The sequence below is a fragment of the Cajanus cajan genome, chromosome 11 (genome assembly GCF_000230855.2).
Source record: "Cajanus cajan strain Asha chromosome 11, NIPB_CcT2T_4, whole genome shotgun sequence".
Classification (NCBI taxonomy): Eukaryota; Viridiplantae; Streptophyta; class Magnoliopsida; order Fabales; family Fabaceae; genus Cajanus; species Cajanus cajan.
In genome coordinates, this window is record NC_138527.1 from 42,127,571 (window position 1) to 42,367,983 (window position 240,413).

Below are 240,413 nucleotides of genomic sequence, written 5' to 3' on the forward strand. Positions count from 1 at the left end.
TTATCCTTCTTTTATCATTTTTTTGATATTTTAAATTTCTCCCCGAATGAACAACATATGTTGAAATTGCCTCTTTAAACTGTTCTCTAGTCACAAAATACATGCCCAGTTCCCATTTATAATCTTCCATATTGCTAGGCATATTAAAACATGGATACTTACTTGAACCAATTGTATACTCTTCATCACTACTGTCATCTGGGCCACTTACAAATTCTTCCGATTCATATTCTTCTTCAGAAATACCCCTACCCATGGAATGGGTTTTTTCATCTACTCCACAGTTGTATGGTTGGACCAAGTCATCATCTAAATCATCATCTGAATCATCATTAGCAAACCCATCAATATCGTCATCTGTAGGGTCTATAGTACCCTCAACAGTCTTCTTAGGCCTACCTCTCTTCTTACTGCTGCAACAAGGTTGTTCAGGTACTGGTTCTGGGACAGGTATTTCAAATTCATTCAAACTATCTAAGTCATCACTATTACTAGCCTGTCTTACTTCCAAAGGTCCTTCAAACCTATCAACTGAAGAATTTTGTCTACCTTTAACAGGTACCTCAAATAATTCAATATCTGAAAATTCTTCTTCATCAGTATCACCCAAATGTACTGAAGGATAACTATCTTCAATTTCTTTGTCAGAAACAACAGTCTCATGCAAACTCTCAACCCTACCCCCAGACTCATCAACAACCCCACCATTTGGCACACTCTCATCAGCAACACCACCCTCTACCACACTCTCATCAGCAACACCACCCCCTACCTCAGTCTCATGATCAACAAAAGACCCAAGCCCATTGTCATCAGCCACAGGCCCATGATTTCCAACCCCACTATTAGTAGGCACAGGCCCATCATTACTTACATCAAGAACTAATGGTAAACTTTCTAAAATTTCAGGTTGAGATGTTGGATGTTCAACATATAATCTAACATTTCCAAACTTTCTTGCTATCTTTATCATTTCCATGGCCCCATTATCATCATACAACAATTTAAGCCCATTCTCAAAATCTGGCCCACCCACAAAATACCACATTTTATCCACTATAATATATCCCATTTCCTTTAAAATACCCAATATTTCAAAGTAAGACCATTTATCAGGGTCACAGGACCATGTCGAATCATCACCCACATAATCCAACTTCCCTTTATTTATAAACTTCCCCCCATGATGGACAACTACTTCAAAATATGAATCCATATCAGCAACTCCTATAAAAATTCACAACATACACATTTTAATATTAACCTGTTGTAGTAATACATTTTTTCCAAATATATAAATTTATTTAATTAAAAAATAAGACATAGCTTTTTAATTAATATAAACAATGAAATATTATAAACAAATTCATAACATAAATATGCATACATAACAAGCAACACTTTTGTGGACCAACATAGTCAAAATAGGAACATTATTGGGCCAATCTATGCAACAAAGGAACATTATTGGGCCAACATATGCAAATAAATTAGGGTTTGATGTGTCACTGGCCCAACATATGCATTTATACGGCTCAACAATGTACAACTCAGTGGAGCCAATATATGCACAACACACGACAACATTTTTCGGGGCCACACAAACAACATGAAACCAACCCATTCTTTGGGACCACACCAAAAGCAACAAACCCAGTGTTTGGGACCACACCAAAAGCAACGAACCCAGTCTTTGGGACCACACCAAAAGCAAAATCTTTCCAATAAACATCAAAACGCAACTCATAAGCCAGGCCCATTCTTACCCGTAGCCCTAAAGTGAACCCAAGAAGACCCTTTAATCAAAAAGACCCTAAACAAAGGACTTACCCGATTAGAAGAACACACAAACGTCGCTTCTTCTTCTTCAAATCAATCACCAATGCATGCGCCTTCTTCTTCTTCTTCAAAACCCTAACAAAGAATTTATCTCCAAACAAACCAATGAACCAATCACACTTCTCTGTTTAGGGTTTTCTCTTCTCTCTCGCGGTTTTATGAAATTCAACTCTTTCCACGTTGGAAATCCACGTAAGGAGTTGGAAATCCACGTAAGGATTTATTACACTTATGAAATTTAATTTTTTTGCCACGTCGAAATTGACCAAACGACGTTAACGAAAATTTTGACGGAAGGACAACATTGAAACCAATTAAATTTTTTGGGACTAAATTGAAACCAATTAATTAGTTTGGGACCAAATTGAAACAAAAATAAAAGTGGGACTAAATTGAAACAAACAATTATTATAAGGGACCAAATTAGGTTTTTAGCCTAAAAAAAAATATTATTTGTTCGATTGTTCCGAATCTGATTAACAATCCTAGATCTGCGCATTCTATTTGGGCCGGCCCAATATGCGAAAGACATGGACATGACATAACACGACCCTCTCTCAATTTGGTTCATGATATATACACCTCATTTTTTCTATCGGTATACCTCCTTTTAAAAAAAATAATTAAAATTTTAAAATATTCTTAATTTTTTTTTAAAATTTTTTAATTTTACATCCACAACATTTAATTTAGTACTTTTTTTTTTTTTTGCATATCTTTCCTCCTTTTTTTTAATTTTTACATGTACCCCCTTATTTTTCCTTCACCCCACCTATTTTGGTAGCATGTAAAAATTGAAAGAGAAAAAAAAATGTGTGAATAAGAAGAAGAAAGTAACAAATTGAAAGTTGAAAGTGTAAAATTAATTTTTTTTATAAAAATTATAATATTTTATAAAAAAATTTTAAAAGAAGGAGGTGTACTTATAAAAAAAAAAGAAGAAGATGTATATATCATGAACCATTGGATTTTGAATGTCTCTCCAAACGTTAGAATGTCAAGGAATCCCTTGCGTCGTGGTGACGCATCTCAGACAAAGGGTTTCAGAATACTTTTCTATTACAGTTCCTCACCTCCCAGTCTCCCACTGTTGGTTATGAAAATTATGCTTCCCTCACCTTCAGTGGGAACACTAAGGGGGGTGTATTGGTTTAAGATTTCGTAGGATTTTAAAAGACTTTTTTTGAGTAAAAAAGTCCATTGGTATTCAATCAGGATTTTATGTCACTTAAAAATAATCCAGTGGTATTCAATCTACTTTCACACTGTGTGTTTGGATGAAATTTGAAAAAAAATAATTTTGAATGAAATTGATTTTAGTTAACATTAATTTTGAAGTGGTGTGATTTGTGTTTCGATATATTTTTAATAAATAAATAAAAACAAGTTTGTAGTGAGATCTAATAAAAAAAAAATTATCCAATGCAAAAATTACCTAAAATTACTTCAATTATAATCAAATCTAGATATATAATCAGTTCTTCAATATGAAACTAAATACATGAAAATCTACCTAAAATCATGTTAACGAGTATTTAAATGTGATTATGAAGAATCTAACATGATACTAAACCATGTACTAAGACAAATATTGGTTTGAGCATTTTTTGGGCAAATATTTCTACCACTGTTTGGATAAGTGAAACAATAATAATATTAGTTATTAATGTGTGGCCTTAATTAATTAATCTCAAGCTTATGCACAATATATGTTTTTTTATAAGTAACCAAATTCAATTTTTTTTTATAATTATTGTATTGATATAAAATATTTACTATCAAAATTATTGATTAATTTTTGTCAGAAACTGTGAATGCAGAAACGGTAAACGTAGATAAAATAAATATTTTTTTTCTAATATAGTTTATTTCATATTCAAGATTAGAATTCAAATTTTAAATAACTTAATTAAGAAACACACTATTACTTTGGTTAATGAATGTTGGTATTAAGAAACATAATTGCTAAACTATTATTGTCTGACAACGTTCGATCGTGACTTTATTCTCTATTTACAATTATAAGCGATTTAAAATAAAATAAATTTAAATAACGGAACGATGTTGTAACACGGATGGAATAAGATGTAACTTAATCTAAAAGAGCATGAGACTAAATAAGTAAAAAAAAAAAGATTTAATAAAAAGTATTCAAAATATACAACATTTATTTCGTCTTTCTACGTACTCTCTATTAGTTGAATGACGAAGAATGATTTTTCTTCTCCAACGTCATAATGTGTTGATTTTTTATTTTATTTTTTATTTTAAGATATATAATCTTCATAATATTATGTAATATGAACCACATATAGATAAAGTAAATGTTATATATTGTTAATCTATAAACTATTTTGTAAAGTTTATATTAAATAATACACACAATCTCATATTCGTGCGTTTAAATTATATATATACAAATATTATTAACTTATATATTAAATAGTATATATATAAAAGGTATAATTAGAGTTTATTTTTCATGTATACTTAATTTTTTAATGCAAATTCATTTTTTTACGATACCAATTGATTATAAATTATCTTATAAATCCTAAATTCTAAACCTTTTATATATTACTCCAACCTTTTCCATTGCAACCGTGACTTAAAAAAAAAAAAAAAAATACAATTGACAACCGTCCGATGATGAGGGTCTGCGTACCGGTATTAGGCTTTGTCAAGAGGCGCGACGGCTCATGATTAAAAAATACCTAATTGTTATATATACATAGATATATATATTAAAACTAAAACTATGAGTTTATGAAAATCATATAAGAAGTGTTTTAAAATATATTCCAAACGAAACAGTTTGGTGGCATCATAATTTGTGCTGTCGGCGATATCTCTTTTAATGCAAACAAGTTGAAGTTCTTTTGAACATAATAAAAGTGCAGTACTCTATCAAGTTGATAATTTTATAATTTCATTGTCGGAGTTGAATGTTGGTGCTGATTTTGGAAGCTAAATAATTGGGGAAACCTTCTCCAGCATAGAACTGATTCAACGCTGGCATGCAGCTCAACATAAGTTTTATGTGTGTAAGGGTCAAATGAATCAATCAAGAGATTATTTCAACTTAATTGATAAGACACATTATTTTTATAAGTTTTAACCATCTAAGATTATCAATTAAGTTGAAATAATGTCTCGATTGATTCATATTGAAAATTGTTTTGCCTAATTTTCTTCTCAGGTTGTCCCCGTTGTTATGTGTACATGAAGTGTACGGGTAAGGGCGTTCGGCCACCACCCGGTCGGCTGCCAAAAGGCAAAACCAGGTGACCGAGTGGCGTTCGGCCACCTGGATCGGCCCATCATCACTCATGACCCTTAATCCATGATTAGGAGTTAATTAGTTGATTAAGGTGTATTACCTAATACGGTAAATACGTTGCAGGGCCCATGGGGTCCAAAGCCCATAAATGTCAGTATAAATAGCTCAAGTCAAAAGGTAACGTCACTGTTCATTAATTACCCTCGATATTGGTGCTTGTCCTGACTTGAGCGTTGGAGTGCCTTTTGCAGGTACCAACCCCTCACTCGCATTGGATCGGACCACTCGTTCGGCCTTCAGAGTACGAGAAGATTTGGTGTATCCTCCAGACAGGTACAAGAAGATTTGGTGTATCCTCCAGACAGGTACATTTGGCGCCCACCGTGGGGCCGAACGAAAGTGGTTGAAAGTTGGCTAAGAAGAACGATGCCGATAACTAGGAGAACGAACACGCAAGACCGCCCTACTGAAGAACATGTGGAGATGGTGGATGAAACAGATCTCACCGAAACAGTACGACTACTTAAGCAAGAAATGGAATTGATGAAACAACAAAGAGAAAAAGATGCAAGGGAGCTTTCAGCCTTGAGGGCTGAGAATGAAGCGCTGAGAAGTCAGGATACTTCTTGGAAGCCTACCCATGCCACCAACACACAAACTCAGGGGTCATACCAATCTCATGCGGTCCATACATCGGTCCCCCACGCTTCAGCAGTAGCCCCTGAGAGATTCCCTTCGGCCTTACCTACTGTAGTTCGTCCTGCAGATGTAACCACTATCGGATCACACCGACATCCGTTTACTCCCTCCATTATGCAACTCCCCCTGATGGATAACTGGAAGGCTTTACCTATTGACAAGTATGATGGTACCACTGATCCTGATGAACATTTAGATGTTTTTCTGACACAGGTAACTCTGAGTACGACCGATGACGCTGCATTGTGTCGGATTTTTCCTACGTCCCTCAAAGGCAGAGCTCTCAGCTGGTTCACTCGTCTCCCACCTAACTCAATCGATTCCTTTAATACATTATCATCCCAGTTCACTATCCAATTTGCGACAAGTCGCCCTCACAGTCTAACATCTTTATCTTTGGTTAGTCTTAGGCAGGATAAAAAAGAGTCTCTTCGGGCGTTTATGGATCGGTTTAACAAGGCTACTTTGGAGATCAGAGATCTCAACCCAGCCGTGGCGCTGCATCATCTCACAACGGCTTTAAAACCAAGCCCATTCGTCAATAGCATTTGTAAAAAGCCTCCTTCGGACATGAATGACTTACGTAGGAGGGCAGATAAGTACATGCAGATGGAGGAGTTGGCAGAATTTAGAAATCAGGCCCGAGCCGAGCAGTCCACTAAATCCGAGAAACCAGTTGAACCATCATACAGGGGGCGAGGCAAAGAAATATCCCTTCGGGAGAGGCCTATTCGTGGACCGAAGTATACTCAGTATACTCCCCTTAATGCCAATCGCGCGGCGGTCCTCGAACAGGCTTTGGCATCTGAAGTGTTAACGATCCCGAAGAGAGCATCTACTCCGCCAAGAGCAGATACTAGCAAATCTTGTCGGTATCATAGGAATCGGGGACATTCAACTGATGAGTGCGCGGCCCTCAAAGACAAGATCGAAGACCTGATTAAGCAAGGGAAACTGCACAATTTTGTGGACCGGTCTGGTTCGTCTCAAAATCGTTCATACCAACCCAGGTATCAGGATCGGCACAGGCAAGACCGTTCTGATAAAACCTCTGATAGAGGTCGGCGCGAGAGAAGCAGGTCACGTGAAAGAAAAGATGATTCGGCACCCTCGCATCGAAGGATTATCAATACCATTGCTGGTGGCTTTGCAGGTGGGGGCACAACTTCTTCGGCCCAAAAGAGACATCTCCGAGCTATCCGGTCGGTCAACGCTGTTCACCGACAGTCGTCTCGGCGATTACCAACGATAACCTTCACAGATGCAGACTTCAAGGGTATTGACCCAGAACAAGACGATCCGATGGTCATTAGTGTTGAGATTCACAACTGCATTGTCAAGAAAACACTGATTGATCAGGGCAGTTCGGCGGACATACTATATTGGAGCACATTCCAACAGTTGGGTATCTCGGAAAAAGAGTTGCTTCCTTATGACGATCCGTTGGTTGGCTTTGCAGGAGAGAGAGTCAGCACCAAGGGATACATAAAACTTTTTACAAGGTTTTGTTTCGACGAAAAGGAGAGCAGAGAGATCCAAGTAAAGTACATTGTCGTTGAAGCTAATACCTCGTATAATATCCTACTCGGTAGACCGTCCCTAAATGCATTAGGAGCTATTGTTTCAACGCCACATTTGGCAATGAAGTTCCCGTCAGACAGAGGAAATATCATTACAATTCACGCCGATCAAAAGGCTGCTAGGGAATGTTATTACGCTAGTTTGCGTGTTGAGCCGAGGGAGGAAAGAAAATCCAAATCCAACAAAATTCATGCTGTGAACGTTTCGGCACTAGTAGAGGAGGCTGTGTTGGATCTTGATCCAAGGATGAATAATGAAGAAAGGGTGGAACCAATTGAGTCTAAAGTGCCGTTCCAGATAGGCTCACGTCCCGAGCAGGTCACGTACATCGGTGCCGAAATCTCTGAAGATGACCACTCGGCCTTATGTCAGGTTATAGAGAAGAACAGAGATCTCTTCGCATGGACACCCTCCGATATGCCAGGAGTGGATCCAAAAGTCATGTGTCATAAGCTTTCAGTCTGTGCCGAAGCAAAACCAATCGCGCAGCGCAAGAGAAAAATGGGGACCGAAAGAAAGCTGGCAGTTGAAACAGAGGTTGCCAAATTGCTTGATGCCGGATTCATTCGAGAGGTTCATTACACCACTTGGTTGGCGAATGTGGTCATGGTAAAAAAGTCAAATGGAAAGTGGAGAATGTGCACAGATTATACAAGCCTCAACAAGGCATGCCCTAAGGATGCCTATCCACTTCCAAACATAGATCGATTAGTCGATGGAGCCTCGGGACACGAAATGTTGACATTCCTGGATGCTTATTCGGGATACAATCAAATTCCCATGCATGCTCGGGATGAGGAAAAGACGGCCTTCATTACCGATTCGGCTAATTACTGCTATCGGGTAATGCCGTTTGGGTTGAAAAACGCTGGAGCAACGTACCAAAGGTTAATGAATAAAGTTTTTCAACATCAGATAGGCAAGAACATGGAGGTATATGTGGATGATATGGTGGTAAAATCCAGAAATGTTGATCAGCATGCAATGGATCTTTCTGAAATATTCAAACAGTTGCGCAAGTATGATATGAGGCTTAATCCGGAGAAGTGTGTGTTTGGAGTATCAGGAGGAAAATTCCTTGGCTTCATGCTTTCGGTTAGGGGGATTGAAGCTAATCCCGATAAGTGTATGGCAATCGTCAAAATGATCAGCCCTAAGAATCTTAAGCAAGTTCAGCAGTTAGCAGGTCGGCTTACAGCGTTGTCAAGATTCCTCCCGTGTTTGGCTGAAGTAACCAAACCTATGGTAAAATTACTGAGAAAAGCGAACAAGTTTGAATGGTCTGCCGAATGTGAGAAGTCTTTTCAGACTTTAAAAGAACGTCTTGGTTCTCCACCTATCCTTTCTAAGCCCGATCCGGAAGTACCAATTGTGGTCTACTTGTGTGTTTCGAATGACACAATAAGTACGGTTTTAATTCAAGAAAAAGAGGGACAACAGCCCATTTATTTCATCAGTCGTATGTTACAGGAAGCCGAAACAAGGTACCAGCTCTTAGAAAAAGTGGCACTCGGGCTTGTTCACACTGCTCGGCGCCTTCGGCAATATTTTCAGAGTCATCAGATTATTGTTCGAACTGATTGCCCGATAGCCAAAGTGTTACGCAAACCCGAGTTAGCAGGAAGGATGATGGCTTGGTCAATTGAGTTATCGGAGTTTGATATTTGTTTTCAACCTAGGGGACCCATCCGGTCCCAATGCTTGGTGGACTTCGTTGATGAATTGCAACCGAAAGGATATTTTGTTAATACTGTATGGACGATACACGTGGATGGTTCCTCAAACAATCAAGGGAGTGGGGCAGGTATAATTTTGGAGGGACCAACAGGATTAATCATAGAACAGTCCTTACGGTTTGCGTTCAAAGCTTCAAATAATCAGGCCGAGTATGAAGCGTTATTGGCTGGCTTAAGACTCGCGCAAGAAATTGGTGTTAACCGGCTGGAGTGCTGGACCGATTCAAAGGTCGTAGCCGAACAAGTGAATGATAATTTTCAGGTAAAAGATGCAGACTTGTTGAAATATTATCATTTATTCCAAAAAATGCGCGATACGTTTGAAGAAGTTCAAGTAAAACACACACCAAGGGAACACAATACGAGAGCGGACCAATTGGCTCGGTTGGCAAGCAGCACCAGAAAGCCTGGACAACTACGAACCACACTTCACTTGGACCTCGAATCGCCAAGTGTGGTAGCCGCCGAATGTTTGGCAGTGGAGCGGTCCGTTCGTACGTGGATCACCGAGATAATGGATTATCTTGAGCAGGGCACACTACCATCGGACCCAACAGCGGCTAAAAAGCTCCGAACGCAGGCCGCTAGATATGTTATTGTTGGAGGAGATTTGTATAGGAGAGGATTCTCGACTCCATTGTTGAAATGTGTTGATGAGGCACAAGCTAGCTACATTTTGAGAGAAATGCATGAAGGGATATGTGGTTTTCATTCGGGGGGACGGACTTTAGCAACGAAAGTGCTACGAGCCGGATACTACTGGCCTACTCTCAAGGACGACTGTGTAAACTTTGTGAAGCATTGTGTGTCATGTCAGCGACATGGTAACCTTATCCACGCTTCGGCCGAAGAACTGCACGGCATAAGTTCGCCGTGGCCATTCGCGATGTGGGGTATGGACATTCTAGGCCCCTTCCCGATAGCCAAAGGACAGTGCAAGTTTTTACTGGTAGCTGTGGATTACTTCACAAAATGGGTTGAAGCCGAGCCGCTTGCAAGTATCACAGCTGCCAATGTCCAAAAATTTTTATGGAAGAACATCATTACTCGCTTCGGCATTCCATATGCACTTGTTACCGATAATGGTCTGCAGTTCACCGATCAGAAACTCAATCGGTTCATACAAGATCTCGGTATCAAGCACAGATTTACCTCTGTTGAACATCCACAAGCCAATGGGCAAGCCGAAGCAGCAAACAAAGTCATTCTTGGCGAACTGAAGAGACGGTTGGGAGACGCTAAAGGAGCTTGGGCGGAGGAATTGTTGGAAGTTCTATGGGCTTACCGGTGCACGCCCCAATCCACGACTAAAGAAACACCATTTCGGCTGACATATGGCACCGAAGCTATGATACCTGTGGAGGTTGGAGAACCTTCTTTTCGGAGAATGCATTTTGATGAAAATACCAATGATATGTCTCTCCAAGCTGAAGTGGATATGGCGGACGAGGTTCGTCTCAAAGCAGAAATCACGGCTGAGGCTTGCAAGCAAAGGATGACTCGCAGATTTAATTCCAATCTTATCAGAAGAAGTTTTAAAGAAGGTGATCTAGTATGGAGAGCACAAGGATCGGCGAGGCGTAATCCGAGAGAAGGAAAGTTGGCTGCTAATTGGGATGGCCCATTTCGGATTCGGCATAGCTTGGAGAACGGTGCATATAAATTGGAAGAGCTTTCAGGCAAGGTCATTCCGCGAACTTGGAATGCATCCCATCTGAAGACATATTATAGTTAATATTTGTTGTAAATCAGACCTTGTATACATAGATGGTGTACTCTTTTCCTTATTCGGTCTTTTCTCCCCTTGTAAAAAAGTGAAAAGGGGTTTTGGCCGATAAGGTTTTTAACGAGGCACCTGTTAATAAAAATCTATGCAGTTCTTCCATTCTTACAGCCCAATTTTCGATTCTGTTACCTAATCAACGCAACAGGCTTCCCTCCCGAGTTGTTCAACTTGGCCAAGGATGTGCCTCAAAATCTCGCAACAGGCTTCCCTCCCGAGTTGTTCAACTCGGCCAAGGATGTGCCTCAAAAAATCTTGCAACAGGCTTCCCTCCCGAGTTGTTCAACTTGGCCAAGGATGTGCCTCAAAATCTCGCAACAGGCTTCCCTCCCGAGTTGTTCAACTCGGCCAAGGATGTGCCTCAAAAAAATCTCGCAACAGGCTTCCCTCCCGAGTTGTTCAACTCGGCCAAGGATGTGCCTCAAAAAAATCTCGCAACAGGCTTCCCTCCCGAGTTGTTCAACTCGGCCAAGGATGTGCCTCAAAAAATCTCGCAACAGGCTTCCCTCCCGAGTTGTTCAACTCGGCCAAGGATGTGCCTTAATAAATATGCTTCCATCACAGATATACAAGCCGAAGCAATTCATTCGGTTTTATTAATAAAAGTTCTACAAGCCGAGGCGTGTTCCTTCGGTTTTACATAAAATAGACGTACAAGCCGAGGCAATTCGTTCGGTTTTATTCACAAATGTTCTAGAAACCGAGGCTTGATCGTTCGGTTTTACATAAAACAGACGTACAAGCCGAGGCAATTCGTTCGGTTTTATTCACAAATGTTCTAGAAACCGAGGCTTGTTCGTTCGGTTTTACATAAAACAGAAGTACAAGCCGAGGCAATTCATTCGGTTTTATCCACAAAAGAGTTACAAACCGATGCATGTCCGTTCGGTTTTATATAAAAACGATGAACAAGCCGAGGCAACCCATTCGGTGTTATTCAAGATCTACAAACCGGTACGTGTTCTTTCGGTCTTACATAAAACGTACAAGCACTAGCCAAAGGAAGTTGATTCGGTTTTACCCAAGCAACCCATTCGGTGTTATTCAAGATCTACAAACCGGTACGTGTTCTTTCGGTCTTACATAAAACGTACAAGCACTAGCCGAAGGAAGTTGATTCGATTTTACCCAAAAGAAAGCTACCAACCGAAGCAGGTCCTTTCGGACTTGTCAAAGTTGATTTAGTTTTACCCAAAAGACAGCTACCAATTCGGGTTTATTTCCTATCTTTGTTTTTATTTAACTGAAAGGTGAAACCAGCTTGTTCAGCTTTTATTCAGGCGTTCAAATGGTTACCCATTCGGTCCTAGATATATACATACAAGTGGTTAATCCATTCGGCTCTTTATCAGGATTCAAGAATGATGATTTTTATTTAACTAATCATTAATGGACAGCAAGTCAAAACAGATTGCTTAAGAAAAACGATTTCATTCAGATAAGAAAGCTCTATCGGCCTCCAAACTACAACAAAAAGGCATTTTGATTACAAGTATAATTAACTACTCTTCCGGCGTCCGGACGGATTCATCTCCCGTAACGGTATCGGGGTTTCCCTCAGTATCGTTGGTAGGATCATGGTGTCCCTCATCCAGTGTGTTTTCCTCGGAGGTCTCCACATCATCTTCAGCTTGGGGGGCAGGATCATCATCCAGTTCAGCTCCTTCAGGCAGATCGGCATAAGATATCAAGGACCCTTGATAGAAATCCTTAGTCATATCAAATTCAAAGCCCTCTTCAAATTGACCGAAATGCTTAGCCTGACGAATGGCCTGCTTGAACCCAGCCTCATGTTGAGCAACGATCTTTTCTTGAGCTTGCTTTTTGAGGGTGTCATATGCAGTCTCAGCCTCCTCCACTCGGCGACGCCCTTCATTGGTTATTTTTTGAAGTTCCAGACGAAGGGTATCATTATCACGCCGAACAGCATCCAACTCGGCAGCGAGATCCCTATTCTTGGCAGTCACCTCTTCATTGACTGAAATTGCATCGGCTGCAGTCTTTTCAGCCTCCTCTAAATTTTGTTTCAAAGACTGAACCTCGCCAAGAGGTTCCATAGCAAGGTGATGGGCCAGAGCCAAAGAGCGTGCTTGCACCTCACAAAAAAGTCTCCACTTTGTTTTCCCATCCAAGGATGATAAAAATTCTTGCCCGAATGGAGAGACAAGATCAGACCGAATCACTGACTCGGAGGGTGTATCCTCGCTTAGAAACGCACGAGACATCAGTGGAGGAGGCACCACAATGACGGTTCGGTTTGGAGAGGACTCAGGCAAGGACTTCGCCTTTTTGGACGCTTCTGGTTGATCGTCAGAACCTTTTCTCTTTACGCGCTCTCGGTTGGGCTCTTTTTCCTTTTTCTTCTTCTTGCGTTCGAGATGAGGAGGCAACCGGTCATCCGTATTGGGTCGGGGAGAGGAAGCAACAGTTGAAGTACCCATTTCCCCGGATCGCCGAGCTTGCTTCACCCTTGCGGCAAGCAAGCTACGAATGTCTAGGTCAGCAGCACCACTTTTGACCATGATTCCTGCACGATGAGTTAAGTAAACATCAATAGGATTTAAATTGTTAGAAACAAATAGGACGAATAGCATACCTATCAGGTCGGTCCACCAACGGGGCGATACAATTAAATTGATTAATGACCTAGTCGGCAATCGCCGAGGGAGGCGCATTAATAATTTCAAATCTATTCGTTCTTCAGCTGTCAGCATCTTCTTCGGTACCACGTCATAGGGCCGAGGGGTACGAGTCCAGTATAACGGAAATAAACTTTGCCCATTACCATCAAAGAAGAAACGTTGCCCATTCGGCCGTATGGTCACTCGGAAAAATCCAGTTTTGAAATTCTTATACGATGAAGTGAAACTATTTAATAAAAGCCGATCCCCTATTCGGCTTAGGGAATGCCACTTTGCTAAAATCGTTGGCCGAGACGAGTAGAAATACAGAAAGAGAAGAGGGGAAGGCTTAATATGAAGACATTTACATAAGTACTTGAAGCCCTGTAGTTGTGCCCAGCTGTTCGGGTGCAATTGAGTAGGAGCTACATTCAACACTCGTAGCACTCCCATCGTGAACTCGTCAAACGGCAACGTAACCTTGAGATCTCGGAGGAGACAATCATACATATAGAATGATGGCATTTTGCCATCACTTTGATCAAGACAAACTAAATCAGGATTAACAAAAGCATTGTTTCGGCATGACCGAATCCCAATCGGGTAGGGATTCTCTTTAGTATCAAAATTTAAACAGTTGGTGTAATCAAGGAGATTTGTGATCATTTTGGTGTCTTGATAGCGCGAATAATATGAAGTCACTTCCCCGTTTACCCATTCATATCCAGGCACATCAGATGGACCATATCGTTGACGGTTAGACACTCGTGTTCTTTTCTCTTGAACCTCTTCACCGCCACTAGTAGAAGCTTCGTCGGTTGTGGCACTGCCTTCACCTGACCTTTCGGCATGCATGGGAGATTGAGATAACCTAGGACTTGATATACTGGACGAGAACCCCTCGGAAGAAGAGGACCGAGAGCTGCTAGCCGAAGAACTAGAAGAAGTATCAACCATGGTTACAAGAACTTACCAATTTTTCTAAACGAAGGATAACCGGATCGGCTTCTGAGGTCTCGGAATAACTCAACTCGGATTATGATAAAGTGTATGAATGGCCCTACCGTTTAACCTATTTATAGGAATGAAAAAAGGCGCGAAAATTTAAAGTATCGAAAAGTTATAACCGTTAGATCTTCCATATCTAACGGTTATTAAATACATGAAACCTTACCCTAACCGCCATCTTCAGTTTACCCTTAAAGAAAGTCACGTCTCTCTTCAAGGCTGGGGGGCAGTGTACGGGTAAGGGCGTTCGGCCACCACCCGGTCGGCTGCCAAAAGGCAAAACCAGGTGACCGAGTGGCGTTCGGCCACCTGGATCGGCCCATCATCACTCATGGCCCTTAATCCATGATTAGGAGTTAATTAGTTGATTAAGGTGTATTACCTAATACGGTAAATACGTTGCAGGGCCCATGGGGTCCAAAGCCCATAAATGTCAGTATAAATAGCTCAAGTCAAAAGGTAACGTCACTGTTCATTAATTACCCTCGATATTGGTGCTTGTCCTGACTTGAGCGTTGGAGTGCCTTTTGCAGGTACCAACCCCTCACTCGCATTGGATCGGACCACTCGTTCGGCCTTCAGAGTACGAGAAGATTTGGTGTATCCTCCAGACAGGTACAAGAAGATTTGGTGTATCCTCCAGACAGGTACATGAAGTAAAATGAAGTAGATGCAATCCTGCGTGCTATTCTGACGGCACCAAAAGAACGTATAAATTATAATGTATAAATTAACATTTCTTCCACTTTGTCAAACTAGACTGTCATTTTCGTTTGAAATGTCTTCATGCATTAAAGTTTGTATTGAAACTTTTTTATCCGAATTCGGCGACAATTTCACTCTTCAACTGCTCATGAGTGTTGACATCGTCAAAATTTTAAGAGAAGATATGACAACGTTAAACATGTTCTGCATGTCGTGTTTTGCCAACTAAACAGCAAGACAGTTAAGAGAAAAATAACAGAAAAAATTACAGGTATTCATGAGTATGGCCTTTTGTAGTCCGTAACTATATTTGAATCGAGCATATGAGATATACGGTTTAAAAGATTTAAATTTCAAACCAATTGGACTCAATTTCTCCATACTCTTGTGTAACTATTACTTGTCTTTATTTGTTCAATGAGAAACTTTATAGTTCTTCAACGAGAAGAGAAAAAAAATCAATAAATAATTACAAAAGATAAAGTAATTAAAATAGTGAATGAAAGTAAAACAAAAATACATATCACACAAAGCAAATAAGATTAAAAAAAAAATTATTTGTTCGATTGTTCCGAATCTGATTAACAATCCTAGATCTGCGCATTCTATTTGGGCCGGCCCAATATGCGAAAGACATGGACATGACATAACACGACCCTCTCTCACCAATTGGATTTTTAATGTCTCTATAAACGTTAGAATGTTATTTGTGATTATTCAAGGAATCCCTTGCGTCGTGGTGACGCATCTCAGACAAAGGGTTTCAGAATACTTTTCTATTACAGTTCCTCACCTCCCACTGTTGGTTATGAAAATTATGCTTCCCTCACCTTCATTGGAACACTATGAATAAACAAGTAATATCAAATTACACTATCTACTTTCACACTGTGTGTTTGGATGAAATTTGAAAAAAATAATTTTGAATGAAATTGATTTTAGTTAACATTAATTTTGAAGTGGTGTGATTTGTGTGTGGATATATATTTTTAGTAAATAAATAAAAACAAGTTTGTAGTGAGATCTAGTACAAAAAAAAAAATTATCCAATGCAAAAATTACCTAAAATTACTTCAATTATAATCAAATCTAGAGATTTAATGAGTTCTTCAATATGAAACTGAATACATGAAAATCTACCTAAAATCATGTTAACGAGTATTTAAATGTGATTATGAAGAATCTAACATGATACTAAAACATGTACTAAGACAAATATTGGTTTGAGCATTTTTTGGGCAAATATTTCTACCGCACTGTTTGGATAAGTGAAACAATAATAATATTAGTTGTTAATGTGTGGCCTTAATTAATTAATCTCAAGCTTATGCACAATATATATTTTTTTATAAGTAACCAAATTCAATTTTTTTTAATAATTATTGTATTGATATAAAATATTTACTATCAAAATTATTGATTAATTTTTGTCAGAAACTATGAATGCAGAAACTGTAAACGTAGATAAAATAAATATTTTTTTTCTAATATAATTTATTTCAGAATCAAGATTAGAATTCAAATTTTAAATAACTTAATTAACAAACACACTATTACTTTGGTTAATGAATGTTGGTATTAAGAAACATAATTGCTAAACTATCATTGTACTGACAACGTTCGATCGTGACTTTATTCTCTATTTACAATTATAAGCAATTTAAAATAAAATAAATTTAAATAACGGAACGATGTTGTAACACGGATGGAATAACTTCTGAATGTTTATTCCAAAATGACAGGGTCAAAAGACTCAAAACAATACAATATTCGGAGACCATTTCTTCATGCTTTATATATTGCAGGTAAACCCAAACTCGAAACATTAGGTGTCAATGTTCCGAGGAAGTTAAAATAACTCAATGTAAAATAAAATAATGGTAGAAAGCAACAGGATCCAAATCAGCCATGATCGTTGTTCATTGTACATGACCCTTCTAGAAATTGTTCCTCCCCCCATGAGTCCATGACTGCCATTTAATCATTAATATGAATATCAAACTTTTTTTTAATAATATGGATATCAAATTAATATTAAGAGTTATATTATTTTTATATAATATAATATAATGCTATTTTCTCTCTTCTATTCCTCTCTTTTCTATTAGACAAGTTATAGTAATAAAAAAAGTTGGATGTGTGCAATTTCACCAATGTTAATAAAATAGCTCAAAGCCTTAACCCACAATATGGATAGTTTTATGTCTTTCAAAACTAAACATTTTATATTAATAAGTTCTCATACAATTAGTAGATCATAAATAATTCTTTAAACATGCTATTAGAAATTCATTATTTTTGTTTTATCTTCAAGAAACAATAGTTATGTTAAATTAAGGAGTAAACAAAAATGCAAATTTCACATAGAGGAAAATAATTATGTACTATTTATATATGATTTAATTAAAGAAAAAACATTTATTAAGAAAAGAATGGGTATTGGGCATGAAAAGTCAAAGAAAATGTGGTTGACTGAGGGTTTGGTTTTAGTGAACTGGGTGGGGGTAATAGAAACGGATTGAAGAAAATTAGAGAGTAGAGAAGGTAAGTGGAAGGTTCGTGGGTCAATCATTGTAGGCACCTTTTCCACTCTATATATTCCACTCTCTTATTCACGCACCTTCCAATATTACAGTGATGGCAAGCGCAGATGAAATTTCTGCTCTCAAAACCATAAAACTGCATCTTCTGGGAGAACTCTCTCCCCTTTCACTCACCCAAAGCAACGACAACTCTTCCGACTCATCCCTAACGCTGGATCAAATCTTCCTTAACTTCCCAACCACTTCCACACAAAACCACTTTCCCCTATGCCAAACCCAAACCCAAACATCGCCGTTGGAATTCACGTTTCCGACAACTCACGACGCCAAGAAACCTCAAGCGAGCCGAAAGCCCTCGCTGCAAATCTCTCTCCCGAGGAAGACCGAGTGGATCCAATTCGGGGAGGCCGAGGTTGCGGAAAAGGTGGAAGAGAAGAAGCACTACAGAGGAGTGCGGCAGCGGCCGTGGGGGAAGTACGCGGCGGAGATCCGGGACCCCAACAAGCGCGGCTCCAGGGTGTGGCTCGGGACCTTCGAAACGGCCATCGAAGCCGCCAAAGCCTACGACCGAGCCGCCTTCAAGCTTCGCGGCTCCAAAGCCATCCTCAACTTCCCCCTCGAAGCCGGCGCCCATGACCGGAAACGCCCTCGGGAAGAGGAGGAGAAGGCGGTGGAAGTCGTCAAGAGGGAAAAGATAGAGGAATCTGACGTTAGCCGTATTAAGGATACTCCGTTAACGCCGTCTTCCTGGTTAGGGCTCTGGGCCACTGATGTAAACGGAATCTTCAACGTCCCCCCCTTGTCGCCGTTATCTCCTCACCCGCCCTTGGGTTATCCACAGCTTATGGTTGTGTGAAATTATCAAATCACTTTTCTTTTTTTATTTTCCTCCAAGATCGATATTATTTATTCATTTAAGTCCAACTTCTTTTAGCTACATATGCCAAGAAAAATGTTACGGAATTCTCTCAGTTTTTTTCTACCCTACAAAATTGAATTGTATGTCACGTTCAACCAACCAACTGTCTCCGTTCATATTCCCTTGTATATCTTCAAAGTAAACTATAATTAATGTTGAAGCAACATTAGTAGCATCTTTGTTCCTAAGATATTCACCAAGATCATATCATATTTTAACGGAGACATACATGCATGGCAAGACCTAGAAACAATCCATAGGGTCGTCATATTCATCCATCCAATTTTAAGGTAAAATATACAAAAGAGATATGGGAAGGGGAAAATAAAGAGAAAAAGTAATAAAAGTGATATTTGATGTGATAGAAAAAAAAAAAAAAGCGAAAAAGAAATAGAAAGAAGATAAAATGAAAATAAGATGGATGAGAAAATTAAATGTATGTATTATAGAAACAGGAGAAAGAAAGAAAAAAAGTTACATTAATATTGCAGATACTGGTGAAAATATAATTGGTTTATCTATGGAAGAACGAAAGTGCACCTTGGGTATTATAAATGCATTTTAGATATATATCTATATACTCAGACAAATGCAGTGAATCTGCAGGATATATATATATATATAAGGCTTCTAGTTAATAAATGTCGGTGTGGTGTGGAGCAATCTTAGAAATGCAAAAATAGCAAGAAACGATTAATTACAAGGAATGGTTGAAGTTACAATTAATGGCGGGAAACGTTGCCAGCAAAAGAGAGGTTACGTGAGAGGGGCTTGAGATCTCAGAAGATTGTGTTACCGTATTATTGGGAAACACAATCCCAGAACATGCGACTCAACTACGATTATTAACATGATTCTTGTTTACGTTTGTAGAACATGATATCGTGACAACCTGAACGAGAATGCAAAAAAGATGATATTCCGTGAGAGGCGAAATTCCATGATGTTCTTCACAGAAAGCGATTGTTACGGCTCTCGCTTGCGTTTCTTAATTAACTAAACTGTGTCTCTACAATTTGATCCGAGAGCTATCAAGTATTTCATGGGGCTTCAAACTTCATCTATGGGAGAGGTATTTCCAGTATAAAAAAACTAAAATTCGATTTTATTAGTGCATATTTACTTGCACATCGAAAACGTGCATTGGTGCATGTGTATCATGTATGGAAATTTTCACGTCAAAATATGAAAAGTGCAAAAGATTGAGTTTGCTGCTTTTGAAAATTGACCTTTTCAACATATGCTAAATAAAACATGTTATCATGGATTTTCATGATGAAAAGAATTGTAATTGCCAGTGTCGAAACCTACCCTTATATTTGGTGCTATCAAGTTAGGCGAGAAAATAATGTCGTCTATGAAAATAGTAAGAAATAAAATAAGAATGATAGAGAATATATTGAAATGGAATGGAAAAGTTACGTTGTTTAGATGAAGTTGGATTACAAAAAAAGAAAATGAGAAAATTTCTATTCACTTGTTTGGATGAATGAAAAAGAGAAAATAAATAGATATATGAGTTATATAAAAATATTTATAATAATTAAAAAATTTAATTTTTAATATAATATTTTTCTTAATATAAAATCATTTATTATTTTTTATAAAATTAAATAAAAAGAAACGAGAGAAATAATTTCCCTTCTGGGGATTTTTTTATATAGATCATGTAGAAATAACTTTATTTCTTTCCATTTCCCTCATCGAATAAATTAATTAGTATCCTTATCATATTTCTTTTCTCTTTATTTCTTTATATTTTCCCCTCAAACAAACAAAGGATAATTATTAAAAAAGATTAGTAAACCAAGGCATTCGTATTCAAAAACTAGTAAGAATCAATCTTTTGAGTTATTAAAATCTATTTAAGAATTAAAGTCTCTTTTAATAAATATACTTTATATATATACGAACTAAAAAATATCTGAAACACTCATCACATACTTAACTAGAAACAAAATTATCTACCAATTATACTTAGTGTTAAAGCTAGAAGTTAAATAATAAATTATTCCTTATTTTACATTTAAAACACGAAAATAATAAATGAACATATAGAACAAAAAGAATTTATAGCATATGTATTGAATTTTCATTGTTATCAAATAGTAAATCATCATGTATAACAGATTTTATTAACTTTGTAATAAATATATTAAAAATTATACTAAAAATATTTTATAATTAATTCATAATATAAAAACTTTTGTACTCATCACATTACAAGGAAAAATAAAAAAACTCTACAAAGTTCCTTTTCAATAGAAAGGAGATAAGTACTACCGGTGCAACTCCTTCCTACCTTTTGACTTTATATCATTTACTTTCTTACTTTTCTTATTTATTTACGCACACATCGCGATTCACGAGTAAATATATTTTAATAATAAAATAATATTTAAATACATTCTCAGTTATATTAAATGAATAACTTTTTTTTTATTTCTTCAATTTTTTTTTATTTTTATTCTTTAAAATTTAGAATTATTACTTTTAATTTCTACTATTATATGTAATATTTTTTTTTAACAATCAAAACAAAGATTATATATAAATATAAATAGGTACAAGGGATTTCTAAAACCCTTTTACTGAAATGGAAACTACACTTATAATTATCTATTAACTTATTAGAAAGTTAATAGAATATTTCATATTACACTTATAATTATAATTATGTGTGATATACCATGTTAGCATGTGATATTTATAAAAAAGTTAAATAAATATTATTTATCTATTTTAAATACATAAAAAATAATAAGTTTAATTTTTATGAGAGAAAATTATTTTAGAAATCAAAACTAAAATTTATTTGTTTCACATGGACAATAACAATAATTTTAAATCTTAGATGAATAAAAAATAAAGAAATAAATAAGTGAAGAAATATTTGTTATAAGTTAATTATAAAAACTATTTATTCTAATAATATTTTTAAGTTTTTAATTTTAAGAACTTATAATAATTTCATTGAAGACGCTCCAGAGTCTAGACAAGAGTTGAGAGAATTCTTTTACTTTTATTATTTTTTATCCAAAGAATAAATTATTAAAAAAATTAGCTATTTTTTTTATTCATTTCTCTCTCCTTTTGTTTTATTTTTATTTATCTCTGCCAACTTCTTACATACAGACAAATCCTTTTTGCGCTATTTTCAAATCCATGGCCAATAATGTTGCCTCATGTCTCACCTTCATTAAAAATTCAAACCTGATATGACCCCTCATGGATAAAATAATAAAAAATTGAATGAAAGCTGATCCATGCATAGATATGGTGGATGGTCTGAATATTATTTATGATGAATGAGATTCAACGGTTACCTGAACTTGGTCATCGATCATTTAATGTTTTAATCATCGTGATATCATTCTCGCTCAAATATACAATGCCTATGCTTGGTCAGAAATCCTTTAAAATAAAACCATTACACATATCAGGGAATTGAGCATGTTTTTTTGCACTAATATAATGAAAGAGTGAGTGATGTGTTGTCCTCCACGAGACGAGCAGAAAGTTATGGAGGATTGGGTCCAGCTCCAGCCTGACTGCCTGAGCCTGGTTGCTCAAAGTCGCTGTTTTTTGTTTTCTTCTTTCAAGTCATCGATGCCTTTCACGGGACACCACATGCCATGTGAAATAATAATTTAGTATCGGTTTAATAAATAAATTTTACGATTCTTTTATCTATTTATTAACTGTATACATGTTTAGTGTTGCAATTGTGTCTTTGGCCGGCCAAATATCAAGAATTAAAAAAAAAACAAAAATAAAAATTAAGATTTTATTTTAATACTTATCTAAATTAATTTTTAAAAAATAAATCTATGTGCCAATTAACTTACTAGAAAAGACTCGTCTTTTTTGGAGATTTTTGTGTATTGAAGAATTTGTTTGCTAGATCTTAAATCTTTGTTGCTAGCTATATGGATTTCAATTATAAGACTTTAGTTGTTTTTAAAATTTCTAAATGATTAAAAAAAACCAAATTTAATAAATTTAATTAAATAATTTAAAAGAATATTATTAATAATCTATCATGCTTAACTTAAAAGAAAATTTTCTTATATTATTATTAAAAAAACTATACTTTAAAATTATAATCTATAACACTTATATAATTAAACATAAACAAAAATTAAAGTTTATTTTTAAATGTTGTAATCTATGACTCCTCAATAAAGATCCTTTTTAAAGTTCCTTGGTGTGTTTGGATGAGGAATTTATATAGGGTAATTCATTTATTTGAAGAATTTCAAATTCCTTGAGGTGAAATGTTTTATTTGGATGAGGAATTTACAAAGAATTTGAAATCCAAGCATTTGTAAATTTCCTTAAAATAGTAGAATTCCAAATTCTCTCAAAAATGGGAGAATTTGAAATTCCTCATATTTGTTTTTCTTATTTCACCTATATATTTTATCTTATCTCTTCATTCTTTTAATTATTGGATATTCAAAAATATTTTTAAAATTATTAAATATTATCTAATATTAATTTTTAAAATTATTAAATATTTAAAAATGGATTAATATTTATTTTTATAAAATTTAATTTAAAAATCTCAACAAATAAATATATTTTTAAAATCAATTTTACTATGATGGAATCAAATTATCATATTCAACCTAACAATTTAAAATTTAAAAAATTTGAATTGACTCATCCAAACAAAATATTTTAAGAATGATAGAAATTAAAATCAAAGTAATTCAAATACTAAGAATTTAAAATTTCTTGAATTTGTAAAATTCCTCATCCAAACACACTATTAATCTATACACCTGATTTTTTTCAGTCTCTTTTCTTTCACGAATATTCGTGCTATAAATTTCATTGATTAGTCTGAGATTTTTCAAAAACTCAAAACAAATTATTCACATCCTAGTCCTATGTAACATTTCTACTATTTAAGTTATGATATAAAATAGATATTTATATATTAAACGCAAAATTTTATTTTATATAAAAACTTTTTAAAAGTTTTTTTAAATGAGAAAGTTTTTAAATATATTTTTTTAAAATTTTATCTAATTTCATTTTTTTTATTATAATTATTTATTAATTAAATTTATTATTTTTAAAATAAATCATCTATAAATAAAAATAATACTATGCTGCTGTATAAATTATTTCTCATAAATTTATATAAAAAATAATTTATATATTATTTTCAACAAATATACAATTTATGTGTTTTAAAAGTATATATTTATAAAAAAATTTAAATATAATTTATATATTTAAATATATTGTATAATATATATATATATATATAATAAAATTTAGTTACATGTAATAAATATTTAGCCTATGCAACATACTAAAATACTAGTTAATATAAATATTGAAATAAAGAATTGGAGGCATATGATGGATTAGAAATTGTTGAATAACACAAATAAATAATAAGTAAAAATACATTAATATAAATTATATCATTAAATATTTTTTTAACGAAAATGTATATATACACACAGATATAATTTTTATTTTTGTTTCCGTTATCTTTCATTTTCCTTGAACATAAACTCCTTTAATTATTGCAACATATTAAAGCCATTTTTGGTGTTTTCTTTCTCCTTTTTTTTTTTTTTCCTTCTTTTCATTTCCACAAAAGTCAATATATAAAATTCTTCAATTTTTTTGTTGCTCTTTTTAAACATGATATAAAATGACATCAGTGGCAAGAGCTTGTTGTGTTTTGCTCTCTATAAACAAATAACAAATCGATTTACATAGCAACTTTTATAAATAAATAATGTATACGCAAAAAATAATTAAGTAATACATGTATATACACCTAGATGTCAAAACTATAACACTCTAGTTTATATAAGAATAAATATATAAAAAAAATTATACATTTTTAGTATTTTACTAAGATAGTCCACATTCTCAATAAATATATTATGTTAAACTGTGGTAGTTGAATAATTTGTGAAATGACAAATTAAAAATAAATAATCAATATTATATTGAAAAGTAGGAATATTATTTATTTTATAATATTTTTTAAATGTTAAAACTATACTGTGAAACTAATGGAATAATAATAAATTACATAAATAAACAAATAAACAGGAGTATTCAAAATTTGTATAAATAAATTCTTTTTATACATAAATTATATTTTAGATTTATGATAAATAATTTATAATTTGACATGGAATTATTTTTAATTATTGATAATTTATTTTAAAATATTAAAATTCAACTCATATTATTGATATTTATTTATGATAAATTTATTTATATAAAATAATTATGTATCTTATAATATATATATATATATATATATATATATATATATATATATATATATATATATATATATATATATATATATAAACAATTTGAGGAGGCCGGATTAAAATTCCAAGCCAGCTAAGAAAAATCATAAACCCAACCCCAATCCTTCATTACTTTTTTTTTTTTTTTTTAATGAATCATTTCTAGACTAACATAGCATGCAAGCTTTTGGGTTTGTGTCACTTATTATGCCCATCGATGATGGATCACACTGTTAGCACAAGGCTCGTATTAGACAAAACTTGGGCCCAAAATTTACGTTCAACATTATATATACACCTCTTTTTTTTTTTTTTTTTTTTTATAAGCACACTTCCATTTAAAAAAATAATTAAAATTTTAAAATATCATTAGTTTTTATCTTTTTAATTTTATACCCCAACATTTAATTTAATGATTTTTTTCACACACCTCCTTTCCTCATTTTTTGGGTTTTCACATGCACCCTATACCTTTTTTCCACCCCACTAATTTTAATAAGTTTTAATTCTTTCAATTTTACATTACTTTGTTTTCCATCTTTTTTCATTTTTCTCATTATTATCTTCTTCTTTTTCGCTTTTAGTTTTCACACGCACTCAAAATGTAAAGCTAGTTTTCAACAACATTATAGGCACGTGTAGCTTTCTCGACAATGTTAAAAGTATCGAGCTAAATGTGCATTTTTTTCTTCAAGCACTTCTTCTAGTTACACATCGGAAAAACACAATATCAAATAATTTTAGTGTTTTAAAAAATACTTTTTAGAATAGTAAACTTAATGTTACCGAAAGCATGTTTCGAAATTGAGTTTTTAACATACTTTTGAAAAGTATTTTTTGGAATACTAAATTTAGTATTATAGAAAATACTTTCCAAAATTATGTAAAATAACATTAAATTTACTATTTCAGTAAGTACTTTCTGGAAGTGTGTAAAAAAGAACAATTATGAAAAGTTATTTATGTGATAATGTTTTTCTCATAACACTAAACTTAATGTTAAGGTTTTTAGATGGGTGAAAGGAGAGAAAATATTGGAAGAAAAAAATGTGTCTTGTTTGATAAAAATCGTCGAGAAAGTCACACGTACCTACAATGATGTGGCATGTCAGTTCTACAATCTGAGTGCATGTGATAAAGTGAAAGAGGTGAGGAAAGAAGAGAGTAATGTAAAAATCGAAAGAACTAAAATAAGTGAAAAATTGGAAAAAGACAAATGAGTGTATGCGAAAACTAAAAGAGAGAAGGAAGAATGTGTATGAAAAATAAGAAGAAAGTAATAAATTGAAAGTTAGAGGTGGTGTAAAATTACAAAATAAAAAAAATTATGAATATTTTAGGAATTAAAAAAAAAAAAAAGAGGTGTACTTATTTAAAAAAAGAAAAAAGAAAAAAAGAGGTATCACCCAATTTTAGCCCAAACACTTCTCCACAGTCCCCAGCAATACTGAATACATCTTCACCGAGACACTCTTTGTCCAAAATTCTGGGTACCAACAACATAAATCAAATACGCATGTGCATCTTCCCTCAATTGAACAACCAAAACAGGTAAATGGAACCTTGAAATTCACTCATAACGACTCAAAAATTGAGGGAGAAAAGCCGATTACTCAAGCATGCCAAATTATTTCAAACCACAAGATATCCCAATTTAAATCTTACAACTTAAAACTAGTGCTTACATTCAAAATCCAATTCTGGGTTGCGTATGTTGGCAGAGAAGGGTACAAGTACAACTCTTATCTTTTCTTTATCTCACCAGTTTTTCCAAATTGGGCTCAACGAGTGCTCGTGGCTTCAGCTAGGTCTGCACACTGTTTTGGGCTGAAGGGCTTCTATAGGCCCAACAGAAACAATAGGGCATGAAGCCATGCTCCCTTGGGATGCAAAGAAAAACATGAAGCCCAGTAAAAGAGTAAAAAGGTTGTAGAATACACGATTTTTACAAAAATTAATTATATTCACCGTAAAATTGATTTTGAGGAGAAAAAATGGTCCATGATTTTCAATTAGTGTTCACATAGTGAGGCCTAAAATTAATAATAATTTTTGAAAAACATTGTTATTTAAATTATATATTTATTTTTTGCCAAATAACATTTTTTATAAAATTAATTATAAATATTTTTTTGTTAGTAATTTTACCCCTGGTCAGTCTCGGATGTGCTTTTCCTTAAACCTAATAAACTTTGGCTTTCATATTCTATAATTTTTGTTTTTACCAGTTTTAATCAACATAATTCCTATATTTTCCACTATAATCTTTCTGTTAGCATAAAGCAGTACACGTTCAGTTTTGGTGTTTTTCTTCCACAATCTACGCCTATGTCAGTATAGCAAAATATTATGTTTTTATGTTAGCAGTGGACAATTGATTCTGCCACAACATGGCCTTGTACAAGTCAAAGACTAATATCGATTCATTTTAAAAGAGTTAGTTATATCCGTACACAAGGATGATATAGCTACAAGGACAAAATTAAGTGATTCCACACCATGTTGACAAAACAAAAATGGTTTAGAAAGGCAGTGGCTAGTATATTCCTGATTTTTCATATTTCATAATCCATAGGATGCAGACTTTGACGTGGACACGTGGTACTGCATAGAGGTCATCCAATGGTATCGCAATTTTCACATGCTCAATTGCTCACTGACTGGACCTTCCAACAACAACGTATATGCCAAAAAAGACAACGTTCCAGCATAATTGTACCTGCGGTTCTGCCAAGCAGAAAGTGACTTCACTGTCATTTTTTATTTCATCACCCACAAAACAATTATCATAATCACAATCCCTCACCGGTTGCCGACTAGGTAAATGTTGCTCAAGGACGAGATTTATTATTTATCTTTATTTTCGTGCTTGACATTTTTCACATGACTTTAGAGATAAGCACAGTTTTAAAACCGACATCAGCTATTTAACGTTTTTCTAATGAACGACAAGAAACGAGACAAAACTCGGAATTTGCGTGGCTAGTTTGTTCCAGTGTGGGGTGAATCACCCTGCTTTTATTGCGTGCCCCGTCGGATTATCATGCTTCTTAAGTCTTAAACATGGGAATGAAGTCATAGTACACCTTCACGTAATGCTTTTTGATCCTAGTGTGATACCTCTTAGAGGACTAAAGTAGTCTTAAATTTAGGTGAAGATTCCCATATATATTCACCCTCAATTTGTGATTTAGTTATCCACCTTCTCACATCTGATACGATGGACCTCAAATCCTTCTCTACCAATTCTTTGTGCACTTTGGAATTTGTCCACGTGGGAACAACAAGAACCTATTCCGCTTTGCTCTCAAATTTCAGGAGCTTTAGATTTTCTAGACAATTCAACTGTTTTGGTGGTAACAACAAAAATATTAGAGCCTCACTCATACCCTTTTCTTTCTTTCTTTCTCTTTTTGATTTGTCCATCAATTGTTGCATGTTTCTTTTCCTGTATGAATAAAAACACGAGTTTTGTTGACTAACTCTGGAGCCGAAGAAAAATTAGTTACGGTTGATTTCATTATGACGTAGACGTATCCAGAACTGACATTTTGCTAATTTATAATTGGTGTCTGGTTTTTATAGTCTACTATCTGCAGTTTCAGGGTTATTTCGAAGGAGCTATGAAGCCTCGAATAACATTTACTTGGCTGATAAAGCTGTCATCAGTTCAGTTGGACCATATAATCTTGATGCAGAAACGAGTTTCCATCATATTAATGGCATAAATGGCTCAACTTCTAGCTTGTGTTCCAGAAATCTGAGAGTACTTGATGGCTTTGATGATGTGTACGAGGGGGTTGTAATTGATTCAGACCGGTTACCAGATAGCCCGTCTACCTTCGCAGCTATTTTGCGTTTTTCTCTTTCTCATTGGAAAAACATGGTAAAACCTGATAGAAAATATACTGTTATGAATTCCTTTGAAGTTACATAATTCTGTTATTATTACCACAAGAAAAGCTTATATATAATGTAATTTGGGAATGAAAGAGGTTCTTATTCTATGATGTAACTTCTCAAGAAATCAGAAAGCATGCATGAGTATATTTAATTTGCTTTTCTTTGTGACTGCATCTATTGCCTCATGAATGTAGGGGAAGAAGGGGATTTGGCTTAGATTGCCTTCAGAGAAGTGTGACCTGGTTCCAATAGCTATTAGGGTAACATTACTTTTTGATTGTTTAACTCGCGAAAATGACAACTAATTGGCTATAAAAATGTCTTATTATCCAATCTTAATTATTGAAGAGTTGTTGAACCTATATGACTATGAGGTGGCTCATCGTGGTGTCAGGAAGGCTTTGGATACCACCATGCTGAGCCAGGATATGTAATGTTAACATATTGGATTCCTGAAGGACCTTGCATGCTTCCAGCCAATGCATCACATCAAGTAGGAGTTGGGGGATTCGTCATCAATGACAACAATGAGGTGTGATTGCTTTTACTACTAACATGAAAATGATGTACGCTGATACTAGTTCAAAAACAAACGTACTAATTGATAAACAAAGAAAACAAAATAAGTAGTTATTCTTGCTACTAAATTTAATTAATGCAATCACTTACGTAATATAATTTCAGGTACTTGTAGTCCAAGAGAAATGCTGTGTTCCTGCAAATTATGGTCTTTGGAAGATACCAACTGGATTCGTTCTTCAGGTATTTAAATCTGTAGCTTCAGTTCACCCATGTTTCTTAAAGGATTGAGAGACAAAAATAGAGGTTATGTTATGTTTTGGTTTCTTAACATTTTATAGTTCAACTTAAATTCTTTAACACTAGTCTAAATTTTTGTCAGTCAGAGGAGATATATGCAGGAGCCATAAGAGAAATGAAGGAAGAAACTGGGGTAAGACTATTGAGATATTCATCTGGTGTTACGTAGAGTCAGGGCTTTTTTAATTGCTTGTTGCCTATGTTTCAGATTGACACCGAGTTTATTGAAGTCATAGCATTCAGGTAACAACATAGTTCACATTCACATTTATTTAATATAGAAAATTTAAATAACTTTTCATTGATTTCTGAGTAATACCAATCCTGTTTGCACTTTTTTTTTCACCAATCGAGTACGATGTGATCTAAATTGAAAGGAATTTATTGCTTGAAAAATTTCCTCATAAGTTGCAATCAACTACTTACTGAGGGCAGTATGTCCAAATGGCCTTTTTACCTACACACCACTTATAGTTGTTAATAAAATGTGCTACGAGGTTTTTAATTGCATTGCTGCGGCACTTTTCTTGTAATTTTCTTAAACATCAAGATTTGATGAATTGCATCCTCAATTCCAGGCATGCACATAATGTGGCATTCGAGAAATCAGATTTGTTCTTCATCTGCGTGTTAAGACCTCTGTCAGCCGAGATCATTGTTGATGATCCTGAAATTGAAGCTGCGAAGGTAAGATATTCTAATTACTCACTGAAATGAAAGAAATAATAACGACCAATTATGATCATGTAACTACATATTCATCTCCTTTCTCTCAATTCTACTGGGACTCGAAGATTTTCTTAATGCCAGAGGTGAAATTCTTCTAGTAGGCGTTTGCTGATCTTTAGTATGGCAAGTAAAATCTTGAATCAAACTAGATACTTCTGAACTTTGACTAATCACTATGTGGACAATGGTGCTTAGTCCGAAGATTTTAAAGATCCTTAGTATGTCATTGGTTCTTTACCTAGTAGTCATAGAAGTGTCATCTTCTATCTACCATCATTTCTTTGCCAAAAAAAAAAAGTCTCCTTTCTTTCGGTCTCCACGACCAATTAAGGTTTGATAAATTACATGTGCACTGTGAGGAATAATGTGCATTGCATTAAATGAATTGAAGGTGGTTTACTTCCTAGTAGTTTAGGCTAGAGTTCTCCATTCTCAAGGGTTGTGACCAAATTTGTCTTTTGTCCTGTTCTACCTTTTCTTTTTGTTTGCTTTGTTTTGTAACCATTCCCAAATCAAGGAGTTAAGCCTTAATCTATGGGCCGCAGGCCCGTAGCCCATAAGTAAATTAGAATAAGGAAAAAGATGATGTGACTATTCTAAATAAAGATTAAAGACTGCAAGCGGCGGCGTTATTTGTATTCTAGCCACTTGTTTGCTATTCAGTTGTTATACTGTTTTTGTTACATGCAGAATTAATAGTGTAATACTAAACTAATATAACCATAGCTTTTGCTTTGTCACTAGTGATGATTAGTTTGTTACTTTAGAATAATTGGTGTGCTGTTATGTTATGCAGTGGATGCCTCTAGCTGAGTTTGTAGAGCAACCACTTATCCAAGAAGATTCCATGTTCAAGAAAATCATAGATATCTGCATTGCTTGTGTTGAGAAGCGTTATTGTGGCCTATCTTCTCATCAAATGGTTTCCAAATTTGATGGCAAGTCATCTTCCCTATACTATAATGTCATCGACATCGACATGGAACATAATATCAACTGTATTGGCAGTTAACAGCAACAAGTTCATACCTGGGATAATTAACTACTCCACTGAATATACCAAAGTTGTTAAGTGAGTCATAAGTGATGTAACCGAAATTTTATTCCCAACCTACATGATGTCTTTAAGAGCAACGTTCGAATTGAGCGTGATGTGTAACTGTCACACTTGTTCAGTTGTTCCCCGTTTACTGATGACCCTTGCATCACGCCTTTGTCAGTGGAAATTGTTATTGTGTTCGACTTGATTGCTAATCCATGTGTAAAGAATGAAAGAAAGAAAGAAATTGTCTGAACAAAATTCTAATTGAAACAAATGTTATTTTTATTTATGAATGTATGTCGTGAAAGATACATAACTTATGTGTCATTATTTGATTAGACAACTTCATGAATAAGATATAGAAACTTGCCGGAAGAGAATTAATTTAAGTTAAATGTACATCCTACTTAAATTAAGTTGTCATTTTGATATTGACTTTGTCACTACACTATTTCCATCATCAACTTATTTTATAATAAATTATAAATAACTGGGTCATTTATTACAGAGATTTTCCATGAATTTGACTCTCGGTCTTCTAGTAGATTGTCGTATCTGTGTTTTTTCACATCTTATAAAGAATGAACTTAATTAATTAACATAGTAATTGCATTTAAGTTTCAGTATGAAGTAAGGTCTCTAGGACTTGGATTGATTCTTCAATTTTGATGCTTGAAATCGAATAAGTTGGCGCCTGTAACGTCATGTTATGCTATAGCATTGCATTCACATCAAAATTGCTAGTGAAATTGGAGTCAATGTGGCGAAGAAGTTGGAGTGGGTTGGCTTCTTCCTCCAACCAGAGAACGACAGCATCATGTGAGATTTCAGAGCTTCATGCATAAGAAAGATAATCCAACGCACCATTATTAAGCTTCAATTGTTTTCAAACCAAAATGGTGGCCCATGCCTCACATATTTCATTTCAGATAATGTTTTTTAAGATATGTATATATAAACAAGATTAAAAAAAAGAGAGTGAGAAATGAAAATAATTGTATAAGTTATTAATTATTTAACAATCAAATAATTAAACTGTTAAACAGATGATAAGCTTTTAAGAAAAGTGTTACTAAACTCATTTTTTATTTTTATTTTTATATTATAAATTCAAATAGAGTCACTTATTCTCTCAATTAGACATTTTCTTTCTTTCTTTCTTTTATCTAAAAGTGCATTTTATATATTATTTCAAGTAAGTGATTAAAAAATTATACAATCATCTTAATGATATCAATGACCTTACAATTGAAACAATTTTTATATGTAAATTTCTTGATTATTATTTCTTTCAAATTAACCTCTTTTATTTATAAACTAAATTCTAATATATTTATTTTGAAGAAACGGTGAGTAACTAAAAATAATTTTATATTACAATTTATACTATATGTATCTTTTATTATGAGTCTATTAATACAAGACATATAATTATCCCAAAAATAAGGTGTGTAAAAAATATTATTACTGTTGACGATATTCATTATACAGAATCATAACATCTTTTAATTACAACAACCACTCCCACCAAACATTATTTCTCTTGATTACCATCTTATCTAAATATCTTATAGTGCTTCACATAATCAACACACTTCTAAACATGTGATTTAGTTCTATATTTAAGAATTTAATGAGTGAGTAAAACTTTTTTTTTTCTTGCTTTCAACTAACTTCACCATTTTACTTTTGTTGATTTTACTATATTTATTAAGATATTTGCTTGTTTTGGAACATTATGACATTTCAAACTTTTTATATATATCATATTTAAATTCACTAAATCTAAATAGAGTGATCAAACCTATGAGAATCATGAGAATTTATGAAATATGTTCTTCTTTATCAATATACTCAAATAATATTAATTGATTTTTAAAGGTAATATGACATTGCAATAATCTTTATTGTAACTTAAAATTTGGATGAGTTAAATTTTAACAATTTAATCCATGCACTTAGTGATAATGAAATTTATATATTTAAAAAATTATTTAATAATATAAAAATAAAGAATGTAAAAGAAAAATCTTAATTTATATAATTTCTTGCACCAAACAAGGAACTGAAGACATTCAAGTGTGGTAGTTATTGTGAAATTCAATAAAGATAATCTTGTCCAAAATAAAAATAATAAAAAAAGTTGTTATAAATTCAGACATGAAACAGTGGTCGTTATTGTGAAAATAATCTTGTCCAGTCATAAGGTAAGGTAAACAATAATGGCGGCGAAGTCACTAAAACCAAACTCAAACTTGTAGCCATAGCCACCCAATTCGAGTGAGGAACACTCGATATCCAACTTTCAATTCCACACCTAATTCGTTCGTGTTAAATTTTCAATCCCTACTCCTATCGTAATTCGTAAGTTTCTCTTCCTTTTCTAGGGCTTCTTTTCTGCGATCCCTATACAATGCTCACTTTTTCATTGCAAATACAATAATTCAATTCTCACTGACCAGAGAATTTTAGGAGACATGATTGCAGAAGCTTTGAATCCTTTGGTTTCAATTAATTGATGCTTTTGCTGACAGGTTTGTTCTGTTCTGTTCGCAACGCCAAGAAGATGGGGTTGTGATTCTTAATTGGAGGAGGGAGGACACAATGCGGTGGTTTCCGTTGAGTACAATTACAACGTCGGAGAGAGAGCGAGATAGAGATAATAATAGTCGTGCTTCGGTGTATCTCAATGTATATGATCTTACTCCCATAAACAATTACCTTTACATGTTTGGCCTTGGAATCTTTCATTCGGGCATACAAGGTTTGTGTCTGTTTTGCTTATGCTTCATTCATTTGCTGTAATTTTTTTTAACTTGTTTATGTTATTGTTCTTGTCTCAGCTTATTGCGGGACAGTAAAATTAGATTGGGGGTGAAGGTTACAACCTACAAGAGAGTTAAATTAATTTACAGTTTACCATTAGTCCACTAATAAATCATTTATTGCGCAATAATTGACTGTTGAAGAGAAGATAAGAAAAATAAATGGTGTGAATTTATTTTAGATAGTATATTATTAGACTATGTGTCTTGCTATTGGAAAAAACTTAAGTTGCATATCAATTAATGATAAATTAGAGACAACATTCATCTTACAAGTTAGTTTTATTAGTTTAAGTTAGGCTTAAAACTCACTTTCTAAGACTTGCATAGTTGATTTATTTTGCGGTTTGGATTGGAAGGTGATGATGTGCCCAGCAGCCGTTACTTGGCTCCTTAATTCATCTATTTATTGCCCTCGTATTCTCTCTTTATTCTGCCGTGACTTTTTCATCCATGTGTTTTCAACCATTGGCTTCTCTCTCCCTCACCTTGATGTTCATCTAAGTTTTAGATATAAAAAATAATAACTAGCCACTAGACAACTATGAGAATAGATCGTGAGGAGAAAACCAATGAAAAGAAAGTAGGCACAAGTCACTTAGTCTTGTCCTCCTTTAAACTATCAAACTACACATTTGCAAAACCATCAACAACTCTATACATAATGTGTTCAGCTTTTAGTATGTTGACATGATCGAAAATGGCACATTATAATATTCAGTGGAATGCTTGCATGTTCCTGTTAAAATATTGATTACACCATTAGTTACCCCATGAATCATAAATTCATTACTGAAAGACTTAATTACATAAATAATTCCAAAAATAGTCAAATTACAAACATGTTGTAAGAATTTCTTTGTGCTTTCTGGTACTGTGATTAATGTTGATTTCAAGTTCTTTTGTGAATATAGTGACTAAGCTGGATAGAACTATCTCCCTTGAACAAATTATTGACTAGGAGATTGGATGTACTGTTTTGCTGTTTAATACCATGTTACAACTACTTATAGCTTATTGCTTTAATGAACAGTTCATGATATTGAATATGGCTTTGGAGCACATGAATATCCAAGTAGTGGTGTGTTTGAGGTGGAACCTAGAAGCTGCCCTGGCTTCATATTCAGACGATCAGTGTTGTTGGGCAGCACTGATATGTCTAACTCAGAATTTCGATCTTTAATAGAACGTCTGTCTGCAAAATATCATGGAGACACTTATCATCTAATTGCCAAAAACTGCAACCATTTTACGGATGAAGTTTGCCAGCATCTAACAGGAAATCCTATCCCTGGATGGATAAATCGGATGGCTCGTGTAGGTGAGAATCTTTCTGCTTGCTTATCCTTGTTGTAAGTCAAAATTTGATTTCTTTTTAAATGTGCATGTGTAACATACATTAGTATACCATATTCCATTCTGCCTCTTGTTTTTGTTTTAAGAAGATGCGGTCCTGCTTGCACCAAATGTGAATTGCAGATTACAATTGGAATAGGTAATATAAGAGTTTGACACAGGACTAGGAACACAAGCATGCTTACAATTGGGCTTCATTTTGTAAATCTGGTGGTTACAAACTTACACATACTAGTTTTGTTGTCGTCTGATCATTTGTGGTTTAACGTTCAAGGTTCTTTCTGCAATTGTCTTCTGCCAGAAAGCCTCCAGGTTGCTGCGGTTAGACATATCCCTGAACATCTTGCATTTGCAGGTAAGATACAAAGATTATAATGTTGGCCAAATTGGTTCGCAATCTATGCTTTCTTTCAGCTTGTTTCTATTGGTTATCCAAGAAAGAAAATATCTATTACAGATGGGCGCATAGAATACATAAGCCTAATATGTTTTCTATATATATGAAGTTCATTTTGATACTTATGGAAAAAATAAAAGAAAAAATGCACTTAATCATGAACCCAGAAGTAAACTGGGAATTATTTCTTCCCTAGCAAAAATATCCATGGACAGATGCTTGATATTTTAAAACGCCTTGGTTACTTGAGAGATATCCAGCAAAATTTGTGGTGGTATTTTGGAAAATATAAATTCTGTTGCATAGTTCATTGGATTTTGAGTAATTGAATCTAGCATCTGTTCCCATACTTGATATTAACTAAACCATGAAAGGAAGGATCTAAATTTACGTCATTGCAGATGATGATGGATCAGGATCTGATGGCCTTTCTGCATCTGTTGAGAGTGAGGAGGATGAGCCCAATCACCATTTGCTAACTGCACCAAATGGTGATGTTGCCTTTCTAAAGGAAAAACCAGTTAGGCTGGCACGGGAACACCTATGATTTTAATTGGTTTACCTTCCGTTTTTTATTCTTTCTTTGTTCTCTTGGCTTGTACCTATCTATGATCCTAGATTTGAGTGCAACAGAGTTTCTCGGCTGGAAGACTCAAAATGGATGCTTTGTAGAACAAAGATGATAATCTGTTGTTGTATAATGTCCTGTACGTTTCAAAATGGACTGGTTGTCCTGTAGAGGCTATTAGGAGTACAAACAAAAATGTTTTGGGTATACTATTAAATCTGATTGAGTTATTCCTTTGCCAATCCATCTTTTTTGTCCCTCTTGTGTCACCACTAAGTGTCCACAATGTTGAAGTAACACACAAGATGACAAATTCGTGTTTGCTCTTTTTATGAAAGTAAATATTATCGGTTGTGATTTGGCCCTGCGTCAGTTGAAAGTGTCACGCAAAGGGTGGATGCTCTATTATGCTTTTGTAATGACAACTGTTCTAAAGATAGATTCTTGATAAGTACGTAGAAATGGGACATGCTCATTCGGAAGAGACGTCCTTAAGTGCTGATATCACTTTTGCATGTGTCCCCATTTTTTCTATTGTTCTTCGAACGCACTCCTCGAGTTCTTCCATCTTCCACCTTACAGATCCCTCCATTATGGGCATAAATTTAACAATATTTTATCATTATATTGTCTACAAAATTTATGTCTACTACAAACTCAAAATGCTCTTTCATTACTATACTAGCTGTTCATCATTTAGTTGGTGAGAGTGAGATTTCATTTTCATTTGATAAAAAAATTAAAATATTAGTTATTAAAAAAGTATATTAGTTTTACTTTTCCTTATAAAAATCCAAATCTTATCATTTTCTTTTATCTTTTCCATTCACTTATAACTTTGAATGTTTGTTAAAAATCTATTAAGCCATTTCAAATCTTATAAATCCACATAGAATTTTTTAATCCTATAAATTTCTATGATATGAATTCATTAAAATTTAAACTATAAAATCTTGATTATAAAGTATTTTAATTTTTTTTCTTCTAAATCATTATATTTTTATAAAATCTACAAAATTTCTTTTATGTCAAATTTATTTTTTAAAATCTCAGTTTAATATATTTTCCTTATTGTAATTCAATAGATCTTGAAAAATATAATGGATGAATTAATAATCATTCATAAAATTAAATAAATAAATTGTATCGATTTATCATTCTTTGCAATTATCTCTAGTGATCATGTCTTGGATTCTTAACATAATTTTCTTCCTTTCTAATATCTATAATTTTATTTGGATACTATTATCTTCAACCGATTAGTGCATATGGTATCCATTTATTTTTGGTGAATTACATAAATTGTATTGCTAAATTACACAAATGTCTGAAACCGTTGACAAAGAGGACTACTCCAAGTCAAGCAAATAAGCCAGAGAAATTTAGTTCGGATAGTGGAAGACGAACAACCGTCTATGTGGCAAACCCCTTGCTGCAAGGCGCTGAATTGGTCAACATTGAAGTTTACACACTAATTGATGTGACTTTTGAAAAGTTTATTCTATCTATTCCTTTACAAATTTCTTATATTTCCACCTCACCCCAAGCTTGTTGAAGCCTGCAAGAAACCTAGTCTTTTAATTCTTTTAACAAAGTTGCTCTAGGCGGCTCAAGTTTCTTCACAAAGACTTGGACTTATTTTTTTATTCTTGGTCTTAGTCCCCCACCAATTAGATAGCTAATTATTAACTCAGAAACAAAAAACAGCCTCATATATTCCATCCCCCTGTAAGACTTGACCCTCCATCTTGTCCATTCCCAACAGATGGATGCATTCATCTTCCTCTTCCTCTTCTCTGTTTTCACCTTCCAAAGTTGTATTATTAAGGTCACCTATGCAACAAAATGTGGAGATACAGGTCCTGAAATCCACTATCCATATCAGATAAAGGGTCAGCAACAACATCATGAAGCCCTTCATGGCTTTGAGGTTCTTTGTAAAGACAACATCACCACAATCCACTTTCCATCTTATGGGGACTTGGTAGTGAACTCCATTTCCTATGAAACCAAAAACATTCACCTTCTTGATCCCAAAAACTGCCCCCATCGTGTCTTTCTGAACCTCAACCTCTCCCTTACACCCTTCCACTATTTCCATGTTCTCAAAAACTACACATACCTCAATTGCTCCACCACCCTTCCACATCCTTTCGTGGAGGTTCCATGTTTAAGTGCTTCAACTCATCATGTCTACACCGTTGACCCTGCACTTCCTGTGCCAGGTTCGTGTGAAGGAATCAAAACCGTTGCCATCCCTTTTGCATATAGCCCTTATCTCTCAGACAACAGGCTTGGTCTTAGATTAACATGGGACTCTCAAGACACCGAAACAAGAAACAATACTAGAGGCTCCCACACATGGCGTAATATAGGTAAATCAAAATTAATGTTTTTTCTCTCTTGCTTTCCCCTTGTTGGAAATTTGGATTGGATTGGACCCTTTCAACGTTACATGGATACTTAGTTTTGACATTACTATTTCTTTAGATTATATTAGTAAATTGTGGGGTTTATCACTTTACAATTTTTTTGTTAACGATGTTTTGCAGTTATAGGCACCAGCATGATCTGTGTTTTCGTGATGGCGATGCTGATTATAAGTATAAGCATAAAGGTTGGTGGGGCTACGAGGAATCGCCATCAGAAAGAAGGGCAGTTATTGAAGAGTTTCACGGATTTCTAGCTGATAGACTTTTTCAACAACATTCCTATACTTACGTAATACTTACATTTCTCTTTTTGTTTTTCTCTCAACCTGTAATATGATGTTACCTGTCACATTTTTCACTTTTTTTCTTTTTGCTTTTTTTTAATCTAACTATTAGGTAGTCTTTAACTGCATAATTTCTGATGATTAATCTCTAATAGGTATATAATATAGTGATATTAATTTTTTATAAATTGAAATATTAAAAACATATCATGTAAAAAATAATAATTATTTATTGAAGTTTACAATACTCAACGCTTAGCTTGAATAACTGAAATAAAGTCATTTCATATATAAATATTTAGTGAATTTAGATTACGTAATATTTTTTTTCATGCTTACAAAAGTTAGGACGAGTTCTGTCATACTTCATGTTTGGTAATGATTTTAAAAAAGCAAATAAAAATGAGAGAGAAATAAATAGATCAAAGATAAGGTGAAATTTTGGGTTGTTTAATTTTTTTTTATAGAGAAATTAAAAAAAATCTAAATTTTTTGAAATTTTTTGGTTTGGATAGAATAAAAAAAAAAAATATATAGTATAAATTCCTATTATGTCCTTATGTAGTAGACTAGCATAATAATATGTAGGGGTGGCAAAACGGGCCAGCCCGTCCCGTTTTGGCCCGCCAAAAACGGGCCGAGCCGGGCTGGCCCGCCAATAAAAAACGGGCTGAAAATGCTGGCCCGCCCCGCCTAAGGGTGGGTTGGCGGGCCGGCGGGCTGGCCCGTTTACCCAAAAAATATTTTGAAAAAAAAATATATATATATATTTTATGTTTAAATAAAAAAAATGAAAAAAAAATTATAAAAAAAGGAATCATTGCTTGTTACCATAAGTACCAGGAGACACACATAAGCACTTGGCACAACACTTTTTGCAGAAAACAACATGTACCAATATTAATTTCATTTACTTAATTGTGCAACGGGGCCCTTTTGGTGCATAATCAAAATCGACACTTTAAATACCTTAAACACTATAAATATCCATGTCATGTATCTGCAAAAATGTTTCAACGTTCAGGTAATATGTGAGTCAATACCCAATAGAGATAATAGTTTATTACAAAAGGGTCTCTCTCTAATAATACCAATATTAATTGTGCAACGTGGCCCGCATTTTACGGTTAATTTTATGCATTCACCAACATGTACCAATATTAATTTCATTTACTTAAGAAAAATTAATTGCAAATTTGCAATAACTTTCCAAAACATGTGGACGTAATTGAATTGGTGGACATATTGAAATATTACACATATTGAATTGGTGGCCAGCCCGTTCTCTGTTGGCTTTGGTTGAAATTGATTTAGGTTTTGCCTCTTTGGTGACTGGAAATGGGCTTTGTTGAGCCTGTTTTTTTTTTTTTTATATTAAGCTTATTACTTATGCGGGCTTGGCGGGTTGGGACGGGCCAGCCCGCTATTTGGCCCGCCGGGTTGGCGGGCTTGGCGGGTTGGCAGGCTGAAATGATGGGCCCGGCCCGCCAATTTTTAAGGGCCGGCCCGCGGGCCACGGCCCATTTTTCCACCCCTAATAATATGTATTTAATTGACGCTGTTTATGTAATCAATTAATACCGATGTAACAGATAAATGTTATGATCGAATAAATTGTAAGAAACAAAATAATTAATCAATTGCGTACTAAATTACTAATGTTGGGGATTGCAAAATAATTATGCACACAATCAATTTGCTATTTAATTAAATATATAACCACTAAAGAGAAAAATCATGTACTATATGAGAAGATACAATCATACATATTTTAATTAAAATGAATTCAAAAATCAATTAAAATAAAATGTAAACTGATTAAATCAAATCATAATCAATTAATTTCGTGATTTTATTATCACTAAGTGATCCACATTATTATTATTATTATTATTATTATTATTATTATTATTATTATTATATATATATATATATATATATATATATATATATATATATATCAAGCCTATACTATTAATAAAAAGGCTATCTTTGTGTCTAAACTTTGTGTTAGGGATTGGAGGTTCATGCAAAAATATGGGCATGAGAACCATGCTTGTTTGAAATTCTTTTATGTAACCTTGAAATACATATTATGGGTGGAATAATTAAAATTAAATGTTAAATATTATACATAAGATTATAGGTAGGAATGGTATAGGATGGGAAAGATATGGATTTCTTTATATTTGTCTTCATTATTGTCTCCTATACATATTCTTGTTCTCATACTTAATGGATATAAAATTTTTGTTTTTTTTATAAATTTTAAGTAAATATTTAAAAAAATATATTTATAAATTTAAAAGCGAATATGAGCCCAAATATGAGATAGATATGTATGAGATATGTATGTATTTATCCTTGTCCGTATACCTCGATTAAATTAATAAATATGATATTATTTATATCTATGTCCAATTAAGTCAGGTATTTCATGTTAAACTCGAAACGAGTTCAGGCATTATCCTAAATACAAATTTACTTATCATTCTTAATTATTCTTAATTATTGATTCGAATTTTGGTATACTTATTGTACAACCAAAAAAGATGCTATGAGTGAGAATACTTTTTTTTTGTGCTATCTTTGAAATTAGTGATATATATATATATATATATATATATATATATATATATATTTATATTTATATTTCAAGTTTAAAATGTGTTATTATCTATATCATTTATTAACCTAGAGATATATATTTTATTTAAGGATTTCTCTTATGTTAAAATAATATTTTGATACTTAAATATGTTTTTAATTTTAATATAATAAATAAATTCTAATTTTGATCTATTAAAAAAAATTGTATCTCCTAAAAATTTGGAATTATTGTTATGAAACTAGTTTCTATAAAGGGCATTTTTTATGTTAAGAAAAATACAAAATAATAGGCGAGTGGTGGAAAGAGCAGAAAAAGGAGTGTGAATAACAACACCCCACTCTTTTGTTTTTATGTTTTTGCATATATTAGAGTACCCTAATAGTGTGTTTGGATGGAGAATTTAAATGGAGTAATTCATTTATTTGATGAATTTCAAATTCTTTGAGGTGAAATACCTTGTTTGGATGAAGAATTTACAAGGAATTTGAAATTCAAGCATTTGTGAAATTCTCTGAAATAGTAGAATTTCAAATTCTCTCAAAAAAATAAGAATTTGAAATTTCTCATATTTTTTTCTTCTTATTTCACTTATATATTTTATCTTATCTCTTATCTCTTCATGTTTTTAATTATTGAATATTCAAAAATATTTTTAAAATTATTAAATATTATCTAATATTATTTTTTTAAAATTATTAAATATTTTAAAATTAGCTAATATTTATTTTTATAAAATTTAATTTAAAAATCTCAACATATAAATATATTTTTTTAAAAAATTTTACCATGGTAGAATCAAATTATCATATCCAACTCAACAATTTAAAATTTGAAAATTTTAAATTGACTTATCCAAACAAAATATTTTAAGAATGATAGAAATTGAAATCAAAGTAATTCAAATACCAAGATTTAAAATTCTTTGAATTTGTAAAATTCCTCATCCAAACACACCATAAGCCTTGAAAAGATAGTTGATTACGAAAGGAAACAACTTAACATATAAAGGCCTATAACATCACTGAATAGAAGTTCATCCAGATGTATCGAAGGAGAATCAAATTCATGAATATCAAAATCAAAAGTAAGGTTATGATTTTCTAGATAATCAGAAATTTCCTTTCCTTGAAGCTCGAGGAATGAAAGGTATTATAATTGATTATTAAAAAGTTGTGTCTCATTAACCTAGTAATATGACTTAAGGTTAATTTTAATGAATTAAACATTAAGTATGTTTTGAGAATAAGTTTGAATTATTACAATAACTTCATTCTATGTCGTATATTTATATTTTGTTTTGAAATATGTACTATAAAATATAACTTCATTTTAATTCTAGTTTTTAGTTTATTAATTTAACTTTACATAATGTTTGACTACTATATTATAATTAAAAAATTGAATTAATCTAGTTCTGTCTCATATATTATTGAATTTTGTTGGTGTCAAATTGAAGTCTAAATAAATGAATCTACCAAATATTAAGTTAAATGAGAACTATAATAAACTTAATAATTTAATTGAAAAAGTGTTATGTATAAGGGAGGAGATAATATATTGGCTAGTCTAGAAAGTAAAATGTTTCTCTTCACAAGTCGATTATTAAATGCCTTTGCGTGTACCCAACAAACACTATGGAGGGGCTATTTTATCCCAATGAGGGGTAACTTAAAAAAAAAACAATTAAATAAATAGATGTCCATTAAAAACAAATCTGGAATAGGACAAGTCTTGTTGTAAAAGTCTAATTTGCTTATTTTTTAAAAAGAATAAAATCAAATAGAAAAACAAGACTTAAAAAAAATACATTAAAAAAGTATTTTAACATAAAAATGAAGAAAAAAAATGTAAGTCTTGTTCTCACTGATGTAATTGTTAAGTTAAAAAAATAATAATAAAATTCGTGATCTTGAATCACAACTTTCATTTAAAAAAAAATACAAGTCGTATTTGTAAAATACTATTTTTAAATACAAATACGACTTGTCAATTTCAAGAATATTTTAAAATTTATTTAAAAAAAAAAAGTGGCAAAAAATTAGCCCTGGCAGATTAAAAAAAAAAAAAAAAAAAAGCGCACAGAAGGTGCGACAGGGACAAAAAAAGGAAGGAAGGCCACACCAAACATTTGTTGGTATTGTCTTAAATTATTCGTTCATTCACATTAAATTGAAACTACCTCTCAATTAATGATATTGCTTCATAAGTGAATGAAACTAGGGTAGATTGCAGAAAGTAGTTGTGTGTTTCTCGCTCTTTATTCTTTGTAATTAATGAATCATAACGTGTCTCCTTCTTCTCTCCCTTCCCCCTTCTTTAAACAACAACTTCCTTTTTCCACATAATAATTATTTAAATTCCATAAGCTTTAATTTTACTTTTTTATAAAATTTTTAAAAAAAATTGTAACTTGATCTATGTTAACAAACATGAGACTCCAAAGAGTGTTACCGCAAATTTCATGATATGATATAACTAAAATAATATAGGTAGGAAAATGTCCTTATTTTATAAGTCAACTTTTATGATTTATTTTTTTAATATAGTATAAGAATCTATCAAATTTATTATTATTAGTTATATATATATATATATATATATATATATATATATATATAAACTTCCCCTCAAAAAAATATATAAAAAACTCTCAATATTATCGAATATAATATTAAAACATATTAGAACTTATATCGAAGATTAATGGGTTTATTTATAGACTTAGACTACATAAGATTAATATGAATAATGATTAGAAAGAAAAAAGAAGAAGGTATTTTTATATTTTTATAAGACTAATTGCATTTATTATCTCGATCCGAAGGTTAAGTTGAAGTTTAAGTATCGTTTGCAGATAATTTATTTTTCTCTTTTTCAAAGAGATAAAATTGAAGATTATTATATTTATTAAAAAGAGAATAAATAAAGGATTTTGAATCTCTTGAATAAGATCAGTGGAAAAAATAAAAAAAAATATTAAAATAAGGACTCTCAAGATAAGAATTTAGAAAACAAGGATAAAAATAACAAGAATAAATACAAGTGTAAAAATCTACCTAAAATATTATTATTAGTTTATATCACTTATTATAAAGTTATTATTAAGTTATTTAAGATGTTTGATGTTGGAGAAATTTTTATTGATGAATGATACAATTAACATAAAGTCTGCACTTTTAAAGAGAATGAATTAAATAAAAATATGATGAACCCAACAAGAAGTCTTTGACTTACAGTACCATACCCACCTTCCTTTCCTTAGTCTTACCGAAACACTTGTTCTGTTCCTACGGTGATGGCTCTTCCTTCACTATCCTTTCTCTTCATCTTCTTCTCCTTCATCGTCTCCCTCTCACACTCAATACCCTTCATTCTTCTTCATGGTAATCTTTTTTCCTTTTTATTTTCCAATCTGTTTTTAATTATAACCACTATAATCTCCTTTTTCTCTTGCTCCTCACTCAAGGAAGGTGCCTGATTGATACTTACCAGTGAGATGCTAATTTATCAGTGGATATTTCAAAAATAAGAAACTAACATTCCACTCCATTTATAATTAATTAAATACTAGTGTAGATTGCATTTAACAAAATATATTAGGGTAACCACTAACCTGATTCATTTCTGGTGCCACGTCTGCTTCCAATTTCAGATGAATGCAACATGTTGCAATCTGTAACTTCCATGCCCTTATATTTTGGATTTTTTTTTAATTCTGAATTGTCTGGTTGTACTTGAATTCTGTTTTTGGTTTGTCATATTTTTTACTAGAATTATAGATTATAATGATTCTTGGTGGCAGGAATTGGGGATCAGTGCTCTAACCGTGGTGTGAAAAGATTCACACAGAAATTGAGCAGCTTCTCCGGTGCTGAAGGATATTGTGTGTATGTTTGCATAACTTTTCTATTAATTTTCTTAGCATATATTAAGGAATTATTTTCTACTATTTTCTCTAGCTTTTGTTATATTATACTCTGAAAATAGGTGTTGTAACGTCGTTTTCATGACTAATAAAGTTTCCCTATTTCTTCAGTGAGGTTGGAAATGGATCATGGGATTCATGGTTTTTGTCTTTGAAAGAGCAGGTAATATATAGGTCAGAAGGATTTTTGCTGTGCAGATGGTTTTGTCAGTATTGACTATTTCTAACTTGTTTTGTTTTACATGTCTGCAGACTGAGATTGTTTGTGAAAAGGTGATAAAAGGATTGTTGCTGTGTTGTGGTGACATTTTCTACTAGGCTTTTGAATTTAAACTTGCTACTCCATTTCCCACCATGTACAGGTGAAGCAAATGAAAGAATTGAAGGAAGGATACAACGTCGTTGGACTTTCCCAGGTAAAGCATGAAAATTGGGATTTTCTTCATTAAGACTTTTGCTGTTGCTGCAGAGTGCAAGTGGGTGCTGATTATTGCACTATAAGAAAGCCTTTAATCATTACAAAATTTATAAATAAAATAAAATAAAATAAAAAACCTTAGAGGTCATCAACAAAGTAAAGAAATTATGTGGATAGAACTATGTTCATTTGTGTTAAAAACTGATGTTGAATAAAGTTTCGTAAGCTGTATTAAATTTTAAGGTCATCCAGTGAGATTACATACATTATCTTTGTCACCATTTAGATTCATAAGTATATTCTTCTTGTGAATATTTGTTTGTTTTAGTGACTTCCATTCTTTAATGCCTTGTAGTTACAGCCTTGAGATAGTTGTGTCTCTTCTTAAGGCTTGCTTGATAAAGAAAATGCCTTTTATTGTCAGCTGTAAAGGCTTGCATAACCCTTGGCAAATTGGAGAAGATATCTTCACTTTATTCTTTACTATTGAGGCAGATGTCTAATCTCCTTTCTTTCTTTCTTTTTAGTTAGGAAAGAAATGTTAATTAATTGGTAACTTAATTACATAATTCATCTCGCATATGCTTATTTTATGTATATATTTTTAGATCTTTTGTGCTTCATTCTTGAATTTCTCATCTTATAGGGAAATTTAATTGGTCGAGGCGTGGTGGAATTTTGTGAAGGAGGACCTCCTGTAAGAATCTATAATTTTTCTACATATTCCATTTATTATTATACTTGTACATATCTAAATAATCGGATATGCACTAGAGAATAACGGTTTTTGTGAAATATCAACTAGAGTCTCATTCATTCATAATTGGAGGCAATAACTGAAATTAACTGACAGATTCACTTGAAAGAATTAAAAGAGAAGAAGAAGGTGATCAGTGCCAGGAAAATTAAGAGAATTGGTTTTGACAAATTGATAATATTTTATATATGTGCATGCATGCCTTTTTCCATTTATAACTATAGCTTTTCATTTTTTTTAACCATGTAGTTTTCATGTTTCATTGTTTTTTATTAATGGAATTGGAATTGGAATTTGGAAATACTATTCTTTTATTGATATAAGAAATGGAAATGCTATTCACGAGCTTTTAGTTCCTTCTTCTGGTTCTGCTTGTCATTGCATGTGTGAGTATTCCTTTCTATCTCTCTTGGTATTGTTCTTTTCTATGTATTTTGTCTCTATATTTCCATATTCTTGTTAACTTATTCATGATATTTTCTTACTTCTTATTTTTGGAACAGATTAAAAACTTTATCTCTTTAGCAGGCCCTCATGCTGGTACTGCTTCAGTTCCCCTATGTGGTGTGAGTATCATTGTGGCTTTCCTATGCGATGCCTTCATAATTTAAGTCTAGTATATAGATTTTGGAAATACCATGTTATATTATCAATTTTGTGCTAACATCACGCCATTGAATCAATCACCTCTTCAATAGACTTGTAACATTTTCTAGGCACAACAACTCGATTTATAAACTCTTTACTTTTCTTCATCCCAACTGACTCAGGTCTTTTTATTTTCCAATATTTCTTTCCATATTTTTTTATATCATGAAAGAGAGTGAAACTATTTATCAAGTTTAATCTTGTAGAGTATTATCAAATAAAATTATTAAAACTCGTGCATTTTTCTCATTTCATTTCCATTTATGTTCACTCCTATCTTGCACAAAGTACTTTAGATTCACTATTTAGGTATGCTTTGTTTGGAACATATAGCAGGCCTAACTTTGATGCGATGTTTGAAAAATATTGTTCATGGTGTCAGTTTGTGGAGAAGATTATATTAGAAGAATTCAATCTATATTAAAGTTCTATTTTGCCTAGTTCTAATTTTTTTGAATTGTGTTTTGTTTCAACAGTCAGGTATCTTATGCGTTCTTGCAGATAACCTCATCAAGGGAGAGGTTTACAGTGACTATATTCAAGTATTCATTTTCTCTTTTATCTGATCTCTACATTCTTTTAATCTTACCATATGTCCTTCCTTTTTCATTGGTAACGTATTAGGGTGCACTTATTGTCTCATTATATTGGTACTTGGTGCTAATTTTCATGCACATTTTACTGTTTCTAACGTACCTTCATTTTGAAATATTGCAGGAACACTTAGCTCCTAGTGGATATCTTAAATTACCAAATGTGAGTACTACACTTAGTTATATAATTCAAAAGAAAATGTGTAATTACTAAAGACTTACTTATCTATGAAGTGTAAATTGAGTAATAAAAATTCATTTCTCCATACCTGATTACTTATCTTGACGTTGAAATAAACTTTGATTTCAGGCCATACCTGATTATTTGGAGAAGTGTAGATTTCTCCCAGTGCTTAATAATGAAATACCAGACCAAAGAAATTCCACTTACAAGGAAAGATTTAGTAGCTTGCAGAACTTGGTACTTATCATGGTAAGTCCTCTAGAGGTATTTTTTGTTGAGATTATGAATAGAACATTGCTAATTGGCTTCATGAGGAAAGCTTATGTATTTGTCATCTTATTTTGTGCATTAAACAGTTTGAGCACGACACTGTTTTAATACCAAAGGAAACTTCCTGGTTTGGATATTACCCAGATGGCTTCTTCAAGCCAGTTCTACCACCACAATCGGTATGATCCTTAATTCAACTTCGATGGGTCTTTGCTTGTGATATAAATTTTCTTACTTGGAGTTTTGCTTTACATTTATTAAATGCTATCAATGGAGTTGCTTCGTTAAGATTCTGTTACTTGTCTGGATCATAAATGTTATTTCCATTTCCATTGTTCAATCTAATAGATGCAGCTTCTATATTTTTTCTTTGAATAGCTATTTTAGAACAGAAATGGCTGAAACACTTGAAATGAATTTCTTAGCATTATTTACTATTAGTTAGTAGCTTTAAACCACTACGCTATGATGTAATTAAAATTGACGACAATTACTCTATTAGTGGCCACACACTACTTTTATTAAAGGATCTTGTTAAAGGCGCAATAATCATATAAAGGAGATGGGATCCCTTAGAAAAAATTCATGGTTGAAATTGTAGGCTTTGGCATATATGATCAAATCTATTTCTAATGCGTTAATTTTTTATATCATGTACTTGCAAGTCATAATACATTAAAATCAAATAATCAGAAAATTTGGTGCAAAGTTTCTGGCTATAATAGACCTATTGATTTTGTTTTACTCTATTAATTTGCTTAACAGACAGAACTCTACATTGAGGACTGGATAGGCTTAAGAACTCTAGATGAAGCTGGCAAAGTTCACTTTATTAGTGTTCCAGGAAAGCATCTTGAAATCTCCCAGGAGGACATGAAAAAGCATGTAGTGCCATATTTGAAGGATCAAACATCCACAAAAGATAGCACCAATAAAGGTAGGCTCAGGAGGAGAGAAAGTAATCGTAAAGTTATTCCAAGCAACACGATGGAACAATCTCAAATGGTGGAGATAGAACCATCAACCACTCCATTACTTGATGGATCTTTGTCATATTGGTGGTCTGCACCATTCAAGGCTTTCATTGCTGAAGTGATTGGCATTAATGAAGAGGAATCTACATAAAAGAAATCATCATGTTGTACTTCATTGTTAAACTAAATTTATTAAATTGAGCAGAAATGTATTTGGATGGATCAAAATATGTAGTTCAGTAGTTGCATCAAATTATATAGACACACCATAAGAGTGTGATATATGTTTATATATTAGTTCATCACAGACATCAAAGAATATTCTTCACTTGAAAGGCTTAGGTTCCTGCTAATTTATGTGAACACTCAATTTTATTTGACTGATTTTTACTTTACTTTATGTTTATTTAGTGAGAGTACAAGACGAATGAGAGTATTTTTTTTTTTCTTTCCAAATTTGCAAGAGAAAGAGAGTGAAATTCTGTTGCCAATAATCTTGGGAGCACCTTAAGCCCTCCAAGAAATTGGAATAAGGGCCAAAATAATTACCTCATTTTCTATTCTCAAATGGATGTATTTAGGCAATCTTTATTTGATTTACTTACAAATTTTTTTCTACATTTTTTTTTATGAAATTGAGTAACAAATAAAAGAGTAATTAGAATTTTGCCGATTTAATGTTTTATTATTTTTTATTTTATTTTATGAATTGGCTTGCAAAAATAATTCAATCACTTACACGAAAATGATGTTATAAAGAAATTAATAGTAGAAATTAAAAAACATTAAAAATTATAAATATAGAAATTAAAATTTTATTTTTATTTATAGAGATTAAAAAGTAAAGTAAATGAAATTATAGGATAAAAAAAAATTTATCCAAAGACAATTATGGACTTTTAATAGTACTTAAACCACTCCTCTTTTGTATTTTTATTTTCTTAAAATATTTTTTTAAAAACAAATTTTCAATACATATTCTTAATAATAACATTTCACAAATTAATTTTTGGAATATCTTTTTTATCTGTAAAAATTACAAGTAGCAATAGAGTTCGAACCTATGAGCTTACGTATATTATTTCAATTCTGTTGAATTTTTTAATCGTGTTTAACATATTTCAAAAATTACTTTTCGAGTGCAAAATTAAGGACGTCTAAGAGCAATGTTTATTGGACCTAAGGTTGTACATGGTTAAATTGTGCCTAAATTGATAACATTTTGCCTTAATTGTGACATCCTTAGACAACCCAATTTTGTTTTCGCAAATAATTTTTTAAATGTGTTAAATATATTCTGGAAAGTAATTTTAGTAGCATTTATTTATCGGTAAAAATATGTTTTTTCAAAGAAAAATAAATTTAAAAAAAATATATTGAAAATGCGAAAGAAATACATTTAGCAATTGGCGATCGGAATCAAAGAAGGTAGACCCAAAATTGCTTTTAGATTGATGCCTTGGTTAGCTTATTAGTTGGAATTGACTCTACTCCGGTGGATGAACAACACTCGCCGTTTCTCCTTATGTTGGGCTTCAATTCTTTGAAAAGGCTAACCCAAAACTCCTTTTGTCCATAATTCCAAGTTGACCCAAATTAATTATAATAATTTATTTCTCACTTAAATATGTTTTAATTTTCATCTTTATAAAATTATTTTTTATTTTTCTTCTTCTAATGTTTGAAATTATTTTTTAATCTTGTAAAATGAATTTTTTTAAATTCTTATAAAAAAAAAGTTCTTTAATTTTCATCTGTCCAAAATTTAAAATTACCATTTTTGTTCTATTAACTATTTTAAGATGAAGAAGTAATATTTATTTTAAGAATTTAAAATTATTTTTTAGAGGAGAAGCATCTTAACAACGAAAAAAATTCGTCTTTTGTTAAGCGCGAAGCAATAAATGTGTGACACATAATAGTAATTATTTTAATTTTTTTAGCGATGAAATCCAAAGAATATTTTTACATGACTAAAACCTGGAAGTAGTGACTCACTTGTTTACATGATTAAAACCTGGAATTAGTAACTAAAAAGCTCATGAAATTAATTATAATAAGCATGTTTCTCTTTGCTCTTTTTTTGGGTTTTGATTTTGTTTTCTGTTGTATACTTGTATTTATGCTATTCTTTTTTTTTTTTAATATGAATTGTAGATATTCGTATTTATTTTGTTGACCCTGTTTTTGACCCAAAGTTATCCAATGCAAATAAGCAATTGAGCCCCAATCAATACATATCTAAAATATGATAATAATAAAAATTGTTTCAAAACAATTAGATTAGGATAAGTAGATCATATGTAAGATCCGACTCAATCATTAATCTTTTTTAATGAAAATATGAATCATTTAACTAATCTCAATGTAAGTCTGTATAAAATGATATAAAATAGAAAGAAAATAATGTTTGATGTTAAATTTTAATTAATAAAAGTGAAGGAATTTAATGAATGAAGTGGACATAAAAATATGAGAATGGAAGTAGAGCATGTTTACAGCAAGAAAAAGGTTCGGAAATTGCTCAGTATTTTTGGAGAGTAGGGGACAGACCTTGAAATAGGCAACCTGTGTTATGTATTATTTAAAGAAACAGGGTGGCCCTCTCATGCTCTCAACAAGCCACCATCTTTCTTTACTAATTTCTCGTGGAATGGATCATCGTTGAATTTTAAGAAATCTTCCAAGGGAAAACGAATTCATTCATTATAGTACTATATAATAATCATAATTATAATCATTCTTTCATGCTTACTTTGAAACCTTTCATCATTTCAAGAATCCGCAAACGAAATGATTGGGTTAATGTAAGCAACAAATAAAGAAATGAGCTACCCCGAGATCGTGAGATTTATAAATAATCATTGCACCATCATGTGCCATAATGCATATTCTCTGCTATTCCTCCATTTTTAAATACTACCCACAACCACCAAAGCATGCTTTAATCAATTACCAATAATAAAGTATGGACAGTTACTAATTAATCTTAACTTAAGTATATCATCAAGACTTCAATCTCTTCTAAGTATGTACTACTATAGAAGAAATACATTTGCTAGAAAAATTCTCTCTTTTAAATAAACATAAGAATTAGTTTTTAGCTTTTAATATCTTAATTTAAGGAATAAAAAACAAATACCATTCCATTGATCATGTGATTTTTTGATAATACCCTTCAATCTATACCCATGTAATTTTTTAGGGGTAGGCATTTGGGGCACACACACGTTTGTTTATAACTCCAGGGTACGAGAAAGAGAGCGCACGTGCAAAGCAACAGGAACTGAACCATAGATTAACAATATAACCCAACCAATTACATGATTCATTAACCGTTAATCACATGATTAACAGCTCACATGGTCACATGGCCACGTTTATAAAATGCTAACCTCTCATACAAATACTAAGAAGTACTACAAGTTGGGTGTGGAAGTGTCCCTTGAAGGTGGTGGCACGTGCACGTGCACGTGTGGAGAATCACACAATCTAAGACAGCTGGAGGAGGTTAAGAAAGTGGAAGGAAGCTTGAGGGAAAGGGGTCTTGATTCGTGTTACCATTATAAGAAAACCAAGATATAGTGAGAATCGTGATTATAGGGAAACTGTCTTTGACCGTTGACTGGATCAAGCCAAAACTGTTTTTAAATATTATCAATATTAAAATAATGTTTGATCTTATAATAATATCACCCAAATATAATTAACCATTGATAGTTTATTTTAGAATATTGTGTGATTATGTTTAAAGATATAGTAATTAGTAATTTAAAAGACTTATATTAGTTTTATAAGATGCAATTGAAAAGAATAATTTGAAGCAAAAGTACACGTGCGATAGACATTCTACACGTGTGCTTCACTGTCCGTTGGCACCAGTTGGACATGGAAAATTGTGCGACAAGTAGGATCCATGTGGGTTACTCACACCTCGAGGTGAGAAAGACATGGACAACATTGCCTTTGCAATCAACCATGCAACACACTTAACTTTCTTTTAATAATATTTAATTAAATATAACCTCTTTTTGATGTTGGCCCATCATTAATGACAACTTTGATGAAAAATGTAACTCTTTTTTTATAACATCTCTTTTAAATTATCTCATAATATTAACAACAGCATAGTTAAGCATCGAATTCGTACTTGAAATTGAGAAGATGGTAAAATCTCTACGAAGGCAAGGCAGACAATTATGAAATAAGCACCATCATCTGTTTCCAAAAGGGAGGAGGGAAAACAAACATCATTACTCCACTTCTCAACTTATTCCACTCAAATAATTATATTTTCCAAAAGAGAAAATGAGATGATAAGTTATATAATGATTTTAGGGTGGTCGTTGGTGTAATCTATTGATTGTTGAAGCGTGGTGATCTTTGACAACGAATATAACCATTAATTAAACAAGTCATACTTGTAAAAACCTTGTAATTGGTGTCCATACATAGTCGTTGAAGATGCTGACTAGATTGCGATATTTTTATGATGAATAACCACAAATTTTTGGCCCTTAGAGATATATATTCATGATAATCTAAGTTGACACTCCTTATTGGGATTTGGTTGGCCCAAGTCAATTGACATCTTTCCTTGACAACAATTATACCGTTATTTAAATTGCTGGGATCGTTTTCTCATAGAGAAATCCTTCGGCGTCCGAAAATTCATTTACAATATTTTATTATAAAATTATCGACAAATATAATTTTTTAATTGATCGGAAGATATTTCAGACAAATGCATTTGGAGAACACAACATTTCTCTTTAATTATCTCTCTTTCTTATCGTCTCTTTTATATCTCTTTTGTCATGATAACAAAATGATGAAAAACAAAATATGAATATAATGTGATAAATATTCGTCATATATTGTTTTCAATTAAAATTAGTTAAGTGGTTTATTCATTTTGATGATTGTCATTAACACCATCAATTAGTTTCAGTAATTGGTATTGTATTTTATATATTGTATCTTTTTGCTAGTGAATAATATTTCCAGTTAAAAATTTAAAAATACTATGATAATGCATATTGCGTATCTATGCCATTTTGAATACTAGTACTACATATTTTTTAAAAAAGAAAATAATACAACGCATGCACAAATAGATTGCATCCCTACAATATGAAAACTAAGTTGGCCGGAATTTATTATGGAGATAAAAAGAGTAAACTCACAATTTCATCCCTAAAATATTATTTTCTCTCTTCAATGGTCCCTATGGTAGATAATTATTAAGTATTAAAAATCATATTAATTAGTCTTTAAAATATGTAAAAAAAAACCTCAAATTAATCCTTTTTTAATAAAATATTCCAACTCAAGAAGTAAATCAATGTATATTTAATACATGAAGAGTTAATTATGTAATTTATTTCTTTAGAGATTAAATAGGGAATAGCGTAATACTTCATGGACTAAAATGATTGTTTAATTTATTTAAATAAAACTTTTTTTTTTATTATACTTGTTAACATTTTAATAGTAAAATTCTTATAAAAAAAAAAAAACTAAAAACAAAGAGCTTATAAAGCCGAATCAGCCTAATATATCTACAATCAAGCATACCTTACTTTACCAACTACTTTTATATTATAATAATGAATTTAAAGAAATAATATTTAATTTATAAACAAAACTTCAAATTCGCGCTATCACAACATAAAACCTCTTACATTAAAACAACTAGCATTATTTTTTTTCCCTTGTCATTATTTCATATTATTGTTGTTAATAATGTGAAGATGTCTAAGTTAAGAAAGGGACAAGACATAATTGGGTTGCATGGTTGCATCGCGATTGGTGCTGAGTTGATGAAATTCGAGTTATTGAGTCCTTATTCTGAATGCTCGAATCATGATTTTCATGATGTTGGAAAGAAAAGGAGTTAGGTTGAAACTTGAAACGCTCAATTCAAGAAAGTTTCGAGCTTAAAGAGAGAATTACATTTTAATTTTTTTGTGGTGAAAAGAGAATTGCACGTAAAACAATAGAAATAGTCCATAATAATTCATACAAATTATATTATGAGTATCGTATTTATAATGGTATGAATAGCAATAATTTACGATGGGTGTGAGAAAAGAAAGTGAAAGGTGTAGCGTGATTGGTAGGGCAGATAAAATCGAAAGGAGACTAAGTGAGGTGTGAAGTCTAATCAGTTAGGGTGTGTCTGCGCGCGTGTGCGAGGTCCCACGTGTGAGAGAAATAAATTACCAATCATTTAACACCAAAACCAATAAAGCATTATACAAAGTCAGAGATGAGGGCAACATGGTAATTTCAGGGATCTCCGCATATATCTCCAAAGTCCAAACACAGTGCCAATGAATGAACATCAGGGTCCGGGCTTCACGCGCGAATCACGTGATGAACGGACCCAACAAAAAGGATTGGGCCCATAATTCAATTGTCGTCAAACAGTGAGTTTCATTATTGGGTGCCTGATGACAATTGACAAGACGTCCTATTCGTATTAAGTTTTTTTTTTTTTTTTTTTTTTTTTTTCTTTCAAAAGATAAATGACACTGTGAATAAATACAAGAATGAGTTCTTGATTCCTTTTGGTGTTCTTCTTTTATAAAGACTTTCCAATTTCCATTTCCTTTTATTGAAAGGACATATAGATCATCATAATTTTTCGCTTCCATAACCAATGAATCATTAAAAAAAAAGCTATCTAATAACATAAATTTTATGTCATCAAAACTAACTCCTTTTTTATTTATTTATAATATTGATTTATTTTTGTGGTAAATACTTAACTCTAACGTACTAGTATAATGTTATTCCGAATGCAGAAAAATCATATTAAAATAATGTTCATTTATTTAATATTTATCAAAATATTAAAGAAAATTGTTATAAACCATGGTGATGAAAAAAGAATAGCAGTATAATTTTGCCATCAATCCTTTGTTTCGGGATTATCTCATTTAATCACATGGTGTTTCTATCTAATTTGCGTTTGAGCATAAATATAGACACAACTCCCTCGCCCCACAACCTTGTTGTAAAAAATATTGTATCCACTTTTTGACAATTATTTAATTAATATATAACGTGCAATACACTTGCGCCTAAAAATATCATATATTCTTTCCTTTTTAATTAGTTCATTGAGTCTGCCTAAATTCTGTCGACGTCTACGCATTTATTTGATGCTTGTTTCCATCCCAAATTTAAAGAAGAAGAAAAAAACACAAATAAAATGTACGAAAAAAGAACACATTTACTCGCACTAAATTTATATACATTTTACAAAGCATAAAATTTACATGCATGCATTGTCATAAATGTTTGTTATTCTTTAGTACACATGTATCTGATAAATATTTCACTACTCGTACTATTGATGCGAAACTCAAACACCATCAACAATACTTTCGAAACTATCTGTTTTTTTTTTTTTCTTTTACAAAAGCATGAAACATGGAATGAAAGAATTACCATTAATATTGCCATCATCTTGACAATCTTTAAATAACGTGAGGTTAAGAAAATAAAAGTGAAAACAAATTAATAAAAAAAGTATTAAGTTAATTACAATATATATTTTTTAAACTTTAATAAATAAAAAAAATGTGCTTTTCTCATTGTTTTTTTTTAACTCTTATGACTGATGTAGTCCCAGAGTTCAACGCATTTGGTCGAAGAATATTCCTAAAATGTGTTTTAATTTATATTAATGACACTGTATGATAGTCACATCGTTTATTATTACATATATGTTACATTTTTTTGTGTCAATTAAAATTTATAATTTACTAAAACAAGCTTTAAAAAGTTTTAGTATTATTATTATTTTTACTATTTAACTAGTTGCTTGAGAATATCATTAATAGATTTTATATTTAGGGTATTTGGTTGTAAATTGTAATGGTGGCGTGGGGCGAGAGAGTGATGATGGGAAATAGTACAAAATAATGAAATTGAAGGAGTTCAAATGATTGTGAGGAGGAAGGTGTTGGTGCGCCAAGGGACAGGGCGACACCCACGAATTTGTCCGGGAAGGGGCCCCACGTGGCTGGTTGCAGCACGTGTCATGCCACCACGTGACTTCCCTTTCCCACGTCAACATAACTCTTCCTTCTCTCCTCTCCTCTCTTCAATTGCCTTCAACGGATAACCCATACGCTTTACAAAAATTAATATTGTTGTTGGGAGGGAAAAAGATCAAGAAAATGACGTTGTTGAGTTGAATGTTGCTAATGCTAGGGGATGCCCTCGTTATCGTTAATTATGCGGACCCAAACCCAATGAGGATTGAGGGACAAGATAAATAATGAAAAGCTTATCGGTTTGGCTCTAATCATGCCCCTCGCTCTGTTGATTTGGACAACAAGTGATGCGTAAAACAAATGGCCATGATGCCGTCCCCACCATTCACATTTCCCATCAGCCGTTGATGTAGGGGCAGTCTTCAGGTGCGCCCTGGCCCACCGCCTTAAATGCTCTCGCTATTCTGATTAGACACCAAAACCAACTGCCCTTAATTATGTTTGCTCCATTCACTCCTCCTCCAATTTTACTATTTTAGGCTACTTCCATTTTTTTCACAGACAACTTCAAATTCTTCTTTATTCTAATCCTATCAACTTCAACACTTTCGTTAATATTCAAATTACAATTAAGACGTTCCCACTTCCAATCTTAAGTCTAAAATCCTCAAATTCCGTCTCAACTCTAATTAATGACTTTTTACTACACTAGTACAATTACTCACTAATTCATGACTTTTAATACTACTACTACTACTACGCCATTTTATTTATTTATTCAACAATATAAAAACATTAGTTTTTAGCATAATTTTGATTTTTATATAAATTTAGGGTTATTAAACCAATATGGACTAATAAATATTCGTAATTAATATCAAAATGAAAATACATTAAAAATGTATATTAAACTATTTTTCATGAAAAAAAAAATGATTTATATTTATTAATTAACATTCCAAGAAGCTTATTCTTCTTTCTCATTTTACTTGTCATTTAAAATAATCCATGATAACATCTTAACAAATTAATTAATTATATCAATTTTCAATTTAAAATAGACATATACTATTAAAATACGTTTACCTGTCAAGCGGCCGCCACCCTCCGTAGCCCGAAGCCAACCTCCCTGCCACCCACAGCCACAACCACCACCCTCCGACAGCCAGAACCTGACCTCCCCATCACCTACACCCACACCCACACCCACCCACCACCCTCCGCGGCCCGAATCCGACCCCTCGCCACCCACAACCACAACCACCACCCTCTGATAGCCCGAATCTGACCTCCTCACCACCCACACCCACCCACACCCACCACACCACACCACCCACCACCCTCTACAGCCCAAGAGCGAGAGAGAAAGAGAGACGTTGAGAGAAAGAGAGGGAACAAGAGAAAGAAATAACGAGAGAAAGAGAAAGAGAGAAGGCTAGGAGACGTTGAGAGAAAGAGAGAGAAGGTTGAGAGGGGCAACAACATTGTTGAGGGAAATAACGAGACGCTGCCAGAAATTAGTTGCGTAAGGGTAGGGTTTAGGAACCGCCGCCGCCGCTGCATCCTCTACTCTGCCGCGCTCTTCCTCTTCCTCCTCCTCGCCGCCGCCTTCCTCCTCTACCCCTCCGACCCGGAGATCCGCCTCGTCCGGATCCGACTCAACCGCATCGGGGTCCGAACCAACCCGAGGCCCATTCTCGACCTCTCCTTCTCCGTCACCGTCAAGATCCGCAACCGAGACTTCTTCTCCCTCTCCTACGACTCCCTCGCCGTCTCCGTCGGCTACCGCGGCCGCCAGCTCGCCTTGGTCTCCTCCGGTGCCGCCTCCGGCGGCCTCATCAAGACCGCTATCCTAAGTCGCTGGGTGATCCGCTGGATCAGAGCGCCGCCCACCTCGGCTTTGGCGGCAGCAGCGCCGCCCACCTCCTCGTCAATCTCCACCCCGTCGTAGTCCTCCGTGCCTGGGAGCTCGACCCCGCCGTCCTCCAGGTCGCCCTCGAGTATTTCAACTACTAGGAAGCCTCCTTGTGGTGAAGGTATTTTCACTATTTCCTCACTTTATCCTTTAGTGCATTAATGTTAGCCAAGTAAATCCTCTTGAGCCTGGGTTGACGCAAAGAGCAAAGAGCAACAAGTACAGTTGCAACATCATGAGAGGTGGTACCACGGAAGGGAAGGGATGTGAGGGAATCTGGGAGGGGCATAAGCAATATCACAGAGGACCAAATGGAGCAGAAGTAACAACTTTCTTCTTTTCAAGGTTTCCTGAAAGTTTCATGGAACAAGACTTATGGAGGATATTCCAGAAATGGGGGCGAGTATGGGAAGTGTTCATTGCAAGGAAAAGGAATAGAAGCGGTCAAAGGTACGGGTTCGTAAGATACGTTGGAGTATTGAACGCGAAAGATCTGGAGAAAAAACTAGACCAAATCTGGATTGGGAATACAAAGATGCATGTGAATATACCTAAGTACAAGAGAGGGGAAGGAAAGAAGTTGGAAACAATGCTAAAGGGAGGGATAAAAGGTGCGCAGGAGGAGAAACAAATTGCAAACCAGTACAGTGAACAAAGATGTCTTACATACGCACAAGTCACAAGGGGACAACAAGTCAAAAGGGAGGTAGTATGGAGGAGGAAAGATAAAGGGGAGCACCAGGATGAAGAGGAAAGATGGGAAGGTCAAACAATACAAGCTGTTGAGACTAACTTGAACAAACTCCAGAATACATGGGTGGGGTACTTGAAGGATCTTACTTTAATTGACAATATTGGCGAGGCAGGTTTTCTGTATGATAATACTGATCTAAAGCTGAAGTATTGGGTGGATGATATGGTTCTAATTTCGGGGTTAGAAGAAGAAACCATGAAGGAGAGAATCAGTGACAAAAGTGATGTACTAAATGTTATCTTCAACAAGGTTGTGAAGTGGTCACAGTCAGTTTCGACTGGGAATAGGATGGTGTGGGTCCGGTGTTATGGTGTCCCACTTCAACTATGGAATGAGGAATGTCTTGGCCAGGTAGTAGGTGAACTAGGAACATTGGTGGGTATACATAGAGATACACTTGAACTGAATGAGGTAAACTCTGCAAGGGTCCTAATCAGGACAGGATCGGCCCGGTTCATTAATTCCCATAAATTGGTAAAGATTAATGGGGAGAGAAGGCAAATAAGACTGGTAGAGGAGGTGGTTAGCAAGCGGACGGGGTGCAACTGCTGGTTCTTACGGAATAACTTCACCGATTCAGAGGTGCCATCCATGTTGAGTGAAGTAGGGCTATGGTTGCAATCATCTGGATCAGAGTGTTCAACGGATGGCTACGAGAAAGTGTCCCATGTGGCTGAGTCAGTACAAGCAATGGTGGAAGAGGAGGTTCAAACGGAAGAGAAGGGTGAAGGACAAATCGGAGAAGGGAGGGAAAATTTGAATGATAACACGGTGGATAATAGCATTAACCAAACAACTAATGGAGAACTGGCAGATATTTCTACGCAAAGGGGCGGCCAGTACACGAGTGTGTCAGACAAAGGACTAGCAATTCAGAATAGGGAGATGGCGGATCAAAATGGGGATTTGCTGGTAATTCAGACTGAGAATGTGGGAAAAGAAAAACAACAAATAAATGGCCCTGACAAAGTCAAAGATTTGGAAAATGTTGAACAGGACGAGCAGGAAACAGTCCAAAAAACTGGATCATTTGTGGTTAAAAGTTGGCCTAACAAGGTGAATGTAGAAAACCAAACAAGGGAAGACCAACAAATCACTAAAAACGGGTCAAAAGCTGGGAAGAGGGGGAGGTTAGAGCAAAAGGCTGCGAAGGAGATAAACGTAGATACACTGTACGAGGTGCCAGTAATTACGTACACAATGCCTGGAAATTTCCCGAAGGCCGTCCAGGAGGGGAGCATCAAAGGATGTGGAGTAACCCAACAACCAAGCAACGAAGTCGATTACACAGGTGGAAACAAACAAGCTGCAAAAACCCACCAACTACCTAAGGCCACATACTGCAAGAGGCAAAACAAAATCAACAAAGTGGTGGGGGAAGGGAGTATAAGCACATATTCTCTAGTAGATGTTAATGTACAGAACTACAGTGATACGAACTGGCTAAGGAGAGTTGATTTGGAGACACAAACTTTGTGGGACATTGGGGTGAAATTAGGTGTGACCCACAAGGGAAATGAGGAAGAAATCTTGCAGAGGATGAAGAACATGGAAGAGAGGGATCAACAGGGTAATCTGCGACAACAGACAAGCGAAGGGGCTCATACGAAGTATCAATGAAAGTCATCTCATACAACGTTAGGGGCCTAGGGAGGCGAGTAAAGTGGAGGTACATAAGGAAGGTGATCACTGATGAGCAGGCACAATTTATTTGTCTACAAGAGACAAAAATGGAGATAATAAGCAAATTAATGATACAAACTATATGGGGCGACTCGGAGGTTGAGTATGTCGAAGTTCCAGCAGTGCAAGCTGCGGGTGGTATGGTGTGTGCATGGAGTAAGGAATGCTTTAGATTAGAAAGAGTGTTTAGAGGGGTGCGATATCTTGGGGTACAGGGTGTATGGAAGGAGGGGGATATAAGCATTGTGATTGTTAATGTATACTCACCCTGTGACTTAACAGAGAAAAGAAATATGTGGAATGAAATCAAGGGAATCAGATCAGTGAGCAATATTAGCAGGTGGCTCGTGGCTGGGGACTTTAATGAAGTAAGAAGAGATATAGAGAGGCAAGGAATAAGGGGTGTAAGCAGAAGGAGTCAAAGTATAGAGTTCAATGAGTTTATAGCAGATATGGATCTGGAAGAAGTCAGGACAGTAGGACGGTCCTTTACCTGGTACAAGTCAAACGGCACAGCGAGAAGTAAGCTTGATCGGTTCTTAGTTTCACCGGAATGGGTGACACAATGGCCGGGGTCTACACAATACATCCTAGGAAGGAATGTGTCGGACCACTGCCCTATTATTCTTAAAGATGTAGCTCAAGATTGGGGACCTAGACCTTTTCGCATAGTTGATTGTTGGCTTCAAGATGAAGGCTTCCAAGAGTTGGTTCAAAAAGTATGGGAAACAAATATGGTGGGAGGTTGGGCTGCTTTCAGACTAAAAGAAAAATTGAAATTCTTGAAAAGGGAGATTAAGAGCTGGAAGGAGACAAATCTTGGCAACCTACAACTAAGAATACAACAGGTGGAGGAAAGGATAAATAGTTTGGACAAGAAAGAAGAGGCAGGACCATTGCAGGAAACAGATGTTAATGAGAAGCAGGAACTACAACAAAGATTCTGGCAATTGGCTAATATGAATGAATCATTGCTAAAGCAAAATGCAAGGTCAATGGCTTATTGATGGGGACCAAAACACTAGATACTACCATATGATGGTCAACTGGAGAAGGAGAAAGAACGGACTAGTGGGATTGCAGATTGGTAACAGATGGGTGGAGGACCCAGGACAAATAAAGGAGGAGGTGAGAAACTATTTTAGCAATAGGTTTGCTGAGGAGACTTGGACAAGACCAAAATTGGATGGGGTTAGTTTCAACAAGATCTCAACATTGCACGTTGACTTCTTGATAGCTAAGTTTCAAGAGGAGGAAATTAGAGCAGCTGTATGGGACTGTGAAGGAACCAAAAGCCCAGGTCCAGATGGCTTTAATTTTAATTTTATAAAGTCATTTTGGCCATTGCTGAAAGGAGACATCTGTCAGATGTTAGAAGAATTCCATGCCAATGGTAGAATACCAAAAGGGTGCAATTCTTCCTTCATCACTCTGGTACCAAAGGTGGACCACCCAGCTAGTCTTGGTGACTATAGGCCGATATCGCTTGTTGGTTCTATGTATAAAATATTGGCTAAGGTGTTGTCTAAAAGGCTCAAAGTTGTCCTACCAGAGGTGATAGATCAAGCTCAAAGTGCTTTCATGTCAGGAAGGAATATGCTACAAAGCATCGTGGTTGCTAATGAGGTAATCGATGAGGCACGCAGAAGGAAAAATAATTGTCTCGTGTTCAAAGTGGACTATGAGAAAGCTTATGACTCTGTTAGTTGGGAATTCCTAATGTATATGATGGATAGAATGGGATTTGGTGATAAGTGGAAGGGTTGGATACTAGAGTGTCTAAAATCGGGGAACATATCAGCTTTGGTAAATGGCAGCCCAACCTCGGAGTTCCAACCACAAAGAGGTCTCCGACAAGGAGACCCACTTGCTCCATTTCTGTTTGTAATTGTAGCGGAGGGGTTGGCTGGTTTAATGAGAGAAGCAACTCAAAAAGGAATGTTCAAAGGTTACAAAGTAGGTAAAGAAAGGGTGGATGTTAGCCTCCTACAATTTGCAGACGACACAATCTTTTTTGGGGAAGCTACACTTAATAACGTGATTACTGTGAAAAGCATTCTTAGATGCTATGAACTTGTATCAGGACTCAAGGTAAATTTTTTTAAAAGTAGATGTGGAGCGATTGAAACTTCATCCACAAACATGGTCAGATTCGCTACTATCCTCAATTGCAAGATTTTGGATATCCCATTTACATATCTAGGACTTCCTATTGGGGATAATCCTAGGAGGAAGGTTATGTGGAAGCATGTAATACACAAATTGCAGAAAAGACTGGCTAGGTGGAAAAATAAACTGTTATCTATGGCTGATAGGGTCTGTCTCATTAACTCAGTCTTATCCTCACTGCCTCTATTCTACTTTTCCTTCTACAAGATGCCAAGAACAGTACAAAAAGAAGTGGAAAGTATTCAGCGTAAATTCTTGTGGGGGGAGGAGCAAGATCAAAGGAAAGTTGCATGGGTGAGTTGGGATAAAATTTGCCGCAAAAAGAGTCAGGGTGGGTTGGGAATAAAAGATTTATCCTTGTTCAATGATTCGTTGTTAGCAAAATGGAGGTGGAACATGTATCATGATACGAGCAATCTGTGGGTGAGGGTCTTAGAATCTAAATATGGAGGATGGGTAAAGTTGATAGAAGGGGATAACAAAAAAGATTATTCAATGTGGTGGAGAGACTTGAGGAGAGTGTGTGGTGGAGACTGTAGTGAACAATGGTTTGATAAATGTATGAATTGGAAAGTGAAAAATGGGAAAAGGACAAGATTTTGGGAAGACAAGTGGATAGGTCAACAAACATTGGCTGAAGACTATCCTAGATTATATATCAATTCAGGACAACAACAAACAACTATCCACAATATGGGACACTGGCTACAGGGAGGTTGGGAGTGGAGCTTTAGGTGGAGAAGAAGATGGTTGGGAAGGGACGAAATTCAGTGGGAAGAAATGATGGGCCGATTACAAGAAGTTGTGTTGGACAAAAATAGTGAAGACCATTGGATCTGGATGGTAGGAAATAACATGGAATATACTGTTAAGGCTACTTATGATCAACTCAGTTCATGGAAGAATGGTGGAGAAGAAGGTGGAGTATATAAAGAACTATGGTCGCTAAACCTACCACCAAGGGTGTCTATAATGATTTGGAGACTACTTAGGGAAGGATTGCCTACAACAATGAATCTTAAGAGCAGGAATATTGAACTAGGAGAGTCGGAGAGACTATGTAGTCTATGTTCACGAGCAGAGGAATCTACATCTCACTTGTTCTTTGAATGCGGAGTTACTGACTGTGTCTGGAAAACGTGCTACAACTGGATAGACTTAGCAACTGTACTACCAGCAAATCCTTCAAACCATTTTCAGCAAATGCCCATCTCAATATCTTCTAAAAAAATTTCAGATAGGTGGAAAGTGTTGTGGAGTGCTGTGGTCTACAACGTGTGGATGATGCGGAACAATATCAGATTTAACGGCCGAAGACTACAAATCCAAAAATGTATACAGGATATAAAAAATGATACTTGGAGGTGGCTATCATTGAACAAACAATTCACATACAGCTATACACAATGGCAAGCAGACCCAGGTGGTTGTATAATGGATGGGGGAAGTCATGGATAAAAGGGAGGAAATCCAACGGCCTATGTGTGACATTGAGAGTTACGGAAAACATGAAGGGGCTAAAAGAGGATTTGAAATATGTACATGTACTGGTGGTCTCTATTAGACTTGAGGGGTACAACACAAATCTTGATTGTCTAGTAATCTGGAATATGATATTTCTATATTACGGTTAACCAAGTCACATTTTTTGTAATATGAATTGCACTTCTGGTACCATTAAATAAATAAAATATCTTTTGCTGCTTCAAAAAAAAAAAAAAATTAAAATACGTTTGTTCCATAATAATTAATTACACTATACAGTTGCAGTATATATTTAATGTATTTATTTTTTAAGGGTGCTATTAAAAATAAAGTCATTAATGTTTTATTTGAAATTTTAAAGTAAAACAAATAGATTGAAACTGAAAATATTCAGAAATAATAAAATAATGAGACATAAAAAGTATATATAAAAATGATAATTTGAAAAAAAATTTAATAGAATAAACTCTATGAAAAAACTATTATCGTACAAGTCTTCTTTATTTTATTAAGAAAACATTTTCTTTTAGATTATATACACGATAAAACATAATTAACCTTGTGTTTAAATTAGAAAGCACAGTATGACAGCTGCCAAAATCACAACTAAACCTTAAGTTTGCGTTTAAATTTTATCATCACTATTTCACTATTTATAAACAATTTTTCAATAAAATTACAAATCAAATACAATTTTATCATAATTATCCACAAAAGGTACAGCCGTCTACATTACGTAACTGTATAAGTTAATATAATTACGTCAATATCAATTACATTTTTAGTACTATTTTTTATGTGTAAAGTATTCAGTAGTTTTATAGGTGACTAATATTCAGCAATCTGATTGAAATTTTAGTGGGAATTTTCTTTTTTAATTATATTTTTTCGTTTATAAAATTATAACTCAAAACTTAATTTAAAACCATTAAGTTCTGTTTCTCACTCAAAACTCAACAATTTGTTGATAATATTAGTTAAATTTTATTAATAATAATTATGTGGCCGTACTAATTTTTTCGTTTATACAATAGTCCTCGTAATGTTAGAAATTGGAGGTGCCCCCCTTTTATCGCAGTTTGTACACTAAAAAGCTAAATATTTTTTTTTTTGTATAAACATTTTTGTACCAGAAAATTTAAATAAATTAATGAAAAAATTAAGTTAAACAGAATAATAAATAATTTTTTTATATTAAATAGAAATAAACCAAGGAGATAATTTTTAAAATTGAGAAAGCAATCACAAAAATAAATTTTGAAATTTAGAATTCATCGTTTTTATTGTTATGTTGTGTCTAAATTTTACGATTAAGTTTAAATCAAAATTAATTAATATTACAATATTTTAAATTTAATCATCTAAAAATATAATATTTTTAATTTTGTTATAGGAAATTGATATTTAAATAAATTTAAAAAGTTAAATACTCATTCCAAGGTAAAGTACACAATTCAATGAGAACAAAAATAATTTTAAAAGTAATTTTGTTCAGGAACGATAAATCAAATTTAATTATTTACTTTTTAAATCACGAATGATAGTTCAAACACTTCACTTCCATTCTAATACTAGTATTTTCTCAACCTATACTTCGAAGAACTATTGTATAACAAAAAAAAAAATTGTTAGAACAATATATATTTGACAATTGTGTTTTAAAATTCAAGATTGAAGTTTTTATATTATATATAGACATGAAGTTGCAATCGAATATTATAAATTGATTTTGTGAAAAAAAGTCATATCTTCTATAATTATAAAAAAATATAAACTAAATACTGTGAATTTTAATTAAAAACTAAGTTCAACTTTTAACTTTGATATAAATTTATGATTAGAAGTGGTGGAAAAAAAAAAAGAAGAAGAAATCAGGCTTATCGAAAAAGTAATTATATAAAATTCATGAGATAAATGGTGCGAAGAACATATTTAAAATGAGAATGAATGAATAAAAAAGCGATAGTGTAAATAGAAGTGTGTATGAAATAGGAAAAGCATATTTTGTATATTTGAAGTGTAATAGGAATTAGGAAATGGTGAGAAAGAGGGGTTAGGAGAGAGAAAGGAAGTGTGGGGCAAACGGCAGGATTCAGATAATTGGGGCTTCCTCACATAAATAAAGTCATGATTGAAGTCTCCACTTGTTTCTATATAACCCCCCACACCACTTCCTTCATCTTCATCGCAACCTCAACCTCAACCATGACGCTTCAAAAAGAAGCTCATTTGGGTTTGACCCTAAGCCTCCACCCTTTCACTTCTTCAGGTCTGCTTTCTTTCTTTCTTTCTTTCCAGATCTCCTCCATTCCCTAAATCCAAACACGCCTTAACAATCTATTCTGTTTTTTTCCATGCAGGTGAGGCTGGATCATTCCTCCGCGGAATCGACGTGAACCGGTTACCTTCCGCCGTTGACTGCGAAGACGAAGCGGGTGTTTCATCTCCCAACAGCACCGTTTCCAGCGTCAGCGGAAAGCGCAGCGAAAGGGACCCCAATGGGGAAGACCAGGACACCGACAGAGCCTGTTCCAGAGGCATCAGCGACGAAGAAGAGGCCGAAACCACTCGGAAGAAGCTTAGACTCTCCAAAGACCAATCCATAATCCTCGAAGAGAGCTTCAAGGAACACAACACTCTTAACCCCGTAAGTATACTGCTTCACACTTCACACACACAACATCTTTTTTGTTTCGCTCTTTAATTTGTTGCCTAGCTCACACGTGTCCTGCGGATGTGTGCAGAAGCAAAAGCTCGCACTCGCCAAACAGCTTGGTCTCCGACCAAGACAAGTGGAGGTGTGGTTCCAAAACAGAAGGGCAAGGTAGCTTCTTTACTCTTTACATTAATTACTTCGTTTCTTTTCTTTTTTTAAGGTTGCCTTTGTTTCCATTTTTTTATATTTTATATTTATTTAAAATTAGGTGAAATTTCAGGACTAAGCTGAAGCAAACGGAAGTGGACTGCGAGTTTTTGAAAAGGTGCTGCGAGAATCTCACGGAGGAAAACAGAAGGTTGCAGAAGGAAGTGCAGGAGTTGAGAGCACTCAAACTTTCCCCGCAGTTCTACATGCACATGACCCCACCCACCACTCTTACCATGTGCCCCTCTTGCGAGCGCGTCGCGGTTCCTCCCTCCGCCGTCGATTCTGTCTCTGCCACGCGTCACCATCACGTCCCTCGCGCTTTCCCTCTTGGCCCATGGGCCTCCTCTGTTCCACACAGGCCCTTCGATGCCCTCCGTCCCAGATCTTGACTAATTCACCAAAAATTTATAAATAAAAAAAAATTGAACCCATGAATTGTGTGTTCAAAGTGTGGTCTAAGATATGGTGGTTAGGAAAACCGATTTTGTGGGTCTCTAATGTTTTGTACTAGTTTGACCCTTCGTCTTCTAGTTAGGTTTCTTAGCTTCTAATACTTACTGCGTTACTCTCATTATTATTAGTCAGAGACTTTCTGTAAAGTTCAGTGCTCTTAGTTAATTATTATATGGAGTATATAGTAGCTTTCTTGTGTAAGCAGATTTTGTTAAAGTCAAATTAATATCTGGTTTGATTGCGATCCTACGTTACATGCTCCGAAGATCCTTAATTGATTACGAAGATGCGGGAATTCGTGGGTTTTGGGTGCGAATTGGACGAGTGGAAAATAATTTAAACATGCTAATAGGAGTTTACCCTGAACGACCAAACAATGGTTCAACAATTTTGGGCCATGATGGGCCCCAATGGAGGATGCCTTCTAGTTGTAGAAGGGGAAAGAACCTTATTTTGATGGATTATGTGAGCATTGGTCGATTTAAAAGTTGTAGATGCTTGTTTTATTAACATTGCCCTATCCCTACTCCTGCGGGGCTACCCTGCTATTGTCTGGTTAAATTGGTTAATACAAATGTGTGTTGATCTCTCTCTTTCCTCCCATGTTTTTCTTTCTATACTTTGTTCATGGCTTCTTCATGTATACGTACGTAGTCTTTCTATTTCTTTTCTTTTCCCATGGATCCTGGCACATACACGGGATTGAAGTTCATATTATATTACTATGATCTTATATACATAGAACATAAATAGACAAGTGTAAATAATTTAAAAGCATTATCGAGATTAGAAAATGGAATGTTTCTGTGGATGTCAATTTTTTTTTCCTTCTATTTGTATAGTAGTAATTTATTTACATAATTGCGTGTGTAACAAAAAAAATAAAGATTTAATGGTTTTTTTTTATAGAAATTTTAAAATAGGTCTTTATTTTTTTTTTAAAAAAAGGTAATTGGGTTCTTGAAATTAGTTTGTGAATTAAAATTACTTAAAAAAATAATTTGTGATAATTTTATTAACTTTTAAGAATCCAATTATTAAAATTATAGAAAATTAAATATTTTTTTTGAAGTTTAACAACTTAATTAAAAAGTTTCAAACAGGTTATAGAAAGGAGATGTATTAAACCAAAAATAAATATATTTATCATCCAAAAATAATAGTTTTTTTTAATGTATAATTATATGATGAAGAATTCTCAAGTGAGAATTGTTCTTTTTCATTCTAAAGACAGTAAGTTATTAATTATACAATTGCACAGGCAATGGAAGGTGTTCCAGCATGGAAGACTGTCTCTAAGAAAATTCAATGACTATTTAGGTTCATAACATTTGAGTGTATGACCTGTCTAAAGGACCTTCCACTCTTCCGTTACACGGTGCAATACAGGTTTATTGTAAGATAAATATAAATTATTTATTTTAAATCTAAAATATGATTTATATATTTAAAAAATATATTTATATAAAATTTAAATATAATACATATATATAAATATTTATTTGTAAATATAAATTATTATAAGTTTTAATTATATATAATAAACATTTATTTTATGAAATGCACAATATTATAAACGTGTATGGTGTTTTTTTTTTCTTTAGAGATCAAGTCTAATGTATTGTAATATATGATTACATGGACACTTTAATGGATTTTTTTTAATTAATGACAAGGCTCTACGACAGAATGTCTTAAACTAAGACATGGGTCCATAAATGAAAACCAATTTGAAGAGATGAGCTTAATGGGCATATTGGGTTACAGCCCAGCCCGAAACTGACCCAACAAGTGAAATGGAGGAGATAAAAAAAAAATATAAAAGTGCTTGAAAAACCCTCCATTTCCAATTTCCATGAAAAATTTCCCTCTACGACAGAGTCTTTTTGAGGGACGCATTTCTTCACTGAAGCATTACAACTTCGCACTGTTTGGTAATCTCGCACCTCATTTCGTTGTTTGATAAAATCTCTGTGTGTTCAACCATAGGCTTGTCTCTGAGAGATGGATAGGAGGCTCAACGGACCCACCGTTCCGTCGAGCTCTAACGGCGGCACTGCCATCGTAAGATCTTCCTCTCCGACGCTACAGCCAAACTACAGTAGCCGATTAGTTCAGGTGCTTACTCATTCTCTCAATTTCAACTTCTTCACCTCTTTCTCCTCAGCTACTTCGTAAACCCTAGCTACCTATCACTAACGCACCGTTTGGTTCGAAATTATGTGTTCCTGCTTTTTCCATTCTCCTTTCAACTTCCAGAGAGGTTTTGTTAATCTTTCAATTATGATAGGCTTCTGTTGCTGCTTGCTTCATGTTTGCTCCAATCTGTGAACAGTTAGTTTGGATTCTTTCATTGGAATTATGAGTTTCACCTATAATTTCACTCTCCTGCGTATATGCCTTGTTATGCTGTTTTTTTATATAATGTTTTTATGGTTTCAGTACTCTGAGATTCATAGTGATTGGGTTAGGTTCAGGAGGCTGCTTTGAGCTGTATATTGCCAAAGGAGATCAGTGTAGTAATGTAAGAGCTAAACCTAATAAGCAATTGAACAGTTGTCCTTTAACGACATATTCATAATTTTACGAAGCTTTTACTTCTTGTTCCTAAAGTGTATGGATTATTTGTTGTTTGGGGACTTGTTAGCGTGAGTTAATCTGATAAAGTGAGTGCTTGTCATGTGTTATGAAACATTGATCTTCAGTTTGTTTTACTTATCTGCATCCAATATTCTTGGATAATTCATTGATATACTTCATTGGTACGTATATGTGAAGAATATAAACCTTTAAAAATTATGAAAAATCCAATACAGTATGCGATATCGCATAAACATGTATAATATAGAAAATTAAAAACACTCTACCTCGCTGAACCGAAAATGTCCACTTTATGGATGATTTTAAGAAAAAATAAGATTAATAGTATTATCTCTAGTTGTAAATAACACAGTAATTTATGATGATAATGATTTATATTTATATATATATATATATATTTAATTTGATACGCAATGTACAAGAAGTATTTACTTAATATGGATTTACAAAATTGCAATTATATATTTATTATGTTTAATGAATATTGATACATATCCTGTGTGTATTTTACAAGTATTGTATTCTATACATTTTAAAATATTTCTATTGTCATACGGATATGTATCGGATCATATCTATTGCATCATAGGTGGGACTTGTTCATAATTTTGATTTTATGAATGATGCATGTTGGGAGGTCTCACATCGCTTACCTCAATTTTTGGGTGCAGCAGTGTTGTTAAATAGTTGCTATAACGCTATTGCATTATGGAGTTCCTTGAATCCGTGGTCATGAATCCTTCTGCTATAGCTGCTGCTATGGTGTCATGTTTGCAGCATGTATCCTGTATATCCTCTAGTCATCTCTGTTGAGTATCCAATTAATTGAACTTTTTGAGTTGCTATGTCAATTTTTATGCTTTTTATCGTACAATTTACGTTTTTATACATATATAATTGATATGTTATATATTTAACTGTAATGCAACTTCTGCTATTTGCCTGGAACACTATCCGCTATTTGATATAGCAGATTATTGGCTTTCTGCAATTCAAGGTTGATAACACTGGGTGTAGCTTATATATAACTGTTAGATAACTTCACTTAATGCTAATTGGTTTTAAGATGTAATCTAACATGCTTTCACATCCTGTAGCCTATCTTGAAATTGTCCCACATTTGCTGTCTCAATTCTTGGGGTGTAACTTATATATTGGTTGGTAAACTTTATTTAATGCCAATTGGTTTTAAGATGAAATTTAACATTGCATCCTGTTTATTTGTGTCAATAGCTTCAATTGGTTGGTTTTTTCTGTCTGAATACTTATTCTGCTTGTTCTGATGCTGGAAAATAAAAAAAATGAATTATTTCTGTAAATGAGTTAATTTTCATGTACTGGTGTGGAATAGAAGTTAGATTTTCATATTTGTGAAGTAAATAATTACTGTTATTCAGAAAATAATAGAAAAGAAATGGCATGTGACATTTGATTTCAGGAAACATTGGAACACTTGGCAGCTATTGATCTGATAGAGTTGTGCAAAGAAGCCAAAGTTGAGCGCTGTCGAGCAACTCGAGACTTGAGAAGCTGTGGTCGATATGTCCACCATGTTTTGAATTCATGTGGGCATGCCTCTTTATGTGAAGAATGTAGTCAACGGTGTGATATCTGTCCAATTTGTAGAATCCCAATTTCAAAGAGCGGTACTAAACTGCGTCTCCGACTTTATTATGAGTGCATTGAAGCTGGCCTTATTTCAAAAAGGTGTGATGAGAGATTTCAGGAAATAGAAGATGGGGAACTAACTGCTGATGTCCAGCGCCTTTATTCTTTGTTTGATGTTGCACTTGAGAATAATTTGGTTTCGTTAATTTGCCACTGTATCCTTTTCTATGTCAGTTCTTTTCTTGGCATACTTATTTTATTATTAATTATCAAAATTAAAATATAAATACCCGTCAATTGGTAAGTAAAGTTATATGATAAGATTATGTCTTATTAATGTTATCACTTGAGAGAAACAAATATTGCTTTTCTTCTCTACTATCCTATTTTTCTTATCTATCCTATAGTTTTGTCATATCCCCATGTCTCCACTTTGCATTTTCTTGACCAGAAATTTTACAGACATCACAGATGTGTGTATGGATGAAACTGCTGTTTCCAGTGATCCTGTCATAGCATTTTTGTTGGATGAAGTGGTAGTGAAGGATTGGTGCAAGAGGACATTCAAAAACATAATTACTGAACTGCAGGGAATTTGTATCCTCAAACCTTGTTTTATTGTTGATATCTAAAGCTAATTATTAGTATGACCTTTGTGTCATGTTAATATCTGTGTCCCTTAAAATTTTTCGCCAGATAATATGGACGTTTTAGGCATGAACGAGAGATTGAGTTTGCTTATGAGATTTTCATTATATTTGAAGGGCATATCAAATGTGCTAGACATTTTGGAGTCATCTTTTAAGGGTACTCTTTCAGCACAACTTCATGATTTGCACCATCTCCAAGAGATCATCTTAAAGACAAAGCAGGTTTAGTTCTGCAAGAATGTGTTCAATTGAGTAATTGTATAACTGTTATGGTTTTTGCATTAATATTTGATTTTTGAAACATGTCTTGCTTGGCTGATGTGCTGTGAAGTCATCATGATGAATTTGTATATATTCTCCTTTTTTAAATTGTATTGTTATTGTGTTTGTGCATTGTGTTCTTAATCTGATACTGTCTTTGTTCCCTAGGCTTCAAAAGTGTGTACGACAATGGCTGGGTAACCTTCCTGGCTGAATTAACTATCATGATGTATGTTGTATGCAAGATGGGTGTTTGTAAAAGTGACTGATATATGACCTTACACTTTCATTATTATTTTTTGTAAAGAGTGGTTGACTGGATGGTAGTCTTCCTCGATCTGTCTCCCTTTGTCCCAGAAGTATGTAGTTTCAAAAAATAGAATAGCTAATTGCAATCTTCATTCTGTTGATTAATTTGTTTTTTTCCTTCTTCCCAGCATATGGATATTATTATTTGGTGTACAAGACACCAATTTTTAGAGAATGTGAGATCACGTTTTACTGATAGTTTATCATGGGCATCAGTTGTTCGCAAGCGGAAATCAGAAGCAATTAGACGTGCTTGGCCTGATGCAATAAATCAATCTGTGGAGTCATCGGGACACGATGGCTCTCTTTTTGTTGAAGATGCATTGAATAATCTTGATCTGGAGGAGGGGTTTATGCACGAAGTAGCAGAGGGATTTGAAATTGCATCCTTGCAGAAGGATGGTGCATCATTTTTGGGGTCAAATACTGATCAGATGCTGGGTTACTATCCCTTCAAAAATCTTCGTGCTGCTGCTGACTCGCTCTTTTTGCATGGAGGCTCTGATACAGTGATTGCAAAGCAGGCCATTGTATCCTTTTAGCCTTAACTTTTATTGTGGGTGTATAACTGTATTTGTTTCTGTCAATTATAGTTATTTTTTAGAGCAATACCTCTATTTTTTGGGTTCCTACAGGTATCTTCCTTTGGAAACAGAGCAATACTTATTTTATTCCTTAACTTCTATAGTTTCTGTATTATTTGTATGATCGCCACTGGACAATACCAGATGAAGAATGGAGACACGTACTGGAGGACTTTGCAGCTACATTTAGTATTAGTAGGCACTCATTACTTGAGTCTTTGACTTTTTACCTTCTGGATGATCACACCGAGGAGGCTTTACAGGTAACTTCAACAGATATTATGCCCAATGAGTCTTGTAGAGGCTTATTTTCCCTGGTCTTCAAGATAAATTTATTGAATCTATTTGTATCAATGTTGCTTTACTGATTTTCCTTTTACCGCTGATAAGAATTATATTTAACTAGGAAAAGATATCAGCTTTATTCTGTAATAATTGTATTGGAATCTTATATGCCATCCTGAAAATAAAGCAGTAAAGATGTATTTAGGCTTTAGCTTTAGGTTTATTTGGGCCTTTCTTTCATCTCTTTTATTTGTAAGGCGGGTGATCTTGTTTATACTCAGAGTAAAATGTCACATTTAATAGCACCATGATTCACCTTTTGCCAATATAAGCAAGGGGCTAAAATGAAGCTTGGAATCTGTGGTGTAAGAATTTGTAGCCTGAGTATTGGGTTTTACTGTGAACCTGTTTTGTTTCCTTTTTAAGTGTAATATTATTTATTATTCTGTTAGGAAGCTTGTCGCCTTCTTCCTGAAATAACTGGCCCAGCATCACATCCTAAAATTGCTGAAGTGCTGTTAGAAAGGGGTAGCCCTGATACGGCTCTCATGGTTTTGAGGTGGGCTGGGCGTGATGGTGGACCACACTTGACTTCACTCAGAGATGCTGTCACTGCAGTGCGGGTGAGGGTTGAGTGTGGGCTTCTGACTGAAGCATTTATGCATCAGAGAGTGCTCTGCACCCGGGTGAAGGAAAATAATTTCAATAAAAGAGCATCTGGTGATACTTCAGAGAAACTGAAAGGCCAACATAATAATTGGGTCGAGTGGGTGGAGGTCCTGGTGACTGAGATTTGTTGCCTCTGTATTAGGAGGAACTTGGTGGACCGGATGCTAGAATTGCCATGGAATTCCGAGGAAGAGAAGTATATACATAAATTTCTTTTGGATTATGCTATTGAAGACCCTCTAAGGACAACAGGAAATCTACTTGTTGTCTTTTATATTCAGGTACTTAATTTCAATAGTTGGTTCCGTGACCAACATTGATGCTACTGGTTTATTGATCTTGTTAGTTCAGTTTGCTTCTTAAAATGTCTTGGGGTAGTTTCGCATATCTAATGGTAATATTTAATTTTGAGGAAAATGTGAGAATTTCTGGCTTATATTTATTCTGGTTTCAGCGCCACAGATATTCTGACGCATACCAAGTTCATATTAGACTTGAAAAGGTGGAGCAAGACTGCATTTTAAAAGGTTCTGTACGTCAAGAATTTCTGCCAAGATTAGAAAAGGCTATTCATTGGAGAGCCAATTTGATTGTAAGTGATTCAAAATCTTTAATTTTGAAGCTAATGTTTTCTTCCTCAAACTTTTTATTCTTGAACCTTGACAGGCATTGGTTTCTTTTATGTCTAGCAGTTGTTATGTTTCCTATGCCCATTGAAATAAATAAATAAATTTGACTCTTATTTAGCATGTTTGGATAAAACTATCGTTCTTAGAATGAAGTTGTGGATATTTTATGTTTTTGAACAAAACAGAGTAGATGCTTGGAGTTGTTGCCTGAAGTTGAACAGCAACAACTGAGGAGCGGAAACTTGACCGAAGGTGCTGCTACTTCTCATGAAGAAGTTGAAATTCCTGACAAGTTTGATGTTCCTCAGAGTCAGGATTCCTTGTCGACCAGTTTATTGATTCCTTCTGTGGATTCTTCCCACATTCTACATAGAGAACATACAACTGGCTTGTTGAGTTCATCGATTTTGGGAGCTTCAGCCAAAACAGGCATGTCTTTCCCCCCTACTGGCCCTGAGCTTGGTAATTTTGGTTCCTCATCATATCATCGTGATGGGTTATTTTCCAATAACGAGAGGGTTCCAAGTCATCAAGGTAAAATCGGCAAAAATCCTAGATATGATAACACTCCAACTCTGAGGAATCATAAGATCCGTTTGATGAATGGTTCACCTATGAGGGGATTTAACAGGTCATCACCAAGCAATTCCCAGGAAATTATGCCAGACAAAATCTCGCCTGGAGTTGAACGAAATCTACTTATTGGCCATAATCAAACTACCAGTCCTATGTACTCCTGGAAGGGTACAGCTAGCCCTGTTACTAGATCCACCCTTAGCTATCCTACAGAACTTGTAAATGATCTCCCAAATATATCTATTAGTAATGTTCAATCACATAAAGATAATAAAAGTTGGAATATGGGGTCAACTAATGATGCGATGGATGTTTCTCAGAGGTAAGAATCTAGTTACCCATTTCTTTAGCTCATTGCTGTTGATAATCTTGTATAATTATCGTATATAAGAATATACCCATGTGCGTTACTGATGTTTTTTATTAAGTTAAAAGGGTATACTATTTTTGTAGACTGAATCCTTTTGTGTACTTCATTTCTTTAGCCTTGTAGAGAAGAAATTAAATACCGAAGAAAACATCAATGGTAGACCTAGATGGAGATCTGATGGAGCGAGCGATGAGGAAGATAATCTGGATATGGAAAGAGCTTTGGATATGGCTTATTATGCAACTCCAACACGGAAAACAAGACGTAGCAGAGTTGCCAAGAGATGAAAACTCGACCTTTTGATTGAAGGTTTCTGGAAATTTTATGGGAAGAAACAAGAAATGCACATGTGAAAGAGTCGTTTTAAAGTTGAGAGCTTTGCTTTTTTTGGAACTCGGGATTTTTTACTTATACATTTACGCAGGTCTTCGTTGTGCAGCTAATATTCAATGAAGAAAATTTTATTGTTAAAGAGTCGTTTGCCAGAATCTCACCATTGGGTTCACAAATATTTTAGTTAAGGGATTAATCTTTTGTACAATTTTAACATCATAAGATTATGTCTAAATTTTAGTCTCTGGTTTATTTAATCTCTCATAATATTAAGATATAAAATTTAAATAATTTAATATTTATCAAGAACAGTGTTTTGAAAAATGAATCAGAAAATGTATCGCAAAATTAGTGAATGGATAAGTGAACTGGTTAAGTGTTTAGTTAAAATAAAGATCATAAGTGGCCTAAAAATGCTGATCAAAAATTGGTTCACAGCAGATCAATAAAAGACATTTAATATAAATTTATTGTGCTTTTTCCTTCTTTAAAATAAGATAAATTAATTTCCAAAAGTGATATCTTTCTTATTCTAAATTTAAATTTGTTATTGTTTTGGCGCATATGAATACTTAAATTTGATTTTCTTTCTCGACATTGAAAATCGCCTGAAAAGTAATTCGACGATTAACTGAATTTTTTTAATAAAAAAACTAATATTAGATTCTCTTGGTTGTTTGGGAATTTACTTTTCATGCGTTTTTTTATTATATTTGTATTCCTTTTTTTTATTCCTATATCAATTAAATTTTATAATTTTCGTGTGGTGAATTTAATGAAACTAGTTTTACTTTTTGAATAAACCAACAAAGGATTTAAAGTTATGTCTAAAAATTTAATATATATTTGATCTTTTTATTTTTAAAATAGAGTTTTTTAGAATCTATTTAAATATAAATATAGAAGTATTTTTCAAAAAAAACAATTACTAGAAATAATTCTTTATTTTTAATATAAAAAAAAGTTTTCCAAATTACTTGTAACTTATATCTAAACATGTTCTTAATCTCAATAACAATAACAATAGGAAAAAAAATCTCAAACACTTGTAATTAACAATAACATTCCATTTTAAAAAAACGTATATCTATTTGTGTTTGCTGGAAGAGTGTAATTAATCCACTAAGTGTCCAGGGTAAAATTTATTTTGAGCAAGTCATACACTTAAAATTAAAAAAAAACTAAAAGTATATACAATTTCTTTTGGTAAGTGTTTACAAATTGATCGTGCTTTCCACATGCTTAATTTTCAAACGGATATCATATATGTCATATATATATTATATGCCACGCTTATTGCGAATATTATTTTTTAAGTTGGAGTTGGAGGCAATCCCTCATCATATTCCTCCTTCTACGTAAGAATATGAAAATCATCACATGTTATATATGCCACGTAATTGCCATTAATATTAATTAATTATTTAAGCAACCCCGCGTTTGGAAATAAAGTAAGCTTTGTAGGAGTCAGGAACATGCTATTATTGGATCTAAGTAAAGGAAGAGAAGAAGAAATCAGCAACAATGAAACTCCCTATCATAGATCTTTCTTCACCTGATCGTCTTTCTACTGCCAATTCCATCCGTCAGGTTCTTCCTTTCTCTTCTCTTTTATATTACAACTAAATACAAACATGATCATTTTATTAAAAGAAATGAGAACATTATTAATATACATTGAAGTTAGTCAACTAATAGCACGGGGAAACATGATGGTTAATTGATGTTGTTGAAGTGTGTTAATACTAATAGGCGTGCATTGAGTATGGTTTCTTTTACCTTGTGAACCATGGAGTGGAGAATGATGACATGGTGAAAGCTTTTGATGAGAGTAGAAGGTTCTTCTCACTTTCACTTGAAGAAAAAATGAAGTTGGCTCGCAAGGAGTTTAGAGGTTATACTCCTCAGGATCCTACTTTAGGCCTCCAAGGTATATTTTCATTTTTTTTTCTTGTTAATTTAAGACACTATTATTTAATGGTTAATTTTCTAGAAAGAAGGAAAACTTGTCATCATCATTGCAAATAATGTTGATCAGGAGATTCAAAAGAGAGCTTTTATATTGGTCCAATGGCTGATTCAACAAATGCTAATCTCAATCAATGGCCTTCAGATGGTATATACATGCTTCTCACCTAACTATCCTAAATTGTAATGGTTTCATTATACAAATATGAACCATTTGTGGCTGCATACATATACATGTGATGTACATGAGATTTATTTGAGATATTTGTGTTGCGAGGACACTTCAGAATCACTTGAAAATTGGAGACCATCAATAGAATCCTTCTACTGGAAACTCTTGTAAGTTGTTTGTTTTTCCCCCTCCAATATTATGCATTATGTTCACGTGGTTCCAAATTATTTTAACATCATGTTTGATCAGTTTTAAAAATTTGACTCCAAGTATTTTGACATGGTTATCCCAACTTGGTTTGTTATATTCTTAATTTTTTTATATATATAATAACATATTATTTATATATTTTTATATAATTATTTGACACAGTGGAGCTGGAAAAAAGTTGTTATCTCTAATTGCCCTTTCCTTGAATATGGATGATGATTTCTTTGAGAAGATAGGTGCTGTGGACAGACCATCAGCTTTTCTTCGCCTTTTGCGCTATCCAGGTTTACAACCAATTTTTTTTTAATAAATTATTTCTTCAAAGTGGTTGGTTGATGCAAAATTGGGCTAAAGTGATATTTCTAGTGGGATTTTATAATTAAATTAGGGATTAAATTTCTATCCTTAATTATGGAGTATAAGGGGATAAATATATTAACGATTTGATCCGTAAGACTTAATTTGTGAATTTTGCATTTTAAACACACTAAATAAATTCAGTTTGTTAAATAAATGAATTTTTTTTCAAGTTTGTATATGATCTACTAAAATCTATGGATAAACAAAATGGTTTGCAAACCTAAATAATAATTTGAAAAAAGTAAATTTTCAAAAAATAAAAATACATAAAATTAAAGAAAAATATTTTCTTTTTAAGATAAAATCTATCACACTAAAATACATAAAATTGGAAGAATTATCTTAATCACTAAATATTAAAGTGTTAAGATTAAAATTATTATCAATATTTATATAATAATCTCAAACTCAATAATAACATCAAAATATCTTAAAAATAATTCAAATAAAAAATACACACCAACTTAACATAATTTTAATGTATTAATAATTTAAAAATTTAAATATACAATCAAATATTAAAATACTAATGTCTTAAAAATAATTAGTGAAATATGTAAATTAGTCCGCAAATTCGTGAATTTAGTCTGTAGATTTCACAAATCGAATTAAAAATTTAAATATAATTACACAAATTTTAAGATAAAAGAGTTTCTTATCTGTGACTTAATTTAGTTCCATTTATCAATTCGAGAAGTACTAAACCACTTAAGTTAAGTTTCACTAGTCGTCTTAATTAAAATTAAGTTTTATATGATTATTCTCTCTTACTTAATCCTTAATTATCAACTTTGATTCATAAATGATAAATTATGTGTATGAATTTTTTTTTGTTTCATTGCAAAATATTAAAAAGGATGCATGTCATGGTCTTGATATTATATATAAGAATAAAAGAGTTAGCATATATAAATAACATTTTTTCTGGTTTCTTTTTAAATGATGGAATAAAACTTTAAATTTTTAGGTGAAATGGGATCTCACGAAGAGATATGTTCTGCTCATTCAGATTCTGGCACACTCACTCTTCTAACGACCGAGGGAGTTCCAGGACTACAGGTTCTCACTTTTATTTTACTTATTCATTTTGGGTATATATATATTTGTACACCTTTAAAATTTAGGATGAAAAATTCACTACTGAAGTTTTATATAATTTTTTTATGGAAATTGTTCCTACCATAAAGAAGGAGAGTGTTTATAAACTACCCTTAATCTAATCTTGACTGTGAAATTTTTAGGTATACCGGAACAGAAGTCATCAAAACTGTGTTTAATTTATACATATTAGTGGAAAGTGGAAAGACATATACTCGTCTATCCACAATTTTTAATTTATAAGTTAGATGTAAAATTTAATATTTTATATTATTATTATTTTTATACAAAGAGAGGGTTACTTGTGAAAGAAATATGAGACGCGGAATAAAAAATGTGAAAGTGAAAGTAGAGTAACTAGGTATTAGGTAATTGATGACAGTGAAGTGTCTTTTTCTTTGGGTCTATATATAGCAGTTAAGTGTGTGAACCAAACACATCTATCTCGTATGACTTTTAGGAAAATAAATAAATAAGAAATAGAGAGATGAGAAATACAGAAGAAAAAAATAGACAAATAAAAATAAGTAAGAAATAAAATAAATTTTGATTATTTAATTTTAGAGAAATAAAGAAAAAGAGAAATATTATTTTATATGTTTAATAAGATGAAAAAAATAGATAAGAAATAAAGTATATAAAAATAGAGAAGAACAAAATAGATTATAAATAAATAAAAAAAGAAAGAAAGAAAAATTTTAAAAAAATTTAAATTAATTTTTTATGTTAATATTAAATTAAAAGATTTAAGACATAACTGCAATCAATTACAAAAAGATATTCAATCGATTGCATTGAATATATATGCTTAAACATATTCCGAGTCCAAACAATCTATTGAATAAAAAACTCAATTCATTAAATGAAAAATACATTTACGATTTCGTATATAAAAAGCAGTGTAATCAATTACAATATCTTTTTTAATTGATTACGAGTAAATTTTAACATGTTTGCTGTTAATTTTCACGGAGACTTAATCCACACTTTTTTTTTTTTTAAATGTCCTACAAAATGAATGACCAATGATTTTTTTATTTCTTCTTCATTTTGTTACCCTTTGTCTCATTTTTTTCTCCATTTTGTGTACCAAAAGAGGAGTAAACGAAAGAATAGGGAGTTGCACATGCACTTCAAGGCCAAAATTAGAATAAAGAATATGTACATTATATTAAAAAGGCATATTTCCTTTATTGTGGGATTAAATTAGAGTAGTAGGGGTTTATGACATTTAAAAGATAAAAATGTGCATACTTTACTATTGTTATAAGTTATAAATAATAGTTTTTAGTTATTGAGTTTCGTCCCGAGAAGGTTTGTTAAAATAAGAGATTATCACATTTCAATATTTCATGAATAGATTTAACCAACAAAATATCCATTCATAGGGACCCAAGTCAAGTCCTAATTAAAATTAGGCTATAATTTCTTTAATTTATAATTTTTATATTTGAGGACTTAAATTTTTTATTTTCATATTTTTAGATCTGTCGGGACAAGTTAAGGGAACCACTAGTCTGGGAAGATGTATCTTACATAGAGGGGTGAGTTCATGAAATAGTAAATTTGTATAGAATCTATTGATGCTTTGAAATCAATTGAAATCCGATCCCTCTAAAATATGTTATCTATTATAGACTATATATCAAGTTACATTAAAATGTTGTACATTTTATCAGTTCTATCTTGATATAGTGTTATGTTCTCACTTTGCTTTTTCAGGGCCTTTATTGTGAACATTGGAGATTTGATGGAGAGGTGGACAAATTGTTTATACAGGTAAATCTTATTATAAATTATTATCCTAATTAGATATATTTGTTTGTTTCTCTTACAAATAATATATTCAATTCTCAACTTATCCATTAAATTTGTAGGTCAACAATGCACCGGGTTAAACGAACTTGCAAAGAGCGTTATTCGGTAATAATAAGTTACTTTTCATAGTTGTTTTATTTTTATATATTTATTCCATTATTTTTTTTAATAATGGTTGATGACGATTAAGGTCTTTTATCTAATATTTTATCGGCAAAAGAAAAAGTTTCATTTAACACTACCAAGTACCAACAGTTCTGTGTAGAAATTAATCCTCTTACCTACCACTCAACAGAACCTATCAAACCAGAATTTTGCTGAGTGTGATCCCTACTATAAAGATAATATCATACAACTGCAAATTATGAGCATAATACTCCACACCAAATATTATAGGAGAATATATATATTCTCTTACTAATTCCCCCACTTCTTTTGTAGGTAAGTATTAAATGTGTTTTATATTTTTAAGATATTAAATGTATTTATTTTTTTATTTAATACTTTATTCATAAAATAGTAGGAGAATTTGTTAGTAGATATATCATTACACTTTCTACAAAGGATGTGAATGAAGTTAAACTGGACTGGTTTTGCATTGATATATTATATATACCATTGAACGACCACAATATTTAGAAGTGGAATATACACTGTAAAGACCAAATAAGAAGTTGATGACAATTTCTCCGAAAAGGTTGTGTTGAAATTTGTCTTCAGAATAGATCACGAGAAGCTCATACCCAAGAGGCCAACACACCAAAATTTAATGATTTTTGTCTCATTTTAGTAGCAGGTATTTTGGTTACTTAGCATGATTTGGTAATGTGTTAAAAGTTGCTATTTTGTAGATGGCATTTTTCTTAGACCCTCATCCCGATTGTATCGTGAAATGCATAGAAAGTTGTTGCAGCGAGTCATCTCCTCCAAGGTACAAATTAATTTGATCTCTTATTAAGATTCATATATCTTGACTAATAATCTAGATAGACTAAAATACAGAGAGTTGGATATATTTATTAAATTTTACACACTAGTTGACATATTAATTAATCTCTTGTCCAATTTTTCTGTGTAGATTCGCTCCAATCCGCAGTGGAGACTACATGGATGCACGTACAAGAAACACACCAGTTTGACAAGAATTTAAAATGTTTTATCCACTCATTTATTTAAGAAAATAAATTAATAAACCAAAGAGCTTAAGCAATAAGGATGCGAGAGGAAAACGATCACTAGAAGATCTTTTCAGCCTGAATGCATGCCATTGATTGAAGTTGTCCTCTCTTTTCATCAATTATTTCCCACTTCAAATATGTTGTCGACTATTTTATATTCCTGCATTCTGGATAGTGTGTCTGTTTAAAATTGATTATGGGAAATTTTTGTAGAGCTGGTACGTCATTTCCAGTTTGGATGTCTTCAAATTTCTTTTCTTCATTTCTTGTTATTTTTATAATTTTAAGCGTATAAATTATATTAAATATTAATCATAAAAAACATGAATGTCCATTATATATTTAAAACTATTATATATATATATATATATATATTAGACAATAAGTCGATACAAAGAAATGGAGATGTGAAGTCGTTCATTTATCCCTTCCTTTTGTTGGGATGGGTGTGAATGGGGACATATCATATAGTAATATTTGGTACCCAGTATTTTATTTAAATATGTTATTATATTTTTTTTTAAATAATTATAATATTAATATGAATATTTATTATTGAAAGTAATGATTAATTTTTGTTGAAGAGCATAGATACACATAAAAATATTTTTTTTCTTTTAATATAATTTATTTTATATTTAATATTAGAATTTAAATTTTAAATAATGTAGTTAAAAACACATGCGACTACTAGTGAGATTATTTTATCATATACGCATATCTACCGATTGAAATTGCCAAACCAAATCAATTTGTACACACAATCAAATCCATTTCTTTGTCCAATTCTTATATAAGCTCCAAAAATGGCGGCTCTGTCATTCTATTAAATAATTCAGCCTTTTGTTTTGTAGTTTAATAATAATAATAATAATAATTAGTATATGTTTTACGTTATAAGAAAGAAAAAAAAAAAAGATACGTTGTAGCAACCTCGGTCGCGATGGGACGGCGAAAAATAAATTGAAAAAGAGGAGTCGCCACCAATGTTGTTTTTTACGAAAAAATATTGGAAAAACCATAAAATAGAAAATAGTCTACGAAAACCAAATTTTGAGTTCGGAAGTGATTACGTGTGAGGAAGGTATTAGCACCTCACAACGTTCGTCCTAAGACGATTACCTTTAATTAATTAAACTAATTATTTATAATTTATAAAAATATTTATCTCACTAAAATAATCGAATATATTTTATTTAACTAATTTAAATTATGCATTGAAAGAGAGTCAAAATTATTATTGTTATATAAAAAGGAAAATAATATATTTTTTATTTTTTTGGCGCGACAAGATTTAGTTTTTGCTCCTACGTATCTTCATGTGTAATGAAGAATCAGAGTCACGTAGTTCTTTGTAGAAAATGTTTGTGTGTTGATATTTTTTAATTAAATTTTATTTTTTGTTAAATATAGGATTCTTGAACTGTCTCAGCTCATTCACCCTAAAAATATAAAATTGACTAAGGTGTACACCAAAGTCAATTCAATAAAATTTTAATTATAATTATTGCTAGAGATGTTATGATATTAAAAAATTTATTAATTGGACATTTTCGTTTTTGGAGAAAAAATTTAAAGATAAGCTGTAAATTCAAAGGTTAAAAAGATGTCACATCTAGTTAACCATTCCTCCAATAAAATTTTTAATACAATAATTTCAGATATTTACATTAAATATTATAACACTATATTTTGATATTTAATCACATTTTGAATTTAAATAAGACTTTAAGATGATAAATAAACTTTTTTAAAATAACAGATATTACTAATAAAAAAATAATAAAAAAAATAAATAAATAAATAAAAAGAAAGTGAGTTCGATATACTCACTATTCTTCGCTCAAGAAGTGATAACTTGTTGGTTTCTCCTTCTGAGCTCCCTTTGGTCCAAGGTGGAGATGTGTGTGTGGGTGTGTGTAGGTGTCTTTGGGAAGGCAAGGGCCGCTATTTATAGACTTTCAGGAGGGACCGGAACGGCCCGTTCCGGGGTTACAATTTTACTCACAACGGCCAACTTCGGAACGAGATGTTCCAATTTCGGAACGGCCCGTTCTGGGCTATAATTTAGAGGTGTTTTTGGAGTTTGGAAACGGCCCGTTCCAGGCTAGAAATTATAGTACTTTTTAATAGGTTGGAACGGCCCGTTACAGTTTGGGAACGAGCCGTTCCAATTTTTGGGAACAACACGTTCTGGATAGAATTTATAAGTCTTTTTGGAAGATTGGAACGACCCGTTCCAGTTTGGGAACTGCCCGTTCCGGGATAAAATTTTAGGTCTTTTTGGAAGGTTGTAACGACCCGTTCCGATTTTGCAACGGCCCGTTCCAGACTAGAAATTATAGTTGTTTTTGGAAGGTTGGAACGGCCCGTTCCAATTTTGGAACAGTCCGTTCCGGACTAGAAATTATAGTTGTTTTTGGAAGGTTGGAACGACCCGTTCCAGTTTTGGAACAGCCCATTCTGGACTACTAAAATCATATAAAATTACTAAATTACCCTCCATAAAAATCTAAAAAATGAGGTGTTACATTTGGCTTCTATATTTTTGTCTTTTTATTCTTTTTTGAATATACCCTTTTTTTCTATTTTTTTAAACAAAAATTGACATTTCCCGGACGAAATTGAGTTACTATATACGTACAAAATAAATGTCAAATATGTTAGAGCAACTTCAATGGGAGTTGCTTGTCCCATAAAGCAATTCAAGTCCCAGTTTCTTACCATTGGAGGACTCTGACGTGACAACATGAGTTGCTTAAAGAAGAGAGAGAGTTGCTTCCTCAAGCAACCGTTACTTAACAGATTTCAAGCAAATCTTATTGAACATATTTGAGAACTGTTCTTACCGGGGATCCGAAGTAGAGATGATCCGCTGGGTAAGATCGGTGAGCCTCCTTCACTGGAACGTTGATGCTCCAAGATGGGGTGGTACCTGCAAAAGAGACTCTGATGCTAAAGTTAATGTTTGTGGGAATGAGTCTCTTTTAAGTAATGCACGTACCTGAGTATGAATTAGGGTTTTGTTGGGCCTTAGGCTCGAGATCAGTTATGACCTATTTAAATATCGAGCTGACGTTGCCCAGCGCGTGTTCGAGGTCACTTTGCGCTGAGATGCCGAGTTCGAGCTCGGCATGACGGTACGGATAGTACAGGAACGTATCGAAAATAATAATGATAAAAATTAATTTCGTATAATGTTAATGTATTTACTATTACTTTATTTTATTTTTAATATCTACTTATTGTGTATTTTTTCTCGTAATTTATTTTCTTTTATTATAGTGTAATTATCCTTTTTAATAAAAATTAAAATTTGATTCATAAATGATTAGAAAAAATACTTTAAAAGTTGAATTTCTTAAAGTTTCTTATCATTGGAGTAAATTTGTGTTTGAGTTGCTTAATACTGACATGATACATTAAAGACTACTTTTTTTATTTTTCGATGCATGAAACAACTCAAATGAATTACTTTCTATTAGAGATGCTCTTGGTAATTTATTTGATTAGATAGATTTGACAGGCTGGATGATTATATATGCAACGAATGTTAATGTTAAATAAAGGTGGTGGCAATACCCTGACACTCCTACACAAGGAATTGAGATTGAGACACATCCTATACTATACATTATATACACCAAGCGTGTTGCCATTAATATCAATGAAGTTGCATTTGGAAATACAGAAATGATGCATTCTCCAAATTTTTTCAACCGAAAAATCTTCCGAATGTTCATAACTTTAAAATAATAAAATTAAAAATATTTTATTTAAATTTTTTGACAAATTAATGTAAATGATCGAATGCTTTAGAAGATGATTTGCAAGTTCGATTGGAAACGTTTAGCATTACTCTTGGAAATAAACTAGCAAGTCTTCCCAGAGCTCACGAACGTACCATTATTATTGGAACAAACAAGAAGAGAAAGAAACCTTGTCATGCATGCTAATTTTATTAAAAGAAATGATAACATTATTAATAACCTTTGAATTTAGTAAAATAGCAAAGATAAAAATATTACAATGGGAATCTGGATGGTTGATGTCGTTGAAGTGTGTTTGTTCCTGTGTTAGGATACACACTTCAATTATCCTTGTTGTAGCGGGTCAGATCCTGGGTCTTGGTCTTCTCGTTCGTATCTGGGTAGTCCGATGTGAGGGAGGGGTGTGCCTGCAAAGACACTCCAACGCTCAAGTAAGTGTTCGGCGAAATAAATGCGGTAGATGAAAGGTTAGTTATATACCTTGTTGGGGTCCTATTTATAGTGATTCTTATTGGGCCGTGATTAAGGATTGAGCCCCGAAAAATTAGGGGATTAATCTGGTGCATTACGTAAATTAATTTCTCAGTAATCATCCTGGCGTAAGTGCGGGGCTAGGCCGAGCACACCGACATATTCTGTTCATATTATGAGGGGTCGGTAGACTCGGTTACTCGGCCTAATCATTCGCGGACTCGGGTATTCGGCCTAGTTGGTCACCATACAATATAGTGTTAATACTAATAGGCGTTCATTGAGTTTTTTTCTTCTACCTTGTGAACCATGGAGTGGAGAATAATGAGTTAGTGAAAGCCTTTGATGAGAGTAGAAGGTTATATTTAATAAAGTTATGTCTAAAAATTTAAAATGATTATTATTTTAAAATCAAATTGTATTTTTGGTCATTTAATTTAATATATAATTTTGATCTTTTTATTTTTAAAATAGAGCTATTTAGAATCTATTTAAATACAAGTATAAAAACGTTTTTTTTTTTAAATTACTAGAAATAATTTTTTATTTTTAATAAAAAGATTTTTCAAAATTACTTGTAACTTATATCTAAACGTGTTCTTAATCTCAATAATAATAATAAATAAATAAATAACCTCAAACACTTGTAACAATAACATCCCATTTAAAAAAATGCATAATCGCATATCCATTCGTGTTTGCTCTGGAAGAGTGCAACTAATCCACCAGGGTAAAATTTATTTTGAGCAAGTCATACACTTAAAAATAAAAAAACTTAAAGTGTTTTGAATTTTTTTTTGGGTAAGTGTTTACAAATTGATCGTGCTTTCCACATGCTTAATTTAAAATCCAAACACAGTGTTATAATGGCAACAATAAATGGATTTTATCTCCCACGATCGAGATTCCATTGCTATATCCGATTAAACTTCCGACTTTTCATCAGTTTCAGCTACTCTACTTCTCTTCTCACTGCATGCGCTCTCTTTCTTCAAACAAGAAAAACAAAAACTTTGCAGCAAAGGAGAATGAGAATAAGAAAAATGTCAACAAAATTGTGGTGTTGCTTGATTGGTATGTATTTTCATAGTTTTTGACGGATAATTTTTTTTATAGATAAAATTTGTCAGAAAATTTATATTATCGATAAATAATTTTTTAAGGATATAAATTTATCAAAAAATTTATATTTTCAATGAATATAAGTTTGTCAAAAAATTTATATTTTCAACAGATATATCCATCGATAATTTACGACAGATATAAATTAATCAAAAAAATTATATTTTTGTCGATAATTTCTAAAAAATACAAATTTGTCAAAGAATTTATATTTGTAATGAAAAAAATTCGTATGAAAGTTTTCATCCCAAATGGAATATTTTTAACGAATTTATATTTGTTAAAAATATAAGAAATTTTGAAAAAAAAATTGACAAATACTTAAGTCAAAAATTTTCGATAGAATGTTACTAATGGATAATGGTTTGTCAAAAATTTAATGAGTAAAAAATGTTTAATATTCTATCAAAAATTGCATTCATAAAAATATTTAATATTTTGTTTGGTAATAATAATGATGATTAAAATTGACAATCATATATTAAAAAAGATTAATAAAGTTATATATATATATATATATATATATATATATATATATATATATATATTCTAATAAAGTGTCATCTAAAAAAGACTAGTAAATTATGTATATATAGAGAGAGAAAGGAGGAATCAATTGACTCACAAAATAATTCTTGGTAAAGTTAATCCGCTCAATAACTCATGGTGCATATTAAATTTTGATGATAATTAATATAGAGAAAAATTGATTAGCTTTTGGAATAAATTATTATAATTGAAAAATTAATTATTTTAAATTATTTAACTATAATATTATTGACAATTTACTATATGATCTTGATATTTTTTTATAATTAATATATAGTTTTAAATTTGATATGAAAATATTATGATATAATTAGATAATATTTTAAATTAGTATTTTATTAATGGTTGATAATTAAAAAATAAAATAAGGGTAAATATGTTTTTTAATTTTATATCTTAGATTTAAGATAAATAAATATATTAAGTTAATTAATAATTTATTTAAGATGTTAAAATTTAATTTATAAATATGTAATAAATAGATATTTATAATTTTATAAATTATATTATCATTATAAATTATAAAAATAATATTTTAAAATATATAAATTATTATTTAAATTTTTAAATTTATAATAAATAATTTAAATTGTATCATAATATTAATTTTAAATATAAATAAATAGATCATTAATTATAAAAAAAATAAGTATATATACAAATAAAGATTAATTAAATATAATATAATTATTATTATTGGTAAATATAATTAAATATAATATGATTATTATATAGATTATTATATTTTTATAATAGTGCGGAGACATTGGAATAAGAGGGTTCTAAAGATAGTACAAACATGAGATTGTATAGTTGATAATGACTTAAAGGAATTAATTTGTATTACCTATACTAACAAGATGCATCTACTTTTCGGTAACTTACATTATTAGAACTTCATATATAGTTAAGTGTGTTTAACTTGAAGTAATTTAGAGATGAGTAACCTTCTGGAAAATTTTCTAGAAAGTTTGCGAGTAAGAACAAAATCCACTACAAATGAAGTATCGTGAAATAAAGCTTTTAAGATGTCAAATATAAGGGATGTTACATTAATAAATTTATTAAAAAAATTAAGTTGAATTTTTTTGACAAATTTATTTGTTAGAATCACATAAATATTTTCAAACATAACGGATATTTGATTGAAAATTACTGACAAAAATATTTATAAAAAATTTCAGACTCATATTTACTACAAAATTATCTGTCAGAAATTTAACAGATTAAATTATTTTAGATAAAAAAATTTTTGACAAATTTATCTTTTTTTAACAGATTTTTCTTTTACGGACGATTTATGTCCATAAAAAATTTAGAAAACAAAATGCTACATCAATTAGAAGAGATAAAATAAGAGATAACGTATAAAAAATAATATTAAATATGACATTATCTTTCATTAGAATGGACAAACAGGAATGCGTCAAACGACAGTGGCAGAAAAACTTTCATAGTTATAGATCATGTGAAAAACACGTTTGTAAGTGAAAAACATTAAAAAACACTGACACTGTCAGAAATAATTAATATGTGGATAAAAGTTAAGTTCACTCTACTCACTTTAATTTTAAAGTAATAACCTTATTATTTTTATATTTGATGTATTAAAAAATAAAAAATACACATTGTAAAATTTTTAAACAGATATAATATATGTCATGTTAATATATATATATATATATATATATATATGAAAATGCTGAATCCTCTAAAAAAAATGTCAAAATTTCTTTTGAATTATTAAAAAATTAGTTTAAATAATAAAATATTAAATTAAATAGTTAATTTATTAAAAAATAATAATAATATTTTAATAATTCGATTTGAATGGGAATATCATAACATTGCTTATATATATATATCGAGAGAAGTGATATGTTTGCTTATATATATATAGAGGAACGGTAATATACTTTTACCTATTTTTTAGTGGGAGTATGTTAACAACCTACACCCAAATTTTAGGAAAAAAAATCACTCAATTCTTTTGATTTGGTTAATTTGTATAAAGGATATTATAGTAATTTAAATTAATTTTAAATGAAAAAAAAAATATTTTCTCTCTCTTATTAACTTCATTCTCTAAGACATTTCTCTCTCCTATTAAATTCTCTCTCCAACTCATTTCTTTTTCCTATTAAATTCTTTCTCTAACTTATTTATCTCTCTCCTATTAAATTACTATAATATACTTTGTACGAATTAACCAAATAAAAAAAGATGAGTCATTTTTTTGTCCTAAAATTTTGGTATAGGTTGCTAACATATTCTCACTAAAAAATAGGTGGAAGTATATTAGCATTCCCCATATATATATATATATTGAGAGAAGTGATATGTTTATTGTAGGAATAAGTCTATTAAGATTTATTCCGTTCAATAACTCATATTCTATATTAAATTTCAACGATTCAACTGTTAAATTTAAAATTTTTAATGCATAGATCAAATATGTAAATTTTAAAAAAAAATTGAAAACCATTTGATACTTTATTTCATTAATTCAAATCAATGTATAAAATAATTTTATAATTATTTGTCAATTTGAATTAATGAAATGAAGTATTAAATGATTTTTAGTTTTTTTAAAAATTAGCATATTTGATCTATGCATTAAGAACTTTAAATTCAACAGTTGGATCATTGACATTTGATGTAGAATATGAGTTATTGAATGGAGTAAGTCTAGGTAGACTTACTTTTAGAATAAACGGATCCCTCTTCATATATATATATATATATAGTGTGTGATGGATACATGTAGAAGAGAGTGGGGGCACATGCCCCCACTATCATTTTACACACATATTTTTTTATCTAAAACAATAATATATTTTTAAAAATAAAAGTTATATTATAATAAAATAAACATATATATTTAAATTATTATATTATAAAATATAAATTTAAAAGAATTGTTCATTTATTTGATATTTTATCAAATATTCGAAGAAGATTAATTCTCATATATGATAAAGAATACTCCTTAATAAGGAAATAAATTTTTAAAAAGTTTAATTCTTGATAAAATAAAGTTTGCGGCATATATATTTACCTTTTGTATTTTTTATTTATGTATACATTGATTGAAAACAATCAAAATAATAAAGATTGTAAAATTGTATACGTTGATTAGGCATGACAATCTAACTCGCCCCCGTGAGTACCCGCCCCGATTTGGATGGGGAAAACCCGTGTTTATCGGGTTCGGAGTTTTCCCTGATTGATAAAATCGGGGGCAGGGGTGGGGACGAGATGTTAATACCCACCCCGCCCCCGCCCCTGCCCCCGCCCCCATACCCACCCCCGTCCCCGTCCCGCTTAATAATATAATTAAAAAATTATTTATATATATATATATATATATAAACCAAAATTAGAAATATTTATATTTAAAAATTTATATTATTTTACTTTTCTTTTATTTTTTTTTCAAAATTGTTCATATTTATTTTATAAAAAAAGAAATAGGAGGGGGGCGGGGGCGGGGCAGGCAAACCCGAACCCCGCCGGGGGCAGGAATGGAGACCCAAATTTTATCCTCGGCAGGTATTAGGGGCGGGGGCGAGGGCGGGGGCGGTTTAAATTTGAGAGGGCGGGAATGTAAAACCCGCCCCCCCTGTTGCCGGATCAAAATCTTCTGTCTCCAATTCCTGTCTCCAAACTCTGTCCCTCCAATCATAAATTGCCACGTCATTGCATTTATTTTTTATTTTTATTTTTAAAAAGTGGAAGGTGGAGGTTTCCCGGAAGAGGGGGTACTCGACGAAGATTCAAGGGACGGAGAGGAAGAGGAGGCAGCAGGGGGCGACGTAGTAGAGGGAGGTGATGGGGTTGAGGGAGATCCCCTTGGAGGTTAGCAGGATCTGGATCATGACGAGGCGGGTGGCTGTTAAGTCTCAATTTTACCTCTTTTTGGATGAGACTTATTGAACAATTCCACTTATCCTCTGAACCATTGCAATATAATTGTTCTCTTTTTGGTTCATTTTGTATGCAGATGTAGCTAACCCATATTTAGCTAACAATACCTTAATACACCTCATTTTTTGTGCAGGTATTGAGCTAGTGAATTGAGGATGGAAGACCTTAGGATTGGAAATCTAAGGAGTAGGGAGCAGAGCAGAGTAGCTGCGCCGGGCGCAAGATGACCTGCGCCGGGCTTGAGAAGAACAGAGTGTTCCACCTCTGAAAGTCACGATGCGCCGGGCGCGAGACTACCTCCACCAGGCGTGATCGAGACAGAGAGGCTTGAAACTCTCTGGAAGACATTACGCCAGGCGTAAAATGGAATTGCGCCAGGCTTACAATGAGGCAGAAAGTGTTCAAAAGACTACGCGCCGGGCGCGAAGACTTACACTCCGGGCGCGAAGACTTACACTCCGGGCGCGAAACCCTAATCTGATCTCCCAGGCTCGTATTTGAAGCCATTTTCGAGGGAGAAACCCTCATTCACACATTGGGCGCCTCCAGGAGCTGCGGAAGGGATTCCCAGGGCTTGGGATCGTTCGTGTGCAAATCTTTCCTTCGGTTCTTCACTTCTCCTTTCATCTCTATTTTGTATTTACCCTCATTATTGAGTGGTTCCACCCATTTTTGTGGGGTTAGATGTAACCAACGTACTCTATTGTAATTCTTATGTTTTTAATGATATATATATGTATTGTTTCATTCTTTGTTGTGTACGTTTCTACGCTTAATGCTTGCTTTGGATTGATCACCCTTTGCATGATTTAAGGTTCCATTGAGTATTGGGAAATACCCTTGAAACTAGTTCTGGCCGGAACATATGCCTAGTGGAGATTGTATCTAGGGATAGAGCTTGACCCATTAGTAGTCTTAAACCCTAGCCCGTAATGCGGGTGTAGATATTGGGTACTCAAGGGATTGATATTCAATGTCCGCACCTAGACTCTTTCTCTAAGGGATTAGGTTTGAGTAAACTTATGGGTTGACTAAGCAATGTATGTAACAAGAGATTAAGGATACATTAGTGTTACGTTTGGTGAAATCTGACCCCCACAACCTCACAATACCACAATATCATTTCTAACCTTTTCCACTCTCAAACAAATATTTTTATAGCTTTCATTCCAGTAGTCATAATATTTAATTCACATTCACATGACAAACTACAAATTGGAATTATTCTTTAGTCACGAATAGTCAATAAATGTTTATTTTACCTTCTAATCCCTGTGGATACGATATTTTTACTACTTGAACGACCGGTATACTTGCCGTGTTTGAGACCGTTGATAGAATTAAACGAATTTACAAATATTAACAAAAGTGTTTCAACGGAAATCTCAACAGTGGCCTCGAAGGCCACGATGCCCAGCTGGAGGAGGACGCCCCAGGCGTCCAAGCGGGCCTCCCTGTAGGCCGCCATGGCCACCCCGAGCGAGATGGAGAGCATGTTCACCATGGTGTGGAGTTGTTGTAGGGGTCCTTCTTGAGGAGCACCGCGATGGAGTAGACGGCCACGGGCATCAGGGCTTTCAGCATCTGGATGAAGGAGACGGAGAGGTAGATGTAGGCGGAGTTAGAGAGCCAGAGGGAGAGGGAGTAGAGGGCGCCGATGGGGACCACCGAGGAGAGGTACACCTCCCTCGACATGGCCACCGGCTCCACCAGCCAGAGCACGTGCACCAGGAGCACCGCCAGAGAGGCGCAGAACGACCACCAGGTTACACTTTTTAAAATTAAAAATAAAAAATAAATGTAATGACGTGGCAGTTTATGATTGGGGGGATAGGGTTTGGGAACAGGAATTGGAGACAGAAGATTTTGATCCCCCGTTGCCATGCCTAACATTGATTAAAAAAACCAAAATGAAAAATATTAGAAGATTTATATTCTAGTTATAATTTTTATTATAAAATATATTTTGAAATAAATTATCATCTAAATTATTATATTAGATATTAAAAATATGTTTATATTATAAATAAATTAAACTTGATTTTTATACAATTTAACATATTTATTTTTATGTTTTATTAGTATTAAATTATTATAAAGTATATTTTTAGGATTGTAGTTCTAACTAAATATTTAAAAATGTTTATGATAGATAAATAAGTTATATTTAGGACATGTATTTTTTTTATAAAAAGTTAAGTTCAAATCTACTAAATTATAATATCACATAATCTGACTTAACTTATTTTCATCCTTAATCGTAAGCATAGATATAAAAGTTTGTAAAAAATAATTATGATATATATATTTATACTTTTAAAAATTATTTGTAAAATTTTTAATATTATAAATATATAAATAATTATTGCTCTACTATATAAAATTTATGGATCTGTCACGATATATATATATATATATATATATATATATATATATATATATATATATATATATATATATATATATATATATATATATATATATATATATATAAAATCATATATGGCACACATATTGCGAATATTATTTTTTAAGTTGGATTTGGAGGCAATCCCTCATCATATTCCGGCCTCCTGCAACGTAAGGATATGAAAATCATCACATATTATATATGCCACGCATATTGCCGTTAATATTAATTAATTATTTAAGCAACCCCACGTTTGGAAATAAAGTAAGCTTTGCAGGACTCAGGAACATGCTATTATTGTAACTAAGTAAAGGAAGAGAAGAAGAAATCAGCAACAATGAAACTCCCTATCATAGATCTTTCCTCACCTGATCGTCTTTCTACTGCCAATTCCATCCGTCAGGTTCTTCCTTTCTCTTCTCTTTTATAATTAATACAACTAAATACAAACATAATGTTTTATTAAAAGAAATGAGAACATTATTAATACACATTGAAGGTAGTGAAATAATAGCACGGGGAAACATGATGGTTAATTGATGTTGTTGAAGTGTGTTATACTAATAGGCGTGCATTGAGTATGGTTTCTTTTACCTTGTGAACCATGGAGTGGAGAATAATGACATGTTGAAAGCTTTTGATGAGAGTAGAAGGTTCTTCTCACTTCCACTTGACGAAAAAATGAAGTTGGCTCGCAAGGAGTTTAGAGGTTATACTCCTCAGGATCCTACTTTAGGCCTCCAAGGTATTTTCATTTCTTTTTCTTGTGAATTTAAGACACTATCATTTAATGGTTAATTTTCTAGAAAGAAGGAAAATTGTCATCATCACTGCAAATAATGTTGATCAGGAGATTCAAAAGAGAGCTTTTATATTGGTCCAATGGCTGATTCAACAAATGCTAATCTCAATCAATGGCCTTCAGATGGTATCTATATGCTTCTCACCTAACTATCCTAAGTTGTATTGGTTTCATTTTATATATGAACCATTTGTGGCTGCATACATATACATGTGATGTACATGAGATTTATTTGAGATATTTGTGTTGCGAGGACACTTCAGAATCACTTGAAAATTGGAGACCATTAATAGAATCTTTCTACTGGAAACTCTTGTAAGTTGTTTGTTTTTCCCCCTCCAATATTATTATGCATTATGTTCACGTGGTTCCAAATTATTTTAACATCCATGTTTGATCAGTTTTAAAAATTTGACTCCAAGTATTTTGAGATTGTTATCCCAACTTTGTCTGTTATATTCTTAATTATATATATATATATATATATATATATATATATATATATAATAACATATTATTTATATATTTTTATATAACTATTTGACACAGTGGAGCTGGAAAAAAGTTGTTATCCCTAATTGCCCTTTCCTTGAATATGGATGATGATTTCTTTGAGAAGATAGGTGCTGTGGACAGACCATCAGCTTTTCTTCGCCTTTTGCGCTATCCAGGTTTACAACCATTCACTTTGACTTAGATCATAGCATTTATATATATGCTTCAAATATTGTGTGCCTTTTGTTTTTATGAGCATTTCAGGTTTGTTAATGAATTATGAGCTAACAGATTGAAACTGAATTATGTTTCATGTATTTTGTTTTCTTGATTAAGGCTCTTACTGGTATATGCAATTAATTTCAGGGCAGTTAGTGAAGAAAATGGGATAGATTGACGTAGAGGAATTCAGATCTTTTTAGATAGAATATTTGTTGACATGATTCATGTTGTTTTACTTGCTTAACGTTGGATGGGCATTAATTGAACCATGGTTTTAGACTTTTAGTGCAAAGTATTGACTCTTGGAAATCTGTATGCGCGCTGCCACATTTGTTCTCTAGTTTATATCCAACATTATCTATTTGTTTTTAGTTGAATTCAATTACTATCTAGTGGTGATGGAAAATCACATGTTTGCTCTTTTTTCTTTTAGGGACGGCATTCCTTCTTGCTTCCTGAATTGGAATTTGATTGAATATAATTTCCAAGATTGTGTATTAATTATTAGCAAATTATAATATGGTCTATTGTTAAGTACATTAAGATTCAACTTTTGTGGCTAGTTTCTCTTACTTATTTCATTGCTGAAATGTTTAAAAGGACGCATGCCATGGTCAATGAAAATTCCAACACATTTAAAGTAGAGTTTAATAGATATGTAAGAATTTACACTATCGATGTTGATTTTGCATGTGGTTATTATTAAAATGAACAAATTCATCACACGTCTATATATATATATATGATAGCTTTTCTTTTTCTTGTCACAAATTATTTCATTTATGATATTGTAACTATTGTTGATCCGACAGATTTTCACACATATGAGAGATTGAATACGAGATTTCTCATCAAATAAATTGTTCTCGAGGGAGACAAATGCATAATCACTGTGTGAACTCATTCAGTTTCATATATGACAGTTTGTACATATACGTTGTGATTAGATGATACTGTTAAAAAAAAATTTTATGTTTTTGCATATACTTTTTTTTTTATATTTTAATTATGGGAATTATTAACGTAAATGATTTTATTTTTTTTTAGATAAATGAGTTACAACTCATTCCATTTAAAATTAAAATTTTATTAGGTTTTATTTCGTATCACGTTGTTACACTCCATTCTATTTTATATCTTCCCACTAATCCAAACATAACTAAATTCATTTGAAATTCTCATGTAAGTTTTCATGGTTCAATCTGTGCAGTACACATTAGAAGAGGCTTTTTCCAAGTTCTTTCTATCAAATTGGCTTAATTGCATTTTTATACTTTTAGTATTACAGTTGTGTAATTTTAGTTTATAAATTTTAATTAAATAATTTTATTCTTTCAAATATCTTAACTGTGTAATTTTATTTTTCTAAATTTTAGTTAAATAATTTTAATCTTTCAAATATTATAATTTTATAATTTTAGTCTCTGAAGTATTGTAATGATATAAATTTTGACCTATTTAAGTTACATATACATACTATAACTTTTATTCATATATTAAATGATATATGTTTATTATTATTAAAATTATTGATATATATAACTTAAATAGATAAAAATATATAAAATTGTGATATTTAAAAGACTAAAATTACACGATTATAATGTTTAAAGACTAAAATTAGTTAATTAAAGATTGAAAAACTAAAATTATTTAATTAAAATTTAATGAACTAAAATCATATAACTGTTATTGAGGCCTATCAATTTTTACTATTGGCATAAGGTTAAGGATTTCAATAATCTTTGAATAAGATGTTATTGTATGAATAATATGCCTTCGAATTTGTTAGGTGAAATAGGATATCACGAAGAAGTATGCTCTGCTCATTCAGATGCTGGCACGCTTACCCTCCTAATGACTCAAGGAGTCCCAGGACTACAGGTTCTTACTTTATCGTTTTGACTTTTGAGTGTCTTGTTTGATGCAACTTTAAAAATGGAGTAGAAAAATTCACTGATGAGATTTTATATGAAAAAAATTCAGAAGTAATTTAAAAAAAGAGTATCCTAATAAAAAAATTCTCACATTATTTAAAAAGTTTAATTTTCTTTTTAGTTTTTATAATTTCATAATCTTTAGTTTTTATTTAAATAATCTTTGACTTGGTGATTAAGTCTTAATCTTATTATCACATCGCATCCTGCAAATATATTTGTCGTACAAAATATGTTCATCCACAACTTAAGTCCTATAAGCAATATATAATTTCTTCAATTTGTTGTTCTTGTAATCAAAGACTCTAATATTTCATTTTCATATTTTTAGATATGCTGGGACAAGTTAAAACAACCACTAGTCTGGGAAGATGTGTCTCACATGGAGGGGTGAGTTCATGATAATAAATTTGTGGATAATTCGTTGATGCTTTGAAACCAATTTGAATCTCACTATTTATTCTACACCATCAAGTTATATTAAATTCTACATTTCATCTGCTGTGTCTTTCTAGTGGTAATGTTTTTAGTTTTTGCATCTTCAGGGCCTTTATTGTGAACATTGGAGATTTGATGGAGAGGTGGACAAATTGTTTGTACAAGTAACTCTCATTATCAATTAGCTCAAAGATATCTATTGTTTGTTTCTATTAAAAATAATGTCATTCTCAACTTATCTGTCATTAATTTTGTAGGTCAACAATGCACCGAGTTAAACGAACTGGCAAAGAACGTTATTCGGTAACCATAACTAATTTTCTTAGTTGTGTCATAGATTAGGAGAAGCTTCTACTCAATAGACCAAAATTTTGCAATGTTTTTTTTTCCTTATTTTAGCGAAATTTTGTTATATTAGCATGATTTGCTAATGTGTTAGAAAATTCTATTTTGTAGATGGCACTATTCTTAGACCCTCATCCGGATTGTGTGGTGGAATGCATAGAAAGTTGTTGCAACGAATCATCTCCTCCAAGGTAGAAATAAGTTTTTTCTTTTATTAGGATTCATAAATCTTAATTCATCTAAGTAGACTAAAATTCAAGTGTCCCAAAAAGATTACTTACTACTGTCCTAGTTGGATATATTTCCTAAATTTTACTTCTGCACACTAGGTGATATAACTCATAAGTTTTTGTTCGTGTTTCATTGTAGATTCGCTCCAATTCGTAGTGGAGATTACATGGATGAGCTTTTAAGAAATACACCAGTCTGAAAAAGATTTAAAATGCTCCATCTATTCATTTTTTTAAAAGAAAGATGTGAGGGGCACAGACTCACTAGAGGATGTTGCTTCATTTTAAGTCATTCTTGTGTATTATTTATAGTTGTAACTTGTAACTATGTAAAATGGACTATGTTATTAATGTTTGTGTAGTTTTATTTATTTAGTGCTTGATACAAAACAGGTCTAAACTGTGGATTAGTGGTGGAAACTTTTTCAGTCTTAATGTGGAGCAATAGAATAAAGAATCAAATATAGCCTCTGGAATGGGATAAAATTATATAAATTATTACAACACTCTCCTACATGATCGAAGGGATTGTTTTCCTATATGGTTGAATATACTCCATGTTAAAACAAAATTTCTAAAATTATATTGATATCTAAATTATAAAATAAATATTCACATTATGAGAAAACACTACATATAATTGTGTTAATATCTACTAGGAGAAAGCGGCACTCTAGGATTCTATATTTAAAAGAGAGAGAGAGAGAGAAGATAATGAAGTGAGTGATCTATATGATAATGAGAGGTTTTGAAAAGAAATTTATGGAGAACTAGAAAAAAAAAATTAAATAAAAAAGATGATGAGAGAAAAAGGAATTTATTTTAAAGTCATTGATTAACTTATTTTATTATTATTAACAGATTTGTTAAATATATGTTCTATTGAATATTTGATTTATTACTAATTTATAATATTTTATTTTTTGTTAATAATTATGTTATTAGTCATTTTTAGTGACACCTCTCCCAATTACATTTTTCTATCTACAAGATTTGAATATAATATTTTTTTCTTATAGAAATTGAGTTAGTTTCACTCGAAGCAATAACATGCTAATTTTATTTCATCATAAAATTTGAAAAAAAATTAAGAATAATAAAAAAAATGATTTATAAATTTTTTTTATGGGTTGGTTGCCTACCCAACCCTCAACATCATGGGTTGGGTTTGTACTTTGTAGTAGGGATGTTTATAAATGACCCAATACAATGTAAACTGCATTAACTGAATGTAAAGGTTGAAAATAATTAAAAAAAAAATTGTTTTTTTTTCTTTAATTGGATTGGATCACTTTTGGGCTCTAATGAAAAAATTATCCAATCTAAATCAAACCAAACACTTTCTTATAATCAAATACCCTATTAGCATAGTATTAAAATTAAATCGCCTATACTTAAAGTGATATTTATCACTTTTATCTAGGGATGGCAACGGGGCGGGGCGGGTACGGGTTTTATGATACCCGTCCCCGTCTCCGCGACACAAATCCATTTACCCGTAAATTTTTTTTTTTTTTTTGCAAAAAAAATATATAATATTTTTAAATTATTTTTCTATTATATTATAATTATAATTAGATTATTTCTTTATCTCATATTTTAATCTAAGAGATTTCTTAATAATTATACAACTATAAAAATATTTCACATTATAATAAATAATTACATATAATAAAATGTTAAATTTTTTAATATAACTAAATCGGGTACAGGTACGGGTACGGGTATGACACCATACCCGTACCCGTACCCGTACCCGGTTTAATTTATTGAGTTTTACCCATACATGTATCCGTACCCGGTCAAATCGGGTATTTCCCGTCAAAGTCGGGACGGGTTCGGGTATTACCCACGGGTACGAGTTTATTTGTCATCCCTACTTTTATCTTTATTCTTTTAACTGGTTGAAATAATTGTCCAATGTCTACATGTATCACTTATCAACTTAAATTACAATTCAATGTTCACTATTCCGCCACAAACATTAAAACTAATTTTCATCTTTCTCCTAGGAAACAAAAAATCATTTGATTAATCAATGCAAAATTTTTTGTAATTTAAAATGCTAAATATATTGAGTGTTGAGGTACTTGAAAATTGAAACTGCTGGTTGTTAATATTTTTTTTTTAAGCTAATGATTTTGTGATTATTGTGTTATTGAACATTGATAGATTGTTTGAATTCGTATATTAAGACTTTTATTATTAATAATAATTATTATTGATATTAATAATTTATTCTGTTCACAAAAAATATAGTTATGGTCGAAAAATTGAAAATCAATCTAATCAAACTGAAATATATTTGGATTATAGGGTTTATATAGGCTATTTTAACATGTCCCATAAACATTTATAGGCTATTGAGAATTGTTAATTACCAACAAAATAAAATAAGAACTTCTTTTGTCATTTTTAAGCACGACAATGTGATGGATTCGGAGTTGAGTTTAATCGAAATGGAGATAAAAGAAAATTAAACTAAAGTCTATCTTTATTAGATTACATGGTTGAACAGAACTCTTTTATAAATTATGAAAGTTTAATTTATTTGTATATTTTTAAATAAATTATACGTTAAGTTATTATTTATGTACGTATTAATTCAAACAATATATAAAAATTAATTAATTGCAAACTCTTAAAAATAAAAAAAATTAATAAATAAAATTAATACCTAACTTTCAAAATTAGTTCCAATAACCCAAATGTGAATAGCCAAATAATTTCTCTCATATCGCTTATACTATTCACCTTACACGTTATTGGTATTAATATTGGTACTTTACAATTATTCTTCGTATTTTAATAAAGAAATCCAAGTTTCTATCAACATCTGTAGTGAATGTTTTTGGTAAAATTAAGCTTCTAATACAATATTTGTGTAACAGATAAAACATGGTTGATCACAATTGCAAACTATTTTTTAACAACTTGCCTACTTCACTTTCACAAAATAACCAATAAGCTAATCAATCAATCAATTTCCTTGTAGCAGATCCTAGAGGAAAGAAGTCTAAAACTGTCCCAGAATCCAAGGCTGGTGGTGTTGGTTCTGCTCTTGTTATCCAGCAAGGTCATGTTCCACATGTTGGTGTTGCGGTTAGCCTTAAGGATGGTCTTGTTCCAATTAATGATGGTGTTGTCTATGATTTGGTTGGAGTGTTTGGTGGTACTGCTGCTATTCCTAGTAAAAATAAACATGTGGAAGTCTCACTGTCTGGTGTTGTTGATGGTAGAAACTCACAAATTAACTCACAACATGATGTTGTTCTAAGGCTTGTTGATGTCTCAACTGTTGATCACGGTCAGAATTTGATTATTGATATTGGTGGTCCTACTGTCGCAGCAATGCATAATATTTCTGTTGTGATAGGCTCTAGTTGTCAATCTCATGTTGCACTTGTTTCAACAAATGGTGCTAGTCCTAGGGAAGTTTCCAACTGGCCGCCCAAAAATAAATCTGATTTTATTCCAAACCCCACTGACTCAGTTGCTGATGCAGCAAAACAAACCACCATTGTATCAGTACATGCTGTTGGCTTACAAACATCTGAGGACTGTGTCTTAGATGGTGATATTCCAACTAAATTTTGTGATAATGTTGTCGTAGCAAAGCTCAATGCTCAGGCTGTCTCAGATTCTGGTTTAGCTTTTGAACATGGTCCTTCAAATTCAATTGAAAAGGGAATTGACAAAATGACTGCATCTGAACCTGTATTGAAAGCTGGGGGCAATTTTGATCCTGGTTTTGCTGCAAAACACAAGGACTGGTCCCTCCTAGCGAATTTGGATTCTGACTCATACGAAGAATCTGTCTCAAACAATATAATTTTGATGTCTTGCCTAACTAGGTTCAAGATCAAGTGCAGATTAACTAAGATGTCTTAGTTTGACTCTTCAGTCCAACAGGACTTTCAACTCCTTGTAGCTAGTGGATGGCATGCTCATGAAGAGATTCCTATTCAGCCTGTAACTCCCGAGAAAAGAAAGGAAAAAAAAAAACGAAAAAAGAAGGTTTAAGTTGAGGACTTGGTGCTTAAAACCCGATCTAGTGTGGCTAAGTCCACTAAATTTTCATGATGAATTCCTGGTCTGGGTGGTGAAACTGGTAGCATGCAATTTTTGTTGCTGTTTTTGGTTTAGTTAGCCAGATGTTGTTCTTGGCAACAATGGCTTTTTCCTGCTGCAGTTCTGGCAGCAGACCCTTGCATATTGGTTTTGTTATTGGTTTCTATTTTTGCTGTTACTATCCCAGCATTGCATCTGGCTTTTGATTGTTGGTGCAAATCATAGATTGATCAACCTGAATCTGGTTCAGTTGCTGCTACAGAGACAATTGATGTCCACCTCTTTTTGGCTGACATTTTTCTAGATATGCATGTTGGATCCTTGCTCTCAATTTGTAGTAGCGGGTTATGATGCTGCAATATAACATGACTTGGTTGCTCATTGGTTTCGGGTGCTGACTCTGGTTTTGTAGTTAGGCTCAACTTTTGTTCCTTTTTTCTTTACTTTACTTTGTACTGTTCTTTTGTGGGCTAGGTTTGGTTCCACCACACTTTAATATATATATATATATATATTCAAAAAGTATGAACAAGGTAACTCATTACACGGGTAAAACGCAGACGGGTCACAAGGTTATATATACAGAGGAATAACTACTTACAAGAGAGAGGAAAACACAGAAAAAAAAAATACAAAATTTTCAAAATAAAAGCAGCCAAAGCCAAAGGCAAATAACCTTTACAACAAGATAACATACAGTAGCATAAAGTTCATTAGTCAGAGTCATTGCTATGGTGTAGTTCACATGAGCAAAATATTCAAATTACTAAGAGCAAAGCAATTTTGAGAAAATAATAACTTAAGTTTCAATAAGCAACAATAAAAACTATACCATTTTCTGACTAAGTAGAACTCCAAGACTAAGGCCAACTATTCAAAGGTAAGGCATTCTCCACCAACCTGTGAGAAAACATTGTCAAAAGGAGTTGAGAGATAAAAGCATCGTGGCTAAACATTAGAAGAAATAGTTTTAAAATATGAATAACATTTCTAAAAATCTCAAGTGAAACTTCCACTAGTATCTCTAGTTCTACCTATTGAAGAAAGGACTAACAAGCAACTAAACAAACCAATCACTTACTACAAAGTGTTGGGATGTAAGCAAAGTCTCATATCGTTCAAACAAGAGGATGTACATGAGTTTATATATACACAATTGTCTCTATTGGTTGAGAAGCCTTTTGGATGATGTCCAAAAGCAAAACCGTGAGGGCTTAGGCTCAAAGCAGACAATATCTGACCATTACTACAAAGTGTTGGGATGTAAACAAAGTCTCATATCGTTCAAACAAGAGGATGTACATGAGTTTATATATACACAATTGTCTCTATTGGTTGAGAAGCCTTTTGGATGATGTCCAAAAGCAAAACCGTGAGGGCTTGGGCTCAAAGCAGACAATATCTGACCAATGTAGAGACATAAAAATAAAATCGTGAGGGCTTGGACCCAAAGCGGAACCCCCGATGCTCAACACAAAGTCACCTCAGGTATAGCCCTTTCAAAAAATACTTTAAACATTAGTAAATGAGTTAAAAAAATCACACTAGCCAACAATTAAATCTAACACACATACACACAAACTTTTGTTCATCCTAATCTCCCTAAAAAAACAAAGACACTGAAATAAAGAAACACACAAAGGCCATAAATGACATCAATTTCACACACCTCGGGTATCCATATGCAAACATGCAATCTTGTTATAGTAATAGAACTTAATGAACCAGTAACTATTTGTGCTTCTATCATATGTGATAACATCATTGCAAGTAACAACTGTAACGCCTAATCGTATTAATATTAATCTCAGTAATATTTTATATATAATATTTGTAGCTAGAAAACACATGTAAAATAATATTATACATTATACCATACCATAAGTATTTTCTACTACGCGCGTAGTTGCTTTCCTTATATATATATAATACAGATTATTACATGCCTATCTACATATCATAGTTTTTCTTTTTCTACTTCTATAATAATTACATGGGTGGTTGGAACAAATTTACGATAAGGTTCACATGATTTGCTGGGGGTAAGTAAAAAGTAACAACGATGGGTCCATTTGCTGGGGGTAAGTAAAAAGTAACAACGATGGGTCCATCTATCACCTTGAAAATTTCTTGATATGGAGAAAAAGTGAACGAAGACACAGCTACTCCATTGAAAGTTACTGAGTTGGCTAGAGCATCAACACTCCATGTTGTGGCAGAAAAGACTGCAGAAATTACCGAAGGAAAAGGAGCGGGAATCGCTGGAACATCCATTTATATTTATTTAATAATTTTTATGATTTTATTACACAAGAAACATAAGGAGTGAGAACGATTTTCAAATAAATATTTATAATTACATAACATGTGTAGCAATAATTAATAAAAAAAAATATGTATATATATATATATATTAATAATGATTAACATTAAAATTTAAATTAAACTTGTAGTGACTAGTCAGGATAAATGAGCATTATCATATCAACTAATAAAAGGATATTTCACCTTAATCAACAATAGGATATTTCACCTTCATTTATTACTCATTTAAATCCCCAAGGTCAAACCTCCAGTTACAAATAATTCAAATTTTATCTTCTATGACCATAGAATAATATTTATCTTCATAAATATGTGAAGAAATAACAAGACGAGTCAAGATATCACAACTATATCATAGTTGATTATAAATATATTTACGTAAAAAGAATATATTAAGAATATCAATGATATAAATAAAAATGACAATCATTATAAAATAATTAAACAATATAAAATATGAACACTTTAATAATTAATATGGATAAAAATAATCATAGATTAAGCAAATAAATGTGGTTAGGGACACCCCACTAAATAAATATACATAAAAAATAACATAAATAAATAAACATAATAATATATAAAATTTTAAAGAGATAAGGTTCTCCTCCCCCTTACCTTAAAATGCACACTTATCAGAATGTATACATATATAGACATCCGCTGTACATTCCCTGTTTTCTAATTTTAATTATTCATATAAAAATTTATAATCCAGGACCCAGTACATGTAGTCCTTAAGCATAACTAGTTAAACCACTGAACCATTTTATTTTATATGTCTATAACATCATGCAAATTTATATTAAACTATTTTTCGTAGATAATATTTATAATATAATTAGATAGCACACATACACACACACACACATATATATATATATATATATATATATATATATATATATATATATAAGATTTTATAAAATAAAACACTAGTATTTTAATTATACTAACTAAAATTTAAGAATTTGATTTAAAATAATAAAATTGTAAATATTAAGTGATTCTATTTTATTAGTTAAATCATGATAATTATATAATTAGGAATAAATATTTTAAAATTTTGTTTCACTAAAAATATTATAATAAAATTTGTATATATATATATATATATATATATATATATATATATTGAAAATATTATACTTATTCTCTTTTATATATATATATATTATCATAACTAAAATTTTCAATATACTTAATAATAATGTTGAAAATATTGTTATCTAAAAACATTAGGATATTACAACAACCATGCCAACATGAACGAACAATCGAAAACTGAAGCTACACTAAAAGGTACACCAAATCATATATGGACCCAATTGAAGCCAACTCAACGTCTTAGAGTTGCCACTACAATTCACCTAAAATCTTCTGGAACCTTAAAACGCTCATAGAGACGCAATCGACAAACCCCACCCACAAGCACTTCTAGACCTTGCTTCGCCACACCCGACAGTTCTCCTTTGAACTGATGTAATTATTTACATGTATTTACAAAAAAATGTAACCTTCTCATGTTACACATCGGTTTTAAGATAATCGATGTAGAAATTCCAATGTTGAATAATAATTTTGTATGGACTATGTTATTAATGATTGTGTTGTTTATTTATGCTTTTGAAAGGAATAATTGAGGGACAACAATTCGACATTGCTTCATTTTATGTCTTTCTTGAGCATTATTTGCTTCATTTTATGTCTTTCTTTGAGCATTATGATTGACATTTTATAGGAAATCCCAAAATTCATATTAATATATATAAATGAAGAGTAATCATTATTTGATAAATTAATTTTATAAAATTAAATTAGATCTTTAATCTAATTTCTTAAGACATTTAAATAATATAAAATAAATTATTTTAAAATAATTTATTAATATAAGAAAGAAAATTTGATTGATGATTTCATACATCGTTTAATAGGATCAATAGTGTTTTATCATAATAAATATGATTATAAGAATAATAGCTTGTATCAAATTTAAATTATATATGTATGACTCTATAAATATGAGTATCTCACTCGAGAATTATAAAAAATATAACTTGTTCTCATTATAAAACACTTTTACACAATTGATACTACACTTACATATCCTTTTTTCTTATTTTAGAATGATTCATCTTCATAAATGAGTAATTTTTTACATTAATTTTTTTAGTTTTAGTGAGTTTTATTTACAAAGAATAATGTTATATATATAACAAAAAATATATGACATCACTTTTATAATTATCTCTTTTCATCACTTCATTTATTATAGATATAAATATTATTAATAATGAAGAGAGGTATATATAAAACATGATATTGTATAAGTCGTACAATTGTATATATAGCATTATTGATTCATAAATTGAGTTTTATAGTATGTTTAGATGGAGAATTTAAAATACAATAATTCATTTTCTTGAAAAATTTTGAATATCTTGAAATAAAATATTTTGTTTTGATGAAGAACTTACTTAGAATTTTGTAATTCAAACATTTGTAAAATTCATAATTAAAATTAGTATAATTTCAAATTCTATAATAAAAAAGTAAGAATTTAAAATTTTTCATATATTTTTTCTTATTTTACCTATATATCTTTTATCTCTCTTATCTCTTAATTATTGAATATTCAAAAATATGTTTTAAATTATTAAATATTATCTAAATTAATTTTTAAAACTATTAAATATTTAAAAATGGACTAATATTTTTTTATAAAATTTAATTTTAAAATCTTAATATATATATATATATATATTTAAAATCAAATAAATTTACTTATAATAAAATTTAAATTACCATATTTAAATTAAAATTTTAAAAATATTATAAATTTTGAATTGACATATTCAAATAATATATTTAAAAAATAATAAAAATTAAAATTAAAATAACTTAATTCAAAATTTTCAAATTTTCAAATTTTTAAAATTTTTATTCAAACACACCATTAATGTGCCTTGATTGTTTCATTGTTTCCACCGACCCTCTTTATTTATCATTATTTTTCAACCTATCCTTCCATTATATATCTATCTACCTCTCGTAATAACGCATATTTTTTACTTTCTAGTTTCTACGGAATTTATCAAATCACCGATTCTAAAGATCTTTGTGAAAAGAAAAAAAAAGACGAGAGATAAACATGTGGCATTGTGGCGGGTTTACACTTATTTTCTTCTTAAATGTGGCCGCTGTACCTGTAACCCTACTCTGACCTATCATTACTTGGCCTCACTTTTGGTGTCGTTGTTTAATAGGAAGGAAATAGAGAAGAGTAAATTTTAAAAAGAGCATTGCTATTTGCTACAGCCTCGATGGAGGCCCAAAAACGCTCTGAATATTAAAAAATTATTATTTTTAATAAAATTATTATAAAATAATTATTTTATAATAAATTTATTAAAAAATAATAATTTTTTAATTATTTGAATAATTTTTTGGTCTTTATTTTTGGAGGATACAGTATTTTTCTTTTAAAAAATATATATTTGTATTTAATAAGGAGTATTTAAGAAAATTCCGATAAATTAGAAGTGCACCTTATATTAATTTTTTTATATTATTTTAGTTAAGAGGATTCTTATAAAATTTGAGAGACATATAAAATTATAATATGTGAAATAAATATAAAAAAATATAAGTTTACTTTATTTTTTATTTTATTTATTTTATTTTATTACAAAATTATATATTTTAGTTTATTTTTTACTTATTTTTTATTAAATCAATTCTTAAATATTGTTGCCGATTTTCTTCTGTTGCTCTCCTTTCCATCAAACAAAACAAAACATTAATGAAGGCACTGCCATACAGCTTTGAATCTCCAATTATAAACGTAGTTAGAACTAGAGCTAGAAAATGAGATATTCAATGATGGCAAACAAATAAAAAATCATTTTCACCTAGTCACTAGACACACTTTTTTGCCTCGTTTTCCACGCTAAAAATCGATGGCTACCTGTTTCTATCCATACAAAAATATACTACTATAATAAATACGTGACATGAAAAGACAAGTAAAGAAAAATACTAGTACTAAAAGTTGTTACGTTGTTTTACTCATATAAATCTACTTAAATTTATTTAATTTATATTTAATATTAAATTTTAATAATTTAATTATTAAATTTAAAATTTTTAGTATATAGATAAAATTTACAATTTTTTTAAAAAATAAAAAATATGAAATATTTTATTTTATTATTTCAAATTAATTTTGTTCCGGCCCAGGGGTGCGCTAGAGTTTTTTCTTAGGTCAAGCCTCAAAGTCAGAGCATTCAAAAGTGTAATCTGCTTTCTTAGCTTTAGGGTTTTAGGTTTTATACTACTTTGTTCATGGGCCTCATGGGCCCCTTGAATACGGAGATTTTCTTAACCGTTATCATTTTTTAAGATACTTGATGAACGTGGGGACTATAGATAAGGTTTTGGTCAAGGTTCTCCATACCGAGGGACCAGTCGGGGTTTTTGCCGAGTGGGTCCAGTGGGCTGGGGAAATCGGGGTGGGGCCGAGCTGGTTCACGCCAAAATAGCACTCGGGCGTAAACCGAGTGACCTAAAGAGAGGGGGTCGGTCGAGGTCGTAGTCGGCCCACTATCAGGGAGAGGGTGAGGTCGGAAATTTACCGAGACGGTACACTTGGTTTCCAGCCTTGAGCCTGTGAGGCGAAAAGGCTAAAGCAACTCCCCTCTTTGAATCACTTTGGCAATAGGCCGAGTGTATGTATCGAGAATAAGCCGAGACGGTACACTTGGTCGGGAATTGACTGAGACGGTACACTTGTCTTCCAGCCTTGAGCCTGTAAGGCGAAAAGGCTAAAGCAACTGCCCTCTTTGAATCACTTTGACAATAGGCCGAGTGTACGTATCGGGAATAAGCCGAGACGGTACACTTGGTCGAGAATTGACTGAGACGGTACAAATTTATAAAAAAAAATTATAATTATTTGTCAATTTGAATTAATAAAATAAAGTAATAAATAATTTTTTAATTTTTAAAAAATTTACGATTTTTATTTATGTATAAAAAATGTAATTTAATAATTGAGTTATTGAAATTTAATGTAAAATATAAATTAGTAGATAGAGATTGAATTATGAAAATTATTTTTTTTAATGTAAATTAGTTTTTGCTTAAGAAATGCAAGTGATAATTTTGTAAAAGTATGGTGAATTACAAAACGTAGCTGTCTAGTGTTTGTGAAGGAGGAGCAATCGGCCTTCTCATAGTTATCGAGTAGATAATAAACAAAACAAGGAAGTCCAACTGTTTTCTTTAAACATGACGGTAAGGGACAAATTCCACAAACTTTTCTTAAATCTCTCGAAATTTGGAGTTAACAAGCCTCATTGTAGGACACCTTTTAGACTTTATATGCATTTGTTAAGAGGCAAATAAATTTGAGTTAATCACGTATATATTGGTGTAAAGTTTTTTTAGTAAATCATTTATATATTATTAATATAAATTTTTTTACATGAATAATTAATTATATTTTTAAATTATTTTATTTTATTTTTATTTTATTAAATAAGTAATTAACATTATATTATTAAAATATATGATTAATTGTCAGTAAAACTTTATACTGATAATATATAGGTGATTAACTCAAGTTTTTTTTACACCGACAACTAATAATATCTTTTAATAGTATCATATCAATTGCTTATTTAATAAAATAATAATAAAATAAAATAATTTAAAAGATCTGATTGATTGTTAGTGTAAAAAACTTTACATTAAGAATGTATGAATGATTAACTCAATAAATTCACCTTGCATCTATCCTATTCAACATGTGATTCCTTGCATTGTTAAACATATTTTTCTTTAAATAATGAGTATGTTGTTATATAAAAAATAAATAAAAATTGAAGTATATAATATACAAGGTATCCCCACCTATCAATCTATTGATTTTTTTTTATAAAAATTATTTTTAAAGTATTTTTTAAGTGATAATATTTAATATTTAAAAAGTATATTTGTTTTGAAAATGGAACATAAATTGATTATAAAAAGTGGGATACGAAGATTCTAGAGGTATAAGAAAAGAAAAGAAACAGATGGAAAACTTACTCAATGCCATAGGGTTATATAATTTAGTATAAATGAAAGAAGAAGAGGTTCTATCACAAGAGCTGCGTTATTATTTAAGTTTTTATTTTATTTTATTTTAGGAATTAAAGTGGCGGTACTTTGGTGAATTGTATTTTTTATTCCGAAATATTTTTTTTTATGAGTTGAGTTAGCAAACTCATTAGGGTTAGCACATTTTTTTAAATCTAGAAAATTAAAATTTTAATTATTAAAATATATTTCAAGACAAATATTTATACAAATTAACTAAATATGTTTTATTATGTTTTTTGTTTTATGTGAAAAATAAAACAAAGTATACTAAAAGTAAATGAATCCTAAGATTTCCCAAGTTTTTCTTTTCAATGGTAACTACTAACAAGTGAAAATGCTTGAGGAGTTTAAAATAGTTTGAGTAATTTATAATTCGCACATTATATAATTTGTAATAACTATATTAAATAAAAGTGTTTTTGTGAATTTTTATTAAAAAAATGTTTTTAGAGATTTTTTTTATTTTTTTTATCTCTTTCATCATTTTTTTTAAAATTATAAATTATATTTAGTATTTTAAAAAAATTATCAAGAATTAAACATAATATTATATCACAATGAAGATTATTCATCATAAATTTATAATATAATTTATAAATTCAAAATATTTTATTTATTGTGAATTTTAATTATAATATAATTTATATGATAAAAATATTTATTTATTAGGCTTAATTATTCATTTGGTCTCTATTGTTTAATTTAGTCGCACTATTATTAAACGAGTCAATTTAGTCTGATTTTGACGTAATTAATGTTAATATTTGATTTCCATTAGAATTAGTGAAATAACGTTACAAGGCATGCCAACTTGGTTTTTAGGGTGTGTTGTTATTATGGCTTGATGGTCCTTTTGTCTCTTTTATGTTCGTTTATTCTTCATCAAATCTGATATCCTAGGATTTTTATGCCATTAAATCCAAGTTTACCATGTTGCTATTCTACTATAATTGTCGTCCAATGTAGTCAAGTCACGTGAATTTAACCATGGTGTCACATTTCTCTCATGTTGGTGGAAGTCAATTGTTTGTTTCCACTTGTTGTTGCGAGGATATGGTTGTGTTATGAATTGCATTCATGTCTGCAAATGCTGGAAAAAAGTTTTGGGGTTGTCCTAACTATAAGGTTTGATGTTTAATCTATGGTGTCATTTTGGGTATATATGACCTAATTTTCTGTTTAGGATAAATAGTTTTTGATAAATGTCATAACTTCATGGTATGATGTGCATTTCTGTTAAAACAATTTTTGTTTTTGTTTGGGATTTAAGGTTTAAATAATAAACTTGTCTTATTTCCAATAAACGTATTATATTTTGTTTCTAATAAATTTTTGTTTCTTTTTCTTTTTTAGACTGGTGAGGAAGAGCTTGAATGCAATTTTTCTCAATGATTTTTAGATGATGTTGTTGGTGGCAAATATTTAGTGATTTTGAGACAAGAGAAAGATAAACAGTCTTCAAAGTTTATTGAAATGAACAAAATAGTAGATGAAGATATTGATCATTATTGTGATTATTCTTTTGCCAATGAATGTAATTTTCATCATTTTCATATGTAAAAGGTGCTTCAATCTAGAAAGGTGATGTATTTAAAGTAGGGAATTGTATTTGTATAAGTATGAATCGGTTAGGTGTTCTTTGTTGTCTTTTGTAGCCAATGACAAATGTGTCTATTTTGTTGTAGCCAAGGTGATGTATTTTGTTGTAGGAGTTATATTGGTTCAACAAAACTTATAACAAAGAGAGGAAGAAAGAGTAAAGAAATAAAAGTTTTAAATATAATAATGATGGGGTTAAAGAGTGATAGATACACAAAATGATATTGCATAAATTGTTATACAAATTATTTAAATAGTATTAGCATTAAATATTCATCATTGGAGGAAATGACTAATTTTCTTATAAGAGTCAATGATTTATTTATATCATAAACATGAATGGTTGAACTTACATAATGTCAATATTTTCCTTTTGATATAATATATTTCATATTTAATGCTAAGATTTGAATATTAAATAACTTAAACATAAATCATTACCACTCGTACTAACTAATTTTGATATTTTTAACATATTCATCCAAACACATTTGATTAAAATTTAGGTTAAATTTCATTTTTGGTTCTCTTAATTTAACTTGTGAGTAATTTTAATTTTCATAATTGTAATTGCTAAATTTTGTTCCACACATTTAAAAAATAATAATTTAATCATTGTTTCACTATCTAATTTTAAATTTTTAACGTATGACGTGGCATTATTTATTTATTTTTACAAGTCAATTCATTTGATATTAAATTATTTAATTTCAAAATCTTAGCAACTTTTTTTTAATGTGTGATCAAATTTGAGCATTTTAAATTATGGACATAGAAATTATATAATTAAATTTATAATTAGTCGATAACTACTACGTTCAATCTAGTGGGAGAGGTTAGAAGATTCGAATATTATACATAAAGATTCAAAATTTATTATTCTTATTATAATTTTGACAAATCAAATAAAAAAATCTAAAATTTATTAAGAGTTATAAAATTTGTAAATCTTATTTTTTATTTAATATGTTTCATTTATAATTTTATATTTATAATAAATTTTAATTGATATTTTATCTATCTCAGATATTTAATCCTTTAAATTTTATTTTTCAAAACAATTGTTCTCTTAAAATTTCAAAATCTAATTAATAATTTTTAATTTTCCTTTTATTTAATTAATATATTTTCTATTAACTATTCATTTATCTACATTTATATAAAGAATATAATTTTTTTTGGGTAAATTTCTTTTAGTTTTTATTTTTATTAGATACCTTTACTCCTAAATTCACACTACATATTTTATAATTTAGTTTTCATAATTTTTTAAACCACACACTCTCACTATTCGACTACTTACTCTTAAACCTTTTATTTTTTTTTCTCTTACAACCATTTTTTGGCCCAAAATTCTTAAAAAAATAAATATAATTCTGCTTCTTTCTCTTACTAATTTTTATAAAAACAAAATAATAAAATTGAGATAATGAAATATTAATTTTTAACTTAAATTTATGTCATCAAATATTTCTTAATTTATGTCTATTTTGAAAAATTAACAATGCGTTTAGTTTTTCGTTTCAAAGCTTTCAAATGGCAATTTGCGTTTTTCCAGCCATCAAACGGACAAACAATAAGAAAATAGATTCAAATGAACGCGAATTTAACTTTTTCTCCGACCCACGCTAAAAGAATTTCGAGAATGTATTAAAAAATCGTTAAAGATACTCGTTTTTTATTATAAGTAATAACAGAACGGCCATTTTTTTTCCTTAAATATAAATAGTTACAATGACACTCCTCTTAAAATATCTTATATTTAATTACACTACTTTTAAAGTATTCATAAGAAGGATTATTTATAAACTAATATTATAAAATAATAAAATTGAATGTAATTAATTAATTTTCTTATAAAAGATAATATAGGAATTGGATATTAAAACTGAGCGGATTATCGAAATGAAAGAGAAAGGAAAAGTAGTGGCAGATGAATCACGTGTGGAAAATATATAAATAAATTGAAAAAAAAAAGGAGATGTTGAAAAGTAAAAAAGAGATAAAAAGAAAATATCCACTTCCAAATCCAAATAGGCACAATAGTACGACGGAGATCGACGATTCATGACACACTGGTCCAATAAAAATAAGCGTGTCGGCCAACAGAAAAGAGTCAAACATGATCACGTTTTCTTATTTATCTAAAAAGAAAATTGGAATAATCTGGATCGTTGGTTTAAAATTACAGAAATCCAACGGCCGTAAAACACTCTCCCACGGCGGGGATTTACTGGACACACCATAAAAGAATATGCGCTAATTCGTGGGACAGAAACATAGCCAAAAGCGGTATTGCTTGGAAAACGAGAGTTCATTTCAGAAACACACTCTGAGGGTTTGGTTTGGTGTGGCGAAGATGGAAGATGGCGTTGACCACTTGGCTTTCGAGAGGAGCAAGGCGCAATTCGATGTGGACGAGATGAAAATCGTTTGGGCAGGTTCTCGCCAAGAGTTTGAGCTCTCCGATCGGATTTCTCGCCTTGTCGCCAGCGATCCTGTGATTTTCCCTCTTTCCTTCTAAGTCTTTTTTCCTCAATTCTCTTCTTAACTTTGTTGCATTCATCTTAATCATGTTACTCGCAGTATCACTGTTCATCTTCAGCATGTGACGTAGTTAGCTTCTGTTTGTCTATCATTTGTAGGCGTTCAGAAAGGATGACAGAATCACGCTTGATAGAAAGGAGTTATTTAAGAACACTTTGAGAAAAGCAGCTTATGCATGGAAGAGGATAACTGAGCTCCGTCTTAATGGTCACTATTCTGTTCTTCCTATACTTTGCATTTCTTTTCCCTTCTGGATGCAATTAGTTGCTTATTACTGTGATTTTGTTATCTGTAATCTTACAGAACAAGAGGCTTATAAGCTCAGGTCCTTCGTGGATCAACCTGCATTTACGGATCTTCATTGGGTATAATTCAATTTCTTGTACTGATTTCATTCTTATCTTCCATGTCTTACTTATCTATATAGAAGAAATATATTGATAAAAAAAAATATATGGAGGAATGGGTTCATTACTTCTATACTAGTTACTGATTCAAGGATTTCAAAGGAATGTGTGTGTGTGTGTTAGATCAAAGAAATATAATATTGCCCTGGTGTTTTCACTTTCCGTGAACTGTATTTCGAGGAGGGGGGTAGCATTGCTTTGGATACTAAATATTAGTCATTTATATTCTTTTGCAGGGAATGTTTGTGCCTGCTATCCAAGGACAAGGCACTGAGGAGCAGCAGCAGAAGTGGTTGCCTCTAGCTTATAAGATGCAAATAATTGGTTGCTATGCCCAAACTGAACTTGGTCATGGATCCAATGTTCAAGGGCTAGAAACAACTGCAACATTTGATCCCAAAACAGACGAGTTTATTATCCATAGCCCCACATTGACTTCCAGCAAAGTGAGTGAAATGAGTGATGATTCTTGTGAGCCTTTCTTGGCCTTTTAAAAATTTTAACCGATTATTAATATTCTACAATCTTACAATGTTACCCAGTGCTTTAACAAGTACATCCAGCGAAAACAGTTGTACCTTTCTTTTGCATTCACTGTTTGTACTTGTTATAGAAGGTATTTGGATATATATATATATATATATCTAACTTCTGACACTGATTTAAACAGTGGTGGCCTGGTGGATTGGGAAAAATATCCACGCATGGTGTTGTTTATGCCCGTTTAATTATTGATGGTCAAGACCATGGGGTGCACGGTAATTGGCAAATTTAATCATCCAAATTTCTGGTGTTAGATTCAGAGGCTAATTAACTAACTATTTGTACTATTTGAAGGTTTCATTGTCCAGCTGAGGAGCTTGGATGATCACTATCCTCTTCCAGGCATAACTATTGGTGATATTGGGATGAAATTTGGAAATGGAGCGTATAACACCATGGATAATGGACTTCTGAGATTTGATCATGTACGAATTCCAAGGAATCAAATGTTGATGAGGTATTCCTATTTTACATATTTGTCCCTGACTCCCTTCTCTAGCCTCACCAAAGAAAGATCCAATAATCCAAGTTTGTGATTTTATGGTGTAATGTATAATGCTAATAATAATGCCATAATACCTGAATGATCTATAGGGGGGAAATGATAAAAATTTAGAGCACAGGGTGGTGCATTAAAATTTGGTGAATCTAGAGGGTAAACTCAATCTAACTCTAATAATACTAACAGCAACTCAACAACAAAAGCTTTTAGTATCATTATCTTCAGTGAATTTGTTGGTGGATCACTGGATTGTTAAAGGTATTTTTGTCCATGAATTTATAGCATTGTTCTATCACCTGCATTTTACCTTTAAGCAGAAGCTGTTAAATACTCAGGAGTAAATACCTTAACAGTCTAATTTTGAAATTGCAACATCTTTCTTTGCCATATTTCATGTTCAATGCAATTGTTAATATGTACCCTTTTAGATTGTTTACATTGGTAACTAGATAGAAAAGATGGTTAAGAATAGCTGACTGCCATTAACAATACAGATACAGGAATAAAGGGTTTTGCTCATCCTGTGTTGAACTCATCACTACTTGTTAATGGTGAGGGGAAGAGGAGGATCTATGACAAAATGATTATATGATATCATGACCCTTTTTTTTTATAACAATTTTTAAATGTCATAATGTGCATGTGCTTTTTAGTTTTTCGCAATGGAAAATACTAGTAAATATCCCTTTGATGCACTTTTTTCTCCAGCATTCTATTAATTGGATGAATTTCATTTTAGTCCCACTAAAGAGAGTTGGCCCAGGCTTTTAGTGGGACTCACATGAATTTATCCCATAATAGAGAATGTGTTCAAAGATTGTGTTGCTAGCATTGTTCTTTTGCCAATAGATTCGTGAGGTGACTGCTTTTCTTTTAATCCACCAGGGTTTCACAGGTGACCAGAGAAGGAAAATTTGTGCACTCTGATGTTCCAAGACAATTAGTTTATGGTACTATGGTAAATGTGAGACAAAAGATTGTGTCTGATGCATCGGTTGCTTTGTCTCGAGCAGTTTGCATTGCTACAAGATATAGTGCTGTTCGAAGACAGTTTGGATCACATAATGGAGGTCTAGAAACACAAGTAAGCTTTAAAAGCCAAAATATAAAAAGTAAAATTTTTGGATGCATGTTGTTTCTTATTGATAATTCATATCAAGATATGCTAATGGAAACGTTTTTTTTTTAATATAAAAAGTAAAATTTTTGGAAAACAATAAAAAGGAGGCTAAACCCAAAATTACATGGTATGATTAAAAAATAATCCAATTTATTTTAATGCCAAGTTTCTGCTGATTGTCTAATTTTGAAAGTTTTGCTTTTTGACAACATTTAATTTGAATGATTTCTAATGTGAAGTGAAATGAGATTCCTCCTCATCTTGCATGTTAAATTCAATTGCATTATGTTGAATTCTCTATTTAGATCTATCGACTATTCAAAATAAAAAATGCAGTTTGAATTTGATTCATTCTAAGTTTTGCTTACTTTGTGGTTTTCTGTTTCCATCTAGGTGATTGATTACAAAACGCAGCAGGCTAGGCTCTTCCCTTTGCTGGCTTCTGCTTATGCTTTCAGATTTGCTGGTGAGTGGCTGAAATGGCTTTACAGGGACGTGACGGAAAGATTGCAAGCTAATGATTTTTCAACATTGCCTGAGGCTCATGCATGCACCGCAGGGTTGAAATCCTTGACTACTACGGCAACTGCTGTATGTTATTACTTCTTTTCATTCTCTACTGACCTTAGTTGTTGAATTTAATTAAGAGGAATGCTAGAAACACTTTTTAATGCTCCTCTTAATAGTTAATACACTCACTCTCATTGGTTAAAATTTATTGAAACCTACAAAATCTAGAGAGAGAATCATTGAATAGGATGTTGGACTCACCAAATTGTGTTTTCCAATAAATTTCAACCATTGAGAGAGTATGTTCAAAAAAGTGTGTTGCTAGTATTTCTCTTTAATTAATTATTAACTTATTTAGATAGCATTTAAAATATGTTTTTACTATGGTTTCATCTGTGGGATTTTTTGTATCTTTAAAAGCTGTCCTGTCCTATAATGAGATTCCACAAGTGATACTGACAGGTCCTCCTGCCGTACTGCTCTCCATGGGTTTAGGGTTTAGGGTTTAGGGTTTAGGGTTTAGGGTTTAGGCTCCATGGGTTTAAACTCATTTTAGTGTAAGCCTTGTACATTTCATTTTGTTGTTTGAAATATGTTATTATTGTGAAGGCATTGATGGGTGTGACTGAGCATCAACACTAAAACCTTTCAAATGAATTGTGTGCGAATTTAAGGTGCATTTACATATAGTTTTGAAGAAAGTGCTATTATGATTTAGTTTTTTACAGATTGTTTTTCCTCAAAACTACCATTTTTAGCTTAAAAGTACTAAAGTAGTTTTTTCTTTTCTTAATTAACCTACCTAATTGTTATAAAAAAATAATAATTTAAAAAAAGTGCTTTATATAAACAAACAGGTCCTTACAATTGTGACTCTTCACATTACAATCATGCATCCTTATAGTTCAGTTTAAAATGAAAATTAACACTATAGAGCAACATGTTAAGTTTTGTATATTTTGCAAGCTCAATTATACATCATATTTATTTTAAATTTCCAGCTTCCGATCAAAAAAGAGCTTAATATTACTGAATTGCTGTAATTTAATTTATTGCCATTAATTATCGTTCATGTCATCTATGTGTGTGTGGGATAATTGACTGGATGAGTAATTCTTGCATTTAAATGGATGGAGTGTTTCTGTTGTTATCGATGTGCTATTATCCTTTTATGGCATCCTAATATCTTGTCTCCACTTTGTAACTCTGAACTTTTATGTTCCATTAAGTTAAATTAACTTAAATTTGCAGGATGCAATTGAAGAATGTCGTAAATTATGCGGTGGTCATGGTTATCTTTGTAGCAGTGGTCTCCCTGAGTTATTTGCAGTTTATGTTCCTGCCTGCACGTACGAAGGAGACAATACTGTGTTGCTTCTACAGGTTTGTTAAATGTTAAAAATCTTATAATATCATTTTTTAATCATTATTTAATTCAGTCTTTACTAAGTCCTTCTGCAGCGTTTAATAGGATTTTGAAGTACAGCATAACAACTAACCCATTTGTTGAGAGCTAGGTTTTTGTTTGTATTTGACATGCTTTCATATATTTATTAAAACACCTACATTTTAGGGTTAAAGCCCTCATATTTGTTGGTTTTGGATGCTAAAAAGTGCAAAGTGATACTATTTTTTCTCAAAAATAAGAAAGATTTTGGGATTGTCAAATTTGTAGTGTATGTTAGAAAAGATCTAGAAATTTCTAATACAAACAAAATACTTGAAAATTGTAATTCTTAATTTTCCTATCCATCTCTATGTGGTTGTGTCTTACCTTCATGTCTAACATATGTCGTCTACCAGTGTCCTTTCTACAGTTGTGTGCCTCATATTACATCCCTGTGCATTCTGCTTTAGGAGTTTTTTTTAAGAATAATTAGGTTGTTTTTTGAGAACTTCTAGAAAATCTCATGTAGGTGGCAAGGCATCTCATGAAGACTATTTCTCAGCTGGGCTCTGGACGTAAGCCTGTTGGTACTACAGCTTACATGGGTCGATTGGACCAACTGACGCAATATCACTCTGATGTTAAAAAAGGTACAGGGGAATTGAAGATTATGCAAACTCTATATTAGTTTCACAATATATTACAACCATGCACATATCCTTTATGAATTGTAATATTATACTTGTTTTTGTTCCCTGCAGCTGAGGATTGGCTGAAGCCAAATGTAGTGTTGGAAGCTTTTGAAGCCAGGGCTGCTAGGATGTCTGTTGCTTGTGCTCAAAATCTTAGCAAGTTCGCTAATCCTGAAGAGGGTAAAAGCTTCAATCTTCTTTGAAGTCACAAGCTATATGCATGTGATGTCTGTTGCTTGTGGTTGATCTGTTTTCTTGGCATGTGACGGTGGGGAGTGGTTGGATTGATTGATCTATGTCATTGGAGAGATGTTTAATTAGAAATCACCTGACTTCAAGCTGGTTTCTTACATGTTGGAAGAATAGATTGAATATGCAGTTCTATTAAAAATTGCATCTGTTTTGCTCATTCTGTTCGTATTGATGACATGTGTGCGAATGTAAAAATTCTACTAATAATAAAATGACTCATTTTAAACTAACAAGTTATTTTAAAGTCTTGGAAATTAAAAAAATGAAGTCATTATCATCAATATATATATATATATATATATATATCACCTCAAGATGTATAAAAATTTCTTGGAACTGAATATTGAATTTTTATTGTAATATTTGCAATTGCAACATGGTTGGATATCATTACGCTATTTGCTAATGGCTTTGCTGATAGCAGGTTTTCAAGAACTCTTGGCTGATTTAGCTGAGGCGGCAGTTGCTCATTGCCAGTTAATTGTTGTTTCCAAGTGAGCTTCTTCCAAATTTTACATATTGGTTGTTTTCTTATAAACTCCATGATTACATCTCTATATTTACAATAATATTACATTGTCTCTTGAAAGAAGGAGTATAATATATCTTAAAGAAACACATAATGAGATATAGTAGTTCCCCTTCCTCCAATAATTTTTATGTTAATGTTTTTAGTGGAAATATAGCGTGATGGACTTCCTTTCAGGTAAAGAGCATCAGAGTGAAAGGAGTCCAAACAAAATATACAACTTTTTTGTTATTGTAAAAGATTAGAATTCTTTACTTGAAACTGTGATTTGCTTGAGTATTCTACATTTAAGTTGATCAAACCCATGTTTTTTTTAGATTTATTGAGAAGTTGCAGCAAGATATACCTGGAAAGGGAGTGAGACAGCAATTAGAAGTTCTTTGCAGCATTTATGCTTTGTCTCTACTTCACAAGCATCTGGGTGATTTTCTTTCCACTGGCTGCATAAACCCAAAACAAGGATCACTCGCCAGTGAGCAACTGAGATACTTGTATTCACAGGTTTGTCCTAAAGGATCATATATGTGTATATTTTAATTAATTATACGAATGCTGATGATTTTTATTATGTGTGGTTAGGTTCGTCCCAACGCAATTGCGCTTGTTGATGCATTCAATTACACCGATCACTACCTTGGTTCAATTCTTGGGCGTTACGATGGAAATGTGTATCCGAAGTTGTACGAGGAGGCATGGAAGGATCCTCTGAATGATTCAGTTGTTCCTGATGGCTTTAAAGAGTATGTTCAACCGATGCTTAAGCAACAACTACGTAATGCTAGACTATAGTTAATTTTGTGGCCATGCTCCTGTATCTAACAAATTAATCCACGCTATTCTGATTTACAAGCGTCAATAAAGTTGTGTGGAAGGATAAAAAAGTGTCATTCGAATGGAAATTTGTTAGCCACATTATTTCCATCTTTGACATTATTAAGGAAGTCATAATTGGGTGTACCTGGAATGGAACTCGAACATCTTATTTATCTACATTTTTTTTTTATTTTCTGTGTTAAATTAGACTTTTGGTCTCTTATCTTTTTTATTTTTATTTTTATTTTTATTTTTTTATTTGTAATTTTGATTTTTATTTAAAAATAAAGACATTTAGTCTTTATTTTAGAGTATAGGATTTTGATTTCCTTATCAAATTGATATATATTAATTGTTAAATTTTAACATTCATTTATATTTAAGTAATATAATATTTAATAATATGACATTTGAAAATTAAAAAAATTATAAAAATAAGATTTAATAATAAAATAAATACTAATTATTTGTTAAAATATATATAAAGAATGATCTTATGTTATCTTTTAATTTTTATCCTTCCATGTTATACACTAAATATACTAAATATTGTGTCTAAGTGATTATAGGACATTGATCAATGTTAAAATTTAATAATTAATAAGCATCAAACTAAAAAGTTATATTTTTAAAAAATAAGAGATTAAAAATTTAAAATAGAAGAATTAAAATTATGGATCCACAAAAATAGATAAATTAAATACAATTTAGCTTATTTTATATAATCTATACTATATATAAAGAAAATATTTTCCTTCATAACTATTTTGATCTCCATATTTTATTAAATCATTGTATCTCTTAATTGCTAAGAAAAAAAAGAAAAAAAAACTCAAAAAAATAAGAGTTTTTAATCCTTCATGTCACAATCTCTCACCGTCTATGAATCAATTATTCTTTTTTTTTTTTTTTACTTTTTTTTTAAAATATAGAGAGATACAATTTTTTTTCCCATTAATCTATAATATATAACTTATAAAAAAGATAAAGGAAATCCTTTTTTTAGTTTTCACTTTTCTAAGGAAATATCTGCTCTTATAACTCTTCTTTATTTATTAATGCTTTTATTTGTTATTCTTATACTCTATTTTAATAACCATAACTCTCTTTTAAATAAAATTATTGTTAATGTGTAAATACAATTTAAGCTAAATTAACTCTCTTTGAATTGTAACTGTTGCAGTATTTGTATTATTAAATTGTCTATTATCTTTAATAAATTACATTTTAATTTTTATTTAAATAAAATAAATAAAGACACGAATAATATCAATCCCACTATTATTAATAATAAAATAAGTTGTTTTGATATCATATTCTTTTTGGACTCTTAACTTTTAACTAATATTTGCAACCACTCTACTATTTTGAGATTAATTACATACTTCCATTTTTTTTCATTATTATAAGATTAACTACATACTTCCATTATTTATTCATTTATTTACTTTTTAAAAGACTTGCTAAATATGAAGTTTCTCATTTTCTATAGTATATATAAAAATAATACATGGTAGTTTTGGTATTTACAATTTTTTTATCCTATTTTACTTTTATATTTACCTCCAAATTATTACACCTCCATTTTAAACTATTCAAGATTATTTAATCTGTAATATTTGTCCTTTATTCTTTTCCGCTAGTTAAAATGTTACATTATATTTCTAGCCATTACTTGTGGTTATGGGTTAAGACTTACGATCCTTACGTGTGTGGTTTTTTTTTTTTTTTTTTTTTTTTTTTTTTTTTTTTTTTTAACGCCAAGCCTTATTTTCAATTTCCCAACACGGTGTTATGAAAATTCCGTAATTTTTAAAATTTAAAATTATTTGTTAAAACTGTTAAAAAAATATTTTGTTAAATTATAGCTCAAGTGAAATAAGAAAAAGAAAACTCTGCCAATACGTTGATGAACTCGCTTAGCATCCAAAATTCGATCAGTTATCCTCATCAATGACCAACACTGCAAATTCTTTTATTTACACACTTTAACTCCAAAGGCAATTTTGTTGAGATTTATTATGTAAAATTTCAAAATGAGAGGCCTAAACATAACCAGGAATGATATTTATGAATAAAAAAACTAGAAAGATATTTAACCAAAACGATTTGATATCGGCATTATTTCAAGTACGCACAAATTCTACTTTTAGGGATGTGAACATATTTAATGATTTCGAACAACAGACTAATCTTCTAAACCCATCTCATTAAATGGATTTCTTAAATTGTGGTAGTTGATTTATGAACAAATTAAAAACAATAATTAAAATTGCATTAAAAAGTGTCAACATCATTTATTTAGAACATTTTTTAAACGAAGACCGTAGAATTTCAAGTGTGTGGTTCAGCGGTAAAGGTTGATCCATGCTTAAGTAAGGTCAGGAGTTCGAATCCTGCCTTGTGTATGCAGTCACGTTAAATCTTGGGGTCAACTATCCCATCCATCAACAGCGCAAAATTATGCAATTTATAAAAAATATACATATAATTAAGTTCATTAGTTTTTTTTTTCTTTTTTTTATGATTCATAATTTTTTATATATTTTTTAAATTAAAATATTATTAACAGCTTCATACATAATTTGTCTAAAATTATATAAAAGTAAATTAATTATTTTTAAAAAAGACAAAGAAATTCTCTACGTGTTTCTCCCACGGAGATAGGATTGAGCTTCATTTTTTCATATATACTTTTAAATTTGTCCAATTCTTTGGAGGACAAAAATAATCACACCGTTCCAAATTAACTAGTAATATAATGAACATATAGTATATGAGTATGAAGTAATTTTTATCTTATAAATTGATTTTATAAAATTGAATTAAATTTATAATTTATTTTTTAATAATAGTATCATAATTTATTATAGTAATTATTGGTTATTATTAAATTTATCAAATTATTTATTATTATTTATAAATATCTAATTTTATAAATTTCAAATTAATATATCTAATTTTTATTAGTGACAGAAAATTTCAGACTCTTTGTTTTAAAACTAAACCTCTATCTAGTTTATTTTCTTCTTAAATTTTCCTCAGCGAACAATAAGAGAAGATGTTATAGTGTCTTCCTTATAAATTAAAATTGATATGCCCTATCACTGGTCATTTGTCTTATCAACCAAAAAATAATTGATATTGGACCATGTATGGTATTGGTAGGACATCTAATTACTGTAGATTAGGATTGAGATGTTGCATTGTAGGCAATGACTAAATGGGGTAACCCCCAAATAAATAATACACCTAACCAACTAATTTGGGTAATGTCATAATGAAACAATTCAAACAAAAGGAATAATTTGTTGCAATATTTTTCTCTGGACATGATAATTATATTAAATGTTAATTCCGTATACGGATATTAAGTTATTATTTAATAACTTCTTTAAAATATGAAATTAACTGATTCAATTATTAAATCAAAAGTTTCTATAAATATTCAAGAGAGAGAGAGTTTTATCAAGAGAAAAGATACTATTTAATTCAAATAAGATTGATTTCAATAAAAAAAATTATTTGTTTTAAAGGCCAAAAGTTATAAAAGTTCATAGAAATTAAAAATTAATTGTTAAATTATTTTGGTAAAAGTAATATAAGAATAAGAGTTTGCCACGCAAAATTAACTTATTCTTTTTATAAAAAAAATGGAAATGAAAAATAAATTAATTAAAAATGTTTTTTTCCCTGCAAAATATCATCCTCTTTTTTTTTTGGTTTATGTACTGTCTAGTTTTTTGGTCAATTGTATTTACTAACTTGACCTCAGATTAACTAAGATTCAACAATCGAATCCTTGTAACATTATTAGAATAGGAGTCAGTCGGTGATTGATTACTTTCTAATAATAAACGGGATAAGACAATAAAATTTACGATATCATACATAATAATAGTTATAATGATATGGTTTATGAGATTAATAATACTAACAAGTAACATATTTTAGTTTTCAAAATCATTGATATATATATATATAAGGAGGGATCGATTTATTTTAGAAGTAAGTCTATTTAAACTTATTTTATTCACTAATTCATGTTTTATATCAAATTTCAACGAATCAATCATGAATTTAAAATTTAATGTCATATCAAATCTATAAAATTTTAAAAAATTTAAAAATTATTTGATACTTTATTTCATTAATTCAAATTAACGGATAACATGTTTTTATGATTATTCGTCAATTTGAATAAATGAAATGAAGTATTAAATAATTTTTAAATTTTTTAAAAATTTACATATTTAATTTATAGATTAATAACTTTAAATTTAATAATTAGATTGTTGAGATTTGATATAAAATATGAATTATTAAACGAAATAAATTTCAGTAGACTTATTCATAGAGTAAACGGATCCCTCTTCTTTCTCTCTCTATATATAGATATATTAGTGGTAGAACTATTATATAGAAAAAAAAATTCAACTTTAAATATTTAACCCTTGTTGATTAAATCAAACTATAACATATGGATTCTAAGGAGGGAGACCTATATGGATTCTAAGGAGGGAGACCTTGGCATATCTCCATCATGCAAAAGTTTCCTTAACTATCAGATATATTATTAATAATTTAATGAATTATAATTTAATAAGTAATTTGTACATAAAATTAATACTAATCTTATTTATTTTCCTTAAACTTAACCCTTTTACAAATAGATTTCACAAACTTCAAGTTTATTCTAATTAATCCTTAAATTTTGCCTAGTTAACAAATAAACATAATAAACTTTAATTTTATTATAATTTATTCTTAAATTTTATCTTTTTTACAAATAAACATCTTGATTGCAATTTTATCTTAATTAATTTTCTTTTCGTAAGTATCTTATATTTCATTGAGATTAAATTATTAAGATAAAAAAATATCAACCATTTATTTATTTATTTTAAATCACACTTATTTATTAATTTTTTGGTACATGTATATTAGTTTTATTTTCATATATATATATATATATATATATATATATATATATATATATATATATATATATATATATATATATATTGAATACCATATAATTTAGAAGATGAAAAAAAATCAAATAAAGATTTTTTTATTACTTTTATCATTTTTAATTTTTTCTTCTTCTAAACTTGTATTTTTATTATATTTTGAAAAAATAATTGTAACATAAAAAGAAAAAAGATTAGTGAATGATTAATATTTAAGATAAATAATTTAATTCTAAATTAATAATCTAAAAACTTTATAAAAATAATAAATTATCAAATGTCAAAATCTATTAGAATGAAATTAAAGTTGAAGGTGTTTATTTGTAAAAGAAGTAAAGTTTAAGAATTAATTAAAATAAAATTAAAAAGTAGGGTGTCTATTTATAAATTAGATAAAGTTTAAGGATTGATTAGGATGAAATAAAAATTTATGGTACTTGTTCATAAAAAAAGAGAGTAAAATTTAAGATGATTGATTTCTTTTCTCTTTAAACTAAAAATAAAAATTTTAATAAATTATTTATAAGAACTACCATCCAAGATATTCATGAAAAAAAAAATGAAAAAAAACAAATTTTTTTTATACAAGAAACAAAATCAATTCATATTCATTTTATACAAACTAAAAATATATTTAAACTAATTTTTTTATGCATAAATTATCATTATAAAGGTACAAAAATATATGAAGCATTAATATATAGTTTCCGAAACTTATCCAACGGTTAAGGTGGGATATACCAACTACCAAGGTCCCCAGGCTAGAATCCGTCACTATAAGAATTTGGTCCCAATTAGTGTCTTTTGTGTAGGACCTTCCCTTCTTCCCTTCATCTTCATGTATATACACGGATTTGACAGTTAGGTCTGCATACTCTATAATTTGACACAGTTAACAATTAACATTATGAAAGGCATAGCCAAAAAGAGAAGCTGTAATAGTCGCTACTTGGCAATAGGAAAATATGAATGAGTAAGGACTAAGGACCACCACCGACACCGTTAACTGATGCCGATTGAACCTTCAAATTCATTATTATGGACTATACCGTATGGTGGCCGACCAGACCGAATACAAGAACCCAAAAACCGAACCCACCGACCACTCGCGATACGAACCGAACACTAAGGTCCAATACCCGAGCTTTCCGAATACTCGAAGACCGAATGATGCGCTCGGTGCGCTCGGCTTAAACCCCATACCTGCAGCAAGACGATTACGGGGAGTTTAATTAACATTAATCAGATTAACCCCCCCTAATTTTCTGGGGCCCAATCCCTAATTACAGCCCAATAAGAAGACCTATAAATAGGACCCCAACGAGGTATCTATTTAATTCTGAACTACCGCATTTATTACGCGAACACTAACTTGAGCTTTGGAGTGTCTTTGTAGGCACACCACCCCCCTCATTTCGGATAACCCAGATTGAAACGAGAAGACCGAGACGCGAGACCCGACCCTCAACTACGCAGATAAGTGAAGTGTGTCTCCTGATACAGGAACATTTGACGCCCACCGTGGGGCCGAAGAGACATTTTCAGCCCCTCTTAAACTCTACGACTGAGACCGAGATATGGTAGTAACACGTAAAGGACAATCTACAATGACTCAACCGATTCCCCCCATCGAGAACAATACCGCTATGAACAACCAAGAACGATACCCGTATGAGATGCCTTAGACTCAACCGGACCCTGTGATACAAGAAGTCCGTCCGAGTGCTAACCAAGCCCAGCCCGACCTTCAAGATGACATGCGCGCCTTGCGAGAGGAGATGGCGGCCATCCGTAGACAGAGAGAAGCCGACGCCCGAGAACTGGCTGAGCTTCGTCGGCAAAATGCCGAGCTCCGAAGCCTAAACCAAACTTACGTGCCGTCAACTCCCACGCTCCAAGAAGAGTCGGCATATCACGTCCCGACCGACCACATGACCCGAACGCCAGTCACGTCTCTAATAGGAAACAAGGCCGACACCTGTGTTCACTCTCTAAGACACCCCTTCTCGAGAAGGATCATGGAAGCAACACTTTTGGACCATTGGAAGAGTATACCGATTGAGAAGTACGATGGGTCAACCGACCCCGAGGAGCACTTGAATGTTTTCCTAACTCAAGCGACCCTCTCAACTCAAGATGACTCGGCTTTGTGCCGAATATTCCCCACGTCGTTGAAGGGAAGGGCATTGAGCTGGTTTACGAGGTTGCCGAGCTCCTCCATTGATTCGTTTAACGAGCTATCATCCCAATTCACCCTTCAATTTGCAACGAGTAAGCCGTACAGGACAACCTCGCTAGCCTTGGCGGGGGTTCGTCAGGAGAAGAAGGAAAGCCTGAGGAGCTTCATGGACCGATTCAACAACATCGCCATGGAGATAGGCGATCTGAACCGGCCGTGGCCCTGGACCGGTTGATAACTGCTCTTAAGCCGGGGCCGTTTGTGAATAGCTTATATAAGAAACCACCAGTTGACATGAACGATCTCCGACGCAGGGCCGAGAAGTATATGCAAATGGAAGAGCTTGCGGAGACCCGCAACCAGGCCAGGGCCGAGGAGGCCTATAACAGGAAGGAACCAGGCAGGGAACCAACGAAAAAGGGGAATGCCGAGCCCTCAAACCCTCGTCCGCCGAGAGGACCGCGCTACATCGCGTACACTCCCCTCAATGCGAGCAGGGCAAAGGTATTGGACCAGGCCCTCGCATACGAAATACTGGTGATACCCAAGCGGGCGAACACACCACCGAGGGCTGACAAGGCTAAGTCGTGTCGATTCCATCGAAATCGGGGCCATTCGACTGAAGAATGCTCGGCGCTGAAGGACAAACTTGAGGACCTCATCAAGCAAGGTCATCTCGGGAACTTCGTGACACCGCAAGATCATCGAACAAGAGGGCGAGATCAACACCCTCGCGAAGCACCATCGCAGAGAGACCGACGCCATAGGTCTCGATCAACCGAAAGGAGAGACCACTCCCGAAGTGCCCGAGAAGACAACAGCCGACCGAGGAAGATAATCAACACGATAGGAGGAGGTTTTGTCGGGGGAGGTTCCACATCTTCCGCCCGAAAAAGACATCTCCGAGCGGTACGATCAACAAATAGCGTGAACCAGTCAAGAACGCCGAAAATGCCTCCGATCACCTTCTCTGACCAAGACTTCCGAGGCGTCGATCCCGTCCAAGACGACCCCATGGTGATTTCTGTGGAAATGCACAATTGCATCGTGAAGAAGACTTTGGTCGACCAGGGGAGTTCCGCCGACATCTTGTATTGGAACACATTCAAGCAGCTCGGGATCCCGGAGGAAAGCCTAGAGCCATATCACGAGCCACTAGTCGGATTCTCCGGCGAAAGGGTAATGACCAGAGGGAGCATTGACTTATACACTCGGTTTGGGTTCGACCAGAAGTCCTCACGAGAGATCAAAATCCGATACATCGTGGTGCATGCAAACACATCATACAACATCCTACTGGGCCGACCCTCCATTAATGCCCTGGGTGCGATTGTCTCGACCCCCCACCTGTGCATGAAGTTTCCATCGAGAGACGGCCAAGTAATAACCGTGCATGCTGACCAAAAAACAGCAAGAGAATGTTATCTCTCCAGCCTCAAAATGAAGCCGCTAGCCGACTCCCCGAAGGCGAAGGGTGTGAATGCAGTAGGGCAACACGTGGCGGAGGATATCGACCTTGACCCTCGGTTAGATGAAGAACGAATCGAGCCAGCCGAGAATCTTGTGTCGTTTCAACTGGGCAGATCACCCGAACAAGTCACAAACATGGGATCTCAGTTGAGCGAGACCGACGCAAACCGAGTCAAAGGTGTAGTCAGGGATAACCGAGACCTCTTCGCGTGGACGACATCAGATATGCCAGGAATAGACCCAAAGTTCTTATGCCACCGATTAGCCGTGTGCCGAGACGCACGACCAGTTGCTCAAAAGAAAAGGAAGATGGGGGATGAGAAGCGAAAGGCCGCGAACGCCGAGGTGAAGAAATTGTTACAAGCTGGATTTATAAGAGAGGTCACATACACGACTTGGCTAGCTAACGTGGTCCTGGTCAGGAAGTTGAACGGAAAATGGAGAATGTGCACCGACTACACCGACCTCAATAAAGCCTGCCCTAAGGATGCCTATCCACTCCCTTGCATCGACCGACTCGTCGACGGAGCATCCGGGCACTCTATCTTCAGCTTCCTCGACGCCTATTCCGGCTACAACCAGATAAGGATGCACCCATCTGACGAGGAGAAAACGACGTTCATCACTGAAAACGCCAACTTTTGTTACCGAGTTATGCCATTCGGACTTAAGAACGTCGGAGCGACCTATCAGAGGTTAATGGACAGAGTGTTCCGAGAGCAAATCAGCCGAAACATCGAGATTTACATGGACGACATAGTGGTCAAGTCCAATTCTCCTGCCGAACACATAACAGACTTAGCCGAAATCTTCGGCGAACTCCGCAAGCACAACATGAGACTCAACCCCGAGAAATGCACCTTCGGGGTTAGGGGAGGCAAATTCCTGGGTTTTATGCTATCAGCGAGAGGCATAGAAGCTAACCGAGACAAATGTCAGGCCGTGCTAGACATGCGGAGCCCAAGCAACCTCAAGGAATTGCAACGTCTGTCGGGAAGATTAGTCGCCTTATCCCGATTCCTTCCGCGTCTAGGCGACAAAATTAGCCCTATGACGAAACTCCTGCGGAAGGCCTCGGCCTTCGCATGGAACGAACTGTGCGAAGAAGCCTTTTTGGCGTTGAAAGCGTCCTTGGCGACGCCGCCGATCCTAACAAGACCTGATCCTTTGTTAGTATACTTGGCCGTGTGTGTGGATAATATGATACCATAAAAGAAAATAAAATAAAATGGGTGTGCGTAGTGGATAATATGACAGAATAAAAAAATATAAAAGTCACATGTGTGTGATTTTAATGTATTCAATGATCCATTAAAGTTAGTGGGGGAGAATTAGGATAGTATGCATATGTTTTGAAGTTTGAATATTGTTATTGTTATTTTAATTTTGATAGATAAAAATATAATCTATCAAGATAGATCTTATAGTTATTGTAAAATATAACAACTGTAAATTTAGATTATATAATCATAAATAAATGATTAAAGTTAAAAATTAGTTATTAATTATATGATTTTTTTAAAAGTAATGTATGCTTATCTTTTAATTTTAACTATTAATCAAATTTCAATTTTATAGCTTTCATTTCTAAAAACTAACAATAATTTTTATTTGATATTTTCTATAAATAAATGGTTGAATATATATATATATATTATATGTAAGTAATGGAGGAAAATAATCTAAATCGGGAAAAATCATATGATGATGAGTTCTAGATGCAGATTTTGAAACCACTGACAATTAAAAGAGCAAAACATCGATCCTGTAAGGCCGAGATATACCTTAAAATGTTTAAGGATTAATTATATTTTATTTTATATTATACTTTATGCATAATTTTGATTTTTGTAATTTTAGTTTTTATTGATTTTTAATTTTCTAATTATTTAAATTTTTTTCAAAAAAATTCAAGAATTAATAAAAATGGTATAAAAGTGCATGTATCATTTGTAACGACCCGGTTGGTCACTACACACTACACAGTACACCTGAAAACTGGACAGAAAGGAACAAGTGCATACATATATATAGTGTCTAGAATATACATATATACATGGTCCAAGTTTGACTAGATTCAAAATGTACAAAAATACATCCAAGGTACTACACCAAGTAGCTGAAAACAACAAAACATCTACTAGGATCAGCTCCGCCTGCCAGCTGCAGACTCACCACTAGTCACCCACCTATCTCTGCTCTGCTCTCGTACATAGTACGATCATAGCAGTCCAACTACATGAAAACACAAAGGTTAAGCTAGTATAAAAAGAACAACGTATAGCAAGATTTAAGTAATATTAACAACTACAACTATCAACACATCGTCAGCCTACATCTCATTGATTGTACAACAAACCAGCAAATGACAAATAATGCATCGTCACGCATATTATCTCGGAGATCTCCTACAACAACTCAGCCATTATGGCCTACAACAACTCAGCCATTATGGCCTACAACAACTCATATCATCATACAACACAGCACAACTTTACAGCACAACATATCATCTTACAACACATCTTACAACAATATTCATCTCATACAACTCAACATCATCAAACAACATTATCTACTAGTCATCACATCATAATCATCAACTTCAACTTATCTCAGCACAAAACAACATTGTACAACATATAGTGAATTATCATCTATGCGCCCGGCGCACTCGTGGTTGTGCCCAGCGCAGTACAACCAGAGAGCACCAGGGGGAGCGCAAGCATGCCCGCGCCCGACGGGACTCAACCAGAGAGCCCAAGGCTCTCACGCGCCTGGCGCAATACTAATTGCGCCCAGCGCATGCCAGGCAGAGACTCCAAGGAGTCCCACGCGCCCGGCGTGCCCAAACCCACGCCCAATGCGGGGAAGGCAGAGACCTCCCAAGGCCTCGCGCCTAGCGCAATTCAAATTGCGTCCAGCGCCCATAAGGCAGAGACTCCCAAGGAGTCTCACGCCCAGCGCAACAAGGATTGCGCTCAGCACCAAACCAAGAATCCCAAAATATGTTACAACTGGTATCGCGCCCAGCGCGGTCCAAGTCACGCCCAGCGCGGACCAGCCAGAGACCCACATTCGCAAGCGCGCCCGGCGCACCCATCATTGCGCCCGATGGGCTTGCCTAAATGGAGTCCCTGGTGGCCACGCGCTCGGCGCGAAGAACTGCGCTCAGCGCGAAGCTCAGCAGCAACACCAACAAGTTCGAAAATTTCACCCAACCATGCAAAACAACCAGAAAACCAGCATGCAAACCAAGCAAAAACCAGCATTTTCATCAAGCATTAAGAAAAACACTTCATTTCCAACATGCAACCATCAAACAAGTGAAATCCCCAAGATTTGCACCCAAACCCCGGAAACCCGAAAACGAAAATTTCCTTCAATCGCAGCCAAGAATCAACCTCTTCAACAACTATTGAGTTACTTGAACTCAATGGCATCCAAAAACAGCGAAGAAAACTAGCTTCCCTTACCTCGGTTTCAAAATTTCCGAGCTCCGGGAGGCACAAGGAAGAAGAAGCTTGAAAGAGATGGTGACTAAAGAAGGAAGAAGAATTTTGTGCGTCCGCAAGCTCCTAAACACCTACTCAGCACCTTGAATCCAAGCAACAAGAGTGAATTCAGCCAAATGAGAATGGAGAGGGAAAAAGAGAGTGAAAGGGAGGGTTTGAGTGAGAGTTAGGGGGAAAAATGTATATCAGCTACGGGTCTCACATCATTAATTTATATACATTGTTAAAAAATGTATAAAATATTTAAATAAAATGAAAAATATAAAAAATAAAGAAAGGCATTCTTGTTTTATTATTTTACTTAAGTATTTTATATTTATATATTTTATGATTTTATACAAATTAATAGCATATTATATCTCTGTTAGATTTTTGTTTATTATTAGATAGAATTTTAAAATAATAGACTTACTTTAAACAAATTAAAAACACGTGAAGAATAAATACAAATAATTAAAATTAGGGAGAACAAAATGAGATTAAGCTAAAATGTGAAGCCTGAAAATAAGTCAATATTTTGGTGAAAGAACTAAAACTTAAATATCACATAGTTCTTTAATCTTATTTGTACTTTTCTTGCTTCCGGGTAAACAACATTGAGTATTTGAGGACATTATTTGGCAACACAATTTGAGTATTTTATATTGACCCACCATTCCACCAATTTATGATTTTGCTAAAACAACCCTTCCTCGTGTAACAAAAAGACATTAGTTTGGACCTAGTTGTTTTAGAATGTAAAATAAAAAGACCTTAGCTCAGGTCTGTATTCTTCTCCTTTTCTTTTATTTATTTATTTTACATTTTTAATTTTTGTGGGTTTAGGATAAAGAGACTGAGATGGACAGAGTGACACCTAATCTTGGAGGTAAGCATCAACTAATGATCCAAGTCACACGAGGCACTAATAATGTCGTTGGATTGCGTAACGCCAAAAAATCAATGTCAATCACTGCATAAAATCACCACACCTTTAATTAGCAAGAAATAAGGAGTTTTCTAAACAGAAAGTTAGTGTCTTGTATAAACAGTTCTTCGAATTTCTACAGGACTTAATCTGATGTAGATTTTTTTAAGTTTCTCTCTCCATGATTTTTTCCCCCTAAAAGCATAAAACAAATGAATAGTTTTTGCTATAATTATTTTTATGTTCCTCCAGAAGGGGAAAAAGAAGAGATGATGTGTATGAGGATTATTGTTTGGTACACAAAATGCCAAAACGAAAATGGCAAAAAGAGAATGAGAATGAGACTGGGGAGAGAGAGGGAAGGGGAAATTGCAAGTGTATGTTTCTCTTTTAGAAGGGGGCCCATTTTCTTAATGTGTAAAAATTGCTAGTAGCACCCACCGCTATTTTAAGCTACCACCTACATTCACTCAACTCACACATGGAAGAGAATAACAAGAAAAAGAAGAGAATCAGTGATGGGAATCATCATCATCACCCAACGTATCGCGGGGTGCGCATGCGCCAGTGGGGGAAATGGGTATCGGAAATTAGAGAGCCCAAAAAGAAGTCCAGAATATGGCTCGGCACTTTTCCTACGCCCGAGATGGCCGCCCGAGCCCACGACGTTGCGGCCCAAGCTATCAAAGGCTCATCCGCATTCCTCAATTTCCCCGAATTAGCCTCACACCTTCCACGCCCACCCACCACTTCTCCCAAGGATATCCAAGCCGCCGCCGCCAAAGCAGCCGCACTCAATTGTGAGGCCCAGGCCCAGGCCCAACAATCGTCAAATGCGTCGCTAAGCGGTGAGGATGACGCGTTCTTGGACCTTCCTGATCTTTTAATGGACTCGGGTCAGTTTCGTTACTCGTCGCCGTGGCTGGTGGTCGGAGCTGAACATCTAGACTCGGCTTTCCACATCGAAGAGCCTCCGTTCCCTTGGGACTGTTACTAAATTTGTAAATGTACCCTATTTCCCCTCAAAATCACTTTGTTTCCAAACCTTTTTTTTAAATTAAAAATCATATTTTACTTTCAATTTAACAAAAATACTTTTAACGTGGTTGCATTCTTCTTTATATTTTTCTTCTTCTTTTATCTCTATTTTTTTCTTAATTACAAACCATATTTCTTCTTCATATTTAAATTTAATAGGGCTGTGTTTCTTTTAAATCATCTTGCATGAACTAAATTTTATTGATCCTAAATCGAAGTGTTTTAAAATTATAGAGTTCATATGCATTTTTTTTGGAAGATGAGATAATAGTTGCAAATTGTTTTGTCAATCCTTCGGTGATAAAGACTTCTTACACCATTTTGATTTTATTATATACAACACCTTGAAAACATGAAATTTGTATTTAATTAATTTTTTTTATATCATATAACGTTTTTGTGCATCAAACCCAAAAATCACCTCAAGTAGCAATTTGCTTTAGAAACATTTTTTTTTCCTTTCAAATTTTTTACAATTTAATAATAATTGATTTATCGTTAATGCATTTTATATGGTCAATTTCAACTTATAATAATGTTAAAAAGTTATAAGATAACAAAGTGTCAACATAAATTGACTTCTTAGACTACATTGTTTTATCTTATAAATATATCCAAGTTCTACAGTTTAGATACTTTCTTATTCAATGTCAATGAAAATTAATTAATGTAAAAAAGTTTAAAAGAAACATAACTCACTTAACAAAAAGATGGAAGAAAATAAGGGAGAAAGTGTGTTGATAAGAACTAAAATATAAATAAAAAAAAATGTTATATAAGAATTAAAATGACTAGTTTCTAAGTATAGGACTAAAATGTAAAAAATTGTGCAAGTATAAAAATTAAAAACAAAAAATACTATATATGTTTTTATTAATATTGTTCTTCTGTAAGAGTTAAATTTCATCTCAATAATATGCATAAATATTTATTATTTAAATTTGTATTAATTGTAAATACATATTATTAACATAACCAACAATATTAATAATTTTGTAATTAATTTTTATCAAAAGACGTAAATATAAAATAGTGAAAATATAAATATTAAAACGTAAAGTATAACATGTATCAATGATATCTTAGTAATACATCAACATCATTGTCATGTTATTCATAATTAATTGCGTTAACTTTTTTTTTTAAGACGCGCAGATAAAAAAAAAAAAGGAAATTGGAAATACACTAAAACAAATAATTTTCAATTGTAAAGACTGGGATAAATTTTGTGCAACTATACACATTAAATGAACCTAAAAATTTAAAAGGATTTCGTATATATTTATAAATTTTTTTTTTGCTGAAATCAACCCTCGTTAAAAAAAACAGATATGTATATATATAAAAAAGAATAATTAAAAAAATGGTGAGTTGAATGCACGTTTCACATTTGGGCGTTCATGATTGATCCATGATAATTAGGAGCTTAACTTTATTCGGAAAAGTTATAGAGAGACAGTTTTAACGAAAAAGGTTGTGGGTGGACACGTCGCATATTTGGCACCATGCCGTTGAGTGTTCAATGACTTAAATGCCCCTCTTTTAGTGTTATTATTGGCTCTCTATGAGATTGATTGGGAGTGTAGCCACGTGGCATGTTTGTATCAATGCTTTTCCCCCTACGACAAAAGTTACTCTATCATTGTCATAAACCTGAATCACGGCTCTTTTATGCTTATCACCCATTTTAGTATTTTATTATTCCATTGAGGATTACATTCTTTATCAATATAATTATCAAAAGAAAGAAATTCAATTAAAGCGAAAGAAATTTGTAAAATTTTAATTTTTTTATATTATAATTTTCGAATACTTCATCCAAACTAATATACACCAACTGTCCAAAAAAAAAACACTTGTTTCGAGTGTTTGGGCTAACAGTTGTAGCCGAACAGCAGAAACTTGCTTCCAGTGTTTGGGCCTCGTTTGATGAAATCAGAGATAGTTGTTAATTTTAGTTTGGACATTTAGAAGTAGCTGTTCACATTATATAAACTATAAGGTTCATGATATATGTAACTCCTTTTTCTTATAAGTACACTTCCTTTTTCTTATAAGTATACCTCCTTTTTCTTATAAGTATACATTTTTTAAAAAAAAATAATTAAAATTTTAAAATATTCTTAATTTTTTTATTTTTAATTTTTAATTTTTAATTTTACATTCACAATATTTAATTTAGTACTTTTCTTTCACATATCTTTCCTCATTTTTTCAATTTTTACATGCACCCCTTACCTTTCTTTCACTATACCTATTTTGGTAGCATGTGAAAACTAAAAGAGAAAAAAAAGTATGTAAAAAAGAAGAAAAAAGTAGCAAATTAAAAATTGGAGGTGTAAAATTAAAAAATTAAAAAAAGTTTACAATATTTAATAATTTTAAAAAAATAAATAGAGAAAGTGTACTTATGAAAAAAAAAGAGATATATATATCATGAGCCAAACTATAAAGGCCTGATGACCCAAAAAAGGTTATTGTAGCCCACTTAATATTAGAGAAAAAAGAATGCCAAATTGAAGAATTTATTGTTTTCTTAGTGAATGATTCTTTTTAGGGTAGTTATAAGAGTAAAGCTGGTTATATAAACTAGCAAGAAAAAAACACTTTCTGCCTGCATTGTATTAAAAAAAAAAAAATTACTCATAAAAAAATATAATTATTAAAAAATAAATAAAAAATAAAATGATCCATGTAAAAATAAAAATCAAAAGTAATTACTAAAAGTGATATCTTTATATATTAGTATAAATATTAATCTTCAAAACTAACTTTAGAAAGAAGAAAATGAGATTTTGTTTTGTTAAAAAGTATTACACTACAAATACAATTTTTTTTTCCAATTTATCTCAGATGCAATTTTTTTTTTTTAAACAATGAATCAGAACAATTTGCTTTAACTTGTATAATAAAAAAAATCATTTTGAGAAATAAATTATAAGAACTTCGCTTAAAATATAATAAGATATTACATATTCTTTAATTTTATGAATATTTTTTTTAGAGAAATGATTTTTAGACACTCCCAATTAGGGATGACAAATATACCCGTACTTGCGGGTAATACTCGAACTCGTCCCGACTTTGACGGGGAATACCCGATTTTACTGGGTATGGGTACGGGTACGGGTAAAACCCGATATATTAAATCGGGTACGAGTACGGGTACGGGTATGTACCTACCCGCCCCGTACCCGTACCCGTTCCCATTGTTAATTTAATAACCACTTTCAATTTAATTATATTAAAGAATTTTAATATTTTTTTATGTGTGATTATTTATTATAATATGAGATAAAGAAATAACCTAATTATAATTATAATATAATTAAAAAAATAATTTAAAAATATTATATTTAAAAAAAATAAAAAATAAAATTTTTGACAGATACGAGTACGGGTACGGGTACAGGTTTACCCGATACCCGACGAGGACGGAGATGAAAATTACATACCCAACAGGTACGGGTACGGGGATGAATTTGGCTCGCGGGAACGGGACGGGTATCATGAAACCCGTACCCGCCCCGCCCCGTTTTCATCCGTACTCCCAATATTTAAACACATTACCAACACTTCTAATTGTTTTTTTTATGACATCATATCACTTATTTTATATATATATATATATATATATATATATATATATATATATATATATATATTATTTTATTTTTCTTTCTCTATCAGAAGCATTTAGTTTTTTTTTCTTTCCTTTTATGATTACATGAGTTAAATGCAAGCAATTTAACTCTTTTTTTTCTTCATTGTAACAGGAATGCCAAATTCTTCCCCTAAATTAACTATTTTTTGTTTCACATATCTTTGATTTTAAGTTTATCATTTGGGTTATTTTGTTCCTCTATGTTAATGCTTCCATTGAAGACAACTAATAGAATATTTGAAACTTCAGCATAGAAGAATCAAAATGAATTATAATCAAAGAAATGTTGAACAAAATAAAGAGAAGGAGATACGAGTTGAGCCGACAATGGCAAAATGCAATGCGATCGAGCAGGACGGTGCCGTTTTGGTGGCCATGTCGTCGTCGTTGTTCGGAGTAGCGGCGGAGGATAGGGGGCAACAATGCATAGGTCGCCGGAGAAAGAAGTTACAGGGACACGTGGTAGGCCATCGGATTTTCTCTTTATTGGATATTGTATTAGTTTCACGACTCTGTTGAAGAATATACTAGGGTTGATATTATAGTTAATGTGCAGGGTGATAAAAATAAAATAAGAAACCGCTGGAAATTATAAACCTTATGCAATATGCCCCCACATATGGACCTTGACTAGAATTAAATCCTCAAAACCTGTTTTGCAGTCAATGTTTATGAGAAAAAAAAAATATAGGTTCACATACGCACGCGTTTACAACAACATCATCGAAATTGCAAAATTGACTTTAGCCTTACCTCAATTTCTTACACTTACTTGTCTCTACAACAACTCAGTCTCATTCATAAGAGGTTCGGTTTTCTGTTCTGATCCAATTTGCAAAAAGACAAGAAATGGCCTTAGCCATGGTGGGAGAGGCACTTATCTCTGCTTCTGTGGAGGTCGTATTGAAAAGGATAGCTTCTAGAGAGTTTCGAGATTTCTTCTCTAGCAAAAAACTGAATGTTGCTGTGTTGGATGAGTTAAAGACAAAGCTGTTGGCACTTAACGCCGTGCTCAATGATGCCGAAGAGAAGCAGATAAGTAATCTTACAGTAAAGGAGTGGCTTGATGAGTTAAAAGATGTTGTCTTGGACGCAGAAGATTTGTTGGATGAAATCATCACATATGCTTTGAGGTGCAAGGTGGAGGGAGAATCTAAAAGGTTTACTAACAGGGTGAGATCATTGCTTTCTTCTTGCTTTAAAAGAATTTATAGTAGCATGAATTTCAAGCTTGAAACAATATCTCAAAGGCTAGAACATTTTGTGAGACAAAAAGATATTCTTGGCTTGCAAAGTGTTACTAGGAGAGTCACTTGTAAAACAGTAACAGATTCGTTGGTTGAATCTGTTGTGGTTGCTAGAGAGGATGACAAGGAGACGCTGCTCAACATGCTTTTATGTGATAACAATGATGGTGATGCCAAGTCTAATGTTACTAAAGTGATCACAATATTGGGCATGGGAGGTCTTGGAAAAACAACCCTTGCTCAATCCATTTATAATGATAGTGAAGTGCAGAAGCATTTTGATTTAACAGCTTGGGTATGGGTGTCAGATGATTTTGATGTTCTCAAGATAACGAAGAAAATTGTTGAGTCTTTCTCATTGAAAGATTGTCATATTACTAACCTCGACGTTCTTCGTGTTGAGTTAAAAAATTGCTTGAGAGACAAGAAATTTTTGCTTGTGCTAGATGACCTCTGGAATGAAAAGTATAATGATTGGCATCACCTAATAGCACCTTTTAGCAGTGGGAAAAGGGGAAGTAAGATCATCGTGACAACCCGACAACAAAAAGTTGCACATGTCACACATACGTTACCCATTTATGAGCTGAAACCTCTTACTGATGAGAATTGTTGGCGCATATTAGCCAGACATGCATTTGGGGATGAAGGTTATGACAAATATCCAAGCCTAGAAGAAATTGGTAGGAAAATTGCAAGAAAATGCAATGGCCTACCATTAGCTGCTAAGACATTGGGAGGTCTTCTACGATCAAATGATGATGCTGGGAAATGGAATAGAATTTTGAACAGTAACTTATGGGCTCATGATGATGTTTTACCAGCTTTGCAGATAAGTTATTTTCATCTTCCAGCACATTTGAAAAGATGTTTTGCTTATTGCTCTATTTTTCCAAAACAATATCTATTGGATAGGAAGGAATTGATTTTGTTATGGATGGCTGAAGGTTTTCTTCAACAAATTGACGGAGAGCAAGCAATGGAATCAGCAGGTGATGACTGTTTTAATGAATTATTATCTAGATCCTTAATTCAAAAGGATCAAGATATTGCAGAGGGAAAATTTCGTATGCATGACCTTATCTATGATTTAGCTAGGCTTGTATCTGGAAGAATTTCTTGCTGCTTTGAAGGCAGGAAAAAGGGGCAAATCCCAAAAACGGTTCGTCATTTATCATTTCTTAGAGAGAGATTTGATGTTGTGAAAAAATTTGAGGGCTTGTATGAGCTAAGGTGTTTGCGAACCTTTCTGCCACAATTGGGATATCCATTTAAAGAATGTTATTTAACCAAAACAGTATCACATGATTGGTTGCTAAAACAAAGATACTTGCGAACACTGTCATTGTCAAAGTACAAAAATATCACTAAGTTGCCTCATTCAATTGGCAATTTATTGCACTTGCGGTATCTAGACCTTTCCTACACTTCCATTGAAAACTTACCCGAAGCAACATTTATGCTTTACAATTTGCAAACTTTGATATTATCAAATTGTGAATTTCTTATTGAGTTGCCACCACATATAGGAAATCTGATTAATCTGCGCCACCTTGATGCCAGTGACACTAAGTTGCCAGAGATGCCAGCACAGGTATGCAGACTACAAGATCTTCGTACCTTGACGGTTTTTATCGTTGGAAGACAACTAAGGGTCAGAGATTTAAGAAAATTTCCTTATCTACAGGGTAAACTTTCCATTTTGAACCTGCAAAATGTTGTTAATCCTGTAGATGCATTGCAGGCTGACTTAAAGAGCAAATATGAAATTGAGGAGCTTATGCTAGAATGGGGCAGTGATCCACATGATCCACAGATTGGAAAAGATGTACTTAACAACTTGCAACCATCAACAAATTTAAAGAAACTCAACATAAAATGTTATGGAGGCACTAGCTTTCCAAATTGGATAGGAGATTCTTCATTTTCAAACATCACGGTCATTGGTATCAGTGATTGCAACCATTGTTTGTCACTTCCTCCATTTGGACAACTTCCTTCCCTCAAGGAGCTTGTCATCAAAAGGATGAAAATGGTGAAGACAGTTGGCTATGAGTTCTACTGCAGCGATGCAGGCTCTCCATCGTTTCAGCCATTTCCATCATTGGAGAGTCTCAAGTTTGAAGATATGTTAGAGTGGCAAGAGTGGCTACCATTCGAAGGTGAAGGCAACAACTTCCCTTTTCATTTTCTTAAGTGTTTGTGTCTATATAAGTGCCCCAAGCTAAGAGGAAACCTTCCCAATTGTCTACCTTCATTGACAGAGGTTAGTCTATCAGAGTGCAATCTGTTAGTGACAAAATCATCTGATATGCATTGGAACACATCAATTGAAATAATACATATTAGAGAGGGACAAGAAGGCTTGTTGTCTTCTCTTGAAAACTTCTCTTATTGTAAATTATTCATTGAAACGTGTGACAGCTTGCCATCTTTGCCTAGAATGATACTCAGTGCAAATTGTCTTCAAGAGTTGACTATTACAAATATCCCATCTTTGATTTTCTTCCCAGCTGACGGTTTGCCCACGTCATTGCGATCACTTGACATTTGGAATTGTAGAAAATTAGAATTTTTGTCTCATGATACATGGCATAAATTCACATCACTTGAGCAACTGAGAATCTGGAACAGCTGCTATTCCCTCACATCCTTTTCATTAGGTTGTTTCCCTGCACTTCAAGAGCTTAATATCCGCTTTATTCCTAATTTAGAAGTAATTACTACTCAAGCTGGAGGGGAAGCTCCCATATTAGTTGATTTTATAGTCACTGATTGCAAGAAACTTAGATCACTGCCAGATGAGATTGATCTACCTGCCCTTGAACACTTGGACCTTTCTGGACTTCCAGAGCTAGCATCATTGTCCCCAGGGTGTTTTCCTTCCCATTTGAGATCACTTTTTGTTGATGTTGGAATATTATCATCTATATCTGAAGAACAGTTAGGTTTACTATTCCAACGCTTCACATCTCTGTCACATCTTTTAGTTAAGGGTCTTGGTGATGAAGATCTTATTAACACTCTTCTGAAGGAGCAATTACTGCCTACTACTCTTGAAATTTTATTCCTACACAATGTTGATGGTTTAAAGTTGTTGGAAGGAAAAGGATTTCAAAATCTCACTTCTCTTCAACAACTTCACATGTACAATTGTAGAAGCTTTGAGTGCTTACCTGAAGATCAGTTGCCTTCCTCTCTTGCAATACTGTGTATACGAGAGTGTCCTTTGCTGGAAGCTAGATATCGAAGTCAGAATGGGAGATACTGGTCTAAGATTGCCCATATTCCTGCTATTCAAATAAATGAAAAGGTGATCATATGAGATGCTGCATCAAAAACAATCATCTAAAGGTAAATAAATAAAGGCTTAAACTATTTTGAAAATAGTATGATGTTAATGTTTTGCCATTTTAATTTTTATTTCTTGCACTTCAAGAGAATGAAATATGCACATAACTAATTGTCCATGGATGGACATGGACCATCTGCTTCGAGCCAGTTTGGATTGGGATGTTAACAGATATAGATTCAATTTTATTTACAAAAAAGAAAAAACTAAAATGGGTTGAATTTGGATAGAATGATGGTATACTTCCATTGAAAAGTCAAAAAGCAAATTTAGTGAATTGTCAAGAGTTTACCACAAGTTGGTGGATCCTTAAGCCCCTCTATACTTTTTTTGAAGTTTCAGTCAGGGGGAGCATTTGCACAAAATGAGATTGTACAAATGTAAATGGTGCAAACTGTAACTTTGTCTCAAAATGAAGTATTAAAGTTTCTTCACTTAGATTTCTGTTGGTAAGAGTAGAGTGTAGGATGATAGTACATTTATTTCAATTTCTTTTTTCTTTAATAGACCTTTTAAATAAAAGCATTATAATATGATTAATTAGAAATTTTCAAAGTACCGCTAAAACGTTTGATGCAAAATGTAAGTGAGATAATTAGGAAAAGAGAAGCACACACTTATTAAGTAGATTGCATAAATTCATTGCCAAAAGGATGGCAAAATGGCCAAACTGAGGTGCATTCAATGTTGGGAATTACATGGTTGTCTCCAGCTTTTATTTGTGATTTAATGTTTATCAGCATATTTTTTTTATCTTACTTTTCAATAGATATTAGTTCTTATAATTGATACCTAGTAGTAACTAGTAAATGGTAGAGTAAGAGTACTGTGACGTAGACCGAGTAGATAGTAATGGAGAAGATAAAGCTTTGATATGGTAGGGTCTGTGTTTTTTTTATTTCTTTCTAATTGAACATTTTATTTGATCAAAAGCTCTGTTTATAAACACATGGGATTCAATTTGATGAAATGGATTGTTATGTATGCAAGAATTTAAAACATTTTGTTATGGAATACTATATAATATATAGTTGTCTCTTTCTGAACTGATGTATTGATAATCTTGAACCTGAAAAATTGGTTCGAAATGACAACATGATTTTGTTTTCAAATGAATACAGTTGGTAACTGACACAGAGGGCAGTGACTGGGCACATATTTCTTCATATTTGCTTGCTGTGATGTTGCCATTTCAATCTTCTTGTCGCATAGCTTTTGCCATCACCAGAACACAAGACAGTTTCCCTTGAACAAACTAATCCTGTGGTTTGTTGAGGTTGTCATCTAGTTAGGTGGTTTATTCTAGCGTGAACTATTTGTAAAACAATAATGTTATTATATTTATGATGTTTTGTGTGATTATTCAAACCGATATATATGCATATCAGCAACTGGATTTTCTGTTGTTAGATTCACGCAACATTATACCAGTTTTTTTTCTTTTGCAAACATAGGTTTAGTTCTTTTCATTGTGGACCTAGGTGGACATAACAACTTGATAAATCTATTTCTGTCATAGCTAAACTAGTGATGGGGTACTTAATTAGAAGTTAAGGTCACACGATTTTCGTAATTAAAAGAAGTAATAAAAATAACAAGATCATTCTTAACGAAGAAAAGACAATTAATTTATTAAACTAAAACTTCTGCATAATTGGAGTGTAGAAAAATGATCCCCATAAGAATACATATTGACAAAAAAAATATTACTATATTGTTACTATAGATCTGTTTTGCTTAATGATATTTAAATAAATAATTGTAAGTTTAAAATTAATTAAAAGATAAAATTATAAAACTCTAACTTAACTTGTCCAAAATATGTTGGTGTAAAAAAAAAAACTGCTCCAAAATACATTTTTTTTAACCCATATATAAGTTAATTTTAGTAAATAAAAAATTATTATTATTTTCTTATTTTTCTATAAGTCCTTATAGAAAACTTTATCTAAACAGATCATTTTAGTATTTAAGCTTCATTATTAATTTTAGTGGGAAATTCTATTTGTGACTCCATTTTCTCTTTGCAGGTCGTTATGATTTTTGTAATTTTTCCCTTAAAATTATTTATTTTCATAAAGTAATATCCGAACTGAAATATATTTTTGGATAACTTGTAGATGTTTTAGAACTTAGTTATTAGAATGTATTAAATAGATTCTGAAAAATAAATTCTGGAAGCATTAAAAATTTAACACATTCTGAAAAATAATTTCTAAATACGTTACATTTAAATCTAGTTTTACGATATAAATTATTCACCATAAATATAAAATCTAAATTATAAATTATATATTTTACAAATTTTAAATATAATTACTATATCCAAACATAATATTTATTTAAATATATAATATAATAAATATTTAATTTGTATAATATACTGACTAAAATACTAACAAAATAATAATTTTGTAATTTAAAAGTGAAAACAGATAATAAAAAAAATACACACACAATACACACACATATATATGGCAATAAATGAATTTTAAATGAAAAGCTTTTTCCACAATGCAACACGTGAATTTTTTACTAAAATAATTTTTTTTTAAAAAAAAATTACCAAAAAAGAACTTGTACCACTTTATTTACCCAAATAGCACATTTCACCGTTCACGTTCAGAATTCAGTTCCCGGGAAACCGAATTCTGAGTTGTTAATTTTTTTTTTTTTTTTTTTTTTTTTTACGTTTTGGAGTTGAGCATGGTGTAAAACTGGATCCAGAACGGCCCGTTCTGAAAAGAGAACGTTCCGGATGCAAAAAATACACACATGACGAATGGATCAAAACGGGCTGTTCTGCTTGGACGTTTCAGTTTAAAAAATAACAGACTATGCGTGCAAGCAGAACGGCCGTGCTGCTTGGAGAACGGGCCGTTCTAGTTGTAACATTAACCCACAACCCGAACTACAAACAGAAAAGAAAAAAAAAATTAACACTACTCAGAATTCGGTTTTTCCCGAATTCTGAGCAAAAAAAAAATTGAATTTTAGAATTCGGTTCCCCGAGAACCGAATTCTGAGTGTGAACAATAAAAGGTGCTACTTCTGTAAATAAATTGGAACAAGTGCTGATTTGGTAATTTTTTTTTTTAAAAATTTTATTTCAGTAAAAAATTCTGCAACACGTGCATCAAACTTTCCTCAATCTTATTTTCGAAGGACTTCCATTTTTTTTTTCTTCTTTCAGATTAATGTATTAGAAAGGATATACTTAATCACAAAATGAATTGAAAAGGAAATGAAATTACTAATCTCTTTTAAACATTTTTCTTTCTCGTGAAGTAATTGAAACAACCAAATTCAGAACAAAAAAAAAATAAGGAGGAGGATTTACCTGTTTAAAGGATATCTCTTTTAAATTCCTATTTAAAAGACATCTCTTTTACATAATGTGACATTTTTTTTAATTGAATGAATAAAATGTAGAAAGCGAGATAAACAAAGAGAAGGAAAAAACACGATTTCAAGCATTAAAAAAATTGTACAGATATTTCCTTTTATGTTTAGGTTTCAAGTTTAAAGTGAGAAATAATATGATACCTAAGGTGTTAAGAAATTATTTCTAATAATAGAAAAAAGTTGTTACAAGCCTGATACTAATTTTAATTAGGATGATGCATGACAAGAAAAGAAAAGCATTATGAATGTTTAAAAATATTATAAAATACATATATCCTAAACATTAGTTTTTTATTATTACTAAGAGAGGAAGACGAGGGAGAGAAGAATAGAAAGGAGCCCTAAACAGGGCATTGGAAGGCAATAGAACCTGCAAAGTACGTTTCCCTTTTATTTTTTTTGGGTAGAAAGCTGTGTTCTTACTATTCAAAAGTTTGTTTAAAGCTGCTGTTATGCATGTTGTGGATTCCCACTCCCTCATTATGGACAAAGTCACGAATTATGGTTATTTAGGACGAATCTGAGAAAACATTCAACATGTATTGACAACTTGGCCTACAAACACAACCCAAGATCAAAATTGGGATGATGACAAATTAAAAACGGGTCAGCCCTGTCAAAGATCTTTTTCAAGGAACTTATAATCACTATTTTTCAAAATAAAAAGCATATAGAATTTCAGTTTTAGTATAAATCATCTTCGAAAAACAAGATCATGAATAAAGATTGTTCGATATTTACATATATTATTTTGATTTGACATGTAACTTTTTTACATAGAAATTTGGATATCTCAAAATGAAAATTAAAATTGAACATTAAGTTTAATTATGATACATTGTCAATGTGAAAATTTTTACATTATCAACTAATTAAAAATTATTATTGACATGAATTTTAAATAATTATTATGAAATATATATTATAAGTTTGATTGAGTAAAATAAATTATGTAAAACAGTGTTACGTAATCAAGAGAATTGGTATATAATCCTTTTTTCTCTTAAACATTTGTAGATAATCAAGAGAGTTTAGTTGAGTTGATTTAGTGACATGTGTATGAATGATTATAATCTCTTGATACTGTGTTTAACTTTTACCGATGAAAAACACATTTGCAAATAATTCGATAATGACTTCATAAAGAATGATTTGGTAGACTTAATATGTGATGGGTTGAATTTTGATATCTTTTTAAAATTTATGTTAGTGTAATAGAATTCTCAAAAACAAAGTCACAAAATAAGCTTGTCTACGTCTATACATAACATTTTGGCATGAATGTGATATCTCAAAAGGAAGGGGGGGAAATCATTGATTTGAGGAGAAGACTAAAGCTTCAAGTGGAGAATATAAAGAAATTATTGTACTTTCCGGGAACCGACAACAGTAGTGGTTCCTGATAGTTAAAGCACTCATTCTCGTTTTAAAATTCTGAATGAATGACCAACAATGATGAGTCCATTGACCTTTGAAGCCTACAACCACAATCAATACAACAAAAATAGTTTTTGCACGGATTTAAAAAATATTATTATATAAATACTGTTAATTTCTTTTTACGATATATTATTATATGTTATATATAATTAATGTTACTAAAGATTTTAATAATATTTTTATATAATTATACAATATTTTTAAAATATTATTAAAATAATATTTTTATAACATTTTAATAATATTAGTAAGTTTTATTTAATTTTATAAAATAATAATTAATTTTAATGTAAATTCTACTACCAATTATACTTTTTGATTCTTAACCACCTATAAAATTTTTAAGATTAAAAACATTCTAAATTAGTCAATACCAGATTTATATTATACATTAAAATTTATTCATAATTTTATGATTATATATATTTTTTATGTCATTTTACTTGATATAAAATTTTAATTTTAAAAAATAATTAAAAATTAAAAAATGTATTGTTTATATAATATTTTTTTACTTAAAAATAATTAAAAAGAATAATATTAAGATGAAAAATATTATTCTATTTATTAAAAAATATAAAATAATTTATTTACTTTTAATAAATGTAAATAGATAAGTGTTAGGATGAAAGAAAATATAATAGTGTTAATGAATGACTGTTGCCGCCAATCCATCATGTGTTTACACGATATGTTGACTCTCCCATAAATACCGCCATAACCGAACACTTTTTCACAAGTCTCAACATCAAAACTCAAGTGAATATATGGCAACCCACAAGAATGATGAAACGGCCAAGAAAACCAACAACAGAGGAGCATGGACTTCAGAGGAAGATCAGAAACTTGCGCAATGCATTGAAATTCACGGTGCTAAGAGGTGGAAAACTGTTGCAATTAAATCAGGTTAGTTAGCTACCTAGCTACGACCCAATGCTATATCATATATATACAACCTGCATTTTTTTTTTTTGGTATATATACAATAATGATATTTCAATCATGCAAATTTAATTATTTAGAATTTGTTTGAATATGAGCTAGAAGAGTTTTTTTTAAGTTATTTTCAGTAGAAAAACTCTTAAAACTTTGCTATTAAGCTGATCCTGGGTTTCTTTTTGACACATACGTTTCTATATGGTTTGAAGGTTTAAACAGATGTGGAAAAAGTTGCAGGCTGAGGTGGTTGAACTATCTTAGACCCAACATCAAGAGGGGCAACATATCAGTTGAAGAAGAGGATTTGATTATTAGGCTTCACAAACTACTGGGAAACAGGTTTTCCTCGTATTCAAATTCAACTAAGACGAGAATAACATTGCTATGTTAAGATGAACGTTACACCACACTTTCTAACGTTTTCTTTGCAACACATACAGACTCTATTATACGTTGAAACTTATGAACAACTACAAAATCAAGAGTGGGTTATTATGAAAGAGTGTGTTAGAGAATATGTTACGAATATTTATGGCATAGTTAATTAGGAACATATATATGTTGTGAATATTAATTATGATCCGCATTTTTTTGTGAAGGTGGTCTTTGATAGCTAAGAGGCTTCCAGGACGAACAGACAATGAAATAAAGAACTACTGGAATACTTGTTTGTGCAAAAAAGTTAATCACACAAAGGTGAAAGCAGAAACTTCAATGGCACAACCAACACATTCGACTCAGAATAATACTGAGGAAAGAGCAGTGGTAGAGAATAAAGAGGCCAATGATGGGAGTGGGGACTCGGAAGTTAACTTTGATGTGAATGAATTCTTCAACTTCTCCATGGAAGGACTCTATGCGTTGGATTGGATGATATCTAGCTAGAACTTGATGATGTGTTAATCAATTTATGTGAGCTTGTGTTAGTTAAGTACTTGTTATTATGTGATCATATATATAACTAGTGGAGTCCTAGCAATATATGTGTGAGTTCCATTAAATAATTTGAACTCTCATCATTGTATTTAGTGGAACTTACATAATCTGTCAAACAATAATGTGTTAATGAGAGTACTGAATAAAATGTGTTAGTAGTCTTAATTTCTCATGCTTATGATAAATTGTTGGTTACATAATAAACTGCCTTGTCAAATGAGAACTATACTAATATTTATATATAAATATTTCTTTTTCTCTTATAAAGTAAATATATATAGAATGATATAAATATCTCAAAATAATAAAAAAAACACTAAAAATAGGAATATTTTAGTCTTTTTATTACACTCAAACGTGAAGCACCTTCCTGCTTTCTCCCCCGCGCGAAATGGACAAAATGGCGCAGGTGTACGTGGGTATCATATTGTTTCTTATTCATCCTTCTCTGTCATGCGCGTTAATATCAAACAGATGGAATTATTCACGTTGATATCATTCATTAATCCTTCCATCGCTTTATATTCGTAACAAACACGGTGGAAGAGAGAAAAAAAATTATTATTTATTTATTAGTTGCAAAAGAAAGACATTATTTAAATTTTTTACTACACGCTCACACATTACAAAGACATTCTATTTTTCAGAGGATTCCACAAAAAAAAAAATTCGAATCACATACTATAAAGCATAATTAATGAATCTCTAACCCAATGATACCCATGGCAGAAAAAAAAAAAAAAAAAAAAGAAGTAAGATTAGAATTGTAGTAAAAATGGAATTAAGGCTGCAAAACTAACAAGAAGAACATTTAGAACTCATGGTAGAAAAAGAGAAAATATATGAGAGTGAGGAGGGAGAGAGTTCCAATTGTCAAAAAATAAAAAATCATTAAAATGAAATATTATGAATAATTAATTTCAAAAAATGAATATGTACATGTCCACTTGACCCATATACATGTGTGCGAGTCTCACCACTATTACTAACATCTTTGTATATAAACCATCTTAATATATAAATCATTCTATAAAGATAATATTAGTCAATGTGATAACTTCTTCATTTTTATAATATCTTATATACAATAATGAATTATTTAGATTAAACTAATTATCAATTGGTGTATATATATACGATTTCTTGTATTATACAAAGTTTGTTAGTAATCAATTTTTTAACTAGGATAAATTGATTTTAGAATAATTAGCAATTAGTACAAATAAGTTTTTTTTAATCAGAAAGGTGGAATAAATAATAATAATAATAATAATAAATTCTTGAAGAAGAACATTGATATCAAATATCTTGAAAACGTGTTAATTGAATTTATAAATTACAAGAAAATATTTTTTTTTCACTTTTAAGTGAACATTAATATTAGTTGAAATTTTAAGTAGGGATTTTTCTATAAGATTTTAAAAGTAAAAATTTTAATTCTATTTTGTTTGTCGAAATTATAACGATGATACCAAGATACAAATTTAGGACTCTATGCACTTTATTTCAATCTCTCACTACTAGTTTGAAAACATAATTTATATTTTTTTCAGCTAAACATTTTTTTAATACAAATTATAACATTTTTCTTTGATAAAAAAATAATTACGTATAAAGTATGTTTATCTGGTTCATAATTTTTTTTCAAGTGAATGTTCAAAACGTTTTAATATTCAAATTTTCAATGCTTCCTTCCCTCTATATATAACTTTACTAATTGAGACTATGTTATTAAGTAAATGACTTAATTAAGTATTTATTGAAAAGTTTTTATTACATAAAAATCAATAAATTTACTAAAATAATAATTTGATAAAGAGATATAACTCTTTTTTACTATGTTGATTTCTATAAAATAAAATAATACTTTTAATTATGACTCTATATTCAAAACAAGGACCAGATTCATATCTTTGATTAAAAAATGAAATTAATAAACTTAATAAAAATGAGTTTAAAAAACAATCTATTTTAATAAATTTTAATCAGAAAACTATTGTAATAAATTAAAAAAAATTAAAAAAATAATATAGATTAGTTTTATAATTTAAAAATGCTCCATAACTTTTTCCAAAATGTCTTCTAAATACTCTCTAAACTTTTTTATTACTTACAAAACAACTATTTAGTATGCATGTTTGCACAATCGTCTACTCCACGTTTTGCTTCTGTTGCCCATAATCATATTTTACATGAAATCTCAAAGCTTACCAAACTCGATCAACCTTTTGACCGCTTCAGCCTTTTTAATTTTTTCAAAAGGCTTTAGATTTAAGGATTTCAAATGTTATGATCTTACTTTTTACTCTTTATAGATATGTACACATGTACGAAAATCAAAGGGATAATTATTTGCTTTCGGAATATTTATAGATTTTGATTTGGAAAATCACTAATCAGAACGTGCATGTGAAGAAACGAGTCTTTGTGTTGGAGGATTGCTTGGTTTACCTATCGTGACTTGTGAGTGAAGAAGAAGAGTACGTACTAAAACTACGTACCTTCTCGAAGCTTTAATTTCACATATCTGACAGTCAGATTTAGTGTCTCCAACTATTTATTTGGGCATTGGTTACTATTGTTGTATTTCGCTCTTGTCTTTGTCTCAGATCTATATTCCATATCATCGTGCCACAGCACAAGTCATGAGAAACTTCATTGTTCATTGCCAGATATTGTGTTCCAGTTTCAACTTTCAATCTGTCGTTTGCTTTTTTCTAAACAAAAAAAAAGCTAGAGAACACAATCATGGAGATTAAAGGTTCTTGTAAAACAACTTTTTTATGTTTACCGGCTGAAAAAACAAAAACATTGATCCTTTCTGGGTATTTTGTTTAAAAATTAAATAATAAATAATTAAAATTGAATATAAGTGAACAGTTAATAATTAGAGAATATAAATAGCTTTAGATAATGTGAGAAGTTTGAAAACTAAATTTAGAGAAATTAAGTCAAAATAATAATAATAATAATAAACTATGAAAGAAGAAAGTGTTTTAAAAGTTACAAAAATAAAATAATAAAAAATGTACACAAAAAAGGACACACGGTAGTGCCTCTTATAAATAGTACAAATTCATTAAAAATTTAAAAAATGAAAGAATTTAATTTTGATATAATATCTGTTTTAAAAAATATATATTATGAAAAAATTAGAAAATATAATATATATAATTTTAAGATAATTATTTTAAAAATTAACAAATTTATTATATACATCAATTTGTGATTGAATTATGGTATAAAAATCTTTTATAATGGTGATATATAAATTATTTTCTCTTAATGAAAAGTGAAATTTATTTTAAACAAATAAAATAATATTTTTTGCTGTAACATGTTATATTTTGAAATATCATTTTAAGGATTAAATGTATCTTTCTCTATTTAAATATAGGAATGCTCGTTAAGCCCCTCAAAAACTATTTTGCCTCTTTTTAGGTTCTTTTTAATGTGTAAGAACTGGTGGTCTTTATCCTTAAAAAAAATAGATCCTTTGTTTATAAAAATAGGAATTATATATGACACGCATTTTTATAAATAGATGTCCGAGGGGAGACAAATTTTAGGACTAAAATTGTATTTAATTATATTCTTAATTAAAGAGAACAAAAAAAACATGTAGAAAAGAAATAGTTTTTTTTACATTATTCTTCTTCGAAAACAATTGTGACTCAAGTTATTGTGGAACACTAAATGTGGATTTTTTTTTAACTAGATATTCGAATTTGCCAAACTATCCTCATACTCCTAAAAATTCCAATCCTTAGTAAAGGAATAGTTCTTTAGTTTAGTTGTTTTCTATTTTCATTTTTAAAAAAAATAGGAAATGATATCGGTGATTAAATTGCTAAAAGCATTTTTTTAAAAAATATTTTTAAAAATAAGTGGAAATTTAAAAATAAAAAATTGTTATTTTCACCATTTTTTGTAAGAAAGAAAATGCAGTTGCAAGATTTGTAACTTTAATCATAACTTAATTATTTTCTACTTTTTTTTTTAATTCAGACATATACCTGACAATGGAGTGATATTTATGGAAGTTACTTGCACTTGGTGTCACTCAGTTCTCTGATCTTTCTTTTGATCATATTGTATAGTGAGGATAAATTAACAAATAAATTATATAAAAAAATGTCACAGTTGTTACATAATTTCATTTAGTTGATTTTGCAATCATCTAAATAATTTAATAAATTTATAAAGTACTATCATAAATAATATATATATTGTATTTGGAAGCACTTTTATATTAATAACAAATCCAAAATTACTAAATATTAAAATAGTTATCATAAAAGATAATATTTATTATTATTATTATACCTATTTATTTGTTACAAATTGTTTTAAAGTAAAAGAATGCAATATTTTATAATTTTAGTAAATTATTATGTCTCTTTGTATGCAGGTTGAGATCTCTTTTTTTCTTTTTAAATGAAATATAGAAACATGTATATTAATATAAAAAAATATAAAGATATTCTTATTATAAAAAAAATAGTTAAACCAAACATATTTTTAATATTTTTATTTTCAAGAAATAGAAAATGAGAAGTTAAAACAAACATGTTTTCTAAATTTTGAAAAAATGGAAAAAAAAATATTTTCAGAAAATAACAACTGAAAATAGAAATAGAAAATATTTTTTCAAACCAAACACAGCATAAGTGATTTGATTACACTTTTGGTTAAGCTTTATTTTTTATTCAATATCTTTCTTTTGGAAAAAAATAAATAATTTATTTTTAAGAATGTTAAGTAAAGTGGCAAAATCCTTGAAGCCGAACAAGCTTAATAAGTGGAAAGTGGTCTTTGATTTTGGTTGTACATTGTTGTGTCGCGTGCAAGCATGAAATACTAAATATGTACTTTTAGAAATAAAGTTTATTCTGAGAAAGGAATAGAAGGGTTCGTGGCCCTCATCAAGCTCTGTTTCTGATCTACGGCCATAGCTGATTCGTGGCAGTGACTTGATACAAGATGCTGCACCAACAAACATTCATCCAAAAGCTTCTGCAACAAATGCATGCAACTAGCAACACCACTCATTTAAATTTTGAGTCTAATACTAACGTGCCAAAGACATGGTGTAGGTCATGTACTCTTATATATAGGTTACTCATAATTTTTCAGACAGAGTTCAACCAATTGTGCAAAACTAGGTTCCATCTCCAAATGAAGGAACAACTATTTATTAAAAGTTTGAGTGATTATTTTAAGTGATATTCATAATTAGCGTAAAATATATATAATCAGTAATTTAAATTATATAAATTTTATAATGATAATAACATATTTTTTTTCTAAGTTGTTTAAAATTTGAATTATAACTAAAAAATAGATTATATTGAGAGAAAAGTACTGGATATATGTCTGTGGTTCTCATAATGCTCTCAAAGTCTTGAACGAGGATTAACTACCTCTTTTAATAATGAATATTTCATAACAATATAATGTTATAAAAAAAGTATATATATTTTTAAATAATTTTTAGAAATTGTAATTTTAAAATATTTATAAATCAATAAGAAAATCAAAATTTTTAAATTAAATTAAACTTAAATATTTTGCACAATTTTCATATTAATTTTAATTATATATATATATAGTGATTACTCTACCAATTAATACAAGATTAAGATTATATATTATTATTGTGTTCATAAATCACACAAATTATTATTTCTGTCAAAATTGATTAAAAAAATATTGTTTGACTATCTTAGCATAAACAATATTATTGTGTTCATTTTCAAGTACAACAAAAGTAAAAATAAGTTTCTATATACATGTATACTTAATATAATTTAAAATTTCATCAAAAATCTTTTATAAATACGTAAAATAAGTTAAAATTTGATCTTTTCATTTTATAATTTATCACATAAATATTTAAAATATAAAAAATACATATACTATATTTTAAAAGAAAAAATAAGATTTAACTACTTTTTTAGTCTTTATTATTTTATAAAATTTACATTTTAGTCACTATAATTAAAAAATTTATCATTCGATCTTTATAATTACATAAACTTTCTCTTTTAATCTTTATGAAAATATACAATTGGATTAAAATTGAAAAAAAAAATATATGTATAAGAATAAAAAGAAATATTTTAAATTATAGAGATAAAAAAAATAAATTTTATAAAATTGTAAAGAAAAAATAATTAAACCAAAAAAATAATATATATCCGTGCGTAAGACCGTTCTCCTCAATAGTTTACTGAAAAAGAAGAAACATACTAAGCTGTTGTTAGAAATAAAAATAAAAATACTAAGCATTATTTTCCAACAAGGGTAAAAGGTGCTTCTTGTTGAGTAAAACAAAAAAAAAAAATTTGAACCAAATGTCTCACCAAGTTTCAGAAAGATGAGCAACACAGGCCGGACCCAAAAAACAGAGAAGAAAAGCCCAATTGTGAGACCGGAGGCCCATATAAGCAATGGTGGCTCTATAAAATATTTAAACTGATTCAGAAACCCTAGCTCTAGGTTGGCGTGGGTGAGGTAGAACCCTTCCACTGTGGTGACTGCGCGATGGGTACTATCTCTTTCTCTTTTCCTTTGCATTTGTGTTAAGATTTCTCAATGCATTTGATCTGGTGTCTGAATGCGAATGATTATTTCGTTTAATAACATCGATTAGATAACTTTTTCTCTATTGTTTTGCCTAGAGCTTCCTTATGAGGGTATTGGGTTTTTGGTTCAAAACCTAAACTAAGAGAAAGAGCAACGTTTATTTCGCTAACTCGAACCGGCATGGTTGTTTTTCATTGTGTCCCATTTTTTATATTTCTTTTTCCTTTATTTTTCTAGCTAGTGCTATTGGTCGGAGTTAAGTCTGTAGTTCTACAATGGATATTTTTATTTGCTTCATAATCGTTAGTCTTGTCTTTCATAAATCTTGCTTCGATTCTTATCTATACTTTTTTTTTTCGTTTTTCGTATCGTGTTTGGTTTGCTGCTGCCTGCATTAGCATATGTCAGTAGTCTTGAGTGTATATAATTTTTACTTGTTCTGTTAGCTTTGTAGGAACTCATCTGTGAGCATATTTACTTCGATCCTGAAAGAATTTTTCATGCTGATTGATAGATCCGAGGGTTTTTAAAATAGGGTTGGTCATTTAAGAACGAGAGTTAGCTGTTTTAGCAAATTGTGTGCTGTCTATTGCACAATTGATTTTTGGTAGTGTAATCCTGTTGTGTGATCTCACTTGTCTCTACCCGATATCAAATTGAATGCTGTACAATTTTGGGGTCTACACTCAAATTAGGTTTAACTACAGAGTATTGTGAATTTAAATTGTGTCTTTCTATAGGTATTTTGTAATTTATTTCCATGAACTTAATTATGGAAAGGTTAATGTTTAATTAGGTTGTGCAGTTTCATGTATAGTTATTGGTTATTCTGATAAAAATAATGGAGTACTTGTGTTTGAAGAAGTGTAATTGATAAAACATTTGCTTTGTATTTGTTGGTGTCATTGGCAATAGGTGCCTACAAGTATGTTTCAGAGTTATGGCGCAAGAAGCAGTCTGATGTCATGCGCTTCTTGCAGCGTGTGAGGTGCTGGGAGTACAGGCAGCAACCTTCCATTGTTCGTTTAACAAGGCCTACTCGCCCAGATAAGGCTCGTCGCTTGGGCTATAAGGCTAAGCAGGTAACTATTTATGTTATTAACTTCTCATAATTTTATTTTATTGATTACTAATGACTAATTTACTAGTATGCTCTTTTATTTCAGTTACTGCATACTCTGTGACTTGTGAGGATAAGGCATTAATTGTATTGTTTGATTTACTTATTTCATTGACTCTGTTGGATTATTGTGCCAAGTGTGTCTGTTGTGTAGATGTTGCACATTCTCTTTTTTGTATCAGTTGTGTTGATTGTGATGACGACACTGCAGGGTTATGTGGTTTACCGTGTTCGTGTTCGGAGGGGTGGCCGCAAGAGACCAGTTCCCAAGGGTATTGTTTATGGGAAGCCAACAAACCAGGGTGTTACTCAATTGAAATTTCAGCGGAGCAAGAGGTCAGTTGCTGAGGAGCGAGCAGGACGGAAGCTGGGTGGACTTAGGGTCCTCAACTCTTATTGGGTGAATGAGGTTTGTTGTTATATTGCTTTTGTTTAAATTGAAATGTGGTTGTGAATCATAAGATGGTTTGGTAAAAACCTACAATTGTGTTTCAGGATTCTACTTATAAGTACTTTGAGGTAATTCTGGTAGATGTTGCTCATACTGCTGTTAGAAATGACCCGAGAATCAACTGGCTCTGCAATCCAGTGCATAAGCACAGGGAGCTGCGTGGGCTCACCTCTGCTGGGAAAAGCAACAGGGGTTTACGGGGCAGAGGGCATTTGTACCACAAAGCACGTCCATCCCGCAGGGCAACCTGGAAGAGAAACAACACCCTGTCCCTTCGCCGTTACCGTTAATTTTTCTGCTTTTGCTTCATTTTCTGAATACTACTTTGAGGACATAGCATTTGGTGTTTTGACTTTGAAATTTGAGTTTTGAACGCATGAATCATATCTTTTGAAATTAGTCGAAGAGTTTTTCTAATGTTAAATTTAAAGTTTATAATTGATATTTGTTATCTGCCTTCGGATTTGAGTAGCTGTGCCTGCCATTTCCATGGTACCCTCAACTTTAATATTTTTTATAAAGTCGAACTTTTGTTAGTCTTGTTCAAACCTTGATGGCGTGATTAAATTACTCGTTTCAAATTTGTTAATGTCTACTATGAAAAATATTATCAGTTATACATTTAAGATTAATAGTTTGATTTTTTACATTTTCTAAATATAACCTGTGAAATAAAAAAATATAAAATTCAATAATTCTTAATAATTGAATATGTAAATCAACGAAACTTGGTAATTTATTCAATCTAAACAAATTATTGATCATTTTATTTTTTTATCTGCTGTTCAAATGGTAGGCCGTTGAATATTTTGGTTCTAAGTGCAATTTTTTTTACACTTGCAACCATTAAATTCTTTAATTAGTTGCTCAAGCATGAAGAATTAAAGCTCATTCAGTGATCCTATTGTCGACTTCAAAACTGTTGTTTAGTGCAGCTTTCCTTAAGACTACGCAAGGCTTGCCGTATAGTATCTTCATCTTGATTGCAATATTTCAGGCAAAGCAAGCGCTGTGCAACATGATATGTTCTTTGTATAGAATGATACTGTAAACAGTTGACTTCCATCCTATTCACTTCCTAATGACACCAGCAAACATACGATGTTAGTACTGGTTTGTGTTGACATTTGACAGATTGTCTTCTAAAAACACGAAATAGTAGTATCAATGGATATCAATAACGCTCAACAAACCTAAGTTTACGTTCTGATGATTTTACAATATCGGGCAATTTAGATGTACGTGTATAGATGTCGATTTTACTGTTCAAATCTTAACAGAAATGGAGAGCGCTAATTACCCTGTTCAAGCAAATTTTTATAATGAACTAGACGTGAACGAGGGAACGACTTTTTTTTTTTTTTCCATTGTGGCTGACGTAATATTTACATGCAGTTCTGTATTAATTTGCTTATAAATACACCAATGAACCATTCAAAAATCAAAACCCCTTCAAATTCTAAGCACTTTGATTCTCTTCAGACTCCTGCTATATATCTAATCAAACCAATGGAGGGAGATTTGAAATTTCCAACTTGAGTATTTCTAATTTTATGAATTAAGCTTGATTATCTTCTCATTGAAATTTAAGATTAACAGAATTAAAATTAACACCCTAGTTTTGATAAGTTGTGTGGTCACCTTTTCCGAAATCCTAGATGTGATCATTCTGGCAGTCTCAATAACCGAAGTTGGTAATCCTGCCACTTCTGCCAAGAGAAGACCATAATGGGGGATACGTTTTGATCCTTCCTTAAGTTGAAACTAAATGAAGCAGAGTTTTAGCTCGCAGATAGTCATCCCAACACAAGAAAAAATGTAAAAATACCACCTTGAAGTCCAAATGGTTGTTCTTTAAGTCGACATGAAAGTGAAGAATTTTTACGTTGGGATAGGTCGTAGCTAACTCCGATAGGTTCTCCATATGTGTGGCAAATATGGTATACCTGAAGAAGGATAAAAATTTATGGCGCAGGAGTGAGAGAAAGATCAATTACAACAATATGCTCCTTTGATGGTTGATGAAAATTCTACCAGTTTTCCTACAGTAAACAATTCAACGCCAAATCATACTAAAGGAAATTTATTTTCCACTTGATTGATAGGAATCTGAAGAGCTACATAAGACTTTCAATTTATTAGTTATCAGAAATCCATGCAACTGAACTTGTTGTTAATGCTTACTGATAACTGAAAATCAAGAAACAATTACGCTTTAAGTGACAAAAGATGCTCGCAGCAACTCCACGCAATTGCAAATCCATCAGACGACGAAGTAGCCCTCCCAAGTTCATCCATAACAATCAGACTCCTTTATCCAACAAAAAAAAAAAATTTAAAAACTGTCGTGTGCACCTAGAGTGAAGAAGATCAAAAGGTGTAGCATTCATTACCTTTGTGAGACATTCTGCATGATAAAAGCTGTTTCTTTCATCTCCGTCATGAACTACACATACAGATAACTTCATCTATTATTCTAAACCGCGTGATCAGGATCAAATCACCTCACAATGCAGGTATTTAGAAATTGTACCGTGCTAGAGTTGGATTCAAGATTATCAACTGCGCCCATCCTTGTAAACATACGATCAACTACCCTCAGAGTTGAGAAACGAGCAGGAATATAACACCCCACTTGAGCAAGAATAACTATGAGACACACTTGTTGAAGGTAAGTACTCTTTCCACTCCTGGGAGAAAGGAATATAGAAAATAAATATCAAATTTTGATATTCTTCATGTAAACAGATATCCATCCAAAAAGAAAGTAAAATTTCGCTGTAGTTCATAAATAAGGCATTAAGTTAAATCGTTTGGAATCCTTTTTCCTTTTGGCTCATCATTAGTATGCCCGTAAATGTTTCCTCATTCAACGTAGAAGCATTTGGTCATGATTCATGAATAGGTCATTTCCGGCTTTTCGGCCAAAATAAATAAAATATCAAAAATAAATTATTTAAAAATTAATTATTGAAATAAAAGAATGGATATAATGCTTGGAAACAAAAAATGAACAAAAAAAAGAAAACGCATTCTCTCCTAAACATAATTTCTATAAGAATCTTTTTTAAGGATGAGATCATTTGAACACAAAATATTCACGAGTAAACTTTTAGTGTTCATTATCAATTTAAATACAAAATGTCTATTTCTTAAACCCGAAATCTCAAACCTTACCCGCTAAACATTTTGTATTCAAATAGTCTCATTTCCAAAAAAAAAAATTATATTTGAATTTATATTTCAAAAAACTTATATACTAATAAAATGCTTGTATGCCTATTTTCAAATTCTTTTTAAATACTTTAAAATTTATAAATAAAGAAATTAACTTATCCAAAATCATACACATTACCAACTAAATATAAACATATTCAAATTGACAATAAACACAAAATACCTGCCTCTTAGGCTTTTATGTTCAAACGACCCTCATCCCCAAAATAAATCCTTAAACAAATTATGTTTAAGAAGATATACATTTTGTTATTTTTTATTTTCAAGTATTACATCCATATTACAAACATATTTCGTTTGTAATGTTATCTATATGACAGAAACAATTTATTTTGATAATTAATTTTTTAAATAATTTATTTTTAGTATTTTATTATCTTTTTATTTATTTTGGCTGAAAAGCCGTCATTTCCTGCGCTAGATATAAGCTCATAAGGAATTTTATGACCCGATATTCCTTTATTTAACCGTACACCTTAGACATGTAACAGAAATTCCTTACATATTGGGTCCCATCACAATCACCATATTTGAGGCTTCAGACAGAAAAATATTATTTGCCTGCAATGCAAAAGATTAATTAATACCAAAAAAAAAATGAAGAATCCTTCTAACTGAGAAAAGTGTGGTCCTGTGGGGTAAGTTATAATGATTAATGACGAATTGATATACTCATTACTTACCACAAAGTCGTTGTGTATGCTCTCCAGGATTGGGTGTCTACCAGAATCAATTGCCATTGGCCCATTCTCTATCAAATAAAACAAAATATTAATAAATTAATTTCATCATTAATCTACAATAATTTTATAGATATTATCAATTTTATTACCTGTAAATTCTGGTCTTGTATATTGATCAACAGGCTTAGTTGATATCATATGAGCAAAGGAATTTACAATCATATCCAACAAGCACAAGACCTCAGCAAGCAGTGTCAACACTGAGACATTCTCCCGAATGTCATCCATAAGTTCTGTATTTTTTTTTCTATTACAATAAGTATAAATGCAATTCCAGAAAATACGAGATAGTGCGAGTCCAAAGAGCTAAATAGATAGGATCACTATCTAGATATCAATTTGTTATAATTAATTTTGCAATTCTTAACATTTAGTAAAGACAAAATTCAATTGAATAGGTGGATTGAATTTTAGCATTTTCTCTTTCAAATGTTTTTGATTGAAAACATTGCCAGTTCATGTAACCAATATTCCTTTAAATTGTCTTGATTCTCTTTTTAAAATACTTAGAGCAAATACTAGAGCTAAATCCATAATATAATATTTTCCTGCAAAATAACTAGTTAAACAAATATATTATGAGATGGTTTATATCATGTTAATTGAGGCATGCATTCGTTCTATGAAAGGACTAATTATATGTCCATTATCTTTTAAAATACTGATAGCAAATACTAGAGCTAAATCCATAATTTAATTCTTTCCATGTTAACTGAGACATGCACTGGCCAGCATAGGATTCTGATTTTGATAACTTGAGTCTCTTGTTACTTCTCACAATAACCTACATGATTTCTTGTCTAAATCCCATGAATAATATAGATTATTTCAAGAGTCTGTTGCTGACATCCAATGCAAAAGCCAAAATTTTCCAACTAATGAAGTGATCTTACAGTAGTTTCCATTCTAGTTACTTGCCAAAGCACGGGAGTTGTTCAATTCATGCACAAATAAACAAAGAGCAAACATGCCAAGCCTGTGAAAGTTTGTACCGGCAAATGGCAGTAAGTCAAGTTCTACCTTCTAGACAAATCTCTGTTCTTGTATAGCATTCTGCAGCTGCAGATTTATTCCTAGCATTCAACTGAAAGTTTCATTAAAATAAAATAAAAATGGAGCCTTTTCAAGAGCCTAAAAAAGATTCAGAACAAAGCAACATCTTACAGTGTGGTAACATATCAAACAAATGCAACTGCATTTTATGTGTCATATTTTTAGTCAGAAGCTTGAATAATTTTTTCAGTTTGAGAATCAAAAAGCTTTTTAGGTCCAACCAAAAAAATCAAGACAATTTTACCAACGAAAGGCCAAAATGCCAATCAACGTGACAACTTACAAGCGTCCTTAGCATATGGTACAGAAATGAATTATCTCGTGTAAAATTCTTACATTATTTTGCCACGTGAAAAATTTGCGAGTACCTCTCTTCATAGACAACCAAATTTTAATCTTTATGATGAAGGGAGAGATAGACACAAACTTTCCACGTGACCTAATCATGAGAAAATCTCACTGAGAGAATGCATTCTTGATCAGAGTAATCATTTTCTTGCTGGTATAATGGAGTTAACTGGACCATGATCTCATCAAAGTTAATGCCACAGCCTTTACATAAGTACTACAATTATAATGTCAACAAGCGCAATTTGTCAATTTCAGTTCATGTGTATAATTTTATCTTTTCACCAAAATTGAAAGGTGAATAGAGTTCATATGTTCATAAAATCCAAATGGTCAAAAACTACTCACAGATGCAAGTTCCAAAGTTGAGCAATGAATGTTGTTCCCATGTTTTACAATCTAATATAAGCCAAAAGAATAGAAGGTTAAGGGAAAATAGAACTTTTTAAAGGGTATTCTTAAATATATAGAAACAAAAATCCGATCCCTAACCTGAATGAACTTGCTTGGAAGCTTTCCTTGAATATTCTTCTGTGGTATAACAAAGTGGAATCCCTGCCTGTTTTTAAAGGTAAGCTTTAAATTGGGCAACTTGAAATTCTCTCGATAATTGTTTGCAAGATTGTGGATGGCTGCAAAAGTAACACCAAATGCTTTGAGAAAATAGATATAGTATGCCGTATTCGAAGAAAGGTTACACCGTTGACAGGAAAGAAAACTCAAGCAAGCAGATTATAAAACCTTCACTGGTTTCACAAAACGATCTTCGTGAAATATCCAAGAGGCCATCAATCCCAGCCTTAACAGCAAAGCATTGCTGAGTGCAGGCAACAAAAGGAACCCGTGCATGAAGTACATCTTCATCAATAACCTCCCCTATCCTGTAATAAAAATAACTCCGAAAGACATGATTTGATTGGTTTTCTTGTCATGGTTGGAATTAAATGTAATTGCAAGTATTCAAAATGTAAGTTTTTTTTTTAACCATTAAGTATGTTACTCAGAAAACATTTATGCCAATGGCATGTGAGTATGTGACCATATACAGTATAAAGTCTTCTATCAAATATCCTTGGTTCAAAAGCAATGGGTAGAAAATGTATATATTTTTTATCCTATGGGTTTTTTTTTACATAATCCTATGGATATTAAGAACAGACCAATTATGTAATGCGTACGTACAATTAATTAGGATGAAGCAATTTTTATTAGACAAAAACTATATCATAATGGAAGAAAATTTAGGTTAATATAAACTTTGTCATAGCCTTTGTAATATGGAAAACAAATAATTGTTGATTATTTGATTGCATAATATTTTACTCTGAGTAGTCTGGTCAAAAAAATTTTCCATCATTATAGCTTGAGAATTATACAAACTCAAGTAATAAATGGATTTACATACAATATATTCATCAACATGTAACAGATGAACATACTCATATGCAAAAGAAAATCTTAGTACCTTTTCCTAATAAGGTCATATTTCTCATTTTCACATACTGACTTGTATATATTTGAAAGAAGGGAACTTTTCACGTCCTTAAGCACCTGATATTTTTAGCAGAAGAAAGAATCATCTATAACCACTTTTCTTATTCAATTACTCGGGAATACCTCCCTGATTCTAGTGTAAGGCTGTGAAAGAGAGAGATATACCTTAGATAGTAAAGGGATGGAATCCAAAGCAGTCTTAAGGAGGATTACACTAGATACTAGCACTTGACTCTTTTTAGCTCTGTCAACTGCCAAGGCCTCAGCTGTAACTTTCTTTGGCTTAAAGCAGAAGTGGCATAATACTCTATCTGAAACCATACAGTTCTCCATTACTACTACAGATGTATAAACGGCTTAAAAACTGATATCTGTTCAACTACTGCTCTTAATTACCTGTCTCTTTTGGAAATTTCCGCAAAACCTGACAGAGGCCAAAAAATAGTTGTTCGTTGCTCATCAACTCATCCTAAAAATGAAATATTAGAGAACATGTTAAACAGAATAAATACAAAGCAATTCAGTTAAAAACTCTTTCAGGTGGTTTTCAATCTTTAAAATTAAAATCAGAACTCAAATGAATGAAAAGGCAATAATAGTATATATAAACACCTGAGTTTCAGACAAGAGCACTGAAGGTTAAAGAAGAATAACATCTGGACTGAAATCTATAATTAGGGTGGACTCGTAAAAATGGTGGAAAATATAAAGAGAATTGTAAGTCTAGAAAATAGAGGAACACCTCAACATCTTAACTAAAAAGGAGCATATGTCATAGCACAAAAAGAGAAGTTTAAAAAATAAGATTGGCACTGACTAGGCAATCAAGACGAGCATTGATTGTCTCAATGTCTTTTAGAGGCTGCAACAGATTGGCACGAAGTAGTCTAGTCCTGAAGTAAACAAATACAATGTCAAACAAGTAATGCTGCATCAAGAAACTCGTGTGAATCATCACATACCCTCCGATTGTTTTAGTTGTCTTGAGCATGTGAAACAGACTTCTCTTTTTGTTGCTTGTTCCCAGAAGGGTAGAATGAAATGGCTCAATAATTTCCAAATTTTGGACGCTGTCATTAAATTTTAACTATGAATCCCATAGGCCAAACAGATAACACTGAAAAGTAAATTGAACTTTATATCTAAATTTTACTACTGAAAGAATAATTTATAAAAATAAATCATTTTTTATTAAAGAGAAAAAAAAATGCATGGATATTAAAAAGATTTTTTAAACTGTCATCCAATCACAAAACAAGATAAATGATAAGTTTGTTAACTTTAATAATAACTACCCTAAAAGTCACACAAAAACTGATTTTTAATGGACATCAAGCTCACCTGGTTGCATCAATATTCATGTGATCAAATGATCCATTAAAGGTGACCTGAAATAATGAAAGGCACAAAAAGAGGGGGTAAAACAATACTCCATTGTTGTATATATAATCTTATTTCCATTAAGGTACAGGGAATGCCGATGATAAATTAAGCAAAATAATATGGATTTAAAATTAGTATTTAGTTAATTAAACTTTTAAAAAATTAATTCAGGAATGATTGTGCCTGATAGAACACATACCGACAATGAGTGATTGGTAACAACAACCCCTTTTTCTGATTCCGTCCTGTGCAAGCACAATCAAAACTTAATTGCAGGCAATTGAACAGTACAAAAATAAGGATTAAATATACAAAGATACATGTAAGCACTCATCAAAAAAGTATAGATACACACAAATAACACATGTTAATCTTCATAACCTAAAAAACATCTAATCTAAAAAAGATTTGGAGCAGTAAAAATTTTATTTCTTCAAACAACATTATTCTGTTTTTACAAATCGGTGTTGGAATTCAAGTATGAAGTGAAGTTTCACATTGGTTAGAGTTGGACATGTTGAGTAATATATAAGTGAGAAAGACCCACCTACCTAATACTTTAAGGTTTTAGGTTATGTTGTGGTGTCAAGCTCATTAGTGTGACTTACTCACTACCTGTGGAGTGCTCCCTACTATAAAAACTCCCCGACAATCGGGAGGTACAGGTCAAAATAGTTTCACAATAAAAGCTAGATGTGTCCTACACTATTAAGAGTTGAGAATTACTTCACATTATCACAATGAGACATGTTTATTTCATAATATTAATACCTTAAAAGAACAATACCATAGCAAGCCTTAGAAAATCACTACCAAACTCCTAAAGAAAGTTCATATATACCAAAGCCTTAGAGAAGATTTTATTTCTCCTTGTTGAGGACAATCAAAGAGATACAATCGACTCTTAATTGTATCAAATTCTGAACAGCAATAAATCATGTTCAACATTCAAGATAAACTTTATGAAAATTGAGTATCGGAAATACCACTTTAAAGTGGCAGCAGCAGCAGCCAGGCAGAGATAATACTGCTTATAATAAGTGTCCAAACCAAGTGCTGAAGGTTCCTTGGCAGCAAGGTTTTTTATTAAGATAGCACCCTAAAGCACAAAACTTAGTGCATATATGTGGGGGGAAATCGTTACAACGTCCTAAATCCTGAAATCAACTGAAAGACAAAAAGGTATGTAATGAAACCTTTGTGTCATCAAAACAACCACGGGCCAGCACTACCTGCATAAATAAGGATTCCAAGTAAAATGAACTTTGCAGACAGGCATCATGCACAGAAGTTTTTCATTTAAAGCATGTGGGAAAGGATGTAGGGACAAAGGGATGGTGATATTACCTTCTTGACCGAACCATAAAATCTATCAACCAATTCTGTAACTGCAGCCGTGGAATTAGATGCTAACTTGTTTGGAGGAATAATGATCACAATGGGATCATAGAAATGCAGTAGCGTTTTTGTGTTTTGATATGAACTGCTAGTTTCAATATATTGAGAGAGATGCAATGAAGCTGACCTCAAATCAATAGCAGCTAATCCAACCTGTTAGATGATTGATTGATTTGATTCCAGTTAGCCATTATAAATTGCATTTATTTTTCTGAAACCCAATCTTAATCTGTCAGAAAAGATCATTAAAAAAACTCTATCAAAATTGTTTTAATCCACTCTTACCCGTGACAAAAAATATACAAGGGAACTTCGACCAGTGTGTCCCTGTTAGTGATACATAATACAGCATAATTCTCCATTGTCTGATTCTTTTTTAACATCTATGATATTCCTCAGCACACTACAAAAATCCTAACAACCAAAAGTTCCTTTATAATGGTCATAAATTAACGGAAGACATGTTTTTACAGTAGAGTTTACAATATTACTCGTTCAAGTTTAGGATCATGTTAGTAATAATAGATGCATTGGGTATCTTTTCCAAAATCAAATACCATGTGCAATTCAAATTTTTTTGTGATGTTAAAAATATTAGAAGATTATAATAGGGGAAGCACTGCATGGAGTAAGTGATTGATTGGAAGATTACTACAAAGTAGGCCTGTGCAAAAATTTCCGGCCGATCCGAAACCGGCCAAACCGATGATCAGATTGGGTGAGGCGGATTGATTCTTAGGTATATCGGATTTTTTTTGAAGCAAATTTCGGGTTCAAACGGTTTTGAACGGTCGGATTCGGTGTTGGAATTTTCTCATCCGATGTACCCGAATCCGACCGTTTATCTTCTTCTTCTTCACCTTCGTCTTCACCGTTTATTTTCTCCATTTTTACTTCGTCTTCTTTCTTCTTCTTCTTCGTCCCGTCTTCTTTCTTCTTCTTTTTCACTCCATCTTCTTTCTTCTGCTTCTTTCTTCTTCTTCTTCACACTGTCTTCTTTATTCTTCTTCTTCACTTCGTCTTCTTTCTTCTGCTTCTTTCTTCTTCTTCCATGGCTACCGCTGCTGAGAAACTTCCTGTTCTGGTTGATGAAGGTGGTGATGCGCTGAAACTCCGTGATTTCCCCCAAATGAAGCAGCGACAGAGACCGGCAAAGAATGGCGACGGATGGCGACGAGGAAGCTTCTCAAACCGATAAATCCATCCGATGAACCCGTAACCCGCACGGATTGAACCCGCCAAAATCTGAGTTCTTCGTCGGTCGGAAATGGCCCTGATTTTTCTTAATCGGTTTCGGATGATTTTAGGAATTTTGGTCCGAAACCGACCGTGGCCGACCGATGCTCAGGCCTACTACAAAGTACAAACCCGGTAAAAAAAACTAGATATGTATAAGTATCACCAAATAAATGGCTGGAGGAGGACCAAATAAATGGCCGAAGGACCAAAAAAAAATGAGGAAAACACTAAAATATGCACCATAAGTAGCAAATATAGCTATTCCTTGAGTTAGCTTTACGATAGAATAATTAAAATGGCGTGTAGCTTTAGTCACGAAAAATTTGAACACTAAATGGTACATGGAATCTTCGCTGTTTACAGATAGTCCAGAACAACCGGTAAGAATTAGCGATAGAAGATTAAAACATTATCAGAATATATAAAATTAAAAGTTTAAAACGCATTTTATACATTCTTATAGAATTAAAACCAACCTCCGTAATACAAATACACATCTCCTTCACGAAACAACTAAATACGTGGATATGAAACTAATTTCCGGTTCCTAAGCTGCAGTCAGTAGCGTTGGAAGTTGAAAAACCATACCTATACTACCGAGTATAATAGGTTAACAAGAACAATCAAAACCGCAGCAATAATCCTGGAAGTTATGCGAGTTTCGAGCAATCAACTACGAGAAATATAAATAATTGAAAGTGACTAGGAGAAATGCCTTGACAGCGTGCAAGATCGATTAGAAAATTGATGCAAAAGTGAAAGCGAAAAAGGAATTGAAGAAAAAAGAGGAAAACGTGCAACTGAATATTACTTTATTATGTGGAAAATGGAAAGGAACTTTATGAGATAATCGAAGTTCGAAACCTCTTTCGCTCTGTTTTCGATGATGGCGACCACGAAGCTCGAACTCTCTCCACCGTCGTCTTCCATTGTTGCCTCGTTTCAATTTTCAGAAAATTCTTTCGCGCCAGAATTACTTATAGGAGCATCGGTTCGTTGGTGCTAAGTTGCTATTGGATGGACAGGGCTCTACAGTTAGTGTATAACGCCGACGCGGATTATAGCGGGAAGTTCAACTTCTATAATGCATTACTTTAATTATTGAGAAATTCTACGTACGCACTATCTGTGGGGTACCGAAGAGTCATTTTATTTTTATTTTTTTATTGTAATTACTTATTTTATTTTTATTTTTATTTAATATTTTAATAATTTATCTGTATAATTTTTTTTATATCTTTATATTATTTTTATATTTTTTTATTTATATCTTAATGTAGCATCTATTATAATTAAAAAATTTAATATTAATATTTTGTTAATATATTTTAGTTTTTCTTTGATGATAATTTTTTTGAATTTATAGTATAAATTAGTTTTTCAATTGTATTATTTGTTTTTTTATTTTAATATTTTTATAGTATTATTATAATTTTTTGTTTTTAATTTTTTAATTTTATCATATATAAACAAAATTTGTCATGAAAATTGACCTTTTAATTATTTTTTTAATTAGTCTTTTTGATTGATTCATCTTATACAAATTTTTAATCTAAAATTTATGTTATTTTGAATCTATTTTTTAAAATTTATTTGTTCACATAATTTGATGTACCAAAACCTTTCAATTTTCATGGGTACCATAGCAATTTCCTTAATTATTTAACCTCCCTCCATGACTTGATTAAGTCTCCTTTTTGTTTGGAAAAATTAATTATAGTGTTTTTTTTAGAAAAATAATTCTAGTGTTTTTTTTAATACAAAGTAGTATATGTTTTAATGAAAACTTATGATCGAGTTTTCTTTTTTTGGTTTGAAAAACATGTTATATTTATATTTAATAGTCTATAATTGATTTTATCTAACCTTAAAATAAATAAAACATATATTATTTAGTTATTTATTTTTATACCAAATTGTATCTTTTATAATAAGTAATTATGTTTGAGTTAACTAAAAATATGAAAAATGCTAAAAATATTTTTTAATTATTTAAGATTGTTGCATATTAAAATTTTGAATTAGATGTAATGATATGACAGGTTATTACATTTAATATAGTTTAGTCACCGTGTATTAAAAAGATTAAATAACATATTAGTAATCTAAAGTTCTCATGTAACACATGTAATCTGTCCATGTATATGGCAAAAAATAAAATGATGAAATCATAATTCCTTTAAGAGAATATATACATACCTCATACACATATATAATTTACAGCATATATATAATTATATACAAAATAAATCATATTTGTCAATTAAGTATCTAAACACAATATATTACATCAGAGTAGCAACAACACAAAAGAGTCATTACCAACATAACTTGGCACCAATCATCTAAGCACAACCTACTAATTATGCTCTACTTTCATAGAAAACATGATTATTACAATTTCAACCACAATGAAAAAAAAAAGTAAATTTGTGAAAGAAAATCAATATAATAGTTGCAACTAACAACTTACAACGATACAACATAGTCAACTTAATAAATACTCCATGCAATTTAACAATACAACTTCTAATTTATCAACAATACAAGACATATAACTTGCAACATAAAACAACTTAAAATTTTATCTTAGCAACACATTCAACACAACAACAATATACAATTAATGTGTTGTCATGCATATCGGTCTACAAATATCTCGTACAACAAAAGTGAATAATTTAAGTGGTTAGACCCTACAAAATTATAGTGTTTGACCTATTACAACAAGGTTAAATATAAATAACCTTAGGCCTTAGAGTTCGAGTTATACAAGTTAAAATTTGATTTATCAGATTTTGTTACTTAGACTACGAAGTTTAGTACTACTGTCAAGGTATAACAACTTGAGTATAAGTCTACCACGACATTAACTTGTAACACTAAGTCTTTTATGGGATCAACCCACCAACTACTCTCTAAATACTACGCCCTTAGGGAAATAAAACTCCAACCTTGTACCTTACTTAGTTGGTCGTTTTATATACATATGTCTCGACGTTCTCCACATATGAATTTCATGTAAAATTTAGAAGAGATAACTCAAAACAATTATTCATTCAAAAGTAAACTTACTTATTAAAGAGTTATCAACTAAACTCTCAAAGTACCACAACTTATATTCATGCATAAGATATTTTTATTTATAAAACATATTTTAATTCCCTCTAGTTTTTATATATCTTGACACATACATGTATTTATATCACATGTCTAACAGCTTAACAATTTAATCAACTATAACATTATACAACTTCTCAACTTAATCACCAATCAACTTATAACTTAACAACATAATCATTGCTATACAATATCTCAATTCAATGCATGATGAACCATTTACACACGACATTCATCATGTGAACAAATCATCATCCTTTAACCATTTAATCAACTCAAACCATCATGTTTTAATAATATAACTCACACTTGATGCCATCTCCTAGGCGCTTGGCGCCATTAAGACAGAAAACTTTTTATCTTCCCATGTTTGATGTCAAACTACTTATGCCAACATATGATTGAGGTAGACAGTCTCTTAATCTATCGCTCCTAACATGACAAAACCCATGCCAAACCCCAAATAAGGGGAGGGGCTCTGCCTAATTCACGTCGATGTCGCTTTATTAGCACCCTAACGTCAATCTAGGTAGAAATGATTATTTCTCCACACATTCGGCGCCATTCAAACTCACGTCTAGTTTGGCAAAGTCGGAGACAAATCTCTTTCCTCACACTTGACACCACTAATCTTGTGCCTAACATCAAGAGATTGATAACCTCAAACTTCAAACCAAGTCTAGCACCATAAAGGTGCGTTCGGTGCAATGCTAGCTTTTGCACTTATGTAGAGACTCAATTTGCCCAATCCACTTGAAACTCAACAAAATTCAACATACAACAAGATATACCACATACATTCAGCTTATAAGACTCAAAGATAACCCCAAAATCAACATGCAACCAAAATTTCACAATGATCACCATGTTCAACTCTTAAACAAACTTCAAGAAAACCCACAACTCATAAATCATCATCTCATGGATTCAATCTCCATTCAACTATAATTAAATGATTCTAACCATCAACAATCAACATGCATCTACAATGAATCAAACACAAAGCTTCCCTTATCTCTAGTTGATCTAAATTGAGGAAAGGAGAAAAGAAGGAAGAACAACACGACTTTGACTTGAGGTTTTTAACTTTAAGAGTTCGAATTTTCAACTTAGACAAATGATTCAGTTACAAGGAAGAAAAAAAAAAGAAGAATAATTTCAGTCTAAAAAATGGAGAAGAAGACTTGAGCTTCCGATAATTTATCACTAACTCCTCTCTAAAATTTATTAAAACATGAACTTTTGAGGTTCATATTTAAAAAAAAAAAACTTTATACATCATTTCTTAACTGAACTGGTATAATAAATATTAGGTTATATCTAAGACAACCTAACTCTTATGATTCTTAAACTCTCAAAACTTTAAAACAATCACCATAACAACAAAATAATATTTAAATAATATAATTAAATTAAAAATACCTAAATAAATCATAAATCTATAAATAAAAAACTATTCAAACTAATCGTAAAATAATAAAGATAAGTTATTTAGATTATCATACATGTTAATAGTGCAGGCGAATCTATACATGGCATATAGTTAAAAAATTTAAATTTATAAGAAATAATTAATAACTATCGGTGCATGACGTGTAAAAAGATTATTTGAGGCCATATAATAACTATTTAATATAGTCGTATTCATGTGATACCATTGCATACATGACCTTGATTTAGTTTTATTTATTTAAAATATTTTTCTTTATTATATTTAAGTAAAGTATCTAGTTTAAGTAGATTCCAACTCTATAGGTAAGATTTTAAATTTGAGGAACATTGTAAGCGACAAAACGTGGTGATTAAGGAAAGAAACCCTGAATAAAAATATTAATATACATGATAATAAAAAAATTAATCACCCCATAACTCATATATTAAAATTTTTATTTTAAAATAAATTTTAAGACAAAGTTACTTAAAAAAAAAAAATTAAAGACCATTTGATTTGTCAAAAATCATCATATTGAATAAGAAAAATAAAAATTGTTCTACATTAATGATCATAGGATATGAAAAAAAAATTAATGAAAGAAAAGATAAAAGTTTAATTTTTTTTAATAAATTGTATAATTTTTGAGTTGTCAGCATCACTTTGACTTTTATCATTATTGTCCAATACCATCACTATTATAGTCAAACACTACTATTAACACAATCCACCACTATTGCTATTGTTGCTCACTGTCAAGTTATTTTCATATTGTCATTATAATCATTACTACATAACTTATTATATAATTATTATTGAAAATGATATTATAATAAATATAATATTAATTTATTTATTTAATTTATTATTTATTAAACAATAAACAAAATAAAAAAGTTGTTCAATAACTTAAACATTCCTTCTAAAAAAAACTTAATCATTTATTATGTATTTTTCTCCTTATCATGTATATAAATGCAGTGACAGATTCAATATCATAGGTTAGTGAAAATGATTACTTTTTTAAATAAAAAATCATCATTATCATCATATATATAAAAAAAAAATAAAACATAAACATCTAAAGTAATTATTGGTAAATTCAATATATAAAATTAAGATGTGCAAAATATAAATTTTATAAACATATACTAATAATTTAATTAAAACGAGAAAATGCATTATTCATCATCACTTAATATATTTTTTATTTATTTATTATGTTATATTGAGTATCACCAGTTTTAGTAGTTATTAATTTTCATGAAAAATTTAATTAATCTATACTAATATATAAAGCAGATACCTTTTTTGGTAATTACTTTAATCTTTACTTTTTTAGACCATTATACTCTTTTATTTTAAAAAATTTAAAAAATTTTTTTTAATCAAATTTAAGAATTTAAAACTAATAAATTTATACTAATACTAATGTATAAAGGGGATGTTACTTTTAATAACTACTTTTTGTTTTCATTTTTACATGAATCATTTTATCTTTTATTTATTCTTCAATAACTACCTTTTTTATGAGTAATTTTTCATTTTTTTTTAATTTTTTTTTAATACAATGCAGGCACGGAGTGCTTTTTCTTGCTAGTTATACATAATATCTCTTACACCTCATTTTTTATTTTTATTTTAAATTTTTTTTATTAGATCATTTATCGTATCTATTAATTTTCCTCTCTTATATCCGTCAAAATCAATTTTTTTTTTATTTATTATTTATTTTATCCCTATCGTCTTCCACTAATACACCCAATAAACCTTGCGTACGGTTACATTTTTTCTCAGTTAAGGGCAAAATACTACTAAAACAAAGACACCGTGAGAATAGCTATCTATCGATACGCCGCATCAAAAGGTGAGCATTGCAATTTGCAACGTGGCACTGGGGTTCTGTTTCTAAGAAACACTTGCTCTCTTTCACGGATTGCGAACATGAAATATAGGGTTTCGCACAGGTTCCCTGTGCTTCCTCACCACCACACTCGTCCCCTTAACCACGCTCGCTACTTCACTTCCTTCGCCAAAAAGTTCCAAACATCTCAACCTCGAGCTTCTATCAATGGTGGAGATGGAAATTCTCAAGGTCAATTCTGATTGTCATATTTTTCGTATTATTAAATATCAATGTTCTGAAACGTTGAGCTTATTGCTGTGAGAGTGTACAGGGAGTTCTTTTATTGTACCCGGAGCAACAGTTGCTACTATTCTTATGCTCGGTGTTCTCCATGCACGCCGACTCTATGATGACAAGAAGGTACATTCATTTTCGGTAACTCGTAATGCTTCTGTTTGTTCCACACTGTTTTCAGCGGCGACACCGGAAATTGGATTCAATATGTTTTTATTCCTTGAGTTTCTTCCGGTTTCACTTTAGTTTCGGAACAAATTTTAATTTCTGAACTTTTATCGATTTTCACTTTTAGTTTCCGAAGTTTTTCCCCGGTTAATATTTTTGGTACATGGCATCAAGATTTTTTGTTCATAGACGAAAATTTTAGGAACTAAAGCCAAATAAAATTTATTTCAAGGACTAAAAGTGAAAATTAGGAAAAACTCAAGGACTAAAACATAGTTAATCCCCGGAAACTTGTTCACACTTCATTTATAAGGTGTGTTTTTTATGTTATCTGTTTTTTACCCTTGTAGCAGACTGAAGAGAAGAAGGAGAAAGGAATTGAGTCGGAATTTCAGCCTGATGTGAAGGTAAAACTTTTACATCAGTCAAAAGAACAGTTGAATTGTTTTTTTTTTTTTTTTGTGTGTGATTAAAAATATTCATTTTAATTCTGAGACACGTGCCATTGCTTTGTCAACACTAGGCTACATTTTTGAGATTACTGCCTCTGCGTTCAATTTCTAGATGTTGGGGATACTTGGCAAGCATGGTAAGAAGTCAATATAACATTTGAATATTCTTTTTTAATAGGTATATTTATTAAGCTGTAAAGCCTGTGATTTTATTTTATGTTTGCAATTTTGTTCCCCTTCTGTTGCTAGTAACCAGTAAGAATTTGGGGAAACAATATTCTGAGTAATTTAAGCATAACAGACCTGATGAAAAAATGAAAGTTAACTTTTTAATATGTGAAAAATAGCAATATTATCAGAAGGAAATGAGGAGACGGACATAATAGAGGAGGACAAGTAGAGCAGTGCTCCTAATCAGAAAAGGAATGTACAGTACAAGACTACAAGATAAAAAATAATTCAGCATATGTTTGAAAGTATACTTTTGTATAATATAATTCTCTCTTCTTTATCAATTCAAATCTGACTTTAAATTTGAAAATGATTCTGTAAGTTATATTATTTATATGATTTTACCTATCCATGAATAAATTCAGGAAATACCAGTTTGGCTAAGGCCCCATATCTATAAAGCTTGGGCTCGGGCATTCCATTCAAGTATGATATTTATTTATTTCTATGTTAACATTTTCTTCATTTCCTTCATTTCCTTGTAATATGCTCCTATTATCATCAAGTTGTGAAACTGGCAGAATTTGTTATTGATAAACTATGATGTATAATTTATGCAAACATGATCCTAAATTGTATTGACATTTCAGATTTAGAAGAAGCTGCTTTACCTCTAGACAAGTATGCCTCTTTAAGGGAGTTTTTTGTTCGCACTTTGAAAGAAGGTTCCAGGCCTATTGATGCTGATCCCCAGTGTCTGGTAACTGGTAACAGCTACTTGGAAGTCTCATATGTCTTAGTGCCATTTTCAGTTGATACATAACCTGTTTGACCATATTTGTTTTCTGCAGGTTAGTCCCGTGGACGGTACAGTTTTAAGATTTGGGGAGTTGAAGGGAGCAGGGGCAATGATTGAACAAGTTAAAGGCTTTTCATATTCGGTTTTTTCTCTTCTTGGTGCAAGCCCTTTCCTTCCAACAACAGCTGATGTTGATGTGCAAGAGGAGCATAGTGAATCAATAACAACTACTGAGAAGAGCAAGAAATCATGGTGGAGAGTTTCATTGGCTTCTCCAAAAGTTTGGGACCCAACGTCATCTCGGTAATTTGTGATGATGTATTTTGAATTTCCTTCTGCTACCAATGTCTCATTGCATGTGTTTCTAAGAATTTGTATTTTAGAAGGACCTGATTATTGAAGAAAATCACAGATTGATATATTTATCTGTTAATCTTCTCAAATTAACTCCTAAATCTTCATCATGCATATACTGTTATTTGTTTTCCCCGATGCATATTCTCATTGATATTTGTAATCATCATTTGAGTACTACAGGTAGGTTTTAAAGTTATTCGAGTTTCCATCATTCAATGGCTTATTGGTTTCAAATAATGGAGACTTGTGATTTAGCAAGCTTTCAGCCGCCATTGAAATCAGGATTGTTTGACTTAATTGGATAAGGAGCCTGAGGATTCTATAAAATCTATATAATTCGATTTTTTTTTTAATTAAAAATAAAATTTTTTGTCATCTTTTCAAGAAATGATTGCTGCTTCTCTTTCAGTATGTTTCTTATTATTCATTTACTATTATAAACTATAGAGCAACCTAAAGAGTAATTTGAACTACATAACATGCAAATTTAACAATACTTTTAATGCTTGTATGCATTCCGCATTGACATATTTTATGTCTATTACCAAAATTTTATCCTTTTCATGGTAAATGCAAATGATTTTTTAACATTGATCTCTGGCCCACCAAAAGCAATATATCTGCTATATTTTTATTGTTAGAAAAACTGAATGTATGACAGTCCATACATGGTTAAAATTTTCCATTTCAGCCCAAAGAGAGGCCTTTTTTACTGCGTGGTTTACTTGAAGCCTGGAGATTACCATCGAATACACTCCCCAGTTGATTGGAACATTCTTGTGCGCAGGCATTTTTCTGGTAAACCATCTTACGCAAGCCTTAACAGTCTAATGAGTTGAGAATAACACACCTTCTGTTAATCTGTTTTAACTCTGCATAACTATTTCACTTAAACCATTATTTATTGTTGTGAGCAAATAGAAGTTATGTCCATCATTGAGCAATGATAAGAAACTCAGTACTTAAAGTCTTGAGGCTCAATCACCCTAATGCGCAATTTTTTTGGGATGGGCTCTCCTTATGGGCTTCAATCATGGCAATTGGTGCTTTAACTGAAAGCTAGACAAGTAGACATTAAAAAGGGAGCAACTAGGGAAGGGTGAAAGCCACCCTAAATGGATGCCTAACTTGTAGAACTTTTGAGGGTCTGTACCTCCCAATTCTCCCAAACTCTTTAATTACTAACAGATTGACAACTAACAGCTATCTAACAGAATCATAACAAAAACCATTTCCCAAAGGAACAGGGGGTGAATTTTCCTTTCCGTATCAGTTCATCACATATGATATTGCTTATCTTTGTTTGCCGTGCTTGTGTTAAAGAAAAATAATTCATTGTTTGCTGTGTTCTCTTCTGTTTATCCAAATGGGCTGAGTAATTTATACTAGAAATAATAAAGAAAATACCTGGCAAGGAAAGGAAACAATGAAAAACTTCATCATAACCTGCTTATGGGTGGCTTCTTCATTTCAAAATGTTGATTGCTGATGGGTACAGGTTCAATTTTTAGATTTAGGGTTGACAAGTGTTTTATAAAGCTCTGCAAATCTATCTGTTATACATATCATGAAAATAGTTATTTTAACCAGGTTGGGGAAAAATAATGAAGTAGAACTGTAGATTTTCAAGTTTCTCATGTTGTTTATCATGCATCACATTAATTAATTTTTAATTAGTTTTACTCTATTCTTATTATGTGTTTGTTTTATTGTTTATATTGCAGGCCGTCTTCATCCCTTGAATGAACGGGCTACAAGAACAATTAGAAACCTCTATATTGAGAATGAGAGGGTAATTTATATCTGATTGCCATGGTCAACATTTGTATGTTCATGTGTTGTGCCTTTCTTTTAACCGTCCTTTTATTTTGGCCATGTTTATATTTATCTATTTATTTTGACAATTTAAATAAAAATTGAATTTCTACCTTAATTCTGCCCAACTTTCACTGCATGGGTTATACTGAATGGCACATTGATCTATAACTTTACAATTTACATTAAAAATAGTTCCACTAGTGGTCTACTTGCAAGGGGCTCTTTCTGAATTTTCCTATTTTTCTTGTTTGAATTTGTTGTGATTCAGTAATTGTGTCTTGTTGTACACACACCAATCTTATTTATAGAGTGAATACAATAAATGATAGAGATATTAATCTCTTATATTATGGAAACTAATCTAATCATATCCCTAATTGATAGTGAGGATAATATATGTATCCAACAATATCTGTACAATATCTGTAATACTCCCCCTCAAGCTGGAGCATATATATCATATGCGCCAAGCTTGTTACAAATATAATCAACCCGAGGCCCTTTAAGAGATTTTGTGAACACATCTGCTAACTGGTCACTAGAGTGGACAAATTCAGTGGTGATTTCTCCTAAGAGCACTTTCTCTCTTACAAAATGACAATCTATTTCTATGTGTTTAGTCCGCTCATGGAAGACTGGATTGGAGGCAATGTGGAGAGCAGCTTCATTATCACAGATGAGTTTAGTTCCCTGAGTGTCTCCAATTTGAAGTTGCTTGAGAAGTTGTTGTAGCCATGTGACTTCACTTGCAGCTGCTGCCATAGCACGATATTCAGCTTCCGCAGTGGATCTAGCAACTGTAGTTTGCTTCTTGCTTTTCCATGAAATTAGGTTGCCTCCAATTAGAACACAATAGCCAGAGGTAGACCTTCTATCTGATGGTGATCCTGCCCAATCAGCATCTGAATAACAGACAATTTTGGAATTGCCTTTGTCCTCGTATAGTAGTCCTCGGCCTGGTGCCTTCTTGATATATCTGAGTATCCGCATTGCTGCAGTCCAATGACTATCACGAGGATCGTTAATGAATTGGCTTACCACACTTACTGGGAATGCGATGTCTGGCCTGGTGACAGTAAGATAGTTAAGTCTGCCAACAAGTCTACGATATCTTTCTGGGTCATCCAATGGCTCCCCCTGACCAGGAAGAAGCTTGATGTTGGGATTCATCGGAGTATCACTAGGGCGGCAGTCAACCATACCAGTCTCAGTGAGAATGTCCAGAGCATATTTTCGTTGAGAAATTGCAATACCAGAAGTGGAGTGAGCAACCTCGATCCCCAAAAAATATCTAAGTGGACCAAGGTCTTTCATCTGAAATTGGCGTTGAAGATGAGATTTGAGACGACAAATACCATCGGAGTCATCACTAGTAATGACAATGTCATCAACATACACCACTAAATAAATACAAAGTCCAGATGAGGAGTGAAGGAAGAAAACAGAGTGGTCAGCTTCACAACGAGTCATACCAAACTCAATCAAGGCGGAGCTGAAGCGTCCAAACCAAGCACGAGGAGATTGTTTCAAGCCATAAAGAGAACGACGAAGACGACAAACAAGGTGAGTCTCACCGGAAGCAATAAAGCCAGGGGGCTCTGATACCAAGTTAGAATAGTGGATTAAACCTAACTCAACCCTACAAAACCGGCTTGTAAGGTGAGGGTTGCTTTCCACGTATATACTATTCAATTGCCTAATCTCTAGTCGATGTGAGACTTGGATTTTTCCTAATACACCCCCTCACGTCCAGCACTATTGAGCTTGGTACGTGGATAAATGGTGGGTGACCCTTTTTAATGATCTAAGATTGGCGAGACTTGGGTTTTTCCCAATACACCCCCTCATGCCTATGAGACATGCATCAATGGTGGGTGGCCCATTTTTAAAGTGGATATAAATGGCTCTGATACCATGTTGTGATTCAGGAATTGTGTGTCTTGTTGTACACACACCAATCTTATTTATAGAGTGAATACAATAAATGATAGAGATACTAATCTCTTATATTATGGAAACTAATCTAATCATATCCCTAATTGATAGTGAGGATAATATATGTATCCAACAATATCTGTAACAAAATTATTTCTAGGGAATAATTAAATTGTTATGAGTTTCAGTTCTTGGTAGGAGTGGCATTCTCTCTTTCCTAATCCTCTCCTTTTCCATTGTCTTGCATTTATTTTGGAGAATCACTATTTGTTGAACTCGTTTGTAATGTAGAGAAGCCATTAACCTAGTGATGAATCTTGTCCTAAAATAACAGAATTAACAGCTCAAGTAGTTAATGGTTCCTTCTTCATAAATAAGTTCATTACACTGGTCATTTAGAATTGTAGCCTTTATTTTGCCTTCAATGTTGTTTACTGTTACAATTCTCAATGGGTTTAATTTATGATGCTCTGATTAAACTCTTTCACTCTTCAATTTATGATTACCTACTGACTATTGTCCGTATAAATTGTTTAGGTTATTCTTGAAGGTCTATGGCAGGAAGGGTTTTTGGCTCTTGCTGCAATTGGTGCCACAAATATTGGGTCAATTGAGGTTTGTCCATCCTTCCATAAGGATGTAATTATCACTAATGTCGATACTACGGAGTAAAAAAAGGGATATATTTTAAAGTGCTAGCAACTCTGGTTAAAGAGAGAAGACCAAAATATCTGTTAATTTTAAAATCTCACCTTTCTTCCCAATAGGTTCACTAAACATGCTATGACATATTAACATGTTAAAGAGTGAAAGCCCGTCTATATCAGCTTTCATGGATCAACAGCAAGTTTCTTTTGTAAGGCAAGGATACCAGAATTGAAAGATAAAAGCCATCAGACCCAATATTTAAAGATAACCCATTGGCTTGGGATGACTTGTTTGTATTTACGGTTGTTAATATCCTGCCATTGACTGGATTTGTCATTAATGTCTTTAGTTTAAACTCTAACATGGCAGCTTTTCATTGAGCCCGAACTCCATACAAACAGGCCAAGGAAGAAGTTTCTACATTCAGAGCCTCCTGAAGAACGGGTTTATGAATTTGAAGGTGTAGGCAGAATGCTCAAGAAAGGGGATGAGGTGATGTGTTATTTGTCTTTTGGAACTTCTATGCTCGATTCCCTATTAAAAATTTAAGTAAACACGAAGTACAAAATATACATAACTATCAAAGAGGATCATAATTGAACATTTGAATTAGCATACCTCGGAAAATGTGTCATTTTTTTTCTTTTAAGATTACATGAAGAGATTTTAGTCTTTTAGAGGTGCTGTTTATTGTATACTTAAACTACTTGTGAACTATGAGCTAACAAAAAGGATTTGGCATAACGTAGTTCGTTTTCTTTTACCAGTTAGGTGCTTTCAACATGGGTTCAACAGTTGTGCTTGTTTTCCAAGCTCCAATTTCAAAACTCCATGAAGGCGATTCATCTCAAGAGTTCAGATTCTGTGTCGGTCGCGGGGATAGAATTCGTGTCGGTGAGGCTCTAGGGAGGTGGCATAGATCGTGACAAAGTTAATTTTGCAGCTCATTATATTTTTAATATACGCTGCCCCATACTATTGGTGTTGAAACTTTAAAGTATTTTCGATATTTTATGTGGAGAATCTTTGGTACCTCTTATTGGGAACTGTGATTAGTAATTGGTATTAATGGTGTCCATGTTTCATTTTGTTTAGCCATGTTGATGTGTTGCTCATCTATAAAGGCATCGAACCTTTGTGTAGATCCTCCGTAATTAATTCTAGTGCAGCGTCACACACTTATGGCAAACAGCTGACAACGTAGATTTTACAGAATTATGCTTGAACACTACCAAAAAAAAGAAGAAAACTGCTTGAAGAAATTATGATGTTTTCATTTTTTAAGGTTTATTTACGGTAGCACTTTAAGTGTACTCCAATCTCCATGTATAATTGGAAGGAAGACCAGTGCCATTTCCATATTTAAACAATACCCCCGATCTTTTTTTTTTTTTTTTTTTTTAATGTATACAGTTGATGCAGTATCTTAAAGTTATAACTATTAATGATTAATTTGTGTTAGTTGGATGTGATTTTAGCTAGTAAAGTGTTATTTTAACACTCAACTTTCGTGTAGGTTTTATAATCACCGGAAAAATAGGCTTAATTAAATTGATGAGATTATTACACTAATAAATCGATTGGGTTAATAACTAATAATAAAATGGATGCCACTTTTGGTGTTCATTTTTTATTTTTTAATTAATTAATTGTCATAAAAAAAACTGTCCATATTTGCAAAAAAAAAAATAATCCAAGACACTAAATAAACATTGAATTTGATATTTGAAAGATGATAGAAGTGGTCGATAAATTCTTGAAGGATTTTTTTTGGTATTTGAGTTTTTAAATTTTAATTTTGTTAATATTTTCATTACACTCAATCACTAACTTATAACTTAGTCTCATAATTAGTTAATAGTCAATTGTCACGTTTGACACATTTTTTTTTCATTAACATACAACAGTTACAAATTAAGTAGATTTAAATAAATGACAAATTAAGATTTAATTTGTAATTTAAGTTAAAAATAACTGAAGTGACGTTTGAATGACTTCTTTGTTCTCACTCATTTTCATTTTTGTATTCCATAATAGCATAAATGACAAGTGTGACCAAGCTCTTCTCCACTTTTATTAGAAGAATTTTGTGATTCATTAAATATAACAGAAGCATCCATATTTAATTGATATATCCTTGTTTGAGATATTTCAAAACGACCACTCATTTTATTTAACTCTAAAACTAATAATTTAAGATTTACAATCTTAAACATACAGTTAGAATAGATGAATAAATTGAAGATGACTAAGATAAAAAAAATTTAATTATAAGAAATCCTATGAGACCCAACATAAACCTTTTATTTTAATTAGAGCACTCATGCTCAGAATAATTAAACATGATAAAATATCAAATTAAAAAGTATCAAAATCTTTCATTGTGATTCATATCATATAAATTTTTTTTTTAAGGTTCATATCATATGGTTAAGAAAGAACAACCAATTAAGAGAGAAAATAAATGTCAACATGTATTTAACAGCTAACTATTCTAGAAAATAACAAAATTAATAATCGAGTATAATAAAATGACTAACTTACATAATAAAATTAAAATTTAAGAATCTAAATATCATAAAAAAATTCAAAAATTCATCTTCTACTTTTACCTAAAACCAAATTGAGTGCTTTTTTTAAATATTATTATTATTATTATTATTATTATTATTATTATTATTATTATTATTATTATTATTGTACAGAGAGTTTCTACGAGTTTCTCAAACTTGTTTTTTAATTAATGCATTAATTACAGTTAACGCGTCTCTTTCTGCACACCATGCCATGCAAATGTGAGAACATGGGAGTTGTGTAATTGGCATATTTCTATCTCAATTATTAAAGAATACCCGCCAAGCTCTTATTCCCTTAAAAAAGACATCCACAAAATTCAAATATCCTGACAAAGCAGACCAAATGTTTCAGTAGTCAATATACATATCCATTCATATTTCATAAGATGGGTGTAGTTTCGTCCTATTCACTATTCATCCTCATTTTTTTTTATTGATTTATATTTGCTTAAAATTGAACCTGATCTGATAGGACAAGATGATCAAATCACATAATATATAAATTTTAGTATTGTGTATAGTTAAATCATATAATTAAATAAAATAGAAAGATAAAACTAAAAATAAGATATATTTTATGGTATGTATTTATTTCAAAATAAATAATATTAATATAAACATAATATCACGATTTGAAAAATGTTGAGTTATATAATATTAAAAAGTAAAAAATTTAAAAGAAGAATTTGTTTGTAGAACATTTTAAGTTTAATTCTCAAAATTTGAAATCACCAAAATTAATTAGCGGGATAAGACAAATCATGAGCATCCCTAAATAAACAACGTCAATAAGTGCCAGTCTAGAAAAAATTTCATCAAGGAAAATATATATGTTGGTGATTTTCTATATTAAAGGCTTATTTTATAAATTTCAACGCCTTAGGAAAAATGTTTAAGTATAATCTTGTCTAATAAACCCATCCATTTTTACTTTCTCTTTTTTATTAGTTATAAAATTACTTATCGAAGTTTTTTATATACAAGTAATTCTAACATTTTTAATAGATAATATAGTTAATTCATCAAATCGAAAACTTCGTACATAATTTATTAAAGTTTTAAATTTTTTTGAATAATATTTTATATGTATTATTTCAAATAAGATCTAATATTTCATATAATATAATGCATCAAACGGAATATTAATTTATATTTAATATATTAATTTTAAAAATAATTCAAGATGCTCGTAATATTGATTGGTGAAATTGGTATATTACTAAGTTTTAAACTTAGAACTTCAAAACTTCTGCCGACAATTTTTTTTATAAGTATGCTAAATTATTATTATTATTTTTTTAGTCCTCATGACATATTTGATTACTTCAAATCACCTTCTAACCACCAAAATCACTCTCCTTTACTTAATTATAGATCTCCTAGAATATTGAGAAGACTAAGGAGAAGAAAAAAGAAAGTCAAAATCTATAATTTTTCTCTTTAACTTCTTTCTAAACTTTATGGAAAAAATAACTTATGAAATCCACTTCTAAAAACATACCTTATACACCTTTTCTTATAGGTCAAACTTAACTTCTATTTAATGATAATCATAAACAATTAAAATTTCTTAGAATTTTTTAATTTCAAGTTTCTCAACAAATAACCAACAATTCACCATAACACAATAATTCAATAAAATCAATAATAACTAATTAAAAATGTACAGTGTCACAATAATCAAAACTAGCACCTTTTATAAGTACTAAAAACATATTTAACTATATTTTTAATATTTTTTTAAATTAGAAAATTTAACAAAAATATTTTTAATATAATTATTTTTTTGGTACAAAGATAAAACATATAACTTATTACTTAAGCAATTTTCAATTGAATTAATTTTAGATTTATCATTATAAGCTAAAAAATTTTTTCAGTAAGTCCAAATCCGTAAATTCTGAACCTCTTTTTCTCACAACGACGTTTATATATCAAAACCTTGTTCCCAGAATAGCATCACAGTATGAAGATTAGTCCATGGGCCACACTTTGCACCCTTCAATATCTTCCTATACCTAAAAGATTTATATTTTTGGACCTATTATCCCTGAAATCCAACAAGGAAAATGAAAATGAGATGACGATTTCACTTTTTTCTTCTTCTGCTTTTTCATTCCTTTGCACAAAGGCAAAAACTGATTTTGTTAGGAACATCATGTAAGTTAATACGATTCATGGTGGCTCCGACTAAGTATCTAAGTGGGCTTGGTGGCCCACATCTATTAACTCACGACTCATGACTTCAAAATTGATCACAATTAATGTTCACAGCAAAATTCGTGGTGATGAATTGAAAACACTAAATAATTTTATCTTTATTCGATCTACTTTGCAACGAGACGGAGACTACACTACCATAAAGGACTTGGACGCATTATCTAATTTAGAGACATGATATTTGGGCATCCAATATTTTATACACTCCACAGACACTTTTTTTTCTTTCTTTTTTTCTTTTCTCTTTCTCTCTTTTAGAAACACTGTGTAAAAAGAGTAATAAGGAGGTAATACTGATCTTAAACAACGTGTAAATTAAAGTTAATATGGCCTAACCTTGACATTGGATAAATTAAGTGAAATATTTTTTAGTTAGTAAAAGATAAAATGGTCATAAGCAAAAATAGAACAAAAGTGGCATTTCTTTTATATAATGGACTAATGGTATAGATTTTTGTAAAATTTACTTATATCTGATAATTTACTTACATGTGTCTAATATACAATGACTGTCCAACAATATTTTTTTGTAAAATAAAAATAATACTTATAACCATTAATTGAAATTTTAGCTATCGCAACTTCCCGGCTTTGCTATCTCCAAAAGGAGACACCGGACGCGGCATTTGCATCGATTGCCTTTTCGCAAAGTCATTAAATTAAATTTATTATGTAATTTAATAATTATATTTTTTGTTGTTGAAAAAACTGGCCACAAAAGCACTAAAAAATGTAGAACTGATTTATACCGACTAATCAATATATATAATTTGAAGTGATTTTCGTAAAATTCAATTAATCCCTTAATATATAGAAAAGGATATTACGTGTCCTCATAAAAATAATAGGAGCATGTGAAAATAAAATGATAGTTACTTTTATCAAAATAAGTAGTTATTTTTTTTTTAGAAAAAATTATTTCTTCTATACATATAAAATAGAGGTGTAGATGTATTTGAAAAAGTGGATATCAAATAAATGTATCTCTTTTAATCCTTTATATATTGTTATATAAAAACAATATAAATTATTATAAATTATATTTTAAGATGATTATTTTTACTTGTTTTCTTTAATAAAAACATTTCAATAATTTTTTTTTGGTTAACTCTTTATCTCTTTTAATCTATCATTTTTAATAAAAAAATATTTTTTAAATTAAATTTTAATATTTTAAAAATTATCAATAATAAAAATAACTTTAATCAAAATATAAATTAAAGTCTTTAGCATAAATATTCTTTAACTAAACCAATATTTAATCATTATATTAAGCATGAAGTTTTGATTAAAAATACTAATTTTTTTTTTAAATGAACCAATTATGTGAAAAAGATTTTTTTATTATAAAAAAAGTGATTTATTACAATTTTAAAGGACTTTAAGCATCATTTTAAAAAATTTATTTAAGAAAGAAGGACATGAATAAAAAAAAATAGGCTTAAATATTTTTTTAATCCCTCACATTTAAGATAAATTTATTTTTGATCTCTTAATTTAAAATTGTTATTTTTAGTCTTTGTAATTTTCAAGAATCTTAGTTTAGTCCTTTAGGTTATTAATAACATATTTGAAAGTGACTAATTAAAACAATTATGCAATATCAACCAGATTTAATCTAATATTTTCACTAATAGAGACACTAATAGGTATATTTTATGCAATAATATTTGATAAATTTCTTAACAAAATTTAAATATAAGGACTAAAATAAGATTTTTTTTTTGAAATTACAGGAACTAAAAATAATAATTTTAAATTTGAGAGACCAAAAATAAATTTACCATAAATTTGAGGGACTAAAAACATATTTAAACTAAAAAAATATTTTAAAGATTAAAAAGTTCTTTGACTTTATAATAATAATATTTAAAAAATTTGTTGTTAAACTTCACCCATGTCTTTTTTAGGATGGTCTAATTATGCAAAGAATTTGTATAACTGACTTGATCTCTCTATTCTTAGTAACTTAAGATTTAATCTGAAAAAAGTTGGTAATTAACTAATTTTGATCTTATTTTATTTTAATCTAATATTTTATAGATAAAAAAACTAAAACAAAATTATACAATGAGCAAATTTCCTTGGAAGTTCCTACTAGCGTAATGATTGGGCAGTGCCTACTACTGGGCCTGGTGGGCGCAACTGCTTATCTGTTGAATTCATGCATGCTTCTAAGTTCGAATACTGGAAATCATAATTCATATTTCTAACTCCTCCCTCCCTTCCTTTAATTTGGATTTCATCAGTGTCAATACATTCATTCATACACTATATTCCAACCACAATCAACAATACACCTCACACCTCGCCTGCTCCTGCACCAAATTCAATTATTGCTTAATTAATATATATAATATACCCATCTATAATACATTTTCATTTTTCCCCTCTTCCTTTTAATAAAATTGATGCTATTTTTCGCACCTTACTTCAAGATTGGATACTGAGTGACCAAAATAAATTATATATTGCATGTAAATAACTTTTATTGATTCTTTTTCATAAATGAAAAAACTAAATTATCTATTATATAGAAATTGACGGAGACCATACACTCATAATAATTACACATATATTTGAATAAATATTTTTATAAACACTTGTAAAAGTAAAAGAATGTAGAAAAAAAACTTATCCATGAGTAAAAATTAAGATTTTGGAGAAATTTATATGAGCGAATTTTAGTAATTTATCTTAAATATTAGCTAATTTTAATTTATAAAAATTTACTTTATTTTTTCCTTTGTAGAATGTTTATGAAAAAGTTAATTTGAATATATTTTATATAATAATTTATTACAATCCAAAGGCTTCCATCTGCCCTCTTAGATTATGTGATTTCAAGGTAATAATAATAATAATAATAATAATAATATTATTATTATTATTATTATTATTTTAAATTTTTTACTTTAATGCTTTGATACTGTAAATTTGTCTGTTTATTTAAAACATTTAACTCACTTGCTAGTATAGATTCATCGATATATTTAAAATCATTTTTTTTCCTTTTAATTTTGTTGTAGGTAGTATCCTTCGATCGAGAATTAGAGATTAATATATAAAAATATATGAATATCCATTTAAGAGATTGAAATCAATATAATTTTTCGTCCCAAATATATTTTATCTAGTAGTTTAATAATTTTATTAAAAAGAGTTTTATATCAAATTTAAAATGATTAGTCAAGTAGTTTAATATTTATGTTTATTTTTAAAGTGTGAAATTTGATCTATGTATAACGATTGAAAATATTATTTTATTTTTATATAAGAATTAACTCAATGAGAAAGAGTTATATTTCCTTCTCAAACTAAAAAAAAATATAAAGGCAAAATTTAGATTGATATATATGATATAAACATATTAGACTGAGTCAAAGTTTTATGTCTTATTAATTTCTGTGTTTCATTTTTTGTCTCTTTCAATTAAAAATGACCACATTAGCTAAAGTGGAATAGAAAAATGAGACAAAGGATTTTGATTCATTATACTCGTACTTTTAATTTGAGAATTAGATGGAATAAAACCTAGGATAACCACAACCTAATCCATGTTACAGTAAGTGAGATGGGTTATGTTACCTTAAATATGCATTTGAAAATTGTTGAGGAATGTGAAGATGTAGTAGGTAAGATGTAATTTTCAGCTATTTGGGTTGAAGATGTATGTGGTACATCCAGTTGTGGTTGAAGACATTGTCACATGAAATGTGCCTAACTTGCACGATATAACCTCTCTAATAACATGACACATTCTTGTTCTACCAAAGACTCAACAACACCCTGTGATCACAATGGCCCATTGAAAGCGAATGCCTGCTGTTGCCACCAAAACAGTTCATTAATTTCATACTGACCTTAACATATACTTTTGCTTTATAAAAGGCAAAATGAAAAGACGCCTACTCAGTTTCAACTATTACCATATATCAGCCAAAAATAACTAAATGTTTAATTTGAACAATCTTTTTACCTTACTTCACAATATTATTTTGTATTCCGTTACGAGCTTTCTTTGGATAAGATCGATCGAGAGTAATACTATACACCAGCAGAAAATTAATACAATTTGGATAAGATTCCTTCACAGTTTACTAGAAAAAATAAAATAGTGTGCAATATCCCAAAATACACATGATAGCTATACTTACTCTGTTTTTTTAAATCACTCCGTATCTAGTATTTTCGTCAGTATTTTTTTTAAGAAAATAAAAAATTCATATTTGATCATATAGACATGTATTTCTATAAAATTAATTTATAAAATAAAAGTTATCTTTTATATATATATATATAACATATTTGGCATATAATACTAGATATTTCAAGTATAGAATTTAGAAGATTAGACATTTACAAATTATCTAATACGTGATAATGAGTGACATAATATAGATTTAATAATAATTATTGACCTAAACTCTAATATTTTCTTAAAAATGTGAAATTAATCTAACTCATTATTATAAAATTAAAGGTAAGAGTTGTCATTCATTTTGTACATTATTTTGGAAGATTAAAAATTTTGAACATAAAATTTGTACAGCTGTACATTATATTGAGCGTCTCTATTAGAACAAAATCTGCTCATATTTAGTTGAATCTCATTCTGAACAGATTTAACAATTTAATTATATAAATTTACAATAATTTCCTTATTTATTTAATTTAAAAAAAATTTCAAATGTTATTTTTGGTAATGTATTTTAAATACCATAAATAACTAAATAAATCCAATTAATTACAATGTTATTGATTTCAAATACAACAAATTTTGTTATAAAAAGGTTATTTTTAATTAAAAAAACGTTGAAGTTCAATTTAAATAAAGATGAAAAAATAAATTAAAAATAAAAGATAAGAAAATCAAGTAAATGAAAAAAGATAAATGATAGTTATTTAAGATTGTTGACCAAATATTTCTTCAAGTTAGTTTTTAAATCAAATTAAAATTAATAAATATATTTGAAAGGAATAAAATTAGAAAAATAAACTAAATGCTCAATATATAAAATTGCTATAGAATATGTCAACCTATTGAGAATAAAAATAATTTTTAAAAATATTTTCATTTAAATATAAAATTCAAATTTATAATGAAGGAATGGAAAATAACACACTAGAGAAAGGAAGAGAAATATAAGTATAATTAATAGATAATATGATGCTTAGAATGATAAAAATAGAAAGAAAGATAATAAATGTTGATGAAATGTTTGTCAACTGTGATATGGATTTGAGGGTGGAAAAGGGGGAGTGGAAAAGAAAGGATTTGAAGGGAAAGTGAGTGGAAAGTGAGGTTGTTTTGGTTAAGGGAAAGTGAGGTTGTTTGGGTTAAGGGAAAGTGAGTGGAAAGTGTAGAGAAAGTTTCTGAAAGTTTGTGAGTGAATTGATTGATGTGATAGATAAAAATAAAATTTTTAATTGATAATTGTGTAAGATTACTATTTTGCCATTAGGTTAAATTTTTTTATAATTATTTTAATTAAAAGATAAATATATAAATTTTAGTTAAAAAAATTATAAAATATTAATTTTAAAATAATTTAATTTAAATATTTACTTTAAATTTAATGATAGATAAAAATTAAAAATTTAATAGATGAATATATAATTTATACTTTTACCCTTAGATTAAAAATGAGTATAATATTATTTATTGTAAATAATAATAATTACAATAAAATTATATTAATAGGTATAATTTATTAAAAAATAATAAATAATGATAAGAATAATAATAAATATTATAAAAATAATAAGAATCATAATAAATAATAATGATACTAATTATACTAAATAATATTAATATTAATAAAAATGAAAATAATAATATTTATAATAATAAATAATAATAAATAATAATAACAAAATATATTATGATAATTATATTTTGTAACATTATTTTATTAATGTTTATGAAAGTGTTATTATTTTAATTTTATAAACATGTATTACTTTATTTTTTTTTATATTTCTACTTTTTGATGTCAATATTTAAATAATAGAATTTTCTTAATATAAAAAAATGTACAATAAACTCTAAAAATAGATAACCGAACTTTAATATATATAAAAGTGAGAAGATAGAAATATTAATATTTAATTTTTCATATTTAATTTATATATAAATTAAATAAATATTTAATTTATATATATATATATATATATATATAAATTAAATATTAATATTAAATAATTATATTTAATTTAAGATATTATATATTAAATATTAATATTATATATATATATACGAAAAAGAGTATTAAATAATCATTATTTATTAAGTAATTAATGTGGCCAGAACGGTCCGTTTCGAATCCGGAACGGGCCGTTTTGGACTTGTTTCGCATCCCAAAATTTTCTACCCAGAACGTCCCGTTCCAAAAGTGGAATGGCCCGTTCCCAAAGTGGAACGGCCCGTTCCCAAAGTGGAACGGCCCGTTCCCAAAGTGGAACGGCCCGTTCCCAAAGTGGAACGTCCCGTTCTGAGTTCGCATATTACTCATAAAATTCATTTTTGGAACGGGCCGTTCTGGGTTCCACTGCAAGCGAAAATACCCCAGCATAATCGATTATGCTTGGCCACATAATCGATTATGCCCCAACATAATCGATTATGCAAGGCCATAATCGATTATGTGGCCAACCATAATTGATTATGCTTCCTCTGCTGCATGACACAGGGGCATTTCCGGGTAAGCGAAAATCATACGTGACTTTCTTTTCTTTTCTTCGCTTTTGTGCGATGACAGTCACGACGCCTCTCCTCCCTGTTTTTCGCCTTTCCGTCGTTGCAAATCACTAGAAATGAACACCCCTTTTCTTCGCCTTTCCTTCGTCGTGAATAGTAAATCCGTGGAAGCAAACAGGGGCTATAGGAATACGATCAATTGTTTTCTTCAAAAGGAATTAGATCAATCGTATCCTAAGTTATATGTAACTAACATTTTAGTATGTTGATTGTATAAGTTAAATGTTTGTTATATATATGTAAAATTTATAATGAATTATATATATAAATAAATATTACATGTGAATATATAATAAATTATATTTAAATTTTATATCAATAAATATTTTTAAGTATATAAATTATGTTTTAAATTTATGATAAATAGTTTATATTATAATATAAAATTATTTTTATTTATTAATAATTTATTTTAATAAATTAAAATTTAATTCATAAATAATTAAAATAATTAAAAGCTAAATTAGATAAAAAATAAAAAATAATTCATAAAAAAAAGAAAAAATCCTAAAAAATTTCTTATATAAGTTAAAGATTGGTGTTTAATATGTAAAAGTCAATCGCTAATTTTATAATAATTACTTTAAAAAACAAAATAATTTATAATAAATTGTGAGCGTAAATATCTTTATGTTAACTATATAAAAATTAAGTTTATATAACCTTTTCACTTACACACATGCATTGGTGTAAATAGGGGATATATAATTAGTCCAGTTCTTGTTTTTTTATGGGTGTAATTAAGAACGATAGTAGTGGATTACATAATTAAATTAAGATTAAAAACTAATTAAGTCACGTGGACTACTATAAAAATAATATATATTTATTTATTTTTAATTTTTGACATCGCAAATAACATCCAATAATTTATATTCACTATTCTCATTTCTTATAATAAAAAAGTATTTCCACTTAATAATTCCCCTACAAAACTATCTGTCATAGATATAGGCTATCTTAAACACTTAAAACAATAATATTATTTACATATACTTATAAAAACGACAGTTCACACCGAAGAATGGTGAGGAGTTGAAAATATTTCACATTATTAATGTGGAATATTATATACTATTAATTTGAGTACTAATTTTTTCACATTTTTCGTTGGCATCTCTCTATTTTCCTGAATTATAATACCACAATGGAAAAAGGTTAGTACATATTTTTCATCTTAACTCTTATGATACTATTCATAAGACAACTGGAAGGTTAACTAGCACACTGCACTTGACTGTCACAGAAATCCAAGTTTATTTATAGTAAGATATGTGACAGCACGTGTAAACTAGATGGATATTGGATATAGACATATAGTTTTGTTCTGTACGTAGTTCTCTCGAGACCTGCAATATACTATATGGTTGCTTTTGATTCTATGTGTAGAGTCCTGGGTTTTAAATAACATGACTCGATTAAATGATAGCAACAGGTTGAAGCAAACCATGGGAACCAAATGTTGCTTTCTTTTTATCGTGCTTAAAAAATGCGCGCTGTTTTTTATTCAAGTGATATGTTGTTAGTTTTGAATTGTACACTCGAGACACTTCATTTATGATTTTATGTTGCATTGCATCCGAACCTTATCCGTACTTCCAAAACTCCCATTAGTGTCCATCGGATTGGAGTCTTATCGATAGTTCAAAACTTCAAATTAATTAGCTAGCGGTCATTCCCTTGAAAAGGAGATCATAGATATAAAATTAAGATATACCTCGTTGGCAAATAATTGTTGGGTCATACATGCTCCTTTTGCATGGCCTCCTAACCAATGCACGTGCCAAAATACCAAACATATGTGTTGTAATGTTGAATGTTCAAATTTAATGTCGATTAGATATTACCATAATAAAGACGTTACAAGGAAAGAACATTGTATTATGATTTCCCCGCTCATTTATAATATTGCAACTTAACATTAAATTCTTAGTAGTCAATTGTACCATTTCGTTAAATAGACTTCACATTAATTCCAACTTCATATTTTAGTCTTTGAATTTAAAAGACTATATATAGATGATATTTAATCATTTTTTATCAATTAAATATGCAAATTCTTTACACTTTAATGTTTGAGTTTAGAAAATGTGTAATACATTATCTTCTTGTCAATTGAGAGAATCGATTAAGTATATCTTATCAATATAATCAATCTAACACTAAAGACATTATATAATAAATTTTAGACGATTGTTAACTAATTTATTTTATAAATAATAAAAGATAAAGCGTCCTAATTTATAAGAACATACATCATGATCATAACAATCATAAATATAAAGATTCATAAGTTTATTATTAAAAATAAAAAATAAACATAATTAAAGGAATTACAATTAAAAGTGAGAAATTTAAATAAAGACTCTTAAATTTAAGAGAGAATTAAGTTACACATCCAAAATTATTAAATGTTTTAGACTTATAATAACTAGAATTTTCTAGTAGCAGCATGTTGGAACATCAATGAATAAAAGATTCTCTATATCCAGGCTGATTGATCATTGTAAGGTAGTTTCTAAAACTATTTACGTAAATGGGGCTGTTTTGAAATTATATACACCTTTGAGACTATTTTGTACAATGTCGTTATGGACCATAGCGACATCCTTGCCACGTGATAATTTTTTTTTTTTTAAATTGAGAATGGCTTAAACTTAGCTATGTAGAAGTCGCTACAACCTATAGCAACTTAACTGCTGTCACTATAGGCTCCAAAACCATTTTAAATGGCTAAATTTAATAGTAAAAAATAATATTTAATAGAAATAAAATATTATTTAAAATATAATTCATTTAAAATTTGATTTTTAAAAATATATTCATAATTTTTGTACAACAAAAGAATATTTTTAAAATAAAATTTATATATTTGCTGGAGGCGCTATGGCCCATAGCGACACAAAGTCGCTATAGGCCATAACGACTTCCTTTTTTATTTTTATTTTTTTTAAAGTTTTTCCAAATTTATTTTATATATTATTTTGAAAATTTATATTTTATTTTTATTTTTTTTATGCATTTTTTTATTTTGTTCGTTCAGTTAATTTGATATTTGATATTTTTTCCTTTTACAAATGTATTTTAATTAACTGAAGGAAAAAAATAAAAAATTCACAAAAAAATAATTATTTAAAAAGAAAGCACACGAAAAAATAAAATTGAGGAAAGAAATATAAATAAAAAACGTACACACAAAAAAGTGAAGGAAAAAAATGTAGAAAAATACAAAAAAAATAAATTTTAAAAAAACTGGTAAAATAAATATAGAGAAAAAAATGACCTAATGCCAAATTTTTTTTATTTTTTTTAAAAAAACTGAGGTAGAAAAAAATGAAAAACTAAAAAAAAGAAAGGATGATTTCGCTATATAGCGACTTTAGGTAAAAAAAAAAAACGAAAATGTTGAAAAAAAAAGAGGCTAATGTCGCTATGGGACATAGCGACATTGCGTCGTTATGGCCCATAGCGACATCAGCCCTTTTTTTTTTTTCAAAATTTTTGTTTTTTTTTTATTGTTGGGTCTTTTTTTTCTCTCAAGATTTATTGTACTAGTTTTTTTTTTAAAAAATTATTTTGTAATTCATTTTTTTTGTGATTTTTATTATTTCCATTTATATAAATAAATTATGTCCCTAGAAATTTTTTTTTCATTTTTTATTATACACTATACACAATTTTTAAATAAAATATATCTGTTAAAAATTATTATATACTCAACAATTCAGTAAATTATTTTACAAAAATTTATTTAATTCTAGTAAATTATTTTTTTAAATTATTAACTTAATTTCTTTTTTTAAAATTTTAATTTATATTATCAATTTCATATAAATTTATATTTATAAATTTATTATTTCTGTAATTTCTTTATTTTATATATAATTTTTTTCCTTTTTATCTATTTAAATATTTATAAAAGTGACGCTATGGCCTATAGCGACATTGTGTCGTCATAGGCCATAACACCACTATTTTTTACTTTTTTTATTTAAATTATTAACTTAATTTCTTTTTTTCAAATTTTAATTTTTATTATGAATTTCATTTAAATTTATATTTATAAAGTTATTTTTTCTGTAATTTCTTTATTTTATACATATTTTTTTTCCCTTTTTATGTATTTAAATATATTTTTTTATTTGAACGTTTTTTTTTAATTATTAACTTAATTTCTGTTTTTCAAAATTTAATTTATATTATGAATTTAATATAAATTTATATTTTTATATTTATCTTCTCTGTAATTTATTTATTTTATATATATATATATATTTTTAATTTTATGTATTTTAATATTTAAATAAGTGACGCTATGACCTATAACATATTATGTCGTTATAGACTATACCGACTTCCTTTTTCGTTTTTTTTAAACTATTTACTTATATTTTTTTTAAAATTTTTATTTTATATTAAAAATGTGACGCTATAAACTATACCAACTTTATGGCTTTTTTAGAGTTAAAAAAATTCACGCGACACCGCTAAAAAATACTCTAAAGGTATACATAATTTTAAAATAATCTCTTTTACCTAAATAATTTGGAAAAATGAGCCAAATTGGTCAATGAGCCCTGTATCCATTGATGACTTGTTAGCCAAAGAGAGCTAGGAACGAGGAATGTGACAACACCGACCTTCACCGTCATTGACTAGCTAGTCTTACACTACACTCATTTTATTCCAATCTCCAACAACCCAAAGTACGTACATAACGCGTTAATTAAATCCACGTTCTAAAATGACACATCACTCTTCTATATGTATAATGTATTCTTCACCATTGCTTCTGACACCATCGCCGTACTTTTTCTAAATCATCAATAATATTTCCGTTATCCACAACAGTGCTCTGCACTAACCAATACCCGCTTCTCCAGGATTCTGTTTTCTTAATATTCACATTTCGACCTCAGTAAATACTGGACTACTGTCTTCGTTTTTCGTTTAATCTACTTCCACCTGAATTTGTGGTGGTTCAAACTTCAAAGCACGAGACTTGGATTCTAATCCATTTTCAAGCCAGTGACAACGCAGGTTAATTTCTGACTTTCTTCTCCATAATTCTTTTTTTATCAAATAATCTGGTTTTGATGTTAATTTGTTGTAATTGGATTTGCGCATTTATTTACAGAAGCAAAAATGGAAGGTGGTTTCTTTGCGGTTCCACCTTGGAAAAAGGGGTCTTGGCAGCAGGAGTTAGGTTCAGATGATGCGGAGGAATTGAAAGCGGTGTCATCTTTGCCACCCTTGGCTGAGCCACCGACACCACGTGAACCCATGGAGTTCTTATCTAGGTCATGGAGTCTCTCTGCCTCCGAAATCTCAAAGGCTCTCTCAGACAAACAAAAACAAATTTTCCTCGATAAGGCCCAAGACACATTGCCACAACCTATTTCCGCACCTCAATTCACAGTAAGCCACCCCCTTAACAAAATTCTTCAAATATACTATTATAATTATTTGAGTACCGATGAATGTAAATGTATATTAATGAATTGAAGTTTGAATAAGAAAATACTAACTATATCTTAGTAACATAAGTTTTGTCCTATATTTGGTTTAACATAATAATGTTTATTCTAGCTTAATGAATCACTGTAAGTTGTAATTTTGAGTTATGAGTACGTGATTGTTACGTGGAAGTTGTAATGTTTAGGTGATGTTTTCGCAGGGAGGGACAGGGAAGATGATAGCATCTGGTAATTGTCGAAGGATGGGTGCGATTGGAAAATGGTTACATCAGAAGCAGCAGAGCAACACGAGCGTTTCCGTAAAGAAGAAAGATCGGGCGCGAGTGGAAAACGCGCGTGTGCATGCGGCGCTGTCCATTGCGGGGCTAGCCTCTGCGGTGGCTGCTGTGGCCGCGACGGAGGACCCTGGCGGTGGCTCTCGTTCCAAATTCGACGTCGCTCTCGCTTCGGCCACGCAACTCTTGGCGTCTTATTGCGTTGAAATGGCGGAGTTAGCCGGCGCGGATCGCGAGCGCGTGGCGTCCACCGTCAGGTCCGCCGTCGATATTCAGACCCCCGGCGATCTAATGACTCTCACCGCTGCAGCTGCGACCGGTATTTGCTCAGTCTAATGCCTTGTTTGGAGACTTAAAATTGATCAAAATAGCTTTTATGTATTGATGATTGATGGTTGCATTATGTATCAGCTTTGCGAGCAGAAGCAGCTCTGACAGCGAGGTTGCCAAAAGAAGCAAAGAAAAATGCTTCTATAAGTCCCTATGATAAGGTGGTAGCGGAAACGCATTGGCTTCGTGCGGTTGATGGTCACATGTTGGAACGTCATCCTCCCTGTCTGGGGGATTTGTTGCAGCTCACAGAAAAAGGTAATCGATTAGGATCATATGGATTCCATTCATAACATTGGATTGGACTGTTTATTAAATTTGTTACTTTAAGTTTAATGACAAACGTTTTAATCCTTAAAATCATGAATAAATGAACTAATATGATCAATGTTGTACTTTCTCCAGGTGCTATACGATGGAAACATGTTCATGTTTATATCAAGAAGTGTCAGGTAACTAATCCTGGCCGAACAACATTTTTTTTATTTTTTTTTTCATTCGGTGGTGGGTTCTTTCTCATAGATTACAATTTGATTTCTCGTATTTTTCAGGTCAAAATTAAGATCAAAAGCAAGCACGTTGGAGGAGCCTTCTCCAAAAAGAATAAATGTGAGCCTTTTTAACATTAACAAGCGTGCAACATGCACCTATCTTCTTTTGTAAATTTACTCTTAACAATGTAGTTAATCTTTTGCAAATTTAGGAACATATGTTCCGTTCTTTTCTTTTGGCTCCAAATTATTTATTTCTGATAGTTATTGCTATTCTCTAATTCTGTGTAACATATTCTGTAACAGGTGTGGTGTATGGAGTCTGTGATAAAGATAATGCATGGCCATATAGAAAAGAAAGGGAAGCGTCAGAAGAGCTTTATTTTGGCCTCAAAACTGCACAAGGTCTTCTGGAATTTAAGTGCCAGAACAAACTCCACAAGCAAAAATGGGTTGAAGGGATTGAGTTTTTACTTCGAAGAGTCAACTCTGTTGAAGCAACAGAGCATTCTCTTGAATTTTTAAGTATTAGTACCAGTACATGATTGTATATGCCTCTAGGTTCTAGAAGAGTGGAACATACAAAATTTTGCCAAACAAATGCTGCCTCTGCATTACAGAAGCAAAGAAACAAAATTGTTCACTGCAGGGGTTGCTTTGACCATCTTTGTTAATAGTAATACAAATTAATAAGCCTAAAATCAGTGTTAAGATATAAAAATTACTGCATCCAATATCAAGGTTTTCTTTTATTTAATTCAACGAGAATAGCTTATTTTATTGTAATTATTTTATAAAGAGAAAAGAGAACAAATATCCAAAACTACACCGTGTTACTCTATGAAAATAAAATCACTTAAATCATCATTATTATATGATCACATTAATTTATGTTAATACAGTTTTATTATGTCTAGAATGACAAATGTTTTCAAGTACTACTAATTAAATTCTCAATGGAGTAGCCTCTTCTCCTCCTCTTTTTTTTTGTATTTATTAAAAAAACACTACTGAAAATTTAATTTGTAATCTTCAATGTTAAAGTGGAGTGTTCTTCCTGGAATGAGTTTATTTAATTTAGTTGAAGGAGTGAGGGACACGAATTCAGAGTTTGCAACTTTGACCTTCCACCCTTTTCTCATTCTTTTATCTTCCTCTTGTTTTCCTTAAAAGGTTTATCGAAAGTATTACCTTAAACTAAAAAAAAGTCTTTTAAGTGTTGAAAAAGAAAAGTTATATATTATCTCTTCAAAGTAATTTATTGTTTATATTTTTGTTTCCATGATATATAAAGGTTTACTTAGTTTCTCTCCAAAATTTGCCAAAATTAAAAAGGAAACTTTTAAGAAATGAAAGGAATGTTATTACACAGTATTTTAAAGAAATATGTTAAGTTAAAAATTATATTCCAAAAAATATTTTGAATTTTAAACAATAATAATAAAAAGTGGAAGTGAAAATTAGTAAGTGTTTATATAAAAGTGAAATTCAACGCTATGCTTCGAGTTCAAATCTTGAATTTAATTATAAAATGACGTTGAGATGAATAACTTTAATGTAATTAAAGTTTTGACAGAGATTAATTTTTGACAAAAACGATAGATATTCTTACTCACATTAACCTCAAAAGTCAAAACAATAACATTATTGCTTTTGCATTTCATACATTAAAACATAAAAACAAGTACTCTAAAACTTTGCAACAATAACCAGTCACAACCTAATTTTGTTATATCACGACTTTCAAATTCTAGCACTCATGTGAGAAATAAATTATACTGACGTTTTTATTGTGCAAATAAAAATATAACAATGACATGATAATATCACTTTTTAAAAATTTTCATTGGAGTTTTTTTAATTTGTATTTGATATGAGAATCTCCAAATTCACTTTTCTAGAATAAATTTACAAATCTTCAAGTGAACCACGTTAAATTCAGATTTAGGTAATTACTATACAAAAAATTCACGAATGTAGGTTTACATATTATAATAACAAACATTTCATTAAATTGAATATGAACATTAAAATTACTATATGCATGGGCATAAGTTTCAAGTCAAATTTCTATCTAAAATGTGAATATAAAAAATAATACTCTAATACCCATTGCGATACCTGTGTATGATAGCAATTAGCACACAATCAGAAGATAGAAACTTTATACTTTTTATGTGTTTAAAGCTTTTTTTTTTTTTTTTTTTTAGTATTTTCCTCTTATACATCCTCATTCTTGCAACTGAAGTGGAATATATATAATGCGGGCTTTCCAAGTAAAACATTGTATCCACTTATAGAGATTCACCCTTTGTATAGTATATAATTGGTGTTTGTCCTCAAAATACGACAGTTTTCTTTTCTTCATATGGCAATACTCGAAGTTCACAATAAGATCTGATAGCGCTTGACAGGCATTGTTTTTCAAGGTTCTGTGATTTCTGCACAAAGCTCTGCAAGTTATCTCTATGGCAAACTCTTTCAACCTACAATTCAGAGAAAAAATGGGGCCAGGGCATACTTAAAGCCATCAGTTAATTATAAAATAAATCACGCCTCTGCTTAATTTTTGAATGTTATTTTACTGCTTCCAATAGTCAAATAAAGTGTGATATACTTAATGGGATCAATGCTAACCTATGAATCTTAGCACAAAGTAAATGTGAATGTTCTCTTTTTAGAATAAGACATCACAATTACATGAAAATCTGTAAGGAAATTCATCTTCAGAGCATAAATCAAATTTTGCATGAGTATAAAGAATTTGATTTTTACGCACCACCAACGAAAAAGTTAACTAATCAGAAATTATAATAAGTATGACTATAAAGTAATTATCATAAAAGCGAACAAACATATAACAAATGTGATGATTTGTGATTGAATAATGATAAAAGAAACTCTAAATTGTTGTCTGTATATAAACTATTTACTCTGACTTTAAAACTAAAGTTAACTTTGAGACTAAGCTAGTACAATGTACATTTTTTACCACAACCTAATACAATCATGAAAAGAGTTTACAAACATCAGGAAAAAAGATTGTAAAAGGAGATTCGTAATAAACAAGAAAAAAGACCAACTGGCACATATCATATATCACACCAGTGGCAACTTATAATTTGTTCATTCCATCTTAATGGCTGTCATAATTCTAGGTAGCGGCATGTATCCGAAATGAATTCTGCAGGCAGACCAGGCAAATAGAGCTTAAAAGCCAAGTAAAACACCCCATAAACAAATGACAACAACCTATAACCCATTCAGACCAAATTCAACATAATCATTTAATAGCGGAAGCAACTAATTGACTAAAATGTAGGCAAAAGATAAACAAGTACTATAAATATTTATGCTCACCATTTGTTCAATAATAGGTCCAGCATTATGTTCTTCAGTCACAAAGTGACTTGTTGCGCCGATTAATTTCACACCTGCATCAACGGCCTGCAAAGATAACCAATCATATTAAACACACAAGATAGGAAGAAAGCATGATAAGTACATAGTCTAACCAATGAAATGTCACCTGTTTAGATGGATTGATACCACTAAATGATGGCAACAGACCATGGTGGATGTTAATTATATCCTTCCCATAACTCCTTAAAAAGGTGCTTGATAGTATCTGCAAAAATAAACCAATAAAAAGGAACGAAAAAAAAAACTGATGTTCCTTTCAATCAAACAGTAACATAACATATACTATAAATGATAATCTTAAGTAAAACTTATAGGGGCAGAGAAGAGCTCTGAGAAAAATCCTCCTAATTTCAAGAGTAAAAAACCAATTACCAGAACCTGTTATGTATTGGAACAGTAATAAACATAATTCCATCAAGTTATTTACCCGAGTATACCTCGCAAGTACTAAGAAATCAGTATTCTGAACCAGCTTTAGGATCTCCGGTTCACTTTTATTCTCTGTTGGTCTTAAGTAATGATAAGGAACACCGTGCATTTCAAGAAAACGAATCACCTCGCTTTCTGGACCTCTGAAATGGTTACTGTTGAATGTACCAAGTAAGTCAATAACTAAGGATTGAAAGAGCTTAAAAATAAATAGAGTAAAAAGAGTATGTTTAGGGCATATAAATTTTAGACTATCATCTTATCATAAGTATTATGTATGGTAAGTCATTCATACCTTACAAGTCACTCCTATGATAATTTTTATTAGTTAACGGTGTAATTTTTTATATAATGAGAATGTTACATAGAAATTAACCTCATAAATAAATTAAAAAGACAAATCAATTTAGTCACGTAGTTTCTGAAATTCAACCTAATTACACAAGTAATATCCACTGAGAGTCTTCCGTCCTGCCATCCATGTAACAAATCAATCAGACAGTGGTCCTGCAACAACATAAAAAAAAACCCTTTATTCTAACACACATTGCATTACATACATGTAACACGATACATACGTATATATTAAAAAGATTAACAGCAGAAGAACATTGATGTATACCTGCTTTGACGCGACAATAGCAATCTTATATTTAGGATCCAGAGCTGGAACCCTTATAACAGATCTCATGGCATTGAATGTTTTAGAGAGCCTCAGAAAATCCTCCTCCATTTGCATTCGAGGCCACACAACAGGGTCAAAAACAAAAACACTGCGAATGTTGAACAAGACAAAGAAATTGGATTTTGTGTGTTCAATACACTTTATGCATATAAAAGAGTATATTTAGAGTACTTTCTAGAGTAGAAGACTCGTTTATTTTGAGGCACAAAAACATCAGCAGCGAGAATGTTGCCACCACGAGAGGCAATGCAATCCGATAGCTTGGCTACAATTCCAACAGTGTCCTACATAAAACCAATTAAGTTGAAATTGTATGGGAAATGGGAATAATAGTATAAAATAAATAACGTAGAAATTGGAACATTGGGTTACGGGGCATTGAAAGACGTGGATTCCATGAGTGAGGAAGGAATTGGAACACGATGGGTTTGGGGGATGAAGAGAACTGTAACTTTTTTTCTTGCTGCCAAATCTGACAACTTGGAAGAGGTTCAAACTAGAACACAGTCTTCGGGGGATGCCCATTTTTCATTTGGCTTTCTCAAAGTTAATCTATTTGGTGGGTTTGTGCTTGTCGTGTGTTTGCTTTGTTTGTACGTACCAGGAATACTTGGAAAAGATATACGTGGTCTGAATCTAAAGGAAAGAATTCTATGGGCTATGTACGCTTGGTCTAAAACAATTGAAAATTTGTTTCCTAAAATATACATGTGTGGTCTAAAACAATGGGGTATGCATGCATAGTCAACTTTATTTCTTACTATCTTACTATTCAATATGTATATGGACTTGAATTGATCTTCATATTTTAGAGGTTTTAATACATGAAAGATGATAATTGTTTTTTTTTTACAGCTGGAAGATGATAATTGTTAAAATACTTAAAAAAAATAGTAAACTGACAGTTTGATCGTGGTAAACTTTATCACATTAGTTCCTAAAATTTCAAAGGCAATATATCAGGGAATATCACATTTCTTTTAATTACTAAATCAAATTCTGGGTTAAGAATTCAATTTAATAATTAAAAAAACGTTAAAACTAAATAGATATAACTTTTTTTAATGATTACGTAAATATACATAACTATTATTAACATGATTAAAAGAGCACATAAATTATACGGAGTAACATTTTAGGGGTAATGACTTTACTGCTTTTTATTCTCTTAATAAAGAGAATGGTATTGCTGTTAAAAGCCCATAAAAATAGACAAAACGTACATTTCAAAATAAATTTATCACCTTTCAATTTCAAAATTATTAAAGTATCATTAAATTTATAACAATATAAATAATATTTCTTTGTGTTAAGAGATGTTGAGATATGTAAAAAAAAAGAACGTTGATACATTATTTTGATTTTTTTATCAATATATTTTTCTGAGTTTATTTCTTTGTTTCTTTATTTTCCTTTATTCTATTTTAATTGATTTCATTAGGAAAGTTTAATAATTATTGATTTATTTATCAAAAATAACTTGATCATAATAAATATTTTGCATATAAAAATAATAAATAATTATACAAATTGTTCAGTAGTAATATACAGGAACAGGGGCAATCATCCATCCTATTGTATCTTAAAGCAAGCCCTAATAAAATAAATGGGCCAGTAAGCCCAAAGAAATGGGCCGAGGAACCCGAGCAAGCAAAACCCTCGCTTTTCATCTCTATCCCGCGCCAGGTTTTTTCCTCTGTATGTTGTTGCTTCACCGCACGCAGTCTCGCCTCGGGCACTCTCTTCTCCGCTTCCAAACTTCATCACCACACAGGTTCTCTCCCTATCCCTCATTTCCTTCTTCACACCAATCCACAGCCATCCCAAAACGTCGTCGTCTTAACTCTATTCTCCTCTTTCCATTTCCTCGTTTTCATTTCACGATCTGAAACCCTTACTTTCGTTGCAGCTTCCGCCACCACGTGACGGAAATGGCGAGCGAGGGCGGCAAGAGCTTCGCGCGCCGGGACCGCCTCCGCGAGATCGAGTCGAAGGTCCAGAAATGGTGGGAAGAGAAAGAGGTTTTCCGCGCTGAGCCCGGCGAGAAACCTCCCTCGCCGGGGGAGAAATTCTTCGGTAACTTTCCCTTTCCTTACATGAACGGTTACCTCCACCTCGGCCACGCCTTCTCCCTCTCCAAACTTGAGTTCGCCGCCGCCTTCCACCGCCTCCGCGGCGCCAACGTCCTACTCCCCTTTGCCTTCCACTGCACCGGCATGCCGATTAAAGCCTCCGCTGACAAACTCGCCCGCGAAATCGCCCAATTCGGCGACCCGCCGGTGTTCCCCGGCGAAAAAGAAGAGCAACAACAACAGCAACCAGAGGAACAGGAACAAGAAGCTTCCAACGCCGCTCCGGATAAATTCAAGGGAAAGAAGTCAAAGGTTGCTTCGAAGTCAACGGGGCAGGTTTACCAGTGGGAGATTTTGCGTAGTGTGGGGATTTCCGATGCTGAGATTTCGAAATTTCAGGATCCTTATAAGTGGCTTTCTTACTTTCCACCTTTGGCTGTGGAGGACCTTAAGGCTTTTGGATTGGGTTGTGATTGGAGGAGGTCGTTTATTACTACTGATATGAACCCTTATTTTGATTCCTTTGTGAGGTGGCAGATGAGGAAGTTGAAGTCCATGGGGAAGGTTGTGAAGGATGTGAGGTATACTGTTTTCTCTCCTTTGGATGGTCAACCTTGTGCTGATCATGATAGGGCTAGTGGTGAGGGAGTTCAGCCGCAAGAGTATACTATTATCAAGATGGAGTTGGTTGCTCCTTTTCCTGAGAAGCTTAAGGTTTTGGAGGGAAGGAAGGTGTTTCTTGCTGCTGCAACTTTGAGACCTGAGACTATGTATGGTCAAACCAATGCTTGGGTATTGCCGGATGGTAAGTATGGGGCTTTTGAAATCAATGAGAGTGAGGTGTTCGTTGTTGCTCATAGAGCGGCTCTTAACCTTGCCTACCAGAACCACTCGCGGGTTCCGGAAAAACCCTCTTGCTTGCTTGAGCTCACTGGCCGTGACTTGATTGGACTTCCATTGAAGTCTCCTCTTTCCGTCAATGAGGTTATTTATGCGCTTCCCATGTTGTCTATTTTGATGGATAAGGGTACTGGGGTTGTCACCAGTGTGCCTAGTGATGCTCCTGATGACTACATGGCCTTGCATGATTTGAAGGCAAAACCCGCGTTCAGGGAGAAGTATGGGGTTAAGGATGAATGGGTGATGCCGTTTGAGATTGTGCCCATCATTGATATTCCGCAGTTTGGGAATAAGTGTGCCGAGACCGTTTGCTTGCAGATGAAAATCAAAAGCCAGAATGATAAGGAAAAGCTTGCAGAAGCCAAGAAGCAAACGTACTTGAAAGGATTCACTGAAGGGACGATGATTGTTGGGGAATTTGCTGGTAGAAAAGTTCAGGAAGCTAAACCCTTGATTAGGAACAAGCTTTTGGAAACAGGTCGGCATTCGCTTTCACACTTTATATATATATATATATATATATATATATATATAGTCTATTATTATTGTTTTACTTGTATAACTCATAATTTATAAAGATTGGCTACAACTTCCTACGTGATGCAACAATCTTTGAGTTTAGGTTATATAGGGATAATATTAAACTGCAATAATAATGAATCAAAATTAAACTGTTTATTATTTTGTATTTTTATATGTAATTGTAAATTCTTGATAATTTTTTTTTTTAATTTGTGTGCCTATATTGTCCTTTGTCATCTTGCGGCAATTGCTAAATTTTTTGGTTCCACACTTCCAGGTCAGGCTATTGTCTACAGTGAGCCAGAGAAACGGGTGATGTCAAGATCTGGTGATGAATGTGTTGTAGCCCTTACGGATCAGTGGTACATTACATATGGAGAATCAGAATGGAGGAAGTTAGCTGAGGAGTGCCTTTCTAACATGAGCCTGTATTCTGATGAGACACAACATGGATTTGAGCACACGTTAGGCTGGTTGAACCAGTGGGCTTGCTCGCGATCATTTGGCCTTGGGACACGCATACCATGGGATGAACAGTTCCTGGTGGAGTCTTTATCTGATTCCACCATTTACATGGCCTATTACACTGTAGCACACCATTTGCAGAATGGTGACATGTATGGATCCAGTGAGTCTTCCATCAAACCTCAACAACTGACCCATGATGTCTGGGAATATATTTTCTGTGGTGGGCCATATCCCAAGTCAACCGATATTTCATCATCCCTTTTAGACAGAATGAAGCGGGAATTTGAGTATTGGTATCCATTTGATCTTCGAGTATCTGGTAAGGATCTCATCCAGAATCATCTTACCTTCTGCATTTACAACCATACTGCAATTATGGCCAAGCATCACTGGCCTCGTGGGTTTAGATGCAATGGACACATAATGCTCAATTCTGAGAAGATGTCCAAGTCCACTGGAAATTTCAGGACGTTACGTCAGGCAATTGAGGAGTTCTCTGCCGATGCTACTCGGTTCTCTTTGGCTGATGCTGGTGATGGTGTTGATGATGCAAATTTTGTCTTTGAGACTGCAAATGCTGCAATTCTTCGGCTTACCAAAGAGATTGCATGGTATGAGGATAATCTGGCAGCAGAATCTTCCATGAGAACTGGTCCCCCATCTACTTATGCTGATCGTGTGTTTGCCAATGAGATTAATATTGCTGTCAAGACAACTGAGCAAAATTACTCCAACTACATGTTTCGAGAAGCTCTCAAGAGTGGCTTTTATGATCTTCAGACTGCTAGGGATGAGTATAGGTTCTCATGTGGGGTTGGAGGTTATAATCGTGACTTGGTGTGGCGTTTTATGGATGTGCAGACACGTCTAATAGCACCCATCTGTCCGCATTATGCAGAATTTATTTGGAGAGAGCTTCTGAAGAAGGATGGTTTTGTGGTGAATGCAGGCTGGCCGACAGCTGAAGCTCCTGATCTCACACTGAAGAGTGCCAACAAATATCTGCAGGACTCAATTGTTTTGATGAGGAAGTTGCTTCAGAAGCAACTTTCGGGCTCAAAGAAGGGTAATAAGAAAGCTCCTCCAGTTGCATCACCAGCAGAAAACAAGGTGACAGGCTTGATATATGTAAATGAACAGTTTGATGGTTGGAAAGCCGAGTGCCTGAGTATTCTTCAGAACAAATTTAACAGGGATACTCGAAGTTTTGCTCCAGACTCTGAGATATTGGAGGCTTTACAGAAGAGTTCTGTTGGTCAATCTTCAAATTTTAAGCAAATCCAAAAGCTTTGTATGCCTTTCTTGAGGTTTAAGAAAGAGGAAGCAATTGCACTTGGGGCTCAAGCCCTGGATTTGAGATTGCCATTTGGTGAAATTGAGGTTCTTAAGGAAAACTTGGACTTGATCAAGAGACAGATAGGTCTAGAAGATGTGGAAATTTTATCTGCAGCAGATGCTGATTCCTTGGCCAGAGCTGGATCATTAGCTTCTTTATTAAATCAAAATCCTCCATCCCCTGGAAATCCAACTGCCATCTTTTTAACTCAGTAGCTACTGGGGTGAGTTTCTGGAATTTTCTCTTTCTTAAACTAAGTTCATAGTTCCCACTTTGTTCTTTTTTTGTCATCTAAACGCAAATGTAATTTATTTTTATTTGATATATATATATATACAAGGATTTGTTACTAAATGAAGTGTTGTAAAAAATAAAATTGGGCTGATGTGAGGTGTAAATGCTTTTTTCTATTTTTATTCCCCTCTATTTGTCTCATTGGGTCATATATTTGTATAACTTTACTGCCCAGCTGAGTAAATTAACTTGGAAATTATCTATTCATGATGTATGCACATAATAGGAATTGCAGTTCCTGAGAAACTTGAGTAAATTAACTTGGAAATTATGTATTCCTGATGTCTAACATTATCTTGTGGGTACATTACTTCGTTTACAGATTTATTATAGATGCTATAGAAGATTTATCTGTAATTTAGAAAGTCGGCATTCTCGTTATAACCGAAAATATTAGAGCAAATTACATCAAATACCCCCTGAAGTTTGTTGGTATTACTGATGCATCCCTTCCTATTTTTTTTATGCTACACATGCACCCCCTAATCTTTGTTACCCCGTTATGGATGCACCCTCTCCCTTGCAAACGGTGTTAATTCTGTTTATTTTGTTATTCACATGGTTTTTAATGAAAAATTCAAGGACAAAATTTCCTTTATCATTTAAAACCTTGACACCACCAAAATAACCGGGAGGAAGCTATATACTCATTATTTGTGGCCAACATTTGTACACATTTCGTTCTTTGAGTGAGTTTCGTTAATTGTTTTGAGTTTCGTTATTAATTTTTGTATCAGTGTTATGTTTGGAAAACGTAGGAGGTACATGTATAGACCTTGTAAAGTAAGGAGGTGCATGTGTAATAGCTTTAATATCTCAGGGTACACGTGTTTTTGCTTTAACAAACAATAAACCTCAGGAGGTGCCTGTGTAATTACAGTAAACCTCGGGTGTTACTGTAATTACCTCGTAATATTATTGCCTCCTTGATATTGCATTAGTTTCCTCTGAATTTTTTTGTCAAAGTTCGTTTTTAATGATATTATTGTCTGGATGCAAACTTGCTCATTCATGTGATTGTCATTTATAGGTTGCAATAGTACTCACTCCACCGAGGAATGTGTGGTATGATTATCCTGATCTCTATCGTGCTTTGTTGGTGATTGAGGAAGTTGAATTTTTTGTGGATAACAGAAGATTTTGTCAGAAATTGCTGACGTAGAGTTCTGGTTTGCTGACATCCTACTTTCTAAAGCCCTGAAAGATATCTCTTGTCAGCTTTTAATTTTATTACTCCTTTAGTTTCCTTCATTGTTTGCTCTACATCTTCATGGCCAAGTTGTCAGTTTTCTGACTATCTGGAAATTACATTTTGTTCCTTAGTGTTCTTTTGGATGAGTTATTTTATTTGAGAACGGTATTAAATCATACTTAAATGTTGATCTAATTATAATTGTTTTCATATTGGATTTTGGACTTTATTTCCTACTTTGACATGCAATATTGGACTTGTTTGGATAAATTTCTTCTGAAAAAAGTGAAAAGTAAGAAGTAAAAATAAAATAAGGTTATCAATGAGCTAAATTTATTTTATGCATAAGTTAGTTTAACTTAAGAAGAAATTTAATCTTTTTGTTTTCTTAGATCTGTTTTCAAAGAAGTTTATTTAAACATGCATGGACTTACTTTTATTGTTAACGTGTTTTTTTTTCTTAAAAAAAATAGACAAGGGAGTTAGAATAGAATCGAGGACTCTAGCTGGTCATCAAACTCGACTGCTCGAGGCTTTCTAATTTCTGTTATTCTGGTGGGTTGGGTTGGGCTCAAATTCTCCTTTTTGTACAGAAGCAAATAAAACATGGAACAATGTGCGGACCAGATAAAACATTTTCAGATACTTAAAACAAATATAGATGATCAGATGAATATGTGTGGAGTTCTTATGGCGTTCTACATATCGGAAGGAAAAAACGTAGCCTATCACTGTGGTTGCATGGCCTGGTGTGCTCATTGTGGGCCGCAAATGTAACCTAATGCTGTTGTAGCGGCCGCCTTTACGGAAATATGAGGGCATCACATGATGCGACAATACCAAGCAAGGATCAGGAGGACTTAATATCTTATACCGTTTCATGTTGGACAATAGTACTAGAGTATGTACAACACTATTTGTGTTTATTTTTTTCATTATTAATATATTTTTTTCATAATAAATAAAGTGAGTTAGCTATAAAAGTGATGACATATAATTTTTGTTGTGCATGCAACATTACTTGAAATATTACAATGCTTAATACCCCTAAAAAAGTCTCTTTGAACTTTGATTCTGCCGAAGGTATTGGAGGGTTTAACTTTAAGAAACAGAACAAATCATTTGCATTGTACACTGCTAACTTTAGGATTGTGATTACAGATCCGAGGAAAAGTTGTTTGCAGTTATGTTTGAGATCGTAGTTGTAAAACTCATGGTTAGTTTGACCTTGTAAGAAAATACTAGCTCGCTGTCATTATTGTCAGGACGAACACAGAAAAACAACGGGACCTTCCAACAATTCATGCTTTAAGTTCAATTTATAATTTACATAATTATTACAAGCAGTGCATAGAAAATATAAGGTACAGTTTAAAAATAAAAAGGCAAGAGGTTTGAGACGGCAAACGGTGAAGAAAGATGAAGCTTCAATGGAACACACAAGAAGTTGAATTCAAATTTTTAAGGGTAGGTTTCAGAGGGTGGGGCATAGGTATGGGAACCAATGAAGACGTCACCATAAATCAAACCAGCCAAGCCTCCTCCGATCAATGGGCCAACCCAGTAGATCCAGTTATCAGCGAAGTTTCCACTAACAACAGCTGGGCCGAATGAGCGAGCCGGGTTCATTGAACCACCGCTAAATGGGCCAGCAGCTAAGATGTTGGCACCCACAATGAACCCAATAGCAATGGGTGCAATGACGCCCAATGAGCCCTTTTTGGGGTCAGCTGCAGTTGCATACACAGTGTATACCAACCCAAATGTAACAATAATCTCAAACACTACACCTTGGAAAGCGTTCACACCAGCAGCGAGTCCGTGGGTTGGAATGCTCTGCCAATATCCAAAACAATATCATATCAGAAAATGTTATTTTATACACTTCTTCATATTTCATACTATTGTACTTAATACATATAAAAATAGTAGGTAATCTTTTTAAAAACATTTAAAATATTTATAATACCATCTTAAAATATGATTTATACAAATACCTTAGCGGTGATCAAACTGAGAAGGAGGGATGCGACGATAGAACCCAACAATTGGGCAATCCAGTACAAGAAGCCGGTTAGGAGGGTGATGTTGCCTCCAATAGCCAATCCAAATGTGACAGCTGGGTTCAAATGGCCACCTGAGATGTTGGCTGCGACGGCCACTCCCACAAATAGGGCCAATGCGTGGGCCACAGCTACTGCCACCAGGCCCGTTGCATCCAAGGCTGCATCTGACGTCAGCTCGTCTATATAATACATAAATAATCACTCCATCATTACTTGTACTCTTGTGCCAATATTACAATTTTTTATTAGACATGACAGCATATACACATGTGGCTATCACCAAAAAATGATATTATTCCTTCTTTTATAGATACTTTTACCAACTTTATTACTTATTTTATAGTAAATGAGATAACTACGAAACTATTATTGTCATTTAGTTTGATCATACTGATTTCATTAGTTGCATTAAATCAATTTTAATAAACTAATTAAACATGTTCATACTAATTATTTTAAATATAGTAAATTATATTTGACAAGTTTTTTAAATAATGTTGTAACTTGTCGATAATTCAAATGGAAACGAACACAGATTTTTTAAATAAGATTTTGGATTTGAAATTCGTTAATGAAAATATATGATTAAAAAGGAAAATTTATTAAAGGTGATCAAGATAATTTTTTTTATTAAGAAGATTAATCATAAAAGTATATGATTTAAAATTTAATGGGACTACTTGATTAATAAAACATGTTGAAATAAAATTATTTTAATATAAATAGAATACATAAAAGTAAACTACTAGAGTCTATTTAACAGTGAAAAATTAAAATAGTAAATAAAATTTTAAATTGAAACTCATGTTATCTTTATAATTTCAATAAATAAAGAATACGCGAGGTAGGTGTATATTTATGTACAACTAATTTTCGTATTATATATCATATTCTTTTTTTTTCACATTGTATAAATTTTAAACATATTATCAATATTTACAGATTTGATTCCTCTGCATTAAGTAAATACGTATGTTCTTCGTTGATTAAAGTTAGTTAAGATTATGAAGTACTTTAATTCAAATAAACAATAGATGCAATCATAATTTTTACTTTACACATTTATAGAAATTATTAGTTTTGAGACTTCAATTATTGTAAAAAGTTATAACGATAATTGTAATAATAGTTTGAAAAAATTTGAAAGAGTAAGTATGGATTTTTCCAGAATTATATTGCAATTTCACGTACGCGCGTGCTCATCTCTCCCTTCTCGTTGACTCGTGCAAACCAACTTAAATTCCCGAAATTCTCATGTTTGCGATGTCCATGCATGGATCGAAGAAAGCATGTGATGTCCTTTATATATACTTCAACTAGTTAAAAACTTTTCGTGCAGACTAACAAATAATGCATGAATCCATAACGTTATGTGGTTAACACTTAACAGGCTTAAATTTTCATGTGCACAACTTTTGATTCACTAATGTATAATTCAAACACCAAAACTTTTTCTAACCGATAATTTTTGTTGACTAACATTATTTTAATATCGACAAAAATCAAACTTGAGAATATGATCCCTCGTGTTTCATATTACCGAGTTAAGAGACTTGGTTTCAAATATCTAAGTTAAATATTATTTCCAGATGCTTCTGATAAAAGTTAAATTTATTTGGGTAATTTTAAGTATTTTTAAGAGTTTTTTTTTTTTAAGTGAAAACAACTTTTTAGTTTTAGTTGAAAAATTCTTAAAAGTATTTGAAGTAACTCTTAGTTTACTAATTTACTATAAATAAGGATGTTGGTTAATTTAGTTGATATTATTAAATTTGTATCCTAAAACACTTACTGTAAGCGATGGCTGATCCAACACCAGCGAAGACGAAAATGAGAGTGGCATGGAACTCTGCGAAATAAGCCTTGAGAGAGGCAACGCTAAAAGAGTCACTAAAGCTACCAAGATCTATCTTCACCATTTTGGCTCTTCACTACAAAACCAAAACCTATCTTGCTATTAACTAGTGAGGGTGCTTTGTCTCATAAACCTTTGCTTAGGTTTATATAACAAGAATTTACATAAATATATTCGATGTGATTGTGAAGGGGTGGCCATTCCTAGCTGTCCTCACACCGACCATGGTCCACAAGAGTGGTTGGATAACTCTACATTAATAATTTAGGACTTAACTATAACACCATACCTTTCTCTTTTCCTTATTTTAAAATCCCTACGCTTTGTTTTTGTGTTTATTTTATTCATCATGAGCTCAATAGTAATCAAATAAAAACATTGAACAATAAACGAGGAACTTTAAAAAAAAGAAAAGAAAAGAAAAAAAAAAACTGGATGGATAAGCATCCTAAGCGAATATATTATAATACTCAACTCCATTTCCATTAAAAAAAATCGTTATGCAAGTCGTCGTTTTCCATAATGAACAAAAGGAGGCTGAAATTAAATGATGATGATAACTATTAGTATTTTCCACAATGACAGATATGAACAGGAATCCTTCTCGTAATAATTCGTGGCTCATATACTTCAAGATTGTCGTCCATCGGTATAAGGTACTACACATGCTCACGTTTATATTCATTGACTATATATATTAATAAGGGCAGAATTTTTGTTTCCAGATGTACACATATGAAGACAACGTTATTTGATTGGCAATTTGGAATTGTTTAATAAATATATATATGATGATTATTGTAAATGATCAGTAGTGGTTGGACGGCTTAGTGGAATAGTTATTCTAGCTTGATGTGTCTCTTTTTGCATCCCCTTTTGTAGTTAATCTTATGAATGGAGAATATTCTGGATGCGTATGCATTTTGATTCTAGTTATTAATTAAAGTCAACACATATGGTGTGGTAGCAGTAGCAGTAGCATAGCAGTAACATCCATCAATGAATACCACCAGCAGTGGCAGCCTGAGCACTATGTAGCCGCCCAGGCCCCATTTTTAGAAGACAGAAAAAATAAAATTTAGTATACATAAATATTAAAATAAATATATATAACTAAATTATATAAAATATTATAAAAATTAAATTAGATATGATAATTAGTACTCAACTGATAGATGATTTTTTTATTTCTCGACAAAAAATTATCTACAATTTTAGAGACAGAAAAAAAATTAAAAATTACCTATAGTTGTGGTTATACATGTGGAAAAAAAAAAGTGATATATATATATATATATATATATATATATATTTCTTTTACTTCTTTATCTTCTTTTTATTCTATTAATCATGACCTTTCAGGCTTCATTTGAATTTCAAAATTATTAAATCACGAATTTCTGTTTGTTAATTTTAATGAGTTTTTTTTATAACATGTCATCATTATTAATTTTTTCATTTTATATTAATTAGTCTATAAGGATTTTAACTTAGTAAGTGTGTATTTAGTTATGTTGTTTATACCTTTGAGTTTAAAAATTGAGAAGTGATATATGTAAAATTTAAATAATTATATAGGGATAATTTTTCTGTTTACCCTTGTACCGAAAAACTCGAGTAAGACCGACCTGTGATACAAGACATATGGTATTATAATTGTTATACAACTATTGAAAATAGTTTTGATTGGTTCAATTGATTTGACATGATTAATTGTTATGCGAATATTAAATGTCAAGTTGACATTTTTATTTATATACTTTTAGAAACTCTTGTTTTAGGTCAAGTTGGGGTTTGTTAATATATATTTTTAACAAATTTATTGGCGAATTACACCTTTAGAAGTATCTTAGCAAATTCGAGCTGTAAATTGTTAACAGTGTGTTTCTTCTAAAAAAAAGTGAAAGTTTAAAATTAAAAATGAATACAGATATAGATTGAATTATATTGGTATAATTAACACTAAATATTATATTATTAATAATTTTATAATATAAAAAAAATATTTTATCGTAATTAAATTATAATTTTATATTACTTTATATTTTTTTTTCAAAATTATGTAATAATAAGAAAGAAATAAAAATTTTGACATTTTTTATATTTTAAAAACATTTATTCATCAATTTTATATATAAATAAAGTATTAAATAATTTTAGATTAATATAATTTTTTAAAATATGATTTACGTGAAATAAACTTTAAATTGAACAGTGAGTTAGGATGAAATTATCAGATAAAGTACATTAATCAATGTAGGTTATAGCAATGCAATTTGATATAAGGGGTCTTGGTATTTATAGGCTCTGCATGAGACCCTTAGTGAGAAGATGTGTTGGAGAGTTATGGCATTCTCTTGGTAGGGGTGCTACGAGGTAACGAGGCACAATGGGACACTCATTATGACATTTTCGTGGTCCAAGATGATAGCCATCGAGGCTCGCTTTCGGATTCAGCCCATTAGATTAGGCCCGACTCAAGGTCAATTTTGAAATATATATATATTCGATAAACACCAGTTTATATATAATAAAAATTATATTTATGACAATAATTTTAAGATTTAAATATATTTTTTTAGGAGAAGATTTAAATATATTTTTAGTTCTTACAAAATTGATATTGATTTTGATCCTTTTAAAAAAAATATATTTTTTAATTTTTAAATATTATTTTTGACTCTTGTAAAATAATTAAATTTTAATTTTAATCATTGTAAAATATTTCTTTTCTTTCATTTTCATCTCTTTATAATTTAAATTAATTATTTTTTAGTCTCTAATGATAATTTTAAGATAGATAAATAATATTTATTTTATCAGTAATAGTTATATGTAACATTTAAGATGATTACTTAATTTTTTAATAAATAAAAATAGTTAAAAAAATATCACATAAAAATAATGATTAAAAATAATAATTTTAATTTTATAAGGATGAAAAATAAAAAAGAATTATAAAAATTAAAATTAAAACTTGTTAATTTTATAAAGACTAAAAATATATTTAAGTATAATTTTAATTAAAGAAATCTTATTAATTATATTTAAAAATATATTAAATTAAAATAAATAATTTTACTTAGTATATTATCTTTTACAACAACATATATTATGTATAGTTAATTAGTTATGTTTTTCAAAGTTTACAAGGAACATATGCACTTAAGATGGAGACATACTAGAACTTCACAAATAATATCTAAAAGAACAAAGATGATAGAAGAAATAAAATAACAAAAGTATAGAAAAATAATGTTAAGAAAATGATATGTTTGAATGTTTAACGTCGTATTTTAAAAAAAAAAAAGAGAGAGAGAGAAGTAAATAGCCTTTAATTATCAAAATAATTATATATAATCAAATCAATATAAAGGAAATGTTAATAATTCTTTTTAATTAGAAATGAAACTTTTTATAGATTTTAAAAAAACAATAACAAATTAAAAAATAGATATAATTAAAAATAAAAAATAAATAGTATTTAAGTATCTTATCAAAAATAGAAAAATACAATTATGTTCAAAATAAAGAGTATAAAGAAGATAAAAATATTTATTTAAATACAAAAGAATGTCATTTTTTTAAATAAAGATTATAAAGGAAAATATAATATTTAAAATATATATACATATATATATATATATATATATATATATATATATATAAATATAGAGGGAGAGAGAAAGAAAGAATATGTAATAAAAGTGTATTTTGTTAAAAAAAATGGAAAAAAAAATAAATAAATAATAGTCTTTCAATTATAAATAAAAATAATTAATAATTAAAATGAAAACTCAACTATAACTTAAAAAAAAAAATTATTACTACTTTTAAGACTATTATCATTCACCTTTGCAGCCATTATCGTGATATTTATGAGTATCTATATTTTGAAATTGTATTTTTTTTTCTAATTCACAATTATAAGTAAATGGTATATATTGATTATATAAAGAGATATATATTATCAATTAATAAAAATTGTTATATGTGACGAGTTTGTTAATTATAATAACTATTTTAAATTTTTTATTATTATTAATTTATGTTGTTACGATGGGAGTATATCAAACTTACTATCATTCTAAAAGCAAAGTAAAATTTTTAACCCTAATTCTTCTTAAATAAATTATTTGAAATCTAAATCAAGTCCCAAATGGGTTAAGGAAAGAGAAACATAAAAACAATTTTAGAGTTTTGTTGGTTTTTACGATAAAAATAAGCAAATTCATGAAAGTGAATATTGTACTCCCTCCGATTTTTTTTCATAGTCGTTTCGTTTTGTTAGAGTTTGTTGTTTTTTTTTCATTGTCATATTACTAAAATTAATGAGTTATTAATTTTTTTCTTCCATTTTTACCCTTGATAATTAATACATGTTTCCTGAAAAATGTGTGTATTTATTTTTAATATCTACCTAATTTTTCTCTAACTACTCATATAAAGTTAATGTGCATTTATAAGAGCAATATGTTCTCAATAAAATACTATAAAAAAACAAAAAAAATGACAACTATTTAATAGAGTAGTTCAACAGTCTAAAAATGCAAAAAAAAAGAAGGGTAAAATAGGAAAATAAGTAATAAATATTTTTGAAAACTAAAATATCAATGATTTCCTTAATTTCCGTGCAAAACCTTAAACGACTATGAAAAAAAAACGGAAGGAGTAGTGGAAAACAGAATTTAAAACGGAAAAATGATTGGCGGGTGAAGGAGGAGCAACACTTGCATTTGAAAAGCGAAACGAATCCGCATTCCAATTTCTGAGAGTAGTAGTACTTTCCATTTTCATGTGTATGAGAGGAAGTGGGTGTTAACGAGTACACGAATTAAATCTTGCATTGAATGCGCCCAACCACTCCATGCTCAACGAATTCAATTCCGATCACTATCTCTGATCATCGCAGTCTTTCGGTAACTATTGCTATTTATTTCACTTCACATTCTTTTTCTCTTACTAGCCTTTCACATTTTTACTTTATTTTTCCCTTTCCATTTCTGCTTTGTGCTTTATGTGTGCTGCTACGTTGTATATGAGAACAACAACAACAACAATGCGAGAGTGAGGGTTACTAGAATAGTTAAGGATTAATGATGGGTGAGTTTCGCTTTCATAATGTATTTCACAAACACGCTGATGCAGAAGTGGCTCTATATGCAGATTCTACGGTCCATTCTAGACACAGGCGCTCTAACAGGTTCTTTTTGAATTGGTTAGATTGGTGTGAAATTTAGTTATTGGCGTTTTTCAATGAAAATTGTAAGTTTTTCTCTATTTTTGAGTTTTGGATTCAAGGGCATTATGAAAAATGAATGATAGGCTCTGACTGAATGTGTTAAAGAAATAACGATTTAGAAAACTTGGTTTGAGTACTTTTTATGTTGTGGTGAGAAGGGTTGATTGTAAATGTTGATAATGTACTTATGTTTTTAAGTAAATTGGGGTTGTCGTTTTGAGCTGCTTCGTTTTTGTGTCGTGACATGGCATGTGGTTTTTTCTGCACTTCTCAGTGCTTCTGACAAGAACGTGAAATTCTCAAGAGGTGGTGTTTTGCATTCCAAAGAGAAAGACAAGGATGAATTTATTGTAAGTTGTAGGATTACATATAAATTTGATCTTTCACTTTTCAAGTCATGTCTCTAAATTCTTAGGTTAAAACAATGATTACATTCAACATGCACTATGTATTGTGATTTTGAATGTGAAAGTAATTCATTTTTCATGACTTTAATTGAACAGGCTTCACCAACTTCAGTGAGGGCTTCTAGGTTACCAAGTCCTTTACATGACTACCTCACCTATATGAACAAGAATACTTCTTCAAGTCATAGAGCATCCTTGGAAAAAGATGTCAGTTATATTTGGATATATAGTGACTCTTATCTCTCATTTTTGTTTGGTGGAATTTATCTCTGGATATCTAGATTCTTAACTTAGGTATTTCTTGTGAAGAATTATGTTCAAGTTTGCAGACTGAGGTGACTCGGAATGACACTATACTGCATCTTGGATTTCTCATCTTTCCCCCAAAATTGATTTGGAGCCTTGAATACAAGTTAGAAACACTTTTAAGAGCTTCTCTACCGAAAATAAAGAGTATTTTTCAGTAGAAGATTCTCAAAAGCACTACTAAGCTTGTATCCAAACATGTTTGTTTTCTTCTAGTTTTAGTTTTCTAATGCAAAATAAAACTTTAATTTAGAAGTGGGGGGAAAAACCACAGGATTTCCAAGTTCCAACCAACGACATGACTTTGAAAGGAAAGAAGTTGATTATATGATATTGGAACTGATTGATATAAATTAATGTGTTTCATAGAACAATATGGAACACTCTTTTCGCAGGTTATAAGTTTGAAAATACTTCATTGTGGGATCTGAGATGCAATTCTTGAAGACCTGAACCGGAACTGACCTTTGTCAATAATGTGTAATTTAGAAGCATTTTAAGATCCAGAAATCACAATGGAAAAAGAAATATAAAAAATATTATATGGATATAAGCAAAGCATAAGAAATCATAGTGTGTATCATTTTGGGAAATGCATCTTCTGTATTTTATCTCTTTCATGAATTCACATGGTCATAGCTTAGAAACATGAAGGGCTTTAAATTATGGAAAGACAACGCCAGATTGTGTAGGTTCTTATTTCCCGTAAGATGGCCATAGCTTAGTATTTTACTGATGACCAAACCACATGATGTACTGATTTGCAGGTTGAGCAGCTACAGATACACCTACAGCAGGAAAAATCTATGCGTATGCTGCTCGAGAGAGCAATGGGCCGTGCCTCAAGTACTTTATCACCTGGACACAGGCACTTTGCTGCTCAGGTAGTTTGACATTTCCTAATCAGGAAGTGGGCCTGAGCACTGTTCAAACTTTAAGCTGTTAAGATAGCAGGGGAAATGGTAGGGATATAAACCATTCTTGGGCATCCAACAAATAACTTAAGCTTTCAGGTTAAATTGGTCCTTGACTTCTGTCTCGTGCAATTCTTTGTACGCACAGTCTTGTGACATTTTATTAAAGTATTTCAGTTTCACAAACTTGACTCAACATAAAATAAGCCATTCAGGCTTTTATAAATTATTAGGACCAGAGGAGCTCATTCTCATGTAAAGGACTGTAGCTTGTGATAAGCATAAAGGGACACTTCACTTGGATTATAAATTTTGATCAACCTGTATAATCAACAATGTGATATTTTTCATGCAAGTAATGGCCATAAGTATTTGTTTGTTTTGTAGAAATTAACTATTTTTTGCTTTTTTTTTTCTCCTTAGACAAAAGATTTAATTACTGAAATTGAGTTACTTGAAGAAGAAGTTACAAGCCGTGAGCAACATGTGCTTGCCATGTACAGAAGTATTTTTGAACATTGTGTTAGCCGGCCACCTTCTGAACAAAATTCTGGCGTGGCTTCACCGGCTCACACAAAGCATGAATCCAGGAAGCATCCAAGTATAATTTCAAGTGCTTTCTGTTCATCAAAAAAGTTTCCCCTGCGGCCCTTGCATGCTCTGATTTCTAATAATGACTTGAAGAATAGAATCTTTGGGTCAAATTATGCTCCTTTATCATGTGGCAAGGGCAAAGTTTATCTAGGAAAGACTTGTCTTGATTCCACCAAGGTATAATATATTGCTGTAGTTGCTCCTTTCCTTTGTTTTTTCAGTGAAATATATGCATTAGTATCCTAAAGATGCCCTTTTGATATTTGCCCCAATATGTTCACCTTAATCATATATCAGGTTCAAGAGAATTTTTCCACAACGGAGAAAACTCCAGTATTGCGAACTTTAAAAGATCATCTAAACCAGTGCCCAAACAGGCTTTCTGAGGAGATGGTGAAGTGTATGGCAACTGTATATTGTTGGCTTCGTAGTGCGTCTTCTGTAAATACCGAAAAAAGTAAGTCGACTTTATTATCTAGGTCATCCACTCATGCTGTACGGCAAAGACATGTTGCAGAGGATCGAGACTGTTCTTGCAAATCAGTTGTGGAAATATCTTGGATAGCAACTCGCAAACGTCATTCTTCTCATGCTTCTTACGCCATGGACAACTACAGGTTGGTTCTTTAAGTATGATAGCTTCAAGATGATGTTACAAATATGAATACCAAGATGCTTCTCATGCATTTATAAAGAGTCTTAAGTTGGTGTCGTACCTTGAAATCATTTCCTTGTTCGGAAAATTAGAAACTTGATAACTAATAGTTCTATGGCCATCATAGGAAAAGTAATTTTCAATTGCCCACTGTTATATATTTGGGCAAATCCCAAAACTAGTATTTTTTCTTTTAGAAAAAATTCTGAAATGTGTAAGGTGTGTCTGTAAAAGATAACTTCAAAAATAGAAGTTATGTTTCAAAACATAATATTTTTTCTTTTTATATATTTTTTATTTTACATAAAAATATTGTTTTAACATTAAAAAAATAATAATGAAGAAATCTTGCTTTTGAGCCCGATTTATGCTTAAAAAAAGTCATGATTTCAATCACGACTTCTACTTATTTTTTTTTTAAAAATAGTTATGTATTGAAACTTGACTGTCATTTTGAAGTGGAGTTTATATGATTTATGATTATTTATTTATCAATATACTAAAATAATCATCATGAAAATAACTTGTGTAATTTTGTTTACATTAATATTTTGTAATAAAATATAGAATTTTTTTTATAAAATTTACTGATATTTGTCCTTTAGACAAAAATAATAATTAAAAAGTGTAAATAATGAAAACTAGAAAAATTAAACAAATAAAATAATTTGTACTATAGAAAATGAAGGTTACTAACTTATTAAGTGTCTATAAAAGAAATTTTGAATGTGCAAAGATAAATCATAAGTTTTCCATAATTAGGATGCATATAAATGTCTTGGTTTTCGCACCTTTGAACAAAAAAATTATAATTCATTTGGAATTTATCTAGTTTATTTATTATCTTTGTCTCGTAACCACAATGACTTTTTAGTTGTTAAATTCATGATTAATTCAATCAAATTTTTATTATCCACTTATATCAAATTTTCGATTTTAGTTCTATTTCTTGTCTTCATCAAATGCATAGCATGTTATTGCCATGCATGTCTTGTACTTTAAGATAATAGCATAAACAAGTGTTAAAATTAGAGCTACAATTTTCAGAAGAAAAAAACTGAAAAAATCTTGCCCGATATGATTTATATGAGAAGATTATATAAAAGTTATAGTAAAAAGAGTTCGTCATGGAAACATTATAGTCGGTTTAGTGGTAGAGAATTGATGCATAAGATCCTGTTTGATAGATAAAAATAATAATAATAATAATAATAATAATAATAAATAGTTCATGTTATGAAGGATGAGCATGAGTCAAATAATAAAAACGGAAAAACATCAAGAAAAATATTAAAAAAAAGGTATTAAAATCCTTAATATAGATGGAATTCCTAAAAGTTTCACTTTTGAGAGAACACGACAATTTTGCATTATCTAAACCGACTGTTTTTAATGGAAGGATATTTCAGTTCTAGTTTATGCTTACTTGCCATTCTCGTTCAAGCACACCCTAGATTCTTATGATTGAATTGCGAACTTAACCCATTCTTGTACTCATTTCCTTCAGAGTACTAGTTGAACAACTCGAAAGGGTGAATATCAGTCGAATGGAATGTGATGGACAAATTGCGTTCTGGATCAACGTGCATAATGCTCTTGTGATGCATGTAACATTCACACTCACATGACTGATTTTTATTTGCCAACTTTCAGCACGTATAACTTTCTTTTACTGTTAACAGGCATATTTAGCGTATGGAATTCCCCAGGGCTCTCTCAAGAGACTGGCCTTGTTTCACAAGGTACTTTATTTCTTAAATTTCTTTATTTGATTGGATATTTTCCTTAGTCAGAAGCAAAGTCTCTCAAGTTTTTAGATGTTCTGAAAAGTTTTTGATGCAGAGATTATCTAACCCTTCAAGAATGTTATTAAAACTTTTGAAGGATTATACTTTCTCCGAGGTGTTCTCCCCAAGCCAATCATTGTTAGTGCGATGCCTAGACCAGGAGCCATACCCAAATAATATTTATGTTTTTATCTTAATCCAACAAATTACAAAGAAATAGCCACATTTACAGAGAACATCAACTAAAATCTTCCTTGTAGGAAAAAAAATAGTCTCTCATGCACTTTCTCTTAACTACTTGTTAGCATTTACAAGGCTTAAGTCACCAAAAGGCGTGTAATCTAAAGTTGCTATCGTATTTGGAGGACATTTAGATTCCGTTGAGAAGTAACTTTAACCTGTGATGTCATAGTCATACAGTTGTAGCACTTCCATTTTTCTCATTGGTACAATCTTATTCGTATTCCTTTTTTTGTTGATACATCATGGAAAATATGAAATAACGAGTACAACTGTGTATTGTAGGCTGCTTACAACATTGGCGGTCATATCATAAGTGCAAATGCCATAGAACAAGCGATATTTTGCTTCCGAACACCCCGCATTGGACGGGTACTCATCTGACCCTCGTGTAAAAACATGGACTTCTCTAAATATATGAAAAGTTTCCCAGTTTTATGGATGCATTTTAATGTTGGAACTTGGAATATTTCGATTGGTTCAAATACTGCAACTCTTTATATATTTTCTGTTTTGAGGTGAGGGTTATAACTTATAAATCACAGGCTTTTCTCATAATTTGCATCTGCTGCTTGCAAGTTGGTATTCTACAACATTGATTTAACAATCACCATTGATCTTGTAAACTTAAAAGGCTATTTAATGGTAAGGATAAGAAAGGTGGTTCGAAGTAGGCTATGATGTAAGTTGGATCTAGTGTTTGGTACATGCTATATAATCTTAGAAATTGAGTTGGCAAGCTTTATAATCTCTATTTAAGTCATATTTCTAATCTATATGAGACTAAACCACCACTTTTGAGGTTGCAATTAAGGCAACCCCCAAAGAGGTTGCAATTAAGGCGGGCTCGAGGTGGACTGCAATTAAGGCACTTTTCCAATACTCTCCTTCACACCTCATGTTATTGGCCCAGTGCATGGCAAACACATGTGACCTAACAATAGATTTGGAATAAGTTCTAAAAACATATTATATTAGAGTTTGAGTGTAATTTAATCTCATAAAATTGACTTGTAAGGTGATAATCACTCATAAACTCTATTTAAGTCATATCTCTAATTCATGTGGGGACTAAGCCACCACCCTTGAAGCTTCAATTAAGACAGCTCTCAAAGAAACCGCAACTAAAACAAGTTAGGGACTTAGGGGTGATCGCAATTAAGGTGACTTTGCAACATATAACATAGTAGGTAAGAATATAAGTAGTACATAAATAACAAAATTACCCTTATGAAAAGAGGGGTTGATAGTGGTGGTGGCATCAATAGAAGTACAAGTGACAACAATGATAATGGTGATGACAACAAAAGTGAAAGAGCAATTGTGCAATGCGAAGGTGAGGATTGAAATCACGTGTCCTTGTTTTTTGTCCCGGCAATTAGAATTTGACACTTGGTTAAAAAAGTAAGACACTCCTGATTGTTAGATTTTGTTGCTAAAGTGTTATTTTTTTTTATTGTGGGACAGAGAACGGGGACGTGTGATTTGGTTCTGCGAAGATGAGGTGAAAGGGAAAACAAAAAAAATTATCTTATCATAATGCTTCCTAACCCAATACCATATAAAACTGAACCTAACGAACAGCAAACGAAGAGCTTATCCTGTTTGACTAACTCACTAAGCGAGGGATCACAAAAGAATTGGACTGTTTCCTTTATTCCTTATCCTAAGAGCATCTGCAATGGGGGTTGCTTATAAGCAACCCCCATTGGAGATGCTCTAACTACCGAAAGGCCCCATAGGGTTTACTTCTCATCCGGAAAGAGAAGAACACAAGTACTGAAGTACACAACTCTACAAGAAGTTTTAGTGTAATTCTTTTCGGCGAGTGAGAAACTTAGAACTCCATTAGGACCTAATTTCTTTTCCTTGTATTATATTTAAAAAGTTAACATAATTGGAAGTGGAAACTTCTAATACCAATTTTTATGTTAGGATGGCATCTAATGTTTCATCTGATTATTGTTTTTGTTTATCAAACACAGTGGCTTGAAAGCTTTGTGTCTGCTGCCTTGAGGAAGAAAAATGGTGAAGAAAAACAGCTTATCAGCTCAAAATTGTGTATTACTGATTTCCAACCCCTTGTTTGCTTTGCTCTTTGCACTGGAGCATTGTCAGATCCTGTGGTAATTTTTCTTTCATTTACTTGTCTCAAAGGAATTGCAGTTTGATATCATTGGGAAAATCTGATGTTGTTTGTGTAGGGGGTTGCTCTTGTTACTTCCTGCTCTTTGATACCCTGATTTTGAAGAGTTGATCAAGACTTTTCTTGTTACTGTGCTGCAGCTAAAAGTCTACACTGCGTCAAATATAAGAGAACAGCTGAATATTGCCAAGAGAGAGTTTCTCCAAGCAAATGTAGTTGTGAAGAAGTCAAGCAAAGTTTTTCTCCCCAAATTGGTGGAAAGATTTTCTAGAGAAGCATCAATCCGCTTAGATGATCTCCTTGGATGGGTCATGGAAAGTGTTGACAAGAAACTGCATGATTCAATAGAGAAATGCCTTGATCGTAAATCCAATAAAAAGTCATCTCAGATCATAGAATGGCTGCCTTACTGTTCTCGGTTCAGGTACATGTTCTCGAAGGATCTAATAGACAAGCCATGGTGGGTATAACAATATAATATCTTAGGAATGTAGAGGTTCTTTTTAGGTTTGACTGTTTGAGGTCAGCGAGGAAGTTAACTATAGGTGTTAATAAAAATTTTCGTGTACATTTTGACACAATATTTTTGCTTGTGTTAAATATCGTACTCTTACTACCTAAATATTTTGATAATGTAGCCGCACGCCTAACAATTTGTGTGGACAAAGCTTTCTTTAACTTGAAAGTTGTAGAATAGAATAATAAACGGCAGTTTCATGTTAGATAGGTGTGACCAGAGGAAAGGAACAGAAATATTGATATTAGTACAAGTCACTACTCCATAGGTAATTCGATACATAGACTCTTAAAAGAATTTGGATTTAATAATGTGAGAAGTGGAAGACGTAATAAAGATCGTGGAGTTCTATGCTGGAATCATAGTTCAAATCTGTCTAATTGTTGTGCTCTATCGCAACTAAAACGGTGACATCTGAACATTGATGAGCAAAATATACTTGGATTAAATGGCTGAAAATTTGTTTGGACATAATAAATTGTTTGGAATTAGTGCTAAAATGTATTTGTTGATAAATAAAGAAATGAAAAGTAAATTGTACTTTATTATCTTGAGATTTGTTGAAACAGTAATAAATTTAAATTTTACAGATAATTATTTTAATCTTGTATGTTAAAATCAATTTATACATTTTACTATATTAGCATAAAAGTTAGATGAGAGGACTTTCGTAAAAATTAAGTGCACAAGTTAATTATAATTTTTTTTTTAAAAAAAAAGTTCATTGTTGTGTTTAGCTACACATTAAGGAAAGACTAATGTGTAAGCAAATATAACTAGCTCTTATGGATTTAACGTGAAAAACAAAAACATGTGCGTTCCAAAAGTGTCCAAATAAGCACTTTTTCATATTTTTATTAAGTGCTCATAAAGGAAAAATTATTAAAATAAGGTCATATTTATCATTGAAAATTACTTATTTATTTATTTATTGAGTCTTATTTATACGACTCGATCAATGATGAATGCACTCAAATTATCTATATTTAATTTACATCAATTTCATACTACTAGATTCTTTCGAACATTAACTCGAGGCTAATAATATTAAAACTTCCATTTACCAATTTATATTACTTCGTAATTACTTATAATTTTGATTACTGAAACTGTCTTATTATCAAACTTTTTACTGCCTAGACTTTCATATTTACGTATTTATCAGTCATGGAATTCGGGCTGTAGAAAAAAAAGAAGGAACACGTATTGCCTACAAAAAACATGAATGAAGGCGTCACAGCTACTCTGAATTGCAACGTGGGATCATAGTAAATTTTCCTATGATTATAGGATATCATTTTATCTTTCGAAGGTATTTATTGACCATATCCAAGAGTCGGTGTCAATATCCTTATCATAAGTCACATGATTTAAGTATCTTGAGTTTATTATATATATTGGAATGAGTCACACAAGTCGTAGGAGTAAAATAAAATTAATGAAATGGAAAAAAAAAGAAGGTATTGCTCAAACTTTAGGGATCTCCCTAAAAGTTTCTGACTAGAAATGCAGTGACCACTACACAAAACAGGGCATTATACCATCCAAGTCATCCACGGTGTTGAACGGAAGCAACTCAGCTTCTATGCAATGCCTCTCACATACTGGTCCAACGTTGTATTGAACAGCTCACACCTGTGAAAACCCATCAAAAGTTTATATAATCAAAAAAACTTTGTTGTCATCAGAAAATGTATGAAAACATAAGATATAATCCTGAAACCATCATATTAGCAACAAATTAACTTAGATCAATAACATGATGAGACACAAGGATGGTGACAGGATGTGATTGTAAATAAGTAAACAAATTCGAACATAAAGAGGTCTTCCCCAAATTTGTTCATTGACTAACAATGCACAAATATAAAACAGGTCAAACAAATCCTCACTTGGGCGAGATGGTTAACCAGCCGAGTCTTGGCAACATTAACAGTGCTGGGAGTTAAAAATAATGTCACAAAAATGATGCTTTCTTCACTAAATATATTATGATATTAGCGTATGTTTCTGCACCATCAACCATAAAGTTTAAGGGTACTTTGGTTTCCTATTTCTTCTGCACTTACTTTTTTCTGTGTGAATATGTTTTGCTTTAAAAGTTTAGTATTTTATCCTTTAATTGAACTAAACAGAAATTTAAAGTAAAAAGATGTTCCAGTAATCACATTTATAGACATATTTTAAACAGTTGGCATATGAACTTTCACCCAAAAACAAAAATAGATCAGATGATAAATAAAAAACAATAGCTACATTTATTATAAAATATGAATAACAAGTTAGACATAATTTAGAATTTCAAATATAGATCTACTACACATTCTGAGGTTATATGATGTTGCAGAAGATAAAATCAAAGAAATCAAGCATATAAAATCATAGCAAAATGTGTAAGTGAATAAACTGCAAGCCGAATATATATCATGAATGAACACATTACCCACTAGCCAATGGTATGAACTGGATTATGGCCGTACTAGTCCACTGGCTAGCTGACAACCAATGGAGCATAGCAGTAGAGCATAAAAGGGTGTGTCCACAAGTAGTTGGCCTAGTTAGGAGGCAATAGTTACTGGTGAGTAGGGGGGTAGGTTCTATGCTGATTTACTGTATCAATATAAATTATCAATAATTAGTTTGTTTTCACTATATAGAATATAGGAATAGGAACTAGGAAAAGATTATGACTTAGTGAAATTTATGGATTTAATATACTTAAAAAACTATTTTCATTGCTATTGGGCCTCCTCATGAATCGGGAATTCGGGATTAAAGCAATCACCATATGCATTGAAGACACAGAATAATGCCAGTTAATGATGGGAATGTCCATGGATGACACTATGAAACCACATATTTATAGGACAAGTATGTCGTTCTTCTTTAGGTAAAAGGAAAAGTATGTCATTTATGGGGAAGTATAAATTCCATTACCGAATAGGAGATCCAGGTGTATAGAGTGGATTCTTGACAACATATTCAACATACAAATTGTAGATATACTTTAAGGATTCCCGTAGATCACCAGTTCTAGGATGAGTCACCAAGATGATCTGCATAAAGCAAGGACAGGGTCACAATAGGAACGTCATAACAGCCACCTATATTTGAATATTGCTACATTGATTTATTTTCCAGACATTTTAATTTCATTAGATAATATTTATGACTGTGTGCTGCAATATATCTCTTTAATTGCTAAAATAGCTAGCAGTGTTACTAGTGTTAAGTAGTCCATCTTACTAAGCACAACTTTTAAGACAAAACTTTCTAAAGGATAAATTTAGTGAAATCCACCAAACTCAAATCCACTATACCATTTATGCCTACAAACTAATGCAGGAGCAAGACAGATAGGTAATAGTGTCATATAAGCATGAATGCAACTATTCCAAATCAAAACCTCGACTAAATGCATAATGAACAGTGAGAGAATAGCATTATAATTCAGTCAATATACCTAACATTTTTTCTGGCCAAAATGGGATTATATATCAGACAAATACAGAATAAGTGCCAAACAGCTATAATTATCAATGAAGAAATGAGCAAAAGCCAAGGTGCAAAACGTTTCGACACTAACTTCAGAATCAGCAGTGACTTCATCCATACAGCTCTCTAACAATAATAACATACAAGGGAAACACAAATATTATTGTAGCTAACCTTTATGCCAGAAGGACTTTCCATGAAACTAAGTTTGTATGTATTAGTGCGGAAACTGTGAAATGAACAACCTTGACCAGGTAACTGAGGCATACCAAGGTTTCCTTTCTCAACAGCACTGCACAACAATTTAGAGTATAATGAATTAAACTTACCAGTGCAATGTAAAAGATGCAACATATAAATTCCTATAAAATTACACAAAAATTCCATCATACAATCCATGACTTATTTATCACTATTGTGACAGTAACTCAGTAAACACATTAACATAATCAATTACAAATTATAACTATGCAAAGCATAAAATATTTAAGTAATAAAATATGGTATAAGGATAAGGACAAGAGAAAAATATAAAATAAGGATATAGAATGACTGAAGCATCAGAACAAACAAAATTTCCAATTAAATTCTTGGTAATAAAATTAATTGAAAGTGATATTTATGGGAATGAGGCTTGCTTATTATGAGGTCAAGGACAGTCATACAACATCAACTTATCCACATGTTAGCAAGGTATACACTGCAAAAACTGTCCTTCATTGAATCAAAACAGGAGCTAGAAACTTTGTGTGTGTTTGGTTTAGCTTATTTTGAAGAAATAATTGCTTATTTCTGCCAGCTTTCCAAGAGAACTATTAAAAAATAAGTGATTATTTCTCTAGAAATATCAAAATAACTTGCTAGGCAATGTGGCAAATTTTGCAACACACTCTGTAACATAAATTTCCATTAAAATTCCTTTCATCAAAGAATAAGGGCATAAACAATCTCCAAATTACTTTTAAGGAGATACGTTACTTCGTGTATTCAGAACATAATCATGGAAGTAAAACTAAATAGTACATATGGGAATAAATTAGCTGGAAAATGAATTGGCATTTATTCAAAATCCAAGAGACAGACATACCTGGTGGGGTCCATCTTGGCAGTTAATGACTTCAGAGAGAAAAGCAGACCAAACATTAACTTATGGTCTTGCTGAGCATCCAATGTCCGCAAGGGGCGATTCCACTCCCTATAGAGCAGGCACACACCATTCCTGTTGAACACATACATCATATGGCCATTGTTTCCTGAAGCTGTTGGAGCAGGAGGTGAAGGACTTATCTCAGACCCCCCAAAGAATTGCATTCTTGATCAACAGGGATGAAGAATAGATTGATATTCACAGAAAAACCAAATCCCTGACACATGCTAATCAAATTAACACAGTACTTCACAATTTGCGAGCAAATGCCACGTACACAAGGAACAGGTACACAGAATTGGATCCCACAAAATTAAGGGCAAAAATGGCATTGGAAACTAAATAAGAACATATTGCAAGAGTAAATATTCCCCATAATTCATTCCAAACATCATCACTTGTTTGGATCATAATGATGATTAGCCACCATTGTCAACTTATGCATATCTCTGACTATATAAGATTATAGAGCTTGGAAAACAAAGGCCGGTCCCAAATCAATTTTGCAACATCCAGATTTCCAGTTTCAAAATCAGCAATGCCACAACGGACAATATTTCATCAAAGTCAAAAATGAGAGAAGGACAAAGAATTTCATGGAGTGTGAAAAGCAGATAGGGACTAGAGGCTCGTCAAGAGATTACTGGCAAGGAGCAGTGATGGTGGTGCGTGCCTAAGGTTTGGGCAAATGTGAATGTGGATTCTCTTCAGATTTGGAGCTACCAAAATCACTTCACTTCAAATTGGGGTTGAACACAGGTCCATTTAGATTGAATTTGGGATCAACCAGGAACCAATTGTGGTATAACTCCTCAGGCAGGGGAGGCTCAGGTTCCTCTTAATCTATGATTTTGACCCAAATTGACTCAACTTGGTTTGATTCAGGACAAACCAAGTCAGATATTGGGTTCCCTGGCAAGAGAGGGGATTGCAAAATAATGGAGGAAAAACTGAGAGAAGTTGTGTGTGTGATGGTGAGCATTCAATCCATAATGATTATCAGTTCAATTGAAGAAAAATAAGAAGTTAAATACATAGCCATGAATGTCTATATTCTCACTCTCCAGTGTTCATATTAGAACAAAAGTAGAACAATCAGAAACAGATACACAGTAAACTATCTATAGAATTTGTTTAGATACAAGTTAAAAACATTGAGAACTTCTCTACTGAAAATAAAAGATAAATAAATAAATAAATAAAAACTTTTTCCAATAGAAAACTCTCAAAAGCACTAGTAGCTATCCTAACAGACTTATAGATACTCGACGAACGCCCACTGGGGAAAACTCAATGTCTGCACTTACTGATATTTGATCAAGGCAATGCTCAATATTAAAAATTTATACATATTTGTTCCAGTAGATCTCTTGAATTAAATACAATCTCAGCAACTTAATATGCAAAATAGAAATCAATTGTCGACGGCTCAGTCTAGTTCTAGTCTACAAACCACAATATACTCACACACATGGATTAAGCCTTGTTTAGGTAACATGTAAACAATCAAAAACATCCACACAAAAAAATTATACGAGAAAATGCAATTGCTACTCAAAGTAGATCGAAGATTATGTTCCCTATCAGGAAACAAACTTCATTATGCAATAAAGCCCTCTAGATGTATGTTAATTTACTCTCTCTAACACAAAAGCCTCACCGTCAGGGTAATTTGAGCGCAGAAAAAAATAAATAAATAAACCGAACGAAGACGAAGACAGAGGCAATTGAACCTCACCGGTGGATTTGAGTTCCGGCAGATCGACTTAGGGTTCCCGGTGAGAGCAAAGAGGAAGAAAAGAGTAAGTGCCAAACTGAAAGTGTGGGAGTGGATTCTTTGGGTTGTTTGCGAAGAAAAAGCACCGAGTGAGTACTTTTCTATTTTTTTTTTAGGATGAGAAAATTGCCATGTTTATTTAAGTTTTTTAAGAAAATATTTTTTAAATAAAATAAACATTTTTTAACACTTAATTTCACTTTTAATCTCTTTCACAAAGACCCAATTTTGATCCTTAAAAATATTTAATACAAATAGAAATTAGAACAGGACAGGATCAAACCAGATTTTAAATATATAGTTGAGACTATTTTATAAAATTAAAATTTAAGTCAAATCTATTATTTATTATAAATTTTTTTTATAAGTTTGATCTGACATTTTTTAAATTTGATCTAACTTACTAGTCTATTTAAATTATTAATGTTAATTAAATTAATAAATTTAATTTTTAAAATCAATAAATTATTTTTAAAATATAATTTATTTAATATTATTAAAATTTAAATTTTAAAAGAAATATATGAGAAAAATTGAATATTTTATGTTGAAAGGACAATTCAACAAAAATATAATCATGTATATTGATGTACATACATGCACAAATCGTAAACTTATAAACCTGTAATAAAAAAATTGTATAAAAAATATTTTAAATATTGATAATTTATTTTTATTTATAAATTTATTTGTTTATTTATATTTTTAATAATATATAATAATTTTTTTTATCATATTATATAAATAAATAGACTAGCTTATCAGACTTAACAAATTTTTTTATAAGTCTAAACTTTACTTTTTATATAAATAATTTTTTTAAAAATTTAAATTTAGCCTTTTTATTAAATAGGTCACTATTTAAAGTCTAGTCGTTTCTCATCTTTAATTACAATTTGGTCCATAATTTTTAAAATTAGGTAATGTTAGAATTTGTTACACCATTAATATGTCATTTAGATTAAATAAAAAATATTATATCAACCGATTCACACATCCAAATGTTAAAAAATCAATTATTATCAATAAAAAATATCAAATAACAATTACTCAATAAAATTACAAAAACAATACACGTATTTGGATGGAGAATCAATGATATTTAGCTGATAATCATCTTACCTACTTGTGTTAATAAAATAATTTATACATTAAAGTTTTTTTTATAATATTTATTCAATATATAGTTTCTTATTTTTATTAAAAAGATTAAAACTGTTGTAAATAAAATATATATAAAAACATAACTTTTTCATATACAAGTATAGATAATATATAAAATAAATATTGAATTCATCATAATTAAAAAAGTAGTTAAATTGAATAATTTTAGTAAATAATATTATAACTTAAAATTTTATTTCAAACTATTCATAGAATAAAATAGTATAAGTGTTCATTATTTTTAATGACATTATATATCATAAATCAATTAATGATTTAGTTATACTTTTACATAAAATGAACGAGCATTTTATTAATTCTTTTACTAAATTAAGGTATAAAAGATAATTATTAGTTAAAATTTATGTTTAATATAATTAAGACTAAAATAATAATACTCTCATAAATTTTTATATATGCAACTAAAAATAGTATTATTTGAGTTATTATTACTAATTATATATCTGTGTTATAAAATAAATTAACTAAAATATTAGGAATTTTTATTTAAATTTACTACAAAATTAAATTTAAATATACATATGTGTTATCAATTAAATTGAGTCATAACTCAA

The 240,413-nt window shown here is 31.4% G+C and overlaps 24 protein-coding genes and 1 pseudogene across 59 annotated transcripts; 20 read left to right on the top strand and 5 right to left on the bottom strand.

Annotated features, from left to right (window-relative positions):
- Positions 1–5,545: 5,545 nt before the first annotated feature.
- On the top strand, positions 5,546–10,870 carry LOC145953556 (uncharacterized). Its single transcript, XM_083067532.1, has one exon. It carries the CDS (start codon positions 5,546–5,548, stop codon positions 10,868–10,870), a length of 5,325 nt encoding a protein of 1,774 aa, XP_082923658.1.
- A 6,954-nt stretch (positions 10,871–17,824) lies between these two features.
- On the top strand, positions 17,825–18,889 carry LOC109794054 (ethylene-responsive transcription factor 5). The gene has a single exon (XM_020353518.3). It carries the CDS (start codon positions 17,890–17,892, stop codon positions 18,649–18,651), a length of 762 nt encoding a protein of 253 aa, XP_020209107.1. The 5' UTR covers positions 17,825–17,889; the 3' UTR covers positions 18,652–18,889.
- A 9,086-nt stretch (positions 18,890–27,975) lies between these two features.
- LOC109800997 (nudix hydrolase 8) lies at positions 27,976–31,796 on the top strand. 2 transcript variants are annotated; one of them, XM_020361952.3, is made up of 9 exons: positions 27,976–28,366; positions 28,610–28,896; positions 29,108–29,173; positions 29,308–29,445; positions 29,598–29,675; positions 29,815–29,865; positions 29,941–29,975; positions 30,311–30,419; positions 31,258–31,796. In XM_020361952.3, the coding sequence occupies exons 1-9, from the start codon at positions 28,231–28,233 to the stop codon at positions 31,471–31,473; spliced, it is 1,116 nt and encodes a 371-aa protein (XP_020217541.1). In that variant the 5' UTR covers positions 27,976–28,230; the 3' UTR covers positions 31,474–31,796. The 2 variants fall into 2 exon arrangements, with proteins under 2 accessions (XP_020217541.1, XP_020217542.1); XM_020361953.3 differs by lacking the exon at positions 29,108–29,173.
- A 1,877-nt stretch (positions 31,797–33,673) lies between these two features.
- Positions 33,674–36,893, top strand: LOC109800716 (deSI-like protein At4g17486). Of its 2 annotated transcripts, none has more exons than XM_020361567.3 (5): positions 33,674–33,867; positions 34,038–34,267; positions 35,362–35,649; positions 35,959–36,039; positions 36,483–36,893. In XM_020361567.3, exons 2-5 carry the CDS (start codon positions 34,108–34,110, stop codon positions 36,626–36,628), a joined length of 675 nt encoding a protein of 224 aa, XP_020217156.1. In that variant the 5' UTR covers positions 33,674–33,867; positions 34,038–34,107; the 3' UTR covers positions 36,629–36,893. The 2 variants fall into 2 exon arrangements, with proteins under 2 accessions (XP_020217156.1, XP_020217157.1); XM_020361568.3 differs by having other exon boundaries at positions 35,986–36,039.
- Positions 36,894–38,078: 1,185 nt separating this feature from the next.
- On the top strand, positions 38,079–39,439 carry LOC109801328 (RING-H2 finger protein ATL22). Its single transcript, XM_020362375.3, has 2 exons — positions 38,079–39,024; positions 39,202–39,439. The coding sequence occupies exons 1-2, from the start codon at positions 38,415–38,417 to the stop codon at positions 39,333–39,335; spliced, it is 744 nt and encodes a 247-aa protein (XP_020217964.1). The 5' UTR covers positions 38,079–38,414; the 3' UTR covers positions 39,336–39,439.
- Positions 39,440–45,178: 5,739 nt separating this feature from the next.
- LOC109801209 (uncharacterized) lies at positions 45,179–50,140 on the top strand. The gene is made up of 12 exons (XM_020362222.3): positions 45,179–45,359; positions 45,779–45,863; positions 46,013–46,064; positions 46,154–46,174; positions 46,264–46,317; positions 46,966–47,016; positions 47,580–47,642; positions 48,201–48,266; positions 48,442–48,480; positions 48,628–48,750; positions 48,858–48,950; positions 49,537–50,140. Exons 1-12 carry the CDS (start codon positions 45,272–45,274, stop codon positions 49,894–49,896), a joined length of 1,095 nt encoding a protein of 364 aa, XP_020217811.1. The 5' UTR covers positions 45,179–45,271; the 3' UTR covers positions 49,897–50,140.
- An 11,899-nt stretch (positions 50,141–62,039) lies between these two features.
- On the top strand, positions 62,040–63,113 carry LOC145953557 (uncharacterized). Its single transcript, XM_083067533.1, has one exon. The coding sequence runs from the start codon at positions 62,040–62,042 to the stop codon at positions 63,111–63,113; it is 1,074 nt and encodes a 357-aa protein (XP_082923659.1).
- A 4,681-nt stretch (positions 63,114–67,794) lies between these two features.
- Positions 67,795–69,328, top strand: LOC109800793 (homeobox-leucine zipper protein HAT4). Its single transcript, XM_020361669.3, has 4 exons — positions 67,795–68,029; positions 68,121–68,407; positions 68,505–68,584; positions 68,697–69,328. Exons 1-4 carry the CDS (start codon positions 67,888–67,890, stop codon positions 69,013–69,015), a joined length of 828 nt encoding a protein of 275 aa, XP_020217258.1. The 5' UTR covers positions 67,795–67,887; the 3' UTR covers positions 69,016–69,328.
- A 1,592-nt stretch (positions 69,329–70,920) lies between these two features.
- On the top strand, positions 70,921–78,211 carry HOS1 (ubiquitin-protein ligase). Of its 6 annotated transcripts, XM_020361012.3 has the most exons (12): positions 70,921–71,197; positions 71,370–71,413; positions 71,522–71,603; positions 73,119–73,503; positions 73,751–73,885; positions 73,985–74,160; positions 74,637–75,038; positions 75,197–75,355; positions 75,830–76,327; positions 76,501–76,638; positions 76,861–77,573; positions 77,737–78,211. In XM_020361012.3, exons 1-12 carry the CDS (start codon positions 71,084–71,086, stop codon positions 77,906–77,908), a joined length of 3,018 nt encoding a protein of 1,005 aa, XP_020216601.1. In that variant the 5' UTR covers positions 70,921–71,083; the 3' UTR covers positions 77,909–78,211. The 6 variants fall into 6 exon arrangements, with proteins under 6 accessions (XP_020216601.1, XP_020216602.1, XP_029127645.1 ...); XM_029271812.2 differs by lacking the exons at positions 71,370–71,413; positions 71,522–71,603 and adding an exon at positions 72,352–72,488 and having other exon boundaries at positions 70,923–71,197; XM_083066156.1 differs by lacking the exons at positions 71,370–71,413; positions 71,522–71,603 and adding an exon at positions 72,352–72,467 and having other exon boundaries at positions 70,923–71,197.
- Positions 78,212–79,383: 1,172 nt separating this feature from the next.
- LOC109801501 (azadirone synthase LFS) lies at positions 79,384–85,020 on the top strand. Of its 3 annotated transcripts, none has more exons than XM_020362584.3 (11): positions 79,384–79,544; positions 79,707–79,884; positions 79,993–80,070; positions 80,210–80,261; positions 80,467–80,588; positions 81,632–81,723; positions 83,248–83,306; positions 83,485–83,541; positions 83,640–83,685; positions 84,432–84,511; positions 84,659–85,020. In XM_020362584.3, the coding sequence occupies exons 1-11, from the start codon at positions 79,479–79,481 to the stop codon at positions 84,717–84,719; spliced, it is 891 nt and encodes a 296-aa protein (XP_020218173.1). In that variant the 5' UTR covers positions 79,384–79,478; the 3' UTR covers positions 84,720–85,020. The 3 variants fall into 3 exon arrangements, with proteins under 3 accessions (XP_020218173.1, XP_029127693.1, XP_082922948.1); XM_029271860.2 differs by having other exon boundaries at positions 81,674–81,723; XM_083066822.1 differs by lacking the exons at positions 84,432–84,511; positions 84,659–85,020 and adding an exon at positions 83,876–84,425.
- Positions 85,021–94,254: 9,234 nt separating this feature from the next.
- Positions 94,255–96,481, bottom strand: LOC145953558 (putative sugar phosphate/phosphate translocator At2g25520 pseudogene; annotated as a pseudogene).
- A 732-nt stretch (positions 96,482–97,213) lies between these two features.
- LOC109801457 (kihadalactone A synthase LFS) lies at positions 97,214–101,866 on the top strand. Its single transcript, XM_083067120.1, has 11 exons — positions 97,214–97,410; positions 97,575–97,752; positions 97,858–97,935; positions 98,073–98,124; positions 98,359–98,480; positions 100,319–100,410; positions 100,795–100,853; positions 101,009–101,065; positions 101,159–101,204; positions 101,358–101,437; positions 101,616–101,866. The coding sequence occupies exons 1-11, from the start codon at positions 97,345–97,347 to the stop codon at positions 101,674–101,676; spliced, it is 891 nt and encodes a 296-aa protein (XP_082923246.1). The 5' UTR covers positions 97,214–97,344; the 3' UTR covers positions 101,677–101,866.
- A 16,016-nt stretch (positions 101,867–117,882) lies between these two features.
- On the top strand, positions 117,883–125,107 carry LOC109800244 (peroxisomal acyl-coenzyme A oxidase 1). Its single transcript, XM_020361008.3, has 14 exons — positions 117,883–118,115; positions 118,261–118,369; positions 118,466–118,527; positions 118,806–119,015; positions 119,240–119,327; positions 119,407–119,569; positions 120,500–120,698; positions 121,128–121,325; positions 122,496–122,627; positions 123,161–123,281; positions 123,393–123,503; positions 124,000–124,069; positions 124,422–124,605; positions 124,684–125,107. Exons 1-14 carry the CDS (start codon positions 117,975–117,977, stop codon positions 124,891–124,893), a joined length of 1,998 nt encoding a protein of 665 aa, XP_020216597.1. The 5' UTR covers positions 117,883–117,974; the 3' UTR covers positions 124,894–125,107.
- A 13,001-nt stretch (positions 125,108–138,108) lies between these two features.
- Positions 138,109–139,082, top strand: LOC109800538 (Integrase-type DNA-binding superfamily protein). Its single transcript, XM_029271940.2, has one exon. It carries the CDS (start codon positions 138,443–138,445, stop codon positions 138,956–138,958), a length of 516 nt encoding a protein of 171 aa, XP_029127773.1. The 5' UTR covers positions 138,109–138,442; the 3' UTR covers positions 138,959–139,082.
- A 3,643-nt stretch (positions 139,083–142,725) lies between these two features.
- LOC109800816 (putative disease resistance RPP13-like protein 1) lies at positions 142,726–148,671 on the top strand. 11 transcript variants are annotated; one of them, XM_029271813.2, is made up of 5 exons: positions 143,133–144,902; positions 145,009–145,072; positions 145,474–145,564; positions 145,655–147,264; positions 148,384–148,671. In XM_029271813.2, exons 1-4 carry the CDS (start codon positions 143,513–143,515, stop codon positions 147,233–147,235), a joined length of 3,126 nt encoding a protein of 1,041 aa, XP_029127646.1. In that variant the 5' UTR covers positions 143,133–143,512; the 3' UTR covers positions 147,236–147,264; positions 148,384–148,671. The 11 variants fall into 11 exon arrangements, with proteins under 11 accessions (XP_020217292.1, XP_082922659.1, XP_029127646.1 ...); XM_020361707.3 differs by having other exon boundaries at positions 145,474–147,264; XM_083066535.1 differs by lacking the exon at positions 145,009–145,072 and having other exon boundaries at positions 145,440–145,564.
- Positions 148,672–152,763: 4,092 nt separating this feature from the next.
- On the top strand, positions 152,764–154,221 carry LOC109800539 (transcription factor MYB114). Its single transcript, XM_020361319.3, has 3 exons — positions 152,764–153,013; positions 153,256–153,385; positions 153,646–154,221. The coding sequence occupies exons 1-3, from the start codon at positions 152,875–152,877 to the stop codon at positions 153,929–153,931; spliced, it is 555 nt and encodes a 184-aa protein (XP_020216908.1). The 5' UTR covers positions 152,764–152,874; the 3' UTR covers positions 153,932–154,221.
- A 6,160-nt stretch (positions 154,222–160,381) lies between these two features.
- On the top strand, positions 160,382–162,546 carry LOC109800783 (large ribosomal subunit protein eL15z). Its single transcript, XM_020361658.3, has 4 exons — positions 160,382–160,532; positions 161,486–161,652; positions 161,902–162,099; positions 162,186–162,546. Exons 1-4 carry the CDS (start codon positions 160,529–160,531, stop codon positions 162,429–162,431), a joined length of 615 nt encoding a protein of 204 aa, XP_020217247.1. The 5' UTR covers positions 160,382–160,528; the 3' UTR covers positions 162,432–162,546.
- A 402-nt stretch (positions 162,547–162,948) lies between these two features.
- Positions 162,949–174,151, bottom strand: MSH4 (MUTS-like protein 4). 5 transcript variants are annotated; one of them, XM_083066170.1, is made up of 24 exons: positions 173,901–174,151; positions 171,747–171,950; positions 171,596–171,631; positions 171,386–171,498; positions 170,599–170,644; positions 170,358–170,404; positions 169,979–170,086; positions 169,834–169,909; positions 169,413–169,485; positions 169,182–169,327; positions 168,988–169,073; positions 168,264–168,403; positions 168,015–168,154; positions 167,871–167,921; positions 167,142–167,205; positions 166,211–166,321; positions 166,062–166,129; positions 165,881–165,939; positions 164,675–164,831; positions 164,535–164,587; positions 164,354–164,452; positions 163,973–164,087; positions 163,783–163,905; positions 162,949–163,219 (listed from the first exon to the last, which is right to left on the bottom strand). In XM_083066170.1, the coding sequence occupies exons 1-24, from the start codon at positions 173,964–173,966 to the stop codon at positions 163,055–163,057; spliced, it is 2,346 nt and encodes a 781-aa protein (XP_082922296.1). In that variant the 5' UTR covers positions 173,967–174,151; the 3' UTR covers positions 162,949–163,054. The 5 variants fall into 5 exon arrangements, with proteins under 5 accessions (XP_082922296.1, XP_029127647.2, XP_082922298.1 ...); XM_029271814.2 differs by having other exon boundaries at positions 166,211–166,354; positions 173,901–174,150; XM_083066172.1 differs by lacking the exon at positions 167,871–167,921.
- Positions 174,152–179,383: 5,232 nt separating this feature from the next.
- PSD1 (phosphatidylserine decarboxylase 1) lies at positions 179,384–187,218 on the top strand. Of its 2 annotated transcripts, none has more exons than XM_020362028.2 (12): positions 179,384–179,683; positions 179,766–179,854; positions 180,250–180,303; positions 180,420–180,485; positions 180,945–181,005; positions 181,170–181,279; positions 181,371–181,621; positions 182,367–182,473; positions 183,400–183,467; positions 185,966–186,043; positions 186,446–186,568; positions 186,844–187,218. In XM_020362028.2, the coding sequence occupies exons 1-12, from the start codon at positions 179,533–179,535 to the stop codon at positions 187,000–187,002; spliced, it is 1,317 nt and encodes a 438-aa protein (XP_020217617.1). In that variant the 5' UTR covers positions 179,384–179,532; the 3' UTR covers positions 187,003–187,218. The 2 variants fall into 2 exon arrangements, with proteins under 2 accessions (XP_020217617.1, XP_020217616.1); XM_020362027.3 differs by having other exon boundaries at positions 179,385–179,683; positions 180,247–180,303.
- Positions 187,219–202,379: 15,161 nt separating this feature from the next.
- LOC109800943 (VAN3-binding protein) lies at positions 202,380–204,967 on the top strand. The gene is made up of 7 exons (XM_020361880.3): positions 202,380–202,672; positions 202,770–203,050; positions 203,310–203,703; positions 203,796–203,972; positions 204,120–204,166; positions 204,266–204,323; positions 204,512–204,967. The coding sequence occupies exons 2-7, from the start codon at positions 202,778–202,780 to the stop codon at positions 204,748–204,750; spliced, it is 1,188 nt and encodes a 395-aa protein (XP_020217469.2). The 5' UTR covers positions 202,380–202,672; positions 202,770–202,777; the 3' UTR covers positions 204,751–204,967.
- A 1,219-nt stretch (positions 204,968–206,186) lies between these two features.
- LOC109799804 (formyltetrahydrofolate deformylase 2, mitochondrial) lies at positions 206,187–209,377 on the bottom strand. Of its 2 annotated transcripts, none has more exons than XM_020360440.3 (8): positions 209,115–209,370; positions 208,914–209,026; positions 208,680–208,830; positions 208,491–208,564; positions 208,056–208,212; positions 207,735–207,833; positions 207,566–207,652; positions 206,187–206,691 (listed from the first exon to the last, which is right to left on the bottom strand). In XM_020360440.3, exons 1-8 carry the CDS (start codon positions 209,265–209,267, stop codon positions 206,545–206,547), a joined length of 981 nt encoding a protein of 326 aa, XP_020216029.1. In that variant the 5' UTR covers positions 209,268–209,370; the 3' UTR covers positions 206,187–206,544. The 2 variants fall into 2 exon arrangements, with proteins under 2 accessions (XP_020216029.1, XP_029127648.1); XM_029271815.2 differs by lacking the exon at positions 206,187–206,691 and adding an exon at positions 207,064–207,389 and having other exon boundaries at positions 209,115–209,377.
- Positions 209,378–210,360: 983 nt separating this feature from the next.
- On the top strand, positions 210,361–215,755 carry LOC109800000 (ATP binding/leucine-tRNA ligases/aminoacyl-tRNA ligase). Its single transcript, XM_020360675.3, has 4 exons — positions 210,361–210,516; positions 210,652–212,192; positions 212,514–214,263; positions 215,365–215,755. The coding sequence occupies exons 1-3, from the start codon at positions 210,371–210,373 to the stop codon at positions 214,253–214,255; spliced, it is 3,429 nt and encodes a 1,142-aa protein (XP_020216264.2). The 5' UTR covers positions 210,361–210,370; the 3' UTR covers positions 214,256–214,263; positions 215,365–215,755.
- Positions 215,756–216,817: 1,062 nt separating this feature from the next.
- Positions 216,818–219,588, bottom strand: LOC109801218 (putative aquaporin TIP-type RB7-18C). The gene is made up of 3 exons (XM_020362236.3): positions 219,385–219,588; positions 217,524–217,771; positions 216,818–217,362 (listed from the first exon to the last, which is right to left on the bottom strand). Exons 1-3 carry the CDS (start codon positions 219,509–219,511, stop codon positions 216,988–216,990), a joined length of 750 nt encoding a protein of 249 aa, XP_020217825.1. The 5' UTR covers positions 219,512–219,588; the 3' UTR covers positions 216,818–216,987.
- Positions 219,589–220,045: 457 nt separating this feature from the next.
- On the top strand, positions 220,046–232,405 carry LOC109801530 (electron transporter, putative (Protein of unknown function, DUF547)). Of its 6 annotated transcripts, XM_029271816.2 has the most exons (12): positions 224,104–224,366; positions 224,614–224,650; positions 224,964–225,039; positions 225,193–225,303; positions 226,170–226,286; positions 226,740–227,087; positions 227,208–227,527; positions 229,073–229,172; positions 229,248–229,307; positions 229,878–229,964; positions 231,578–231,718; positions 231,879–232,405. In XM_029271816.2, exons 4-12 carry the CDS (start codon positions 225,256–225,258, stop codon positions 232,206–232,208), a joined length of 1,551 nt encoding a protein of 516 aa, XP_029127649.1. In that variant the 5' UTR covers positions 224,104–224,366; positions 224,614–224,650; positions 224,964–225,039; positions 225,193–225,255; the 3' UTR covers positions 232,209–232,405. The 6 variants fall into 6 exon arrangements, with proteins under 6 accessions (XP_082923069.1, XP_029127649.1, XP_082923068.1 ...); XM_083066943.1 differs by lacking the exons at positions 224,104–224,366; positions 224,614–224,650 and adding an exon at positions 220,046–220,103; XM_083066942.1 differs by lacking the exon at positions 224,614–224,650 and having other exon boundaries at positions 224,193–224,366.
- Positions 232,406–233,621: 1,216 nt separating this feature from the next.
- LOC109801217 (SNARE-like superfamily protein) lies at positions 233,622–238,794 on the bottom strand. Of its 6 annotated transcripts, none has more exons than XM_083066944.1 (6): positions 238,636–238,794; positions 236,838–237,114; positions 235,925–236,042; positions 235,193–235,311; positions 234,699–234,809; positions 233,622–233,890 (listed from the first exon to the last, which is right to left on the bottom strand). In XM_083066944.1, exons 2-6 carry the CDS (start codon positions 237,059–237,061, stop codon positions 233,839–233,841), a joined length of 624 nt encoding a protein of 207 aa, XP_082923070.1. In that variant the 5' UTR covers positions 237,062–237,114; positions 238,636–238,794; the 3' UTR covers positions 233,622–233,838. The 6 variants fall into 6 exon arrangements, with proteins under 6 accessions (XP_082923070.1, XP_082923074.1, XP_082923072.1 ...); XM_083066948.1 differs by having other exon boundaries at positions 236,838–236,969; positions 238,636–238,783; XM_083066946.1 differs by having other exon boundaries at positions 236,838–237,009; positions 238,636–238,781.
- Positions 238,795–240,413: the final 1,619 nt, after the last annotated feature.

What these genes read in the sequence shown, in the direction of transcription:
- LOC109801501 (XM_020362584.3), top strand. Translation starts at nt 79,479, where the DNA reads ATGAAACTCCCTATCATAGATCTTTCTTCACCTGATCGTCTTTCTACT. An exon ending in CTGCCAATTCCATCCGTCAG is followed by an intron (nt 79,545 to 79,706) that starts GTTCTTCCTTTC and finishes TAATACTAATAG; the next exon opens with GCGTGCATTGAGTATGGTTT. An exon ending in TCGCCTTTTGCGCTATCCAG is followed by an intron (nt 80,589 to 81,631) that starts GTTTACAACCAA and finishes TTAAATTTTTAG; the next exon opens with GTGAAATGGGATCTCACGAA.
- HOS1 (XM_020361012.3), top strand. Translation starts at nt 71,084, where the DNA reads ATGGATAGGAGGCTCAACGGACCCACCGTTCCGTCGAGCTCTAACGGC. An exon ending in AAGGAGATCAGTGTAGTAAT is followed by an intron (nt 71,604 to 73,118) that starts GTAAGAGCTAAA and finishes ATTTGATTTCAG; the next exon opens with GAAACATTGGAACACTTGGC. An exon ending in ATTGGAGAGCCAATTTGATT is followed by an intron (nt 76,639 to 76,860) that starts GTAAGTGATTCA and finishes TGAACAAAACAG; the next exon opens with AGTAGATGCTTGGAGTTGTT.
- LOC109800783 (XM_020361658.3), top strand. An exon ending in TGGGCTATAAGGCTAAGCAG is followed by an intron (nt 161,653 to 161,901) that starts GTAACTATTTAT and finishes ACGACACTGCAG; the next exon opens with GGTTATGTGGTTTACCGTGT. An exon ending in ACTCTTATTGGGTGAATGAG is followed by an intron (nt 162,100 to 162,185) that starts GTTTGTTGTTAT and finishes ATTGTGTTTCAG; the next exon opens with GATTCTACTTATAAGTACTT.
- LOC109801218 (XM_020362236.3), bottom strand. Translation starts at nt 219,511, where the DNA reads ATGGTGAAGATAGATCTTGGTAGCTTTAGTGACTCTTTTAGCGTTGCC. An exon ending in TGGATCAGCCATCGCTTACA is followed by an intron (nt 217,772 to 219,384) that starts GTAAGTGTTTTA and finishes TGTATTATATAG; the next exon opens with ACGAGCTGACGTCAGATGCA. An exon ending in TCAGTTTGATCACCGCTAAG is followed by an intron (nt 217,363 to 217,523) that starts GTATTTGTATAA and finishes GGATATTGGCAG; the next exon opens with AGCATTCCAACCCACGGACT.
- LOC109800539 (XM_020361319.3), top strand. Translation starts at nt 152,875, where the DNA reads ATGGCAACCCACAAGAATGATGAAACGGCCAAGAAAACCAACAACAGA. An exon ending in AACTGTTGCAATTAAATCAG is followed by an intron (nt 153,014 to 153,255) that starts GTTAGTTAGCTA and finishes TATGGTTTGAAG; the next exon opens with GTTTAAACAGATGTGGAAAA. An exon ending in CACAAACTACTGGGAAACAG is followed by an intron (nt 153,386 to 153,645) that starts GTTTTCCTCGTA and finishes TTTTTTGTGAAG; the next exon opens with GTGGTCTTTGATAGCTAAGA.
- LOC109800000 (XM_020360675.3), top strand. Translation starts at nt 210,371, where the DNA reads ATGGGCCGAGGAACCCGAGCAAGCAAAACCCTCGCTTTTCATCTCTAT. An exon ending in CAAACTTCATCACCACACAG is followed by an intron (nt 210,517 to 210,651) that starts GTTCTCTCCCTA and finishes CTTTCGTTGCAG; the next exon opens with CTTCCGCCACCACGTGACGG. An exon ending in GAACAAGCTTTTGGAAACAG is followed by an intron (nt 212,193 to 212,513) that starts GTCGGCATTCGC and finishes CCACACTTCCAG; the next exon opens with GTCAGGCTATTGTCTACAGT.
- LOC109799804 (XM_020360440.3), bottom strand. Translation starts at nt 209,267, where the DNA reads ATGGGCATCCCCCGAAGACTGTGTTCTAGTTTGAACCTCTTCCAAGTT. An exon ending in TCCACGTCTTTCAATGCCCC is followed by an intron (nt 209,027 to 209,114) that starts GTAACCCAATGT and finishes GGTTTTATGTAG; the next exon opens with GACACTGTTGGAATTGTAGC. An exon ending in CTATTGTCGCGTCAAAGCAG is followed by an intron (nt 208,565 to 208,679) that starts GTATACATCAAT and finishes ATGTTGTTGCAG; the next exon opens with GACCACTGTCTGATTGATTT.
- LOC109800244 (XM_020361008.3), top strand. Translation starts at nt 117,975, where the DNA reads ATGGAAGATGGCGTTGACCACTTGGCTTTCGAGAGGAGCAAGGCGCAA. An exon ending in GTTCGCTAATCCTGAAGAGG is followed by an intron (nt 123,504 to 123,999) that starts GTAAAAGCTTCA and finishes TGCTGATAGCAG; the next exon opens with GTTTTCAAGAACTCTTGGCT. An exon ending in TGAGATACTTGTATTCACAG is followed by an intron (nt 124,606 to 124,683) that starts GTTTGTCCTAAA and finishes ATGTGTGGTTAG; the next exon opens with GTTCGTCCCAACGCAATTGC.
- LOC109800716 (XM_020361567.3), top strand. Translation starts at nt 34,108, where the DNA reads ATGCGGTGGTTTCCGTTGAGTACAATTACAACGTCGGAGAGAGAGCGA. An exon ending in CTTTCATTCGGGCATACAAG is followed by an intron (nt 34,268 to 35,361) that starts GTTTGTGTCTGT and finishes TTTAATGAACAG; the next exon opens with TTCATGATATTGAATATGGC. An exon ending in TGAACATCTTGCATTTGCAG is followed by an intron (nt 36,040 to 36,482) that starts GTAAGATACAAA and finishes ACGTCATTGCAG; the next exon opens with ATGATGATGGATCAGGATCT.
- LOC109801209 (XM_020362222.3), top strand. Translation starts at nt 45,272, where the DNA reads ATGGCTCTTCCTTCACTATCCTTTCTCTTCATCTTCTTCTCCTTCATC. An exon ending in GGTGCTGAAGGATATTGTGT is followed by an intron (nt 45,864 to 46,012) that starts GTATGTTTGCAT and finishes CTATTTCTTCAG; the next exon opens with TGAGGTTGGAAATGGATCAT. An exon ending in AGAACTTGGTACTTATCATG is followed by an intron (nt 48,751 to 48,857) that starts GTAAGTCCTCTA and finishes TGCATTAAACAG; the next exon opens with TTTGAGCACGACACTGTTTT.
- LOC109800997 (XM_020361952.3), top strand. Translation starts at nt 28,231, where the DNA reads ATGGACCTCAAATCCTTCTCTACCAATTCTTTGTGCACTTTGGAATTT. An exon ending in ATTGAAGTCATAGCATTCAG is followed by an intron (nt 29,976 to 30,310) that starts GTAACAACATAG and finishes CCTCAATTCCAG; the next exon opens with GCATGCACATAATGTGGCAT. An exon ending in CTGAAATTGAAGCTGCGAAG is followed by an intron (nt 30,420 to 31,257) that starts GTAAGATATTCT and finishes TATGTTATGCAG; the next exon opens with TGGATGCCTCTAGCTGAGTT.
- LOC109801217 (XM_083066944.1), bottom strand. Translation starts at nt 237,061, where the DNA reads ATGCAATTCTTTGGGGGGTCTGAGATAAGTCCTTCACCTCCTGCTCCA. An exon ending in AAAGTCCTTCTGGCATAAAG is followed by an intron (nt 235,312 to 235,924) that starts GTTAGCTACAAT and finishes TGCTTTATGCAG; the next exon opens with ATCATCTTGGTGACTCATCC. An exon ending in TTCATACCATTGGCTAGTGG is followed by an intron (nt 233,891 to 234,698) that starts GTAATGTGTTCA and finishes GGGTTTTCACAG; the next exon opens with GTGTGAGCTGTTCAATACAA.
- LOC109801328 (XM_020362375.3), top strand. Translation starts at nt 38,415, where the DNA reads ATGGATGCATTCATCTTCCTCTTCCTCTTCTCTGTTTTCACCTTCCAA. An exon ending in CCACACATGGCGTAATATAG is followed by an intron (nt 39,025 to 39,201) that starts GTAAATCAAAAT and finishes GATGTTTTGCAG; the next exon opens with TTATAGGCACCAGCATGATC.
- LOC145953556 (XM_083067532.1), top strand. Translation starts at nt 5,546, where the DNA reads ATGCCGATAACTAGGAGAACGAACACGCAAGACCGCCCTACTGAAGAA.
- LOC145953557 (XM_083067533.1), top strand. Translation starts at nt 62,040, where the DNA reads ATGAAAGTCATCTCATACAACGTTAGGGGCCTAGGGAGGCGAGTAAAG.
- LOC109800816 (XM_020361703.3), top strand. Translation starts at nt 143,513, where the DNA reads ATGGCCTTAGCCATGGTGGGAGAGGCACTTATCTCTGCTTCTGTGGAG.
- LOC109801457 (XM_083067120.1), top strand. Translation starts at nt 97,345, where the DNA reads ATGAAACTCCCTATCATAGATCTTTCCTCACCTGATCGTCTTTCTACT. An exon ending in TCGCCTTTTGCGCTATCCAG is followed by an intron (nt 98,481 to 100,318) that starts GTTTACAACCAT and finishes CGAATTTGTTAG; the next exon opens with GTGAAATAGGATATCACGAA. An exon ending in AAGGAGTCCCAGGACTACAG is followed by an intron (nt 100,411 to 100,794) that starts GTTCTTACTTTA and finishes TCATATTTTTAG; the next exon opens with ATATGCTGGGACAAGTTAAA.
- LOC109800943 (XM_020361880.3), top strand. Translation starts at nt 202,778, where the DNA reads ATGGAAGGTGGTTTCTTTGCGGTTCCACCTTGGAAAAAGGGGTCTTGG. An exon ending in TTTATATCAAGAAGTGTCAG is followed by an intron (nt 204,167 to 204,265) that starts GTAACTAATCCT and finishes CGTATTTTTCAG; the next exon opens with GTCAAAATTAAGATCAAAAG. An exon ending in CTTCTCCAAAAAGAATAAAT is followed by an intron (nt 204,324 to 204,511) that starts GTGAGCCTTTTT and finishes ATTCTGTAACAG; the next exon opens with GTGTGGTGTATGGAGTCTGT.
- PSD1 (XM_020362027.3), top strand. Translation starts at nt 179,533, where the DNA reads ATGAAATATAGGGTTTCGCACAGGTTCCCTGTGCTTCCTCACCACCAC. An exon ending in ATGCTGATCCCCAGTGTCTG is followed by an intron (nt 181,280 to 181,370) that starts GTAACTGGTAAC and finishes TGTTTTCTGCAG; the next exon opens with GTTAGTCCCGTGGACGGTAC. An exon ending in TCTATATTGAGAATGAGAGG is followed by an intron (nt 183,468 to 185,965) that starts GTAATTTATATC and finishes TAAATTGTTTAG; the next exon opens with GTTATTCTTGAAGGTCTATG.
- LOC109794054 (XM_020353518.3), top strand. Translation starts at nt 17,890, where the DNA reads ATGGCAAGCGCAGATGAAATTTCTGCTCTCAAAACCATAAAACTGCAT.
- MSH4 (XM_029271814.2), bottom strand. Translation starts at nt 173,966, where the DNA reads ATGGAAGACGACGGTGGAGAGAGTTCGAGCTTCGTGGTCGCCATCATC. An exon ending in ATGCAGAATGTCTCACAAAG is followed by an intron (nt 164,453 to 164,534) that starts GTAATGAATGCT and finishes TGTTGGATAAAG; the next exon opens with GAGTCTGATTGTTATGGATG. An exon ending in CATCTAGGATTTCGGAAAAG is followed by an intron (nt 163,220 to 163,782) that starts GTGACCACACAA and finishes TGGTGTCATTAG; the next exon opens with GAAGTGAATAGGATGGAAGT.
- LOC109801530 (XM_020362622.3), top strand. Translation starts at nt 224,544, where the DNA reads ATGATGGGTGAGTTTCGCTTTCATAATGTATTTCACAAACACGCTGAT. An exon ending in AGACACAGGCGCTCTAACAG is followed by an intron (nt 224,651 to 224,963) that starts GTTCTTTTTGAA and finishes TGCACTTCTCAG; the next exon opens with TGCTTCTGACAAGAACGTGA. An exon ending in GAACACCCCGCATTGGACGG is followed by an intron (nt 229,965 to 231,577) that starts GTACTCATCTGA and finishes TATCAAACACAG; the next exon opens with TGGCTTGAAAGCTTTGTGTC.
- LOC109800538 (XM_029271940.2), top strand. Translation starts at nt 138,443, where the DNA reads ATGGAAGAGAATAACAAGAAAAAGAAGAGAATCAGTGATGGGAATCAT.
- LOC109800793 (XM_020361669.3), top strand. Translation starts at nt 67,888, where the DNA reads ATGATTGAAGTCTCCACTTGTTTCTATATAACCCCCCACACCACTTCC. An exon ending in AACACAACACTCTTAACCCC is followed by an intron (nt 68,408 to 68,504) that starts GTAAGTATACTG and finishes GGATGTGTGCAG; the next exon opens with AAGCAAAAGCTCGCACTCGC. An exon ending in TTCCAAAACAGAAGGGCAAG is followed by an intron (nt 68,585 to 68,696) that starts GTAGCTTCTTTA and finishes GTGAAATTTCAG; the next exon opens with GACTAAGCTGAAGCAAACGG.